The 288,358-nt window shown below is 45.5% G+C and overlaps 1 protein-coding gene across 3 annotated transcripts; it reads right to left on the reverse strand.

Annotated features, from left to right (window-relative positions):
• Positions 1-31,066: 31,066 nt before the first annotated feature.
• On the reverse strand, positions 31,067-146,207 carry COQ8B (coenzyme Q8B). Of its 3 annotated transcripts, none has more exons than XM_069208093.1 (15): positions 145,932-146,207; positions 114,869-115,055; positions 111,202-111,561; positions 109,433-109,499; positions 107,311-107,388; positions 91,691-91,813; positions 81,947-82,032; positions 80,440-80,580; positions 61,507-61,588; positions 50,193-50,286; positions 49,680-49,821; positions 40,353-40,460; positions 39,858-39,923; positions 36,184-36,270; positions 31,067-31,493 (listed from the first exon to the last, which is right to left on the reverse strand). In XM_069208093.1, exons 2-15 carry the CDS (start codon positions 115,043-115,045, stop codon positions 31,173-31,175), a joined length of 1,932 nt encoding a protein of 643 aa, XP_069064194.1. In that variant the 5' UTR covers positions 115,046-115,055; positions 145,932-146,207; the 3' UTR covers positions 31,067-31,172. The 3 variants fall into 3 exon arrangements, with proteins under 3 accessions (XP_069064194.1, XP_069064196.1, XP_069064195.1); XM_069208095.1 differs by lacking the exon at positions 145,932-146,207 and adding an exon at positions 144,146-144,289; XM_069208094.1 differs by lacking the exon at positions 145,932-146,207 and adding an exon at positions 143,807-143,893.
• Positions 146,208-288,358: the final 142,151 nt, after the last annotated feature.

Consider the following 288,358-nt stretch of genomic DNA (forward strand, 5'->3'; position numbering starts at 1 on the left):
AATATCTACGTTTTAGAAGTGACATTTATAAAATACTAATGATAACACTAACTTTAATAGTAAAAAGGCACTCAAATTTAAGAGGTGGAGACCTCATAGTAGTGAAAGAAAAAAAATGAATTTGTGTATGACACAACCAGGACATGTAAACTTAAAAGTACATGCCCCACCTACCTAGCACCTACCTTAGGGGGTGACTTATATGTAGGAAAAAGGGAGATTTAAGGATTGGCAAACAGTTTTAAATGCTAGGTTAAATTAGCAGTAAATTGCGTGCACATGCTGCAGTGGCAGGCCTGAATCAGGTTTGAAAGGCTACGTCTGGGGGTGGCACAACCAGTACTACAGCCCACTAGTAGCATTTAATTTACTGGCCCTGGGCACATGCTATGCTACTTTAAAAAATACCTTTCAAGTACATATGTTGTTAGATGGGAAATATTTACTTATTTCTAAAGGATAAAATAAACATTTCTAGGATTCAGTAAAGGATCATGTTCGCAGCAATAAAGAGATCAACATAAAATGTAAAGTCTGAATAAAGACATATTACAGTGTGAAGCTACAGCTTGAGGACCCTAAAACATTATTCAATAATCACCAAATCTAAATGTTGGTTACTACCACAACATTTTTCTCAACATACGCACATGTAAATTATTCTTAAAATTAATTTTACTAAAATCGTTTTTGCATTTTTATGATGTTTTTAATGTCTAATAACACTACTGTAAATATCAGCTATGCAACCAATTCACACAAATGTTTGCACCCCTTTCTTCTCATGGTGTACTACAATATAAGGCAACAGAAAGGCTAGGTCACATCATTAGATTTGCGTTATTCTGTCAACATTTTAAATCGTCCTTTTCATAAATATTCTGTTATAACATCTTATTAAGAAGCAGTTAATATTTTTCATTTCTTTGGCTTCAAGCACACTTTTAAGGTGCTCCTACTTTTTGTGTGTCATTTTTCTCAACATGTGCAAATTACACACTCAGGTTTCTGTGTCTAAATAGGTAAATATCTTGTGTACAAAATGGGATGATTTTGAGCTCTAACAATGCCAATATTCCTGTATCTTAGTGACAAAATTAAAATGTGAGATTTTGTTTCAATGTGGCTTAGAGGCTGCAGTGTGTCTCAAGTACCCCAGCTTCTCGCCTGCCTTTTTGCATAGGGTTTCTATGCGCATATGGGCATTCTAAATTTTCTTGAGTCAGTTTTTTGGAAGGTTCCTTTCCCTACTGGTGTTCATGGGTGCTAGTGGGTGAACTGCACCAAAATACAAAAACAGCATAGATTAAGGGCCATATTTATACTTTTTGATGCAAAACTGCGCTAACGCAGTTTTGCGCCAAAACAATTAGTGCCATTCTGAAGCGCCATGCGGGCGCCGTATTTATTGAATGGCGTTAGCCGGCGTTAGCCGACCGGCGCTGCCAGGTGTGTGTGAAAAAAAAAGACGTACACCAGGCAGCGCCGGCGTAGGGAAAAATGGCGTTTGGGCGTGCCAAAATGGGGCAAGTCAGGCTGAGGCAAAAAAATCGTCTTAACCCGATTTGTGTCATTTTGTTTGGGCGCCCAGATGCCATTAACATGACTCCTGTCTTAGCAAAGACAGGAGTCATGCCCCCTTGCCCAATGGCCATGCCCAGGTGACTTATGTCCCCTGGGCATGGTCATTGGGCATAGTGGCATGTAGGGGGGCACAAATCAGGCCCCCCTATGCCACAAAAGAAATTAAAAAAAATACTTACCACAACTTACCTTTTCTTCCCTGGGATGGGTCCCTCCATCCTTGGGTGTCCTCCTGGGGTGGGCAAGGGTGGCAGGGGGTGTCCCTGGGGGCAGGGGAGGGCACCTCTGGGCTCATTCTGAGCCCACAGGTCCCTTAACGCCTGCCCTGACCCAGGCGTTAAAAAGAGGCGCAAATGCAGGGTTTTTTGCCCCGCCCACTCCCGGGCGTCATTTTTGCCCGGGAGTATAAATACCACGCACATGCCTGGGAGTCATTTTTTAAGACGGGAACGCCTACCTTGCATCTCATTAACGCAAGGAAGGTGTTCACGCCAAAAAATGACGCTGACTCCATGAACTTTGGCGCTAGACGCGTCTAACGCCAAAGTATAAATATGGAGTTAGTTTTGCGTCAAATTTGCGTCGAAAAAAACGACGCAAATTCGGCGCAAACGGAGTATAAATATGCCCCTAAATGTTCCACAGACGGAAAATGTTGGTGCGAAGCCGTATTCAGTCCTCAGTCATGCTTCTGGCCCTGCAGAGCTCTGATGGGACTCTCTCATAGGTCAAACACTAAACAGCAGTTGTTAACTGTGCTAGAACAGGGGATGTGAATTTACAACAGCAGGTTTAAGTGTCAGATGCTAACCCTGACTTGCACCGGTGTTACAAAAAAATACTCAAGGGTAGCTTTAAACATTTTCTCATACAAAGTTATGCAAAGAAGTAATGATAACTGTGACAGTCCTTATTTTACATCAGATTATTACAGTACACTGACTAAACTGGGTTTATCTAAATGATTTGAAAGGGTCACACGCATGCTGGTGCAAGCTGAATGCAGTATTTGAAAAAAAAGTATATATATATATATATATATATATATAGGTGAGAACTTTTCTGAACCTCTTTAAGGAAAACAAAATGTTGTGTGACTCCAACTTTTATTACAGTCTCCATTTATTGTGCTGGCAACTCCTAAAGGGTCTACATTAGACTGTGAAAGCATGACTGCAGGTCATCACCATATTTTAATATGAGATACATATGTATATATACGTGTAAATTTTTAATTGTGTTAATGCAGTTTGTACATTTAGTATATACCACTTGTAAAAATAAAGAAGATAAAAAGGGTGAGCTAGTTTGGAGGGGACGCTATTTTTTCCAGCAGTTTTGCTTCTATTTCTTATGGCTTGCAACAGATGCTTTGTGTAGGGAGGCTTGCAGCCGTGTCGTCATTTGAGACAACTCTCTCTTCCACACACGTGCAGTGTGGTGTTATGTTAGCCCTCACCAACACTGAATGAGCACAATTTCATAAAAATTAAGAAAACGCACACTGAAGTGCAACTTGTTCTAAATAGGCACTACGGACCAAAGAAAAATATATATAATGTATGCTTGTAATTTTGAAGAGTAGTTTAACAATAACTTAATTCCTTTGTATTACATTTCCTAAATATTCCATGGTAGGAGAACCCATTATGAGTAATATACAAACAAGAACATAGTAGGTAAAGAGTGCAAAATGTCCACAAAAAAAACTTGGCTCTGATAATGTCTTGGGGCTATGTGCATAGTAAAAAGAGGGTCAAATTGATGCTGAATACATGTAAACTGTTTTACGATATCATCATTAGTAATTTACATGGAAGAATTTACAGAGTGGTTGCAATGAATTTCTGGCTTTGATTCAGCCCTCTTGGAACTAGATTGGACACCACAGGTCTATTCTAGGTCCAAGAATGAAACTGATTGACCCCCCTTGTGATACATTTTGCAGTGTCAATAATAACGTAACCAAAAGAAGGAGCTGGTGTCTCACTGAATTGTAACTTGCTTCAGGGGCCGTCACTATGCAGCTAACAAGACTGGATGAAGAAAGAACTGCAGATTCTGTTGTGGACAGGGTGGACCTGGCTGTTTTCTTGAGGAATAGTACCTTTGTAAGAAATATTATTGAATAACATTACCAAGGGGCACAGTGTAGATAAGATGGAGGACAGGGATACCAGCAAGTACACAAGAGTAGGAAGCAGTGTTATACAGCACTACATGAGGAACGCTTTCCAGAGAAAAGAAGTAGGAGCATAGGATGACGCAGAGAGAGATTACCCAAGCAGCAGAAAACCGATGAGCCCAGTGCTTTATGATGCAGGTATCTGACATACCTGAAGAGAATACAATGCTTCAAACCAAGGTAGGAGAAAACATGGTTGATTTCTTAATTTTAATACGGATTTGCTCCACCAATTTGCTGGTGAGATACTTCATCTGCCAACATTTGTGCAACAGTATGTGCTTTAAGAAATGGGATTTACTTACAAGCACCTTAGCGCAGGTTAGAATTGATTAACATAGCACTAACTGCAGCAGTAAGCATTGACCTAGGACCACAGGAAGAGAAATTCTTTTAGGGCCAGCTTCAGAACAACAAATGTCTATAGCTGTAGCACCAGGATTCTATCCTAAAGATTTGGGCCCCATGGGTAAACGTCTCCGGAACCTAACAAGAACTAAGGATTTTATATTTCCTTTGTAAGTTGTGTCTGTGTTGGGAGATGGAGAAGAATGGTGTTGGATGTTGTGTAGCTCAGAAATGACAGGGATGTAGTTTTTGACAAGCTTGAAGGGAATATGACTTTACAGCTGACTAAAAACGAGGTCCTAGAACAACTGAACTCGGAGGTTTGGGCAAACACAAAAATGAGGCAGGATTATTAAAAACATGCCCTCCCCATAAAGTGATGCTTAAGGAAAATGCATAACTACCTTATGTGCGTCAGTATAGACTGTCACCTCAGGCAGAGGGAATAAAACCTGTGATTGAGCCTCTCTTACAACACAGTATCATTAAAAAGACCAATAGCCCCTGTAATAGTCCAATAATTTCAATGCCCAAGGGCAATATAGATTCATACAGGATGTATGCTAGATAAACAACATTGTGGTTCCCTTAGCACCTGTTGTGACTGACACCAATACTATATTTTCTTCTATACCTGCAGAAGCAGAGTACGTTTCAGTTAGGTCTTGCAAGTGCATTTTTCAGAATTAGAGTCCATCCAGAGAGTGAGTACCTCTTTGCCTTCGCAATAAAAGATACCCAGTACACTTTCACAAGACTCGCCCAAGGCTTCACAGGGAGACACATGGTCTATGCACAGGTAGTAAAGAGAGGCCTGGACAGCCTACACCTGGAAAGCAGCAGTGTAATCTTGCAGTATGCTGATGATCTCCTTGTGGCATCTCGATCACATGAGGCTTGTGAAAAAGACACTGTAGCTCTGCTGAACCACCTCCGAGACAGAGGACACAAAGCCTCATTGTCAAAGTTTCAGTGCTGCCAAAAAGAGGTGACTTACCTTGGTTATGTGGTATCCAAAGGTACATGCCGCATATCACCTGGCAGAATAAAAATGATTCAAATCATGCAGCCCCTGTCCACCAAGAAAGGAATTATGCCCTTCATGGGGATGATGAACTACTGCCGCCAGTGGATCCCTGAGTACAGATCCTACAATGCATTCTTGAGGAAATGCACACTACAAGATGCACCCAAAAACATTGCATGGACTAATGAACTTGCAGATTTTTTTCAAGAAACTGAAAGGGACATTGTGTACTGCACCAGCATTGGGGCTGCCTGATTACAAACTGCCCTTCCATCTCTATGTGTCAGAGCAAAATGGCTTTTCAAATGGTGTGCTGACACAGCAGCATGGTTCTGGAAAAAGACCTGTGGCGTATTACTCTGTGAGTTTGCCTTCAGCAGTGGCTGGGCATCCAGCTTGATTGAGAGCAGTGGCCGCAGCCGCTGTGATGGTAGAGAGGGCGGCTCCTATTGTGATGGACTACCCTTGTATTGTTTATGTGCCACATTCAGTACAGTGGTTGTTGTCATCAGCAGCAACACAGCATTTTTCGGCTGTCAGGCACACGAGTTATGAGGTCACGTTATTGTCTAACACTAATATCATTATTTTAAAAAATGCCCACATGTTAAATTGGCAACATTGTTACCTGCAATAGGCAATTTTGATGAGACCCCTGACCATGATTGTGTTGAGTTTGTAGAAACATGCACCACACCTAGACAAGATTTACAACAGACACCGTTGGAAAAGGCAGACTATGAGTGATACACTAATGGTTCCTCCAGCAAACTAACAGACATTGATTTCAGAGCTGGGTGTGCTATAACAACAGTAGACACTATAATTGAAAATGCAGCTCTACCCCCCGGCACATGCAAGAGCATGCCTCCTAGCTGAGGGAAAAATTGTTAACATTTATACTGACTCGCGTTATTTAAAGTTGTTCATGACTTTGGCCAGGTGTGGCAGTATCGTGGTTTCATATGAGCAGCAGGGCGCCCCATTCAAAATGGCCTTTTAGTAAATAACTTGTTAAAATCAGTACTACTACCCAACAGCATAGCAGTCATAAAATTCAAGGCCCGTACAGGAGCTAATACCAAGATAGCCAGAGGAAACGCCATGGTTGACACAGCAGCAAGAGAGAGCATGTTACATCCATTACAGATGGTGCCCTTACTGGCAAAAACGCATTCCAAAAATTCAGCTCATTCAGAGACAATTGTTGCTAGCTGATGTGAAGGAAGCACAATGGTCTGCAACACCAGGTGAGGAGAGAGTGTGGATTGATGCTGTATGTGAGCAAAATGATGAGGGATTTTGGGTCCACCGGGATGGGAGACCTGTGGCTCCGTGCAGTACGTTCCTTCCCCTTATAAGGCTTGCTCATGGACCCAATCACATGGAACAAGGGAGGATGAATGAGCTAATTAGGCAGGAATGGTTAGCACCAGGGATAACAGCCTTCACTGCACAATTCTGCTCCCAATGTCTTGTCTGTGCCCAACATACTAAAGGCCGGTCCCCTGCTACACATGATCACTTAACAGTATCACTGGGTCCCTTTACCAACGTCCAAATAGATTTTGCCTATATGCACCCAGTGAATGGATTCAAATATTTGGTGGTGTGTGTGGATCTATTTTCAAAATGGGTGGAGGTGCTGTACGATGCTTGAGGAATTATATCATACCCCGATTTGGGGTACCCTAGGGAATAAATAGCGGCAGAGGGGGTGAATTTTTAGCTGCAGTTGTGAAAAAGATGTGTGAATGTTTGGGGATAGAGTGGAAACTGCATGCCCCTTACCTTCCCCAAAGTTCAGGACACGTGGAGAGGATGAACTCCACAATAAAAAAAAAAGATTAGCAAAGACAACTGATTCAACAGGCCTGATATGGTCTGATGCACTACCTTTAATGATGCATGCCATCAGGGCAACAGCATCTAGAACAACCTTTTTGTCTCCACATGAAGTACTGATGAGGCGGCCTACGTCTGTGGGGTTGGGGTTGCCTCTCCCAGCAGCTCAAGCAGCACTGCTGTGGATTGATGAAAACATTTCTGACTATGATATAAACCTGCCAGTAGTCTTGAGGCATCACCATCTCCAGGTGAAGGAAGCTTTGTCTCATCTGTCTTCAGAGCCCACACACCCTTTTAAAAGCTGGAGACATGGACATGGACATGGTCATGGTGAGAAAAATTAAAGATGTTTCTCTTAGTTCTAGGTTGACTGGACCACACCTTGTGCTCCTGGTGACATGGAAGGCGGTGAAGGTGTAGGGACGTCCTGAGTGGATTCACGGCACTAGGTGGAGACCTGCATCAACAACAACCGAGACAGAGGTGCCTGCAACCGGTGAGCACCTGCAACCTGTGGAGCAACGCAACATACCAGAAAAGGGGGAGACAGACCAGACCATTCCTAAGAGCCATGTTGAGGGCCTCTCATCAAGTGTCAGGTGACTCTAACTGATGCAGTTGAGTGAAGCACATGATATAGACTCGAAGAAAGGTGATGGTCGCACCTGCAGAAAAATAGACTGAAGCGGACACCGCAGGGCAGGTAAGTGAAGTGGCCCCTGAACAAGATGACTGCAGACCAGTTTGAGAAGCAGAGGACAGCACGCTGTGTGCCACTGCCTTACTGACAATTAGAGAAAGTGGCTTTGAACTGAGTAACAGAAAGACTTCATATCTAGATCAACAACTTTTTCCATGCTCCACCAATAGTGTAGTAAGAGCATCTATTCAATTTCTGCAGTGAAAGTTCTACATCCTACAGAGCAGGAGCTAGCCCACAGATATCTTAGAATACAACAAGATGTAGAGAAAGCTCATAATGAATTTTTTAATTTAATGGCTATAGATCCATAACACATGAATGTATTGGTTACTAGCACATCATTTTGTCTATGAATATCTCATAGGTGTATATCTAGACGACAGTATGTGTATTTCATCTAAAAAATGTGTAATGCCATCCAAAGATATGTATTTTAATGATAGGTTGTCAGTACTATGCTTCTGCCATGTGTATATATAGATATATATATATATATATATATAAAACATATTTTTACATTTGTGTCTGATGTAAAAGGAGGGATTGTTATATATATATATACATATATATATATATATATACATACATATTTATAATTATATATATTATATATATATATCCACATGTATGTACCTACAGATATGATACTTCCGCCATTATCTGAATCCCAGTAAGCTATTTATTATTTTCTCTTACCAAGATGCTTGCTCCTTTCATTCACAGAATGGTTCCACTCATCCACATTACTATTTTAGCACTGCCTCAAGACTTCCCTGCTGACCTCTCTGACACCTATGTCAGCTGTGCAAACAAACCTCTCCAAGCCAAGTTGTTAAGTTTAGCTCTGTCTCACACTTTAAGTTCAGCCAGTCAGCAACCCAGCCCCCTTTCTCTTGCAGTCCACCTGTTGTATGTTCACACTGTATTATGTATAATTTTACTCTGTGGTGTTGAAGTTTTGTATATGCAGCATTACTTTTTGTAAATGCTTGCACATGTTTGGGCTGTGTCCCCTTTTGGGGTTTTGCTTGACAGCACTTTCAAGCATATATATCTGCCTGACTTAAATGTCTCAGGGCACAAGATGCTAGCTTGTAAGACGTTACACTGGGATGTGCATCTGCCTTCTGCCTTGGTCTGCCAATAAACCTTGGTACCTCAAACATTTTATCTGTTCCGGAGCCTTGCCTGGTGTTTGTGTTTTCTTAGCGTCACTCTGAGGAGGGTTGGAAAATTAATTTCCTTAACAGCCAGTGCCCAAAACTCTCCTCTGAAACTAGCAGCTGCTGCAATTAAATGTGAGAGCACGGAATACTGTGGCAGTGTAATCCTGAAGCCATCTCTGGCTCTTTAGTTCAATTACAGCCACTCCCTGCCCATTCAGCTTGCTCTTGCAGCTTTCTGTTTTCTGCCTTCACAACGCTTTTTCATTTTTCTCTTCCTTCGTCTTTCCCATATGTGTCTTTTGCTCACAGGAAATGCTTGAGGCAGTAGATTAAGTGCCGGCCCCCAAAAATAAGTGGCGGTGTCCCGCTCCGGAAATCACCGGCACAAATTAAGCACTGGCTGACAGATGGCCTTACAAAGGACATATTACTTGGCCTGCGTATATAAGCCATGCCACCATTAACACTTCAGAAGCAGCAAAATTGTAGCCGCCACACCAGCATGAGCAGAATCGGCACCTTCATGCGCAGCTTTTACTAAAGTTAGCCCACAGTCTTAGTTAGGAATCAGCCAATCATCAAATCCAGGAGTGTAACATATGGTATATTATGTTCACTTAAATGGTATGTATATTTATCTGAAAAGCCCTTAAGGTAAGCGAGTGCCGCTGCTCGTAGCATTTACGGTAGCCAGTATATCTTTGTCAATGCATGTTTGCGAACGCGTAGTCGCAGTTACAGTAGCTGCAACTGCCGATTTGACTGCTTCATCAGCCAATGAATTTCCTATAGCGTGTGTTCCCACATGTTGATGACTCAATGTATGTACAACATGAGTCTGTGGCAACCTGTCTTTGCGGTTTTCCACCTTTACCCAAAGGTTTTATGCTTTAGAGTGTTACCTTTAGAGTCTTTAAAACCACTCTGATGCCAATAATGTAGATTGTTATTAAAGGACTGAACATAATAATACAAATCACACATGATAAGTGTGGGAAATTCAGGATCTGTATTTTCTAGTGCAAAAATCATAAATTTCAATTCAGCTAACTGCACAGTACCATCCCCTTGTGATTATGTGCAGGTTTTCTGGGGTAAGAACCGTTCCGTTCAACATAACACCATGAACAGAGGCGCAAGCCACCAAATACTAGTGTTTAGTTCCTATAGCAGGTTGAGCTGAACCATTGGTATAAACTATACACTTATACTGTTCAAGAGCCAAAATGTCAGTGGGCATGGGGTAAACATGCTCATATTGCAAACATTCTTGTGTCTGCAAGGAGATGCAAAATTCATTTCCGCATTGGAATATAAATGTGTTTTGTATGCAATAGGCACTGTTTCACCCTTGATGAAGGAAATGTAAGTAAACCCAATGGCACCTGCAATTATGTGGATGACAAGGTTTGTAGGTTTGACACGTGTATGAAAATGTGTTGTAGCAAGTCAGTCAGATTGTAGTGATCTGTGTAGGTCAGTGTGGTCAGATGCCCAATGGGAACTGGAAAAATCTGGATGTATTAATTCATACAAAGGTTTTATGCGTTGAGCATAGTCAGGAATGTATGTTCTGCCAAAATTAAGGAAACCGAGAAGAGCTACTGTGTTATGTCTATAGAAGCCACAGGACGAATACTGAGCAGACAGAAAACAACACCTGGCACTTGTTGTGCCCACTGAGCAGTCGGAGAATATACAGACAGAATTCCAGGAAAGTGGCTGCATAGCAAGTGAAATTACAGTGCGTTTCAAAACAATTGCACGAAAATAAAAATGTGCAATGTACAATGCAAGGCAAAGACATTGTGATTTCTAGAGTGCTAAAAAATGAAGCATAACTATAGTGAGCCCATGCACAGGCCTCAGGACATATGTAGCTGGCCCCCTGGTGGAAGTAAACATTCCCTCTGCTTTTCTGCAGCCCGAGTGAGCTGATTATAATGATCTTGGGCTCATTTTACTCCTGATGGCTGACACTAGCCCCATTGCTTTTAAAGATCTCTTTTTGCTTGTAGGAGCTATTTATCATCTTTGTTCTCCCTCCATTGAGGGGGTGCTTGGGGTCTGCCCTCTCCTGCCCTTTATCTCCTACCAAAGAACCTCTTCTCTAGATCCTGGTGTTCTCCACAGTCTGAAGTCACCTCCAGCGACATCCACAGAACTCAAGGCACAATACCTCCCTGCCCATACCCTTCTGGTTCTAGGCACCCAATTGTTGGCAGAAGTCAGGGATCTACCCTTTGTTGAAGGTTACCATTCTGCAGGTCTGGTCTCCTAGAGCTCCAGGAGAACCCTTTTCCTATGATGTCCCCACCAGGTCCATTCCTTTATTGTCCATCAGAGGGTGTAAAGGGGCTTTGGAGAGGTAGATTCACAGAGTTCCTTTCTGTTCAAGTCGAGGCAGTCTCAGCACTACAGACAGAGGTCCAGATCGATTCAGGGTCCTGCAAAATCCATCTTCTCTCACTCTTCCTCTTTCTTGTGCTGTGGTTTTATAAGTGGAAGTGGAAAGTTTCAGAAGGTATGCCCCTCTGCTCAATCCTAGGATGCCACATCATCACTCTACCCACGCCCTAACCCTCCTGTAGAGCACTTTGGGGCAGTCCAAAACAGTGACTTGACATGGTCTATTTAAAGACATCTCTGAGGGCCTGAAACCACGCCCTTACCTGCGACAATTACCTTGTTCCTTACCTCCAAAACGTCATAGCAGATTATCACCCACCCCTGCTCCCCAACGTCATTGGCTGCAGATGACTGGCTGTCATTCTTTATTTTTCTTGGGATGAGCCTTCCCAGGATTGATGTAGTATGAAAAGGTCAGCGTAACATGCTCATTCCACTCTCCAACCCATTGTCTACCACGGGCAGGTCTAATCACTGGCAAATAGCTTTTTGTGTGGAAATTAAATTGGTCCAGCAGAGTGATCCAAAGCCAGAAATTTAGTTAGGAACAGAGTCATAAAAATATGATAAATCTTAGGCTGTCAGAAGGAGTGCAGATATGACACAATTAGCTTTAAATCTGGACTTGTGATCCTTGTTTACTGTAACATGTGTGTCAACCCAGTTTCCTGGCCTAACTGTGGTAAAACTGTACATTGGTGCAGATTTTGCTCATAATGTGCATTACAATGAAGCAAACACACCTTTCAGTGAAGCACTATAGACTTACACTATGAATCCCCACTCACATTACAAGACCTACCCAGGTCAGCACCAATCCATGAAGGGACTCTTCTGTGACAGAAAACCAGGCTGAGTAGTAGTTCCACTCACTCAGTCAACACTCAAATTCATATGCATATGCTACTGGATTACGGTAAGGTCCCACTATAAGAACGGATCTTTTCAAGCATCCAATTGCAATGAGTGATACAGTTCATAAACAAGGGCTGCGAGAAGGGATGTTTTGTTCCCAATTCAAGATTTATTGTTGAAAAGTAGATAGCTCCAAGTGAAAATTCACAAAGTTGGATCACAGAATAAAGCAGAAGCTCAGCTAACACGTGTTTCGCCCCACATGGCGTATATGCCAGGGCTTTCTCAAGGTACGTTATTTCAAAAGTATGTTTCTTCAGGCAAACTGCCGTAATTTTGACAGGAAATCTTAATATAAAGTGTCGATAAAGTTTAGCGTCGTTAGCGTCCGTCGCCTCATTTGCATATGCACCTGTACCCAGCTAACCCAGAGCCTCTTACCCTAGCAATGCACCAGGAGACCTTGTTTTATAAGTCAGGCACTGGTGGATAACACTCCCACTCTATTTTAACAGAGTTTAGAGTGAGTAAGGTTCGTTCATGCCAGACGTTTAGAAAGCGAAAATCCAGGGGGGTTATATGGGTTGGAACCCACTTCCTACAGACCCAGGTAAAGGTCTGTTAATGAGGAGAATCATGTGCAGCTTTGAGACTATTGGGTACAATACCATTTTGAAGAGATCAATTAGTGAAGCCAAACTAGGAGGAAGAAAGAATTGACCATGGTGTTTGGCAATGGGAGACAGGGTCAGGTCAAGTGTAAGGAGGGTTTCAAATTGCAAGGAAATACCTCTTTTTGTATTGTCATCTCCAAACTTTTGGACTGATGCTGCTGGGCTTTCGACTGAGAGTGCACTGAGGCTTGCTAACCAGACCTCATTGTCCTGACTTAAAATTGTGTATGATTGGTGTATATCCAGTTTGCATAAGCTAACTTACTTTTATGTCCCTAGTATATGGTACCCAGGGCCTGTAGATTTGATGGTCACAGCAGGGGCTGCAGCACTGATTGTTCCGCCCCGAATATGACATAGGAAAAATGTGTCTCCCAATCTGCCGTACCAGACTGGAAAGGCAGTACTCACTACTGACTTGTTTTTGTCATTTAAAACAATGACATGGCCCAAACAGCCTTTTCCAATGTGTGTAAGTCACCCCTATAGCCTATCGATCCCTATGGCAGGGAGCAGCATACCGAAAGGCTGAACATGCGTTTTACATGCTCTTGCGGTAAAAACACAAGATTGAAGTTTTTACTGCAAAAGGGACTGCTAGCCCCATTACCTAGTACAGGGTTACATGCCGATTCTCCAGCTCTGCAAATTCCTGAACAGGGCAATCAAAGTTGGTACACATAAGTATCAAACAATTTGTTATATTACACCTACCTGCCCAAGTAAATATAATTTGTAACTTCTTGCTATGTGCAACGTTTAAAAAGTTGCCACTCTCTTGTCCAAAGTTTGGGTCCTGTCCCTGAGATAGCTTTCTGCCCTTCTGGGGAGACATATGAACAACTCCCACTAAAGGGCACAACAGAATCTTGCGAGGGGGAGATGTGTTACTTCTGCCTGGCAGAACGCCACCTGGGTGTTGGCTCAAAAAGCAAGCTCCAAAGGGGAAGCAGCCTTTGAAGGGCTAATGGAACACACTTAGGAGAGGGACTGTTCTATTGTTTAGGACAGTCAGCCCACAAAGCCTCCTCAGGAGGGGTGGCTGGTGTTCAAGGGCTAAGGGGCTGCGCCCCTAACCTTTTCTGGCCTCTCTAGTGAAGCATATCTTTAAATACATTAACAAAGTAAAATATTTTCTGCACAACATTTTCCGAGTAAAAGTTGTGCACTTTCAAAAGCCCTACTGCGCCTGCATGAGTATGTGGCTGAAAGCTGCACAGTAGGGCTGACAGGGCTTGCCCACGCAAAGCCCTTACGTTTTCTCAGAACGCAGTGACGTCCCTGGCTTATCTCCTCCTCCACCAGGAGCGCTGATATTAAACAGCCTTGAGCATTTTCTTTTTTGTTCAGCCCGGGTTTCTAAAAACGTCATGCCACCCAGATATTATTACTCCACCCTTTCCTATATACTCAAATGGTGGGGTGTGATCAGAAGGCCTTACTGACCACGCCCCACTCTATGACGAAATGGTTAAGGGTCGGTTGAGAAGCATGTTACCAGAGGTCACATTTTATTAAGAGAATGTGGCATTGTGCAAAAGAAATCCCCTTTTCCTGCATTACAAGGAGTCTGCAGCAGAGAAATGTAATAAATACAATAAATAACTTCATCCAGGGCTCTCTGGGAGACAGGAGTGTGACCTGAAGACCTCAAGTCATAAATATGCCAAAGACAACCCTGCACACAAGTAAGTTGGAGCTCTATCTTTTTTACAGACAATAAGAAAAAAAATCTGTTCTCTCAGCTGTCCTCTTCCTTGCCTTCACTGCCTCTGTGGGTGATTTCATCTCTCAAAGGCAGTAATGGTTCCAGTAATTTATCCTGGCAAGTTATGCTCCTTTTATTTCTTCTGCAGACTAATGACATGATATGTCATATTAAACATGTAATCTGCAGTTCAAATAAAAGTGTAGCTTTTATCACTGAAACTGCTGGATACTGGATGGGTGAGGCTATGTGTGTTTGTTTGAATAAGTGTTTGCAGGGCTTGACTGAGTGGCTGAGCAAACGTGGGTGTCTATGTATAAGAGTTGTGTGAATGGCAGTGGATGACAATGTGGATGAGTGAATGGATAGGTGGCCAAAGGCAGTGGGTGAGTAGGTGAATGGAAATAAGTGGGTAGTGAGGCTCACTCACAAGGTGCAATTCCATCTGGTATTTGTGCCCCACCACTGCTTTCAGTCACCAGCCACCTCTGCTCCTCCGGGGGTCCGCAAATACTTGGAAAATTAAATAATATTAACAGATTATTAAAGTGCATATAAAGTGGCTAAATGTACAATTGCAAATTTTAAAACATATTGTAAATGTCAAAGATTTTGAAATTGGCGGCTAAAAGTTAAATTAGTATCCTCAGATTGATTTGTGGGAGCAGTGCAAGTGCATCAAACAGAATATAGTATGGGCGATGTGTGGCTTTAATTGAATTTAGGAAAGCTCCAACCTTCTTATTAAAATCTTTTTTTATTTATATTTGTTTGCAAATTAAATAAGATGTGTTATCATTTGTGTAAGTGTTTGATGAATGCTTCATTCTGTATTTTTGTGTATTGTTTTGCATTTCAAATCATCGACAATGTTTAGGCGGGGCTCCTGTTTTCCAGTACGGAGTCAGTGGGGGATGCAGTAGTCCAATATTGATTCAGTGGGGGTCCACAGAAGTCAAAAGATTGGGAACCACTGGTTTAGGCTGGTAGGCCAGCAATTGGGACACAAGGGAAACAACAGTTATCAAACTATTTTATAGGGGTGTGTAGCCCCCGGTAGCCACACTTCTGGGTTGGGCTAATAAGCTTTGCACGTCGAGAGAGGAGTTCTGCCATGCTGAAATTGGGCAGAATTTTGGCTTCTGGGATAGCAAGATACCACACTTCACAGGAAGTAGTCATCAGGAGGGAGGGGACCTGATAGCGCATTGGCTGGTGACTGCAACCTCCCATCAAGCTATTTTCTGTGCATAACATGGGCACCCAGAAGTCAAATCTTGTTGGACTGGAGAAGAGAACCGAAGATGGACTGACATTCTGCACCAAGAGCCCAGCAAAGAAAGTCTAGACCGAAGTTGAACTACACTTGCTGCACCTCAGAGTTAGCAAAGGAAAGGACTGTCCCTGCAGTGTTCTGCTCATTAAGAAGTTGACTCCTTTGTCCAGCCAGGCACAAGAGACTCCAAGAAACAGTTGGCTGACCTCCTGTTCGCAGCACAGGGCTACAAACCTGAGGTAGCCTGGCTGGTGAGTTGGTAGTTGAGGTCACTGGATCGTCGCTCCTCGCCCAAGACCAAGCCAGGACTTTCTAAATGCACCCCAGTCTGCTGGACCCAGAAGAATCATGTGAGTGCAGCTAGGTCACCCAGAATGCAAATTATCACCAAAAGAAGACAACCCTTGAAACCGCTGAACAGGGTGACTGAACTTCTACCAAACTCAAGAGGACTTCGAGAGATATCGACCCCTGTTCCCAGGATAGTCTCACCAAGTCCTTGAACCAAGGAGTAGCCCTAGAATGGCCCCGGTTGACTGTGGAGCATCTTCAGCACCCTGTATCCCTTGCATCAGGAGCACTGCAAAAGAAGTTAATGGGGAGGGACCACTGACACTGGAACCGGACACTGCTTTTCTTGTTGAGGGAACTGTTCCTTCGGATCCCTGCTGGTCCCCTTGACCGGCTTCCTGCTGGTGTTGGCCTCCCAAAATAATTCTAAGAAACTACATTACCACTTATTCAAGTGTTTGTTGAAAAATTTTCCAAGTGTCAAGTTCACTGAATTTGCCAATGCATGTTTGCAGTTAAGTGAAAAGTTGCGAGTTACTATGCCTTGTGAAATCTATGATCCTGAACCCTATGTGGAGTTTTTCATTCTGGTGTAAAAGCATTCATAAAAATCTAACCTATATTCATAAATTGGTGTTGACTTTCTTGAGTGACTTGTTTCTTACTCCTTTAATTGTTTTGGTGCTGTTTAAATGCGTTATCCTTGCTACTTTGTGTAAGTCTGAATGCTCAGAGCTACAACAACCCAGTGATCAGCTAAGGTTTCACAAACAAAACTTACCTGGCCCTAAAGAGATTGGTAGTTGTTCCTTTCTGCACTCTTTCCCAAACATTTTCACTTCCTCCTCCTATTTTTACTGGATACATTTTTGTTGGCCTTAGTACTATGTGCACTTTACCACGGGTAACGAGGGATAAAGTGCTTCTGCTTTAAATCATGGTATTATTGGCTTATCACCAAATGGCATACTAAAGTAACTTATAAGTCCCTAATATAGTGCCCTACATGTCCCAGGGCCTGTAAATTAAACACAACTAGTGGGCCTGCAGCACGGATTGTGCCACCCACTTAAGTAGCCCTTTAACCATGCCTCAGGCCTGCCACTGCAGAGCCATTGTGTGTGCAGCTGTGAACTGCCATTTCAACCTGATCAATTAACCCTCTTGCCAGGCCTAAACCTTCCCTTTTAATACATATGTCACCCATAGGGTAGGCCGGTCAGCCCAGAGGACAGAGTGTAATGTATTTAAAAAGTAGGCTATGTACTTAATATTTTACCTGTACTGGTAGTGACAAACTCTTAAATTTGTTTTTCACTACTGCAAGGCATATATCTCTCATAGGATTACACTGGAGTTGCCTTATTACAGTGCATAAGTGTAATTTCCAAATGGAAAGAGATGAGTCATTCAAGTTTGGTGTCTCTGGAATTACAATTCAAAATCCTACCTTATACTGAAGTCATGTTTTAAATTGCAATGCTGAAAATGACACTTTTAGAAATTTGGAATTTTCTTACTTCAGCCATTTTGTGCCTGCTGCCTGACTCTGATCACGTCTGGGGTGGGTGACAGCTGGGCTTTGTGCATTCCCCCTAGACAGCCACATACAGCAGGAGCATAGGTGCGATTTGATGGGCCCTCCTGGCAGGATCAGAGGGTGGAGCTGGACCCACCCTCACTTACACCTGAATAACCTGTGTCCTGTCCCCACACAAAGGGCTGCATAACCCCACTTAGTGAGTCTGGATCCAGGGCACAAAGGGCAGGACCTCTGTGCAAATCAAAGGCCTGACTTTGAAATCCCCCCAATTCAAAGGCACCACTGGGTAGAAGAACTGGACCTCAAACACCATCACTTCAGTACACTTCTGGATCTGTGAATACTCTATCAGGAAAATGGACTGCTGTGCTGTTTTGCTGGATTCCTGCCTTGCTGTGCTGCCCTGCTGCCTGCTGCTTCCCTGACTGGGTGAGAAGGACAGGAACTGCATCACTTGAACCTATAGTGACTCCAAGAGCTAGCTGGCTAGCCTCCTCATCTGAAGTCTAAGGGACAAACTACTTCCAACTGCCCTGCTTCTGCACTTGACACTATCTGTGAGTCTACTCTCCCAACTGGTGCCAATCTAGTCCTGGACGCTTTGAAGTGGACCTAAGGTTTTTTTCAGCAGAACTTACCCATCCTCTGCTGAGCGATGCATCCCTGAGCAGAATCAACACATCTTTTTGGCTGAGCAGCGCGTCCTCAAATAGAACCGATGCATTGCTGTTGTGTAGATTGGACCAGTCGCAAAAGACATCACTGCCACATCCCGCATTTGATGCATTGCCTTCGGCACTAACACTGTGCACTGCTTTTCCCAGTGAAAGCTTCTTACATTTTCCGTCGATGGCAGCCTCGACAACGATGTTGAAACTTCATATTGCAGCTTCACTGCTCATCGGTACTGACGCACTGCCTCAACTACACAGTGCATCCTCGACACCGGCCTTCGCATCATAAGCCCAGTCACCAAGATCCTCGACATCAATGCAACAGGACCCCGCACTGCAGCCTTGCCACATCTCGGAACCAATGAATTAACCTGGCTGTGCGACATCTTTGACACGGATACACTCAATGCTCCGCAACCAGGATTTAAGGTACTTTGATTCAGCAGGCCTCACTGAGTCCTTGTAGTCAGCCCATGCTCCATCGTGGTAGGCCTAAACTTTTGACTTTGTCCTGGGCTGGCACGGCCAGAAAGCCTCAATAGCACTTTGTGCTTCTTGGTGCTTTTTGTACTTAAAACTTTGAAATTCAATATCTCCAGTTCTATCTACTGGATCTTTTTCGTTTTTGTCTTGATTTATTTTAAATTCAGAACTATTTTTTTTAACTTGGTGTGGAATTTTTGTGTGTGGTGTTTTCACTCTTTTACTGTTTGAAGTGTTGCACAAATACTTTACACACTGCCTCTAAGTTAAGCCTGACTGATCTGTGCTAATCTACAACAGGGTGGGCAAAGATTAATTTAGGGTTTGCCTGTCCCTTACCCTGACTAGGAAAGTAGTTGCTGCTTGATCATGGCCCCTACTCCAGTCAACCAATAACCCAATTCCTAACATTGGTGTTCAGCAGTGAGATAAGGACTTGTGTTTGCGCAGTGCCATATAGTGACTTGGTGTACACTACAATTCCACATCTAAGACCAATTTGAATTTCAAATTCCACCTTGCTAGACCTTTTTTTTTCCCCCAAATGTACTGTCATCCTACCTGACTGTGACCATACTTGCAATAATGGAATTTGAATTAACTAAACTGGAGAGCTACATGGTGGCTGAGCTTTTGAAGTTCTGTAAGGAATGGGGACTTTCAACCAAGAAAGGCACTAGCATGTTGGGGCTTGCAAAAGCTCTGAGGGCCTTGGGAGGTGGGAGAGTTCATCGGTCACTGGCAGCAACAGAGGACCAGAATGAGGAGGATGATGTGGAGGAGCAAGGAGAGGATCTGAAAGCAGGTCCTGAGATGCAGCACACAGGGGAGAGGGATATCTTAGCTCTAGATTTGGAGAACCCTCCCAGAGCGGAAAGCATTGTGTCCTGCCAAGCTCTGTCCCCAGAGAAACTGGTGTTCAAGGAAGCTGATAGGGCGTTTAGGCTGCAGATAGCCACACTTTACATGGAGGAGAGAAAAATCCTGTTAGCTCATGAACTATGTCATAAAGAGCTGGACTTGAAAGCCAAACAGCTGTTAAAGTCTAGCAAAAATGGTGGCAGCAAAACTAGTGTCCAGTGCTAAAAGAAGGGTCCACATACCCATAGACTTGGTGCCTGACTGCTGGGGGGGGGGGGGGGAGGGGGATGACAGAAAGGGGGGTCAGCTATGCAGTGACCCAGGCAGGTCCCAGTTTGGTGAGGCGTTGAAATGCCTCTCATGTCCCTTCTAAGTATAAGTGGGGAGGTTTTTGTGGGTGGAGGACCAGGGTGCCCTATTTCCAGCCCCAGAGCTTGGATTGCTTCAAAAGGGGGTACAGGCAGGGGTACCTGATCTGTACCAAGAGACTACCCACTGGTGGGAGAGCCACAGTATCAGGGGAGCTGTGGGGGATGACCGCCACAGGTGCCCTACTAGTTCTATTTTCTGGGGTACTACTCCAGACACAGGCGCGATCCTAGCCAAACATCCTGCTTAAGGACTCATCTACATCCCCAACAAATGCTAACTGGCTTTCAAGGAGGAATCGCAATGCGATCATTCCAGTGTCCACTGCTTATTACCCCACATACATCTTCACTCATGACTAACAGAGGACAAGTCTGCCACTAGTTAACCAGAGTGTGGGTACTTCCGAATGGCAGGTAAGAAGTGACTGCGGACAAGCCCTGTTGCCCAAATGTAAGGCAGGAGGTAGGGAACCAGCCAAAACTAATCAGGTGGCATGCAACGAAAAGCTGCTGGCCATCTAGAGACTTATTTTTCCTTCATGTATGTTGGGCTTAATTCTTTATATAATTTAAAACTTTTTGATGTCGTTCTATCTTTGAATTAATCATTTGTGGATGTGCTTGTGAATCCCCTAAACGTGATGAAATGTGTAACTGAATGACCCTGAAAGAAGAACTGTTGTTTTTAATGATGTCTATTGTGATAGGGGAAGGCTGAGGAAAGGTGTTGGGGGAGGCAAGGGTCTTGGCAGAGAAAGCAAAGGCCGGAGTGTGTTAGCTTATGACATATTGCTCAAGTCCGAATCAAGATGAGTCACAAAGACACAATCTTTTATGCGGCTACATTTGAATGAGTGTGCATCCTTATTATTACAAGAGCAATAACCAAAACATTGGTTCATGACGTGCACTGGGACACCTACTATTCATTAGGAATATGTGAAGCTGCAAATTGTTTCATGCACCGAATGACAAGGTTTTTGAAAAACTTCACAGAGCTTCTGCAAGTGAAAACAATGACTTCAGGCTACAAGTGACTGCCCAAAGACTTCCCTGCCTCCTGTTTATATAGTACTAACTCTCAAACATTTAACCCCCTAACCGCTGAGGCTCTTCCACACCCTATTGATGAGCCCTTTTTGTTACCATTTGGGATACTTTATGCTTACACCTTCATAACTGTTTCCAAATAAGGTATCCAAGCCACGTTTGTATCTATTTCTCCCGGCATCATGGGTATTGTAAGGGTACCTAAAGTTTGTGGATTCCCGTGGAGGAGATGGAGAAAGTAACGAGAAAATTAAGCTAAATTTTGTTTTTAGGGGATGGGAAAAAATTGCTGCACAATAAAGTCTGTTTTTCCTAAAAATGACATCAACACAAAGTTTGCTACATAAAATCATAATCTACCGAGCCATCACAGACACGCAGAGTTGAATAAAAAAAATTAAAAAAAACAATTACCACAATGTTGGCATTTTTCAAAGAGGTAGCCAATTTTTCCTAATTTTAGAGCTTTTACCCTACTATGAGGTTGTTGTAGCAAGAGGTGTCAGCCCCATGGGTGATCTCAGCAAAGCTATCACATTTCTGAAAAAAGGACAAGATTCTCAATACAGCAAGTCGTTATTTATGTAGATCCCTCAAGATTTTCCTAAATAATGCAATTGTTTAAATACAAAAATATTGAGAAGGGTGATAAAAACATTAATTTGTGACATTTTCCTCTGTACAGTCAGTCCCGATGGCAGATTTACAAAAGCAATATACTGTTATGTCTGCTAAACCCTTCTGATAGAAAATATATATAGATTTTCTAAGAACTCAGAGCCAACAACAGAGCTTTACCTTACAATGCTTTCTCATTGTTACAAAGTATAGAGCAATTTGTATGGTAAAATATAACAAGTGAAAAAATGGCTATTAAGGAAATCTATGTGTTTCTGAAATGTACACCAGATACTGAATTTAGAAGCAGTGGTTAGTTCAGGGGTCTCCATCATTTTCTTTGTGGAGTTACTTAGACTGAATGAAAATCATCCTGAGCTACTAATGTGTTGTAGTAGTGACCACATCACACATGATTAAATTAGTGACCACCCTAACAAGATCCATAAGCAAGCTATGAGCAGTGATAACCTGAGTTCATCAGGCATAGGGACAAACAGTAATGTCAAAAAGGCTTTGTGAATGTGGAATGCCTCTATATGGGCAATACATAACAACCATAGCTATAATGTCCTTTGCGCCACAATCAAAACAGGACTAATAAATCTTTCCAGTGCCACATAATTGATCAAATATCAGTTTTGAAGATGTTTTGGAAATAAACCATTTTTCACTAAATGGAAGCTTACAAGTATTGAGAATGCATGCATTTTTGTCTTGATTATATGCTTTTCTGTTGTGGATACACATATTAATTGAACCAAACTAAAGCCTCTCATTTAGCAATAGTCGAGAACTACTTATAGGTAGCTGGAGATTACCAGTAGCTTACAAGATACTTGTTCGAGAAGTTTTGGTTATTTGTACATCTCTGAATTTCTTGGTACCCTTACTAGCATGCCATTCAGAGGGCATTTTGCAAAATGTCTTTTTTTGTCACAGGGGCTTATATTTGGAAGCCAGAAAGGCATGTGGCCCGGGGAAAGGGATAGCACTAGGCCATTGCCAAAGGGGCCATCCCTCCTTCAAAGCCTAACCCCTGGTGCCGAGTGGGTGGATCCTTGCTTGGGGGTCGCCCTCCTTCGGCGGCATGCAATTCCCCAAAAACTTGAAATAGGTGCTATTTATCTCAATCAATAAATTCAATACCCTCGAATATTGGATGTTATCAAATGTGATAAATAGTACCAACTCTGAATCCCCCCGGTACAGATCTAATGGAATGTATAGAAATACCTCGACCCTATTTACTAAGCTTTTTCCACTTGCATCAACACATTCAAATAATTACACTTAACTCCTATTAACTTAATACATCACCATTTGAAAATGGAAGAAATTCTTCAGTTTACATAGAGCTCACAACTAACCCAAAACCAACACATCTACAATAATCATTAACAATAACCACTTTATTAAACACCAACTTTGGGCTACGGAGTAGGGTCCTTACCCGCCATAAAGCTCTTGAACGCCTCGTCAAGGGTGATATGTGCTATATAAATGCAATTACAATACAAATGTCAAGAGTTTTGAAGTTTTTTTTTGTTTGTTTGTTTTTTAACATGACAGCTGATGTGTGTATACCATAGCTCGGCCGATGCTTTAAAACTTAGGGCTATGACCATAAATACGTAGAGCTGTGAACAGGGGCGATGCTTTAGAGGCGGGATGAGAGCTGGGGAAAGGCGGCGGTGATGAGGAGTTCCAGTTAACGAAAACCATCGAAAATGCTGCAGCAAAAAATGACCTTTGTGTTAATCTTTAGCACCTAAACACACATTCTAAGGTGACGCAGCTCCCTCTGCTGGCCTGGAGCCGTGCAGCATAATATTCTAATGTAAAGAACAGTGAAAACGACTTTTCTGTTGTTTGAAATATGTTATCAATATTTTTGCGAGTATTCCGTCAGTTTAATTTAAAAGCGGCGAATCATTTTGCCATGCAAGCCAAGCGAACAACCAGTGGCGCCAGTTCAAACAATGACAATGGGCCTTCCGAAGCACCAGTTTAACATGGCAGGACAGACATAATTGAGGATCAATGGACCAGCCACGGACGCTGGTGCCACTGCACCTGCGGCACGGGTGATAGTTATGTTGACGGGGTCAAACAGCACTGAAGTTGTGTGGGCCACAAAGGGTGCGGGATTAAAATGAAACGGGGCATAGGAGTAATACTTTTTTTTTTTTCATAGTGCACGCTGCAAAAACATCCGCCCCAAGTACTGTTCCACAGAAACAGAAAGTGTTTTGCCTAGGATCAAACAATGATGGGCGTAGGAAGTGTGGGGGAAGGGGTGTATACCCCCAGATTTTGCAGTGAGCGGGACGAGGGTTGGTTGGTTGGGGGGGGGGGGGGGGATGAGACGCCAAGGGGCCAAAGGCATTTCCCCTCTCCCTCAGCGCTACTTAAAATGACCCTGTTTGCTGATAGCTGTCCTGCCATCCTCACCCCTACCCTCACCTGCCGCCTTGAAGGATTATGAGGAAAACTCCTCCAGGCTGGAAAGGAGTCTATCCTCCCAGGAAGTTGTGGCGAATTGGACCTGATGTATTTTCAGAAGCGCCTGCACACACTTTCAGAAGCGCTTTCAATCCTTCTGGTCGCCATTCTGATTTAAAATTTCTGCTGGCCCCGGACAAAGGTTAAAATCAAGGGGTCCTCAATCCTCCTTTTGTTTGATTATTCTAGCTGGAAGCTGTCTGGAGCCTCGCACCTGCTGCTATTTAGGAAACAAAAGCACACAGCTTGCTATAACTTCACAAGTACCTAAGAGAGACATGGTTTTCACTTTTTTCATATAAGAGATAGGTATGTACTGTAAGAAAGTCAGATGTGTTGGTCTGACCCAGTATTTACACAAATAATTTAAATACCACTATTTTTTAAAATTTCTTTTATAGTGTCACTCAGCCCAATACAGGGTGTCCAAGTGCTTTACATCATACAAATTATTATAATTCCCCGATATATATTGGGCAGACAAAGATCTCTTCGGCAAACGCCTTAACGCCGACAAGATATTGTAAAATGCAGACTTTGCACCAATTAAGCAGAACTGATTTGCCACATTTCTCCTTTATGCCAATTTCTTTGTGGCACAGCCTTTAAAAATACATTTATAAATTGAGGCCCAGATTTTGTGTCAAGGTTGCCTAACTTTTTTGGCATAACCCCAAAGCAAAATCTAACTTGTTAAATATAGGAATGCGCTCCAATGTACTCATGATACACCTGATAAACATATGTCTTGAGGTGTTATGATCTGATGCCGCTTTCAGTGAGGTCATGTTTTTTGATGCCAAGTGCAATGTCACCCACCATGATGTCATGAGTTGTGATGTCACTTGCAAACTGCCTAACTTAGTTAGTCCCCCCCCCACCCCCCTTTTTTTTTTTAAGGGCTTGTGCCCTGAGTATTTGTAGTTGCTTTGGATCACACCATTTAGTGAAACAGGGAAGGTGATATTTTACCTTTTAACACTATACAATTCAGCTACTTGAAGGGTATCTCTTTCTAACATTTTCACGGAAAGGAGATCTGCCCGATTGCAGATGTAAAGATACTACTTGTAAATGCCCTTTGTGAATTCCCACAAATTGTATAATTAGATGTTTGGTCTAAACTTATATCAAATGTTTAAGTTTACCTTTGTGAATCGGGCCCAATGTTTTTTATCTCAGTAATGAAGGATTGGATTATAGCTTAGCTAACCGGGAGAAGCCATGTTTCATTTTGAGCAGTTTGCCTAGCGTCATTAGTTATGTTGTTGTTACATACTTAAGCATATTGAAGTATATTATCTTTTCTGTATTTAACATTCTCGTTTGACTTGTATTATTATATATTTTTTTAATTAATTTCATTTTTTATGAGTAGAGACAGAAAAAATGGCAAATAAAGAATAGCAGTTACATGAGGACACATTGGTGATAGTCAGGGCCACTAGAATTATGCAGCAGGGAAGGGCCAAATTATGTGGTAGGTTTGACTAAGTTATGCAGCAAGAAGAGGCAAATTTTGCAAAGTAATATGACACATTTTGTGATAGTATTTCATTATTTTGTCATTTTTACACTTGTTAACACTCTCTGGGCTTAGGTTTCACCTCATTAGTACCAGCTTAACACCTAGATATAGCAACAAGCAAAAGAGAGGTTAGAAGTCAGCTTTTGCAAAGGGGCCTTCTACTGTGCACCAAAACGTGTTACTGTGCTTTTAGTAACTTTTGAACCGTTTTTGTTTAAATCTGCAGATTATGCAGCAGATGAGGAATTTTGTGGCAAATGCAGCGAATCCATAAACACTGCAGCGCACAATTGCATAATTCCAGTGGCACTGGTGATAACCAACCCAGGCATCAGCAATACAGTGTTCGTATCAATGCATTTGCATAAATCTGCACACAATTCATAATGTTACAGCACAATACAGTGAGTGCCTTTGTGGCCCTTAGGAGCGTCTGTATAAGGCTCTAAAGAGCAAGATAGAGTTTGACTGTTGCAGTGGTTAGATGATATATTGTATTATAGTCCATCAGATCTCCGAGTAGTGGCAGCATTTATTTCATGGGCATAGAAACCTTAGTTTGATGTGTGGGTTAGGCCAGAGGAGGTAGATGGTGCAACATCTTCATCAATGTGGAATAAAAAGGTACATAGTAGACCTCAGATGTCTCTGGGTCTCAATGAAGGAAGTGGTAATTCTGCAAATATTTTAATCTGTGTTACAGAGGGAAAGATATTTTAGTCAATCTTCTGACCTGTATCATGATTGACTCATCATGAATGTTCCATTTCACGCTGTGAAGTAGAGGTGGCGGATGGTACACAGGGCTGGAAGAAGGGGCTATGGAGGTTCAGTGTGCAGATTGACCAAGCTTTGCATGAGGTTATAACTTTCAGTACACAGTTCTTAATATAAGGCATAAAGTACCCACTGCCATACTGTATAAAGATATTGCAAGTCACAGAGGAGTTCCATAGAATGAGGCTGAAGGCTGGGTTCATTAGGTCGAAGTTGTGTGGTTTGCTAGAGACTTTTAGGGGACATTTAGAAAGCTTCCCTGTGAATGTGCTCAACCCACTGCTTACCTTTGGCTTTGTAACTCACATTGGCTTGGTTTCTATTTACTACCTGTATTTGATTTAGGCTGTCCAGCTCGAGTTTGTCCCTCCCGTAGAGCAACCCTTGTTTACTGTATCCTTTCACCAGTGTTCAATGTCTGTAAACAGGCCTTTAAATATTGTTCTTATCTTGTCTCACTTGCTGTGCATTCAAAGACCAAGGTCAAATGACAGACTCTGTCTTCCTGTGGAGCTTGGTGTTTATCTTTCTTTGGCTTCAAAGTGGGAGGACTTATATGACAATCATGCTGGCTACTGGGGGTGTGGTGGAAGGCTTTAGGATGCTATTTTTTTTCCACCACACAACAAACTTTAAATGTCTGTAAATGAAATATGCAGGTACATAAGAATATAATATACAACACTGCACACTATGCCACTCCATTCTACTCTGCACCACTGTACTCTATGCGACTGCACTCTACACCACTGCCCTTTATGACAGTCTACTCAGCAACACTCCACTCTACTCACCACCGCTCAACTCTGTGCCAGTCTACTGCACTCTGCCACTCCACGTTGCATTACTGCACTCTGCGCAAGTCTATCTTGCACCACTCCACTCTACCATGCACCACATCACCCTACGACACAGCACTCTGCGCCACTGCAATCTATGCTGTGCCACTCCACGCCCCTCTACTCTTCACCACTAAAGTAGTGTACCCTACTCTAAACCAGTGCACTATGAAAAAGCCTTCTCAGATCTTAAGTACCTAAAAAAAATAAAAAATGATATAGCTTGGGAAATGTAGAATTTGACCTGAGGACTCCGCTTTCCTAAATAAGACCAAACATTGAAAAGTTAGTCACCTGAGATGCAGCGCCAACCGGATATTTTTTCAATATAAAATAATTAGATCTTTAGTAATTTGAGTATTTGTTTGCTGAGAACTTGCTCGTGTATTTTTTGCGAATTACTGTTGTCATGTTTGACATTTAAATCGCACAAATTGCTTGGGGGTCCCCGGCTTCCAGTAGTGATTCAGTGGAGGTCCTCAGGAGTCAAAAGGTTAAGAATCACTGCCTTAGTGCAGTGCTTCTGTCATTGTGAGCTATTAAAATAGAGCAGAAGAAAGAAAAGCAACTTTCCATTTGTTGCTTTAAACAGCTGCTTTAATTATGTGTCCTGACCTGGCTTTCACCTTGGTTGCTGGCTCTGGCAAAAGGCATTGAGAGTCAGAACTGGACTGTAATAACCTTATAATAGTTGAGTTCTGATGTCTTTTCTTTATAATCGGTGACTTGATGCATCAGAAGTAGCCGATTATATAGAAATTAATGACTGCTGTTTATACAGGGATCACTGAATCCCATGTATTAAATAGTGTGTAACACCAAAAGCAGCTTCACTGTAAATGCTTCCAGTTTTGACTGATGTGGAGCTGACCTGCCAAAGAACGCACAGAAGAGCAGAAGTGTTCTTAGAACTACGGTTTCAGACCACAGTTTACAATTATTGTACCTGATGGGTTTTGATATCTCTAGTGCTGTTTCAATTTGTATAATGTTCGAGGCATGATCGGTGCGGGGCACAAAGGGTATAATCTTCCTTTTCTCCCACCTACCTTTATTTGCTTGGTGCATGAAGACGCAAGGTTAATCAACATGTTTTTTTTCACATTTGGTCTAAATACTTTGTGAATGTAAATAACAATGAAACATACTATCAAACTGTGACAACATGCCTTCCTTTCTCCCTATTTCACGTCCAAACTATATGATTGTGTACATTTATCGGAGCCTGCATTTTGCAAACAATGGGCGATTTGTATGGGGTCAATTGAAAAGTTCCAAAGGCTGTCGCTCTCCCCCCGTATCCCTAGAAATGTATTGTCTTCTATGTCCCTGCAAACAATATAACAGAATAGGAAAGGCGCATTTGAAAGCTACTTCTACGGGCTCTAAATGTTTAACTTGGATTTCAATCTTTTTTCTTTTTAGTTTCTATTTTACCCCCTCCTTGTCTAGGTCAGCTACTGAATTCCCGATCATTGGCAGCAACTGTCTTGTATAACTTTCGCACCTTTTGTTTGAGTATGCCAGTGCCAACATTGGTATGACGAGACTCCAGAACTGATAAGGGAGCATCACTCCCACAAGGGACAATGGATTTCATCACCAAGAAAACTTTAGCTTGGCCACCGGGTGTGGTCTTGATCACTCTTCTTGCCAGTGGAGGAAAAAGACATGATGCCCCCTGCACCCCCCCCCCACACACACATGAAACACATTCGCAAAGCCAATATGTTTGGCATTGGCCACCACCTTTTTTGCTTTTTAATGCTAGTTTTGTTTCATCATATTTTTTTTTTAAACCTTGATTCCATGTGAAGTTCTTGGGCACCTAATCTTAAAAACAAAACAAGGAAACAGATTAAAACCAAAAATATTTTGGGTCTCAAAAACCACCCATTGCATAGTAGTTGACTCTGGCACTTAAAGGATCTTCTTAGTATATGGATATGTTTCTTCTAAAAGGACAGAGTGCAATCACTCTCAGTAACTGAAGTGGGCTGACCCACTGCCCCCATGCTGTAGTGGTGGAAGAGAAAATGACTGCCACACTAACAGTCAAATGAAGAGAGCTGACTGACAAGAACTATATTATACAAATAATGTTTTAGTAAAATCAACATCTTTGATAACCTACCACTAGACTTTAAAAAGTACTGGTTGTAATGTTAGTTAATGTGAAAGTAACTGGTTCCACAGACATTCCTGTAGTACGAAAAACCTATTTCAGAAAGACCCAGGTGCCAGGACAAGAGACTAGGTGCCAAATAACAGAGGCCAACGTCCCTCCAGCAACACAATCCTATTTTGCTCTGGTGACTCAGTTTTGTCAGCACAAGCCTAGTTCCTTAACTTGGTGCCAAGGTCTGAAGCCACCCTACATCATGGACTGCAACAGTTTATCTTCTAGGTGTGCATGCCCTTGACACCAAGTAAGTGCCCTTTCCTACATGTTTGGTCAGTTAAACAAGGTTCACTTTGCTCTGATGCCAGGGGTGTTGTGCTGAACCCGGCTCCTCCTATGGGCAGTCAGTAATGCTGTTGTAAGACAGGTCCATTTCCAGATTACTCCTCGCACCTGCGGTTGAGGCTGGCTCGTGCTCTGCTGTAGGTGGTTGACAACGTGGCCAGCAAGCAGAAAGCATCACAGCAAGAAGAAGTAAAAGAAACCTTATCAGCCGTCTTGCCTAATCACAGGATGCAAAAAAGAAGTTCCAGCTGAGGCTTCTTCTTCTTGAGCCAGCCAAAAGCAGTAGCTGCAGCCTTGTTGTGAGGTTGCTCGACACTAATGGTGCACCAGAACCAGGAGTTGGTTGGCTGCCCACACTGCCAGCTGATACTGATATTGAAAGTAGCTGGACTTGGCGATGGTCTCCAGCGCAGCTACAAGCTCACAGTTTCCTATAGTCCATGGCAGGCCCAGGGTCTTCCTCCCCTGGCTGTCTCCTCCCAAGTAAAGTGGACTTCAGAGTGGACATGTCAGACTCACTTGAATCATGAGACCAAGAATAACTGTATCAGGACTGATCATTTTCTCCCATCTCTCTTCGGACTGAAGTGCAGGCTTTGCTTCACTGCAGACCTCCATCCTTTCTGCAGAGTCCTACCTGGAAGCTCAAAGTGCAAAGCTGAAGGTCAGTCCCTTTCCCCAGTCTCTGGACCAGCTCCAGCAAACACCTCCAACAGTCATGTGGAGGTGAAGTAGGGATGATGTTTGAATAAATAGTAAACCACCTTTTTTCTACCTAGGGCTCTTACAAAGCTGGTATGTAGAATATTTCATATCCTGGGAGGCCTATTTGTTTTCAACTATTGTTTCTTTGCAACACTGTTGTGACGGTTAAAAAGCTGAACCAAATCCTTGCCACAGTCATAACTCATTCAGTCTAGCTCATCTTCCGCACGATACACCCCCCCACCCATTTCCAGTTTCCAATCCTCAAAAATCAGACCAATTTTTAAGAGGGTTTCCCACAGTTGTGAACGGCTGTACCATAATGCGGCCTGGAAGACAATTTTTCAAGCAGAAATTAGTTCCACAATATGCCACCGACCTCCTTCCAGGAGGGCTCCTTAGACAAAGCCCTCCTGATTAGGTTCCTGAACACAGGGCATCCTTTTCACACATGTAGGAAACAATTGCATTCTTAGTGACTGAAATATCCACAGGTTAGGACTGGATGTGCTTTGGGGCAGGACGTACAGAAACAATGAATCGGGTATAATTATCCACAAAAACAATGAAATCATATTTCTATATATTTTTTTATAAAATGTGTTTCATTTATCTTTACATATTGCTACACATAGCTTTGTGTCCTCTAACACAGTTGATACATACTCCTGTGTCTTTTACTGGTTCTCCATTAGAGCACTAGGGCTGGGCATCACATCCCGCCTCTCCCGCTCCCAGTATTTCCTATAGCGCTCCTCAAACATCTCCCTGCAGGAGAACACGCCCTTGAGCTTGGTGCAGATGAGGAAGGAACCAGCCATTTTGCGATGGAGTGAGTATGATTCTTCAGGAGGTGGAGTGAGACGGTGCTTCAGCATAACTGGCACCAAGTTGTGGATGCGCCGGGCAGTGCTCTGCTTGCCAAAATCGAAAGGCTCGTTGCCAGCGAAGGCCTCTCCTAAGATCATCACAGCATCGACATGCGCCTCTTCAAGCACCTGTTGACAAATAAAGACAAATCATATTTACTTAAGCGATGAGAGGGTGCAGCCTCGTGAGCCCTAATAAGAATTCTGCAACATTCAAACATTTGATTACCAACATTTAATGACATCTTTAAAGAAACATTTGCATTATCAACTAGCGTCCTCTATGGTCTACCTACTAGCAAACAATCTTACAACAGTGAGAATGTACGCTCATTGTATTTTTCTGAACAGATTGGCTCCTTCAATACATATGGACTCAACCAGTATTACAATGACATTTTAGATAAATCCCTAGAAGGCCCCTACTCCTTAGTCTACTGCTTTAAAATGGTCACTTATAAATAAGAAATATATATAGAGACAAATATCACAGGGTCTCACTTTCCTCAAATTTGAATTCAAACTCTATCATCTCATTAAGGTTGTCATGTTATCATAAGCGTTTCCTTTTTCCTTACATTCTTCGCTGGTAGAATACAAAAGCAGACCCATTAAGTCACGGATCCTAGCATGAGTACTGTATTATTTTTCCTTGTCATTTCTTGGACATACCTTGCTGCAGTTGCAGGCTCACTTCCTCAGTCATCCTGATATCCACCCCAAACTGACATCGAGAAAAGATCACAAATCTCCCCAAATTCTATTTAAATCAAAGATCTCAATAAATAAATTAGGCGAGGAAAATGTTACTTACCCTGTAAGCATTTGTCCGAGGCATGTTGTGCTGTGGATTCACATGCTGAGCATACACTACTGACATCTAGTGTTGGGCTCTGAACTGTGAAAATAGTTTTTCTTCTTCTAACAAGTTTGAGTCACATAAAGCAGTCATCTCCAAAGCAGTGGATGCTACAGAAGTTTGGAGATTGTACTAGCCCACACAAGCTTGTTGAAAAGCTAAGACATCGATGCAGGAATGCTTTGTGAAGGTGTGAGAAGTAGACCAGGTAGCTGAATTGCAGATGCCTGCTATAGGAAAGTTACTCCTTTTGGAATAGGTTGAGTGGGTTTGGGGGGAGGGGGGGGGGGTCAAAAAGGGGATGAGGAATAATAGGCAAAGACCTTTTAGTTTTTTTCATAGCTTGTTTGAATACATTTGACGAATCACTGCGCTATTCCTGCTTTAGAGAGAGCACTTCCCTTGCGCGGTTTGGAAAAGGAGACAAAGAGCTGATGTGTCTTACGGACGGTTTTGTCCTGTCAATATAGTGCATGAGTGCTCTTTTGACATCTTATTTAGGAAGCACTCTTTCTACTTCTAGGAATTTAGGGCTTCTCCTGAGGACTACCTTATTGTTGTGTACTTGGAAAAAAGGTTCTTGGAGGGTAAGAGCTTGAAGCTCACAGACACGCCTGAGGGAGGTGATGGCTACTAGAGAGACTACTTTCCAGGAAACAAAACTGTAAAGGACAAGAGTGGAGTGGCTCGAAAGGAGGACTCATATGTCTGGTCAAAACACTGCTGAGGTTCACCACAAGGGCAGGTGGCACTCATAGCGTAATGACCCTTTTGAGCCCTTCCATAAGTGCTTTGATAACAGGAACCCAGAATAGGCGTGTTCCCTATTTTGAAGGTAAGCAGCAACAACAGCTAAGTGGAGTCTGATGGAAGGATAAACAAGGTCTGACTTCTGCAAATGAAGCAGATACCAGACAATGTCCTGGACTGGGGCCATAAGAGGGTCAATATATCTGGGAAGGAAGTTCCACTTAGCTGTGTAGTAGGCTCTGGATGTAGGTCTGTCCGTCTCCCTAAGGATCGTCATACATTCTAAAGGCAGGTTGACGTAGCCAAATTCTGTGTGTGAGAAAAGCATTGCTGTTTCTTTGGACTCTTGACCAACGAGTCGTCTAAGTAAGGGAAGCCATTCCTCCGGAGATGAGTAGCTACCTTGGCAAGACATTTTGTGCTGTGGTTACCCGGAAGGGTAGCACCTCAAACTGATATTGCTGAACACTTACATGAACTGGAGGCAGGCTGCAGGCCGGATTAAGATGTTGAAGCAGGTGTCCATCAGGTCAAGGGCATTCATGAAGTCACTGTTCTGTAGCAGAGGAATGATATCCAGGAGTGTCACTGTGTGGAAGTATTTGGTGAGGGACTGGAAGTCAAGAATGGGCCTGAGAAACCCGTCCTTCTTCGGAATGAGAAAGAACAGGGAGTATGCTCCCTTGCAATGGTGTTGGAGAGGTACTAACTCTATGGCCCCCATTCAAAGAAGTGCCTGCACCCTCTATTTAAGAAGGCGCCGACGTTCAGGGGAGAGGGTGTGTTTGCAGGGTGGGACATTTGGTAGTGTGCATAAAGCCTAGACAATAACCCTTGTCTATGACGTCGAGAACACCCTGGTCCTAGATGATTTCTACCCAACAGGACAGAAACCCCTGTAGTTGTCCTCTGACAGGCGTTATGGGGTCAGGGGGAGGGCAAGCAAGTCACTGTTTTGCAGGGGCAGCCCCTTTGGTGGCTAAGCCACTGCATTTGGCCCTAGAGTTGGTATTCTTACAACACCCTCTGTAGTAGCCCCGAGAAGAGGTCTGCTGCTGTTGCTGTCTGGGGAAAGATATGGATGCTTCGGCGGTATTTGTAGCACCTCTACGATACTGTGACCAGCCACAGGTGGAGGATGTGTGTAATGCCTCCCTGGCCTTTGCATTACCAGTGTCCACCTCCATCTTTTCGAGTATTTTGTCTTTCTGCAGGCCGAAGTGTTGCTCCCCATCAAAGAGCAGTTTGAGCAGATGCTGCTGTGCTTCTGGCTTGAAGCTGGAAACGTGCAGCAAGGCATGTTGGTTAACGAAAACACTGGAATTTATTCTGCAGGTGGTGTCATCAGCATCGAGGCACACTGAATAGTGGTGACATAGATGAGCTTAACCTCTGGCATACGTTCTTGTACCCTCTTCTTGTACTGGTCTCGGAGGTGCTGAAGAAGCTCCTCCATTTCATCCCAGTGTGCCCTTTCATGCCAGAAAACAAAGAAACGGAATTGGCAATACAGTAATGGGTGGCAGACTGAGAAGCAACACATTACCCCGCAGTGTCTATCTTTTTCCATCATGAGGTGGGGCATCACCCAAGCCTTGGGCGCTGGTGTGCTTGCAAGTGCAGTGTGATTGAGAAGGGAAGCCAGGTTGAAGTTCGTCCCTAATGTAAGCAGGGTCAGAGGGGGACGCTTTATCATTTTATTTTTCTTTTTTTTTTCGGGGTGGGGAGGGAAGTTGACATCATAATCATCCCATGGGTCATTTTGACAGTAAGTGATAGTGGTGAAGGAAGACAAAGGAGCAGGAGGAAGAAGAGGAGAAAAGTGAGTTGGAGGGATACGAGGCACAGGAGGAGGTGCTTGGTCGTGGCTCCAAGGGATCTTAGACACTGGCTCCAGTAGTTGGTTAAGGGCCTCCTCAAAGACCAGCTTCCTCTTGTGTAGAGGAGAGTCTTTGGCCTTTGGGAGAGGCTGGACGAGGATCAAACCAGTCTGTAGGTCTATCACGATCTGCCGCTGGCAGGCTTCGAGTTCATCCTGAAGGCATTTTTGGATGGGCTGATCTTTCTTCTCAGAGGCGGAGGAAGATGGTGCCCTTTACTCTAGGTGTTTCAGCTCCGCAGATAGCTGTTGACCTCGCAGCACTAAAGTTTTTTTTTTGGCTCGGAAGGCTTTGAGTCCGAAGAAGGTTTTGAGGGCGTTTCAACACTGATAAGGTGGTTGAAGCCGAATATTGTGGCTTCTGTACAGGTTTCCACATCAACAGTGTACCCTAGTGACCCCACTACAGCTGGGCAAAACAATGTAATATTCACAAAATGTGGTATATAGTAGGGAAAAATTCTGCAAACAATTGCAACAGTGAAAACACAAATTAATCACTGTTATAAAAAGAAGAAATATTTATAAATCAGCATTTATTCTATTTTACTCAAAGTGTCACAATAAGCTGTTATTAGGTGTATTAGAACCTAAAATATATAAATCAACATATTCACCTTCACAAATATATAACAGACATAAAAAATGAATAAAGCATCTAAAAACAGAAATCATGCCAGACTTCTGGGTAAACCATAAAATGATTGTTTTGAATACAGTCTTACTCCAATCTTCCAGTTCACTATACACAAAGCGGCTGTAGTCCTTAATTTTTTAGATCTTTCCACATAGGCAGTAGTAAACAAGGGAAGCACACTGTTTTTTCTCAAAAATTTGAGTCCCTAGCAAATTTGACCAACATTCTAGTTGAATGCAGAAAGGTCCCAGTCTTGTCTTAGAGTCGAGCGAAGGATGCGCAACACTTTGATAAAAAACGAAGATGCTACGATTGCTTACACCGAAGAGTCTAGAGGATCTGAACATGCACCACGATAACATCAAGAGGCATTGTCCTGAGCTCAGCGAGACATATCTGAATCAAAGAGCGGAAAAAAGACAATCTAACAATGGAGCAGATGCTCAAGCACATTACCAGCATTAGGTGGAGTTACCATACATCGCGACTAGAAGACTTCTTCGAAGAAAAATAACTTGCACACGTCCGAGCCCAACACTAGATAGCAGGAGTACGTACAGCAAATGTATCTATTGCTTCACATACCCCAAACATAATGTTACAAGCCATCATGTACTGTTTTCTTTCTTGAATTAATGATCCTCTTGAGTAAGCACGTGCCCAAAATAGCTGCATTTTAAAAAGGCAAACTTACCTTGGTCTCAAACCCAGTAAGGAATTTGAGGTCTCGAGATTTCTGGAGGACTTTTGCCCTGTCCCCATCAGCTGCTGCTCTGACCACCTGCAGGGATTGCAAATTGCAGAGATCTATGTACATGCCTTCTAGAAAACCAAGCAATTCCAACTGTCTGAGCAGATTTTCAACTTTATTGCCCATCCTACAACACAGCTGTGACCAGGGGATGCCCTTCTTTCACATATCACACGCAAACTCACCTCTTAAAATCTCTTAAAAGAACTAGTGAGAGGGGAAGGAAGTTACTCAGAGGATCACAATGTAATATTTGTGAGGAGGCATTAAAGATAAACAGACAGCCCAGTTGTAAAGAAAACACACTCACATTTAGAAATATATCAGAATCAACCCTTATAGCTAAAAGCACACTTTATTTTTAATAGTTCATAATCATAACTGAAACAACCAGAATATTGCTAAAAGGAAAACATTACAAACACTGCATCAACAGTAGATGGACAAAATGCATGACAAGACACAAATGTTCATCACTTAAATCGTGAGTGACGTTGAAAAGAGCTTAGTGTAGCACTAAACTCAATAATCCAGTCATATTACAACACAATCTAAACATTTAAAGTATCTACCCAGAGTAAACATGGGTTTTCCTCTCACAAGGGCACAGTTTAGCAGCACCAGCAAAGAAGGAATCAAGAGAGAGGGATGCCAGTACAAAAATCCTGTAGTTTGAGTAAATCACAATCTGATATGGGCAGGCCTTTACAGCTACATTACGATTTATTTATTTAGTTGTTTATTTCTGGATAAGCCGCTTTTAGCCACTGCTCAGCAGCAAGCAAGCAAACTAAAGGCGGCCAAGATATAAACAAGAAATCGTTTACTTTACATTGCACAAGCATTAAATGCATGTTTTCGATGATAAAGAAGGGCCGACATCTTAAAATGTACTCAGAAGAATAAAATCGTTTTATTTTAAATGTCAGAAAATTGATTTAGAATTGGGTGGTAACTGAAAAATCTTCCAGCTTATATTGCCTCCTTCTTTCGACCCCCCACACCCCAAGCTTGAGATGACTACCAAAAATCTATTTGTAAGTACTTGAACCTAGAAAGTGTGCCCTTCGTTCTTACGAAAGCTTCCTGCCAAGACATTAACTGTGATCCTGTTCTGAACTCTCCCCATTTTCGGAAACCGGCTCCTCCAAGAGGGAAGATGATCATTTCCTTCATATATATGGGTGTTCAGGGGAATCCCAGATTGGTGAAGAATTCGAATAGTAGGGTATTCCAAAGATTATCCTCAAACCACTCCATATTCGGAGAATGGCTTTAAGGGTCTTTAGCCTAATTTTTGGAAAAACTTTGGGTTTCCAAACCTCTGTAGGAATTCATCCTGTCCATGTTCTGCCAACATTGCTAAAAAGAGATGCCCTATAGTAGATTAATTAAGTGCCGAGCCTCGCATCCGAAAATGTTTAAACCGAAGAACACAGGAATATATTTGGAAATTTGGTAGTACTAAATCGCCACTTCTCAGTTGGTTTCTAAGCTTTTTCCATAAAGTCTAGGTGAATTGTGCCCTGAAATAAAGGAGCTCACATCCAATTGAAGTCTCTTAATCTCTTTCTGAGTGAAAATTAGGGGTCTACAGTTAAACAAGAAGGTCAGTATTAGGAGAATCATAATTTTTTATCAGGTTTGTTCTACCATATATATTTCATTTAATGGGCGGTTCCTCCACTTCCGCAGCAACAGGTTATATTCCTTAACTACCATGGTTGTGTTTAATGTGGTTACATCTTCCAGCTTCTCTATTATTATAATACATACATTTCTAATTTGGTGCTTTAAAATATGTGTATAGCAACCTTTAGGCTATGACATAACCTCTGTTTTGTCTTTGCTTATTTGATATCCTGAGAACTGGCCAAACTCCTGAGTGAGGAAGTGCAGCCGGGGGAGGTCGAGGTGAGGTGTGGACTTGCAGTATATACGAGGATATCATCTGTATAAAGAGCAGCTTAATTGTGAAGGATTGCGATGTAAAGGGGAGGATTATTGGATCTGAGAAGATGGGCTATATGAATGGCTCAATAATACAGGAAAACAAGAGAGGTGATTTATGGTGATTGGTCAGGATAGCGTTTCATTGACTAGAACTTTAGTGCTTGGTGCTAGGTATAGCTTTTGGATCACTTTAATCATAATAACAGGGAATTTAGAGATTCTAAGCACCTCCCACAAATAGGACCAATTGACCTTGTCAAAAGCTTTCGCTGCATCTAAAGTGGCAGTGGATTCTTGTATGTAGTGGGCAAGTCTAAGACTCCTATGAAAAGATGTGTTAGAGCATTGAATTGCCTGCCCGGAATAAACTTTTGGTCAAAGTGAATTAATGTATGTATATGGTTTGCTATCCTTCCAGCCACAATTATGTCAAAGATCTTATAATCATTGTTCAACAACGAAATAGAGGTCTGTATGAGTCAGCGCAACAAGGTGGTTTATCTGGTTTTATGATCATTACAACTGTTGTCTCTGCCCTGGATTGTGGCTGCTGAAGATTGTTTAGGAAGCTTTTATTTAATAAAAGTCTCAACGGGGGATGGTGGTTCCTGCCAATAGTTTGTATTACTCTGCAGGTATCCCATCTGGGCTTGCAGCTCTCCCATTCTTTAAGGTCTTCATTTAGGCAAAGAGGTCTTCTTCCATGAAATCATCATTCATTTCTTTAATTTGGGATTTTGTAAAATGGGGGAGTTCTTTTTCAACAATACATCTCTTAATATATTCTGGATCAGGTGTTAGAACTTCCCAATATACTAGACTCAAACTGTACTACTTAATCTCTCCAGTTGTAGAAAGCTTTACTGCTGCTCCTGCGCGCTCAATTGTGTCTATGTGGTTCCTAGCCCTATCTGGTTTTCCACGCTAAGAATTTTCTGCTGTTCTCCCTATAGTCAAAGTGTTGCAGCTTGCTAACTTTCCACTTATTCAGCCATTTTTTATTTATATGTGCCTTAAATTCATTTCGAGCCTGATCTAACTCTCAGTTTAAATGTATCTGAATCACCAGTAGAGGAATTAGCGTTTTCTTGTAATTCTCTTGATTTTGCAGCCACTTTCTGCAACAGCTCCTGTTTCTGTATATGTGCCTTCCAATGTCTTATTGCCACAGCTTTAGTTAGGTTCCATTGTACAGGTCTTCTTAAGCAAGGAGACATTCCCGCACAATGATATATCATCAAAGTCCCCCTTTACAAAAACTAACTAGTTGTGCTGGCTGGTTTGTGTTTCAAAGAATCATAGAATGAAACGAAATGTATACAAAGGCAGAGGAGATAACATAAATCACTTAGGTATAGTAAAGATTAACATTTTTAAATCTAGTGATATATAATTTAATATCACTCCAATGTTAATACTTTAAACGAACAGGAATGAAAACTCAAAGAGCATAGAATTGTAAACTCTTCTAAATGCATAACTTTAGAAGTGCTTTTATGTGACGTACTGCAATTTAAATATCCCTGGATGGCCAGTGATACAATAAATATATAAATAAATCAATTGACTAAACACAAGATGCATGCAGTCTACCTGTCGACAAATATTTCTTTCTGCCGCCACAATTTATATTAGTTTCAATTTTTATATAGTTCCCAGCCTACCTCAATATAGTCATCTGTAAACTCCTTGCCGTATTCCCGACTAGCTCCAAAATCCAGTAGCGTAACCTACATAAGAGGGAAATATGCACATAGAAACACTTTAGCCTTTTATGTGATCTTGAATTGTTTTGCTGGCAGACGTGATTCTCAGATTAGTGCCAGATAAAGCAGGGAAAGCTGAAGTACACTGCATTTCTGCTGCTTGAGCAGAGTGCTGGCACTTCCAGTCTCTACCACATAACTCTTCCTCACTCTCCCACTATACACTCCTCTATAAACACTTACATGGAGTGGTTCTCAGTGAATGACAGCAAAAACAAGACAGGCACAAGATGGAACCACAGGATGAAGAGATGAGCAGGTGCCTATATATACATGAGGCTGGATGCTCATGGCAATACCCGAAAGAATGGGCGAAATCTACACCAAGAGAATTTTACTTAAAGTTAAACTTCTATAAACTCTTTGCATGTATGTAAATACAAACAAACCTACCTTATGCGTTTCTGAGTCGTAAAAGAAATTGGACCAGTTTGGATCTGTCTGCATGAAGCGGAACTCAAAGACTTCTTGTAAGCAGAGCCGCAGGATGTTTTGACAGATCTGCAAGGAAACCAGTGGAGAATCAGGGCAAGGCACGGCGATGTACATGGTAGTTTGAAAGGTGCACTGGGTGCACATCTGTGGCACGGGTAATTAAAGGCATCTAGGGAACAAAAAAATGAGGTGGAACAGTCAGAGAAAATGCAAGCTCTCAACCCATCATTTAGGGAGGGGACTCTTACATTCAGATGCTAGATTGTAAGGGGCACAGACATGTTGGCATTTATTAAGTCGAATAACGAACTGACTGAAAGATTTCCTCACACCAATCTGACTGGCAGAAGGAAACTTCTTCACCATGACCTCTCACTTTCTGACCTCTTGGGTAAAACTGTCAAAGCACATGACTGTGATGGTCGTTACATGATCAACATCTGTGCCACCCAATACACATTAGATGTTCACAACAGAAACAAAAACCCTGAAGGGAAAGGCTGTTTGGAGTCACTGGTGCACCACTGTGGTCTTCAAGGCCATCTTTATGGCCTTCATTGTTATGATTGGAGATCTAAATTTGCCATAAGCTCAGAACTTGTTTGGCATGCAGTTCAAATCTAAGTTTGATAATGTTGCTGGTTTAACTCCAACAATTTGTAAATAACAGTAGTACACAAACATGCATTTAACTAATTCCACTCACTTTTCCATTACTTTTTGACTTAAAATGAAGTCTTATAAGAGGTCCAAATATTTTTGAATGAAAGTTTCATTATTAAAAAGTAATTCTGATACAGGTTTCTCTCTTTACATTCTGTCACTGACTGTGAAGCAAAAGACAGATAACTAAGTATGTATATTTATGCTAAGGTTTGTCCCACTAGCTATTAGTAGATTATTCCACTACAATGGTGTGATTAGTGCTTTTTAGGTCTCGCCTACTGATCAATTCGGCTGTCTGTTGTCAAAAGCCCTACTTGTACAATACCAATACTTGCAGTGGGCTTTGGGATAGCCAATTGCTCATGGTTGGTTTTATTTCTTGTCTATCTCATTTGCCTGCTTGTTATTCAATGACTTTTCTTCCCCTTTTTTGTGTTTGTCTCTCTGCTGGAGCATAGCTGTTTTACAATGTTTTTGATTGCATACATTGTATCCTTCCAGGTTACATTTAGGGAACTACTTTATTTTGTTTTTCTTTCATACTCCTTGGGATTGAATGTGTTTTCCTGCTTTTATCACATCCCATAGCTAGTCATGAACAAAGTGATGGTTCCCACTCAGGCTTTATATTTTCATCTCTTTGTCCTTTTAGACTCTACTTCATTCCTGGCCTTGTTCAGTCTTTTCCATTTCTTTCATAGAAAGTGTAACGTTTTAGATGTGTAGAAATATTAGAAATGTCTGCACTGTATGCACCTGCTCTCCAAGATGGTTTATACATTCTTAATATATCACTAGAATAATTGTGGCAACACATTTGACACCCCAATTATTTGTCCTATTGTTGATTTAGTGTCTACTTCCATCATTGCTTTCAAAATAGAAGATAAGACAATCAGATCAGATACCCACCCAGGTAATGCACTACAGGTCAGAAAGGCACTTCACACCAGGCCTATTGAGGCACGAGCCAAGCCAAATTGCTGAATCAACCTGAAACGGATGAGACAGTGGGAAGAAGTGACTTCAGTAGGCTGTTCCAGCATTGAACAAGTTGCAATAGGCAACAGCTAACTTACTATTCCATAATGAAAACACAAGTATGTGGTGCGAGTCAGCTCTGAAACAGGCTTGCTTTCATTCTCAAATAATACAACAATTCGAAACAAGGGGAAAAAAGAAAATTGTAAGTTATGTTTTGCAGAATGGACTCAGGCAGACGTTTATAAGAAGTAACTGGCCAGGCTCAGTCTTGCAGAAAGAGAGCATAGTTCTCATAGATGAATGAATCAGGCTTACTATTAATATCTAGGCCCTGAACACTAGAAATTGCATTTATATACTATTCATTTCCGCAGACTTGCTATTTGGTTATGCGGCAAATAACCAGACTGTTATTTAAAAAAAACAGTGCTCCATTTATCAACCTCAGAAAGCTGAAAGACTCAGGAAGAGATTGTAGGGTCATTAGCAGACTGGCATGTAGGACACTATCAAGCAGCCACTAAATGATTTGCCTATCGTCCTAAACAAGGCATTACCACAACAGTAAAGATGGGCAAAAAGATGTTTCTTTCAAAGAATTATATACACTTTAACAGCTAACTTTTTGGTATAGAAAACACTTCAGTCTTGAAATTATGGGTGTAAATGAAGGATAAAAGCTAAGTTACCTTTCTGGTGACGGCTGCTCATAATCCATTGCCTTTTCAATGAGCAACCTAATGACAACCAGAATATTGGTCATGAAGCTGCTAATTCAGGTTTACTAAGCACAGGTACTGCACACTTTGGCACTGTTTGGGACATTATGACACCCCGTTTCCTACACGTATGTGTACACTCACTATTTTCCTTCTTGAACAAAGAAGTCTATAAGTGTGTGTGTTTTGAGCAATAGCTAATGAGTAATGAAGAATGAAGGGTTGTTAAAGAGAAAAAAACTACAAACTGAGAATAACAGAGCCTCCATCTAGATGAGTGCAGGAGAAATGTAGGTGCTAGTATCTGAATATCTGCAAATTGTAGGGTAGATTCCAAAACATTCTGGCTAAACCTAGAATCATTTCCAGTAGCCATATATCTCTTGGTGAGGCCACCCAGGAGCTACTAGGATTACGAAACATCCTAGACTACCCTGATCTTATGGCCGACTTTCTTGTCAGAGAAAGTGGAGAAAAGGCATTTATGAATGGCTCAGTACAGGCCAACATCAGGCTGTCACCTAGAGATCAGGGCTGGCTTTAAATCCTGGATTTAAGATGAGGCAGAAACATCTATGGTACGTTGGCCATATACATTGACGATGGCCTAGAGCACTTTGTGGAGAAATATGTCAGGAGTGGAGACACCTCCTCAAAATGTTAGCTGTTGTGATGTCGATCCTCATAATGCGGAAGGTTCCTCATAGTGCAGAAAAACAATAGTAACGTGCCCACTCCGTAGACCTTTTGACAGGGAATAGAGCCACAAATCTTTATGGGCCTTGCTTCATTGACTATAGGAGTACTATGGATCATTACCATTCTGGATATCACCTGGGGGGAAAAAGGCCTGCAATTAAGAGAGACTGATATTTTGCTACAATAATTTATGTGGAAGGATGAATGAGAATTATTACACATGGTACTAACTGAGTTCCCTTCATGGAGTCCCACATCCACATCGGGATATGTAAATTGTGAAAACGAATTGTAGAAGATGCAGCTATGGAAGGACTAGGATAGCTGTGGACAGGTCAACAAGCAGATGTTCCCAGTGAATCAGGGAAAGTTGCATTACATAAAAGATGAAAGGGACAAATATATTTCACTGAGTTTTCTGCTTCTGACCAGGAGATGCTTATATAGACTAAGCCACGATTCCTTTCAGATGTTATCAGTAAGCAAAGACAAAGATGGCCTTAATATTATACAAAATCAATGACACAATAAAAGAGATGGTACTACTGTGAATCGGTATACCGCCAACATAGATAAGGCAGGGTTTTTGGATAAGGTTTCCAACTTAATAGTGCCCTACATGCCACAATCTGGATCATCACCATGAATGAAACCTTATTCGGTTATAAGGATCATAAAAATAAAAGAGCTAGCTAAATAGGATGAAACGCATTGGTTACTTGTTGAAGGAATGTTTTGTGATTAAAATATGAATAAGGAAATTTAGAATTTTTAATAAAAGAATGGGGTTCCTTAAAGAATTTCTTATCCTTACGATTTGGAATCTGTCCCAACATGGAAATGGACATTTGAGAGGGAGGAATTGTCCCATAGGTATACATGCTTTGGACGTTTGAATTTAGTTAGTTGCTTGTACTAATTGGTGCTTGGGTACTTATTCGTTTTTAAGCTTGAAAATTACCTTTATGCCTGAACTGTTATATGTTCTCCAGACTCTTCCACTAACCCTCCCCCGCTTTGTAAGCATATCCGTGCAAAAATGTTGGCTTTTGTATGGGGAGACAAGTCCTCAAGAGTGGCAAGAGCAACACTGCGCAAACCTGCCACGGAGGGTGGTTTAGGCTTTCAACGTCTATTCTAGCAGTGCAACTCTGTCCCTCCCTGGTCTAGATCCATGACCCTAATGGGAAATCCTGGGTTCAAGTGGAGCAGGTTGGCTTCCAATGTCATTTAAGGCACAATCTCTCCGCTTCTGCCTTTGACATTACTACTACTGAACTACTGGAGAGAGGTATGGCAGCGTAGGGCATTCCAGACTCACCCCCTTGACACACAATACTGGCTTCACTCCGAGCATGACCCACCCTAATTCTTTCTTCTGAGTTCAGGGGCATTCGCCCACTTTGGGCAACATTTTTTGATTATGGCGATTTGGGGGATGACTTGATTACCAAATCTGTCCCAACCCAACAAGACAGTTTCAAACTGAGTCAGACTTTGTCTTGCCAGTGCGACACCACACCCATAGAGTCCCTTTATTTAAATAACATGCGACGTAAGGGCATCTCGTGGCTCTACTGATATGTCCTGCAGTTAACTCCCTCTAAAAACATGCCTACGTATTATTGTGGGAAAAGGAATTGGCAGCAGAAATATCTGACGACAATTGGGTGGTCATTTGGCAAAGAGCAGCTCAATCCTCGATTTGCATCCACTATAAAGAGAATGCATATAAAATACTGACTTGTTGGTATCTAACACCTGTTAGGTTGGTGGTTCAGACTGTGCTGGAAGGGACGTGGATAGAGGGGCACCTTTCTACATACCTGGTGGTCATGCCCAGTGATTCAGACATTTTATGGAGAGATCCAGAACACAGTGCAGATTATAGCCATGTTCATCTCCCACATGAACCACAAACTGTCCTTTTGGGCGATCCATGGGCCAATAGAATTTTCTCTCAGGCCCGCCTACTCTCCCATCGACTCCTGGTGGCGCGACTATGTGTGGCATAGCTGTGAAAACAGCCACTCCCTCCCTCTTTAAAAGTGGTAGTGAAGGTCTGGTCCATCTATGTCATGGAAAAATTGACTGCTCTCATCTGAGATAGGATGGCCAATTTTTATACTATTTGGTGCTCCTTCACTACCCACAATAAGCGATTAAAAAGGGCGGGAGGACTCCATATGAAGTTGTCTGAAACACTATGCGCCTCTGACATCCGAATTATGTCTTCTTCTGAACCGGATGATGGATGTGCTGAAATGTGATCATTATATTAATAACTGGGGTGTGAGTTGCCTAGTGTATTGTTTACTCACTATATATAAGTGCATGTGTTCTTCCCGTAATATACGAGTAAACATTATTATTTATGGTGAACCTGTATAATGTGTCATGTTTACCCATTTTCATTTGTAAATACAAAATACAATTGTTAAAAAAAAAAAAAGCTGGGATAGTCTTCTGGAAGGTTGGCAGAGTACCCATCGCAATAATGGTGGTATCACTAAGCATTCTATATGACTTTGCTGAGCTATGAGCGGTGGTACCCAGCAAGACGTTTTGAGAAATAGTCTACTTACAGATGTAATCTGGTGTACGGGAAGACAGTGGCACTACTGAAACATCAACTCCAAAAAAAGAGGAGCGGGATTGGCCCGATTTTGAGACTTATTCCCCTGCCGCACAGCTCTAACGGGCAACTTGATGGGTGGTAGAACAGACTAACACAGCTTGTGCATGACCCAACGACGAAAGGACTGAAATACTAAGGATCTTTAAACATGATTACTCACTGCTGGGTAGTGACCTCACAGTAAACAAGAACATCAGTCCTCTGCTCATCAAATATGGCTTTATGGTATTTCAATGCATTATCACATAAAGGTCACTGAAAAAGATTAAATGGCTGGATGGAATAGGGGAATACAAGGATAGGTAATTTGGCATGATTCATATGCAGCACCTCCTGAAAGGTGTTGATATCATCCACTGGTAAGACCCGTGGTTGTGGAGAATCCAAGAGTTGGTTAGTATCTGCCTGTGCTGGAAGAAGAAGAGGTGGAAGAGTAGGTCAAATGATATCTTGACCTTGTTTGTGATCTGGACGCATGGTGATGATGTGAGCATCTAGATGATGGCCTAAATGAAGAACACCTAGACATGTGGCGATGCCAGGAGTGGCAAATGATGTTGAGATATGGATTGTGATCTTTGCAGAGAAGGCAGAGGTCTCTTCCACAGGCTTTGGTGTTGGAGGAGGCACTGGAGAAGGTGCCGGTGTAGGTGGTGGAGGAGGAGTTGAAGGCGGAGGAGTAGGAGAGTCTGGCAGTAGTATAGAAGATGACAGAGAATTCACCCTGGAGTAACCAGAGTCTGGGGATGATGGTATGCGTCTCTGCTTTGATTTTTTTTTCTTCTTTTCAGCAGACTTAGACGGCCTAGACCGCTACACACTGTTAGACTTTGACCTTTTCCTATGTCTTGATGTCGACTTTCCTCTATTTCTCAATGTTGAGACACTCCTCAATGGTATAGTCACATTCACTGTCGACTTTCACTGTCCCACTTCTAGACGTTGACCTTTGTCTCCTTTTCGACTTCGACCAGGCCATCGACAGTGAACAAGTTGGTATGGTATCTTGTCTCAACGCTGACCTGAACGCCTTTTTGGGCTGTACTTCTTTTTGGATTTCCCATGCCTGGAGTCATCAGAGGAAGGTTGCAGACCCCTGGTAGAGGACTGACCATCTCCTCGCTCTCTTGATGTCCTACCTTCAAAATGCGCCACCTGCATCGCTCCTCTGTGCCATGGAGGCCAATCTTCTCCCTTCCCCCAAGGGTATGCCTGGAAAGCTTCCTGCAGTGTCGACATATGTCAGGAACATGGCTCTCGGGAAGGCAGGTGATGCAGACTTCATAAGGGTCTGACTTGTCCTCCTTTTTTCACAGGCACGGCACCTGTCAAGCAAAGATGGCACTTTATTTGACTAAGGGAAACAAAATGGCAGAAAAAGGCAGAAAATCAAAGGGAAAGATAAAATTCGTTGAGCGAATCAATTGTCAGAAAATATTATGTGAGATTTTTGAAGAAAAAAGCCAAAAAGCCTGAACTCAGTGCTCCAACATCCTGTCACCAGGAGCTGGAAAAAATAAATGAAGCAACTGCTACCTGCTGGACATGATGGGATACTGGTGGGTCTCTGGGCCCTTAAAGGTGCAGATGCTGTTTTTATATTCACTTAATCGCAGCCTATAGGGCTACACTGTCCTCTTTTCCTTCATCTTTCTCATTTTAAAATATGGTTTGTGAAAGATTTAAGCATTCTACCAAAGTATTTGGTTTTAAATATACATATATACATGGATATTATTTTTCTTTTTTAAAAGCAGCCTGAAGTTAAAACCTTCCTTACAGGCTGCACAATGTTCCTGTCTTAAGTGTTTCTATAGGTCTTCCTGAAGAAAGGCGAACATCTAAACTGAAGAAGATATATTGTAAAGAAGTGCTACGGGATCCCCGCACATGGGCGTCACTACTCAGTGCTTATGACCATCAATGGAGATCCCCTGAGAGAGAATGTAAAAATAAAAGGGTGCCACAGCAGCCCGTGACACCAGCCCCGGGACAGAAGTGCAGTAGACAACTCTTGGCTGTGCACATCTGATCAGGCAAAATGCCTTCACTCACAGTGCAGACAGCCAAAGGATGAAGTGGGCACATCCACTAGCCCACGCTGTATGTTTTGGTGGGCAGAAGCAACATTTTAATAACAGGTGAATAAACCAATGAATGACTAGTAAGACCGAAAGCCCCTGTGATTTTCTAGACATATAGGAATTGTTATTCTGAATCTTTTAGAAAATATGTAGTGAGCGAAACTAAAGCAGTCTTTTGACCAGAAGAAATAATACAGTTAATAGAAATAATGATAAGGAATATGGACTGACATTCCACTGTGTAAAAAGTGAAAGCTGGGGAATAATACGCCATACATGGGATTAGTTTTATGTTATTTGGCCCAAAATTCTCAGCAGACTAGCAAAACACTATATGGTGCACTGAAGGATAACAAAACCTTAGCAGTTGTGAAGTACATCTCTTTGAAGGAATGCAATGCCCATTTTTGAATCTAGGATGGGTCTTCTAAAAGTCACCCTTTGTGTATGGGCACAAGTAACTTTTTCTAGTTGGTGAAAGCCCATGTACTATGTGCAAACAAGAATCAAATAAACACTATATAAGCTGCAGCAAAAATCTGCCAACAAATGATGAACTGGAAATAAGCTAATGGATTTTGGTACCAGAAGTACTGGCAGCGCTTCATATTAAGGGGCGATGTGGAGGCATACTCAAGGATCAATAGTTGGTTAATGTGACAACTTAATGAGGCATGAGTGATTTCTTACAGAAACTAATAGAGATACAATAGAGAAACATTAGTGCTTAATAGGAAAGCTTCAACAATGTCATGGATTCATGGATCCTCCAGAAGGGCAACTAGACTTCATGGATTCCAGACTGGAGTTCACAGATAGAACATCCAACTTTACTTGACAGTCTAACAAATAAAGAATGGCTTTTCTGCGTATTCAAAAAGCTTCTTGGAGCCCTTTGGGAATTTTATGGGGTGGGATTTTTAGTAAAGGTCAAGCAAAGTCAAAGAAACCATCCCTGAAATGACACCATCTTTCTAGAGTCTTCTTCACTATTTGCCTTACTCCAAGCCTCATCATCGGTAAGACCCCAGCCTTCTCAGAAAAAGGGTGATCAGGGATGGCTGCACAGGGAGGAAAATAACCCCTGCTAGGCCTCTTTTAGGTTTCACCCAATGTGTACTCCCTCAGGGCAACAACAGTGACCACACGATCCATTCTTTGTATCCCTTTATGTCCCTTGCCAACATTCCCTGACCTAATCAGATTTCCTTAATTACACTACTTGAAAATCTCCTGAACATCCTCACTGCATTAAGAGATGACACCATAACAGCCACACTGGCACTCACACTAACTGCTGCACATTTTGCAAATAAGCTATTGTGGATAATATCTGTTAAGTTTCATGGAATGATTCTGGTCTCACTTTTAAGTTCTTTATAATATCGATAAAACGACTCTTGGAAAGAACACACAGCACCTGACAAAAAAATTGCATAAACTATTAGGCCCCATAACACCTGTCACCATCTACCTGTGTATGAAAGGAACTGACCTCGTTGCGGACTTCCTGATCCAGATCCTCACAATGGTCAAGTGGCACGCCACTCACTAACTCCATGGTAAGGACCCTCTTCCTGGTTAGTTCATCAATCACTTGTGGTACACGGAAGAAGGGGTCATCTTGCAGCAGCTGCCTTCACATGAACATGGGCAGAAGAAGGGGGCAACAAGAGGATTAGAGCACCCATAGAATACGGACTACATGAAGCAGCACAAAGTAAATGAAAGGCATATCAGTCACTAGAAAACACTGACACTATAAATTCCCCCTCCAGCGATAATATGCATTCAGCAAGCATTTACTACTGCACCAAAATGTCTTCAAGTGCAACACAAGAATGCCACAATTTCATTAACATTAGATCAGTGCACATCACATAAAATAATGATGTAATCCACAAGTTTCCATTTTTCCATATTTATGTGTTATCAGAGGTGGCAGACTGCTTTAAATAAAACATACTTGAGAGCACTATTTATATCTTATGCACATTTGAATCCATACCTAAACCTATTGGCACACCGGGCTTCTCTGTTATAATCACATTCCCAATCCAGCTCCTTTCTCAGCACTTCGATACTGTTCTCGGCGAAGAGTCCTACAGGTAAAGAGGCAGAAAGCAAATAAAGATTTAAACACCATTACAAATTAAACAAGCGCTATGGTGTATGATCCATGAAAGACATTTTTCTTGAAAGGTTTATTCTGTATACTATTGTATTTCACAAAACATCATAGTGGTGTTGAAAATGCATTGTTCCTTATAAACCCCTCAAACAACTGCAATTTATACTGCAAACACTAAGTTAAAAAAGGTGTGCTTTCTAAATTTAAGTAAATGATTAGATTGTGTCCTAACCCAAATTTCCTCTTAGGTGACACTAGATGCACAAGTGGTGAATGAGTGAAAATGTGTAATCTAAAAGCTACAAGGAAAATAATTAGAGGAAACTTAGGGAATAATAGAAAACAAAAGCATTTTGCCAAGCAAAACCCAAGTAACTACACTTGCATATTGAAGACATTATAAAATCCACGAAATAATAAACAACTCATTAAACATTTCACTGAAGAATTCTATGACAACTGTGACACAAAAGTCAGCAAACCTTCCATTAGGTTTGTGTTATATTTATGTTTGAAGAGCAAACCACTACCCTGGAGAATCTTTTATGCTAGTTCTCTGCATAAGGAAGAAAAACAGAGGGGTGTAATAAAGTGATCATGGGAGCAAATTAACATGCACAGCAAGAAGCAAAAGCAACCGTTTTCCGGGAGTGCTTCAAATGCGATAATCTAGGGAAAACTGTTATAGAGTTGAAGGAGAAAACATGATGTAACATGTTCAATTGCACTCAACTTAATACCATATGCTCACAGGGTGCCATTTATTCACAGTCATGGTCTTTCTAGCATCAGCATACACAGATCATACCCCCAGCATTTCCTTCGCTCTCCCTCTGCCACCACATCTCCTCTTTCTTCCTCCTAAATCATGCTCTTCCTTGCAAACTCTAGCTGGGGTGTGGCAACATTGTTGTGGCTATGTTTAGCAACATTATTTGCAAGTTTTCAACCCATTTTCTACAAATTGACTTTAGAAGGTAAGCTGTGTTCGACATGCAGCTCGGCTGGCACTAATTGACCATCTATCTTCCGAGAGGACTGCCATTTACACCGCAAGCTGACCTCCTGGTACTGTCTTCATGTATGGGGCTGGGACTAATCCCTTAGATCGGGCTAGGCAGAAGGGTACACCCGCTATGCTATCTGCATTGACTTGGAGTTAGGTAGGAACCTCTAGAACACATTTACCATGGTTGGATTATTTGTCTTTACCATGTTTATCATGTTGGTTACTTTGCTTTGTTTCATCTGCCTTATTATCATAGTTCATTCATTTTATGTCAAATTACATTTGTTTCAATAAATATATTGAAAACTCAGTTTGTATATCTTCTGTGATTTTGCCTGGGCATGCATGAGTAATATGACTAAAGGGTGATATCCGTTTCCCTGACTTTTCTGAGGAGTCAGTTTATCATGTTTAGGTTGCAGTAATCACCTCCCACCCCGGTAGGTTCAGGGGAGGCACTGTGAGTTAGCCAGGAGTTGGGCTGACAGTTTCTGAATGTGTGGATGGACTTAGTCTCCCACACTCTGGAGTTCTGCTATCCTAAATACACAGTACTATTATGTTAGTAGGAACCACATAACATGGCACTGCCAACGTATTAAGGTGAAGTTCTTATGTAACAAGTCTCCATAGTAGTTTCTCTTGTGTGCCCAAGGTGCCCTATTCAATTTAAAACTGAGACATCCGTGGTGTTAGAGATAATATCTTCCTCTGCAGTATAGGAAGCACCTCTACTGATCTATACGTTGTTCAAGCATGAACCTCTAAAAGGATACCCCACTTTAGTATTTTCTTCCCTGAATGCCAGTCACCAAAATGTTGAATCCAGTTAATATTCTTGCCAACTGTAGACATGCTGTCACAACATCTACTCCAAAATGGGCTATCTGATAGGGTTGGAGTTGTTACACTCGTGGCAGAGGCACACACTGATTACAAAACTGAAGTATTTTACTCATGTGTCACCTTTCCTGCAATCGATGCCAGCACAAATTGAGAGGGACATAACGCGCACAATTATAGTAATACTCTAGGAAAGACTAACACTATGGCTGAAAAAGGTTTGTCACTGGAATTTGTTAGAACCCTCCCACAAAGGGAAGATGTGATTTTACCATCTTTCTCAGTCCTCGTTCCTGAGCAAGTAAAACAAGCATATGCTGAAGAATGGGCTTTTGCACAAGCCCCTGTGCTATATCTCAACCATGTGGGCTGAGATAAGGACTTGCCTTATCATGTACTACTCATTTGGTCTACCTCCAGATGCAACCACTATAGCCAATAAAACATGAAGCAAATGCTCCAGTGAGAGAGATTCTCTCACAACTAGAGCTACAGGGAGTAGCTGAACCTCGCATATCTCCTATGAACAACCCCTTGTTCCAAGTAGCCAGGCCGGATCACTCCTTTGGAATAGTCTTTTATTATAGACATTTAAATAGCCACACACGCACACTTGCAATACAAAACACACAGTACAGCATTAATGAATATTGTCCATAAAAATATAAAATAACCCTTGATAATCCCAACAGGTTTTTCTATCAAAACATAGTACCTGAAAGCAGGGATCTAGACACTTTTCTGCAGCTGGCTCCCAGCGCCGTTTATGCCAGCTCCTCCAGGGGTATAAGATAGTCCTGGGGTGTTCCCCGACCATGTAACATCAATATTGAATACTGAATCTTCAAGAGCTTCTTGATGCAAAAGCGACTAACGACTACTTAGAAGTCAAAACCCCAGATAAGCGAGTCATTGAGGAAAGACCACTGGCTCAGGAAAAATGCATTATTGTCACTCCTGTTCCAATCTTGGAGGCTGTCACAAAGGTCAGCATTCCAACTGCAAAAGCCTTCTATCCAGATGGATACAATGGACCACTTCCTTGACTGCCACTGATGTAGATTATGTGTTTGACCCTAAATTACAAACTCAAAAATTTCTCCAGTATTAACTGGAATACCCCATCCCACTAATATTTTGCCTCTTGATCAGTATAAATACATTATATATACAGACAGTACAGCTCACCCTGCCATAGGCACCAAACATCAATACTCCGCAGCTTTCGCAACTGTTTACGGAGTAATAAGGGATGGAGTGTTCCACCTTCAGTAAGCTTTCACCGAGTCCCTTTGGAATTGCACTGCAGAAGGGGCTAAACACTTTGATCCTGGCATTGGAGCATATGGATCTTAAATTCTCCACCCTTATAGCGTGTGATTTGTATTACTGTGACCAGTCTTTCAATGACAACCTGCATTACTGGCGCCTAAATGGGTTCAGAGTCTCTAAAGGAAATACTATTAAGCATAAAGTGCTTTGGGGAAAAGTGGCAGAACTTAAAGATAGTCTGCCACGGGCTCATTTGATACATACATTGAATCACCAATGTGCTGGATACACGTTGGAGGGAATTCACTGTTTGGCAAAGAGAAGCCAAGCCTGCAGTCATTACTACTACTGTAGCTGCGATTACTCGTTCCCATACGAGGGTGGATGAAGAAATACTGGCTGCAGTGAACGCTTTGGCTGACAGCACCCCTTTACCCAAAGCATACCCAGCAAAATATTCCTACCACTTAAGAGCCCAAAACATTCCTTATGTAACCACTCCAGGGGCAGGTGATCCCCAACCAAGACAGCAGGCTAAAATACAATAAAGCAGCACATGAGGGGGTAGCATCTGCTCATGTTAGAGTGTCAGCTAAAGTTTCTTTACTATAAAAATGCTACTGGGGGCATAGTCTGTACAAAAGGCAAGGCAATATGTCCTTATTTGTGACATTTGCCAATAAATTAAAGGTTTCACCATCAAACCCCCATCGCAGACACCTCTCTGAGTTTTTACCACTAGACTACTGTTGCCCCCTGAATATGGATACTGCATTCAAACACAACCTACCTGCTGTAGAATCTTGCTCCAGATTTCTCTTGGTGTGGCCACAGGGATCGGCTGACTTCTTTATTGGGACTTATGAAGTTGCTGCATTCCACTCAGACCAGGTCCCTTTCTTTGCCTCTAAAGCATTTAGAGATGCCATGGGAACCCTGGGTGTGGCTGTGCATTATTCTCCATATCATCTTGAGGGAAATTTGATAGTGGAGAGGAAGAACTAAGACTTAATGCAATTCTTAACAGCTAGAGCATTAGGCTTATGTCGCAGCTGGATCCACCACCTTTATGCAGTCCAGAGACCATTAAATATTTTGCCTATAAGATCTTTGTGTGGCCGTACTTCATATGAAGTCCAGTTTGGCATTCAGATGTGTGTCTCAGATCTTGACGGTCCTGGCACAATGGTGGCATAAACACCTTTTGACAAATGAAAGTCTCACTGTCTTACAGGAACTCCAAGTCTTCAGAGCCGAGCATTCCACATTGCTGTGTAGCCATTTTAGTTATAGCTTCATACATGTTATTTCAGCAAACTAGGCCTGCCGCTGTGCACTTTAACCTAGAAATATTTTATTCAGCTTCGTTTTATTATTTTAACAATAGCCACATTTGCGGTCTTGTTTTATTTTCTCTATCTACCTGTTCTTTGTCTAGGCCAGCACTGTGTTCATAAACAATACATTTCTTTCACTCTGCTTTTCTCAAAGCTGCAGTAAGATAGGTTGCCGGCAAAAGTGGTAAGCTTTGTCTTTAATGTTCACAGAAACATACACACTTTTACGGGGGATCCTTTCTTGGAACATCAGCTGTTTTATTATAAAAACATTACTTTGACCCATGTACGTTAGAGGGTGATTCCAGCAAGATGACCACGACTGTAAGCTGATTGTTTTGCTGCAGCTGCTTATGTAGACTACAGGCCTCTTACTCAGGTAGGAGGGATGATGTCTTCCCAGGGGAACCTGAAGGGCAGAATTAGAGCTTAACATGCTGTGCTCTAGTACAGCCTAGGAAGGAGCTATTTTTAACGATCTCAGTGACAATAGGATAGCGTTATTACTTTGGCACAGTTTTAATCCTGTCATGCTTTATCGTCCTAGTTATTGCATTACATGCTTTATTACATAAGATGCAGTTACTTCAAAAAAACCTTACTGAACTATATTCTGCCTCTGATTGTCCTTGCATATGTGGGGCTAATGTAACTGAGAGAAACGGATGAGATCTGAGTGACCACGATTTCCCTGAGGAGTCAATTGTGTCATGCGCTCGGTTCCCCAATCATCCCTGCTCTTTGGTGGAGATGAGGCACTGCTTATTAGCCGGAACAAAACCCGGATTAGGCCGACAGGTGTCACCTGTAGTGGGTTCAGACTCAGTCCCCCCACAGTGCAGGTGATTCTGTTGCCCCAAATCCAGTAGTCTCATTAGGATAATGTGAGCCTACGCAACAACATCTTATGCTGACACTATAGGAGTGGTAGACCAACCGGCACCTACATGCTGGATTCCAGAAATTGGGGATCTGGTTCAACAAAAGATTGTGGTGAAGAAAGGATTTGGCCCATTCTTGGAATGCTAGTCCTTGGAGCCAGTCCTTTGAATTCAAGGGTATCAGAACTGTGATCTTACCACTGCTTCCTGATTGTAAAGACAAACGCTTTGTCTCCATTGATCAAGTCAAATTGCATCATGTGGTCAATCCTACACAGTAGGCTTCAATGTCTCCTAGGTAGTTCCCTATACCCTCTCACCACCCTACAAGAAATACTTGTTAGAGTGTTGAACATCACCACCATTGATTCCTTTAGGTTGGGGAGGACGGAGAATTAACTTCTGTTGATTCCAGTTACCGCTACAAACACAAGAAGGGCACCAGATGTAAGTCTACATTTCTTTACAACTTCTCAAACCAAAAGAGTTGTTTATGACGAACCACCTTTAGAGGCATCTATCTGTTCTCTTTCCCCTGCTGAGGCTCCTGTTTTGACACAGATGGCTTCTAGATGTTTTGTCGGCAATGATGATTTTTCTTCAGACTCTACTGACACTTCTCTTCACGGTATACATAAGCTTTTTCACTGGCTTAAACGCACTAATCTGAGCCATCCATGTTCCTATTTGTGGATTATACTCACCTTGTTTTCTCCCTTCCTGTGGACTGGATTCAAAACTGTTTCTTCTTGCTTACAAATGGGTATCATCTTCCTGATAGCTCAGCTGTTCCACTGGTAGATGAGGTATTGAAGTGTCACGTGTCTTCTCACAAAGTGCGTAGAGACCTGTCCCTTGTAAACATTTCTGCTATTCCAGTTCCTGATGAGATTGTTTGGGATAAGGTTCCATATTACATTTTTAGTCCTAAAGACACTATTCAAATTCCATGTTTTTAAGGTTGCGACTGACAATCTGATCTCTCCAGGTGTTGTGTCTGATGACTGGGATGTTAAAACAGTTTTTCAATGATTTCTGAGCTTGAATATTATATTGTAGTTTAAAGTGAAGATATGTTATGAATTCAGCCAATTATGGTGAAATATTCTGTTACCATCACTATGCACACCATTACCTACATAGAGCTAGTACTCTACATAAAATGTTTAATTACATACAGTGGGAACATTGCCCGACTCGACCAATAGGAAGTTCCAAAACATATTTAGACAAATGCACGTATTTTTCTGGGCATGATACTTCAGATCTGGTATCCTATTATTTTAAATTACCGTCAACAAAAGGAAGGAAAAATATGCTGACCGCAACTAAATTAATTTACTCAAATTAATTTGTTTCCCAATTAGCCACTTAAGGCTATGGATATTGGAAAGATACAATTGATTTAAAATCAGTTTGGGGAACAAAGGATTGGCAAATGCAGGGCACCGATGCCTTATTTCAAGCATGTCTGATGCCATTAGAGATGATTTTTGTGAATGACAGCAGATAACTTGTCTAGGTCTAGCAAAATTAAAGAAATGAATGTGGCAAGTATCCCTTTAATTGCACGACTTGACATTTGACAAAGCTTGGTAAATTATAAAGAAGATCAGCTCAATGCTATGTTTCAGAGAGGTACATTTAATTTGACACTGCGGGAGAGGTTATTGTGACCAGTGGAAAGATATGGTTGTCATGCACATTTTATAACCTCCTGACAGAGTTTTAATGCAAGCAGACCTGACCTTTGTTGTATTCAGACACAGCACAGAAGGGTTGCCCCTACTTAAAGAGTAGGCAAGTTATGTCAGCAACGGTTACAATATTCAACTTTGCCTGCTGTAAAACAGCACCTCTCTCTACTCTCTGATGATATGGATTTGCAAGACTTCTTGGTAGGTCCTAGATCACCATGCTCCAAAAGATTCCTGTATGCCATTTACAACTACATTTGGAGCTTTTTGAACTGAAAGCTGCTGCTCATTTAAGGCAAATCGATCAGGCTAATTTGGAAAAAGCATTGGCTATTGAGAACTGAATGAATACACTGTCCATTTGCATTTACACACTCAACAATACTGTGTCTTCTGCAATTGACATCATACAAAATGACAAGTCTTTTTTTTTACCGTATGGACAGAGTCAACTTAGATTTATGATGCAGTTACGTTGGACACTGCAAGTTTTTAAATCAAACCTCATGCTTTGGAAGCACTTGACCTCAAGAGTTGTTGCCTTTTAATCTAGCACACAAACAATAGACAATGGCAAAGAAGGATGCAACATACACAATGCTTAATAAAGAAAAGTTGCCTTTCACAGTGGTCGAATCACCGTCAGTAGTAGGGCTAATACGTGGAGTTCGCTCTCTGCCAATTTCCACGTTTCAGTTCACATCATTTTTGAAATATTTTCCAGTAGACAGATTTAAAGCTCTAGGATAGAGTTATAGACAAGAGATGTGGGAATTACTTTTCGATTACAAAAGTATGAGCGGGGAAAAGGTGTTCCTCAGTGGAAACGATTGTGAAACTTCTGTAACACATCTGTGGCAACTATGGTATGCTACTTGAAGGGAGATCCTGTCTCCTTGATTAGCTCAGTGTTTTAGTTACATTTGATCGAGTTACTTGATGCTGAATGATCAAGGTTGTTGTGAGATGAGGGCAGGTGTCTATTATGTGGTTTCTGTTTCTCAAATAGTGACCTGCTGTAGTAGCATACTTTTTCCCTTCACGCATGAGATTACGGTAGCAAGTTTGTGGCTTTTCATTCCTACTTTTAATGTTAACTTTGACAAGCTGAGCAGACTGAAAGCACTAGTTTTTCAGATACATGTTGCGGTTAAGTTTGCTTTTGAAGCCTTCAATTGGGAGTTGCAAGGTCACCCTCTGAAATACATTCACTTTTAAACACAGTTTCAAGGCACTTCAGTGAATTTGTGAGTCGCATCTTTAATGTTTCCAACACTGTGACAGCTATGCACTTTTTTAAAGCAATTGGGTTTTGTCAGCACCTTCCAGGCTGATTTTTTGTGAGTTTCCATCTTTTTTTAAACTTCTTGTTTTCGAGTGTATCTGAGGCCTACCGTTTGCATTGTCCTTAATTGGTGATATTTTGTTACTTCTCTCTCTGCCCTGCAATGAATATCCCATTTCAAATCCAAACTGTGATGAAACTACAGCACGCCCACCTGTTTCGGGAACGCATGGTACAGTACTTTGGCGTGGCCATTGTTGGAGGAACTAAGTCACAGCCGGTCTCTGACTTTCCAGCCAGAATGATTCTACTGCGTGCAGCCTGTGATCCGCTTTCTTTGGTGCCATTTCGAGTGATCACTGGATGTGCATCTTGAAATACAATTGGTACTATTTACGGACATGAATCTGCTAATATTCCCGTTGAGTGCTCATTTACAGTGTTGTCCTTCGAGACCAGATGCCTTTTATGAGCCAACTTACATACATATGGATGTTACGGCTTCAGGATTCTTTTTTTCCTGGTTCATGGACTGCAGGCATTGCACAGGATGCCACTTCCTCCATGGAGGCTGAGGATCTTGATCAAGTCTGTTCCTTTCACTTACTCACAGAGGCTATGGCGGTTCTGTCTGAGATCCATTCTGGATTCCATTACCACGGACATCATGGATGCCTCCAATGGCCCTTAAATGTGGCTTTTGTTTTAAAAGCAAATTGGCATGTTTTACTGGCTCATTTTTAATGGCTTGTTTGCTCTGCTTGTTAGCGAGAACATTTTAATTCTTTTGCTTTTCATATAGTATAGTTTATATAATATAGTTTGTATAATCTGTCTTTTTCCTGGCAATTGGAGGGTGTTTTGAGGACTTTTTGGACCTAAGTTGGTTCCCCCTGTTTTTAGCTTCATTTTAGATTTCATATTCTATGCGCTTTTGTTCAGCTGCTTTTAGCATTGACATTTTACACCCATTTTTCGCATGATATTCTTCTAAAAATATGCTGTAGAAGTTGCTTGTTTAGTTAGCTTTTGGTATCTAGACACAGCATTGCATCACAGATGTGCTTCCTACACAGTAGGGCATTATAATATATACAGTGCACTGACCCTGAAGGGTCGGAGGGCATTCCAGTCACTACTGCCCTGGGACAAATGCTGTGTTTGACATGCAGCTCTCCTGGTGCTCTTCTACCAGCTTTTGAGAGGATTGCCATCTACACCGCAGGCCGATTCCGGACACTGTTGTCAGGTTTGGGGCTGGGGCTAATCCCTTAGATCAGGCCATGCAGAAGGGTTTAGGTAGGAACCTCTGGAACACATTTACCATGGTTGGATTATTTATCATCTTTACCATGCTTATCATGCTGATTACTTTGCTTTGTTTTATCTGCCTAGTTATTGCAATTCATTTGATTTATGCCAGATTACCATTGTTTCAATAAGTATATTGAAAACTCAGTTCATAAATCTATTGTGTTTTCACCTAGGCATGCATGAATAATACAACAAAAGGGTGAGATATGTTTCCATGACTTCCCTGGGGAGTCATAGTGTCATGTTTAGATTGCCGTGATCACGTTCTACACTGGTTTGTTCAGGGGTTCCGGTGAAGCACTGTGAGCTATCCAGGAATAGGGCTGACAGTTTGACAGTGTGGACGGACTTAGTATCCCACACTCTGAAATTCTGCCATCCTAGATACGCAGTCCTATTATCGTAGTAGGAACCTTATAACAAAATCTAGACATATGGCCTCATTACAAGTGCCTCTGTAGTCCAGCTGTTAACTCCAGCCACCTCTGCCCTCCTCGGAGTTACTGACATCAGGAGAACTAGGATCACCGGCGGTGGAGTTAAAGGGACCATCGAGTGAACAGAGAAGAAACAAGTTTGCTTTACTCAGTCTTCGACCCACTAACAAACAAACAATAAGTATTCTAGAATATTAATTTGTTTGATGACAAATGCTTGGGTTTTGAGAAATATTATGACATCATTCATCAAAAGGCTCGGGGGGTTATAATTGCAACCTATGGGATCTTCTAAGAAATAAGTAATTACCAGGGAAATTGGAACTGCTGTGCTAGATTTCCTGGTAATTTTTCATTTTCTCCTTGTTTTCCTCACAAAGATTTTTACCTGCTATCAGCACCATACACCCTGTGATTTTTACGATCCCGTAACAGGAGCTAAAGGCCCTCTCGGAAACGACAACACACTAATAATGAGGCACACATAAGTCGATTCACTGATCACTTGTCTCACATCTGTGAAGCATCATGCTACTCTGCAGATTTGTGAATGAAGACAGACACCAAGCAGGACCTTTTAAAATGGAGCAGCATGTTGTATGGGGACCACACATCATAATTCTCCATGCTCTTTACATAAGTAATTAGTTCGCCCTTGTCTGCTAACCACACAAGCTGTTTTCCCATCATTCACTTTGGTATTGTGAACTCATCGTAAAGAATAGGAATACAAAGGTATTTTCAGTGCTGTGCTCAAATAGTAAGAGCTACATAATAAATAGGCGGTGCACTGATACTTAAGGAATATGGTAATAGCACCTGAAGGCTGCCTGGATAGACAGGAGTCCAAAGCGAACCTTGTCTAATCTGTGTTTCCACCCCCCTGTGTTTTGCCAAGTCTTTGAATGTACAGGGCAAGGGACCTGGCCAAACTGCCCAACAATTGCTGAAATGAGCAAGCCTTTACCCTGGAGTTTGGGCCTTTGTACAATATAGGTTACACAACCCCAAATGCCTTGGTAAATCAGGGCGAGTGCGAGGTTTTAAGCACCAATCAAATTAAAGACAGTAATTTCAGAAGAACATTATAGAGCTGTAAAAGAGCTAGCATCTCACCTTCCGGGAGCACAACACTCATTTTAAGGATGGACAGCAGGTTTTCAATGTCACTCTTGATGCTGTCAGCTATACCAGGGTACTGAGAAAGAGGAAATATGAATCAAAAATCAAAAATCTACAAAGAAATTATAGTCAGCCACTGTAACTAAGAATAACCACAATGATAAAGTAATACATGAATTAATCTTGCCCGCTGGCAGTTGCGCAGGCTGTATAATACACCATACATTTTTCCACACACTATGCCATTCTAGACAAAGGCCAGCCATATGCAAATAAGGCTTTGTCCTCCTGCTCCAAAAGGAAAAGCCCAGCCGAAGTGCCAAGCAGAAGCAACCTCAGACCAGTTTCAACCTACTTAGGCCTCGTCAGTGAGGAGTGGAGTCCTGAGGCCCAGCGAGTAAAGGACCCACATTTTGCCACAACTGTCACATGGCAGGCAGGAATACTTAAATCAATCTAATCTAATCCATGCAACTGCTTGGGGGTGCATTACTGTTCATAAAGAAAACTGCTTTAACATGAAACAATCAGGAGAGAGACTGGAAGCACTGGTAAGTCAGGTTTGCAGAAACCAATCTTTTCCACTGCAAGGCTGCGGGAAAAAGTTACTTATTTGTAACAACAGTTCCCTAGCAAGGCTACTGCTATTAAAAGAATAAACAAGGAGGAGCTTGGCCAATGTGGGATCGTGGACACTTTTAAATACAGAGAGAACAACGGTCTAAATAAAGTTAAAAAAATGTCTAGGCAAAGCTGACATTTGCTTTCCACTTTTTTATCACAAATGTATATAAACAGGAAAACCACATTATAACATTCAGAAAGTGCTTTAAAGCATAGATAACAGCATTGCTGCACTAAAGCTTTCTATAGTTTTCCTTTTCTAGGGAGTGAAAAAATTAAAGAAGGACACTCCCATAAACATAAAGGGTCTTATTCACAAAGGGCCTCTGCACTCGTGACGAAGGTCCTGCAGTCGTGGGGTAGCCTCCGCATTCATGGCAGAGGTCCTGCAGTTGTGGGGTAGTCTCTGCACTTGTGATGGAATCTTTGCAATGAGAATATTCACTGCAGAGATTCCATCATGAAAAGAGTAGGGAGACTCACCCACCGCTGCGGGGCCTCCACCACTAATGCATAGGGCCCTTTGTGAACCTGGCCTGCAGCCTCCCACAAAGGATAAGAAAAGGAATCTTTTGTTAAGCCTGTCCATAAACCACCATAACCCCAGTCAGCAACACCATAAACATTAGTCCTCCAACCCAAATCCACATTCTGACAGTGACAAAAGACATACAAGATTTGCATTTCCATTGCTATGCCTCCAATGAGGAGTGGGAAAATAGTTAATACACTCAATGAAAAAAAGATGTAATAACAAAATGGTGTTACCAGTCAAATAATGTTTTCTTTTCTGACCAGCGATCTTCATTAACATTGATATTCACTAAAACTGAAGTGAAAGGCAAACCTTTTTTAAAGGCAGGTTATGGTTTCTTCTGCTAATAAATTCAGAGTCCATCTCTAATAACGTTTTTCTATGAATGTTCGGGGTTTATGATAATATATACAGTATAACTACCATCAAAGCCATGCACACTAGTGATTGGCTGCAGTGCCAGCTCAAAGTCATTTCCGTCATGGATGTTAATGCTCATTGCACAAGCCCTGCACCCAAACCTGGCAACGACCAGTGCCCAACGAAGATGTTTTGGCCCTGCACCCAACCCTGTGTCAGTAATCATTCCCTTTTTTTAAGCATGGCCTTTGGCTGTGACCTGAGGGGATGGTTGCAGGCCACCAAGCCCTACCCCCAACCCTTCCCTGGATATCAACCCTGTACCCATTGAACAGGCCTTTTGGCCCTGGGACACCGGTTTCAAAGATGACCTCCGTGAATGAGTAAGCATCGGCAGTGGCCATCTTTAAATGGAGTTTCTCACACTTTAAAAACAGCATTTCACAGACTGCCGCAATGAATGTGCGTCCATCCTCAGTGGGCATCTTGGAATCTATTTTAAGAAACCTCACTTAAAGATGGACAGCTTCTATGGATTCACCACATCTGAAAATATGACCACAATTTTGATTGTATTTCTCACAATATTACAAAATAGTTTTGATACGGCCACCGCACATGCATGCACAGGTAGACAAGTTTGTTTGGTTAAAAAAATATATTTTGAGGTGTCCAGTGGTGAAAGTATGAAGGTTTGGGGACAAGCTGCCACAGGGAAGGAGGAATTTATACAGAAAGTGGTGGAGTTGGGCGGGTGTGGTGGGGTGGACCATGGAGGGAGCAGAGTCACTGAAAGGGACTGGAAATATTCCCACATTAACACTACAAAGAAGGGTGACATCGGAAGTGAAAAAATACATTACATGCCATCCAATCCAGGGCTGGCTTTAGCACTAGTGGCGCCCTGTGCAACAGTTTTTTTTTTTGGTGCCCACCCACCCTATGACCACCTCCTCGGATTCACTCACTACCAGCCGGCAAATGTGTCCTTCATCTCTCCATAGCCCACTTTTACATACATTCATTTGTTTTAAAGCGCTTGTAAAGGCTGGCTTTGCTAACCCGCTCAACTGCTCACATAGAACACAGATCTGTACATATTAAGCCCCTATGCTACTCTATGGTGAGTCAAAGTTGCCGCTAGGCAAAACTCCCATCTCTCCCTAGCAGGAGCATTAATCACAAGAGGTATCTTGACATTTTAATTGTTTCCTGAAGGCTGGACGAACAAGGAACTTTTCAGCAGATGGTTTTCAATCGCATGTTTCGTAAGTTGTTGCTAAACACGAAACCCCCCTGAAGTCAGTGACTCCCAATCCAGGTCTGCACCCGGTGCGGCCGCACCGCTCGCACCGCCCTAAAGCCGGCCCTGACCCAATCAAAACACAATAAGATGACAACACTAAAATGGGGCAAACAAGAATAAGGAGAAAAGCTATTGAGTCAGGAGGATGGAAGCAAGAGATAAAAAAATGAATCTAATTATGAATAAGGGGCTGGTGTAAAGCCCAATGTATGTGTAGTATTCCTTACAGCAGGACTCTAACAAACAGCTCAGTCTGTCCGTAGGCAAGAACTTAAAAAGGGGATGTTTTACTTTGAGGTGAAGCATGTGTCACAGGGAAATACCACAAACCCAACTCCGTGCATTTCTGGGTCTCAAGGGGTGCTTTCCCAGCTCCCTTACATCCTCTTTACCACTTTTTTCAGGCCATAGGCTTCAGTGCTTGGCATCTTGTAATGGCATATTTCTGCCCCAAAGTAGCATATTAAATACTTGCGGAGATATGGAGTATTAGAATTGGAAAATCTATACTCCTTTTGTAATGAGCAGTTGAAAACAGGGCAAAATGGTTCTTCGGACTTCACACACCTCATTGTACCACACCCTCCTCTCTTAAGAGCTGATAAACATTTTGACTTGAAAGATGCAATAAAAACCAAAACTGAAGAACATTTTTTGTTAAAGACTATATACATGGCCAAAGTCTCAAAGTGACAAGTGATGCTTTGAAGGTGGTTAAGGCCCTAATTTAGAGGTGGGCGGACCTTAAAAGATTACCCAACTGACCATCCACTCAAGTTAGGGTGGGTGGTCAGATTACTTTTTTTTCTTCTTTATATTGTCCTGAAGGTTGTTAAGCTGGTGAAAGGCAACAATAACTGAAAACAGTTTTCAGGTCGAGCCTCCCAGCGTGCAAGTGCCGCTCTTCTTGACATGTTGTAATCTATTCTGTGAGCTTTAACCACACCCATCACTTTCATTCATTCCTGGGCCTGCCTTTCAAAATTCCCTTGATTTCCTAAGTAAATGCTTTACGTTTGTCCTGCCTTGTGGCTGCTTTGTTACACCTTGCAAACTGACCCTGTTACATGGATTATTGTACGATCGGCCATATAATATAGTGTGTGCACACTACTATTTTTTTTGTCTCTCCCCTTCGTGCTCCACGGGGGCCATGGCACTGTGATGTTTCATAAAGCGCAAGCCAGATTGGAGGCATTGCAGTACTTTGCATGAGTATCAGTTATGTCACTCTGTTACCAAATTGGAGTCATTTACATTTTTCTTTTGTCTCTCCCCTTCGTCCTCCATGGTGGCCAAGGCAGTTTGTAGCACGAACTCGATCAGAGGTATTGGAGTGCTTCGCATAAGCACCATTAACGTCACACTGTTACCAAATCGGGGTAATTTCCATTTGCAACCCCATTCCTAAATTCTTCCTGGTTCAGCAGTTGAAAAATATACATGCGGGCGAGCCGATACTACAATATTCACTGCACTCGGGAAAATCACTTTATAATGCTTTGCGATTCATTTCTTTTCCAAAACATTTTTGCTCATAACTCAGCCTGTGGTGGCCCTTGGACAATGGGACCACCACCAAAGCATTCACCATGACACGCTCTTTCTGTCTGGGTCATCTCTGGATCCCCACGCTAGGTTAGTGGGGGCCCCAAACTAATAAACCCTCCTACCATTCAGTGTCTTTTTAAGCTCTCTCTCATGGATGGAACTGAAAATGTGTAATGCACTACACCCTCTAGGGGCTGTTATGAGCATTACAGTCAAGATACTATAATATCCATCCGCTGCACTCTGAAACTAGCCCCATTATGCTTTGCGGGCATTCGTTTTACAAAACATTTTTTCCCATAACTCAGTGTGGTGGTCCTAGGACAATAGGGGCCATCTAAATGTTCAGCACGCACAATCTTTCTGTCTAGGTGAACTTAGGTCCCCACACTATGTTGGGAGGGTGCCCCAAAATAATAACTCCTCCCACCATTCAGTGTCTTTTTAAGTTCTCTCATGGCTGGAACTTTTGTTTTACCGCTGGGAGTAGTTTGTGTTTTAAGGGCCTTGTTTGTGATAATATTCTGGTAAGCTGCTAGTAGGCCTGAAATTCTGCAAGGCACTACACCCTCTAGGGACTACATATATGGTTACATTGCATTACTTTCTGCTATTCTGTTTTCATGTAGTTATGCCCTCTCAGGGCTGCCTGTATGGTTACCTGACCGTGTTTCTTCCAAATGCTATTTTTGTTGTGGTGCCCTCTAGGGGCTGTTTTCAGCACTACAGTCTAATGTCAAAGTTTATTTCTGCTTAAGGTTTTTATTGGGTTTACATGATTGTATATGTTTTATTAATCTCTCCTTATTGTAATTATGACCATGATTCAGGTCAGCATAACATCCTTATTACACTGACTGTTTGAACACTCTTGATATGTTTGGGTGATCCTTCTAGTTTATTTCTCTCACGTCTCTTGTTACTCCTCTAAGGCCGCCTTGTGTCTTTTTTTGAGAATTGTGTTAGCCAGCCAGCAATTCGAAGAAGGTAAATGTAAGTGCTTTAGTTATATGCAGGCTCATCAAAATATGTGGCAGGAAAAGACCAAATTATGAGGCAGGGTTGGCCAATATATGAGGCAAGAAAAGTCCAATAATGCATTTACAACGCCAGTAGCGCGAACTCTCGCAAATGCGAGACCTACTGCATTTTGCAGTTGCTTGTTGTTAAATATTTCTATTTCTGTAACATATCATAACAAGTCCTTCACCATATTTGTGTTGTTCTTGAATGGTACTGAAAACATATTGAATCAAAAGAGATTAACTGAATAAAAGAAGAGAACTATATACTTGTACGTTGGATTAATTTTAGCACCAGACAAGTATTATGGATATGTGTGCTGAGTGCATATGTGCCTGTGGTGGCACAATACAAGGAGGTAACAGTGCTGGGCACAGTGTGTTTGCTGAGTTTAAGTGCAATTGGGTCTGTATTTCATGGAATACCCTGGGGTCTATTTTGGGAGACCAAGATCTCCATGGCCAAGAAATGAGGAGATAGAGGAATTGCCCAGACAGATGTGTGTATTGCTGCATTCCTGTAAGCTAGGTGAAATACACCTGAGAGGGGAGAGCAAGACTTGGGTGCTCTTTGTTTCACTGAGAGATCACAAGGAAGGAGCCTGGACGCATCTTGGGAAGATGAGGCTGATAAGAGAATCAAAGAGTAGGGTTGGAGCCCGAGATTAACGTTTTGGTGCACAAATTACTGTGGCGGACATCCAGGTGTGAACTACCATGGCCTGTGATGTGGGACTGTTAGCTTTAGAGTCTCTCCTGCATTGACAGGATGCTTTTCAAGTGGAATAGGGAGGGTAGCATGTACTTCAAAAGAAGCAGAAACCAAATATAAAACTTCAGCGACTCTGATCCTTAAATCACATTTGGAATCTGGAAATGTAAGAAGGGAAGTCTGAGACCCCAAAAATTGTCCATGTGGTAAGAGCCGAAGCCTTACCTGGCAGCTGTGCAGCAAGTCAGGGGAGGCTGTTGGGAATACTTTTGGCGTGTTCATCGGAAAGGTGCTCAAAAACTGTCAGCAGTGGTGATCCGCAGGTCACCAGGTGCAATGAGGACTGACTGATCCGACACCGTATAACGAGTGAGGACGCCTTTTGAACATCGCCACCTCACCACAGGAGCCTTGGAATCACCCCCTTTTGGGAGTGTGGAAACTTACCCCGAAGCAAGAGCACAGGAAAACCTCAAGGAGGAATGCGGGGAGGAGAGAAAGAGTGACAGAGAGAGAGAGGGAGAAAGAGAGAGACGGGGAAGAGGGAGGTGGAAGAGAAAGAGGAGGCTGAGAGAAAGAGAGAACGAACGACTGATGAGTGCAGCTGTTAAATCCGTATGCAGCCAACTCACATGAACTGGGGCCTGGGCTGCTGAGCGGGCCCACAGACAGGGGGCACTCCAAAACTCTGCATTCTTCACTCCTACTGCAGCCGGTAGGACTTGTTTCTGGGCTACCGGCTGCAGATGTCACATAATTTCAGGGAGGAGTGAAGTCTTTCTAGGTTGCTGCGGGATAGGTGAACTTCTTCACCGGCCTACCCTTATCGCAGGACACACGCTCTACCCCTCCAGCGACAGAGTCAGGTACATCCACATCTTCATCATCTCAGGACCCACCTACACCAGGAGGTCAGTGGAGCATCAGAAACTAAATAGAAGATAAACAAATAAATAGAAGAATCAGTCTTCCACCGTTCAACTCAGAGCCCAAAATCATCATCTGTGGAGTCCCCCAGGGATCGTCCCTCAGCCAGACACTCTACATGACCCCACTAGCCATCACCGTCAGATCACACGGACTCAACATCATCTCCTACACTGATAACACAGCTCATCCTCTCACTGTTCGAAGACCTCTACACCACAAAAGCTAACTTCCACTGATGCAGGATGAATTCAGAGGACTGAATGAAGGACAACTATCTCAAACTCAACACTGAAAAAAATGGAAGTCCTCACCTTTGAGAACAACACCTCGCCATGGTCAGACACATGGTGGCCCACAGAGCTCAGCACACCTCCTGCCCCAAAAGACAATGCCCACAACCTTGGCAACATCCTGGATAGCAAGCTATCAATGAAGAAACAAGTCGACACTGTCTCATATGCCTGCTTCCACACCAGTTCACATGCTCTGCAAGATTTTCAGGTGGCTCCCAGGAAACACCAGAAAGACCGTCATGCAGGCCCTCAACACCAGCAGACTGGACCACGGAAACACACTCTATGTAGGAATCACTGCACGCCTCCTGAAGAGACTCCAGACAATAAAGAACTCAGAGGCAAGTTTTATACTCTGCTTCCCCAGAAGTAGAAACATCACACTCCATCTCAAGAAACTACACTAGCTCCCGATTCAGAAGTGTACGATCAGCTTCTCTCTCCTCCGCAGACACCCCACAGATTCACTGAGTCAACAACGGAGGACGTTCCTTCTCACACCTGGCAGCCAAGGCTTGAAACAACCTTCTGCTGCACCTGAGGACCGCACCGTCACTCCAGTGATCCAGAAGAGAACTTCAGACCTGGATGTTCAAATGATCATACCTCCATGCAGCAGTATCCAGCTCCAGCGCCTTGAGACCACAACCGGTGATTTACTGTGCTCTATAAATGTTTGATTGACTAAATAGTAGCAGATTCCTCAGCTTCAGGATATTCCCCAGGAGCCAGAGTTGAACCAGTTGCTCCCACATGCTGATCATGTGGTGTAGTGCAGTTTTGTGCCCATTTTCTTCCGCTGGAAGTGATGAGTGGAGCTGAATGTAAGCGCCACTATGTGCCCTGGCATCTATTTTTTTTTCTTGACTTTATCCACGCCATCACAAAATGAGCCCGACAATAATCAGAGATGCCAATCTGCAGATAAGCTGGTGAAGAACAAGGCGGCACAGACGCCACAGAGGATGGATTCGTCTACAGTAATCTAAGTGGAAGCCTCCTCAGATCATTGGGGCTCAAAGGTGCAACAGAGATAGCCGTAAGTGTTCCAAAGATAAGCAACACAGCCTCTTCAAAACTTTTAATCTGTTGAAATATTGCAGATGGCCTGGGATATTCTGGGTGCATGAATATCAGCTGCAGAATCGGATCCTAGGTGGAGCACTAACATTCTCACAAATTCTCAGATAGAGCATGGCAGGACTGGGACAAATCCCGCTTAGCTTCTTGTGCTTCAGATTTGATTTATCGGAAGACTTGGACCAATCACAAAAAAGGCACTAATAGTGGGAGCAAGCCATGCACCCTCGACTTTTAACAGGAGTGGGGCTCGCAAGATTTCTTGTGGAGTTGAACATGCAGCTTCGTTTTACGTTCCTGGGTCGCCTTCGGAATCACAGGAGCTCTTCACTCTGCTTGGAGACTAGTCATCAACCCAAACACCTGAAACATATCTTGTGCGGGTCTGTCACAGAGGTGCGATTGTAACAGTTCTGACATGATTTAAACCTTCTGGCTTTTGGTGACAACATGTTCTTACGTCCAAGTTTATTTAAAAATATTTTAAGAGAACCGTACAATTTTGCTTAAGCTTTTAAGACATCGCAGATTTTTAAATAATGTCAAATGTAGAGTTGACCCACTCAGAAGTGGTTTAACTCACACTGATGTTGCAATCATGGTTGAAACAAAGAATGCCACTGGGTTCATCTCAGGAATGTGTGTAGTGAATTTTCCCAAACTACAGCAAGTTGTCTGTAGAACTAGGCACAGGGTGTCTTATCAATGACAGATGCCTAACAGTCAACCTCTTGACTTAAAACTTTAGGTCATGTCAAGGCTTTTTAAAGGTGATTCTTTTAATGTGAACAGAATACAAACTCTTTTTGGGAAGATGCTAAAAGTTTAAAATTGCGGTGACCTAATTAAAGTCTATGAAGGCAATTTGTCTGTTAGGTGGGTGAAGACCAGTAAAAATAGGTAATTTCCACCAAATGTGGGTCGCTTGATGTTTATTCTAAATTTACACTACAATAAAACAGACACAAAGAAGCTAGAATGTCATTTTGAAATCTCCAGAACTCATTCCCAGAACCTGACTGGCATGACAGGCTATTATAATTATCCTACCTTCATTGAAACATCTCAATCATAAATTCCATTCTGACTTTGAACTTGAGAGGCCGCACTTTACTTAAGACTCTCTCAACTCCCTTTGGAAGAGAGGGGGGGGGGCAGTCATGAAATTATCAGCAAGCTCTCACTAAACAATTTCCTGGAAGCTAGTGCTCTGTATCCTCCCTTAGCTCTTTGGACTACACAAAGGAATGGGTCACTTTCCCACGCTTCAGGACTTTCTTCTAACTACACTTTGACTTTAAAATCTGTTTCAGATATAACATAGTATCCTAAAAATCCCAGCACTCCATGTAAGGAAACAGGCTTTTTGCAGGAATACCCCCCCCAACAAAAAAAATATTCAGCCCCATTTTGACTATTAGCTGCACTGTTTTTCAACTCAGAGGGCACTCTGGCCTGCTAACCAGACCTCAGTGCTAGTGTTTTAACCTCATATAAATTGCATGTCAAATTGGATACCCCCAGTTGGCAAGGCTTGACTTACTTATAAGTCCCCAGTATATGGAACCCGGGGCATGTAAGACAGAGTGTCCACTCAGGGCTGCAGCACAGTTTGAGCCACCCTTCGTATAGCAAGACTCAAAATGGCCCCCAGCCTGCCACTACAGACTAGAAAGTTGACTTTGCAATTTAAACCTTTTGCAAACCCACCCTATCCCTTAAAATTATATATAAGTCTCCCCTAAGGACGGCCTTGAGAGTCCTACGACAGGGAACTGCATTTTGTTGAGCAAGACATATGTTTTATGACATGTCTTAGCAGTAACACTTTCAAATTGTCATTTTGCTGTGGGTAACGTTGGTAGCCCCATTGGCAGTGCTTAATTTGTGCTTGTTGTTTCCGGTGTGGAGCACCGGCAATTATTTTTGAGGGCCGGCACTTATTTTTCTGCCTCCAGCATTTACTGCGAGCAAAAGACACATATGGGAAAGATGGAGGAAGAGAAAAACGTGAAAGCGTCACAACGGGAAAAAGCAGAAAGCTGCAAGAGTGAGCTGAAGGGACAGAGAGTGGCTTTAAATAGATTGAAGAGGCCCCAGAAGGCTTCAGAATTATGTTGCCTCAGTATTCCATGTTCGCACATTTAATTGCAGCAGCCGCATGTTTAAGAGGAGGGCTTTGGGCACCGGCATGTTTTTATTGACAAATTAAGCACTGCTCATTGGCTAATACAGAGTTACCGTGAGGCATCTCAAACTGGCTAACGTTTGACTGGGACTACCAAAGTACGTCATGTAAGGCATCAAATTAATCATGGCATTATATGCGACTTGATGGCCAAGTCAAAATTAATGTCACTTTTAAAGATAAGCAACATTTATGAAGTTGCCACACTGTGCCCCATCTAGTCCAGTGGTCGCAGAAGGCAAAAGCAGACAGACAGCTTACTGCCCGACTGCGGAGACATGTGAACGACTCCCAGGCCAGGAACAAAGGCAGTTGCTGCACTGGAAGGTGTGACCTCCCACATGATGGCTGCCAAGGGTATAAGCCCAAAGGGCAAGCTTCAAAGGTAAAGCCATCTTTGAAGGACCACTATGACAGCACTCTCAGGCAGGATGCCTTTTGTTTTCTGCAGACAGTGTAGAGGCACAGGAGGAGAAACCAGCTAGCGAAACGGTTCTTGAGGGGCGTGTAGCCCCATGGTAGCCACACCTCAAAGGGTGCTCTATCAAGGTCCTTACAGTCAAGGAATTATTCTGCCAGTATGCTGTGGCAAGAATGTTGCACTCTGGAATACCAGATGCCACACATCATCAGAACTGTGTCACCAGAGGGGAGAGGATGAATTAGCCCATTGGCAAGTAACCACATTGTCCCTTAAGGGCACTTTTCTGGGATATATTGGGCAGCCTTGACACCAGTTTTTTCAGTACTCGGTGGACTTGGAAGGAGGTCACGAAGAAAACCACTTTGCATCTGTTGGAAGCGTACAAAGACTGCGATGCTGGAGCGACTGCACCTGCTGCATTTTGGGTTCGCAGAGTTTGGACCCTATTCTGCGTGCCTGTATTGGGGAAAGGTTGATTCCCATCCTCAGTCCCCAAGCAGAGACTCCAAGGATCAGTTGGCTGACCCCCAAAACGGCAATGGGGACATTAAAGCTGAAAGAGCCAAAGTCGCATCTCTGGTAGCCACCAGAGAAGTTTTGTCACTACTGGACACCGGGCCCCCAAAAGGACAATTCAGAGATAGCCAAAAGGTTCACTCGTGTTTGCTGGACCTTTAACTGTTGGTTGTGACCAGATTTGGCACTTAAGCTGGACACCAACCTACACCAAAGATGTGCACCGTAACCGCTGTGTTGCAAAAGGGCAAGGCCAGTATCAGCAGGCCTTGGAACCTCGCACAGATGACTAATTGGGACTCCGAGATCAGGAGGTCAGTCGCGCCCCCCCCCCCCCCCCAACTCACCTATAGACATGACCGGACTTCACCCTTGTGGACCACACAGCACCTGGAGCATCTTTAAGCCTGTATCATACAGCATCAGGACCACTTCATTGAATTCTATATCGGACATCCTGAAAAACGCTCTGGTGGCTAAGAAACTGTCCAAAGTGTACATTTGGCCCTCAAGACTCTGTCCTGCCGGACATGGTCGCCCAACCTGGACCAGAGTTGTTGAACTAACTGTTTAAAACTTTTGAAAAGTTTCCAAAATGTTTACTTGTTTTTGGTCGATTGCTTCTAAAATCTGTATCTCCGAAACTCTCCGGTAAATTATAATTATTAAGGTCTCTGAAAAAAAAAAATCATAAAAATAAGCTCTACTTTTATAAATTGGTGTCTTATTTTTTTGTGCTGCGTAACTTCCTTATTTCATTGTTTGGTGCTGTTAATGCCTTACACATTATTCCTTTAGTAAGCCTTACTGCTCGCAACCACAGCTACCCTGGGTTCATTTTAAGATTAAGTAAACATACCCATAGGTTTTCTTCATCATCATTAACTTCATATACCCCAAGTTTAGATTCTGCCCTCTAATTTATGAGTATATTACATGATGCATATTTCAGTGTGGTGCCTTAGATACATTAATTACTTCTCCGACTCATGCATTTGAAGAAGCAATGCCTTATAGTGCAGTCACTCAATTTTTTGGGTCGAGCCTGCGAGTACATGCACTAGCATGGGCAACTAGCTTGCAAGACTCTTTTGTTTATAGAAACTGGCATAAAGTCCATCCGTTATTTACCATTTGTTGGCAATAGTGCCCTTCTTCCTTGCAATTTACCAAATCACTGAAAACATCACATCCGTTCCTTACCGTGCAAGAGAGACCAAGCAAAGATTGATTCTAATTCATCTGCTCTGTCCGCGGATCCATACAAGATTGAGGTACTATTGCATCCTTTTTATTAACTCTTAGTGCCATGCAAACAAAAGGTGTGTGCAAAGCAACTCTTTCTTATGTGTAATTTCTGAAATGGTGCTTTAACACATAATCGTGCAGTACACCCTAATCCAGCCCACTCCAATGCATGCCAATCCACCCAACTTCACCCCACACCAATTGAACCCACTCCAATCCAAACCACTTGCCCCAATCAACTCCAAATCACCACACTACAATCTTCCTAACTCAGCCCACTCCAATCTGCTCCACTCCAATCCAAATCAATCTTCCCCACTTTAATCCAAAACCACCTGCCCACTCCAATACGCCCTACTCTAATCCAAAACCACCTGCCCACTCCAATAAACCCTACTCTAATCCAAAACCACCTGCCCACTCCAATACGCCCTACTCTAATCCAAAACAACTGTCCCCACTCCAATCTGCCCGATCCAATCCATCTCACCCCCAATTCACCCGACTCCAATCCACCCCACCCCACTACAATCTGCCCCACTCCAATGTACCCCACCCAAATCCAAAACAGCCCGCCCCACCCCACCCCGATCCAATACAGCCCGCCCCACCCCGATCCGATCCAATACAGCCCGCCCCACCCCACCCCGATCCAATACAGCCCGCCCCACCCCAATACAATCCAAAACAGCCCGCCCCACCCCACCCCAATCCAAAACAGCCCGCCCCACCCCAATCCAAAACAGCACGCCCCTCCCAATACAATCCCATACAGCCCGCCCCACCCCAATCCAATACAGACCACCCCACCCCACCCCATTCCAAAACAGCCCGCCCCACCCCACCCCAATCCAATCCAATCCAGCCCACCCCATTCCAAAACAGCCCGCCCACGCTCCAATCCAATCCAAAACTATCCGCCCCGCCCACGCTCCAATCCAATCCAAAACTATCTGCTCCCGCCCACGCTCCAATCCAATCCAAAACTATCTGCCACGCTCCAATCCAATCCAAAACAATCCACCCCGCCCACGCTCCAATCCAATCCAAAACAATCCGCCCCGCCCACGCTCCAATCCAATCCAAAACAATCCGCCCCGCCCACGCTCCAATCCAATCCAAAACAATCCGCCCCGCCCACGCTCCAATCCAATCCAAAACAATCCGCCCCGCCCACGCTCCAATCCAATCCAATCCAATACAATCCGCCCCGCCCACGCTCCAATCCAATCCAATCCAAAACAATCCGCCCCGCCCACGCTCCAATCCAATCCAAAACAATCCACCCCGCCCACGCTCCAATCCAATCCAAAACAATCCACCCCGCCCACGCTCCAATCCAATCCAATACTATCCGCCCCGCCCACGCTCCAATCCAATCCAATCCAATCCAAAACTATCCGCCCCGCCCACGCTCCAATCCAATCCAAAACTATCCGCCCCGCCCACGCTCCAATCCAAAACTATCCGCCCCGCCCACGCTCCAATCCAAAACTATCCGCCCCGCCCACGCTCCAATCCAATCCAAAACTATCCGCCCCGCCCACGCTCCAATCCAATCCAAAACTATCCGCCCCGCCCACGCTCCAATCCAATCCAATCCAATCCAAAACTATCCACCCCGCCCACGCTCCAATCCAATCCAATCCGCCCACGCTCCAATACAATCCAATCCGCCCCGCCCACGCTCCAATCCAATCCAATCCAATCCAAAACAATCCGCCCGGCCTCCAATCCAATCCAAAACAATCCGCCCCACCCACGCTCCAATCCAATCCAAAACAATCCGCCCCGTCCACGTTCCAATCCAATCCAAAACAATCCGCCCCACCCACGCTCCAATCCAAAACAATCCGCCCCACCCACGCTCCAATCCAATCCAAAACAATCCGCCCCGCCCAAATCCAATCCAATCCAAAACAATCCACCCCGCCCACGCTCCAATCCAATACAATCTGCCCCGCACACGCTCCAATCCAATACAATCCAATCCAATCCAAAACAATCCGCCCCGCCCACGCTCCAATCCAATCCAATCCAAAACAATCCGCCCCGCCCACGCTCCAATCCAATCCAATCCGCCCCGCCCACGCTCCAATCCAATCCAATCCAAAACAATCCGCCCCGCCCACGCTCCAATCCAATCCAAAACAATCCGCCACGCTCCAATCCAATCCAAAACAATCCGCCCACGCTCCAATCCAATCCACCCCGCCCACGCTCCAATCCAATCCAATCCAATCCAAAACAACCCGCCCCGCCCACGCTCCAATCCAATCCAAAACAATCCATCCCGCCCACGCTCCGCTCCAATCCAATCCAAAACAATCCGCCCGCCCACGCTCCAATCCAATCCAAAACAATCCGCCCCGCCCATGCTCCAATCCAAAACAATCCGCCCTGCCCACGCTCCAATCCAATCCAAAACAATCCGCCCCGCCCACGCTCCAATCCAATCCAAAACAATCCGCCCCGCCCACGCTCCAATCCAATCCAAAACAATCCGCCCCGCCCACGCTCCAATCCAATCCAAAACAATCCGCCCACGCTCCAATCCAATCCAAAACTATCCGCCCCGCCCACGCTCCAATCCAATCCAAAACTATCCGCCCCGCCCATGCTCCAATCCAATCCTATCCGCCCATGCTCCAATCCAATCCAAAACTATCCGCCCCGCCCACGCTCCAATCCAATCCAATCCAAAACTAGCCGCCCCGCCCACGCTCCAATCCAATCCAATCCAAAACTATCCGCCCCGCCCACGCTCCAATCCAATCCAATCCGCCCACGCTCCAATCCAATCCAATCCGCCCCGCCCACGCTCCAATCCAATCCAATCCGTTCCGCCCACGCTCCAATCCAATCCAATCCAAAACAATCCGCCCCGCCCACGCTCCAATCCAAAACAATCCGCCCATGCTCCAATCCAATCCAAAACAATCCGCCCCGCCCACGCTCCAATCCAATCCAATCCAAAACAATCCGCCCCGCCCACGCTCCAATCCAATCCAATCCAATCCAATCCAAAACAATCCGCCCCGCCCACGCTCCAATCCAATCCAATCCAAAACAATCCGCCCCGCCCACGCTCCAATCCAATCCAAAACAATCCGCCCTGCCCACGCTCCAATCCAATCCAAAACAATCCGCCCCGCCCACGCTCCAATCCAATCCAATCCAATCCAATCCGCCCACGCTCCAATCCAATCCAATCCAATCCAATCCGCCCCGCCCACGCTCCAATCCAATCCAATCAGACCCGCCCACGCTCCAATCCAATCCAATACAATCCGCCCCGCCCATGCTCCAATCCAATCCAAAACAATCCGCCCGCCCACGCTCCAATCCAATCCAAAACAATCCGCCCGCCCACGCTCCAATCCAATCCAATCCAAAACAATCCGCCCGCCCACGCTCCAATCCAATCCAATCCAAAACAATCCGCCCGCCCACGCTCCAATCCAATCCAATACAACCCGCCCGCCCACGCTCCAATCCAATCCAAAACAACCCGCCCCGCCCACGCTCCGCTCCAATCCAAAACAACCCGCCCCGCCCACGCTCCGCTCCAATCCAATCCAAAACAACCCGCCCCGCCCACGCTCCGCTCCAATCCAATCCAAAACAACCCGCCCCGCCCACGCTCCGCTCCAATCCAATCCAAAACAACCCGCCCCGCCCACGCTCCGCTCCAATCCAATCCAAAACAACCCGCCCCGCCCACGCTCCGCTCCAATCCAATCCAATCCAATCCAATACAATACAATCCGCCCCGCCCCACTCCAATCCAAAACTATCTGTCCGCCCCACTCCAATCCAAAACTATCTGTCCGCCCCACTCCAATCCAAAACTATCTGTCCGCCCCACTCCAATCCAAAACTATCTGTCCGCCCCACTCCAATCCAAAACTATCTGTCCGCCCCACTCCAATCCAAAACTATCTGTCCGCCCCACTCCAATCCAAAACTATCTGTCCGCCCCACTCCAATCCAAAACTATCTGTCCGCCCCACTCCAATCCAAAACTATCTGTCCGCCCCACTCCAATCCAAAACTATCTGTCCGCCCCACTCCAATCCAAAACTATCTGTCCGCCCCACTCCAATCCAAAACTATCTGCCTGCCCCACTCCAATCCAAAACTATCTGCCTGCCCCACTCCAATCCAAAACAATCCGCCCCGCCCCACTCCAATCCAAAACAATCCGCCCGCCCCACTCCAACCCAAAACAATCCGCCCGCCCCACTCCAACCCAAAACAATCCGCCCCACTCCAACCCAAAACAATCCGCCCGCCCCACTCCAACCCAAAACAATCCGCCCCGCCCCACTCCAACCCAAAACAATCCGCCCCGCCCCACTCCAACCCAAAACAATCCGCCCCGCCCCACTCCAACCCAAAACAATCCGCCCCGCCCCACTCCAACCCAAAACAATCCGCCCTGCCCCACTCCAACCCAAAACAATCCGCCCCGCCCCACTCCAACCCCAAAACAATCCGCCCCGCCCCACTCCAACCCCAAAACAATACGCCCGCCCCACTCCAACCCAAAACAATCCGCCCCGTCCCACTCAAACCCAAAACAATCCGCCCGTCCCACTCCAACCCAAAACAATCCGCCCGTCCCACTCCAACCCAAAACAATCCGCCCCGTCCCACTCCAACCCAAAACAATCCGCCCGCCCCACTCCAACCCAAAACAATCCGCCCGCCCCACTCCAGCCCAAAACAATCCGCCCGCCCCACTCCAACCCAAAACAATCCGCCCCACTCCAACCCAAAACAATCCGCCCCACTCCAACCCAAAACAATCCGCCCCACTCCAACCCAAAACAATCCGCCCCACTCCAACCCAAAACAATTCGTCTCACTCCAATCCAAAACAATCCGTCCCACTCCAATTCACCTCACCGTAATCCAATCAACCCCAATTCAGCCAAATACAATTTACCTCACTTTAATCCACTAAACCCGAATCCAATCCATCTTAATCCAGTCCACCCCAATCCAGTCTACCTCAATTCAATCCAGCCTAATCAATCCACCCGAACCCACGCCAATCCATTCCACCTCATTGCACTCCACCCTACTCGAATTAGACCCTCTCCAGTTTACTCCAATCTACCCCTACTCCATCCCACCCTACTCCAATCCATTCCACCCCACAATAATCTACCCCACTCAATCCATTTCACCCCACCTCATGCAATCCATCCCTCGCCACACCCACAGCAATCTAATCCATCCTACTCCATCCCTACTCAATTCCACCCCACTCTACTGAAGGGTTCAACAGTACAGCCACTTTGAGATATATATTGTTTCAAGGTGACATCCCTGACAGCAACTTCTGACAATCTTTTGAGACAATGCTTTAGACCTGTGGTTCCGAAACTGGGTTACAAATTGATTTTTGGTGGGTCAGAAAGTCCAAACAATAAATAAAAATGCCTTTAAATTCTATATTTACCTTGTCACATTTGCTGCACTTTCAAGACAGAGGTCAAATGTCAGGCTATGTCTTCTGCTGCTTTTAATAGGAGTACTAAAGTTTGTAAACTCTTCTTAATTTGCAGTCAGAGATAGAAAGGTAAAGTGTGACAGTCTTGCTGGCCTACATGAAGATTGAATAGAAAGGCTGTAGGATGTCATTTTTTTTTCATAACGCAAAACAAAGAGTAAGTATCTGTAAATGAACAATACACATTCAGTTAGAAAAGAAAAAACTAAGCATGCTTTTTGTAAATCTGAATTGTGATAGAAAAAATATTTTAATAGGCTCAGAACACTATTTAGTGACCCACAAATAATACTCACTGAAGCACAATTTCCACACACGTAATTTGTGTCCAATATAGTTTTAGCAATAAAACTGTATGCCTGCGTAAATTTTGTGATCATTTTAATTTAAAATGTGATGTCTGTAAATGATAATGCTCCCATCTGATCTGTTAAAGCTATGTAGGTCGCAAGTTTGTTGTACTAAAAGAGGGGGTAGTGGTTCTAAAAAAAAATTTTTTTTTAAAAAATGGGCTTTAGGCGGTGAACATTATCTTTCTCTCTTGAACTATAAAGTACAATCTCTCATTGCTCACCATATTACGAACCAATGAACACAGTATAAGCTACTGCACTCACCTGGATCTTCATGGCCACCTCTCGCCCACTGTTCAGTCTTCCCAGATGGACTTGCCCAATAGAAGCAGCAGCAAAAGGTTTATCCTCAAAAAGGAGCAGGTTATCCCTCCAGTCTGGGCCAAGCTCCTCCACAAGCACTTTCTGTAAAGCCAATAAGGATACAATAAATAATCTGTTTGTCTTCAGTGCATTCATGGGTTTCTGTCAAAGGCAGAGTCAGTAGTGTTCAGGCAGATTTAGAAAACAATGAGAAGATCCACTTGCCAGCAAAAACACACTGTGACAATTAGGGGCAAATTTAATTAAAGTTCCAGCCAAAGAATCCATAATGTACCAGAAAACCACGAAGAAGGATCAAAGAACCAAGCCATACAATTACAGGTATATTTAATAACAATAAAAAAAAATCTATAAATATATATCGGTTTATAAAACTATTTATCAAGGAAAATAAGCACATAAAGAGAAAATGTATTGTTGGCTGGATACTTAAATGCAATTTAAAATTTCTGGAAAACGCTGGTGGGAACTAACATGCTTTTAGGCCTTTCCACAATCACTTCTAGGAAGGAGTACCCCGCACCCACACAATGTATCAATAAAAAAGTGCTCAGCAGCTGAGTTGCTAAACAGTTTTCAAAAGAGCCATTCTGGATCCAAAATAGTAAACAGCTGAAAACAATCCTAATCACCAATAGCCTCACCCATGTAAATCACAGCTGTACCCCCCAACAAATAGCTTAAGAGATAGCATTTCCCTAATGTCATTTAAAGTCTTACAGCACTATGGGCTTCATATTCAGAGTAGGGGAGAGGAAATTTGCAGCAAAAGAACACACCTACCTTTTAAAGCTACATGGAGGCAGGCCATCGGAGAGGAGTGTCATATTTTGTATTTATTTTGCAAGCTAGATAACATTTTTTCAAAATACAAATTAATGTACATGAGGCATTAACAGTTACAGAAATACCTGGACTTTTCAATCTTTACATATACCCACATGTATTGAACATAAGAAATAAATCTTGCATTTGAAGGCGAATGTCAAAACATGCATATAATTAACAGAAACAACACTAGATCTATCTTTAGAGGAGTTTGCTGAAGATTTTGGACAATCTGAGGAAAAAAAAAAAAGAATAACTTGATTGCGGACTATGTTGTTGCTGAGGTTGGACTTACTTTTAATCTAATTAAGTCCTTGTTGGCTTACTGTGAACCATGTTTGGTTAACTACATACTTAAGAGCCTCAAGTGTGAACTGCAATACATACTTCATAAGATGTTCCCCTCATTACAAATATATGGCTACACATCCCTATACTGGCTGCTACATGGATTCTTCACTTCTGAATGTGTTTGTTTTAGTATTTATACATCGGTTAACCATGGCTGAGGGATGCACTGTGTTGCACAGCATGTGATGAAAGGTAAGTTCAACTTTCACATATTAAACTCTTCGGAGGCAGTAGATGCACACTCTCAATGCTTTTGTGTAACACTCACCGTCATTTGCCAGGCTGGCATGAAGTCAGCGCTTTGTCTTACACGCTCAAAGATCTTCTGGAGCTGCGGGCTGATGAAGCTGTTATCTGCAAGAAGTTAACCATTTTATAATAATGTCCTGAGACTAGACAAGCAAGAATATCAAAGAAATAATGGTCTCCTTTTTCCCATGGAGATCAACTCCATTTACGTCAGAGCGAACAAGTACAGCCATTCCCAATTCATCATTCACCACCTGCCATGGCAAACCATCCTTCTCTATAAACCACCAGGCTCCCAACATAACCCTCCCTCACTTCAATAGGGACAAGGCCCACGGCAAGCCTTGGCAAGACAGCTCAGGCCGCTAACCAGAGGTCGTCAGAAGAGCATGAGAAGTGGGCTTCACCAAGATATCAGACAGTTTATGTTGGCACACAGAAAACAAATAAGATTCTATATCACTCTTTAGTATTAACATCAAGTGAAAAACTGTAATTCAAAATCAACAAGTAGTTTCCAGGGACACGTATAAGAACAATGATAAAAACAACAAACAGAACCTACCTCACACAGGTAGCATGAGGGAGCAGTTGTATTCCATGTTCAAAAAAGGCTGTGTAGATGGCCACGAAAAGGTGGGGAGATCACTAACAGCAGCAATAGACCTGAACACCAGACCGAAAGCCTACGAACAAGACTAGGCAGCCACCAGTTATAAAAGAATACAGAGAAAAGAACAGTATGTAGAAGGTGGCGAAGGTCGGACCAACAAAGTGGGTGGCACGGCAGACAGAAGGTGGAGAAGGTGCTTCAATACTGCTCATAAGAAATTAACCCGTATGGAAAACAAACAGGCAGAAGGGATCAAGGAGAAAGGTATAGCTTTTGAACCACAAGAAGTGGGTACACAGGCGCAGGAAGGGAACAGTTGCACTGAAGGGAGAACTGGGCTGCACAGGTTATTATATATCAAAAATAATAATAATTACAAATAAAAAAAAACACATGAAAAAATAAATAAATAAACCCACTTGATGAAAAGCCAAAAACACTTGTGGTTACTAACTTAAGGACAATGGAAATAATGAGCAACCATCAGGGCATTGTTCTCAGTGTCAAATATTGTAAATGAAGCACCCCGAGGTTAGGATGCTTCCGTTTACAGCATACATCAGCAGCATCTGCCTGTGCAGGTATGGAATTTTAGACTTAACACTGCCAACTGGTCTGGAGGCAGTGAGAGACAGAACCCCACCAAATGGATCATCCTTCAAGCTTTTTAGCATGTGCAAGTGACACTCCACTTATACCTTGGCAAAGCAACTCAGTTCTAACACGCAAGCTAAGACATTCTGGGATAGGAGGCTGATGACAACAACTCACGCGGGGCATAGATCTCAGTCCAACTCTTTTTTTAATTAAAAACATTCTTATTGTTCTTCATCAATTAACATTAGATTAATTGCCCATTCAACAGTATACAAGATGAAATCACCACTATCCAATCTGTAGTACATCACACTGTATATGTGGAATTAATGTGCAACAATGAGGATTTCAGTCTGCTTTTTGGCATGAAATTGATCATCAACCCTTCTGGCTCAGTTCCTAATAAGGTCAAATGCAAAACAATGGGTACGAGGGGTCGGATGGGAGTCATGCAGTCTCTTATACACATTCAATGCAACATATAACTAGCATATACCTGGTCTCTAGGGTAGAAAAGGTGAGGCACTGTTTACGAAAGGGGATAACTGACAGTTCAGCAATTAGGGCTTCATTTTCCTCACTTCAAAACCCTATTCAGGAGGGGCTCTTTGGCCATATTAATTACTTCCTGAATCCAAAACGTGCATTTCCAGATCACAAGGATTTGTCTTTTCGCTAGAACCCAGGCCAGGGCTAGGTGACTCTTTTTCCTTTGGGTCTCGGGTAGGATCCCAAGATACAGCCTTCTGTTTGCAGCTCAATATGTCTATCAGTCACCTCCCTGATTAGATGCATCACCCTTTCCCATTAGTTTGAGAATCTCAGAATGTCAGGCAGCTCCAGACCATATGCTGGGAATGTATTCTTTCTATGCTGCGTCTGGAGACTTAGCCTGGCCATCTTATTTTTCATTCTATGGATTAAGTAGACTGTATGGAAGTGGTAAAAGTAGATTAATCTAAATTTTGTGTTCAAAGAGCCACCTGGGCCACTTCAAAATGTAGTTGCGAACAAATCTTATGAGATATATTTACCCAGATCAATTTCCCAATTTTACTTTAGAGCAGTCAGTGGGGCCTTCAATTGGTGTAGTAGTGCAAGGGCAATGTGTGGGGTTTGCCTGTTGGGATACACAAAACAGCTAATGGTTGCGTGTGTGTCATGGGTTCATTGGGGCTAGCCTTCCATAATTTCCTAATCGTGAGGTAGCTCCATGAAGTGCCAACTAGGTAGGTGAAACATCACTTGTGCTTGTTTCTCTTTGGCCTCCAAAAAGGAGGATTGTTTCTCCAGTCTCTCTAACCTGTCTCTAGTTGTCCACAACGTTTTCATGTTGGTTACCTGCCTAAGTTGGGCAGACCCCTACTATTGCAGCCTCTCACAACAGCCTTAAAGCATCCCACTCTACAAGGAGCAAAGAGGTGCTGTTTCTATTGTTCAGTAAGTAATTTTTTATATCCGGTCTCCACTCTTAAAATACCTGGTCCTCTACTAGCTCTGGATTTATTTTCCAGTCCATGCCTATGAGTAAAGGTTGTGGTCCGATAAGATACGTTTTACGATTCCATATTGCACACATTTGCATGTATTTGGGTTAAGAAAATAAATGTATCTAATTGCAGGTGCAATTCATGTACACTAGGGAAATAAGAATAGTCTCTGGGGTTTGAGTGGTGTGCTCACCCAGAGTCTACTAGGTGCCAACTGTTGAGCTATTCGTAAAAGGCTTTTGCCGCTTTGTGTACCACTGCTCTGGGCAGTGGCAGATGTGACCTGTCCAGTTCTATATTCTTTATGCATTTAAAATCCCCCCACCTCCAATGGCAGATGAGAACCGTGTTAAGTGATGCATGATATTCAGCAGGAATTTTGCTTGATATATGTTTGAAGCGTAGACGTTTACAAGGACGATATTCTCACCAAATAACTTACCATTCATGATTAAGAATCTTCCACCCTTATTCCTGAATTCAGTTTGAATACTGAAATAGGAACACAAGCCTATTATATATAAGTACCGCTTGGGTGTAACTGGAAAACTGTAGGGTAATATAACTGGCCCCTCTGCAATGATACATCGTCATGGAGTAAAATTATTTGGTTAAGTAGGTTTGCAATTTATAATCACTTTTTTGGTTGAGCACTTTTAACCACGTCCACTGCACTCCCTTCACTATCACTCATTCATCAGCTTGCCTTTCAAAAATCCTTTATCATCATTGGTAAATGGTTTATGTTTCTCCCTCCTTGGGGCATTTTTGTTACCGCCTTAACCATCGACCCTGTTACATGGATAATTGCACGATTGCTGATACGTTTGACTGCAAGCAATCTTCTTTTTCCTTTTGTGTCTCTTCTTCACTCTCTGGCTCATGGAGGACATGGCACTTCGAATGGGCTTGCTTATGACAATTGTTTTACTTTTCATTTTCAATTTGTGTGGCAAGAAAATTCCAGTTAGGAATTTACAACGCTAATAGATCTAACTCGAGCAAACACGAGACCCATTGCATTGAAAATGCAGGTCTCCATTTGAGCCTCTTATATTCCCCAAATCTGAATTCAGAGTAGTGCGCTTCTCGCTTGCTAAGCGCCAACCTCTTCAAATCACTGGGATTTGACATGTGGAGGCTGTCAGCTCCCAAATTAATATGAAACAAAATAACAATTCCAATAAATTGGTCTTCCTGGACAGCAGAGCTATAGCTCTCCATCAAAACTGATATCAGCTAATCTTCCCACTAAATCACCAATCCTCATGTTGTTGAGCCAAATATGGAACACTCTCAGATCAGCCCGGTGGTTGGCCACCCACTCACCCATTCATTTCCCTTCCTTCAAGCTCCTCACACCCCTGTGGATGTTTCATTCTAACTGGCCTATCACCCCGGCAAGGGGTTCCTCCTGCAGCAGTAAGATGCAAAGTTACTACTGTTCTTATCCATGGTACCAAGGGTTAATTACCCGTAGGGTTAATTACCCGTAGGGTCTCAAGGCGCTGTTTGTGGGTGTGCTGCTTAGTTGAAGAGCCAGGTCTTGAGGTCCTTCCTGAACTGCTTCAGTGATGCGGTTTGCCTGAGCTTGCGAGGTAGTGTGTTTCATGTCAGGGCTGCTAGGCAGGAGAAGGATCTTCCTCCTGCTGCGCTTTTCCAGATCTTGCGGATGGCTGCAAGGGCAAGCTGAGACGAACGGAGATGTCTGTTGGATAGGTAGAAGGCCGTGTAGGTGTGGATCAGGAGTTTGTATGTGATGTGCTTGTTGACTGGGAGCCAGTGTAGATCTCTGAGGTGGGAGGAGATGTGGCTCTGTCAGGGGATGTCCAGGATGAGCCTGGCTGCCGCATTCTGGATTCTTTGTAGCCTTGATTGAAGTTTCTTGGTGATGCTGGCATAGAGTCCAGTTTACTAGTGACGAGTGAGTGGGTGACAGTCTTCCTTTTGTCAGAGGGTATCTTCTTGAAAATCTTTCGCAGGAGTAGGAGGGTGTGGAAGAATGATGATGAGACGGCGTTGACTTGGCTGGTCATGGATAGAGAAGAGTCCAAGGATGATGCCAAGTTTGCGTGCGTGATCAGTGGGGGCGGGGTGTTTCCCAGTGTGGTGGGTCACCAGGAGTCGTTCCAGACAGAAAGAGTGCAGAAAATTATGAGGATCTCTGTCTTGTCCGAGTTGAGTTTGAGGCAGCTGGCTTCCATTCAGGAGGCAACTGCCAGTTGCGGAAATTTCTCTTGGTCTTTGCAGAGTCCCCGGACAGGGAGAGGATCAGTTGGGTATCATCTGCATACGAGACCATGTTTAGCCTGTGTTGTTTGAAGTTCTCAGAGCCTGATGTGGACACACGTTCAACTTCCATACTTGGGATGCCCATTCTCAAGCTGGCCACCATTGTAATGGCTTGTTATTGTTCAAGCTACAATTGTAATTTTGTGGGTCTTTGTGATCAGTTCTCCTGCTAGACTGCCAGCAGCAATGAGTACATCAGTAGTGATCGGCCTTTTATGTGGTTGGTCATTTGCCAGTCTTTGATCGGCCTACACCCATACCTCTTGTGGATCCATGTAGAATCTCATGCCTTGATCTGTCATGATTTTCAATTTCACTGTGAGCAGCAATGTACATGCAACCCCATTTCTCACAATCTTCTCTCGACTTCTGTAAATAAGGACCCCCTTTTTGGGGCTGCAGCACTGAAGTCGGGGTAAAGTATCACCTTGGAATTTTCTACTATTTGGCCTTTTTGTCAGGCCCATTGAAGAATGTAGTTACGGTCCCGGTAGAGGTCGTGGGGAGCTACTTGTGGTGGCGGACATGCAGGCACTGGGCGCATTTTTAAGGGCAAGGGGTGGAAGGGAAATCCTCTATGGTAGCTTGTTTTTTGATCCAGTCTCCTAGGAATATCACCATATATGTGCCTTCAGTTTTCAGCTGGCTGAGCACTTGAATGTTGTTCCTTTTTGCTCTACCATCTAAGCCCTCCTCTCAACTCTTAGGCCAGATCTTGCTTTTGATTGTGCATGGAGTGTGTGACTGGTCTCAGACTTGTCATAGCCACTTCTGCTTTGACCACTGGGTTGGACTTTTTTTTTCGCCATCACAAAGCAAGGTTAGGTCAAATACCACCTCATCAATTTTAGCTTCAAGAGACAATTTAGTTGTCGCAATGGCGCCAAAGATCAGATCTATTTTATTTATTTGTGCATGTGCTGCACTCAGAAACATCACAGTCGATGCTTGAGATCTGTCATGCTTATTTTCTAGGTCATTTTTCAAAGAGCCAGGCTGCTTGACTTTGTTGTATCAGTCCTCTGCCTCAAGCAATATGCACACCACATCTCTCTACTTCACTTAAGTCTGGGGATCAAGATATTAAATGATTTCCAGTTTAACTTTTGACTCTTTTTCCCTAGGGCGAAGCAAATGAGGAGTTAAGAGTGAGGAGTGGAAGAACATCCAACTTCCAGGTGGCAGACTTCAAAGGTATTGTCCCAGAGTGCTCACTGAATGTTTTCTCTAGCCACTCTCAGCATTCGGTTCCAAGCAATCTGTGGGCTGCGGCGAATGGTATTTATGAGAGCAGCATTCCTCCGTTTTACAGTTTTGATTCATGGGCAGTTCAAGGCCAGGCAGTGGGGGTGCCGCTTCCCCTGGTACAATGTCAGCTGTATAGACTCTTACCCCCTTGTCCGGGTGGTAATCTATTTTTATTTTGACACCACAACTCCTCGCCTAGGTCAGGAGTGCACTGTCTGCTGGGTGGCGCCCATTGATTTCAGGTCCTTGGGCAATCTTAAACATGCCCCAAAGCAGGGCAAGGGCTCCTTCACAGAGGGAGCCCATTGCCTGCCAGTAAGGCTAAAGCCCTCCTTTGTTTTTTCCCTTAAGGACTGGAGATTCAAGAGGGGACCAGGTGTACAGTCCCGGCCTCAGCTATTCTGCTCCCGCCGGGGGATTGGCCAATCTGCACTCGCAATGGAGGGAACTACCAGCACTCAACAGGACCAGTGTCTTCTGCCTCGTGTCCACTTCCTTATAGATATGCAATTGTGCATTTCCACATGCTCATGCCAAACGCTGCAGTAAGCATGATGTAATGCCTTCAAATGTAAATGAACGTCCTTGTAATTTAGCAAGAAATAATGTACCAATTTTTTGTTAAGTGCCAAGTCTGCCTGGACATTAGGTGATTGTATTGCATTTACGATTTCACTGTGAGTTAAGTCTTGGCTGGTACCTTGAAAATTCGTTAGCTGTTGCATAGTCTTCAATGGACAAGCAAATTCTACAGTGGTGCCGAAATGATATGAGCAGCCTGAATTTTTTGCTCGTCTAAACAATCTGAAAATTACCATTATGTTCTGTCTTTGCACAAATAGGCAATGCAAGCTCTGCATTCCCGGTAATGGTCTGTAAACTTTGCTGTTCCGTGGACAACAAAGTCATCAATCAAAATTAGCAGCAGACACTGTACTTATAACAGGCCAACTAACTCAGAAAAGTCTTCTTCATTATTTATATTTGTTTTACATATTATTTGATAGCAACCATGTTCAATCATGTTTTGGAATATCTGCATATATACGCTGTAGTGATATTTATGTTTTGACCACTGACTCCACATTGCACTTAGCCTATCAGCACACCGTCATATTAGTGACCACTGGCTCAATTTTGCCTATTGTCTTCATTTTAGCATTAGACACCATCACGTTAAAAGCTGCAAGTAGTTTTCCACATTGTACTGTGCTCATGTTTTTATTTTTTGTGTTCTTTCCCACCAAGGGCTTAGGCTGATAAGAATGTACTCAGACGGCTGGGAATGGTCTTGTTTTGAATTGGCATCTTGGGATTGTGGCCAAGTCCTGAAGTGTTATTTTCAAAGCTAGCCTAAAGCAATCAGCATTTTTTGAATAAATAAACTTCTGCAGTGACAGGGAGGTTCTAGAATTTTCCTCTCTTGTTTGTTCAAAGTATAAGAGGCCGAGACCAGATGGAGCGGGGACAGAGTGTTTGTAGATCTCAGGCATATCCAGGATGCTGGAGTGTGTCATACTTCCCATGAGGATAATTATCTCTCTCTCCTCGATCCACTTTGGGATCTGGCGATCTGATGCGGAATAGAAGGGAGATGAAGCAGTTGTGCCCTTGCCTCACGGTGATGCATATTTTGTAATTCATTATTTGCTTTGCATTATAATATAGATACATATATTTGCTGTGTATATTGCAGTGGAGAATCATTTGTGCATGTTTTTATTTCATTGCTGTGACCATTTTCGAATGTGTGCTTTCAACATGCTAATATCCTTTTACGAACTTCGCGAAGTGAAATAATAAATGTCTTCTTTGGACTAAGAAGCGCATTCCAGAGATTTTTTGTCAGTGTATAAGTGTTTCAGCTTGGTCATCAGTGAAGCAAAACATAGGCAAAAATGTTTTTAATTCATTAAATGTGAGACAATGGGTACTTCTATACAAAAACTGTTTGCAAGACTTAAACCAATGTATTTTTCATTACCATTTTGCGTTTAAAATATGAATTTGTAAATTCAAGTTATGATTAAATTCGATACACTGAATGGATATTCCAGTGAACTGATAATTTGATCTACAAATTAAAACCCCTGGGGTTGTAGTTTCCATATAGTTTAACACTTGCTACTGCATGGGTTGTGGATGGAGCGGCTACAAGGTTGCCCTCTATTCCACAGACTAATCTTGTCTATCCAGTGTGCACTACCTTACCATGAAACTGTCCGAAAGACACCAATTCACATTCTAGGCAGATCTAAGAAAGAACTACACATTCTACATATTAGAGAGCTTACTCCTCCTGGGCACATAGTTCCTTGAATGTACAGCAATAACTGTTCCTGTGTAATGTGCACTTCAGCACATGGACATACTATTGTGATATATAAAATACCAAATATAGTCACTTTTCCAGTAAAATACTTTTATATTCATAAAGTAATATATTTTTACAAGAAAGGGACATCTTAATATTCAAATATGTTTCACCACCATGGAATGCCTTGCTTCAAAGTAGGTTAAAGTCAAAGAATCAATCAAGGCAGAATTCACCTATGTGGTTTCTCCTCACATTGAGTTACACTAACTGAAGTAGGTCCTTGATCTACCTCTTAAACGTACAGCACTTCTCAAAATTGAGGTATTTTGATTTGATGTAATATGTTCCATAGTGTCTGAAATGAGTACTAAGTGTGCTACTAATGAACGTGTATGGATTGCCAAGCCTCTTTGCAAATTGACTAGGACTGTTGACCTGACTGTGAGGGAGCAATGGGGTGCTATCTTAAGCTTAGTGGTCTGATTTCTTGATTGTTACTATAGTAATTGTTTGAAATCCTGCTCCAATACTCAGTGAAAACTCAGTTGCCTGCCCAACTCTGGGTTGGTGGTTCAGAGTCTTTCATTTCCCTCAGGTATATAAAATAAATAAATATGAGGCAGGGAAATAGTTCCTTTCCCTCTCTTATCTCTTCCTTTTTTCTGCTAACCCTCTGAAGTACCCACACAGCGCAACACCAAGCCCTAATAGATGCAGAAAACACACTACTGTTCTGTTCTCTCTCTTCCCCATATTTTCCTTCCTCCTATGCCTCCTTTTGTCCTCTCCAGTTCATGTAAATTATTTGAATTGTCCAACAGCCACATTCTGCACCTATATAATAAAATAATTACTTCTCTTAACTCTCCCCATACCCACCTCACGTTCACCTCTATAAGACATCCTACATTGCATTTTACCTGTAGCGCCTTTAGGTTGTCATTAAGCTACTTTAAACACCATGCAAGCATCTAGCATGACCTGAATGAAACCACTGGGTAAGGATATTCCAGATCAAGGATTAGGCTCAGTATCTTTGATCAGACTTGTATGTGCACATGCATGCTATCTAACTGGAACACATTAAAGAGGTGCAGAGAGGATCTCAGATGCCCATGTTGCCTTCTCCCACACCTCAAGGGCACAAAGCAAAAAGCAACAAATCATTATGAAATAAGAGTTACGCTACCAGCTGCCACTTCTTACCCTGGATGCTCAGCATCTGTCCAATCTTCAGAGCTGCTCCCCGAACCTTGCAGAGTGTGTCTACAATACGCTCAGCATTAGCTTCGGAAAGGAATGGGTTGGAATCTAAAAGGGAGGCATTTCCTGCAGAAGGAATGAGACACAATGAAAATGTCACTTACCCAGTGTACATCTGTTCGTGGCATTAGTCGCTGCAGATTCACATGTTTGGCACAGTCCGCTGCCTGGTGTTGGGCTCGGAGTATTACAAGTTGTTTTTCTTCGAAGAAGTCTTTTTGGTCACGGGACCGAAGGACTCCTCCCTCCTCGGCTCCATTGCGCATGGGCGTCGACTCCATCTTAGATTGTTTTCCCCGCAGAGGGTGAGGATGGAGTTGTTTGGTATAAATAGTGCCCATGCAATGGAGTGAATATGTATGTACGTTAAGAGTTTATAATAATTATTTACAAATGTTCAGATGTTTAAGATTTATGATCTACTTCTAAACGGCTACAGGCTTCCCGGTGAGGTGGGAGGGTACATGTGAATCTGCAGCGACTAATGCCACGAACAGATGTACACTGGGTAAGTGACATTTTCAGTTCGATGGCATATGTTGCTGCAGATACACATGTTTGGCATAGACTATAAAGCAGTTACCTCCCCTAAAAGCGGTGGTTTAGCCTGTAGGAGTTGAAGTAGTTTGGAATAATGTTCTTAGTACAGCTTGGCCCACTGTAGCTTGTTGTGCATTTAGTACGTCTACACAGTAGTGTTTAGTAAACGTATGAGGCGTAGACCAGGTTGCAGCCTTACATATTTCGCTCATAGGAATGTTTCCTAGAAAGGCCATTGTAGCACCTTTCTTTCTGGTTGAGTGTGCCTTTGGTGTAATAGGCAATTCTCTTTTGGCTTTAAGATAGCATGTTTGAATGCATCTGACTATCCATCTAGCAATGCCTTGTTTAGAGATTGGATTTCCTATGTGTGGTTTTTGAAAAGCTATGAACAGTTGTTTTGTTTTCCTGATTAGCTTTGTTCTGTCAATGTAATACATTAGTGCTCTTTTGATGTCTAATGTATGTAGTGCCCTTTCAGCCATAGAATTTGGTTGTGGGAAGAACACTGGCAATTCTACTGTTTGATTTAAATGGAATGGTGAGATTACTTTTGGCAGAAATTTTGGATTTGTTCTTAGAACTATTTTATTGTTGTGTATTTGAATAAATGGTTCTTGTATGGTAAATGCCTGTATTTCACTTACTCTTCTGAGGGATGTGATTGCAATGAGAAATGCGACCTTCCAGGTTAGATATTGTATTTCACAGGAATGCATGGGTTCGAAAGGTGGACCCATGAGTCTTGTTAAGACGATGTTAAGATTCCATGAAGGAACTGGTGGTGTTCTTGGTGGTATAATTCTTTTTAGCCCTTCCATGAATGCTTTAATAACTGGTATTCTAAATAGAGACGATGAATGAGTAGTTTGTAGGTAAGCAGATATTGCTGCGAGGTGTATTTTTATAGATGAAAAAGCGAGATTTGCTTTTTGCAAATGTAGTAAGTATCCTACTATGTCTTTAGTAGAGGCATGTAATGGTTGTATTTGATTGGCATGGCAGTAGTAAACAAATCTTTTCCACTTAGATGCATAGCAGTGTCTAGTGGAAGGTTTTCTAGCTTGTTTTATGACCTCCATGCATTCTTGTGTGAGGTCTAAGTGTCCGAATTCTAGGATTTCAGGAGCCAAATTGCCAGATTCAATGATGCTGGGTTTGGATGCCTGATCTGTTGTTTGTGTTGTGTTAACAGATCTGGCCTGTTGGGTAGTTTGACATGCGGTACTAGTGAAAGGTCTAGTAGAGTTGTATACCAAGGTTGTCTTGCCCATGTGGGTGCTATCAGTATGAGTTTGAGTTGGTTTTGACTCAACTTGTTTACTAGATATGGAAGGAGAGGGAGAGGGGGAAAAGCGTACGCAAATATCCTTGACCAACTCATCCATAGAGCATTGCCTTGTGATTCGCGGTGTGGGTACCTGGATGCGAAGTTTTGGCATTTTGAGTTTTCTTTTGTTGCGAACAAATCTATCTGGGGTGTTCCCCAAATTTGAAAGTACTTGTTCAGAACTTGGGGGTGAATTTCCCATTCGTGGACTTGTTGGTGGTCTCGCGAAAGGTTGTCTGCTAGTTGGTTTTGTATTCCTGGAATAAATTGTGCTATTAGGCGAATGTTGTTGTGAATCGCCCACTGCCAAATTTTTTGTGTTAGGAGGCACAATTGTGTTGAGTGTGTTCCTCCTGGTTTGTTTAAATAATACATTGTTGTCATGTTGTCTGTTTTGACAAGAATGTATTTGTGTGTTATTATGGGTTGGAAGGCTTTTAACGCTAGAAATACTGCTAACAGTTCTAGGTAATTGATATGAAATTTTGTTTCGTGTATATCCCATTGTCCTTGAATGCTGTGGTGATTGAGGTGTGCTCCCCACCCTGTCATGGAAGCATCTGTTGTTATAACGTATTGAGGCACTGGGTCCTGAAATGTCCGCCCTTTGTTTAAATTTTTGCTGTTCCACCATAGAAGCGAGAGGTATGTTTGGCGGTCTACCAACACCAGATTTTGAAGTTGACCCTGTGCCTGTGACCATTGTGATGCTAGACACTGTTGTAAGGGTCGCATGTGTAGTCTTGCGTTTGGGACAATGGCTATGCATGATGACATCATGCCTAGAAGTTTTAGCACAAATTTTGCTTGTATCTTTTGGTTTGGAAACATAGCACTTATTACCTTGTGGAATGCCTGCACTCTTTGTGGACTTGGAGTGGCAATTCCTTTTGATGTGTTGATGGTTGCTCCTAGATATTGTTGTGTTTGACACGGTTCTAGGTGTGATTTTGTATAGTTGATGGAAAACCCCAGTTTGTGAAGGGTTTGTATGACAAATGTGGTGTCGTTTGCGCATTTTTTTACTGTGTTGGTCTTGATTAGCCAATCGTCTAGGTAAGGGAACACATGTATCTGTTGTCTCCTGATGTGTGCTGCTACTACTGCTAGACATTTTGTGAACACTCTTGGTGCAGTTGTTATTCCGAATGGCAACACCTTGAATTGGTAATGTATTCCTTTGAATACGAACTGTAGGTACTTTCTGTGAGAAGGGTGTATTGGTATATGAAAGTACGCATCCTTTAGGTCTAATGTGGTCATGTAATCTTGCTGTTTGAGCAGTGGAATGATGTCTTGTAGTGTGACCATGTGAAAATGGTCCGATATGATGTAGGTATTTAGTGTCCTGAGATCTAATATTGGTCTTAATGTTTTGTCTTTTTTTGGAATTAGAAAGTACAGGGAGTAAACTCCTGTGTTTTTTTGTTGTACTGGTACTAACTCTATTGCATCCTTTTGCAGTAGTGCTTGAACTTCTAGTCCTAAAAGTTCTAAATGTTGTGGTGACATTTTGCGTGTTTTGGGGGGATGTTTGGTGGGAAGTTGTGGAATTCTATGCAATAGCCATGTTGGATTATTGCTAATACCCAATTGTCTGTTGTAATCTGTTGCCAAGATTGGTAGAATTGGCTTAGTCTTCCCCCCACTGGTGTTGAGTGAAGGGGTTGCGTGACTTGAAAGTCACTGTTTAGGTGGAGGTGTTTTTGGAGTCTGGAATCTTCCCCTACTCCTTGGGAATTGACCCCCCCGATATCCCCTGAAACCTCCCCTTTGGAAGGAACCCTGATATGGTGTGGTTCTTGTTTGTTGGCTGGTGGTGTCTGTGGGTTGGCCACGAAACCCCCCTCTAAATGGAGTTTTTCTGAAAGAGCCTCTGCTCTGCGGGGAGTAGAGTGCGCCCATGGCCTTGGCCGTGTCTGTGTCCTTTTTAAGTTTTTCAATGGCTGTATCCACTTCAGAGCCAAAAAGTTGTTTCTCGCTGAAGGGCATATTAAGGACAGCCTGCTGGATTTCAGGTTTGAAGCCTGAAGTGCGTAGCCAAGCGTGTCTCCTTATGGTGACAGCAGTGTTGACTGTTCTTGCTGCAGTATCGGCTGCGTCTAGTGAAGAGCGGATTTGATTGTTTGAGATCGTTTGTCCCTCTTCAACTATTTGCTGCGCCCTTTTTTGGTATTCCTGGGGAAGATGGTCTACGAGAAGTTGCATCTCGTCCCAGTGTGCGCGGTCATATCTGGCCAGCAGCGCTTGTGAATTTGCGATGCGCCACTGGTTGGCTGCCTGTGATGCTACTCTTTTTCCTGCCGCATCAAATTTTCGGCTTTCTTTGTCCGGAGGTGGGGCGTCGCCAGATTTATGTGAATTTGCTCTCTTGCGAGCTGCCCCTACTACCACGGAGTCAGGTGGTAACTGCGAAGTAATAAACACTGGGTCTGTGGGTGGTGGTTTGTATTTCTTATCCACCCTTGGGGTGATGGCTCTTGATTTTACGGGCTCTTCAAAAATTTGTTTTGCGTGCCGTAACATCCCTGGTAGCATTGGGAGACATTGATATTGGCTGTGTGTAGCCGAGAGGGTGTTAAATAAAAAAATCATCCTCTATAGGATCGGAATGCAGTTGGACATTGTGGAATTCTGCTGCCCTAGCCACCAGTTGCGAGTATGAGGTACTGTCCTCTGGCGGTGACGGCTTTGTGGGGTATGACTCGGGATCATTGTCCGGCACTGGGGTGTCATACAGGTCCCAAGCGTCTTGATCCTGATCGTCATGGCTTATGGTAGTTTGCGCTGGTGAGTGCATTTGTGGCGGTGTTTGTGCCGGCGATGCCTGTGGTGGAGAGGGCGGAGGCGTGACTTTTTTAACCACTTTGGCTTGTGGTTGTGCGTCATCCTTTGGAAGTCCGATCCTTCTTTTCCTCATGATTGGGGGAAGGGTTGATATCTTCCCTGTGTCTTGCTGGATGTACAGTCTCTTTTGTGTGTAGTCCGATTCTACACTTTGGAGCTCTTGTCCAAATCTGTGCATTTGGCCACTTATTCCTTGTTCCTCTGAGTAGGATGAAGGTGTGGTATTTTTCGGCGCCGAGAGAGAATCTTTTTTCGGTTTCGGCACCGACAGAATTTTTGTTCCTTTCAGCATGGATTCTCGGTGCCGATGTTTTTCGGTGCCGGTATCTTGTTTTTGTCTCTCGGAGCCGCTTTCTCGGCTCCGAGGTTGCTCCATGGCGGTCCCTCGACCGGAGTCGGGTGTCTTCGCTATGGGCGTGCCCTTTTTCGGCGCCTTCGACGGGTCGCCTGTTTTATGGGTCGAGCCATGGCCTGTTGGCAGTGGCGTCCCCTGGGCTTTCGGTTTGTCGATGGATTTACTTTTCGACGTCTTACTCACAGTTTGTTGCTGTTGTTCGACGTCGGAGTCTCCGGATTCTGATTCCGGAACCGAGAATGTTTCCTCTTCCTCGTCGAAACGTTGTTTTGTCGACGTGGACGCCATTTGTTGACGCCTGGCTCTTCGGTCCCGGAGTGTTTTTCTGGACCGGAAGGCTCGACAGGCTTCACAGGTATCCTCCTTGTGCTCGGGGGACAAGCACAAGTTACAGACCAAGTGCTGATCTGTATAAGGATACTTACTGTGACATTTTGGGCAGAAACGAAACGGGGTCCGTTCCATCGGCTTCGATGTCGCACGCGGTCGGGCCGACCAGGCCCCGATGGGGGATCGAAACTACCCCAAAGTCTTCCGATGATCGGTGTCGATGTACCTAACTATCCCGATACCGAACGGAACAATACCGACGCTTTCTTCCGAGATTCTGACTAACTTTCCGAACCGAAACACGGAGCGAAAAGGAATACGTCCGAACCCGACAGCGGAAAAAAACAATCTAAGATGGAGTCGACGCCCATGCGCAATGGAGCCGAGGAGGGAGGAGTCCTTCGGTCCCGTGACCAAAAAGACTTCTTCGAAGAAAAACAACTTGTAATACTCCGAGCCCAACACCAGGCAGCGGACTGTGCCAAACATGTGTATCTGCAGCAACATATGCCATCGAACTCACTCTTTCACTGTACATTCATAAAATAGTAGCCCATTTATAACATTTCTTAAGGGTGTGTTTTGCCTGAAGTAATAGTCACAAGGGACCATATAACCCATCATTACCCATATTACAAGTTCACGCTACAGTCTACTATGCGCAAAGCCTCCATTTAATGTTCCACCCTTATCCAGCCATAAGTCATTGACCTAGTTAGGATTTTTAATACAAAGGAAGACAAAAAGTAGAAGAGACCAAATACTGAGCAGGGGGGAAATTATATGACAGATGATGGAGAACAATTGTAATGCTAGCCAGAAGATGCCCCACTGCTTCTGTTTATATTTAAGAGCATATACAATATTTTTACTTAAAATATGCTTCAACATAAACATGTGCTCATTGGTGGGCTTTTGGCATTACAATCATAATTGTAATGTAATATGTGAGAAGTTAGTGCTTCATCAATTCATTCGATGGGGGTGATTTGCTGGCTCAGGGAACCTTGTATTTGGACCTATTGGGATTTTCTGATTTATATTTAACAATATTATTTCATCCTTCTTTCTACAACATAGAGATATCTAGGATAATGAAGGTGTTTTGATGCTCTTCTGCAGGATCTCTAGTTTGCGGTACAAAACAGAACACTACCAATACTTAAGTGGAATTGACAAGCATGACTACAAATTAGGGGGGAAATAAAGGGAATCAGCTAGTACCCCTGACTATGCTTCTTTTAGCCTGGTACTTCAATTGCTACCTAGGATCCCAACAGCCAGTAAGGCAGGGAAGTAAACAGAACTCTCAGAGCCATATGTGTGCTCTATTTCAGTGATTCCCAGCCTGTGGTCTGGGGACCCCTGGGGGTCCGCGAAGCCTCCTCAGGGGGTCAGCTGCTGCTTAGGAAACTAAATAATATTGACAGATTTGGTTCCCAGCTGTCAGTATTGTCTCAGTGGGGGGGTCCTCGGATTCCAATAGTGATTCAGTAGGGGTCCCCAGGTTCCAGTATTGATAAAATGGGGGTCCACGGAAGACAGAATGTTGGGAACCACTGCTCTATATTGTCCACTCTTCGCCTTTTCCATGTCCCCAGGCAGCACATTTTGAGGCTTCTGGGGAGCCAATAGTGGGACAGGAGTGATCAAAATGGGCATAAAAAGACTTCACTTCTGTTTATCTGGGAACTTAGCTGAGGCAATGCCACTGGCAACTCAACTACGAATGGCACAAATACAAAATAATAAATAATGATGTACAATTCCATTGTCACTTTTAGTTTTTCTATATGTTGAAGTTGCAGGTAACCGAGTCACCATATGACATAACATAGTTTTGCCTCATATGTTCTATTCAGGACTGAGTAGGTACAATTTTTCAGACTGCTGTCGTTTTGTTGTCCACTTCACCTCAGATTTAAAAAAAACATTGGCCAAAGACCAGAAAGCTTCCTGGTCTTCTTATATATCAGCAGTAGGAAAAGGCAGACTTGCTTGTTCCCACTCCACCCAACCTGCTCGCCGCAAGACTTTGTGGCTGACAGTCGCCCATACATTCCAATACCTTGGCATCAACATTTACCACACGGCTACAGACTCCCTGGATAGCAATCTCACTAAAGCCATTGCTACACTCCGCCCACAGATTGCATTTTGGTGCGCGCTTTCATTGTCCGTACAGGGTAGGTTGGCTCTTTCCAAGGTGGTCATACTCCCTCAATTACTGTACTATTTTCATCTCTCGATGACAGTTCCTCGTGGCACATACCACATATTGCACACACTACTGGGAATTTCCTGTGGAACAAAGGGAGGAAACGCATAGCATTAACAAAACTACAGCTGCCAGTAGAGAAGGGCACTCTAATCTTAAAACATTATTATTTGGCGGCCCAGCTTCAGTGGACGGCCCACAGGCTGACAGGTCAGCATGTAGAGGAATTGGCAGTGGCCTTGCTGACCGTGCACAGCCAGTAGTCAGCGAGGCCTTTCTACCATAGGGGGGCCTCCCCTGTCAAACTAATAATCTACATGAAGCTCATAAGAGTTACCACACGGGTCTGGGTCATATGGTGTTGTGGGGTTATTTTAGTGTTTTGCTTGGGCACATTTATTATAGCTCTAGGCCTGAGGCCTGTACCCTTTTAACTAGTTGCATTCCATTCATTTCCTTTTATTATTATTTTAGCAAGGCTTCATTTTAGTGGGATGTTATGATTTTTATCAGTTGCCCTTTCATGTGTAATTTGCTATTTGTTCCCTTGCACAACATTTCATCTTGTGCACAGCCAAAGGCTGCATGAGGCTGTACATGATTATTTACCGAGTATTGCCAGTCTAAAGAGTACAACGTCTACCTTACACAGAAAAGGCGCATTATCAAGTCAGGGCAGTTCACAGCACAACACGTTTTATTATAAAACAACACTCAAACTAAGTCAGAGGGGACATTCCAGCCAGTCATCTTATGCTGTACCATGTCGTCGCAGCTCTGCTGAACTCGGCGTCTTCTCTCAGTCCACTCGGGAGGACTGCAAGCAGACCAACAGGCCGCCCCCCACTGCTTATTACTCAGGTATTGGGTTGGCGTTTCCTTGCATAGTCCCGAACAAGCGGATTTGGGCTCGGATTTTAGTAGTGCAGGTAGGGATTTTAGATTCACTATTGAGACACAATGTAGGGACTTTTTATCTGTTTCACTTTTTTGGTCACTGTAATAATATTGTTGTGTTCCATTGTTCTAATAATCGCAATTCATGCCTTTTAAATAGAACGCAGTTGCTTCCACAAAATGTATTGAACTAAATCCTACTTCTGTTTGTCTTGTGTATGTATGACACTTGTGTAACTAAGAGAAATGGGTAAGATCTTTTGCACCACAACTGCCCTGAGAAGTCAGAGTGTGATGCATCAGGTTGCCACAAAACACCTGTACTTTTGGGTTTTGGTGAGGTGCTGCTAGCTAGCCAAAAGGGTTAGGTCAACCGCTGCCACACGGTGTGGGATAACTCAGTCCCCCATATCCGGTGGTGCTGCCACCCAAAATCAGCAGTCTCGCCCCCATGACAAGAGTCCTACAACTGCTGCATTTGCACCTGAAATACACTTAGGCTACATATTGCCCTTTAGGGAACGCTTTGGCGAGGATGGAATGGCACTGTGGGAAAAGGCAGGAGTGGCCAGGTTAGGGGACTTATTCCAAAATTTTACCCTGCTCCCGTTTGCACAGCTGTGTGATGACCGAGACATCCTAGCAGGCCATTTCTTAGCCCAAAGGCGTCAAACTGCGGAGCTCAAAAGACTATGGCAAATCATGGGCACTAAAACCATTAACCACCCTGCACACAGTGGGCGCTGGACACTCTCAAAGGGAATGGGATAGTACCCTTGTATAACCGGAGAAGGTCTCACAGAATGCCATGTTCCAATACATTCAGTATAATATACTACATAGAGCCTACCTCACCCAGGCTAGACTGCACAGACTCTTCCCTGACTTGTCCCTTAATTGCCTGTGCTGCACGGGACTTAGGGCTGATATAACACATATGTTTTGGGACTGTCCGGTAGCACACAACCTGTGGCTAGTGGTAGCGAGCAAACTCAAAGACCTCACAAGTCGAAGTGACCTTCACACTATGGCCAGCTGTCTGCTTGAACTGTACAGGAAGAGGCAAATAAGAGGAGTCACTACCTGTTTCGTTGGCCTAGTGATGCTCATAACTCAGCTATGCAGAGGAAAGCCAGAGCATCACCAGGGATGGAACAATGTAGTGCGGATATGCTCTTATGGGGCAAGGAGGATGCAACAGCACTGAGGCAAGAAGAGGCTTGTGGCCTATGGAAAAAAACTATAGCAACAGACTGGGAGGAACTGCTGGAAAGCCTGCAACCGTCTGTAGGTGACTAAAGACTAACTCTCTGTAGTGCTTCCTAAGGGCGCAGATCTTTTCATCTGGATAGCTGATCATTCAGCATGAGGAGACCATGGGCATGTGCTAATGCTTTCAGTGGCATGTGATATATTGTCAAAGTAAAAAGGTGGGGTTGTGGAGGAGAGTGAGGGTTAGGGACTTCATTAGTTGGTGTCAATCGGTTGAATCCCAATACTGTGGGGAGCCTTGAACATGGTGATTGTGTGCTTGGTTAATTGTTCTTTTTTGCTGTCTTAACTGGTTTTGTTATCTACCACCATGAGAGCACATAACCCCTTTTAGTCTAAACATGATGTGATACCAAGGCAGTACATGGACAGACATATTATACCTATTCTGTAGCACACATCCGGCTATCGATTGCTAGCAATATGCTGTATATTAACTATGAAAATACTAATGAAGATGGTTGAAAAAAAACAAATTAAAGCTACTGTTAGTAGTTTGAGGAATGAATTTAACATTGTAAAGGATGCCATTTTTGACTATGAAGTTGATTAATTTTTAGAATCCAATAATGGTTTAATTGAGAAATCCCTTTCACACCAGATTTGTATTCATCCGTGTGCCAAATATAACAGTCTGCCTGTCCATCTAGCTTTCCTAAACTTGTCACAATATTGCATGACAACTGTGCCACAGGGAATAGTCATGTGACTTTCATCTCCACCCCTTCTTTATCTAGAGATATCACTAACAATAACTGCCTGGGCCATGGAGATGATGGTGTAGTGAAGAACGATGCATCTGTTAATATACAGGTAGTAACTAATGATGAACTTCTCATATGTGACTCTGCACCACATTTTCCGGGGCACACACTGGCCCCACATTCGCTTAGCAAAAGGTTGTTCAGAGTCTTTTTCTAGGGAGTCAACCAGTCCACATTAGCCCAATACTGATTGATTGGATCTTCCACCCAATTATACACCATGTGTATAATAAGCGTCCCAGCTTAAGGCAAATGGCAGTGCAAATTATCAACAGTTAAAAAATAAAGAGAAACACTGGCTGACCACAAGGGCAGCCGCTGCCATGTGCATTTATTTCCAAATCAATATGGTACACAGACCTGGCGGGGGGGGCTAAGGGGGGGTGACTGGGAGGTTGGGGGGTGCAGCCCTAAAACTTTTTTAGGTGTTTGCTGAGTGATTCATTTTAGCAATAGTCGGGCAGAGGGTAGAATTCTTGCCTCTTCTGAGAAGAAGGAAAACCCAACTGTTAACATTGGGTTGTGGCTATAGTATATATATATTTTTTTAAATGCCAGACACTGTGCACAATTTGAGTACCTCCGGGCTTACTCCATCTTTGCTGAGTCAAATACATTATGGGACTACTTCTAGGCCTATTAAGGCAACAGCTAGCCCCCTCTTGAATAGATTTGATGCTGTTGATACACTTGAGGAGGTGGACTGATTATCCCTACTAGTTGCAATGATGTCAATGCACTGCAGGAAGAGGGTGAGTATCCTCCCCTTTCAGGGGCTGATGCACTGATCAGCTTAGTTTTTTGTTATTGAATGTAGCTGGGCTTGAGGAGAAATTATCAGAATTGGCTAGATTTTATTAAGCATTGGCCCTTCATCATTCCTCCCACCCTGGGGGGGGGGGAGGGGGGAGGGGAGGGAGACAGGGATTCTAATATCATTGCCTTTAAATTGTCTAATAGAAACTCCTCTAATCTTGGCGCAGTTTTTCTTATCTTTCCTGATTAAACAAACCTTTTGGTTTTAAACATTTATAATTCAAATGGCAAATCTGCACATTCTTATGTTGTCGCCTCCATGGGCATGGTTATTGAGAAATTCAAGACATGGTCCCCACAGTTCAGCTCAAGTTTTATCTCTTTCATGCCAAAACTCAATATGCGTGATTAATATCAATGCCTGCCAAAAAGTTAGCCAGATTTTTCAGGATTTCGGCTTACGAGATGTGCCTTCAAATGTTCATTTTGAGCACACCACCCAAGGAGAACAGGCAAATTGTTTAGTTCAATCCCTGACTCTTATCATTCCAAGTTCCTCAGGGGATCCCACTCATGTTGGTAGGGGCTGTGAAACAATAGTGGATCACAATTTAATCTCTTCATCCCCATTATATTCTTTAATTAAGTATAGGATTTTAGGGTCTGGTTGGAGTGACCATAATCCTTTGATTTTATTGTTAAAGCACTCACACCAGAAACTGTCTTTGCCGACCCAGGCCACTAAACATTTCGGTCCTGCAGATCAAGGTAAGCGTTTGAAAAAGGACAAAAGTGATCCCAGAGGCGTTTTGTGGAAATCTGTTTTGTCAGAGGAGTAGTGAGATCGAATACTGCCTAAACCCTGACTCTAAGTCCAAAGGTGCTCTGAATTACTTTTCTGAACTTTGTGAAAGTGTGAGGGGGCGCTCTCACTGTTATCAGTAGAGGTCACATTGTTACTAGGATAGAACCCTGGTGTGATCAGGCATGCTTCAAAGCCCATCGTGATTTAAAAAAGGTCCTCAAATGCTCACACAGGGACAAAGAGGAGGTAAAACTCTTACTTGGCCTATATAAAAATGCTGTTAAGGAAAGAAATAAATCCCTTAGGGATGATGCCTGGGACAAGGTTTTGAGTGCCCGTGATCTCTATGACCAGGCTACCTTTTGAAGGGTCATGCATAGTCCAATCCTAGGGTCCGAGGATGGGCCAATCCCGACCTCGGTGATAGAAAAAAAAAGATGGTTTGACCATTTTTCTCATATAAATTCCTTAGAGCCAGGGATAGACCCTCTACTCTAACCTATCACGGTGGTACAGTCAGGAAATTCTAAACTTTCATTCTCTATCCAAGACGCTGCAGGTGCCATTATGAGACTAGCTAGAAATAAGGCTCTGGGTACTGATGGAGTACCAGCAAATCTTTTTTGGAGTGATCTTCTTCTATGGGACCCCTTGATATCCAAGGTATTAAATGCTGCTGTGTTACCTGGTCGTCCTAGCTCTTGAGCTCAATCCATTATCGTTCCCATCTTTAATAAAGGCGACTGAGCCAACCCAGGCTCATCTTCTTGATTGATAAAACTGACAAGGTCTTGGATCAGGTGATCTTGGAAAGGCTATTCCTGTGGACTAACAAGAATAACATCATATGTGACCTACAGTATGGGTTCAGGCCTGGCTTAAGTACCATCGACCAGTGCCTGAACCTATAATTTTAATAATCCATAAGTATACTGTGGATAATTTTTTAAGTTTCATGGACCTTAGCATTCAATCGGATAAACCACACAAAGCTCTGGGCTTTGCTGTTGTCAAAGGGTGTAGATCCAGTATTGGTTTCCTTCTTGTGGGACATACATAGAAATATAATTGCGTTTGTGAGGAACCGGCGGGATGCCTGCTGTACAAGATCTTTTCCAATAACTTGTGGCGTTAGGCAGGGGTGCATTTTACCCCATTATAGTTTAGTAATTATTAATCGCCTAGAGGCAATGTTAATAGATAAGAAATGTGATGTCCCTCATGTGGGAACCCCTCTGATACATATTCTGCTTTACGCAGGCAATGTCGTGCTCATGTTGAGGATGGCTATGGGGGTGTAATTACTACTTAACACTTTTGCAGATTTAATGGATCATCTAAATATTTCCATAAACCATACAAAATTGTATGTAAAGGATATCACTAAACATAAAGCACTTTTTTTGCGATTATTTTTTAAAAGATATTTGGGCATTTTGTTTGACAACAGGAACACTTGTGGTCCCAGTTCACATCTAAAAGATTATTCATTGCCCATTCATGGGGGGCGGTCATGGATTTTGGTTCAAGGTTGGACTGAAAACCAATAAAGCCCCTTCTTAAAGTTTATAATGCTAAATATGTGTCTGCTACAAACTATGATAGTGATATCTGGAGCTTAAGGATTGCAGTGTTATCCAGGATGAGGAGAATAGGTTTGTCAGACGTTTACTAGTTTTCCTGCAAAGCACCTCAACCTTTGTCGTTTATGAGGAATTGGGTCTCAAATGTATTTCAGGTATCACTGCTTTAAGACCATTGGTACTGTGGTTATCGGTGTGGTACAAGAAGAGTCAACCTTAAACAGAGTGATTATCAGAGACTGTCTCACTCTGGATAAAGTATGAGCGATTGCCTGGCTTGGCTACATAATTTACTATTCCGATCACCCATATTTATATTTTATGCCCTGAAAAGACCACCAACGCAGATTACGAGTGGGTTAACATGATTTTACAATCCATACTCGTGCTCTAAGGGAAAACAATAAATTGCAGAAACCTGCTGCCCATGTCTACTGTTTAATAAATTCATACTTTCAACAGAATTTTACCTATACATTGGTGACTAATGATTATCACTGTCAGTTATTGACAAGGATAAGGCTGAATCTTTTTAAACAACTGATCAGTTTTTCCAATGGCTGATCTCCTCAGGATTCGCTGGGTCTCTGTGACTGTGATAAATTATCGGCACAGACTATCGTATATTTTTATTGTTTTGTCAGTACTTCATCTGGCCTAGAAAAAGATTTTTAATACCTCTTCTAAAAGACTTAAAATCCAAACAAGTGGGATCAGCTACGCTACATCTCCTGATGATCCAGGATTTCTTTACCTGTGTGTCTGTAGGCAAATTTTTAAATAGTGTACTTAAGCTTCGGGAGGCATGGATTTAATCTTACTGTGGGCACGACACAGTGGCTCGACAGTTTGAACAAGCTGCTGTGTGTCTTTTTAGCCCTATTTGGTGATAACCCTCAGATCCACATTATTAGCAGTTTTTAAGCAGGTGTTATCTTATTGTTCTTTGGACACAGCATAGTGGACACGGTTGAGGTTTTCTGTTCTGCCTGAATTACTTAAGGTGTCCTCTCTTTTTGAAAATAGTGCTATAATTTTTGTTGTATGTGTTCTTTGATGTCTTTTTGGGCCCTTGTTTTTATACATGTGTCTATGCTTTTAAGGCCTTACTTTATTTTACCTCTTTTTTTTCTTATGTACTTGGTGCTATGTTTTTTAATTGTTAATATGTATCTTTTATGGTTATATTTTAAATGAATGAACATTTGTACTACAACTAATGTCTCATTCTGTCTTCGTATGCAGTTTTCATCTAGGCTACCACCTACCAATGACACTCTGAAGCATTCTGGAGCATTCTCTTTTGTTCTGGGGAAATATGCCACCTACACGTAACGTTCTATAACAATTCTGTGATAGGATCTTTGGAAAAGTTTAGTAGAATAATCTCTAGGAGAGTTCAATACTAAAAACATCACGTTGGGGCGATCACTAACTTTGTCAATCACTTTGGAGCATTAATCTCTCTAGCAGGTGAAAAGCAGTTAGGATTTATCTGATTTGTCCTAGGCTATTATCACAGAACTTAATTTTTATGGGTGATGAGCTCCTAGTAGCTTACAACAGGGGTAGTTGTTGGAAGGTTAAAGAGGAGGCATGGCGGCATGACGAGATGGACGAAGTTTCTTCCCCACAAACCGGGTACTTGGTCACATCTCTATATCATTCATGGTCGAGGGAGGTGTGCTTAGCCTCCGGAGGAACGTATGTTTCCCATCACACAGTATACAACATTATGAGTCACCACAAAACTGGAGGGCTGCATGTAGGGACCAATAATAGACACTCAAAAGTGCATAAGAGTTAGACTTTGGCACTAACAAATTACACATGATTATTTAATCTACCTTTGAGCAATTAGCTTACCATTGTCGTCTACTTTTCCATTCAGAGACTTTTTGACTGCATCAGTTAACGCTCCCATCCCCAGGCTTACTGCCAAACCTGATAAGAAATAAAACCACTGATGTCATGGAAAAAGAAGAATGTTTATGCATATGTAGAGTGGAAGAAAAGGTGGATGGCACATATAGACGTAGGTGCAACTATAACAAAAATGATTAAAGTGATCTAATTTTACGGACTAATACTGCCCTTTCTTCATTCAGGGCATTTAAAGCTTCCTTTTACAACCCACACAACTGGAATGATACTTACAATGAGAATATGAAATACCAAGCCAATAAGCATTGGCCAATCCAGTAAGTTCTGCCTATATATGAATGTGCTTTTTCGCTGAGTGAGATGGGGGAAATGCATGTGTGGTGTGGGTGTGGGATTGAGAGCATGAAAAGACCGAACTCTCTAGAGGGACCGCTGATCTCTAGGTCTGGCAGTGACAATTTACAGCAAAAGCAGAGCAAATGGCAAACATTACTAGACTAAGTGGTCATCTAGGTCATTCTCTGCAGAGACAACAAGATCACCTCCTACTATACAAGACAGTGCATGGTGTGTACCAAGCAACAAAATGGCACTCAGCTGAGGGGGATAGGGGTTCACATGCAATCCATGCACTTGCAAACCATATGGTACACTGCACTTTGTTTGGTATTAAAATAAAACATTATTGCAGTGCTATATAAGGTAGCCCCTGCTGCAAACACATATGTGGAGGCAGCTGCAGGTTGTAATTGCTACTGTGCCTTGGTCACAGATGTAGGTCTTCGGAAAAATTTCCCTCACAAAAAGTACCTTCAGGTTTTTGGCACATCCATAGTACAGCAGCAGTGGAGCTATAAGTGCTATAACAGGAACCAATGTAACATAATTCTTTTTGTGGCTACTAAGTAGAATGTGATTTAAAAGATCATCCATTTGGGCAGCTCAGATTGCAGGAACACCTGGGCAGGCATGAGACGGAGCACCTGAGTACATTACCAATGGCACACTTCATACGATCGTACATTATGTAAAAGGCAGAACTCAAAAGATCATCATTACACACAAAATAGTTAACTTCACTTGTTAGGATTTATGCCAGTAGTGTAAAGCTTTTGTGAGATTTACTAAACGTTTTAAACTGCTTTTATACTGAGAACCTATGAACACCATTGAAGGAGAGAACAAAAAACGATTTATCCTACAAATGTCTGGCAAGCACTAGCTCAGTATGATCAGCGGCAGACCACCATGAGTTTGAAGGGATGCCTTAAGAAGAGCTCCACAAATCGGCAGTAGTTTTGGTATGAATGCAAAACATTATTCCGTGTTTTTATCTCTAAAAATGTGTGAGCATGGCTACTGAAATGCCAAGGAAGCCGCTGTGCTCCTGTGTTAGGTTGGCCAGACTGCTGCATCTTACAGAGGTGAACAATGCAAGGTGCAGAGACAGGAACACAACAGGCAGCTAACAGACTAACTGACAAACAGAGCACACACTACAAGGAAAGGCCTGCAAGCTCTTAGCTAGCAATGAAGAGGCCCTGTGGAAAATACAAGCACCTTATCAGCAGGACAGATGTATAAGCCAAACAACTGAACATCCCCCCATCTCTGCCTTGAAAGAGTTCTTCTGTAAACGTCTTCATTCTTTATTACTTAAAGGGTCCAGACGTTTCCAAAATAGTTTGTGCTGTTCTTACACAGTTTTCAACCTTTACATATTTTAGCTTGAGTTTTAGCCCTTTACAAAGCGCCCTGATTTTTACAAAGCACTAATTACAATGTCCAACAGGTGTACATAATTTGTTCATTCTTTTCAATAAATCTATAGCAATGAATGGCTTTTTTTCTTGTTAAATTTGATTCTAGTGTGCACACGACATTCTTCCCTTTCTTCCTTAACAGTTGTAACTAACATATACAACATATCTAACATTTTTCATCTAAAGGTTTTAGTCCCTACAAATGTTAAAACTGGTTTAAAAAAGGCAGACAGTAAGAATCCACCAAAGGGAAGCACTGAAGACGTCTAAATATGATCATATATGAGATTCTGTGCTATCAAATTGTGAATTGTATTACAGACTTGTTTAAAAAACATTACCTCCAAAGTTGGCGAGGCGGCTCACTCTAGATGCAGGTACTTTCCTTTCTCGAGCTCGTTCACTTAGCTTTAGATTAGAAACAGAAACTCAATAGGGGTTAACACATTTTGGAAATAGCAAATCTCTTTAAAGGAGAACACAAGGCCAGAATCCCATGAGAAGAACCAATAACACCTTCACTTAATGAATAAAAAAACAAGGATCTTTCAGCAATATACAACTTTGGTCCTACCTACGTCACAGACAGAACACAAGTAGAGCTGAGTATTCCCAGGGGCTCAAACATGGGAGGTAAAATGTGTTGGCAGTGTGTAAAAGCAGGCCTGGGAATAATCTATTAAATAGATCACTTTCTAGAAGACTCTGCACCCTCCTTAAAGTAATAATTAAGAAAGATTTAGAGGGGAAAATAACTATTATTCTATATCACTTTTCATCTCATGTCCCTAACTTTTAGGGGACTAAAACCTAATCCATTTACTGTTGTGGGCCCGATTAGCATGCAGACTTTTTTTTTTTTTAGAATAAGAATGCTTTATTCATTAATTAAAAAAATGAATCAAAGAGGTACAATAAAATACCCCAAAATTAAAAGTTAGTCCAAAGAGAGATACACGAAAGTATAATATATAAAAGGTTAACAAACAACGTATAAGTCTATTACCAAATATAGAAAGTACATAATGGATATAAAATGTACCAATATTAAAACTGCAGTTTAGGTTTTGTATTTTCAGAAGAGGAAGAGAGAAAGATAGAGCCAGCAGAAAGAAGTTGAGAGAGGGAAAAAATGAGTTATATAGAGAATAAGAAAAAAGGAAATAAATAAATAAGTGTAACATAAAACATCCCTTACCAGAGACTGATTACGTGGATTACACAAAATTGTCATATAATTTAAAACAATAAAAACAACCAGTTAAGTAATACAATAGAATCTGTCATGGGGTAAGCATAGGCCATTTTAACAGTGTTACATCCTCGTAAATCAAAGGAAATGTTGCTATGGCATTAGTAGATCCTAAACAGAAGTCATGCACTCACCACAGCAATTAGGCTACCAAAAGAGTGATGTTAGGGCAAACTTGAACTGGACCATTAAAGGTAAAAGCCCTTTATGCTCTACAGCTAAAAGTGAAGACCTCTGCCCATAACGAGTCAGAGACAAATCAATCCACTTTAAGAAATAACATGTTACTTTCCCTGTTTAGAACAACTGCCCGAGTTGGACTAGTGATGTCATTTGTGTGTAGCTGTGTAAGGAACTCATACCAAGGTCAACTAAGATGGCAGTATGGGTAAAGAAAACAGAAACCTGACAATTTGAATCAAGTAGTTTGCAGATAGTGAACTGCTGAACTTCTTTTAAGCAGCTGCACTTGCAATGTACAACACACACTTTCTCCTGTATGGGCTCTTTTACTTTATGTATGAATTTTACTCTTGGTACCTGCTGAGATTTTCAGTCCCAAGTGAATGTGGTTTGCGTGACATATAACTGCAGGCAGCGTCTTTCCACAGAAGTCCTCTGCACCACTTTTTCTGAAAGCCATTTACTATATACATTCTCATGGAAAGTGTCAGCAGAACACAGGAATATTCCCAAAAGAAGTGGGTATGCTGTGTTTAAGAGTGAGTAGAAACAGGAAGCAAAAAGGAAGGACCTTGCATGCACAGAAGTAACAAAACAAGGTGTCATACTTCTTTAAGATCTTACCATCTAGAGAGTGTATATGTTGTGTTAAATATAATAACTGTTTGCAACTACCTTCTGCCTGGGAGGCTTCACCAGATCTTGGGGCTCCTTGGTTTGCTTGGCATCCCTGGCTTTTCTGATATCCTCTGCTGTAAGTCCCCTCACTGTAGAATAGTGACGGGAAGTCTTGCTCTGCCCAGTTCTTGTTCCACTCAAATTCTTGCTGCTAAAACCAGTTTGCTGTGTGTGGCCCATGGGTTGTGGACGCTCTGCACTTTGGTCACACTGAATGGGAGTGTCTGTTTCGAGAGAGGAGGAATCACAATTGGTCTTACAATCTTCTCCTGGGGAAGGCTCTTCTGAGATAATGCTCCACACAGACACATCTTCCTCCTGTAACGATGAAGCTTCCTTAACTCTGTGGTGGCCCTTCTGAAAGTGAAGCACACAATTTGTGTCATTATCGTATTGCTTTAAAGTTGGAGTGCATCTCACTGTTTAAAAGAACTGTCAAAAGAACATTACATTATCTTAACTGTAATAGGATCTATAGCACTCAAATACAATATTGGGATATTCAAAAGAGACTAATAGAGAGCAAGATGAGGAGAGACAAAGGAGCAAACAAAGAGGGAGCGAATGAGAATGTTACTGTGAGATTAATGGTAACTCGAAAACAAAGTCTCATAGCAAAGAAGAGGATCATCTAATATACATCACGTTTAAGACCCAAACATTCATTAAAAATCAAAATGTCTAATTTTCTACAACTAAACAATGGAAAGGCCAATTTGGGATGACAAACCTCTGCAAGAACCAATCAAGCTTGCAGAAAATACCACTCCAGCCCTTAGCTGCCAACGGATCTCAAAGCATTTAACAGGTAACACATACAGTGCCGATCTGCTGGGTATGATCACATTGTCTGCAGACACCATTACTCAAGCTTTCTGCAGATAATAAACCACATGCTAAGAAGGCGAGTCAGGAGACGATTCCATCTTACATATACTGGGGCAAACAATATCCTTAAAGGGGTGCACACCTTTTAACTACTCTTGAGTCAGTAAATTAAAACTAAATTAGGCAAGCCCAAATATAAAAACGTCCTTTCATCCTTAAAAAGTATCATCTTTACAGAAGAAATGGTGCACTGAAAAGTTGCCATTTATTGTTCTTTAAGTAAAGGCATCTAACTCATATTTGGCAGTTCCTTTTATTTAAATCACGTTAGTGTCTCCAGGGTGCACTGCACTGAACTATGTTGTACACTTCGAACCAGAATTTTACAGCGGTGCCTCTTGTGTTGTGGTCACAGGTACCAAACACGTATTGTTTGCTCTTTCAACATAAAGGGGTGAGAGACCAACAGATAGCATGCCTCCAAAGCATCTGATATTAAACATTTTTATGTACTGCATGGTTAAACTACTGAACTGTGTTTAAGCGCCCAAAAATTATTAGTGCTTAGTTGGAGTTTACTGAACAAAGGCAGAGTACAAGGACGCCAATTAATTGAATAAGCATTTCTGAGAGTTTTACCGAAAGAAAATAGGCATTGCACGTCAATCATTCCACAATCCGGGTACAGGTACAGAATATCTGATTCCACAAGGTTTGTAATTTGTTTGGACTGCAATCAACAGCAGCAAGTGAGCTGATTCGACGGAGGTTTATGGCTAATTATTTATTTTTGCTCAAAATACCAAGAAGCAGAAATCTCAAAACATTTAATATAGCCCAACTTACACCAGTTACTTTTGAAGGGTTTGTTTGATCTCACCCAATTCACTACAACCACAGACTTTGCAGATATCGCTGAACTCGAGTGAGTCATTGCATATTAGCTCTACAACTCTGACTATACATTTTCAAATTTTAATTTTAAACTGTTTTTGACCTCATCTGATCTGAGATCCACAATAATCACCCTATAAACAAAGTAAAATCCACATCACAATATAAAAATGATCATAATACGTAAAATAACCTATGACTACTCATGATATCATTGTCATCTGTTCTGAAGCCAGACTGTTCAAGGGGAATACTGTTCACTTCATGTGCCCAGTTCTAAGATGCTCATTGCGAAGATCTTCTACGCAGCACTCAAAAGCCAAATCTGCTGATAATGTACTAGTTGTTTTCTACTTCCTTTCCTATAAAAGAGGGGCGGAGGTTGCTCCCCCCTCCAGGCATTTGGCAACTGACCGGAGGCGTAGAAGAATTCAAATAAGGGAATCAGGGGGTTGGTCCCTGTTTGGGATTACGTTTTAACACCAAAATTGGTACTTCGTCAGGGCCCATTGCTGCCAAAGCTCTTACTTTTCTGATATACCCTATTACATGGTTGTTAGGAGGTGATTGAACAGGTTACAATCTTTGGGAGTCATCACAGAAGAACCTTCTTCATTGTTTCGCATGTATAAATTCTTAGCGAAAATTCACCACGTTTCCACTGTTATTACATTTACTATTGGGCCCTTTTTTAGACGGCGTTTTGCTCAATGATATGATAGAGGGCCCGGGCATTTTTTTTGACGTCACTTGCTGTAGAGAAGACCAAAGCATATCTAGTTGTCTATAGTTTACGGAACGTCTCACCTGTTTCCCTTCCTCCTTTAGAGATTTTATCACGTTTTTCATTCAGGAGAAGCAACTAGATATTCCCTTCGAATCAACTTGTTAATTTTAATAGATAGTTAACTTTTAAATAAATCCTCTTTTTCCCCTGTCGTTTTAAGCATTTCACTGTTTCGGCCATTAATTGCTCAAATAAGGAGACCATGTTACTTGTGGGTGTAATATTCAGAGTAATGAAAAGAGAGGCAACCTTTTCGTTGAATTTAACCACGTTCTGAGGACTCCAATCCTCATTTCATGAGTGAATTTCAGCCAACACCGAATACACACTGAGTGTCCAGTCATTTACACTTTCCGGATTAGAGTGTAGCATAGAAGAAAGAACTCAGGCTATAACCCAGATCTTTGCAAAATGCTTACAATTAATCTTCCCTTCCCAATAACGAATGCTACAGTTGTTAACCATGACAAACTCATACTGATACTAATGAATAAAAGACACTGCAATAAAGGACTGCTGCATCCTCTATGAAATATCTTTTGCTAATGTAAGCCACTTGAAAAATTGTTAACTTTCCATGCCACAAAGTGTTCTTAGAGAATTTTAACTGCATCAAACCTTCCTAAGCCAAAGCCGTGTGCAAAGGGAAACACTTCGGGAACTACATGGAAGGCATTGGACTAGAATTACTAGATAATGCAGAGCGTGCAAGTCCTCAATCGGATTACACAATGGCTAATCATTGCGACATTGCGATGCGGGACAGAGGCAATTCGGAGCTCTAATTGGTTAAAACCGAAAATGCCATATCGATTCACGGCTGTCTGAAAACATTCTCATATCTCAATGTACATTTTCAAAGGACATCTGTAGCATATACACTCTATTTTATCTTCAAGACCAAGAGGAATAGCATGCCGAGCAGAACATGTGCCCAATGGTCATCACAGATAGGGCAAAATTCGAAAAAATGGTGGCACATTGGATAGATTTTCAGTCAAGAAATGGCCTGTCAATTTCTTTACAAATTTGTGGCGCTCCCGAGGCTACTTCCTAAAAGAGGGAAGCTGAAATCCCCGAAAATGAGAGGAGGTGAATAAACATAATCAGACAACTTGAGTAAGATAGTGCTTAAAAGGATGTTTTGAACGTTACCTGTCTGCCTGTGACCAGCGAGCTCAAGCAGCCTTCTGTGGCAGCCTGCATACTCCTCAGTCCACCACCCAATGAGGAGTTACATGCTATCAAACGAATGTGCTCGCCTTGGGTCTCCACGAATGCCTGCCCAATGCGGGCCGCTCCCATTACCACGTAACCAACCTCACGCCACATTTTTTATTCGCTGAAAGAAATTTAGAAAAAGATTGGTCGATCAGGAAACAGTGAGAAAATATACAGAAATCCAGCACAGGAAAGAGAAGGCATTTCGTTCTTTAATGAAATCCTGGAACCATACCGAGACACTGTATCTGGGGCACTGCCCGCGAAATTCTGAGGACCTTAGAACAGTTAACTTTGTGAGCAGTAATAGTAACTGCCCATAGTTCAAAGAGCACAAACCACAGATGCAAGTTAGACAGATAACAATGTAAGTGGAATGTCCTTTTTATCTCTGCAAAAGCTGCTGGACAGGTCCACAATTACTGAAAGCAGCTACCACTTTTTAGCACCCATTTACACAAGGGTTAATGGCCCTACTCTAAGTTAAGCCTTCATGACTTATCAAGGGCAGCAAAGTAACAACATGACCGTAGAACCATATTGTAGGAACAACTGTTTGTAGACATACGGGATGCATAGCATTATATCTGTAAACATTACTCCTCAACGCATTACTTTTACTGTTATTTATTACACTTTAAAAACTCCACATCGGTTTTGCTAGCTTAACTGTCAGATCAGTTAACAGTAGAATAAAAATATTGCTACTATCTGTGAATCTTTTTTACGACTGAAACTGAAAAATGTGGTGGGAAAAATATTCAGCGAGACCCAGCCTAAAATACACCAGTTCATACTTCTAAAGGCATGACATATAACTAGCTGGATAACAGTATTAATCTGGCTTCCTTGACAGGTTTCCAGGGAATCTTTTTAACTCACTAGTGGCCTACGAATTTAATCCCACAAACGCAGCACCTTACTAGAATCCTTGCGGCATTAAATGTGTGCTACTCACATTACTGAGCTCCTAAAATGCCTCTTTGTTATAGTTAGGTAATTGTTATTGCTCCCACTTCTGCTCGTGTTTGTACAAGCCCCAATTTTAAGTTACTGTTGTTAAGTTCTATAGAGAATGCATGTCTTGAATGCCATATAACAGCTTAGCTTTGACCACTGTACCGGATGGTCATACCTTTTGCCGCTGGGGTTTTTATGATAATAAATACTGGTACCATCATTACCTGCTTCTGCCAGTCATTACCACATTTTGGTGACGATTTTGACTGCCTCCAGCCGGGCCTGTCACCGTAGTTGAGGAGCTGTCCATATTCTGCTCCGAGAGGAGCATTCTGACAATTGCAGCATTAAGCGACAAGCACCTCCGACCTTCTTTGATGCAGTTTTCCTTCCTACATTATACTGTTGAACCCAACATTGTGATGGAACATTTAAAATGTTATCTGTGTCATCAACTTGCTTCTGAGCCTATTCAAGCATGTGTGTCTGTGCTTCTCATTCTGACAGCCACATAAAATTTTGGTTTTCTTGATGAACAGTATATTTGTGACCAAGTGATTATGCACTGCTATAACAAAAAGATTCAAGAGCAACAGTTGCGCCACAAAAATCCCTTGTTGAAGGAAGTTACTGAAGTGGCTAAAGGTATAGAAAGATCTATGCGTTCGTGTAGGTTATTGAATGATGAAGATAATCATATGGAGGTGGCAGATGTTCACAAATTCAACAAGAATAAATCCAGTAAAGTTGTCAACAAATCGCTGGGCAACAAAAGCAAATGTTTTAGAAGTGGATCCGCCCCACGTTAATAAAGCTAATTATCCTGCTACTTCAAAGGATTATTTTAAGTGTGGCAAAACAGGAGATTTTTCTTTGGTTTGCATATCTCTATATAGATTACACCTGATTGAAGATGATAAAGCTCAAGAACAAGTCACTCAGGAGTGTGAAAATGTAATTCTGATGATGGGTGAGGAATACACAGATCGTTATGATGCTCCTTCTACTACAGTAGATGAGCAATTTTCAGTACTTCCCAGGTGTGAATTTCATAAAGATGGTATGAAGACTTCAATGCTTGTGGATTTTGGTTCACCATTTTGCACTGTATCTGAAGTTTCCTTCAAGAAAGTTTGGCATGGAGGGAAACTGGAAAACTGACATTTTTAAAGTATATAGTTAAACTTGCATTAATATTAGCATTTTGTTTTGCTTCTAACTCATATGAAAGTCACACGATTTTAGTAAAGGTTTAGGTGGTGGATAAAGGCCAAAATATTTTAGGATGGAGGCATCTGGGTAATCTTGGTATTATTTTGGATCCTTCCTCCTAAGTTCCAGTGTACTGCATGTCTATAGACAAAAGGTGTTGAATATTCCATTACACAATACAAAATGTTTTCAGATACGAGTAGGGCATGGTTAAAGGATTTTCTCACATGATCAAGATAAAAAAGAGGCTTTTTCCAGTGAGACACAAGTTAAGAGATGTTGCCCTTACTACCCCTTGCTTAAACACTTGTTGAAAGAAGGCGTGATTGAACCTATGGACTCCTCCGAATGGGTTTCTCCTATTGTTTTGGCTCCCTCAGACTGTGTGCATATATGAGATCGTTAAAACAAATAATTACTGACTGCCATACCTTGCCAAAAATACAAGAATTATTTGTGCGATTGAGTGTAACAAAAAAAAAAATACTTCCTTGGATCTCAAATCTCCATAATATCAGATTATTTTAGATGAAGATTGCAGGCATCTCACCACATTTATTACCCCTGATGGAGCCTTTAGATACACATGCCATCTGGATTGGCCTCGGCCGCATCTGTGTTTCAATAGTTGATGTTTATTCTATTCAAATTCATGGATGGGGTCATGGCATTCCAGCATGATATCATTATCTTAGCTGATTCCATAGAATCTCATGATGAAAGTTTAGCTAAAGTACTAAAAGTGTGACAAGACAAGGGTATGACATTACAGATGGAAACATGTACATTTCTAACTCAGAAAGTTGAATACTTGGGTCACACTAATTTATCCGAAGGCATTTCTTCTAAGTCTTGTCTGTTACAGGCAGTTGAAAGAATGAGTGTTCTCTTTGACAAAGCTCAATTAAGATCCTTTTTGGGATCATGTGAATTTTATCCATGATTTGTGTATACATTTTCCCATTTAGCGCTTCCACTCAGGAATCTTCTCAAGAAAGGAGTGAAGTTCGCATGGTTAAAGCAACATTAAGAAGTTATTGACATGATTAAGAAATCCATTATTAAGGCTTTATTTCCCTTTAATCAAAAGTTGTGTTGCCATGTGTATGTGGATGCCAGTTTTGAAAGTCTGGGGGCTATGCTAACTCAGAAAGGTCACACAATAGAAAAACTGTAGCGTGTGCATCAGAGCCTTATCCTCATCTGTGGTTAAATACTCCACCATGGAAAGAGAGCATTAACATGCGCTGTGGAACATTTCAAAACATATCTTTAGGGTAGAGAATGTACCATTAAAGCTGATCAAAAAGCTTTTTTAGCCTTACTCAACAGCAATGGTACAGAATGGGAGGACATCTTCACTTTTGATTAGGATTTTAGCTCAAATATATTAATACAATTTTACAGCCGTTCATATTCAAAGATATATTAATTGTGTTGCGGATTGTTTGTCAAGATTATCTGATTATTCCATCAAGTCTACTTCTGAAATTGTAGAAGACTGTGTTGTTGCAGTTATTGATGTGTCAAATTTTCATGGTGATAATTTTACCAAAAAGGCACAGAAGGAGAGTTTTATGGAAGATGAGGAATTACAGAAAGTTAAAGAATTTTAAAGAAAAACTGGCCTTGTAAAAAGTCTCTTTCACAATCTATGCAAGTATTTTGGAAGTTGAAGGATTCTATTTCCTTGTATGGAAATTTAATTTTTAAGGAAGAGAGTGCTATTCCTCCTAAGTGTATGTGCTTGAACACTACCAAAGTGGCACATTCAGGTCATTCAGTCAAAACATATGTTTATTTAGACCTGGGTCTTTAAAACAGAGTTCTTTACACACTATCTCAATTATGCACAGTTATGCTAAAACCCCTCAGAAGTAAAAGTTTAATTAAAATATAGGAAAAAATAGGAATTGCCCCACAGCACACGCTGCATCCTGGAATCTCATTTCTACAAGTAATTGGATCGCTTGCCCCGCATCCTTGGTGTCATACTTTATAAAAACTGGTTTTAGTATCACTTTTCGCTGATCAAGAAACCACAGGCAGTCCACGAGTATGTGAATTAGATCACTCTTCCTGCTGAGACCGCATTTCCAGATTCTCTCTAGTAGATTTTTTATGTGCCTCAGACATAAAAACTTGATTCACCCCACATATGGATCTCAAAAGGCTCTGACGCATTGAAACGTTAGGGAGTTTCTCCAGATAGGGAAAGCTCTCATCTCCCATCCACGATATCATAAAATGTGAAACCGATTTCTTGTTAATTAAATATGAAATATCCAATCTCCCTTTTACAGAACAAGGGGATTTTGGAGATCTCCTTGCAGTCTATTCGTATCCAATATTTTATTATATCTGCAAGTGCTAGATAAGTCCAACCTGCCATCTCAACTTAACTGCCTGCACCATTGCGGCACATTCAGGCCACCTTGGTGAATCTTTCACCAAGAAGAGGATAAGAGAATGGTTTTAGTGGCTGTTTATGGATGCCCAAGTTTCTGAACTTGCCAAGTGTTGTTCAGTTTGTTGTAATTCTAACAAAACTTTAGTTACTTGTAAAGTACCTCCTGTGGTATCTGAATTATCCAGTAGGCCCTGGTACAAGTTGGCTCTGGATGTTTTAGGACCACACGACAATTTAGCTAAGTGTAAAGTTTATGCTTTTGTTTTAATTGATTATTTTTTCCAAATGGGCAGACATTAAGTGGGTAAACCAGCCCACTGCTGAGAATACCTTATTGTTTCTCAAAGAATGTTTCTTTAAAGAAGGGGTTGCCATCTTGCATTGTCAATGACAATGGTAAACGATTTACTTCAGTTGCTTTTTAGAAGTTTATTAGAGGTAATGATATCAAGCACTGCAAAACACCTCTGTATGCACCCAACATGAATGGTCTTGTTGTGAGATTGAATAAGGTTATAGTAGAAGCTGTACAAGCTGCATTGGCAAACAAACTCAACGTGAAGGAAGAAAAGATTTGGACTGACCATTCTTTACATAAGTTAAAAACTGGATATTCATCTTTTCCATGCATAAGGGTCGCATTTCACGCACCGTTTTATCTCCCCGTTGGCTTAACAGTTCCCATTTTAGATATCAAAACTATGTAGTAGGAAACGACAGCCTAGAGTAAGATAGTCATAGCTGATAAGATTATAACCAAAGAAAGTGCAATTGGGTGATTTGGTTTGCATAAAACTTCCTTATCATGTACATAAAGTGATTCTACGTTTTCAAGAACTTTCAAGATCGTTGGATACGGACAACATCCTTGTTTTAACATAATGGATCTTGCTGGAGCTTGAACAGGATGGCAAAAGTTAATAAAGATTGTAATGATGATTTGATAAATAATGATTTTGATCATAATGTTGATTTAACTTTTCATGACAAGATTTTACCAGTTTCTTCACAATCTTCTCCTCTTCCAGATCCAGTTGCGAATGCACTTTGAAGAAATCTATTTTAGAAGCAGGTCCTGGTGGTAACAATGAGATAAAAATTTATTCTGAATCGGATTTTGAAATCATTGAAACCACCAAATCACCTACTTTTCATGATGATTTGTCACATGATGCAAATATTGATATTTATAATTGTCGCCCCCAAGAGAGAAAATTTTATTCCAAAACGTTTTGATGACTAAATTGTTGGGTAATTTTATTTCATGTTACATTTGTTTTTTTCTCTACCTTCACACATTTTTGTTTCTGTTATCTTTGTTATTTCTTGTATTATTGAAGGGAGAATATATGTTATAGTTAGGCGATTTCTAGGTAATTGTTATTGCTTGCATTTCTGCTCATGCTTGCACGAGCCCCTATTTTAGGTTACTTTTCTTAAGTTCTAAAGAGAATGCTTGCTTTAAATGCCAAAGCAGTTTAGCTTTGGCCACCGTACCTGATGGTCATCCCTTCTGCCACTGGGGATTTTAGGGTAATAAATACTGGTTCGATCCTTACCAGCTTCTGCCAGTCATTACCACACTCGTGATGCTCTGGGTCTCTCGGGCACTCCACCAACTACCCAACATTCATCAATTCACCAAAGGAAATCAGAGCTTAAACTGGTTTGCTTTCTATGCAGGAGTTTTAAACCCTCTGACCGCACATTGCAGGATGAACACCCTAGTTTGTGCTTTAAGTGGCAAAAAAATACTGTTTTAATCGTGTGGTTTACTTTAAACATGATCGGCACTAAAGAAGATCCACTCCCAGTCACTTGAGGTTATAACAGTTACAGTTACTTAGTATGACTTGTATATGTGGACATCTTGTTAGTCATGAGGAATGAGTTGTGCACTGGAGATACCTTTCACCACTGCAAGACAGGGCCTGAACACCTTAATCGAATTTCTCCTCAAGTTGCAAATTTCATCAGCAGCAAATCCTGAAAGGGGTTTTTAAACAAGTTTGCTTTTGCCTTTCAGAGGTCTGATACCCTTCCGCAACTTTAGTGTGCTTAGCCCAAGTGCCTTGTGAACTTGGGTCAGAGCACAACACACGGTCAGTAAACGGCAAGATGCGCTGTCACACCCTCAGTGATGTGCACATCACACACATACTAGTTACAGCCGCTGCCCCAACAAACAAGCTCCAAACAGTTGTGCTGAAATCAACATTATTTATGCATCACTGCTGGCCCTCACTGTTCCTGTGAATTTCATCCTTCTGCTTGACATTCTCCGCTGGGATTTCCCCACTGGGTCTGTTGTATCCCTACTCTTTCACACCAGAATCAGGCTTCATACCATCCCCACTGGACACTCATCATCTTCACAGCATCTCCCATCTTCCATCACAACAGCTGAGGCGACGCCAACACCCTAGATCAGGATCGGCTTCCACTGCTATCTCTGACCACCTCCCTCTCCTGGTTACCCTTTTCACTTATCGCTCATATAAAGATCTAGGTTTTGAAGGTATTTAAGCATTATTTATTTAGCTCAACAAGAAGAGGTGGTATTGAGGGAAGGGACTGCCAGCAGCTGCCATTGAAAGAACCCCTCGACTCCACAACTCCAAAGGAAATCTCATTTCAGCATTCTAGTTTTATACAATGCACTACTAATAATATAATATGGTGGTATATTTCTTCCAGATGTTGTTTCCAAATCCAGCAACTAGCCTTGAGAAGTGGATACTCTACCTCCAAGCAACTTGTCTTAGGGTTCCTCAAAGGAGTGAATCATGTAGCAGACTGACTGCTCCACAATCCACGGCTAGCCACCAATAAGGAACAAGACAAGGGAGCAAATCACGAAGAGCACATCCACATATTTTTGACTGCAGCCACCCATACATAATACAGCACCTTGAAGAAATCAAGCAAGAGACAGCAGCTAACAAAAGCCTCCCGCTAATCAGTCACTGTCACTGGTAAACCAGGTGGAAGACACTGCTTAAGGGAAAACAGACTTTGGGTCTTCATCCTAAATAGCATGCTAGGAACTATAATGACAATTTGTTAGTGCTACCGTAAGAGTAGATATGCTGATTCTCTCTACTGTGCGGATGAACATGCTACTGTTTCTATCAGAGGACAAATTAAAGAGAGAGACATATTAAAAATTGAAGCTAGAACCAAAGAGCAGTTATGGTTTTAAAGGCATGACCACCTAGTGAAATAGGAGGGCCCAGCCAATCCACTGATTTAGGCTACTCCAAAAGGCATCCCATCATCAGTGAAATGATGAACAACACTCTCTGGAAGTCTGTAAGTGTAGGTTTCTGCAGTTTTCCAAGAGGTTAGCACATCCTGTCATCTTAGATGAACACAAATTATACTTCATGATAAGCGGAGCAACCAGCCCAGACACCCTCTTTCCTTGCCATTGATACAGTGCAACCAAAGCTGAAGAGAGTCCTGGACACACGTGGGATACCAGCAAATATAAAAAATGCACGCTGGTCAATCCTCAACGCCAGGAACAGCTTAGTCACCTGGAACGCCTGGACATTGAGCATCAATGCATCAGGTCACAATAAGCGAACAGGGAGCTAAGTGCATCATGATGACCCTTTAAAATGCCCAAATTGTAACGAACTGACAGACTGAAGTGGACCTTGCTCTTTACTAATTTCGACAATAAGCGACTCCTCTGGCTAAGGGCAGATAAACCAAAATCACCACCCTTATGCATTGAGTGATTAGCAGCTCCAGACTCCCCTTCTGTCCTGTGCCAAAAAGCCTCCAATACATGCTCTTGAAACTGGATCGGCTCAAAAATAGCAGGATGGCTGGAGAGGCAGTTGAATGACAGGCATGTGAGTTGGTGATTCCAAGAAGATGATGGACTGTCACCTAAGAGAGAGACTTTCATCTATGGCTCTTGACAGTTGCAGAAAAATGCATCCCTGTAGAATCAAAAAGAAATGCCTGTCAAAACATTTACTGAGGTCCTAACACCTATAAAGAAGAGACACTTGTGGAATACTCAATGGGTCCCAAAAACTTCCCATGGTCCAGAAGCCCTGACCAGAACCTAAGGAGGCAGAAAAGGAGAACCTAACAACCCTCACCCGTCCCAGGCCAGGGCAGCAATTCCAAGCAACTTAGCCCACATAGCTTACTGTCCATCTTTTACCAGGTTTCCAAAGAGGATTCCCTCATTTCCTATTCCTCTAGAAGATCTCAGAGGATGGGCCAGACGTTTTGGTACCCTGTTGCAGTCCCGTCCTAAGCTACTGGCTCAACTCTGTGCTTTAGAGTTTGTGCTACACAACTGAGCTAATTACAATTTCTCACCTGAGTGAGCATTGATAGTATGGCATACATTTGGGGAAGGAATGCTAATTATGTGTTGGGATGGTTAGTTGGAATGTCAAGCTGACTACAAAGTAGTGCATATTGTTTCCTGCATCCACTAACTTGTGACACCAGGTGTGACTTCTAAGGAGAAAGTAAAAAGGATGTTTCTTCTCCTGTAACAGAGTAAGTACTGTTGGTGTTGCAATGTATGAAGTCAAGCCTGCGGGCTACGGCATGCACCTCCACCGAGAACTCCCCACACATCACAAACAATTCAAAATGTAGTGACAAATTCAGAATGTGTATGCAGTGCCACCACTACTTACTTTATCACTCACCATAAACATCTGTTCGGGGGACATCCACAATATATATGCGAATGAGAATGGGACTAAATTTTAATTACCCGCTGATATGCACCGCACCAAGTCATATTTAGAAAGGGTAATAATGGGAAAACACCATACAAATATTTTTGATTTGAGTTGGATTCCAAAAATGTTTTGAAAAATACTGTAAGCCTACCTCCCAAATAGGGAGAAATGGCATGTAGGCTTGAAAGTCCCTGGTGCTGGTTATTCTGTGTCTGGTTCCATTCAATATCAGTGGAACACAAAGAAACAAACTTCTTTTGTTTACCTCACTGGCTCTGGCAAGTTTAAGCAAGTCAGTCTCTAGCCTGCAAAAAAAGAATAATCTCTATAAAGACTGGCCAAGAGGATGGCTACTGTTAACACCTGAAAAAAGGCTCTCTGAGAGTCCATCCCAATGACCTGTTATCAACTCTGGGAGAATCATAAAGTCAAGCAAAATTCACCTGATACAAAAGACTGCAAAGAGAATTTACAATCACCTGTAAGAGTCTGGGATGTGTGACATCATCATGAAGCCAGAACTTTGAGACTATTATGAGATGTTTATTGATAAGAGATGCAGATGAACTTGAATAAGAAGCAGATCCTCCATACAATTCCATACTGTCCACCTGTTGAGTGAATGATTGGGCCCCCCTGACTGCCAGTGAATTAGCTTAAGCAGGCCCTGTGAGGAAGACAAATGTGTTCACCCTCAACTTTCAGATGAAGCCCTGCGCCAAGTCAGAGGAAGGCTGTAACTAGTCACAGCAAGCCTCTCCTCCCAGATGTCATGCCCAGACTTGAAGAACTGAGAAAGGGTTTCAATTATTGTGATATGAATAAAGGAGGTAAACTGTTGCATGTGTCGAGAATCAACCTCATCCAATCAGGATGCGCAAGCCTAGGTGTCAAAAAGCTGTTTAAAGGATCACTTCTCAAACCATGGCTTGCTGCAGATACCACAGACTTGTACTGCTGCCCAGCCGAATCCAAAGTACAACACTGTGGAGAGTGGAATTCTATAATGCTGCCAAGTGTGAGAGGGAAAAGCTCACATGTCGCTGGGACAAACAAAAGTGATAAGTAACTTATCTGAGGCAGAGTGCCTCTCTTAATCTTATAGTTTTAGGTTTCGCCTGCTTCAGCCCATGAGCTCTCGCTTGCAAGAGATATTGTATAATTCAAGGGGCTTGCAACCCACCAATTGCTTAACATTTGTTGGCTTCATAGTCACTCTTATTTGCTGCCTTCTAATTGGCCAGTGTGTGCTAGCTTCACGTCCTCTTCTTTCAACTGGAGCACAGCCCAAGCACTGATTACTGTCCTTCTATTGATTGCACTGTGATTGTGGCACTACCTTTATTTTATTCCTCTTCCCTGTCATCCTTGTTGAACTTAATGCCCTTTGTCGCTAAGTTTTACTGTGCTGCGTTCACTTCGAATAAGTCCTTTTTTCCTGTGAAATGGATGGTTTTTGTGGCAACAGATGTTATCTGCTTTTATTGTGACAACAGAAGCTATCTGCTTCCAAATGTATTTTCACTAAGACATAGGTACAACAGCTTTCTTTATGTTAAAGCATTTTTTTGCAGATGTCATATTTTTTTCTTTTTTCAAGCATGAGGAGATTAAACTGGTTTACTCAGAGTCACAGGGACGTTGTGCCAAGGCCTAACCAACAAACCAACATTGGCAAAGCCAATAGATCTCGCCTTTGAAGCTACTGGCTCTGCCATGGCCTTTTGTTACTGCTGTACAGCATGGCCACTGCCGAATTTGGCAATGAGTTGTTGCCATGCTGTATAGCGGTGTGGCTGCTGTGCAGCATGGCTAAAAATAATAATTAAAATGGACTCACATGCATCATGTGCAAATGCACTTTAAAGAGAAAAGAAAATCACATTAGCCCTGGCTGCATCATAGCACATTTTTACTTAAATTAGTTTTAGCCAACGTGCAAACCATCTAGGATGCTGTATAGCTGGCTACAAAGTGATGCCAAAGCAAAAAGCTCTCACAGGTGAGAACTATTGGCTTGGTAAATTCTTGTTCCTGCGTGATAAAATGTACATTCAGGACCACCACAAATGTGGTCAGGCCCTCAGGCGATGCCTCTAATGCTGATCCACCAAACCACAAATGTGCTACCGCACAGCTGTGTGCCCCACCAGACAAGAACTGTGATCGTGTAAGTGCCCAAACAGCTACCACCCCCCAAAAAACTAAACACTGGCTTGAGTCCCACAGCTGCCGCCCACATGAACACAGAGACACATGTCCAACCGTACAAACGGTATTTTTGTGAGTACAGGTGATCTGTTACATTGTAATCCCTGAGCTAACAGCTCATGTTTATCGCATCAGCTAAGTACCAGATGTGATAAAGTTCTCACACTTAGTGAAAGTTCGGCAGGTCAAACCTGCGGAATTTAAAGGGGGGCGGTGCAATGTTTACCGGCACATGCAGATCTTGGTGCAGTAACAACCAAAATCTGCATATTATTCACCAAAATGTCAGAATGCTTGATAATCATCTAATCATTTCGGAACACCTCGATGTCCGATTTTATTAGAAGCAATACTTCTTGCATCTGACGAGGCACTCGTAATCAGGCCTTAAGGGTTCTGCACATGCAGCACATTAGAGTCCCACTATCTAGGGCACCTGCCTTGATAGCTGAAGGTAACTTAATACAGTGACATTCACAATTCGCCCTCCTTCACAGATAAACCAATAGGTAAGTAATCCTTGCTCAGACACTTCCAAAGGAAAACGAAAACCTACCAGGCAAATTATTGCCACTATGTTATATTATGTGGTTTTTTTACCTTCAGGGCTACCAGATGGCTCTATGTAACCCGGACAACACTTTCCAATCCTTGACTTTGTTGTAAAGAAATGGCTCCCTGTTGCAGTTACCCCCCACTTTTTGCCTGATACTGATGCTGACTTGACTGAGAAGTGTGCTGGGACCCTGCTAACCAGGCCCCAGCACCAGTGTTCCTTCACCTAAAATGTACCATTGTATCCACAATTGGCACACCCTGGCATTCAGATAAGTCCCTTGTAACTGGTACTTCTAGTACCAAGGGCCCTGATGCCAAGAAAGGTCTCTAAGGGCTGCAGCATGTCTTATGCCACCCTAGAGACCCCTCACTCAGCACAGACACACTGCTTACAAGCCTGTGTGTGCTGGTGAGAACAAAATGAGTAAGTCGACATGGCACTCCCCTCAGGGTGCCATGCCAGCCTCTCACTGCCTATGCAGTATAGGTAAGACACCCCTCTAGCAGGCCTTACAGCCCTAAGGCAGGGTGCACTATACCATAGGTGAGGGTACCAGTGCATGAGCACTGTGCCCCTACAGTGTCTAAGCAAAACCTTAGACATTGTAAGTGCAGGGTAGCCATAAGAGTGTATGGTCTGGGGGTCTGTTTTACACGAACTCCACAGCACCATAATGGCTACACTGAAAGCTGGGAAGTTTGGTATCAAACTTCTCAGCACAATAAATGCACACTGATGCCAGTGTACATTTTAGAGTAAAATACACCACAGAGGGCACCTTAGAGGTGCCCCCTGAAACTTAACCAACTAGCTGTGTAGGCTGACTGGTTCCAGCAGCCTGCCACACTAGAGACATGTTGCTGGCCCCATGGGGAGAGTGCCTTTGTCACTCTGAGGCCAGTAACAAAGCCTGCACTGGGTGGAGATGCTAACACCTCCCCCAGGCAGGAGCTGTGACACCTGGCGGTGAGCCTCAAAGGCTCACCCCTTTGTCACAGCCCAGCAGGGCACTCCAGCTTAGTGGAGTTGCCCGCCCCCTCCGGCCACGGCCCCCACTTTTGGCGGCAAGGCTGGAGGGAACAAAGAAAGCAACAAGGAGGAGTCACTGGCCAGTCAGGACAGCCCCTAAGGTGTCCTGAGCTGAAGTGACTCTAACTTTTAGAAATCCTCCATCTTGCAGATGGAGGATTCCCCCAATAGGGTTAGGATTGTGACCCCCTCCCCTTGGGAGGAGGCACAAAGAGGGTGTACCCACCCTCAGGGCTAGTAGCCATTGGCTACTAACCCCCCAGACCTAAACACGCCCTTAAATTTAGTATTTAAGGGCTACCCTGAACCCTAGAAAATTAGATTCCTGCAACTACAAGAAGAAGGACTGCCTAGCTGAAAAACCCCTGCAGAGGAAGACCAGAAGACGACAACTGCCTTGGCTCCAGAAACTCACCGGCCTGTCTCCTGCCTTCCAAAGATCCTGCTCCAGCGACGCCTTCCGAAGGGACCAGCGACCTCGACATCCTCTGAGGACTGCCCCTGCTTCGAAAAGACAAGAAACTCCCGAGGACAGCGGACCTGCTCCAAGAAAAGCTGCAACTTTGTTTCCAGCAGCTTTAAAGAACCCTGCAAGCTCCCCGCAAGAAGCGTGAGACTTGCAACACTGCACCCGGCGACCCCGACTCGGCTGGTGGAGATCCGACGCCTCAGGAGGGACCCCAGGACTACTCTGATACTGTGAGTACCAAAACCTGTCCCCCCTGAGCCCCCACAGCGCCGCCTGCAGAGGGAATCCCGAGGCTTCCCCTGACCGCGACTCCTTGAATCCAAAGTCCCGACACCTGGGAGAGACCCTGCACCCGCAGCCCCCAGGACCTGAAGGACCGGACTTTCACTGGAGGAGTGACCCCCAGGAGTCCCTCTCCCTTGACCAAGTGGAGGTTTCCCCGAGGAACCCCCCCCTTACCTGCCTGCAGCGCTGAAGAGATCCCTAGATCTCCCATTGACTTCCATTACAAACCTGACGCTTGTTTCTACACTGCACCCGGCCGCCCCCGCGCCGCTGAGGGTGAAATTTCTGTGTGGGCTTGTGTCCCCCCCGGTGCCCTACAAAACCCCCCTGGTCTGCCCTCCGAAGACGCGGGTACTTACCTGCAAGCAGACCGGAACCGGGGCACCCCCTTCTCTCCATTCTAGCCTATGTGTTTTGGGCACCACTTTGAACTCTACACCTGACCGGCCCTGAGCTGCTGGTGTGGTGACTTTGGGGTTGCTCTGAACCCCCAACGGTGGGCTACCTTGGACCAAGAACTGAACCCTGTAAGTGTCTTACTTACCTGGTAAAACTAACAAAAACTTACCTCCCCCAGGAACTGTGAAAATTGCACTAAGTGTCCACTTTTAAAACATCTAATTGTCAATAACTTGAAAAGTATACATGCAATTTTGATGATTTGAAGTTCCTAAAGTACTTACCTGCAATACCTTTCGAATGAGATATTACATGTAGAATTTGAACCTGTGGTTCTTAAAATAAACTAAGAAAAGATATGTTTCTATACAAAACCTATTGGCTGGATTTGTCTCTGAGTGTGTGTACCTCATTTATTGTCTATGTGTATGTACAACAAGTGCTCAACACTACTCCTTGGATAAGCCTACTGCTCGACCACACTACCACAAAATAGAGCATTAGTATTATCTATTTTTACCACTATTTTACCTCTAAGGGGAACCCTTGGACTCTGTGCATGCTATTCCTTACTTTGAAATAGCACATACAGAGCCAACTTCCTACATTGGTGGATCAGCGGTGGGGTACAAGACTTTGCATTTGCTGGACTACTCAGCCAATACCTGATCACACGACAAATTCCAAAATTGTCATTAGAAATTGATTTTTGCAATTTGAAAGTTTTCTAAATTCTTAAAAGACCTGCTAGGGCCTTGTGTTAGATCCTGTTTAGCATTTCTTTTAGAGTTTAAAAGTTTGTAAAAGTTTGAATTAGATTCTAGAACCAGTTGTAGATTCTTAAAAAGTATTCCAACTTTTAGAAGCAAAATGTCTAGCACAGATGTGACTGTGGTGGAACTCGACACCACACCTTACCTCCATCTTAAGATGAGGGAGCTAAGGTCACTCTGTAAAATAAAGAAAATAACAATGGGCCCCAAACCTACCAAAATACAGCTCCAGGAGCTTTTGGCAGAGTTTGAAAAGGCCAACCCCTCTGAGGGTGGCAACTCAGAGGAAGAGGATAGTGACTTGGAGGAAAATTCCCCCCTACCAGTCCTATCTAGGGAGAACAGGGTCCCTCAAACCCTGACTCCAAAAATAATAGTCAGAGATGCTGGTTCCCTCACAGGAGAGACCAACACCTCTGAAATCACTGAGGATAACTCCAGTGAAGATGACCCCCTGTTAGCCAGGATGGTCAAAAGATTGGCTTTGGAAAAGCAGCTCCTAGCCATAGAAAGGGAAAGAAAAGAGATGGGCCTAGGTCCCATCAATGGTGGCAGCAACTTAAATAGGGTCAGAGATTCTCCTGACATCCTAAAAATCCCCAAAGGGATTGTAACAAAATATGAAGATGGTGATGACATCACCAAATGGTTCACAGCTTTTGAGAGGGCTTGTGTAACCAGAAAAGTGAACAAATCTCACTGGGGTGCTCTCCTTTGGGAAATGTTCACTGGAAAGTGTAGGGATAGACTCCTCACACTCTCTGGAAAAGATGCAGAATCTTATGACCTCATGAAGGGTACCCTGATTGAGGGCTTTGGATTCTCCACTGAGGAGTATAGAATTAGATTCAGGGGGGCTCAAAAATCCTCGAGCCAGACCTGGGTTGATTTTGTAGACTACTCAGTAAAAACACTAGATGGTTGGTTAACTGGAAATGAAGTGTGTAACTATGTTGGGCTTTATAATTTGTTTATGAAAGAACACATTTTAAGTAACTGCTTCAATGAAAAGTTGCATCAGTGTCTGGTAGACCTAGGTCCAATTTCTCCCCAAGAATTGGGAAAGAAGGCAGACCACTGGGTCAAGACTAGGGTAACCAAAACTTCCACTGGGGGTGACCAAAAGAAAGGGGTTACCAAAACTCCCCAGGAGAAAGTGGGTGACACTAGAAACAAAGAAAAAGAGTCCTCTGTAGGCCCCCAAAAACCAGAACAGGTGGGTGGGCCCCAAGACACAACCCAAAACAAAGGTGGGTACCAGGGTAAGAACTGGGATGCCACTAAGGCATGGTGCCACAACTGTAAACAGTCTGGGCACCACACCAAGGACACTTCTTGTCCCAAAAACAAACCCCAGAACAAAATTCCAGGGGTAACCAGTGTAGCCATGGGAGATGACTCCTCAGATGAGGAGGTCTTCCTAGCCTTCAACTGGAAACAGGGCCCAACAGGTGAGTTGGAGATTCCAGAGGGAAGTAGACACTTCCACCACCTACTGGTGAATGGAATCCCAACCACAGCCCTGAGAGACACTTGTGCCAGTCACACTATTGTGCATGACAGGCTGGTGCTCTCAAACCAGTACATCCCAGGTGAGACTGCCAGGGTAAGAGTTAGCCTAGACAGGGTCACTAAGAGGCCTGTGGCGTTAGTGCCCATAGAAGTGGGTGGCACTCTTAGCTGGAGAAGGGTAGTAGTCAGTACAGACCTCCCCCTTGATTGTCTCCTTGGAAATGACTACCCAGAGGTTAGTCAGAGCCCAAGAGAGGAACTGGTCCAGTGCCAGTCCTCTCCCAAGGATTCTGGGAGTCCTGCCTCTGCAGTAAATGCAAGCAGGCCCCAGAAGAAGAAGAAAAGAAAACAGAGTAGGAAGGGTGGACAACCTTTAGCCAAGGTTACAGCAAGCCAAGGAGATTCTGCTCCAGTAGGGGAGAACTCCAAAAATGGCCCTGATAAAGTCCAACCTGACCCACAAGAAGTCCTGGCTAGTCAGGCAACTGTTAAGCCTGAGTGGGTGGCTCCTCAGCTAACAGAAGAAAGAGTGGAAGAAGGGTGTTTACTACAAGATGTGGTAACCCCCCACTCTAATACAGCAGACAGGCACCCTGAACCCAAAGAAGCCTGTAACTTAGCCCCTTCCCTTGTAGGTGAAGAGCTAAAGGTGTGGTTCTGGGCACTGACAGCTGTCAGTGGCCTCTGCTGGGTGTTAGCCTTTATGGCTGCACTATCCTTGGCATGGTGGTCTGACCCCATGCCAAATAACAAGTTAGGCCCCCTGACCCTGTTGGTCATGGTGGGGTTACTCCAGCTCTGGGTAACCTCTTTGGGTAAGCTAGGGGTGACCTTGGCTAAGATAAGATTAGCAGAGGTGGATACCTCTGACCTCAAAATAGAGAGAATGGGTGAAGACATAAAAAGCACAGACAAGAGGCAGTTCAGACTAGGTCCTATCACTGTGGAAGTGGGTCAGTTCCCCAGAGGGAATGACCTGAACAGGAGGATGTAAGGCAGAGTAGGCCCTGCAACAAACCAGCCATTTCCTCTACTCTTCCTCGCCTGACAGACTAGGAAGACTCTTCCAGCGTTGGCTGAGTCTCCTGGCCTGTGGGCTGGGGGGGGCTTGTGTAAAGAAATGGCTCCCTGTTGCAGTTACCCCCCACTTTTTGCCTGATACTGATGCTGACTTGACTGAGAAGTGTGCTGGGACCCTGCTAACCAGGCCCCAGCACCAGTGTTCCTTCACCTAAAATGTACCATTGTATCCACAATTGGCACACCCTGGCATTCAGATAAGTCCCTTGTAACTGGTACTTCTAGTACCAAGGGCCCTGATGCCAAGAAAGGTCTCTAAGGGCTGCAGCATGTCTTATGCCACCCTAGAGACCCCTCACTCAGCAGACACACTGCTTACAAGCCTGTGTGTGCTGGTGAGAACAAAATGAGTAAGTCGACATGGCACTCCCCTCAGGGTGCCATGCCAGCCTCTCACTGCCTATGCAGTATAGGTAAGACACCCCTCTAGCAGGCCTTACAGCCCTAAGGCAGGGTGCACTATACCATAGGTGAGGGTACCAGTGCATGAGCACTGTGCCCCTACAGTGTCTAAGCAAAACCTTAGACATTGTAAGTGCAGGGTAGCCATAAGAGTGTATGGTCTGGGGGTCTGTTTTACACGAACTCCACAGCACCATAATGGCTACACTGAAAGCTGGGAAGTTTGGTATCAAACTTCTCAGCACAATAAATGCACACTGATGCCAGTGTACATTTTAGAGTAAAATACACCACAGAGGGCACCTTAGAGGTGCCCCCTGAAACTTAACCAACTAGCTGTGTAGGCTGACTGGTTCCAGCAGCCTGCCACACTAGAGACATGTTGCTGGCCCCATGGGGAGAGTGCCTTTGTCACTCTGAGGCCAGTAACAAAGCCTGCACTGGGTGGAGATGCTAACACCTCCCCCAGGCAGGAGCTGTGACACCTGGCGGTGAGCCTCAAAGGCTCACCCCTTTGTCACAGCCCAGCAGGGCACTCCAGCTTAGTGGAGTTGCCCGCCCCCTCCGGCCACGGCCCCCACTTTTGGCGGCAAGGCTGGAGGGAACAAAGAAAGCAACAAGGAGGAGTCACTGGCCAGTCAGGACAGCCCCTAAGGTGTCCTGAGCTGAAGTGACTCTAACTTTTAGAAATCCTCCATCTTGCAGATGGAGGATTCCCCCAATAGGGTTAGGATTGTGACCCCCTCCCCTTGGGAGGAGGCACAAAGAGGGTGTACCCACCCTCAGGGCTAGTAGCCATTGGCTACTAACCCCCCAGACCTAAACACGCCCTTAAATTTAGTATTTAAGGGCTACCCTGAACCCTAGAAAATTAGATTCCTGCAACTACAAGAAGAAGGACTGCCTAGCTGAAAAACCCCTGCAGAGGAAGACCAGAAGACGACAACTGCCTTGGCTCCAGAAACTCACCGGCCTGTCTCCTGCCTTCCAAAGATCCTGCTCCAGCGACGCCTTCCGAAGGGACCAGCGACCTCGACATCCTCTGAGGACTGCCCCTGCTTCGAAAAGACAAGAAACTCCCGAGGACAGCGGACCTGCTCCAAGAAAAGCTGCAACTTTGTTTCCAGCAGCTTTAAAGAACCCTGCAAGCTCCCCGCAAGAAGCGTGAGACTTGCAACACTGCACCCGGCGACCCCGACTCGGCTGGTGGAGATCCGACGCCTCAGGAGGGACCCCAGGACTACTCTGATACTGTGAGTACCAAAACCTGTCCCCCCTGAGCCCCCACAGCGCCGCCTGCAGAGGGAATCCCGAGGCTTCCCCTGACCGCGACTCCTTGAATCCAAAGTCCCGACACCTGGGAGAGACCCTGCACCCGCAGCCCCCAGGACCTGAAGGACCGGACTTTCACTGGAGGAGTGACCCCCAGGAGTCCCTCTCCCTTGACCAAGTGGAGGTTTCCCCGAGGAACCCCCCCCTTACCTGCCTGCAGCGCTGAAGAGATCCCTAGATCTCCCATTGACTTCCATTACAAACCCGACGCTTGTTTCTACACTGCACCCGGCCGCCCCCGCGCCGCTGAGGGTGAAATTTCTGTGTGGGCTTGTGTCCCCCCCGGTGCCCTACAAAACCCCCCTGGTCTGCCCTCCGAAGACGCGGGTACTTACCTGCAAGCAGACCGGAACCGGGGCACCCCCTTCTCTCCATTCTAGCCTATGTGTTTTGGGCACCACTTTGAACTCTACACCTGACCGGCCGAGCTGCTGGTGTGGTGACTTTGGGGTTGCTCTGAACCCCCAACGGTGGGCTACCTTGGACCAAGAACTGAACCCTGTAAGTGTCTTACTTACCTGGTAAAACTAACAAAAACTTACCTCCCCCAGGAACTGTGAAAATTGCACTAAGTGTCCACTTTTAAAACAGCTAATTGTCAATAACTTGAAAAGTATACATGCAATTTTGATGATTTGAAGTTCCTAAAGTACTTACCTGCAATACCTTTCGAATGAGATATTACATGTAGAATTTGAACCTGTGGTTCTTAAAATAAACTAAGAAAAGATATGTTTCTATACAAAACCTATTGGCTGGATTTGTCTCTGAGTGTGTGTACCTCATTTATTGTCTATGTGTATGTACAACAAGTGCTCAACACTACTCCTTGGATAAGCCTACTGCTCGACCACACTACCACAAAATAGAGCATTAGTATTATCTATTTTTACCACTATTTTACCTCTAAGGGGAACCCTTGGACTCTGTGCATGCTATTCCTTACTTTGAAATAGCACATACAGAGCCAACTTCCTACATTTGTGTTTACACATCAGTGCATTCACGTAAGTAATGGTAGTTTTGGTTCCTTTTAATGGAGCCAATGGACCAACACACCTGATAAAAATATGTTAAACCACAGTTCAGAAATAGTGCTGTCGCGATTACATCGACCCATCTGGTCACCCTATGTGCCAGCCCAAAAAGTTAAGAATGATCACTTTCCCCTTCTTTGCTTGCTTTCCCCAAATGGATGTAAGGGGAGAATCAGATACTTAATACCAGGATGTGAGAGCCAGAAAGAAATTTAGAGATGCCGAGGAAAACCAAGTAAGATGAAACGCAAAAAGAGAATGTGTACAACGAGAGAGAAAGAGAGAGACAAGATGTAAGCGAGAACCACACAGCGAGTGTGTGTAAAATGTAATTTCAGGTAGGGCGTCTGAAACAAGAAATCTAAGTGACGAACTATTATTCAAATGGAAAATGACTTGCTAGTTGTTGCTGCCCTCTAGTATTTTCAGAAAATATTGCTCTACTTGGTTCAGTGTGCCCGTAACGACTATTTAACAGTTATTTATCTTTAGGCAGGGCACAAGTCCTAAACAAGACATAACCAGCGCACCTAACCTGTGGCGGACCGTCACCCATTTGGAAACAAAAAAACAGTAGTCCCAAAACAATGTCAGAAAATGGCCACTATGTATGCTTAGCAGTAGTTGAGCGGTGCACTCGGGTAGGGCTAAAACCAGGCAGAGGAATGACATATGCATGACCTTGTCAATTGGGGAGAACGCAAAATGGAGTGCCAGCAAACTACAAGCCTATGGGCATGCTGAAGCCCATGATGTAGATACAGGATGTCTCGGTTCAAGACCGCGTATGCTGTCCGTCTAGAGCCAAGACGTAACAAGCATTTGAAATGCAATGGGTCTCACGTTCACTCGAGTTAGAGCTGTAAATTCCTAACTGGACTTTTCTTGCCACATAGATTGAAAATGAAAAGCAAAACAGTTGACAGAAGCAAGCAGAGTCAAAGCGTCACCACCGCCATTAGCGCAAGAGGTATTGACTCCCTGTGTGAACATCTAGAAAGGTTCGCGGCTGGATGAAAAGCAAACCGAAACCACTAAAAAATGAATCATTTACAAGCACAACAAACAATGAATAGCAAGAGTGGGCGTAGTTAAAAATCCACAGAGAGATTACAACCAGCCACGGCACTTGCGTGCTCAACCCTAAAAATGGGGTTCTTGGCATTCAGTGGGCTTGTAGTAAGTAGCAAGAGGATAATCAGGTTTTACAGATAACAGAGACTATCTGTTTCAAGGTTTGCCCACTTGTTTGGGATTCTCTGGATCTCTGAGATTAGGCTTGACAATTGATACGTATGTTGCAGAAAATGTTGCTCTGACTTGGAGTTACCCTTTCAGCCCTGTGCTCCCATGACAGATTCAGAGACACCCCATGTATAACTCACTGAGCAAGTCTCAATTACTGGAGAATGATGTCAAGCTTGTTGAGTTTCCACAACGCATAAAACGTCATCCTACAACTTTAAACTCTCACTCCTGGAAGACCTAGCATTACCACTTGACTAGTGGGATGCTGTGTTCCAGTCCTGGTTTCTCTTTAGCCAAATATTGATTGCAGGTGTGTTAAAACAATTAAACCCAGTGACTGGAACTTGGACTGCAGGATGCATTAGGTTGCTAGTTTAAAATATAGTACAGGTTGTGTTGCTGGTAACCTTCCTTCTGCCCCACAGAACTCCAATGAAATCTTCAAGGCCTACGTGTTTTTATGAAACCTGTTCCTTGTACAAACCAACCACCAATTCACAATTGTCTTTAATGGATTCTTGCACGTAATATTTTTCCTATAAAACATTTTTGGGTCGATTTGCCTCAAAACAAATCTGCTGAGTTATCTAATGTCTCAAGATATTTGGACTCAAATTAGTTGTATTTTTAAAAGAGAGAACCAAATACGCAGGACCCATTCCATTTTGAAGCAGGTCCCTGCATGATTCTACCTTCATGCATTTACTTTAATAGCAAACACAATATCGAATTACAACGAATGTAAAAAGCCTTAAGGTCATCCATGCAAGGTATGGAGTCCCGGTTTATATTTCCCTTGTTTTACTTCATATTATATTCTCTGAAAGTAGCATGTTTTATTGCTCGTGCAACATAGGACGTTTGGATAGGGAATACTTTGAATTGTATCGTCTCCAAATGTATTCGTGAGTTCACATTGCAGTCAGTGTTTATGACAGTGCACGATTAAGAACTCTGAAAGACAGAAGGCAGTGAGAGTTTCTTACAGTGTCTATGTGTAAATCCAATCCTAGGCCTCCCTGTAAGAGTACCCGGAGTGATGGTTCCACAAACGTTTAGGTTGGCCCGATCATATGAAATCAGTAGAAACAAAAGTACTATCGACAATGGCAGAGATAAAGAGGTTTAGTAGAGAACATGGGGTCCCTTATGCGAGGCCGTCTAGAGCCGACAGAATAAAAGGCCTCAAAGAGGCTTGACAAGACCTTAAAACGGCCACCATATCATAAAACATGCCCACAATTAACAAAAACTCTGGCCCACACACTGACGTGTGGACCAGCCCTTTTGCCACCTCAGTACAGGACAGTCTGGCCCTATATGTATGTTTATGTCTGGCAATGCTTTTTCGGGTCTCTGTATTTATGCATTTGCTGGGTTTAAAAGTGTCTTTTTGCGAGTTTCTGATTATGTAACTGTGTCCCTTATTCTCCGCAGCATTCCTACGTTTACCTTTTCCTTACAGCTTCTTACGCAGCTGGCCTGCACATCTCACACTGCATGCAGTAAACCCGCAGGTTGAAAACTTAAGTCAGTCACAATAAACAAAGGAAAACTTTATGTGACCTCACTAAGACGTTTATCTTTGTTAGCCTAGCTCAGTCTTGGAAGCTGAGCGCATTAGACTATAAAATGATAGTAAATATATTAATTACCCTGCAAAAAAACGGTTGGTATTAAAAAACACACTGTTTTTGTCTGGCCCTGGTATGGCATATACCAGCGCTGGTTTGGAAAGTCCAGATCCTTTCATGCAGTGCCACCTGCAGGGTGTTTATGTTTGAGTCGACCGTGACACATTTCTCCTGCAACTTGGCCTCTAGAAAGGAAATAAGTATCAAAATACATTTTAGAGTAGTAGCAACTTGAAAGCACTTATTGTTGAATGTGGCACTAAAGTGGACTTGGAATACTGCTACCGGTGGTTTGCGAGAGCACCAGTACTGATGGCGGGCGCGATAGGGGTGGGTGACTGAGGGCACTGGTGCTGATGGTGACAGGAGTTAGGGTTGCTTATTTTGACTCCGGCGCACCAGAACGCAGGTTGGCTGGGGAATTGTATGTTGATGATGACAGGGCACTGGAACTGATGGTGACTGGAAGCAGTGCAACTGGTGATGACTGAGAGGCAGTGTTGTTGATGGTAACTGAGGGTACTGGCACAGATGGGGACCGTTGGAACTGAGGGCACTTATGAGGGTGACGGGGCAGTGTTAAGAAATGTGACTAGTTGCAGTGACCCGATGGTGACTGGAAGAAGAGTACTGATAGTGGCCTTAGGCACTGCTACGGATGGTGATCAGGGGCACTGGCACTGAGATGATTTGAAGCTCTGATGATGGTGATGGGGCACTGATGGTGACTGAGCACTAGAACTGATGGAGACTGGGGTACCTCATATTGATCGTGTGTGGAGGCACACGTTCGGATAATGATACTGGTTGCGATGGTGACTGGGGACAGTAGTACTGATGACTGGTAACAGTGGTGCTAATTGGGACCGAGGCAGAGGTGTTGGGTGGCGAGAAGAGGTACTGGTTCTGACAGTGTCACTGGTCCTGATGGTGATTGCGGACATTGACATTAATGAGAACTGGGGGACTGTGGCTCTGACGAACACTGAACTGTGTTACTGATTAAGACTAGGGAGTTTGGTGTTGATGACTGCAGACGTAAGTAGTGATGATGAGTGTGAATACCCGTATGACAATGGCACTGGTACTGATCATGACTGGAGACCCTGATAATGCCGGCAGATGGAGGCACTGGTAATGATGGTGGTAAGGGCACTTGCACTGAGGGCTCTGGGCTCACTAGTACTGATAGGGCTGGTGGCACAGGCACTCCTAGTGGCAGGTGGCACTGGTGAAAGATGATGAAAGGGGCACTTGTAACAATGATGACTTGTGGCACTGTCACTCATGACGACTGGGGATACTGTCCGGTACTGATGGCCAGTGGTGGAGCTGATACTGATTGTGACTGTTGGCAGTGGTAGTAAAGATAGGTGGGGATACGGATACTGGTTATAATACTGTAAGGGCTATGGCACACATTAGTGATAATGTTTGGGGGACAGTGGAACCGATGGTGACATAAATACGCAAGATGACTGGAGGTACTGGTATGGATAGTGACATTGGTGCTGTTAGCAGTCGGTACTGGCACTTATGGTGTCTGGGACAGTGATGATGACTGGGAACAGGTGGTAGTGATGGTGACTGATAGCAGTGGTACTGAAGTTCAGTGGGGATTTAGGTACCATTAATGACGCTTATAGTGACTTTATTAGGGACCACTGGTAGGGACTATGACAAGTGATTGATTGTGACTGCAGCACTGATGGTTTTTGATGTGTCTCTCAATTGAGTGCTTTATTGACCAGGTAACATGGAAATCTAGTCTGCTTTGGGGTATACCTAGGGGCACTGGAATTATGCGCGGCAAGTGAGCCCCAAATTATGTGGCAGGGTTGTGGAAGTTATGCAGCAAGTAAAGGCAAATTATGCTGCACAATGCAGCACATTTTGTAAAAGTATTACTCCATCATTTTGTCATTTTTAAACTTGGTAACACTGTCTGAAAATTGGGTCAACCTCATTACTACAGGGTTAACACCCATATAGCAATAAGCAACAGAAAGGTGACCAGACCAACTTTGCAAAAGGCCTTCAGGTTGCTGCATTTTTAGTAACTTTTGAACCGTTTGCGCTACAAAAGATTTTTTGGCTGAAATCTGCAGATTGTGCAGCAGCTGATGATTATGTGGCAAATGCAACAAAACTATAATTATGGGAGAATCGCTTGAACTTACACATCACCCAATTCCAGTGACCCTGGTTATACTTCGGTCAGTTTTGGTGGTTGAGTTTGTTTGCGTTCTTCTGACAAGCTACTGCTGTCGAAGTACGTAGACTTACTGGGTATGTCTGAGACCTGCTCTATGACTAACTATATGATGATGTCATCTACCTGGATCTACTATATAAACACTGCTGCAGAGGACACCATGTCTCTCTTCCTTCAAAAAATTACTTCAAAAAATCTAGCCTATTTTCCTTCTGTTAAGCCTCTACCAGAGCATCTTCCTGGTTATCTGGAGTTCTGTGCAAAAGGACAAAAATGTGTGCTAGTTTGATTACTGCACGTTTTCATGACAGCATATTGAAAGTTTAGTGCTAAAGCGGCTTTCTTGGTACAATTTTACCACATCAGTGACATGGTTATAAAGAAATGGTGTTACCTCTAGAAAAATAGTGCAATTATATAGAGAAAAAAACTGCGGCAATTACATAGGGAAAAACATGCCTAAAAGTTATAATAAAGTGCTATGACACAACCAGCGCTGGCCATGTCATAGCACTTTTTTCCCTCTTATGGCTGGTGCGCAACGTATAACAGGAGGGAGGATGGTATAGAATGAGTAACAGACAACAGGAGGGAACACGTAACATGGACAACAAAAGGTGGGTGGTGGGGCAGGAAGCAAAAATAAACCTCTGAAACAGCCAGTGCAGGTCACATCATATCACTCCCTTCCTTGTGGAGGGTTGGGGGAGGGCACACAGACAACGGGAAATAAAGAAGCAACGGCAGGATGAGGGAGGCTTGCAGATTTGTTTTTAACATTGTACTTGAAATCCAAGCATGCAAAATTCTGTAGGCTAAAATGCCAAATTCGGCAGAGGGTGTTGTATAAATGAAATAAAGGGACTTGACAGCTATGTTTTAAAATTTTACAAACTTGTCAAGCCCTTTTGAAAAACTGCTTGTTTCGCACAAACGCGTTTTCTGTTGTGCAAAGATTTATAGTGCGCTTCCCAACTAAGTTACAAAGTAGCAAGAGCAGTGCAACCTCTCCTAACACAAAGAATAAATAAAGGACAGGAGCAACAACACAATACGGAAAAAGGCCAAACTTAGGTAGCTAACACACTAAAGACAGACAGAGAGGATAACAACTATTGTACACTCTTTGTAGACGACCTACAGAAACAGCCAATTCGCTCAGAACTTAGAATATATTTGTCTGCCTACTTAAGAAGCTGAATTCTCGCCTACCTAGCATACTATGGCTCATCAATAGGTTCTGTATCTAGCATTGGGAAGCATTCAAGAGCACTACTGCCCACTGCTTATGCAGTCTCCTTGTTATATAGTGCCTAGTTTGGTTGTAGTGATGTCCCTTCAGTAGGAATGTATGATGTTGTTAAACTATCATAAAAGTATGTGGATGAGCTAACAATGTTTTTTACTGGTGACTCATTACCATAAGATTTTAAAGAGGAGGGTTGAGCAACAGACATGCTTTTCTTTTCTGTAGACATAATTCATCAAATAAATATCGCTCCTACAGTGGGCACCTTACTCAGAACTCTAGGCATCAGATATTGTGAAACAGTCCCTGATTAACAAAGCAAGTCATACACGCACAATCAATATATCCTGTTTCTTTCATAAGCTGTGGCAACAGTGTGGAAGCACCCATTCTTCTTGAAAAAAAGTACAGCTTGGACAGAAACAGTGCAAGCTTCCCTCCTTCAGAGCACCGGCATAGCTAGGGTAGCGCAAGCTTTTCCTATCACAGGGCATGTACAAGTCGGGCAGCAACAATGAAAGCTTTCTTCTTCTCACAAAAGGTACATCATGGCAGTAGCAAGGCAAGCTTCCCTCTCTCACAGAAGGCAGCAAGCCCAATGTTTAATTCTCTGTAGAAGGACGGACAATTACAAACATCACCGACAGAACATGTAAACTTAAGGCATGCATGCCATATAGATTATAGACAGATCTCTGGAGTGGGGGCTTAACTCACTGAGATATGTATGAGTGAAAGCGTGAGTGAATATCCAAGTTCTAGCATAATTCTCACCCAGGTGATAATCCTCATCAGCATCCTCAAAGTACTGCTTCTCTCAAAGGACTGTTTTTTGTGCTGATACTTTGGTTTCCAAGGTACTGAGAAATACCTGTTATTTGTTAGGTCTGTCATTCTTAACCTTTTAACTTCTATGTAGAGCCCAAGGGATCACAACTAGAAGTAGGAGGATTGTCACCTAAGCAATCGTTTAGATGTGAACCCCAAAATAATACAGAAAAATAAAGAAACAGGTATACACCAAAACATCACACAAATGGAAAGGTTGGAGATTTTTAACATTTACCTTCATTTCGAAAAGAAAATATCATATGGTAGAATCCAAAATATCACCCTGTCTCTTTTGTTCTAAATCCGTGCTCTCTTTTGGTCGGTGCATGCCAGTGCTTCATCTGAGGCTACCAATCGTCCAAACTAGATTGTGTTTGCTGTGCTTGCCTGGTTTCCTTGAATCGAGCTACGGATCTCAACTTAATGTTTGGCCTTCGATTTATAATTCTTTCACATTTACAGATTGCTTAGAGTTTTCAATTTCACATTTTGCTTTTTTTATGTGTACATACTTTACTATTCTGCTAAAATGATTTACCTTTCTAAATAGTCACGGACCCTCTGCGTAGGCATGAAGGACCTCCAGGGGTCTGCAGACCACAGGGGAAGAACCGCTCTATTAGGTCATGACTGGTTGTTCCTCCAAGTCTAGCGCTAGCCACGGCCTCACCTTGTACTGGTGGCAAGTGCCACACTTAAGCCTAGAGTGTACCGCAGAGCAAGGATAGCTCTCCTCATGTTGAGTATATAGCGCCAATTTAGGGAGGGGATAGCTGGAAATATTTTGGTATATTCAGTGCTTTCTCAGCAGGAAGTCTGCTGGTTCACACCACATCACTCTGCTGCTCCCCGCCCCATTCCTTCATCCGACTGGAGAGAGAATCCTTACAGATTTGTAGATGACCTCACAGGGTGCTATTTAACATCACTGTCTACTTTCTCATGGTCTGTTAGAACATTTTGTCACACTAAACGAAGCAAAAATCTCACCAGTGATTTTGAACTTTTTAAGTTGTCAGAGCTACGCCGTAAAAGAAAAGCTATTGTTGAAATAAAAAAATAAAAAAAATCACTGCAGTGTTTTGAACTATGTCTCGGGGAACATCAAGAGAAGCGTTTGAGAAAATCCACACCAGCATTCAGGAACTTGTAGTTTTGAATATAGTTTTTTAAGTACTGGTCTGGATAACACAGAGTGGAAAGCACTTTGTTAGATTACTAATACATAGCTGTTTAAAAACGCTTTCATTGTAAGGTCTCGATGTACACATAATATGTAATAATAAACATAACTTATACTATACATTTTTTGTGATTTTCATACATTCACAGATGTCACTATTGATGGGTCAGTTTGCCCTCTTCCTGCCGAACCAAACACCTTGCTCGGCTCTCTCCCGAGATAACTATTCTTTAGACAGGGTCCAACCGTCCCGAAAATGTTTTGAAGGATTCGCACGAGGTGCTGTACAATTCCCCTATAGGTGTTATAACTGTTCAAAACTGTTTAAGAGTCTCCACTGGTTTCAATGAAGTACAACGCTATTCCGCCAGAAAGTCGAGTCGACTTTAACCTTTTTCACGCGTAAAGTACATTTCTAATGCCTCGACGCTGTGTTTTCAAGCAGAATAAAAGGACTCACGTGCAGCCCCTCTGCTATAGGTACACGGGTGGCTGAGGCAGCCTCAGCGCGTGAACACTCCTCCTATCAGCACCGGATGTTATACATTCGACCTTCCCGCAAGCGTCCCACTCTCCATTACAGGAACTGCCTGCCGCGCAGGCTGCACGTCACCAGCGACGCACAGCGAGCATGCGCAGTGTGCCTGGCTCAGGTCCGTCCCTCTATAGTTTCAGGCGATCTGGATCTGCTGGTTGATGGGGGTATCAGGTTGAAAATGAGGCAAAGGATCATTTTACATCACATGTTACCATTTTAAAATCGTTAAGTGGGAGAATTAGCAAAAAGTCTGGGCAGTGTGTTTTCCTCGTTGACATATTGAAGCAGAGGAAATTATAGGGGGGAGGCTGCTAAAATAAAGCCACTTTGGCGTCGAAACACGTGAAGCTCCCGTCTGAATCTGGTTTGTTACAATGTATGGAGCTTGTTCAGAAGACTAACAAATGCCTGCGAATTGTTTATAAATATAACGTTGCGGATACTTTTGTTAAATGTTTATGCTGAGTTGACAAGCACGAAGTATGTGCAATTGGCGTTTGAGGACTGAGGGCTGTAAGAAAGACTCGAGTAATTTTTCGGAGAGGTGTGACGGGTTAAAGCAGGGACTGTGGCCTCAGGAAAGGTGGGCCAGTAAATAATTAAATGTATTATTACAAAATTAATTCAATTCATTGCAATATGTGGACATATGATAAAACATTGGAAATCACAGGTGGAATTCATCAGGGTTACAATGATCTTAAAGTCGATGTTACAGACAAGAAAATGGATTATAAAATCGGATTACTGAATAGTAAAATGATAGATAATTATTATTAAGATCAAAAAAATCATTATTTCAACTAAAAGTGAGAAAGAGACAAAAAGTGGAACCGTGCGGTTAGGTACATTATGGGCATTACAAAGTCATCACATGCGTATATCATAAATTGTTAATAAAAATTAGGGTGACGGCTGCTCGCAGTTATTTATTTCTCGGATGACAAATTTCATCCACTTAAGGAAGCGAGATCTCACCTGGCCAGATTTATCCTCTAGACAGGTCTCCACTGCTAACTGACATGTTCTGATTAACAGGCACCTTGAATATCGGTTTGAGGCACTATTTCTGAGCTATAACAAGGCTAGGGCAAATACAGATGACATGAATCAGTGATTCTGACTCTGCTACGCACAAACGGCAGAAATAATTTGAACCTTGGCCCCAGCCTGCCGTACCAGAATGCTCTGAAGGCAATCAGTCCAAAACGGTATCTCAGTGTTGTTTTCCTTTCGAGTGGCCAAGGTTGCTTAAGATAATATGTCCCCCTCCTTGAGAGATCATATAGCATGGGAATCAACTTAGACTCAGGTCTCCCAAATCCTGACTAATCGATAGCAGTTTAGCCTGTTTACTCAGTAAATTGGGAAAAAGTGTGTCAGGGAGCCCTTTACTCCAGAAATCCCTGGCTTCTAATTGTTTATGGGATCTCTCCAAGTAGATTGGACAGTGGGCTCAGGAGAGGTGGGTGTGAGGAAGCATGAGTTCGGATTATACAGGGATTGGTGGTTCACAAAAGCATAATGCCCTGGGAAGGTGGGCAATCAGACATGGATATTAAAGTTGGGGCTCGATGTGGCATTGGAATGTGGATGAGAGAATGCGGGAGGTAGAACATGGCGGTGGGAGGTAGAACGTGGGGCAGTTAGATGACAACGGAGCGTCATGGTGAGCGGTTAAGATTTGCAGTTGCTGCCACTTATGTACCTTTTGACGGAATTAAAGGATTAAATCCTGCACACCGCTCCTGCTTCTTCTTCACATTGGCGACGAGCGGGAAGAAGATCTTCTTACAAACAGCAGCAATCAGCTTGTTCTTTCACGCGTCGACGATCTTCGATCTGAGGATTTCCTAGCAACGCTTTTCTGTTGCTAGATGGATTAATAACTGCTATTTCCTGTGAAGATCGCGTTCCTGGTGCACAAGTGTGCCGGTGATTTTTAATCTTGCAGCCATTATGCAAGACTGTTTAAACATCTAGTGCGCACTCTTAGATGACGCCAGTGGCCGTTTCTGCGGCCATCTTGAAAGTACTCGAGTGCTGGTGCGTGTTCTGAATTACGTTAGTGGCTATTTCGGCGGCCATTTTGGAAGTATTTTTGTTCCAGTCGAATTCTGGCAAATTTGGCGGCCATTTTGGGGATACCTCATTAGTTTTTGCAAAATTTACATTATTGGCAGTATCATTTTTTTTAAATTCTTCTTTTCAAGACTGTTTCAAGTTCGTACTGTATATTTATAAATCAACCATGATTTAACTTTATTATCTTGAAGTATCTCAGGGCCTCTTTTCATTATTCTTCATTGTTGAACAGCTGCATCATTTATATTGTTCAGGGAGCTTTCATTTCTATTTAACTTTATTTATTGGTTTCTGGAACAAGATGTCAAACATCCAGCCTCCACCATTTTTCTTTGCGGAGCTTGGTGAACCTCCTATTCAATGGGAATTATGGATTGACTTATTTGAAGCTTATGTGGATGTTTTGGAAGATCAAGAATGCACGCCTGGCAGATATTTGGCCTTGCTGAAACATAGACTAGGCGCAGTTGGTTTAAGAGAATTTAAGAACTTAAAACCAATGGACATGTAGGAAATGTGGATGTTTATCAGCTTGCAAAGAAGAAACTCCATGAACGCTATGGCAGAAAGATTAATGTCGTTCTGGAAAGGTACAACTTTTACTCTAGAACACAGCATGATGATGAAACAATAGATCAATTTATTGCTGCTCTCAGAGGTTTGGCTGTTACCTGTAATTTTGAACAAATATCATATGACCAGGTTTTGTGGGATCAAATTTTAATGTAAACTAAATCTCATAAAATTCAGGAGAAATTATGGTCATGTGGCAGTGAATTGACATTGAAAGGAGCCATCGATGTAGCGCGAACGATGGAAGTGTCTGAAAAATGCATCTAAACTGTGAGGAAAAATACTTCTGATTTAGACCCTGGGGCAGTTGCTGTTAGTGCTGTGATGAAAGAATCTAAAGGGATGGAGAAAAAAAATGAATGGAAAAGGAATAATATGAAAAATTGTTACAGATGTCGGGCTGGGGATCATCTTGCTAATTCCAAAAATTGTCCTGCATTTAACAAGATTTTTAATTTGTGTAAAAAGATTGGCCATTTTGGCAAAGTGTGTAAGAGCAGTATGAAAGGTGTGAATTATGTTGGGGCCCGAGAGGATTCTGACTGCACTAGTTTTCAGGATTTAGTTTCAAGTGTGTTACCGGATAACGATAATGTTTCACCACTGCAGTCTTCTGGGTTACCCACTTGCAAATTGAGCATTGATGGTACTGAAGTTACTGCCATGGTTGATTTGTGTGCATGGTTCACCATTACGTGTGTGAGTATGTTTGAGAAATTATGGCCTGGCAGAGACTTAATACCCACGGATGTCTACCCTGGAAGTTATATTGGTCATAGAATTTCTATTGTTGGATATACTAATGTATGCATTGAGTTTGGGGATAAATGGTGCAAGGGCAAGTTGTATGTTGCTGAGAAAGGCCAGACGATTTTAGGATGGCCACATATTAAGGAGCTGGGTATAAAAATTGATTCTACAATTTTTTTTCCTGTGTATGTAGTAATGGATTATGATTTCCAAGGTGCTCTGCAATATGATAAATTGGATGAATGCTATCCAATAGTCTTTTCAAAGTCTTTGGGTAAATTGAAGGATTTTAAACACAAGATTATATTGAGAGAAAATGCTAGCCCAGTGAGGCACAAAATGCAAAATGTTCCAGTACATTATAGATCTAAACTTAAGGAACTGCTGAAGGACTTGTGTCAAAAGAGTATTATTGAACCAATTGAAAGCTCGGACTGGATATCTCCGGTTGTATTATCACTTAAGAGTACTGGGGATCTAAGATTGTGTGTTGATTTAAGATCTCTGAATAATGCTATTTGGGTGGATTCTTTTCCTTTACCAAATTTGCAGGAATTGGTATCATCAGTGTGTCAGGCTACTGTTTTTTCTATCACTGACCTGTCTAGTGCTTATCATCAAATTGAATTGGATGAAGGTTCAAAACACTTTACAGTATTTATAACATCAGAGGGTGCTTTTCAGTGCAAAAGGATGCCCTTTGGCCTTGCGAGCGCGTCTGCTTTTTTCCAAAGAGAAATGAATAGCATTTTTAGTAAGGTGCAAAATGCTGAAGTATTAAAGGACGATATTTTGATATATGGGCGTGACAGATTGGAACATGATAGTGTGTTAATGGGGGTTTTGAACTTACTACGTGAAAATGGATTGACAGTGCGGAAAGATAAGTGTGAATTTGGGCAAACGCTAGTGGAGTATTTAGGCCACATAATTTCTCCTGAGGGTATTCGTCTCAAAGTTAGTCATGTGAAGGCTATTGTTGATGCACCTGAGCCAAAATGTAAAGAACAACTAATGTAGTTTTTGGGTCTTACTGAGTTTTATTTGCGGTTTATAGAAAACTACGCAACTAAGGTGGAGAATTTGAGGAAATTATTGAAGAAGACTGTTCTGTTTACTTGGGGGCAGGAACAAGCGGAATGTTTTGATTCTATAAAACATGAAATTGTTCAGGCTCCGTGTCTAAAACCTTTTGAAACCCATACAGACTGTGTGATTGCAGTGGATGCTAGTAATTATGGTATTGGTGCAGTGTTATCACAAAGTAATGGATACGAGGAATGGATTGTAGCACATGCTTCACGTCCATTAACACAGTCTGAGAGAAATTATTCAGTAATTGAAAAAGAATTGTTAGCAGCTTCATGAGCTGTTGAAAGGTTTCAAATGTATGTATGGGGGAAGAAATTCAAACTATGTACATATCATAAACCCTTGGTCAATATTTTACAACCGGGGGGTGGAAAGAACTTATCACCAAGATTAGTGAGGCTTGCCTCTAAGTTGCAAATTTATTTTTTTGAAATAATGTATGTTCCGGGTAGAAACAACAGTATTGCTGATGGTTTATCCTGTTTGCATATTGATGATGAATGTGTTGATGTTGAGTGCGATGTTGTGTACACATATGAGGATGTTTTGTCAGGTTTGGAATCATATGATGCATCTGATCAAACTGTGTTGTCTGAACAGATATGGGAAAAAGAAATGATGAATGATAAAGATTTGCAAATGGTAAGGAAGTATATTATCGATGGTTGGCCTTGTAAGCGATCATTGAGTGGTGAGAATGCAGCTTTATGGAAACTAAAAGATGAATTGAGCTTAGAAGGTGATGTGATTTTAAGGGGGGACAGAATAATTCCTCCAAAGGGAGTACGTGATATTATTGTAAGTAGGAGTCATGTTGGTCATGGTGGAATGTCAAGGAACAAAAGGCAAGTGAAGGAATTTTTCTGGTGGCTGGGTGTGGATGTGATGGTTGACGGATATGTGAGAAATTGTTCTGTTTGTGCTCGGAGCGACAAAAGTGCGAAACAATGTTTGGCTCCCTTGTTACCAGTCGAATTACCTGATAGACCTTGGCGGAAAGTTGGTATTGATTTTATGGGGCCGTTTTCTACATTACCTATGAAAGAGGCATATGCTATTTTGATTGATTATTTTTTTAAATGGCCGGAGCTTGGATTTGTGAGCAAAACCTCTACTGAAAGTGTAATTGAATTTTTGGAAAATATATGTGCTAGGGAAGGTGTTCCTAAAGCACTTGTGTCGGGCAATGGTGTACAGTTTACATCTAAGAGAATGACTGCATTTCTGGAAAGGAACAGTATTAAACACATTAGAGTAGCTCTGTATAATCCTTCCTTTAATGGTCAAGTTGAAAGATTTAATAGAGTTGTTAAAGAAACTATACAATTAGCTTGTAAATCAGGAATCCATTGGAGACAGGCTATAAGGGTTATGCTCTTGTCTTATAGAGTGTCACCACATTCTGTGACTGGAAAGATACCTTTCGAGTTATTGAGGGGAAGGAAGCCGTCCACTGCGTTGGTCCCATGGTGGTTAATGGAAAGGAATCAGGTGAAATTTTGAGTGGTCTGTGATAATGTGATGAAGGACAAGGTATTAGAGTATCAATTGCGTGCCAAATTGTGCCTTGATACCAGATCTCGTTTGGACAAATTGGATGTGGGGCAAAGTGTCCGTGTCAAAATACCGTGAATTATCGAGAAGGGTAAACCACAGTGGTCCGAGCCTAGGTAAATTGTTAAGATTTTGAGAAATGCAGTGAAATTGGATGATGGCAGAGTGTGGAATGTAAGACGCATATTGATTTGTAGAGGAGAGGATACAGGTGTTAAGCGTGGTAATGGAAGTTTAGATGAGTGCAGTTGGTATTTGTTTGGCAGTGAATGCGCCACTGATGAGGCATTGAGTTGTCGTGAGACGCACATGAATGTGGATGAGGTTGTTCGTCGTGGTGCGAGAGATAGAAGAGTCCCAATGTATTTAAATGACTATGTAACTGATTGAGATATTGGGTTTTTCTCTCAGACAAAATAGGTGCAGACAAAATAGGTGACTATATGTATATTTCGTTTATTATTGTGAGTTATATCAATTGTTAAAATTCTTATGCAGTTCAGTTTATGTTTATGCAAGTTATATGTTCTTGTTTTGCGATATTAGACAATGTTACTTTTGTTATTTCTTTGTTGGGGGAAAGGTGTGTGGCATTGGAATGTGGATGAGAGAATGCAGGAGGTAGAACGTGGTGATGGGAGGTAGAACGTGGGACAGTGAGATGACAACGGATCATCGTGATGAGCGGTTAAGATTTGCGGTTGCTGCAGTTTATGTACCTTTTGACGGAATTAAAGGATTAAATCCTGCACCCCGCTCTTGCTTCTTCTTCACACTTGAGCAGAGCTGTTTTGGCGTGGCAAAGTAGACGGTTGCCAAGGGTACCCAACTTCCTAGCATCCACCCACCACTAGTAAAGTAAGTTTTCTTTCTTTCTTCCTGATCTCTTTCTCTGACAACCTTGCTCCCTCTGTCTGCCCACCTTTACTTCTGAATCTGGCTTTTTGTAATTCACCACTTGTTGCCTTTTTAGCCACCTCTATTTTCTCTATTTCTCCATTGCTCTAAGATATCTCTCCCTACTTGACATCTTCCCTCTATTCCTCTCTCTATACATCTGTCTAACTCTCTCTGACTTACTCTTCACTTGGCATAACTGTCTACCTTGCCTCTCTCTAACTATACACTCTTTCTGCTTTGGCTTTCTCTGCTTCAACTCTTTTTTCCCTTTTTTGATAAACATTTTATCTTTTTACCTAAACAATCACCAAATCCCCTTTCTTCACTGTACCTCACTTATATATTTACCCCTTCTCTCCGACTACCCCTGCCCCTTTCTCACCTACCTTTCTTTCTTGCTTCTTACTTTACCTCATCCCTTTCCCTCCCTACATTTCTGTGTACATGCCGATTTTCTATATATGTCGTGCCTCCATCTTAAGTCTACCACTCCTACAGTCTCATCACTCTGTATTCCGCTCTGTGCCTACAGCCACATCTCAACCAACTCACTCTTTCACTTCCTTCTACTTCAGATATCTCTCTACCTTATTTCTTTACTTGACTATAAGTAAAGACCTCTTTTGTATCAAGTGTATGTGCAATTGGTAATACCTGATTACGTATTTAACTTACCAGTACATTCCTAGTATGTGACTGACAGTGTACCCAGGGCTTGTAGCACTCATGTGCCACCACTGCAGTAACAAAGTGAAAACACGACTCTAGGTCTGCCACTGTAGCCTAGTCACACAGCTTTTAAATTACCAACTCGACATAGCAAAATAACCCATTTGCAAAACCTAAACCTCCTTTTTTAATATATATAAGTCACTACTAAGGTAAGCCTTGGAAGCCCACAAGGCAAGGTGCCTAATATTATAAATAAGGTGTTTATTTTACATGTCCTGACCGTGAAAACTCACCATTGTTGTTTTCACTGTAGCAAGGCTGGAAGTCCCATTGGCTAACATGAAATCACACTAGCCAAACCACTAAGTGGTAACTTCCATTTGGTACAGCCAAATATAGTTCTTGAACTTATCAAATTAATTGTTACATTAAATCCTAACATGGTGCTGTAGTCGTATTTAAAGTAACTCTTAATACAAAGGTGACTTTAGAAAGTAACTACTTTTTGCCCCAAAATTCTCGTGGCCCTTTTCTGATTAACTATAGCAGTTATTACGGGAGACAACCTGCTTCCCTCTTGCCAGAAGGTGTGAATGGCTCCCAGGAAAGGAAAACAAAAATACCATTGGTGGGAGGAGTTGTGACTTCCTCTTGATAGGAAGGTCAGAGGGTTGTGGCCGCAGATGACCAAGCTTCTAAGTGGCAGCCACCTTTCACAGGCAAAGGCAAGTCATGCTTCAACTTGCCCTATCCTTTGTGTAGGTAGACAAGCTGGCATGTCTTCCATAGAGTGAAAACACATTACAGAACCAGTTTTCCAGGGGGAGTTCCTATTATACAGGACACACCTCGGGAGTGTGCCCCAAGCTCTGACCAAGGGAGCAAGGATTCTGGTATCTTGTATTTGCACAGAGAGATGCACTATGGAATTGTTTAGTGCCAGTTACCCAGGAAGTGTCATAGGAGCGGGTAGGATTGTCTGTGGAAATTTTGCCCCGATTGGTTAGGGAGTCCTCCCACCTACAAACTTGAAAGGGTCATACAATTGGCACCCCTGGGTACCAGCTTCAACACACTAGTGGACTCAGAACAGAAGAAAGACTGCACCTGCTGAAAAAATCAGGACTTCAGAATGAGAGGACTGCTCCTGCTGTTGAAGTGTTGGAGAGAGACCCCAAGGGCTGAACATGCTCCTACTTGTGCCAAGGACCAGTGAGTGGACACCAAGGGCTAGATGTCTAGCTTCTTGCTAAGCTCCAGGGACACAAAATCCAAAGAAGTCCTGCATCTGTATGGGCCCAACTGTCTGGTTACCACTGATCTTGCCCTGGACCCGGCTGGTACAGTCCAAGAGTTCGAGTCTTAGTCCCCAAGAAGTGCCTCCTAGGTCCTGGATCCTTGGTTGGTGCTAAAGTGTACTCTTTCTCTCAAAGAGAACTGCAACATGTGAGCCTAAAGCTCAAAGATAATGTTTTTTGTCAAAGAACCATAGGCTCGTATACTACTGCTGCTTAACGCTCTGCCATCGCCAAAGCTTCCCTGTGCTATTGACTTCAAGTTACACCGCTGAAAAGGTTTGCCAGGTTTGTGTATAGCTTCAAACACCCATTGAGATCTGAGACTCACTCCAAACTGCTGAACTGACCCTGTCTACTGACATTGAGCCTAGCGCTGGATTCATGCAGCAGAGGACCCGCCAATGAGCCTCTTGTTGAGAAAAAGATCCAGAAAAGTTTCTAAGTGCAAAGATAAAAGTTTGTTTGAGACCAATCCAGCCCTTGCATGTGATTGGCTTTTCATAGTGGCTGGCCTGAATCTTTGACTTTGGCCCAGACTCCAGCATTCGAGGATCATATACTACCACTAACAGTAAAAAGCAGAGATTTAGGAAACGTTTTGGAGTGAATAGCAGTGATTCATGAATACCTTTGAAAAGTCATGAATCCAGTTTCCTTCATTAGATTTGTGTTGTTTTGGTGTCTGCTTAAAGATTAAAATATATTGGCCCTCATTACAACCCTGGCGGTAGGTGATAAAGCAGCAGTAATACTGCCAATGGACCGGCAGTAACAAAAATGGGATCACGACCACGGCAGAAACCGCCAACACAGACAGCCACTTTAACACTCCGAATGCCACGCGGTAGCAACAAACACCGCAGTGGTCACCACCAACAGACAGGCGGAAGACAATGTACTGCCCACCCTATCACAACCCACCAATCTGCCAGCTTTTCTGGGGCGGTACCAACGCCATCAAAAGCACAGCTGAAACAATACCCAGAAGGGGAACCACTCACCTTTCGACACTCAACGAAGTACCAGGACCCCAAGGAGCCAAAACTACAGGTCCTGCCAATGCTGGTGTATCTGCTAATACACCAGGAACAACAAAGACGGCGGCGGCGGCGACGACCACGGTGAGTACTGCACCTAGCACACAGGGGATGGGGGGAGGAAAAAGAGAGTGACACATACACGCAACACCCCCACCCTCACCCACAACACCATACACACAAACACATGCATCAACATTACATATACACCCCGTAACCCTCTGGAAGAACACAAGGACAAAAGGAATTGATTGCAAATAGTGATATATAGAAATATGCAGATGAAGTTAACGATTGTAAACAACAGTATATACAAATATTTACAATATGTACAGAAGGCCGTACACTGTCCTTTGCAATTGTTTATGGCACAGGGAGCGGGGGCACCTCAGCCGGAAGATGATACTACGCCACTGCTCCTGGAGGGGGTAACATGCCCGCAGCGATGTCCTGGAGAATGCAAAGCCACAGTCTCTCAAGTGGGTGGTTTGCCCACTGCTTGGTCCTGGGGAGTGCAAAGCCACAGTCTCTCAAGTGGGTGGTTTGCCCACTGCTTGGTCCTGGGGAGTGCAAAGGCACAGTCTCTCAAGTGGATGCCTTCTTCCCCTGGTTCTGGATGGGCCCTTGTGCCCAGTCTGCTTCATCCTGCCAAGGAAAGTGATAGTGGATGCATATATCCACTGGTTCTGGAGGGGGCCTTGTGCCCAGTCTGCTTCATCCTGCCAAGGAAAGTGATTGTGGATGCATATCTCCACTGGTTCTGGAGGAGGCCTTGTGCCCAGTGATGTTGCATCTGGGGTGTGGCAGTTCCCATTCCCTCACCTGGGTGTCTGAGGCACAAGATGTACAGGGAACAAGTAGCATGATACACCATGGAGGCAGAGCCAGATGCCATCCTGCGGCGACTTAGGCTGCAAACTGCTGGTATTGCCGGTGCTGATGGTGGTGCTTCAAGTGGTGGGTGAAGGGTTCAGGCTGCCTTCTGCATCCCCGGACGGCTGCCCACTGGGGATGCTGCTGATGACAGATGTATTGGCACCGGCTGGGCATGTGGCAGTGCAGATGGCGGTGCAGGTGGCGGTGCTTGCGGCGGTCTCTGCAGCGGAGATGCTACCGGTGCTGGCCGTGGTGCAGGTGCTGGTAGTAGTGGAGGGAGACACCAGACCATCTCCTGCAGCCTTGGACGGCTGCCCACTGGGGATGATGCTGCTGACTGATGTTGTGGCAGCAGCGATGCAGGTGGCAGTGCCTGCGGCGGTGCTTTCCGCTGTACAGGTTGCTGGGCTGTCAGGACTGATGGTGGGCACCAGTCTCTCACCTGGAGGCTCCGAGGCCTGAAGTGCCTTGCCTTGGGTTTTCTTCCCCTTTCCCACCTTGGCAAACGCTGCTGGGACATTGGCACTGGCAGATGCAGTTTTGGAGGAGGCCTTGCTGGGTGGGTCGTGCTTCTTGGCCGTGCTGCATGCTGGCACCTTCTTTACCTTGGCAGGTGGCGGAATATGTTGGTCCTTTGCAGGGGTTGGTGGCACAATGGCAGCCCTGATGGGGGCCCCTTTGATCCCCTGGGACTTGCAGGTACCACAGCGGATGCCGACTTGGTGGCTGAGGTGCTGGCCTGGGATCGTGACACCCTGGCCCGAGGGGAAGGATGGGGAGGGGGGGAGGCGCAGGGAAGAGGTCAAAGTTTGCAAGGAAAAGTTTTTTAGACACACTGGGACGGGAAGATGGAGAGAGTTTGGCAGTGGAGGAAGTGGGAGTGGTTGTAGGAGGTGTACGTCTGCTGAGTTTGGGTGAAGGTGCCTGGGATGGATGCTGTTGTGAGGTGGATGGCTGTTGGGTGGGTAGGTGCTTGCATTTGTGTACTTTGGGAGGAGGGGTCACAGACACACTGGGAGAGGACACAGGACGTGTGCATGGTTGTGGGGGTGGTGACTGCTCGTGAGGGGTGTGTTGTGATGGGGTTGCTGGTGATAGACATAGTGGATGAGGATGTAGTGCATGCAGGTGTGGGGAGGAGACGCTACTGGGAGGGGGTGGACGAGGAGGAGGAGGGGGACACAGTGGAGGCAGTGGATTTTGGTGTGTCTGCATGGGGATGGTGCTTGTGTGAGTGCCTGTGTGATGAAGTGTGGTGCTTGTGTTTGCCTGAGCCACTTCTGTGTGTTGATTTGGGCGACTGTTGGTCTGAAGGTGTGCTTGGGATAGGCTGGGGTTGAGGGGATTGGGACTGGTTAGAAGAAGTTGGAGGGGGAGGCTAGACACAGGGATAATGGCTGCCATCAGTGCTGAGGACAGAGCCTGAAATGCTCTCTGTTGGGCCGCCACACCAGAATGAATGCCCTCCAGGTATGCATTTGTTTGTTGCAAATGTCTCTCGACACCCTGGATGGCTTTCAGAATGGTTGACTGCCCAACAGTGAGGTCAATAGCCTCCTCACTGAGGGCAGCAGGGCTGACTGGGGCAGGGCCTGAGTTGCCTAGGGCGAAGGAGAAGCCCACCCTCCTGGGTGAGCGGGCACAGGAAACACGCTGAGGGGCTACTGGGAGGGCAGTGCTGGTAGGGGTGGTGGTGGCTGTACCTGTTGTTGGGGTGGGCACAGAGGTGTCCGCCACTGCCAGGGAGCTTCCATCAGAGGAGGAATCGCTGTCACTGGTCTCCCCTCCTGTCCCCGTCGTGGTGCTCCCCTCTCCCTCCGTCCCACTAGTGCCTTCACCCTCGGTGGATTTGGCCTCATTGGCCAGGTGGGGTGCAGCTCCCTCCGTCGCCCGTGCCTCTGCTCCTCCACCAGATGATGCTAATGCACACAAGGACAGGGTGACAAAACAAAAAGGGGGGGAGAGACAGAGGATACACTTGGTCAGTGCCAGCAACAACACTACCGTTGGCGTACACAACACACAGGGAGCTGCCCTGTGCACTAGGCCATGCCCAACCAGTCACTAAGGTAGTCACAAGCCCATGGGGTACAATGCCTAACACCAGCATCTGCACACCTGACACCCACAGGACCCTTCCCAGTAGTAGATACCCACTAACACCATTGGGTTTGGAGTTATTCAGAGCCTGCACATGAGGGACCTACCCTGCCATGATCGCCCTGGCCTAGGGGCACCCACAGCCCACATCCCCCACCCAGCTAGCTCCTAAAGCGTGCAAAGTCAGGATTCAGAATCTGTACTCACCCCCTTGTGGCTGCTGTGATGCCCTCAAGCGCCCATCCAACTCCGGATAGGCCACCGCCAGGATGAGGAACATCAGGGGGGCCATGGTGCGACGGGCACCCCTTCCATGTTGGGAGGCCAGCCCCAGCTGGACCTCCGACATTTTCTTGGTCCAGCTGCGCAGGTCCTCCCATTCCTTGCGGTAGTGGGTGCTCCACCTGTGATAGACCCCGGGGTCTGCATCTCTTTGGCGATGGCACGCCAAATACCCTTTTTCTGGTGGGCGCTGGCCTAGAGGGAAAATACAGCAGAAAAGGAAATTACTCACCCGTCCGGACCAGCATACTCATTGCCCCCAGTTCCCACCCATGCCCTGACGCTCATACCCTGACCACCTCTCATGCAGCACTCAGGCCAGGACGCATCAGTACCCCCCAACATGTGGCTTACATCCACACCACTCCAAGCATGCATTGCCCACACATCATGACAACAGTGTACTCACCTGTTTATCTGGAGGACCGTGGAGTAATGTGTACTGGGGTAAGACCCCATCCACAGGTTTCTCCAACTCCTCTGCAGTGAAGGCAGGGGTCGTTTACCCAGACACTGTAGCCATTGTCTCAGATTCAGGTCACAGCAGCACTTGCAGTGTAGGTCCTCTCCTGTTGACGGTCAGGTAGCAAGTGAGGGAATAGTTAGAAAATGGCGGTGACGTCTGCGGTGGTGCCTACTGTCACCACCGGCGTACATCGCTATTGGCTCCTAGAACCCATAGGGCCCCATGATAACCAATGAGAAGTTTCGCGGTGGTCATCGACTGCCTGCTGCGATGGCGCACAACGCCAGCGCACTTACCTCATTTCCACTTGTCCCTCCTCACAGGGCAGGCAGCCGCCATTTCAGGGAGGCACATGGCATGGCACCTAACTTCATCACAGCAGACATTGGCCCATCAACTGACTCTCGACTTCACATACTGCTTGTGTGACTTAAATTTGGCAACAGTTGTGCATTCCATGTGGAAATATGACCTTCTGCTCACCGTTCTCCTCCATAGGCTACAACCACTGAGGCAGATGATGAGATGGCGGCATCCTCCGGTGTACAGACCCCTGGTGGACATGTCGACAATGGAGGACAGACACATTATCATCATATACAGACTTGATCGTGCCACAATCCAAGAACTGTGTGCCCAATTGGAGCCAGACCTGATGTCAGCTATCCACCAGCCCACAGGAATAACCCCTCTAGTGCAGGTTCTGTCAGTGCTGCATTTCGTGGCAAGTGGTTCCTTTCAAACTATAGTGGCCATGGCATCAGGAATTTCTCAGCCAATGTTCACCAACGTGTTGTCCAGAGTGTTGTCTGCCCTGCTGAAACACATGCACAGCTACATCATGTTCCCTCAGGTGGATGATTTGGCCACAGTAAAAGCTGACTTTTATGCCCTGGGACATATCCCCAACATCATTGGTGCCATTGATGGTACACATGTGCCATATGTTCCCCCCGGAGAAATGAACAGGTTTACAGGAATAGAAAAAGCTATCACTCGATGAATGTGCAGATGGTGTGTTTGGCGGACCAGTACACCTCCCATGTGAATGCCAAATACCCTGGCTCTGTGCATGACGCCTATATCTTGAGGAATAGCAGCATCCCTAATGTGATGGATCAACTCCAGAGGCACAGGGTGTGGCTAATAGGTGAGCCCAAGGTCCCCACTCACTATAAGTAGGTATCTGGGTATGGTGTTGTCCCTAATGGTTAGTGTGTGTCTAACAGTTGTCCCTCGATATTTACAGGTGATTCTGGTTACCCCAACCTCTCATGGCTACTGACCCCAGTGAGGAATCCCAGGACAAGGGCAGAGGAACGTTACAGTGAGGCACATGGGTGTACAAGGAGGATTATTGAGAGACCCTTCGGCCTCCTGAAGGCCAGGTTTCGGTGCCTCCATCTGACAGGTGGATCCCTGTACTACTCACCGAAGAAGGTGTGCCAGATCATCGTGACATGCTGTATGTTGCATAACCTGGCCTTGAGATGTCAGGTGCCTTTTCTGCAGGAGGATGAGCTTGGAGATGGTCTTGTGGCAGCGGTGGAGCCTGTGGACAGTGAGGAAGAGGAGGCAGATGAAGAAGATGTGGACAACAGAACAAACATACAGCAGTACTTCTAGTGACACACAGGTATGAGACTGTAACTCTACTTTACTTTTCAGTAATCTTTTGGACATTGTACATGGCAGCCTCTTACCATCTGCCAATGGACACTGACTGTACCCTTTGGATTCTCTATTCTCAGATCTGTGTGCCCCATTCTGGCTCCTGCTATATGTACTGCTGCCCACCAAAGGTCATCCTGTAGTATATTTCCCTGAACACATACGTTGCAATGCTTTGATATTGTTGTACTAATATATTTTTCGATTCATGACACTGACTCTAGTATGGTATTTGTTTCAAGGGTGTTTATTTTTGTGCCAATAAGTATGAAGATATGTGCAAGGGGCTGTGGTGATGGTGGAGGAATGTCCAGTTAGAGTCCAGTCTGTTGGTATCACAGGTGCATTGTCCAAGGGGACATAGGAAGTGGAGCAATGGCAGTTCAAGGTGGACAGGGTGACATAGTGGGACAGAAGGGTGACTATCAGGAGGGTCTTATTTCCTGGCAGTTGTCTGGGCAATGTTCTCTGTCTTTTGCCTGGATCGCAGGGACCATTTGCGGGGTGGTTCTCCTTCTGCAGGGGGTTGGGTGCTGGTGGCCTGTTGGTCCAGTGGTTGGGCCTCCTGTCCACTAGCGCCGGCGGAGGTGGAAGGCTGTTCCTCGGTTTGGCTAGTGTCAGGCGCCCTTTGTTGTGCCACTGCCTCCATCATTGTCTTGCCCATGTCAGCCAGCACCCCTGCAATGGTGACCAGGATGGTGTATATTTTTGTTAGGTCCTCCTTGATTCCCAGGTACAGTCCCTCCTGCAGCCGCTGGGTCTCCTGTAACTTGGACAGTACATGGCCCATGGTCTCCTGGGAATGGTGGTATGCTCCCATGATGTTTGAGAGTGCCTCGTGGAGGGTCAGTTCCCTGGGCCTGTCTTCCCCCATCGCACAGCACTCCTACCAGCTTCCCTGTTGTCCTGTGCCTCTGTCCCCTGAACTGTGTGCCCACTGCCACTGACCCCAGGTCCCTAATCGTCCTGTGTTTGTGGGGTTGCTTGGGGTCCCTGTAGTGGTGGACACACTGCTGATTGTTGACTGGAGAGAGTGGCATGGGCCCGCTGGGTGGGTGCTGTGCTGTTGTTTCCTGAGGGGGGAGGCTCTGAAGTGGCCCAGGCGTGCAGAGCTGTTGTCATCACTGTGGGCCTCTTCTTTGGGGGTGGCTGGATATGGTTGGCACCTCCTCTCCGGGGACGTTGGGTAGGGGTCCTGTTGGGATGCAAATGCATTGTCAATGTATCTGCGTGTGCCATCTTGTGCATGGCTGTCTTTCCCTCTATGAATGGGATTTCCCTGTCGACTTGGCCTTGTGTGAGTAGTGATTTTGTGGGCTGGGTGAGTCTCTCTATTGGGCATGCTGGGGTGATGGGTGCCCATGCAGGTCTGTGATGGGTGTCCATGCATTGGGGGTGCATGCAGGGTTTGGTATTGGGATGGGTGGGTTGTGTTAGTGGGGTATATGGGAGTTGGTGGAGTGATGGGGGTGGGGGTAGGAGTTTGTGATGGCATGCAGGTGGGGGGGACAATGTAGTTAAGCTTTGATTTACCAGAGTCCAGTTCTCCTGCTACTCCTGCGAGGCCCTCAGGATGCATGATCGCCAAGACTTGTCCTCCCATGTTGTTAGTTGTGGGGGAGGAGGTGGGGGTCCACCGCCAGTCCTCTGTACAGCAATCTGGTGTCTTGATACCACAGAACGCACCTTCCCCCGTAAGTCGTTCCACCTCTTCCTGATGTCATCCCTTGTTCTTGGATGCTGTCTCACGGCATTGACCCTGTCCACGATTCTCCGACATAGCTCCATCTTCCTTGTAATGGATGTCTGCTGCGCCAGTGATCCGAATAGCTGTGGCTCTACCCGGATGATTCCCTCCAGCATGACCCTTAGTTCCTCCTCTGAAAACCTGGGGTGTCTTTGGGGTGCCATGGATGTGGTGTGAGTGATATGTGTGAGGATGTGTGGGGTGCTATGCTGTGGTGTGTGCTGTGAGGTGCGTGGATGGTGTCTGGGTGATAGTGTTCTGTGGTTCAGATTAAGTGGGTGCTCCTGGCTTGTCTCTCTCTCTGTTTGCAATCTTTTTTATCTCGTAAAGGGTTGTGGGTAATGTGGGTGTGGGTTTTATATTGGTGTGGGTGTGGTGTGTGTATGTGTGTCAGGTGTGTGTAGTCTGAATTGGCCAATGTGGTGGTGTCTTGTAGATGTGTGTGTGTTTTTTGAGCGCAGGGGTGTGTACCACCAATGATTTACCGCGGGTGCAAGACCGCTGCGTTGATTTGTGGGTCGTGATACTGTGGGCGTCTTCCTGTTGGCGTAATGGTGTGGGTTTTGCTAACGCCTGTTTATCACTGACCTTTGGTCTGGCGGACTTGTGTGGGTGTGTGTATTGTGGCAGTATTCTATCTGTGGGTCATTATACCCATGGTGGATTAGGGCCGTGGTCACGGTATGTTGGCGGGCGTCAGCACGGCGGTAAGCGGCATTTACCTCCAGGGCTGTAATGAGGGCCGTAGTATTTTTATTAATTGGAGTTTTTTTTTTACTTTGTTGCATTTCTACAGCGGTAGCCCTCTTCAGGCAGGCGGAAGAGAAGGAACCTCCCACCATATAATGACATAGCAGACCGCCAGGATTTCCGGGGCTTTAGCAACGCCACCAAAAGCCTGGTGGAAACACATCATATAAAAGGAGACACTCACCTCCTGGAACACAGAGGAGTCCGCAGCTGCCAAGGAAACAGAACTGGAAGTCTTCCCGATGCTGTACCACGGGACGCCGACGAAGATGATGATTGTGAGTACAGCCGCCGAGCACACAAGGGAGTGAAGGGAGAGTGACACACACAACACACACCATACACACACACCACACACTCAGAACAATCTGCAAAGTAAATCAACAGTAACATAAGCCAGAAGTAAAGAAAGCCAGGACACATACCTCAGGTCCAACCTTTGTATTTCGCTGGACCTGCGCCACAAAAACTGAAGCAACTATATACAAAGGGCCATTGGCCAGTCTAATGTCAGCTATAGGCCACAGGGCAGTGTCCAGGGCCCATCTTGACTCCTGACAGCCCAGTCTCTCCACTGGGCAGGGGCATCATGGAGATGGTGGGCAGGCACCTCAGGGGGTGGGGGGGTGGACAGAGGGTGGGGGGTTTCTTCTTGGGTGTGGGGTCCTTGGGCTTGGATTTGGGAGGGGCAGGTGCTTGCCCTTCTGTTTTGGTGGCAGAGGAGTGGCCTTGGGAGGGGGCTGGAGTGCCACTCTTCCTCACCTTGGTGGTTGGAGTAAACTTAGGGGGAGGAACAGGAGTCGATTTGGAGCTGGAGGTACTGGGCTGGAGGGGTGGGACTTTTCTCATGCGGGAAGGACAGTGGTGGGGGTGGGGGAGGGAAGAGGTCAAGGTGGGAAAGGAAAAGCTTCTTAGGACCAATGGGGCGGGTTATGGGAGGAGGTATGGGACTAGAGGTAGAGGGAGTGGTTGTTGGAGGAGGAGGTGTATTGGACTTGGGTGCAGGTGCATAGACAGTGTACGTTTGTGAGGTGGATGGCTGGTGTCTGAGTGGGAGCGTTTATGTGTCTTTGGAGGAGGGGCAGACAGGGTGGGGAGGACAAACAGGATGTGGTGGTGTCTGCAAGTGAGGTGGGTGTGCTGCATGAGGTGATGGTGGTGGTGACTGCACATGTGGTGTGTGGGGTGCATGTCTGTAGGTCTGCTGTTGTGGTGAAGGTGGGCAAGGCTGTACAGGTGGCAGGATCTGGGACTGTTGATGCAGTGCATGTAGGTGTGAGTGCTGATGTAACTGTGAGGGAGGAGGAGGGAGAGACAGTGGAGGCAGTGGCTGTTGTGTGTGCATCTGTGTGTTGGCTGTGTGTGTGTGCATGTGGACTGATGTGTGGTGCCTGTGTTTGTCTGTGCAAGTCCTGTCTGTTGTTTTGTGTGCATGATTGTCAGAATGTGCGTGTGGGATGGTTTGGAGGAGAGGAGACAGGGACTGGGACGAGGTAGTTGGATGGGGACAGAAGAAACAAGGACATTGGCTGCCATCAAAGAGGAGGCCAGAGCCTGAAAGAAACTCAGTAGGGCTGCCAAGCCACTATAAATGCCCTCCAGGAAGGCATTGCATTGCTGCATCTGGGATGCCAGCCCCTAGATAACATTCACTATGGTTGACTGCCCTAAAGAGATGGATCTCAGGAGGTCAAGAGCCTCCTCACTGAGGGCAGCAGGTCTGACTGGGGCAGGACCTGAGGTGCCTGGGGTGAAGGAGATGCCCACCCTCCTAGGTGAGCAGGCACGGGCAACTGGGTGGAGGGCTACTGGGAGGGCAGTGCTGGTACAGGGGGTGGCGGAAGATGTAGTAGCTGAGGCGCTCCCAGAGGGGTCCGCCACCACCAGGGAGTGTCCATCTGAGGAGGAATCAGAGTCAGTTGTATCAGCTCCAGATCCCCCTGTGGTACTCCCCTGGCCCTCTAACCCACTGGTCCCCTCGGCGTCGGTGGACTCTGCCTCCTGGGTCCCGTGGGCTGCAGTTCCCTCACTCGTCGGTGCCCCTGCTCCTTCACCAGATGATGCTAATGTTCACATGTACAGGATGACAAAAAAGGGGGGTAGAAAGAAAGGGAGCACAGAGTCAATCACACCACCAGCAGCACAGATGGCATACTTCACAACTCCCTGGGACTTGCATTGCGCAGACTGGACCACAGTGACAAACCATTACCTAGGTACTACAGCAGGAAGGAACCCAAACACTACCATCTGCACACCGACTGGGACCAACTAAGCCCTGTCTGACATGGCATGCTAGCCACCTAGCAATACCAAAAATGGATGCCACCCTACATAACTAAGCAGGACTGCGCAGTAATTAACAAACCGGTACGTTGGGGCATCGACTGACTAGAAGCTTGCACCCAGATCCCATTCCAGGCAACAAAAAATGAATACCACACACACACTGTACTCACCCCCTTGTGGCTGCTGTGCTGCCCTCAAGCGCCCATCCAACTCAGGATTGGCCACTGTGTGGGCCATTAGTTGGGAGGTCCTCCCCAGCTGGGTCTCCGTGGTTTTCCAGGCCCAGTGTCTCAGGTCCTCCCACTGTTTCCTGTAGTGGGTGCTCCACCGCTATGGACCCCAGGGTCCGCACGTCCTTGGTGATGGCACACCACAACCCCTTCTTCTGATGGGTGCCGACCTGCATAGGAAAAACAGACAGAAGGACACCATGAACCGTACAATCCAGCCTGTCACACAAAGAGGCCTACATACTGCATTTGCCCCTCATCAAGCACACAGATGACCCGTACCTCTACATTCACATTGCCTGCAGCCATAACGCCCCAAATGACACACTGCTGGCACACACATACATCTACATGCAGCCAAGTTGCAAGCAACATACCCATGATGTACTCACCTGTTGGTCTGGAGGCTCATACAACTGCCCATACAGGGGTAGGACCCCATCCACGAGCCTCTCCAACTCCTTCAACGTGAAGGCTAGGGCCCTATCCCCTGTAGCACGGGCCATGGCAGGTTCCAGACACAGGTCACCGCAGAACACACAGTGGAGATGTCGTTGAATGGAAAGTCAGGAATCAAGTGAAATGGTAGAAAGAAAATGGCAGTCACGGCCGCAGCAGTGAACACCGCCTCCGCCGGCGTTGATCATCATTGGTTCTTGTACTCTATAGAGCCCTATGTTAGCCAATGAGGAATTGCACGGCGGTACAGACCGCCTTCCGCTATGATGCCTAACGCCGGCGGAGTGAGGTCACTTCCACCTGTCCCTGCATACAGGACTGGCAGTTGCCATTTCCTACTGCTAGTACTCATGTATTGAATTAACATGTGTGTCATTGGTGTTGACTGTACACACCTAGACAGTTCTAGTGTCCTACTCACATACGTGCTCTGTGTACTATGATGTTGTGTGTCCATAGGGCCTGTTGTCACACCTATTTTACTTTTGGCTCACTTAGATACCAACCACTACAGAGGAATAGGAGGAGGCAATCACCCGTGTACAGACCCCTTGTGGACTTGGCTACACCGGAGGGCCAGCATATCATACTCACCTATCGTCTGGACAGGGCCACGATCACAGAGCTGTGTGAACAATTGGAGCCTGATCTGCTACCTGCTATCCATTACACCACAGATATTCTCCCTCTTGTGCATGTAATGTACGTGCCCCATTTCCTGGCAACTGGTTCTTTCTAAGTGACTGTGGGCTTGGCTGCAGGAATGTCACAGCCAATGTTCTCGATTGTGCTTGGAAGGGGTTTGGCTGTCTTGCTCAAAGACGTGCAGCTACATCACATTCCCCCAGGTTGATGATTTGCTCACTGTGAAGGCAGGATTCTATGCAATGGGACGCATACCCCATGTGATCAGGGCCATTGACGGGACCCATATTGCCTTAGACCCTCCCAGGGCAAATTAACAGGTGTACAGGAATAGGAAGAGTCTCCACTCTTTCATTGTCCAGATGGTGTGCCTTGCTGACCAGTATATCTCCCACGTCACTGCCAAGTATCCTGGATCTGTGCATGATGCCTTTGTCTTGAGGAATAGGAGCGTCCCATAGGTGATGACTCAACTACAGAGACACAGGGTGTGGCTTATAGGTGAGCTTGAGTCCCCACCCAATGTATGTCAGTGTATGCCTACTGGAGTCATACCCCATGCCACTGTATATGACTAATGTGTGTGCCTCACTTCTTCCAGGTGACTCCGGCTACCCAAACCTGTCCTGGCTGTTGCCCCTGTAAGGAATCCAAGGACAGGGGCTGAAAATCGGTACAATGATGCCCATGGGCGTACCAGGAGGGTTGTGGAACGCACCTTTGGTCTCCTGAAAGCCAGGTTCAGGTGCCTCTATTTGACAGGAGGATCCCTATGCTACTCCCCTGAGAAGGTCAATCAGATTGTGGTAGTTTGATGCGTGCTACACAATTTCACACTCAGATGTCATGTGCCCTATCCGCAGGAGGAGAGGATTGGCAATGCACTTGTGGCAGCAGTGGACACTGAGGACAGTGAGAAGGAGGAAGGGGAGGAGGATGTGGACAACAGGACACATTTCATTCAGCAGTACTTCCAAAGACACTCCAGTAAGACTGTTGATCTATATATGTCTCCATTTTAGTAATGTGCTGTGTGACTGTAGTGTTGTGCCAGTCACTACCTTTGCATCACAATTGACTCTCACCTATGCCTTCCCTTATTGCAGATGTTGGTGTGGTTACAACGGATGTGATGACTACAGACTGCTGATACACATTTGTTGGATTGATTCACACATTACAGGACATTTGTACAGGATCATGCAGTTCAATACAGTTCAATATATTGCACATTTCTTTCTGATAAAGCACTATTACTCAAGTTGTGTCCAAGGGTGTTTATTTGTAAATAAGATATTCAATGCAAAGTGCAATAGAGTGGGGTGATGGTTGGTAAAAGTCCAGTGTAGTGGGCCAGTCTGTTTGTAGCACAGGTCCAGTGTCCAAGGGGCCATAGGAAGAGGAGCAATGGCAGTCCAAAGTGAACAAGGTGACTCAGTGGAACACAAAGGGAACATTATGGAGGGGCTCATTTCCTGGCAGTGGTCTATGTCTTGCCATCTGTCTCTGGTGTCTGTCTGTGTCGTAGGTAAGTTTTGCAGGGTGGTTCACCTTCTGCAGGGCGAGGGATGCTGGTGGCCTGTGAGTCCTGTGGCAGGGCCTCCTGTCCACTAGCTGCAGCAGATGTGGAGGGCTGGTCAGTACACTGGCTAGTGGTAGGGGACTGCTGGTGTGCTGTGTACTACTGCATGATGTTCGCCATGTCACCCATCACCCCTGCAATGGAGGCCATGGTGGTATTCAAGGCCTGTAATTATTACATAACCTCCTGGTGGTGTTCCCCCTGCAGCCGCTGGTTCTCCTGCATGATGTTGATCACCCAACCCATCCTAGCATTGTTGGTATGCCACCAGGACATTTCTGAGTGCCTCCCGGGCAGTCGGTTCCCTAGGCCTGTCCTCCCACTGGTGCACAGCTGTCCTCTGGCTGTATAATGATATTTATGTTTTTACCACTGACGCTGTGTTGCATTTAGCCTAGCTGCACACCGTCACAGTAGTGACCACCAGATTCATTTTGCCTTTTGACTTTATTTTAGCATTAGCCACCTCCACATTAAAAGCTGCAAGTAGTTTTCCACGGTGTGCAATGTGCTCATATTTTTATTTTTCGTGTTCGTTCCCACCAAGGGCTTAGGCTGATAAGAGTGTACTAAGACAGCAGAGAACGGTCTTGTTTTGAAGTGGCACCTTGGGATTGTGGCCAAGTCCCGACATGTTATTTTCAAAGCTGGCCTAAAGCAATCAGCACTTTTTGAATAAATAAACTTCTGCAGTGAGAGGCAGGTTCTAGAATTTGCCTCTCTCCTTTGTTCAAAGTATAAGAGGCCGAGACCAGATGGACCGGGGACTGAGAGTGATTCAGATTCAGACATGCCCAGGATGCTGGGGTGTGTCATCCTTCCTGTGAGGGTAATTGATCACTCTCTCTTCTCTGTCGATTTTGGGATCTGGCGATCTGATGCTGAATAGAAGGGGGATGAAGCAGTTGTGACCTTGCATCATGGTGATGCACATTTTTAAATTCATTATTTTCTTTGCATTATAATATAGATACATATATTTGCTGTGTATATTGCAGTGAAGAATCATTTTTACATCTTTTCCTTTCATTGCTGTGACCATTTTTAAATGTGTGCTTTCAGCATGCTGATCTTCTTTTACGAACCTTGAGAAATGAAATAATAAATGTCTTCTTTTGACTAAGAAGCGCATTCCAGAGATATTTGTCAGTGCATGAGTGTTTCAGCTTGGTCATTAGCGAAGCAAAACATTTTGCCGTAGTCGGACAGTCTAAAGGGAGGTTGGAAGAGTACGATTTAAAAGTGAAAATATGCAGTCATCACTGAGGCCATATTCTTGTGGGGGACTGAGTTGCCGTGGCACCTCCTCGCCGCTGACATTGGCTGGGGCACCTGTGGGGATGTAATTGATGTGTTAGGGTGATTGTCTGTCACATATTCCGCATTTCTAGCTTTCCCAATGATAATGGTGGTAACCTTTGGTAGTGTGCCGTGATGGATTGTGGGATTGGTAGTTCTACATATTGTCCATGCATTGGTGGTGGGTTTGCATGCAGAGCTGGGAGGGGTGTGCTTGCAGTGTGAATGGCATGCAGGGGTAGACATTTAGGTGTGGTAATTGGAGTGGTGCACTGTGTGTGTGGGACGGAGTGGGGTGAAGGGAGTCAAGGTGAGGGGGTGAGATGGCATGCAGGTATGGGGTGGTGGTAGGTTGTTAATGGTGACTCACCAGTGTCCAGTCCTCCGGCTACTCCAATGAGTCCCTCAGAATGCAGTTTTGCCAAGACTTGCTCCGCCTTGCTGTGAGCTGTGGGGGAGGAGGTGGGGGTCCACTGCCAGTCCTCCTGATGGCAAGCTGGTGCCTTGCAGCAATGGAACACACCTTTCCCCATAGGTCGTTCCACCTCTTCCGAATGTCATCCCTTGTGCATGGATGTTGTCCCACGGCATTCAACCTGTCCACAATTCTCCACCATAGCTCCATCTTCCTGGCAATGGATATCTGCTGTACCTGTGCTCCAAACAGCTGTGGCTCTACGCTGATTAGTTCCTCCACTATTCCCCGCAACTGCTCATCAGTGAAACTGGGGTGCTTTTTGGGGACATGGGTGTTGTGTGATGTGTGTGTTGTGCAGAGGGTGTTGAGTGATGTGGTGGGGTATGTGGTGTGTGGTGCGTGACGGATGTATGGGTAGTTGTGGTATGTGTGTGCAGTTATGTCTAGGATTGGCATGGCAAGGTGTAGCTGTCTTCTTGTGTTTGCAAAGGTTTGTGGGTGATGTGGGGAGTGTTTTATAGTGCTGTTGGTGGGTGTGTGTGTGTATTTGTGTCAGGTGAGGGCTTTTCATTCTGGCCAATGTTGTCTTGTTTTGTTATTGGGTGGCCATTTCTGCCACGGCAGTGTGCACCGGCAATAGTTTACAGCCGTTGAATGTCCAGTGTGGTGATTCGTGGGTCATTATTTGGAGGGCGTTGTTTTGGTGGCGTAACAGTATGGGTGCTAGTTCCAACGGTTTATTGTGTTCATTGGCTCTGGCGGATTTGTGGTTGTGGCTGGTTTCTGTCGGTTTTGTGTGTGTATGTCATAATCTGGCGGCCGGATGTTCACCTCCGCGATGGTATGTTGGCGGCAGTCACAAAGGCGGTATTCAGAATTTACCACCAATGTCATAATGAGGGTCTAAGTCTTTAAATCTTTCAAAACTTCACCTCTACCTTTTTCTCACCACTCTCTCTGCGACACCTCTTTTCCTCATTTCTCCATTTCCATTTTTACCGTTCCCTGTGTCTCATCTCTCTTACTACCTTATTATTCCTTTATCTTTACCTCTACTACTTTTTTTGGGCCATCATTACTCCCTCGTTTTTCCAACTCTCTGTAAGATCTCTTTCAACTCAACTTATACCATACTTTTATTCTTTGTTATACACTTTTCTAGCTTTTATGTCTCTACTATGCCCCACTTTCTACCTCACTGTCTTTCGACTCCTACATCCACATCACACTTTTCTCAACTTCACCTCTTTTCTTTCTTCAACTCATCATTCTGCCATCCACCCCTTTCTCTTCTCTTCTTACTAATCTGTTTAGATGACCTTCTGTACCCCTCTTCTCTTTTTTCTCTCCTCTTTACCCCACCACTGTCTAGCTTTCACGTTTCTATACTTCTCTGACTATGCCAGTTTCTTCTTTTCTAACCCATTTCTTTCTGCCTTTACCTCACCATGATTTCTGTATTGCCTTTTTGTATGCCTCACCTGTGTATAGCAACAATCCTCCCCTCGCTCCTTTTATACAACTCCAGCTGTCTGTACCTTGATCTCTGTACCTCTGCTTCTGTAGCTACCTTCTTCTAGCTTTTGTTACCTTTTTTGCTATTTTCCCTTTATTTCTTTACTTTGTGTGTCTTCCTACATCACCTATCTCGCTGTCTCATCTTTGTCTCTTCTGACCTTTTCTCTCTACTTCACCTCTCTCATCATACTGTTCTCATGATCACACTGCCCTTTTTCTGACTCCCGTCCCCTCTTTTTTCCGTTACTCAACTGAGCGGGACTTCATTGCTGACCAGAGAAGTATAATGTAGAAAGAGTAGTGGAAGAGTAAGCCTGGGGAAGAGAATTAAGGAGACAATTATCAGCTTTTACCCAATGGGACTGTGAAAATCCAGGGCAGTTATATTCACTGTTATGCAAAGAACAGCAGTTGTGAAGGGAACTTCTTTTCTGAATACTAACAGCCGGCAATAAAAACTACAATTTCAGTTGCTGTGTGCATGTATATTTTTAATACTATACACTAGTTCCCTGAACAGTCTCCAATCCCCTCTCCCCATGTTTTTCCTACAATAAGAGGAACAAGCTTGTGACACAACAGATTCAACTTAAAATATTTTTTTAAGTGGAATCTGTTGTAAATAGAATATTTGTTTTAAATATTCCACAAATAAAAGAGCTGAGAACAAAAAGGAATTGTGTTATCAGTGGTTGTTCAAGCTTTCCATTGATACGTTTTGGATATAGGGTACCAGGCACCTTGAGCAATCAGCTGTTTTTTAAAGCCCCTGTGTCTAAAAGGTAAGCATACAGTTTTTTTAAACACATTTTATTGCTATTTTATAGTGGTGCACAGTAGTCGCAACATATGAATCAACCACACATCTAGAATATATCTACCCAAAGCAATGAGCGTTCAACCGAGTAAATGCTAAAGCAGAACTTATGTAGACCTTACATACTTTAGAATAGTAACTCTCCTCCCCTACACAGCACCCAGTCCAGTCAGTGTCCAAGTAAAGGTGCATGAGTTGTACTACGATATTGCCTACTTCTTTGAGGGTACTAGGAGTTTAGTAGATGAGGGGGTGGGCCCAGCTGGGCCAGCACTGTAAGGAGTCTATCCAAGGGATGTTTGGGTCAGGTGGCATGTCAATCCGGGATGGGGGGGTGCGCACATGTTTTCAGGTCCCATACCTATGTCTTTCTATGGGGAGGGGGGGTCCTCATGGTCAACATCCTCGTACCACCTAAGATCTTCCATTAGTCCCTTCCAGGCACAGGCAGTCTCCATCGGGACCTTCACACGTTTGGTATCCCTCATTAGGGTCATACTTTAATATTCAGCCCACCGCGTAAAGGTTGCCACGCCATTTTTCTAGTTGCGGGCCCCTGGTGTCTTCCAGTTAATGGTAGTTTGCCTATTGTAAACATCAGTGCGAGGTCTACGAATTTAGTTGTTACCTTGTGCCTAGCCGATCTAGGAAAATGACCTGGAAGACACACTAGGGGGGAAGGCTCTATATTGCAGGCAGACACATAATTAGTAACCACCAGTACGTCCGTCCAGAAATCAACAAGCTACAAGGATTCCCACACCAGATGAAATAGTTCAGCTCCTTCCGAGTTGCACCTAGGGCATCTCGGGCATGCCATGAGTTTCAAGGGGCGGTGGTAAGAAACTGTCTGCTTCGGAGATCAGTGTACCGATGTCAACCGCACATTTGTCTTGCAGGTCTAGTGATGGTTTGTGAGGATCACATCTTCCTGCAGGGCGGTTTAGAGGACTGTGAAAGCTCTGTTTTTCCCAATGGTGGTGCTGATAACCTGACACCCCTTATGTGTTATGGATTCCTCATGATTAGCTCCCCATCGCCAACGCAGCACCACCAAAAGCATCCCATAAAGTAAGTACTGCTCCACTGGTAAGTTGAATGCAAGAAGTAAGTCTTCAAAGGGCTGCAGTTGCCCGGCAGTATAGAGGTCACCCCCTGTCCCTATGCCTAACATCATCCAGTCCAACACCTGCAGTCAGGCCCTGGTTTGTAAACGCTCTGCAACCCAGCTGATGGGCAGCTCCAGAGAATAGGGCGTAACAGATTTTGGCCCTCATTATGACATTGGCAGTAAATACCGCTTACTGCCATGCTGACGGCCGCCAACATACCGCTGCGGTGGCGGATATCCGTTCACCAAATTATGACACACACCAATCCGACAGAATACTGCCACATACACAGATCCGCCAGAGCAAAGGTCAGTGCTAAAGTGGCGGACTCAACACCCATACTGTTACGCCAACAAAACAACGCCAACCACATTATGACCCACGAATCACCATGGTGACATTCAACGGCGGTAAACCATTGGCGGTACATACCGCCACGCTCAGAATGGACACCCACATACAAAACAACACTACATTGGCCAATACAAAAAACACATACCTGACACCCATACACACACCATACCCACACACCCACACCACTATAAAACACACACCCACAATACCCACAACCCCTTACGAACACCAATTGCAGGAGGATGAGAAGAAGAGCACAGAGACTACTAGACACACACACCACTCACACCCATACATCCCTCACGCACTCCACATCACACCCACCCCACCACATTACTCAACACCCCCCCAACAACACACACCACACAACACCCATGGCGCCACAAAGGCACCCCCGTTCCACTGATGAGGAGTTAAGGGTTATGGTGAAGGAAATTGTCAGGTAGAGCCACAGCTCTTTGGAGCACAGGTACAGCAGATTTCCATTGCACGGAAGATGGAGGTATGGCGGAGAATCGTGGACAGGGTGAACGCCGTGGGACAGCACCCAAGAACAAGGGACAACATCAGATAGAGGTGGAACGACCTACGGGGGAAGGTAGGTTCCATTGCAGCAAGGCATCAGCTCACCATACAGAGGACTGGCGGTCACAGCATGGGAGGAGCAAGTACTGGCAATACTTCATCCTGGGGGACTCGCTGGAGTAGCTGGAGAACTGGTAAGCAATTTGTACTACCTATCACCCCCCATACCTGCATGCCATCTCACACCCTCACCCTCACTCCTATCACTCCACTCCATCCCTCACACTGCACCTACACATATGACTAACCCCAATGCCAAGCCCTGCATGCCATACCAATGCCTGGACATCCCTCCCAGCCCTGCATGGACATCCATCACTAAAGCATGCACAGCACAGGGAAACTAACATACCCACAATACATCACCATACACAAGCAAAAGCTGGCAGGGCAACACCAACGACAGAGGGGAAGCCAGGGTTGTACAAATGTCATACACATGCAGCATAATACATCCCCACAGATACCCCAGCCAATGTCAGTGGAGAGGAGGTGCCACCACTATCCAGTCCCCCAACAGAAGATGGCCCCAGTGATGACAGTAACTCTGGACTTCTGGATCTGGCCGACCAACCTGGCCCATCAGGGACCACAGGACAGCCGATCACCCAAGCACAATCACAGTCCACCACAGATCACCCCATCAGGATCCAACAACACAGCACCCACCCAGCTTAACCACACAGCTGTGTCCCCAAAACACATCAATCAGCAGTGTGCCCACCTGTAGAGGGACCCCAGGCCTCACCTCGCCCCCAAGACGATCAGGAACCTGGGGTCAGTGGCAGTGGGCACACCATTCAGAGGACCGGGGCACAGGCCAACAGGGAAACTGGGAAGACTGCTGTGCGCCAGGGGAGGACAGGACTAGGGAACAGACTCTCCAAGATGCACTCTCGAAGATCCTGGGAGCCTACCAACATTCCCAGGATACGATGGGCCAGATCCTTGAAAACGTGCAGGAGAACAGGCTGCTGCAGGAAGGACAGTATCAGGGGATCAGGGAGGACTTGCAGGCCATCAACACCACCCTGATCTCCATAGCAGGGGTGCTGGCAGACATGACCAACATCATGAGGGAGGCAACAGCACAGCAATGGGCCCCTACCACTAGCCATTCAACTGAACAGCCCTCCACTTCTGCTGCCACTAGTGGTCAGGAGACGCTGCCACAGGACCCACAGGCCATCAGCATCAGTCCCCCTGCAGAAGGTGAACCACCCCGCAAATGTTCCTTGTGACCCAGACAGAAGCCAGAGACAATTGCCAAGACCACCACCAGGAAATGAGACTCTCCTGATTGTCCCCCTTGTGTCCCACACTGTCACCTTGTCCACCTTGAACTGCCTTTGCTCCCCTTCCTATGGACACTTGGACACTGCACCTGTGCTACAAACAGACTAGAACATCATCACCGCATTCCATTGCACTTTACCTTCAATTTATTAGCACAACAATAAACACCATTGAACACAACTCAAATACTTGTATGTCATGTGTTGACACAGTGTATTAATGGAAACGGTTATATCTGTTGCAAATGAACTGTACAGTATGAGAGCATAGAAATAATGACCTGTAGCTGGCTGTAGTCAGCACATCAGTACACAGATGTCATTGCACTAACATCTGTAAAATGAAAATCCATAGGCGATATTAAGTAGAGGTAAAAAGTGGGTAATGCCATCATGCCACAGCCACACAGAATACACCAATAGCCATTGAAATGTGAAGTTGCACTGACTCACCTGTGTGTCATTGGAAGTACTGACGGATAACTGTGGTTCTGTTGTCCTCATCCTCATCTTCAGCCTCTCCATACTCACTGTCATCAAGGTCTACTGCAGCCACAGGGGCATCTCCAGTCTCCTCCTCCTGCAGAAAAAGTACATGGCGTCTGAGGGCCAAGTTGTGTAACATGCAGCATGCCATGACTATCTGGCAGACTTTTTCAGGTTAGTAGCACAGGGATCCACCTGTCAGATGGAGGCACCTGAACCTAGCCTTCAGGAGGCCGAAGGTTCTCTCGATGATCCTCCTGGTTCGCCCATGTGCCTCATTATAACGTTCTTCAGCCCTTGGCCTGGCATTCCTCACAGGGGTCAGCAGCCACAATAGGTTTAGGTAGCTAGAGTCACCTGCAGGTAATGAGGGACAATATTTAGCTACACACTATCCTATGAGGTTAACGTCAGAGGCATACACTAACATACACTGGGTGGGGACCAAGGCTCACCTATAAGCCACACCCCATGCCTCTGTAGTTGGGCCATCACATTTGGGATGCTGCTATTCCTCAAGACAAAGGCATCATGCACCGACCCAGGATACTTAGCATTGACGTGGGAGATGTACTGGTCCACCAGGCACACCATCTGCACATTCATGGAGTGGAAACTCATACGATTCTTGTACACCTATTCATTCTTGCGGGGGGACAAACGCAATGTGTCCCGTCAATTGCCCCAATAATATTGGGGATATGTCCCATTCCATAGAATCCGGATATCACAGTGGCCAAATCTTCCACCTGGAGAAAGTTATGTAGCTGCACATGTGTTTTACCAGGGCAGACATCCCTCTTGACAGCATGATTGAGACCATTGACTGTGACATTCCTGCTGCCAAGCACAATGTCACTTGAAAAGAGCCTGTTGCCAGGAAATGGAGCACTGATAGCACTTGCACAGGAGGGGGGGATCCCAGTCGGATGACAGATAGATGAGATCAGGCCAGGCTGCAACTGGGCACACAGCTCTGTGATTGTGGCGCTGTCCAGGTAAGGATAATGTGCCTGTCCTCCAGTGTAGCTAAGTACACCAGGGGTCTGTATACAGGGTTTTGTCTCCACCTCCTATTCATCCATAGCGGTAGGTATCTAAGGGACACAAGAGTGAGTAGGCTGTCACAATTTGAACAACTAAACCACAACAGCAGTCCACATGGTGCATTTATGTATTGGGACAGTGTAAATTTCGAAGTATGTGCCTATTTAACCTGTGACGCAGCAAATGTCGATAGGCCTGTCCCCCCCACCCCTGAAATGGCGAACGCCTACCTGTATGTAGGGACAGGTGGAAGTGAGGTAATTCCGCCGACGTTGGGCATCGTGGCGGTAGGCAGTCATGCACTGCCGTGCAATTGCTCATTGGAAAATATTGGGCCCTTTGGAGTACAATGGCCAATGGGCATGTATGCTGGTGGTGACGGTGTACACTGCCGCGGGCGTGACCGCCATTTTCTATCTGATTCCTCACTTGTTTCCTGATCTTCAACAGGAGAAGACCTACATTGTGCGTGCTGTTGTGACCTGTGTCTGGAACCTACCATGTCCTGTGTAACCAGGGAAAGGGCACCAGCCTTCACTTCAGAGGAGTTGGAGCGACTGGTGGATGGGGTCCTACCCTACTATGGACAGCTGTATGGGCCTCCAGACCAGGTGAGTAAACTTTGGGCACGATGCATGTGGCATGGATGCATGGAGATGTGTGTGAAGGCATCGTGTAGGGGTGGGGGAGTTCTCTGTTGGAGGTGTACATGTTGTGGGCTGGCCTATGTGTGGGTGCCAATGGTGATGGAATCGGGTATGGTGGGCCATGTGTGTGACAGGCTGGACTGTTAATTTAATGTAGTTCTCTTGTATGTATTACCTCTGCTGGACAGGGCCCATTAAAAGAAGGGATTATGATGTGCCATCGCCAAGGACGTGCGTACCCTGGGGATCTATAGCAGGAGGAGCACCCACTGTCGGAAACGGTGGGAGGACCTGAGACGCTGGGCATGGAAGACCGCGGAGGCCCAGCTGGGGATGGCCCCCCAACGAGGAAGGGGTGCCCGTCGGACCCTGACTCCCCTGATGGTCCGCATACTGGCGGTGGCCTGCCCGAGCTAAATGGGCACTTGAGGGAATCATAGCAGCCACAAGGGGGTGAGTACTGTGGGTATCATTACATATTTTGGCTGGTGGAGTGGTATCCAGGTGGTGGTTGTGTGTTAATGGGTGCCCCTAGGGCCGGGCCAGACATTGCAGCGTGGGTCATCTCTAGGGTAATGGCTGCATGGCAAATACAGGTAACCTAGCTTGTTAGTAGTCAATTTCAGGCAGGGCATCGAGGGTCCCAGGTGTGCTGCAGTTGACAGTGTGTGCTCCTCATCTTGCCTTGGTGACTAGCCATATCACTGGTGGTGCAATGTATATTGCTTAGGCCTGTTCCCTGTGTGTGACAGTGATGTGCATGCCAATAGTGGTGTTGGTGCAGTTTTTGTCATCCTGCCCTTGTGTGCATTAGCATCATCTGGCAGAGGAGAAGGGGTACCGGCGACAGAGGGAGCTGCATCCCACAGGACCCTGGAGGCAGAGTCCACTGACGCAGAGGGAACCAGTGGGACGGAGGGTGAGGGGAGCACCATGGCAGAGACAGGAGGAGACGACACAGACTCAGATACCCCCTCCGATGGGAGCTCCCTGGTGGTGGCAGACACCTCTGTGACCACCCCAGCTGCAAGTACAGCCACCACCCCCGTACCAGCACCACCCTCCCAGTAGCCCCTCAGCGAGTTGCCCGTGCCCACTCAACCTGGAAGGTCGGCATCTCCTTCACCCCAGGCACCTCAGGCCCTGTCCCAGTGAGTCCTGCTGCCCTGAGTGAGGAGGCTATTGACCTCCTGAGATACATCTCTGTAGGGCAATCAACCATTGTGAATGCCATCCAGGGGCTGGCAACCCAGATGCAGCACTGCAATGCATTCCTGGAGGGCATTCACAGTGGATTGGCGGCCCAACAGAGATCGATTCAGGCTCTGGCCCCTCTCTGATGGCAGCCATTGTCCCAGTTTCTACTGTCTCCCCTCCAACTCCCACTTCCCAGTCCCCTCAAACCCACCCCATCCCAGGCACACATACAGACAAGCATGCACACAAGACAACACACAAGAGTGGCACGGGCAGACACAAGCACCACACTTCATCCCACAGGCACTCACGCAAACACCATACAGTTGCAGACACGACAACATCCACTGCCTCCACTGTCTCCCCCTCCTCCTCCTCCTCCTACTCCTCTTCCACCTCCCTCCCAGTCACGTCCACACACCTGCATGCACTACACCTACATCCACTACCAGCATCACCACACCAAGCAGAACACACATCTCACTGGCAGACACCTCCACAACAGCCATGCACGCGACCCCTCTGTCCTCTCCAACCCTTTCTGTCCCCCCCAAGGGACACAAACGCACGCATTCACACACCCAACAGCCATCCACCTCACATCAGCATACTGCCCATGCACCTGCACCTAAGTCCAGCAGACATACACCTCCAACAACCACTCCCTCATCCTCCACTCTCATTACTTCTCCCGCCCCACCGTCCCTAAAAAGCTTTTCCTTTCCCAATTTGACCTCTTCCCTAACACCCCCATCCTATCCGTATGGGCAGGGTACCAAGGACAGAGCCCAGCACCTCAGCCAAACAGTCCACGGGGACAGTGGTAGGACCACCTACTCGTGGTGCTAAGGATACCACACCTTCATCGAGGAAGGGGAAGGAGCCAGCACTACCAGAGAAGAAGGGGAAGGGGCCTGAACCACCTGTAAAGAAGTGGAAGGAGCCTGCACCACCTGTGAAGAAGAAGAAGGAGCCTGCACCACCAGGCAGAGAGGGGAAGAGCCCATCCACCCCTTTCAGGAAGGGTAAGGGATCCACAACCCATGTACAGGAGGAGACGAAGCACTCTACGCCAGCGGAGGCTGTCAGGCTGACACCACCACCACCAACTGTCACGGGCCCCCACCGCCAGCTGTGGAAGTGCAGCCATCAGAGAGTGCAGAGGCTGCCCAGGAGGGTCCTCCATCCACCACCACAGTGCAGCCATCAGACAGTGCAGAGGCTGCCCAGGAGGCTCCTCCAGCCACCACCACAGTGCAGCCCTCAGACAGTGCAGAGGATGCCCAGGAGGGACCTCCAACCACCACCACAGTGCAGCTGTCACTGCCAGTGGAAGCCATGTAGGCCACACTTCAGGGGCTGCTGTGCAAGTTGCCCCCATCCAGAACCAGTGGGCAAGTCACCCAGCTGAGAGACTGTGGCCTTGCACTCCCCAGGACAGAGCATTGGGCATGGAGCCCCCTCCAGAACCAGTGGGCATGTCACGCACTCCACAGACTGTGGCCTTGCACTCCCCAGGACAGAGCAATGGACATGGAGCCCCCTCCAGAACCAGGGGCCAAGTCACCCACTTGCACTCCCCAGAACAGAGCAATGGGCATGGAGCTCCCTCCAGAACCAGTGGGGAAATTCCCATATTCAGCTGAGGTGCCCCCCAATCCCCCTGAGATACCTTCCCACTTGCAAAATAATGCCCCTGCAGTGTTCTCTGCGGATGTGTCAGGATACAGGTTGAGCCTTGGTCTGTGCCCTGTGGCCTGTTTGCCCTTATGACTTTGGACTGGGCATTGGCCCTTTATGTACATCTGTAAATATATTTGGTTTGTGTGGTGGGTTTTGGTATGCTAATACATTGTCAGTACTCCAGCAATCTGGTCCTTGTTTTATTATGCTGTGTGTCCTGTGCCATTGGTTTTTCGTGTGCAGCTGGTTGTGTGTATGGTGTGTGTGTGTCGGGTGTGTGTCATGCGTGTGTGTCACTCGTGTTTTCCATCCACCCTCCCTTGTGTGCTAGGCGGCTGTACTCACCGTCGTCGTCTTTGTCGGCGTTGGTGTTCCAGGTGGAGCATGACGTAGAAGATCATCGCACTTGCTGTTCCGGTTCCATGGTGGCGTGGTTCTTACCTGTGTCTCCAATGGTGAGTCCTTTCACTTCTGAGCTCTGTTTCCACTAGGCTTTTATTGGCTTTGGTACCACCCCGGAAAAGGTGGCCGTTTCCTGTGTCTTAATATGGTGGGCAGTACTTTGACTTCTGCCTGGCTGTTGTTGGCTACCGCCGTGGTGAATGTTGTTTATGCCCTGGCAGTTGGTGTGGTACATTGGCTGTCTATTGGAGTAATCCCCGCCATGGTCATAATTTGGTGGAAGTTACCGCTAGCCTGTTGGCAGTATTACTGCCACTTTATCACTCACCGCCAGGGTCATAATGATGGCCTTAGATTTCTTCAGGTAGCAGGTCCAGCAGTGCTTAGCTACAGCCTGTAGGCTTCTCGACTCAGCCCTGGCCTTCCTGGGTTCTAGGATCAATTGGGCTAACCATTAAGATGTTGGTGTATCTGTTCCTCCCCCATTCCCCTCCTGCAGTCTAGCTGCCACCTAGTGCATCACCCATTGTATCTGGGCTGCAAAGTAATATGCCACAAATTCAGGGGCTGCAAGACTTCCGTCAAGGGTAGGTTGTTTCAGTTTCATGAGTGCCACCTTGCGTGGCCCTTGTTCCAAATTAAGTCCACCAGCATTGAGTTAATGTCCTTGAATTTACTTCGGGGTATGATTATGGGCAGTGTAGTAGCCTGTGCAGTACCACCATTGTGGCTACCACAATCCTACCCATCACCAATAGAGGAAGCATTTTCCAATATCCTACTTCAACTTTGAATACCACAGTTGCTTTCCCGATGTTACCCTCTAAGATATCAAGTTCATTTTGAAGGAGTTGGATCCCTAAATATCGTAACAAGGTCCATTCCCATCTGGGTCCCTCAGGATCTCCTGTCTGCTCTTCTATTGGGCATAAGGGAAAGACGCAGGTCTACTGCCAGTTTACACAGGGACCAGAGAGTGCCCCGAACTCATGTGGGAGCATCGTCCATGTTTCTATCATTAAGAAAAAGGAGCATGTTTTTGACAAATAGTGCTATATGATGTGTCTTCCTGAACGCCTCACGCCCGTTATAATGCATCACCTGCTGAGCCCTACATGCCAGGGGCTCAACCGCAATGGTAAAGAGCAGGGAGGAACGGGGGTACCCCTGTCTAGTGCCTTGCTCCACACAGTAAGCATGAGATAGTATCACCCACCGACCCGCACCCTCAATGTAGGGAAGCATATAACAACCTAATCCAGGTAATGAAGCTCTGGCCCAAGCCCATTTTCTCCATTATGGCAAATAGGTATTCCCAGTACAAACTGTCGAAAGATTTCTCTACGTCGACCGATGTTATCACCACATCTCGACCTAGCTGTGAGGCTACCAGCAGGATCAATGTGACCCTTCAAATGTGTAGGACTGCGTTACATTCCATGAAACCAGCTTCATCAGTGTGGATAATCTGCTGCATATAGGGTAAGAGTCTTGAAGTCAGCACTCTGACCAAGATTTTGTAGTTGACGTTTAGCATCAACAAAGGTTGATACATCATGACACCTTGCTCCTATCGCCTGGCATTAGGTAACAGAACTATTAGTGTGTCCTTCGACGTCAGCGGCAGGGAGTGAGTGTTCCCCGCTGTTTGGTATACCTCAAGAAAGAAATTTGGGCACTAGCTGATTGCTGTATGTGACATAAAACTCCACCAGGCCATGGCGGCAACAGAGACCACTATTTCATCACTGTTTATGTCTGCTCCCAACTTCTTCATCGTATCTTAAGGGAGGCAGGGCTTCTGGAGCTGTTCTAGGTACGTGGACAGTGCCTCAGGAGAAGCACAGCCGCACTGGGCATACAAGACTGCACAGTGGACATGGCAATGTGGACACCTCTGCGCATCAAGTAGGCCTGAATCTTATATCTTTTCTCCATGGTGTTCAGCCCCAGGACATCCCACATGATTAGTTTATACTTATACTATGTCCAGCCATTGAGAGCAGAAGAACAGCATGGGAGCAGGTTGGCTGTGTAGGCTAGGTCCCCGATCATTACCCCCCACAGAATAGTGCACTACAGAAGGACAATATACCACTGGACTTTGATAGCAGCTCCCCACCCCAGAACAGAAAAGCAAAATTCCCCCATACAAACTAAGAGAAAGCAATAAACAGTGGGTGAATAGAGCACACACAATTAACACTGAATGGGTGTAGACTTGCAAACCAGAAAGAAGCTTGGGGTCCCTGCTTGGCAACAGGATACTAGGACAACAACAATGTATCTCATATGTAGGTGTGCTCCTCCAATGGTCTTCTCAGCATACACCAATATTCAACAGTGATGTTGCCCCCTTCCCAGTGCAGGGGCCAATCATTGGCGCTGAATAATTGCCTGGGAGCTCCCGATCATCCCAGATTGTCTGCCCATCTCGGCGTGAACTCTGGCAGTTGAGTGCCTGAGGATGTGTGGAGTGTGGAGTCCGATTCCAGGTCCGAATCTATTTCCTCCACTGACTCCTGGCTCCCACCTGGGTAGAAGGTGGTCCAGATGAGCCAATGATGGCTGCTGCCTCAACCACCTGACGGCGATCCTGTTGGGTCTGGTCCTTTGTTGGCAGAGTATTCCCTGTGGCCTTGTGCCTGGTAGTGGGGCCTGATTGCTGTGGCCCCCTCTGAGAGAGTCGCGAACCCCCCACCTCCGCGTACTGTGGCCATCCAGTCCAACAGGTCCTGTGGGTTAGTGAAGAACCTGGTGTCAGTATCAGTTATAACCTACAGTCTTGCAGGTAAGAGTTATGCATATTTGATCCCCAGGAGGCGAAGGCACTTCTTGGCCCTCTGCTTTTGAACCACCATGGTAAAGTCCGAGGAGATCATCACTTTATGGTTTTCAACCATAAGTTCCCCATTGATACAGGCTGCCTAAAAATGTGATCTCTGTTGTGGAAGTGTTAAAGTGTCAGTTGCCACCACTGGGTGAGGCAGGGAACCAGGCAACGAGATCTGGCTGGTGCTATGTGGGCCCACTCCAGCGCAAAGAATGGGGACAGGCACTTGTGCGTCACAGTGTCTCTCAGCCAAGTCTCCAGGAAAACAACCATGTGTTGTTCCTCCCTCATAAGTCTCCGGTAGGCCCAATAAACATATATTATTCTTGCTGGCCCTGCCCTTCATATCTTCTGCCCCGTGTTTAAGGATCCGCAGATTCTCCATCAGATTATACATGTTAATTTTAAGGGATCAAACCTCTGTCTTCGTCTCGCCAACATTGAGCTCTGCAGTGGTGATCCTTTCTGATTTTGTGTTGATCATCGCGTAGGATGCCCAATTCTGCTACAATGGTATCCAATTTATGTTCCAGTACTTCCCCGAATGAATTAAGGGCCAACAGAATAGAATCCAAGGTGATATCAGGAGGCACAGGGAGATGTTGTGCTACCCCCTCATTGTGAGGAGAGGAGGTTGATTGTGGTGCGCCTCCTTCACCTCCCTGCAGTTTTGAGTTTTTTTCCATTGTCTGCAGGGGAGCAGTCATGCTAGTCCTCCAGGGATCCGCGGGGCACCTCAGTGTGTTGAGTATAGTTCCAAACGACCACTCCCTAGGGCCTCTCCACAATGGCAATCAATGGGGGGCAGCCCTGTTCACCCCCAAGCCCTCAGCCCAGCAGGGCCCAGCACACAGGTCAGGGGAAAGGAAGTACGGAGGGTCACTTCTCCACTCTCTTTGGGTCTACACTGGCACAAGGAGGCACTTTGACCAGGTTATAGGACCAGGAAGGCCCACAGCACAGTAAATCGGGGGGGGGGTATGCAATTAATGTAATGTATGCTGAAAGATACTATGATACTGGCAAAAGCATCTGTACAAATAGAACAAAGGCCTTTCATTAAATGTATACATAATACTGGCAACATTTTCCACTTATTAGTACATTTATTCTTTAAATGAAAAATGCTGAATTTTGAGTTGCAGAAAGTGTTTGTGGTTCACACAATGAGGAGATGGGGCAACAAGTGTGAATATGTCCCATATATCTTGGTCTTGTACAATATGATTGCATTTTGTTTATGAACACATCAAGGGAGAACCCTGCTATATATGGCAAACTGTTGAAGGCGTTTCAATTCATATAAATAGGAGGGTCATCATCCAGGGGACAATTGTCCCACAAACAGATGGGTACTAATTCTGAGCAGAAATTGTCCAGTTGTGATGGACTTAAAATGTGTTGCTAAGCCTAAAAAATAATGATAAGAGCAGTATTGTTCACTCGGGGGCAAAGCAGGCACTGAGGCATGGTGTCAACAAGGGAGTTCTCTGTTGGAATTGAATGAGAGTAGTCAACTCAAGTCTGCCACCAGAGATATTCAAGGTGAGCTCAAAAGATAGCCAGCATTGCTGGGGAATCAACCCATCTGACGACAGCATAGGCAGTGTTAGAAATAGGGTCTCTAGTTGACAGTGGTTTGCACCCTGTACAAATAGGGACCTTCACTCTAGTCAGGGTGTGGGAGTCAGATAGCTAAGATAACCCCTGTTCACCTCCTTGGTAGCATGGCTCAAGAAGTTAGGCTTATCTCTGAGGCACACACACACACACACACACACACAGACAGTAACACAGTGAAAACACCACAAAAGTTCTCTACACCAGTTTAGAAAAATAGCCAATATTTATCTGAGTTAAACAAGACCAAAAGGACAAAAATCCAACATACACAAGTAAAGATACAAATTTTCAAAGATTAAATGTAGTATAGCACTTAGAAACACAAGAGAGCGCAGCTGGCCACGAAGTCGTGCAGACTCCGGTTATAGTACCTGGGAAAACAATGAGGAAACAAAGACGTTGCACGGAGTCAGGGAGGTGAGGCTTTGCAAGAGCCGGTGCAATGTCGGTTCCTTACTGCCACCGGGGAGGCGAGGTATAGCTTCCTTACTGCTAGGCAGGGGAGGTGAAGCATCGGTTCCTTATGGTTGCTGAGGAGGTAATACAGCATTGGCAGCGAGCGGGGTCGATGAATCCAGCAGGCCAAGACGCGAGGTGTCAAGTTTGCAATGTTGCGATCACACCACATGGCTCTGGTGCAGGCAGCGGAGCATGGTCAGAAAGAAGTGCTGGTTCCGAAGTTGTTCTTGAAGTTGATGCACTGGTTTCTTTCTTGTTGCATCAGAACCCATTCCCAAGGCCCCAGTAATTGGATGTGACACCACTTGGCAAGCCAGGACTCTCAGCAAGAGAGCCCAGGCACAGGCAGATGAAGTATTTGATGTCCCTGAGACGACTTAACCCAGTCCAAGCCCTTGGAGAACCTTTTGGAAGCAGGACATAGAAAGCCAAGCCCAGTCCTTTCACTCCCAGGACAGAAGCAGCAAGCAGCAGGCAGCAGGCCAGCACAACAAATCCGCAGGCAGAGTGGCAGTCACGTCTACAGCATACAGCTCTTGTTCTTGGCAGAATTTCCTCAGTCCAGAAGGATTTAACTTTGTGGTGTCAGAAGTCCAGTACTTATACCCATTTCTGTCTTTGAAGTAAGCAAACTTCAAAAAGACGTTTTTGTAATGCACAAGGCCCTGCCTTTCCCTGCCGTGGCCCCTAACACACTCCAGAGGGTTGGGGACTGCATTGTGTGAGGACAGACACAGCCCTATTCAAGTACAATTGTCAGCTCCTCCCACCATTCTAGCGCAGGAAGTCCTATCAGGAAATGCAGGGCACACCTCAGCTCCCTTTGTATGAATGTCTATAGTGAATGCACAAACAGCCCAACTGTCATCCTGACCCAGACGTGTATTCCGCAGATAGGCAGTGGCATTTTCAAACTCACAGTTCAAAAACCAACTTCACCAAAAGATGGATTTTTAAATTGTGAGTTCAGAGACCTCAAACTCCAAATCTCTATCTACTCCCAGTGGGAAATTACACTTGAAATATATCTCAAGGCAATCCCCATGTTATCCTATGACAGAGATAGGCCTTGCAGTAGTGAAAACTGAGTTTAGCAGTATTTCACTTCCGGGACATATAAATCACCTCAGTACATGTCCTACCTTTTTAAACACACTGCATCCTGCCCATAGGGCTGCCTTTGGCCTACCTTAGGGGTGACGCACACGTGGTAATAGGCAAGGTGTGGGCCTGGCAAGTGGGTGCACTTACCAGGTCAAAATTGGAGTTTAAAACTATATACACGGATACTGCAGTGGCAGGTCTGGGGCATGTTTACAGGGCTACTCATGTAGGTAGCACAAATCAGTGCTGCAGGCCCACAAGTAACATTTAATTTACAGGCCCTGGGCACACATAGTGCAGTCTACGAGGGACTTGCCAGTAAATCAAATATGCCAATCATGGATAAACCAATCACCAACACAATTTAGACAGGGAGCCGAGCACTTGCACTTTAGCACTGCTCAGCAGTAGTAAAGCACCCAGAGTCCTAAAGTCAGGAAAAATTAAATATAGCGCAGGATCAAAAACACGAGGTCAGAAGCAAAAGGTCAGGGGAACCTTGCCAACAGGTGACAGGTATAACAGGCAGAAAGACAGAGAAGCATCTGTCCCAAGTTCATCCGGAAGGACGCAGCACAAGTAAAACAAGGGACTGATCATGGTATAATGCATCAATGGATAGATGCCAAATAAGCAATAGAAAGGATATAAACCAAGAGAAGTGTTACATGAATTATGGACAAGGTCAGCAAGAAAGTTCCACTTGCCCCACTCTGCATGATGGCCTTAGGAGGTTCCAGAGATTTTGTTCTATTGCATGATTCCATCCCTCAGTTTGCCCATCTGGGACTGGTAGCCTGCTGTTGGAAAATGTGTGGTGCCATTTCATTTTGTTAATTTGTTCCAAAAATATGCTCTGATCTGGGTTCCACTTTCTAACATAAAGATGTCAAGTAGTCCGTGAAGTCTAAAACATCTTGTTATGAAAGCTATGGGCCCATTCATCCCCTTTAAGGGAGTGACGTGACCTAACTTTATAAAATAGTCTACAACCACAAGACGCGTGCAAATCTCTATGACAGAGGCGGTTCTACTACAACATCCCTATAAGTCATAGACCTGTGTTGTTATGGCGCTGGAAGAGATTGCAAACCATCTGACTTTTTGCAGGCATTGCAGACAATGACAGCTAGAGGACAAATAGAATACCGACATCGCCATGTTGGGCCATCAAAAATGTTTTTTCAATAGGCCTTGCAACTTACTTTGTTATAGGAGTCCTGCTACAGGAAGATGATGACACCATTTCCTGGCTTGAAGCTGTAATTTCTTCTTTGAAGGTAGAACGTGTCCTTTTGAAACAACAGTGTTATTCGTTTTTTCCTGTCTTCAGGTTAATGCTGAATCCATTTACCTAATTAATCATTCGTTGCATTATCTCCACTTTGGTGAGGAATCTATCTATATGTTCTGAATTGTTGGTGATTACAGAGAGAATAGCAGGAGATGAGGATTTTACTTAGATTTGTTCCTTCTGTTGATATCATCTTTCCCATGTCTGTTTTGATCTTTATGCAACTAGATACAGGAAATGAGATATAAAAGAACAATGCTAGGCAGTAAGATATTTCATGAATTGGAAATACAAAAGATTCTAGTGGTCTTTCTAATCACATGAAGTGAACCTGCTAAATATTGTTGCCTTTGCTTGAACGTCTCCTTGATAGCCAAAATCTCTCCATCTTAGATGATGTAGTTGTGTTCTGATGCCACTGGTTGGACATCCTCTGGTTCTAGATCCTGCTCTCAAAGGACAGCTTCTTGGATGAAGGATGAAGCATTCACTTCCAATATTAAAGACAGTTGCAAGTCTGATGATTTCAAATCATTGCTAAACTGATGGATGTCTGAAAAGAGCCTGAAAGGCCCTATCCTGGCCATCTTTCAAATAGAATGTTGGACCTGTCTGCGTAACTGATTGACAAGATTACAAGTCATGGAAAGTTTTGAATAAGGTGCTTATAAACGTTTGCAAATCCTAGTAATCGTTGTATGTCCTTGACCATGGAAGGACTTGGCCTGCCTGTATCCACACTGATGCTTTTTACAGATATCCAAAAACTAAGAAAGGTACCATGAGACACTTCAAAGGTTCACTTTTTACATACAAAGAGTGTGTTATGATTTGAATATTCACTTATTACATATATATAATAATGTAGCTCCAAGTTGTCTGAATAAACTAAAATGTCACCAAGGTATACAATCATGAAGGTCTCCAAGGGATCTTATAAGTGTTAGAAGACTGCAAGAGTATCACACAGAGAAGATAACATCACAAAATAGTTGTAGCAACCAAAGAGTGTTGTGAATGCTGTCTTCCACTCACACCCCCATGTACAGACACAGCTCTCTCGAATTATTGCATAACTATCTTGGAAAACACATGAGCGCTCTTGATATGATCTAATACTGCTGAAATAAGGATGAGAGGGTAACAACTTTTCTACAACTCTCTCTAACCAATGACGGGTCTTTGTTCAACACTTGGCTTTGGGATTTAAACGATCAGTGCTCTTGCAGGTGAAACTTTTTGCTAGGTTTTCCTTAAGGTTCTGCTTCAAGAATGTGTCGTTCCTTAAGGTTAAAGGATGTACCCTCCAGAGAAGAATGCAGGTTGACATCGATGTGAGGCAAGTGTACCTGCACCGTTCCCCTCTGGAAATATCCTTAAAGTCTTGGTAGGTGCGAAGAATCTTCCCAGGTTCAATGTCCTCTGGAGGATGGTATTTGGGTTGACTTCATTTAAATGCAAATTATTAAAAGTTGTGTAGGCATCATGGGTGACAGTTGTTCTGACAATATAGAGGAAAATGCCAGTGTGCCACTTGATATATCGGTTGTGCAGTCACAACCAGGTAATTCCCAATAGAATTCCAAAGACATGGGCATCAGTGTTATCAAATGTCATGGATTCCACAGGTCTTGCAGATTTGCCGTTGGTAAGATGTTGGTGTCATTACATATTGCTCATGATGTGAGTTCCGTTCCAGCAATACCCTTGATCTCTTATTGTGTTATTTTTCCTTTATTGGGATTTGAGTTTTTTTCTAAAAAGTGTTCATAAAACACTTTGCTTCCTCTGAATCAGTGGAGGCATCCATCGTTAAAGGTCGGTTGGGTGTTGATAATACAGCTTGCTTATAGAAATTATTTTTGCTATCAACAAATTAATTTTTACGCTCAACCCCATCTCTCTTTTCATCATATACTCATGCTTGTTCATGGTGGGGCTTTTTTTGGGAAAGTCTTTAGCTTTGCAGTAACTGACCGAGAACCTTTGCTTTCCCTGTATCTTCTGATTATGCAGACCCATCGGCCTCAATATGACTACTAGGGATCCAGTGGGTGCCCAGGGTCTTTAAAAAATGAGGCATTAAAGTATACAACGCAGACAAGGACATGACTTTAGGCAACCTGGGTGGAGCAATATGAGGCTTGTGAAGCAATGTGGCATTTTGGCTCACGCTCCAGCGCCCGATTATGGTCAGGATTGCTCTGAACAAAATGGTTATGCTGCCCACATTTTTGTATTATTTTGCAAACTTACCAGCCTGGATTCCGAAGATTTGGTTTTGGACCCTGAATGCTCTGCTTAGAGATCTAATTTGAGATGGGCAGCGTAATCGGGTGTAGCTTCTTACTCTTCAGAGACCAACTGACATTAGCAGACTGGGTGTCCTCGACTTTGAAACCTACTATAACGCTGTGCAGCTTCAGTGGTTGACCTGGTGGCTAACGGGAATAGGCTTGGCTTAGGTGAGGGACTACAGTGGTACAGTGCTTAATTTGTGCTTGTTGTTTCCGGTGCTGAGCACCGGCACTTATTTGTGAGGGCCGGGGCTTATTCTTATGCCTCAAGCATTTGCTGCGAGCAAAAGACACATATGTGAAAGACGGAAGAAGGAAAAACTAAAAAGCCTCATAAGGGGAGAAAGTAGAAAGTTGCAGGATGAGCTGAAGGAGCAGGGGTGACCGTAAATGGATTGAAGAGGCCCGAGATGGCTTCAGGATTACGCTGCCTCAGTATTCAGTGCTGGCAGATTTAATTACAGCAGCATCGTGTTTAAGAGAAGGGCTTTGAGCACCGTCACCTCCTAATTTACAAATTAAGCAGTGCAGTGGTATGAGTGCTGAGGGTGCTCTGGCAGCAATGATCTTCGCAGTGAAGGCGACGCCAGCCTTGAAGCCCAGACTTATTCACACAGCGCTCTACTGCTGGAAAGAAGCACTGGCCAGGGTGAGTCTGACCCCTGGTATGTCCACAGGCTGCAATTGCTGGGCTGCCGATGGCTAGAGGGGATTATTTGACAGCACAACGCATGGCGGTCTGGTCGGAAGCTAACTTGGTTACACTGGGTAACTGTTACAGCCAGAGAGCCCTTTGCAAGTTAGAGGAAATGATGGCAGAAGAGAGTCAGGAAGATGGGCAGTTTCTGACATACAGGGCAGTGGTGCAGGCGTTGAAGGGTCTGTACGGGACCCCGGACCCAGAGCGGCCCATGCACGACCTTCTGCAGATGTGGGTAACGTTTGGACAGGCCAGCAACCTAATCTCTTGGTAATAAAGGATGACACAGGCAATGAGGGTTATATTGGAAGACAATTCACGGGAAAGACTGGGATAAAACTCTAGCACGTACCTACAAATCCAGCCGCAACACAAGATTTAAATACATGAAGTATAACTACAGGCACTGCGCATGGCTCTCGCCCATAGACTGCATGTGATGTTACACACTATGGACGACAGTTGCCCCCGCTGAGCCGTTGTTGATGCAGACTTCATAATATGATGTGGGAGTGCCCAGTAATCACACACTTCTAGACACAAGTGACAAATAACATATCCCACAACCTTGGCAAGCACCACACACCTAGTACAGAGGCGTACCTTCTAGGCCTTCCTCACAGACACCCGAAGACCTTGCACAAGGGGTTGCCTGCAAAGACAGTGCACACTACGGGTAGTCCCCGACCAGCCAGCTGTATAGCAGGTGGAGAACAGTGGTTGAAGCTGTGTGAGAGCAGAGGGGCAGCTTTTGGGGATGGGGAGCAGAGAGGGTTCTGTAAGCCCCCACCGGGCAGAACGATGGGCAGAAGTGCTGTCCACCTTTGTAGAAATAGTAGACGGACACCACCCTGAAATTTCCTTAGGCACTGATAATTGATACAACGATATCAGGTGAGACGCCCCAGAGCTCGGCGGATCCTGTTACATCTCTTGCTGCATTAGTAGGGTAATGTCTCCCTCTACTGACTCACAGGGAATCAGTCATACTGAATAAACACCACAGCAGCTACGCGTCTGGCCTAGACTGAGGAGTTTTTATTGTGCATCTCAGGTATAAAATGCAATATACCATGGCCTGATGTGTTGACCTGATTAGGGCTCAATCATTCCTCCAGAGATGGCGAGACAAACCTACTAGGCATAGGATGCCTGTGCACAATAATGGGACTATCTGTGGAGCAGAAACATCAGAAGACTGCTAAATAGCTCCATCTATGTGTCACATATTGGGTTGTATAAAGGTGGATTATTAGTATACAGTATGAGGGAAAGTATTATTCTAAATTGAAAATCATTAAAGAAACGTAAAAAACACAAATATGGCAAAAATCTTGCCAAAAACCTATATCTCTAGCAGTCAAACTTTTTCCTTTTCCGACCGGGTGAGAGGCTTCATATAAAGTGGCCAGCTTTGCAACAGCAGAGACAAAGTCCAGATTTTTGCTACCTTTCTTTCTTCTGATTGGTAAGTGCTTTGTTTATCCCTATCACCTGCACGAGTTCTTTAGGTAAGATGATTTGTGTCCTCCATTGAGATTACACACCATATTCTATGCAAGACCCACCTTTTTCACTCCTTTAATGCAGACACGGTAACAGGTTGATTAAAAGCCACTGATAAGTCACCCTTTAATTCTACCTTTAACTCTTCATTACAAAATTCAGCGGTATGCAATACATGATACTTATCAGAATAATTGCTGTAATTGACTGGTATATGCAACTAGATCCAGATCTAGTCAGCAGGTAGCAGGAAAGGTCTTTTTTCCCTCTCACCTGAATGGGATAGTGGCTTAATGGCACTGTCCCGCGTTTTAAAGTTTGGTTTGCCAGTCCCCTTCAGCCTGTTCCTTCGCCCATCCATGTGGGACACGTTTATTGTGTGCAGATACATGACTGGGTGTGTGTAGAAAATGCTTGCGGAACATGTATGAAGTGGCTTTGGGCACACTGGGTTCCTTTTTGTATTGGCTACACTTTACGGGTACCTAAAATGTCAGGTTAGAGGAAGATCCCACACAGCAGGTTTGAATTGCAGGGTTCCCTACCATACATTCTAAGGATCCTATGTAGTGTGTCAAACTAAGGAGATTCGAGGAAGTTAGCAGAGATGCCCAACACCCTTTAAAGCTTGCTGCATAATCCTAGTATCCCTGACGACAATGATCTACAGATTGGTTTGGATGTTGTGATTGTGATGGAGAGATTTATGTTACGCAGTGAATGAAAAAATGTGTTTTGTTTTGCTATAAACTTTGGCACAGTTTGACAAATATCCACTAGACTTTCCAAAAAGAAAAGTCCACCGAGCTCAGCTCCTTCCAGGAAAGCTTTGGGGTGATCCATAGAGTGGGGGCCGAGAAGAAGTGAGGGTCCCAAAGCACACTTTCCCCATGCAATTTCCCAAAGGCAATTTAGACCATGCCACAGTCAAACGGCTGAAATGAATTACACCAAATTTGGCACAAAACTAGATTTTTACCTAGAAAGTGGTCTTTTTTGTGATGTTTAGAAAATCTATTTAGTACTTGTGGAGAAACAAAGGGTAAAAAATATAGATATTTAGCCTTGCGGGAGTCCCACGGGTCTTGAAGATCAAAAGATAAAATCTGATTGGCTGGTATCAACAACATAGGTAGTGATTTGAGGACCCAGGGACTTGCTGCCGTGTTCTGAAAATTAAAAGAAAATAGACATATAAGGGGGCAAGGTAGAGACACCGGGATCCCATTCCCCTGAGCCAAAATATCCCAAAAATGTTTTTAATGTTTTGCAGGTCCTACAGTACCATGAGACCAGTTACAAAAAAGTGTGGTGTGGCATTATTTTTAGAAATATCCCCCTGGATGGGCCAGAACCCGGGAGTCGCCATGTTATTTATTTAGAAAAATTTGGCCCTGTGGCCCTAAATAGAACGGGGTCGGATTTTGCCTGCTACCCTGCTTTTGTGCATGGGGATGTGGGTCATCCTCATCCCACATCCTTGCCCGTGCTCCATGCGGGTAGGGGACATTGTTGACCTGCACAGAAAAAGAGTTTCTCCAGCCCTGTGGGAGCTCAAGCTCAAATGTAGACTCCCATTATAGGCCCTGGAGGGGTTAGCATTAATGGGCAGCTGGCTAGAGTCACAGCGATCTTGGGGCTCACCCTGGAGCCCTAGCGAAGCCTCCCACATGTAGGTGCTCTGGATGGGACCGTGGCACCCACAAAAACAAAACAAAAAACAGCCAGCTGGCGTTCAGGTAACCTTGGCACTCCCCCTGAGCCCCCAATGAGCCCTCACTACATGTGGGCACCTTGGCAGGCGAACCCCTAAAAGCAAAAAAAAATAAAAATACTCCTGATGCTCCCGGGGCTCAGTAAATAGTTGCTCCAGCTGCATGGGAGCAGAAGCACAAATGATGGGCCCACCCTCGCCATAGGTGGGGCACACAAGTAGGGGGAGCAGGCTGGGGTCCTAGGGGTAGGTCTCCCTTGCTGCTCATATATGAGGGCTCCCCCCCTGCAACCAGTGAGTCCTCCCAATTGTGGGTGTCCCAGGTGGGACCAGGGCACCCCTAAAAAAACAGAAATAAGGAAAACATGCAGTGCACGGCCACCAAAGGAAATTCAAGATCATAACAAGCTGCTTCTTTCCTATTCACCACTCCTGGTAGAAGAGCTCTCTTTAATGCTCTGCAAGGGCTTTATTTTCATCTGTGGCTTTACTCTGTAGTGCCCCAATCTTGGGGGGGGGGTACCAACAACGTATTTACTAAGTGCTGTGGGGGGCTGAAGGGAGTACAGCAGCACCCAGGAGTAATTTTGCAAAAAATAACTCTACGTCTCCTGGGGCCTAAAGCGCAAGACCCAGGGAGAGGTTCTCAGGTAAGCGTTTCTAGAGCTGGAGCTCTTGCTCTCTAGCTTGGGAATGTACGGATCTCTTGTGCTTGCCATAATGCTTTGTTATGTGGCTGAATAATGTTAATGAAACTCTCTTAACACATGCTCCTGGTTTAATTAAAATGCTTTTTTTTAATTTTCTCTTTGACTATTTATGTTGATGTATTTTGCAGTGTTATAATTGATTATTAATTACATTAAATATGATTGATTCCATTGGGTATAATGGTGTATTTTAACATGTGAGTATTGCTTTTATTAATATGATGATCCTTTGACAAAGCTACTAGATGTACCTCATATACTAGGGCAATGATACCTTAACAAATACAGGGGTCCTACCATATTTAAAATAACAACCCCATTATAGTAAGATGTTACACCTAGAATCAATGGGGTATATTGTGGCTATGGCGTTCAGGACTCAGTAGTGTTGTAGTGTGACATAAGAGTGTCAGTAAAGGTATTTTCATCTACCTGATGTATATTTATAATTTAGTGTGCGGTGTGAGTTTGTGTGTGTGTGGGGGGAGGGGGTGTTTGTGTGAAAGAAATGTACTTTTCCTTTTTCAAAGAAAATGCACTTACTGGATAATCATTTATTGAATTTGGTTGTTGCATGCTGGGGAATGGAGACCACACCACCTGCCCAGAGAAGGCCTGGGACTGCTCCTCTTCTCAACACTCTACATGCTTAAGTGGGATTCTTGGTTCCTGGTAAAGAACTTGTAATCATTTCTTACTGTACATTAAAAAAAGCAAAGGTTAAAGTGATGTTATAGTTAGATGACAGTGTCAGTCAGTGTTACATTTTAAACCAGAAAAAGCTTTGAAATTCGCCAGTTATAATTTAGTGAGCTAACTATAACTTGCACTTATTCAGTTGTCATTAGTGACGTCATAGCATGATGCCATTGAAGATGTCATGAGTGATGTAATATGAAGAAAGATTGCATGAAGGGGGAGAAGATAGAGGACTCGAAGGGGGAGAGTGAGAAGCAGAGGAGAAACAGAGACCTGCAGTTCGGCTACCCTCAATATCACTGCCTCAAGGGACCTGAGGCAGAGGCTTTGGAGTTGGAAGAAAGAAGAGAGAGGCGAGACACGGCGCATAACCCTGTGCACACCTGGGGATCTAAGGAAAGAGGACAGTGTGGTCCATACCGGTACATTTCAGGAAACGGGCTGTAGGTCCAGGCAAGCATTGATATGTGTTGTCAAAGAGTTGCACTAGCAGCACAACATTTTTGGTGCAGGATGTTGAGACAAAAGGGACCTTGGCAAACGTCCATATACCCATGGCTGCATTAGTTAAGGTGGTGAACGTACTTACCTCACTGGAAGCTTCTTTTGGCTGCGCTAAGGCATGTTGTACTGATGCTTGGTGGAAAATAGCAAAATAAACTAACCAGATACTCAGGACCTGTATTTTTTTCTTTTGTTGTCCCAAGGGTCTACTGTTTCCATCACAGGAATTTGTGGAAAGGAGGACCACTTAGAAGAATCCCAGGGCAACGCCCATAATTTAAGAGTGACAACTCCAGGACTGATCCTTTGGAACAATTATATTATTTTTGTTTTATTTTATTTTCCTCTGCTTTCTGGGTGACCTTATGCATTTGATCATTCTGAGGGCTTAATAAGAATAAACAAATAACCACCATCAACATCTGTGTTGTGTTCTGTCCTGTAAGCCTGTTACAAGTGGTGTCAGAAGTGGGATTCCTGCTTGAGACTACAGGCTACAGACATTACACAACAAATCACAATGGAACAAATGGTCCAACAATTGGCAGAGGGACAGAGACACTTGCAACTGGTAGTCGAACAGCAAGCCCAAGTGGCCCAATGAAATAGGAAAAACCTAAATGCCACCTTGAAGTCCCAGGCCACATTACTATCTGAGTAACAACAGACACAAGATGCCACATTTCCAAAACAAACAGATGTCATTGTGAGTTCAAAGGTACATCCTAGATCTGTCCTGCCAAAGTACCAAACCAAAGAGGATCTAGATTTTTTTACAAACTTCTAAAAGGTTGCTGCTTGCACCTACTGGCCCCCGGGACTTTGGGGACAATATAGTGCCCCCTTCTTATCTGGGGAACTACAAACAGCCTATCAGACCACCAATCCCTCAGGAACCACTGCGTACAAAGACATTAAAAATAATAAGATTAGAAAGATTGTGGTACAACAGTGAGCACTACAGAACCAATTTCAGAAAAGGAAAGTGGGGACTTAATGATAGTCCATGGGCATTGTACTATCATATCCAGGATCTGGGGAATAGGTGGCTAAAACCAATTACATCTACAATGGAGGAAGTCATCATAAAGATTTATTTAGAACAATTCCTAGGCACATTACTGGGGTCTACTAGAGTGTCGATCAAACAACATCCTAATATCATGGTTATGGGAGTAATAGAACTAGCCTGTGCTTAAAACAGACCCCCTAACTTTCAACCAGCTCAAGCAGGGGTCAACCTGTCTTACATTCCCCAGGGAATCCACAGATAAGATCCAGCCAGTGTCCTGCTTTTGAAAACAAAGTACCAGTGATATGGTTTGGGATTGAGATAGGATTGGGACCTCAGTGTTTCCAGTGTTCTGAGTAGGGACACGCAACAAGGAACTTTTCTCAAAAAGCACCTGCACCAGAACCTACAGAAGTAGGATTTATGAGGGGGCAGGTATTATACATATGGGGGCAGGACAAGTCCTTTAGACAAAAAGGTTTGGTGAACAGACATAACATAAACTCTTTGATCGATTGAGGGTGCCATCACTTCCTAGTCCACAGCAAATGGGTTCCCCCTAACACTATACTAAACAGCAGAGAAGTATCTATTACCTGTGTCCATGGGGATAGGAAGGTTTACCGTACAGAACTAAAAGAAGTTAGATGGGGAAATGAGTCAGAAATAAAAGAAGCTGGGGTTATTCCTAATCTGTCTGAAGACACCATCATTGGTACTGACCATCCCCAGTTTTCTCAGTTGTTGCATGAAGCGGAGGGAACCTGCCCTGAAGCAAACTGGTTAAAGAAGGCTCGATACCAGAACAAAGACTTAGACGTTGGCAAGCCAAAGAGAAAGAAAACCAAAGCAGAGAAACTCCTGGATAAACAATTATTTTCAGAAACTGTCCATAGTAACCCTCATTTTTTTACTCCACATTACATTTCGGAAACTCCCAACATAGTTTCAGAGCCACCCAACTAAATGATATCAATATAACTTAGGCCTGGAAAGAAGCCACTACAGAGGACCAGGAAAAGTTAGGCCCCTATTTTTTGTTAAGAAATTACTATCGTACAGAATTGTTAATATAGAAGATGTGAAAAAAGTGCAATTAGTAGTTTCTGTCCAACTTCGAGAAAAGGTTCTTTCACTAGCCCATTGTAAAAAATTGGGCAGATGTTGTGGAGGAGCAAAGACAGAGGAATATCTACTGAGATAGTTTTGGTGTATACTCGGATAGTTGGAGGTATTGTGCCAAATGCACACACTGCCAGATGATCAACCCACCTAAAGAACCACCTAAAGTGCCACTACAGGTGCTTCCTATCATAGACCTACTGTTCAAACGGGTTGAGATAGATTTAGTAGGACCGCTGATGCCATCCTCTAAAGGGTATCAGTATATATTGGTCCTAGATGACTATACTGCCAGGTATCCAGAGGCTATACCCTTAACTATTATGATGACCCCTGTGGTGGCCCGTGCTATGGTCCAATTTTTTTCTAGGATGGGGTTCCCTATAGAAATACTGATGGAATAGGGTACACCATTTATGTTCCAACTCATGTACCAGGTCTGTAAGATATTAGGCATTTACCAACTTCTGACCTCTGTGTGCCATCCACAAATTGACAGTATGGTTGAGCGTAACAACCACACTATTAACACCATCCTGAAGAAATTGATATGTGACTCAGGAATAGACTGGGATAAAAAAAAAAACTCCCTTTGGTTATTTTTGCTATCAGATGTCACCACAGTTTTCCACAGGTTTCTCCCTATTTAAACTGGCACTGATAGCACAACATGCTTGACATGTGGTGGTGGGAGAAAAGGGACCTTAGTAAGGGTCCATATACACTTGGTGGCTGCATTAGTTAAGGTGGAGACTACACTGACCTTACCAGAAACGTCTTTGTCTACACAATAGCAAGCTACATTGATGCTTGGTGGAGAGAAAACTGCATAACAAATAAACTGGATACTCAGGACCGGTATTTGTTTTCTCCATTTCTTCCAAGGGTCTGCCGTTTCCATCAAGGAAATCTGTGGAAAGGGAAACCACTTTGAAGAATCCCATGTCCACAATTTAGCAGTGTCTTAACTCCAGGAGTGATCTTTTTGAACAATTATACTATTTTTGTTTATTTTATTTTCCCCTGCTTTCTGGGCGACCTTATGCCTTCTATCACTCAAAGGGCTTAATAAGAACAAACAAATAACCACCATCAACATCTGTGTTGTGTTCTGTCCTGTAAGCCTGTTACAGAAACACTCAGATAAGTGGACTGCTTTCAATTAACATTGACGTCTTACAATATATACAGTTTAAAAATGTGTTTGAAGTATCTTTAAATTAAATTTGTTAGTATTCTATCATGTGACTTTATTTGATACTTTTCCTCTTAAGATAATTTGTAATGTATGATCAGCATTCTGAAAAACACTTTGGCCCTCATTACAGCCCTGGCGGTCGGTGTTAAAGCAGCAGTAATACCGGCAACAGGACGGCGGAAAAAAAAATGGAATCACGACCATGGCGGAAACCGCCAACATAGACAGCCACTTTATCATTCTGACCGCCACGGCGGTAGAAACAAACACTGCGGCGGTAACCGCCAACAGACATGCAGAACACAAGGTTCCGCCCACTGTATTACAACACGCCTATCCACCACCTTTTCCGGGGCGGTACCAACGCTATCAAAAGCACCGCGGAAACAGGACTTGGAAGGGAAACCACTCACCTCTCAACACCCAACGAGGAGCCAGGATGCCATGGAGCCCGAACTACAGGTCCTGCCCATGCTGCTCTTCCTCCTCTTGTATCAGGAGCAGGAAAGACACCGTCGACGACCACAGTGAGTACTGCACCTACAACACAGGGTAGGGGGGAGGGAAAAGAGAGTGACACACACACGCAACACGCAACACCCCCACCCCCGCCCCCACTCTCACCCACAACACCATACACACAAATACATGCAGCAACATTACATATACACCTCCTCACTACCTGGGAGAACGCAAGGACAAAAGTAAATTATTGTAACAAGTGTAATCAATAAAAATCAGATAGGGAAATTTAAAAAATCAGTATATACAAATATGTACACCAAATACACAATTCTGGATATTAATCAAATCATTGTCCGTGTATTAGTGTCCCAAAATGCATGGGCGAAGCTCACACAAGATACCTGACTCAAAAAGGAGAGAACACCGCAGGGGCATCAGATGGAAAATAAACAGGCACCTCAGGGGGAGGGGAAGCACCTCAGCTGGATGAACGGACAGCGCCACTGCTCCACGAGGGGGCTCCTTGCCCACTGATTAGTCCTGGGGAGTGCAAAGCCACAGTCTCTCAAGTCTCTCCAGTGGGTGAGTTTCCCACTGCTGTATCCTGGGGAATGCAAAGCCACAGTCTCTCAAGTCTCTCCAGTGGGTGGGTTGCCCACTGCTGTATCCTGGGGGGTGCAAAGCCACAGTCTCTCAAGTGGATAACAGCCTCCACTGGTTCTGGAGGGGCCTTTGTGCCCAGAGTGCTTCATCCTGCCAAGAACTGAGATAGTGGATGTGAATCTCCACTGGTTCTGGAGGGGGCTTGGTGCCCAGAGTGCTTCATCCTGCCAAGGACTGGGGTAGTGGATGTGAATCTCGACTGGCTCTGGAGTGGGCTTTGTGCCCAGAGTGCTTCATCCTGCCGAGGACTGGGGTAGTGGATGTGAATCTCCACTGGCTCTGGAGTGGGCTTTGTGCCCAGAGTGCTTCATCCTGCCAAGGACTGGGGTAGTGGATACCTTTCTCCACTGGTTCTGGAGGGGGCTTTGTGCCCAGAGTGCTTCATCTCGCCAAGGACTGGGGTAGTGGATATGAATCTCCACTGGTTCTGGAGGGGGTTTGGTGCCCAGAGTGCTTCATCCTGCCAAGGACTGGGGTAGTGGATGTGAATATCCACTGGTTTTGGAGGGGACTTTATGCCCAGAGTGCTTCATCCTGTCAAGGACTGGGGTAGTGGATGCCTTTCTCCACTGGTTCTGGCGGGGGCTTTGTGCCCAGAGTGCTTCATCCTGCCAAGGACTGAGGTAGTGGATGTGAATCTCCACTGGTTCTGGAGGGGGCATGGTGCCCAGAGTGCTTCAAATGCAGTGTGGCAGGTCCCATTCCCCCACCTGGGTGTGTGTGCCACGAGATTGCCTGGGAACAGGTAGCATGATACGCCATGAAGGCAGAGACACACTCAACCCTGCTGCGACTTCGCCTGCCACCTGCAGGTACAAACAGTGGTGGGAGTCATGTCTCAAGGATGCTGGGCAGGGTCCAGGACGTCTCCTGCAGCCTCAGACAGCTGCTCACTGGGGATGATTGCCATGTCAGCTGTGGTGGCTCTGTCTGAGCACGTCGCGGGGCTGGTGGCGGTGCTTGCTGCGGTGTCTGTGGCAGAGGTGCTGGCGGTGGTGCATGTGTCTGCACCTGTTGAGGGACACAGCAGGACGTCTCCTGCAGCCTCGGACGGCTGTCCACTGGGGATGACGCTGGGGACTGTTGTTGAGGCAGCAGACATGCAGGTGGCGGTGCTGGTGGCGATGCTGGTGGCAGTGTCCACCGCCGTACAGGTTGGTGTTGTGGTTGACAGAAGGGGTGACTCTGGTCCCTCAGCCGGAGCCTCCGTGCCCTGTCCTGACCTGCTCATCGGCTTGTGTCCCTTCCCCACCTTTGATGTCGCTGCTGGTGTCTTACCACTGTCTTCTTTTGGTTTGGAGAAGCCCTTGCTTTCTGGTAGGAGCGGCTTCTCACTCCGGCATGTGGGTACCTTCTTCACCTTGGCAGGTGGCAGAATGGCCTGCTCCTTGGCCTCGCTAGGTGGTACACTGGCAGCCCTGATGGGTGGCGCCCGCTATGAGACCGGAGTTGCTGGGACCACTGTGCTTGCGGATTTGGTGGCTGAGGTGCTGGGCTGGGACCTGGACAGCCCGGCCCTAGGGGAAGGACGGGGGGAGGTGTAGGGAAGAGGTCAAAGTTAGCCAGGGAAAGACACACTGGGATGGGAAGATGGAGGGGGTTTGGGAGTGGAGAAAGAGGTAGTGGTTGTAGGAGGTGTACTTTGCTGAATTGGGGTGAAGGTGCACGGGCTGGAGGCTGTTGTGAGGTAGATGGCTGTTGGGTGGGTGTGTGCCTGCGTTTGTGTACTTTGGGAGGAGGGCTCACAGACACACTGTGAGAGGACTCAGGGGATGTGTGAATGGTAGTGGGGTGGTGAGTGCACGTGAGCGGTGTGTGGTGATGGGCGTGCTGGTGATGGAGGTAGTGGCTGAGGATGTAGTGCATGCAGGTGTGAGTGGAGACGAGACAGGGAGGGAGGAGGAGGACGTGGAGGAGGGGGACACAGTGGAGGCAGTGGATGTTGCTGTGTCTGCATGGGGATGGTGCTTGTGTGAGTGAGTGCCTGTGGGATGTGTGGTGCTTATGTTTGCCATGTCCACTCTTGTGTGTTGATGAGTGTGCATGCTGGTCTGATGGTGTGCTTAGGATAGGCTGAGGTACAGGGGATTGAGTCTGGGTGGAGGAAGTTGGAGGGCGGAGGCTGGACACAGGAACAATGGCTGCCACCAGTGCTGAGGCCAGAGCCTGAAATGCTCTCTGTTAGGCCGCCTGGCTAGAATGAATGCCCTCCAGGTATGCATTTCTTTGCTGCTAATGCCTCTCAACCTCTCAACACCCTGGATGGCATTCGAAATGGTAGATTGCCCAACAGTGAGGGATCTCAGGAGGTCAATAGCCTCCTCACTGAGGGCAGCATGGCTGACTGGGGCAGGGGCTGAGGTGCCTGGGGCGAAGGAGATGCCCACCCTCCTGGGTGAGCGGGCACGGGAAACACGCTGAGGGGCTGCTGGGAGGGCGGTGCTGGTAGGGGGGGTGGCAGCTGTACCTGTTGATGCGGTGGGCACAGAGGTGCCCCCCACCGCAAGGGAGCTCCTATCAGAGGAGGAGTCGCTGTCACTGGTGTCTCCTCCTGTCCCCGTTGTGGAGCTCCCCTCACCCTCCGTCCCACTGGTGCCTTCAGAATCCATTACTTCACCCACCAGGGCCATGTGGGATGCAGCTCCCTCCTGCTCCATTGCCACTGCTCCTCCACCAGATGATGCTAATGCACGCAAGGGCAGGGAGACAAAACAAAAAGGGGGGGGAGACAGAAGAGACGCATGGTCAGTGCATGCAACACCACTACTGTTGGCGGACACAACACGTAGGGAGCAGCCCTATGCACTAAGCCATGCACTAACAGTGCAGGGGAAAAGCACATGCCCAAGGGGGACTCTGTCTAGACCCATTTCATGCACAGCTGGAACCCACGGGAGCCTGACTAGGTGTAGAGGGCAAATACCACCTTTGGGGTTGGAGTGGGAATGAGGCTGCAAATCAATGGATCTACCTTTGCGCGTCTTCCCTGGCCTAGGGGAACCCACAGCCCACCACCCCCACCCAGACACATCATCAAGCGCGCAGAGTCAGCTAAATGAGAGTGTAGCTGCTGTGATGCCCTCAAGTGTCCATCCAACTCAGGATATGCCACTGCCAGGATCCGGTACATCAGGGGGGGTCATAGTGCGATGGGCACCCCTTCCACGTTGGGAGGCCATCCCCAGCTGGGCCTCCACCGTCTTCTTGCTCCAGCGGCACAGGTCCTTTCATCTTTTCTGGCAGTGGGTGCTCCATCTATGGTAGACCCAGAGGGTTCGCACACCCTTGGCGATGGCACTCCAAATACCCTTCTTCTGGTGGGCGCTGACCTAGAGGAAAAGTGAAGTTATAATGGATGTTACTCTCCCGTACAGTTCTTTTCACATATTGCCTAAAAACCTCCCACCCTGACCCAGACATACATACACACACACTATCCTCACATGCTGGCCTGTCCCCCCCTCCCTCTTCCATCTACGACACTCCATACAATCATGTGCCATCCACCATGCTCACAGTGTACTCACCTGTTTGTCTGGAGGACCGTACAGTTGCGTGTACTGGGGGAGGACCCCATCCACTGGTTTCTCCAACTCCTCCGAAGTGAAGGCAGGGGCCCTTTCCCAAGACATATGAGCCATTGTCGCTTCCAGACACAGGTCACAGCAGTGCTTGCAGTGTAGTTCCTCTCCTGTTGAAGGTCAGGTATCAAGTGAGGGAACAGATAGAAAATGGCGGTCACGTTCGTGGCGGTGCGTACCGTGACCGCCGGCGTACATCGTCATTGGCTCCTGGAACCCATAGGGCCCAATGTTAACCAATGCTGAATTGCGCCGTGGTCTTCGACCGCCTACCGCGATGGTGTACAATGCCAGCGCAGTTACCTCATTTCCCCTTGTCCCACCTTACAGGTCAGGCAGCCGCCATTTCTGGGGGGCACAAGGCAGGCCAAATAACTGCTTCACACCTATTCAGGCCAGGAATACGGACAAAGGCACATAGAGAAAATGTAAAGTTTTTGCAAAACAGCCTTGTGATACCTAAGTGTTGTATGACCCTCTGCTCACCGTTCTCCTCCGTAGGGCACGTCCACTGTGGCAGGTGATGAGATGGCGGCATCCTCCGGTGTACAGACCCCTGGTGGACCTGTCGACAATGGAAGACAGACACATCATTATCACTTACAGACTTGATCGTGCAACAATCCAGGAACTGTGTGCCCAGTTGGAGCCTGACCTGATGGCAGCTATCCGCCATCCCACAGGAATACCCCCTCTAGTGCAGGTCCTGTCTGTACTCCATTTCCTGGCCAGTGGGTCTTTTCAAACAACAGCAGCCATGGCATCAGGGATGTCTCAGCCAATGTTTTCTAATGTGTTGTCCAGAATGTTGTCCGCCCTGCTGAAACACATGCGCAGCTACATCGTTTTCCCTCAAGTAGAGGATTTGCCCACAGTGAAAGGTGACTTCAATGCCCTGGGATATATCCCCAACATCATTGGTGCCATTGATGGTACACATGTGGCATTTGTCACCCCGCAGGAATGAACAGGTGTACAGACACCCGAAGAGCTACCATTCTATGAATGTGCAGATGGTGTGTTTGGCAGACCAGTACAGCTCCCATGTGAATGCCAAGTATCCTGGCTCAGTGCATGACGCTTTCATTTTGAGGAAAAGCAGAATCCCTTATGTGATGGGGAAACTACAGAGGCACCGTGTGTGGCTAATAGGTGAGCCTAAAGTCCCCACACAGGTTAATTTGCTGTCTGAGTATGGGAGATTCCCTAATGTTTGGAGGATGTCTAACAGTTGTCCCTCGATATTTGCAGGTGACTCTGGTTACCCCAACCTGTCATGGCTACTGACCCCAGTGAGGAATCCCAGGAAAAAGGGCAGAGGAATGCTACAATGAGGCACATGGGCGAACTAGGAGGATAATCGAGCACACCTTTGGCCTCCTGAAGGGCAGATTCTGGTGCCTCCATCTGACAGTTGGTTCCCTATACTACTCACCGAAGAAAGTGTGCCAGAACATCGGTGCCTGCTGTAAAACCTGGCTTTGCGACGGCAGGTGCCTTTTCTGCAGGAGGATGGGCCTGATGATGGTCTTGTGGCAGCTGTGAGCCTGTGGACAGTGAAGATAAGGAGGCAGAAGAAGAAGATGTAGACAACCGAAACAACATCATCATGCAATACTTCCAGTGAGACACAGGTAAGAAGATGGAACTGCTTCCCACATCACATACTATTGTAGGACCTAGCATAAGTCTGCCTTTTTCACTCTGTGTATGGACCCTGACTTGTCACTTTGGCTTTCCATTTCACAGATCTGGGTCCCAATTTGTGCCCTCTGCTATGTTTACTCCTGGTCTACAGCTGTGTAAAATTGGTACGTGAACAAGTGCATTGACATTGCTATATTCCAGAGATTTTGCAATTACACATTTGTGAAAGCACAGACGGACTCCACATTTTTTGGTGATTCAAGGGTGTTTATTTCTGTGCAAATAAGTGGAGGGGTGTGTGAAATGGGCTAGGGTGATGGTGGAGGAATGTCCATTGCAGAGTCCAGTCTCTTAGTCTCACAGGTGCATTGTCCGGTGGGCCATAGGAAGGGGAGCAATGGCAGTTTAAGGTGGACAGGGTGACAAAGTGGGACAGAAGGGTGACATTCAGGAGGGTCTTATTTCCTGGCGGGGGTCTTGGCAATGTTCTCTGTCTTGTTCCTGGATCTCAGGGACCGTTTGCGGGGTGGTTCTCCTTCTGTAGGGGGTGGGGTGCTGGTGGCCTGTTGGTCCTGTGGTGGTGCCTCCTGTCCACTAGCGCCGGCGGTGTTGGAGGGTTGTTCATCGTCCAGGCTAATGTCAGGGGCCCGTTGGTGTGCCACTGTGTCCCTCCTGGTGTTGACAGGGTCTGCCAGCACCCTGCAATGGTGACCAGGGTGTTGTTAATGGACTTCAAGTCCTCCCTGATCCCCAGATAGTGTTCCTCCTGCAGCGCCTGGGTCTCCTGAAACTTGGCCAGTACCGTGCCCATGGTCTCCTGGTAATGGTGGTAAGCTCCTATGATGTTGGAGAGTGCCTCATGGAGTGTCGGTTCCCTGGGCCTGCCCTCCCCCTGTCGCACAGCAATCCTCCCAGCTTCCCTGTTATCCTGTGCCTCTGTACCCTGAACCGTGTGCCCACTGCCACTGACCCCAGGTCCCTGATTTTCTTGGGTTGGTGGGTTTGCCTGGGTTCCCTGTAGTGGTGGACACACTGCTGATTGATGTATCCTGGGGACATAGGGATGGGCCCGCTGGGTGGGTGCTGTGGTGGTGTTTCCTGAGGGTAGAGGTTCAGTGGTGGTTTGGGACTGTGTCATGGGAACCGACTGTCCCGAGGTCCCTGATGGGCCGGGCTGGTCATCTTGATCCAGGCGTGCAGAGCTGCTGTCATCACTGTGGGCCTCTTCTGTGGGGGACTGGATATGTCTGGCACCTCCTGTCTGGTGACGTTGGTTATGGGTCCTGTTGGGTTGTAAATGCATAGTTTTAGTTTCTGTGTGTGCCATCTTGTGCATTGGGTGAGGTACACTCTACTCCTGTGCTTGCATCATCGTGGTAGCCCTTTTGTGATAGTTGGTTTGGGGTCTGTGTTGTTATCTGTACTGGACATGCTTTGGTGACGGTGGTCCATGCATAGGTGTTGCATGCAGGGCCTAGGTATTGAGATGTCTGGGTTGTGACAGTGGGACATATGTGAGATGATGGAGTGATGGGAGTGAGGGTAAGGGTGGGGGTATGTGATGGCATGCAGGTGGGTGTGGGGGATATGGTAATAAAGATATGACTTACCAGAGTCCAGTCCTCCTGCTACTCCTGTGAGGCCCTCAGGATGCAGTATTGGCAAGACTTGCTCCTCCCATGTTGTTAGTTGTGGGGGAGGAGGTGGGGGCCCACCGCCATTCCTCTGTACAGCAATCTGGTGTCTGGATACCACTGAACGCACCTTCCCCCGTAGGTCGTTCCACCTCTTCCTGATGTCATCCCGTGTTCTTGGATGCTGTCTCACTGCGTTGACTCTGTCGACGATTCTCCGCCATAGCTCCATCTTCCTCGCAATGGAGGTGTGCTACACTGTGCTGCACCTGTGATCGGAATAGCTGTGGGCATACCCAGATGATTTCCTCCACCATGACCCTTGGCTCCTCCTCTGAGAACCTGGGGTGTCTTTGAGGTGCCATGATGTGGTGTGGGTGATGTGTGAGGTGCTGTCTGTTCTGATGTGTGGCAGGTTGTGTTGTTTGAGATGCGTGGATGTTGTATAAGTGATGGTGTTGTGTGTCTGTGGATGCTGGTGTTGTGTTTGCTAATCTCTCTCTCTGGTCTTCTTCAAAATTTCACTTTGTAGGTCCCTGATTTTCTTGGGTTGGTGGGTTTGCCTGGGTTCCCTGTAGTGGTGGACACACTGCTGATTGATGTATCCTGGGGACATAGGGATGGGCCCGCTGGGTGGGTGCTGTGGTGGTGTTTCCTGAGGGTAGAGGTTCAGTGGTGGTTTGGGACTGTGTCATGGGAACCGACTGTCCCGAGGTCCCTGATGGGCCGGGCTGGTCATCTTGATCCAGGCGTGCAGAGCTGCTGTCATCACTGTGGGCCTCTTCTGTGGGGGACTGGATATGTCTGGCACCTCCTGTCTGGTGACGTTGGTTATGGGTCCTGTTGGGTTGTAAATGCATAGTTTTAGTTTCTGTGTGTGCCATCTTGTGCATTGGGTGAGGTACACTCTACTCCTGTGCTTGCATCATCGTGGTAGCCCTTTTGTGATAGTTGGTTTGGGGTCTGTGTTGTTATCTGTACTGGACATGCTTTGGTGACGGTGGTCCATACATAGGTGTTGCATGCAGGGCCTAGGTATTGAGATGTCTGGGTTGTGACAGTGGGACATATGTGAGATGATGGAGTGATGGGAGTGAGGGTAAGGGTGGGGGTATGTGATGGCATGCAGGTGGGGTGTGGGGGATATGGTAATAAAGATATGACTTACCAGAGTCCAGTCCTCCTGCTACTCCTGCGAGGCCCTCAGGATGCAGTATTGGCAAGACTTGCTCCTCCCATGTTGTTAGTTGTGGGGGAGGAGGTGGGGGCCCACCGCCATTCCTCTGTACAGCAATCTGGTGTCTGGATACCACTGAACGCACCTTCCCCCGTAGGTCGTTCCACCTCTTCCTGATGTCATCCCGTGTTCTTGGATGCTGTCTCACTGCGTTGACTCTGTCGACGATTCTCCGCCATAGCTCCATCTTCCTCGCAATGGAGGTGTGCTGCACTGTGCTGCACCTGTGATCGGAATAGCTGTGAGCATACCCAGATGATTTCCTCCACCATGACCCTTGGCTCCTCCTCTGAAAACCTGGGGTGTCTTTGAGGTGCCATGATGTGGTGTGGGTGATGTGTGAGGTGCTGTCTGTTCTGATGTGTGGCAGGTTGTGTTGTTTGAGATGCGTGGATGTTGTATAAGTGATGGTGTTGTGTGTCTGTGGATGCTGGTGTTGTGTTTGCTAATCTCTCTCTCTGGTCTTCTTCAAAATTTCACTTTGTAGGGGTTTGTGGATAATGTGGGTGTGTGTTTTATAGTGTTGTGGGTGTGGTGTGTGTATGTGTATCAGGTGTGTGTATTTTGAATTGTCCAATATGGTTGTGTTTTGTAAGTGTGTGTGTATTTTGAGTGCGGTGGTGTGTACCGCCAATGGATTACCGCGGTTGAAAGACCGCCTCGTTGATTCGTGGCTCTTGATAGTGTGGGCGTATTCTTCTTGGCGTGACGGTGTGGGTTTGGTATCGCCAGTTTATCACTGACCTTTGGTGTGGCTGACTTGTGTGGGTGTCTGTATTGTGGCAGATTCCGAGCTGTGGGTCGTAATACCTGTAGCGGAATTCTGCCACCGCAACGGTATGTTGGCGGGCTTCAGCATGGCAGAAAGTGGGATTTACCGCCAGGGTTGTAATGAGGGCCTTAATGTCATGCCATGACATGTTGTGTTATTTTCTAAAGTGCACTGTCACCAGAGAGGGTTTCCTAAAACTGTTGCAGGTCCTACTCTAGCCAGGCCTAGGTCTGGCATGTGGTCTGTCTGAAAAGCCAGGTCTTCAGCGTTTTGCAGAGCTCAAAAATTGAAGAGGGTGCTCTGATGTGTAACTGCAGGTAGTTATAGGCTTCGGGAGAAAGCCTGCCACAGGTCCTGGTTCTGTGCGGGATGTGTGCAAATAGGAGTCCAGCCAAGGGGCAGATGTCTGGTAGGTTTGTGAAATGAGATTTGGCTATTGAGATAGGCCGGGCCTGTGTTTTTAGTGCCTTGAAGGTGTGTGTGAGGAGTTTGAATTGTGCTCATTTGTGCATTGGAAGCCAGTGTAGGTTCCTGAGGTGTAGTGTAATGTGTGTGTAGTTTGGTGATTTGAGTGTGGTTGTGGCTGTCATGTTCTGAACGGTGTGAATTCATTTGATAAGTGCTTTGCTTATCCCTGGCGTCCTGTGTTTTCCCATAGTCAGCTTGCTTGTGACAAGGTCGTTAGTGATGGTTTTATGGGTACTCTTTGGGAGAGTTTTGAGGATTTTTCTCAGCATCTTCAAGGTGTGGAAGCAGGAGGCTGTGACAGCAATGACTTGGACAATCATGTTGGGTTGGCTGCCAATGATGATCTAGAGGTTCTTGGTGGGTGTGGTGGGAGTGGGTGAGGGTCCAAGTTCCTCTGGCCACCAGGTGGAGTCCCACCATTACAGGTTTTTCTTTAAGATTACAACTTCCATTTTCTCGATGTTACGTTTGAGACACTTTGGGGGTCATTCTGACCCCCGCCGGCGGCGGAAGCCGCCCGCCTGGCGGGAACTGCCAGAAGACCGTACCGCGGTCAAAAGACCACGGCGGTCATTCTGACTTTCCCGCTGGGCTGGCGGGCGACCGCCAAAAGGCCGCCCGCCCGCCCAGCGGGAAAGCACCAGCAGCGAGGATGCCGGCTCCGAATGGAGCCGGCGGAGTTGCTGGTGTGCGACGGGTGCAGTTGCACCCGTCGCGATTTTCAGTGTCTGCTAGGCAGACACTGAAAATCAATGTGGGGCCCTGTTAGGGGGTCCCTGCAGTGCCCATGCCATTGGCATGGGCACTGCAGGGGCCCCCAGGGGCCCCACGACACCCGTTCCCGCCAGCCTGGTTCTGGCGGTGAAAACCGCCAGAACCAGGCTGGCGGGAAGGGGGTCGGAATCCCCATGGCGGCGCTGCTTGTAGCGCCGCCGTGGAGGATTCACAGGGGCAGGGGAAAACCGGCGGGAAACCGCCGGTTTCCCTTTTCTGACCGCGGCTTTACCGCCGCGGTCAGAATTTACCTTGATGCACCGCCAGCCTGTTGGCGATGCATCCTCCAACCCCGGCCCTGGCGGTCCATGACCGCCAGGGTCGGAATGACCCCCTTTGTCTTCATCCAGTCTGCTAATTTGGTTATGGAGTTGGCAAACCTTTTCCGTTTGTTGGGGGTCTTATCTAACAGCAAGAGTATGAGTTTGGTGTCATCAGAGTGGAAAAAGATGTCAATGTTGTAGGTGTTGATGACTCTTTGTAGGGGGCTCACGTAAGTATTGAAGAAGGTTATACTGACTGAGGATCCCTGTGGAACTCCACAGATGAGGTTGCGGGCATCCAAGAAGAAGGGGGTCAGGCTGACTTACTGCCAGGAAGAAGGAGACCAGGCGGGTCCTTGGAATCCAATCTCATGCAGAGGAAAAGGGGGGTAAAAGAAAGAACCAAGGGAATAAAAACATTTCCTGAATCGCAGGGATTAATTTGATTCCTCCCTGTAGACGAGCCACATCACTCCCCTTTCCCTCAAGCCTGACAAAAGCTCAAAAATGTAGTGTCTGAAATTCTTCTTTTCCTTCACTTGGGGTAATTTGTGGGAGCCCCTTCAGTGTAGGAAAAAAGTTTTTTTCACCCACACTTTGTGTACCCACCCTCAATTCTTTAAAGAATTACGGGGATTAGCTTCTCTTCCCCTTTCAGAAAAGTACCTCATCCCGTATGGTTAGAATTAGGTTTCTTGGGGTTTGGGTTACCTGGCCAGGGGAAAGAGGCAGTCCTCACGAAGGAGTCACCCACCTGGCAGCCCACAACCTCTCTTAAGGCCATTATGGGTCCAGAATGAGGAGAAACAAGTTTCTAGGCTTTTCTCCCTCTCTCAGTCGCATTGATCTCCCTTCTTTGTTGGGGTTTGTGGTGGGTTTTTGCCCTTCTCCTCAGGTGTAGTCCCAATGTGCAGTCTCCACAGGTCTCCCCTCTCTTGTTCTCTTCAGACACCATTCGTGTTTCTCTTCTGGTGTTCTCTCCCTCCGGTCCCCCCAACGATTCTGTTTTTTTAAAAGCAGACTTATGCGTGACGAATATGAGTTGGAACCACAAATGCTGGAACCACGCATGCCTAAACAACGTGGTCGGAACAACGACTGCGTTGTTACCATGAATGCCTTTACCACGAATGCCTTAACAACGGTTTTTCCCTGACTTCCCCACCCCTACCCCTAAACCTACCCCAACCCCCCACCCCGCCCCTAAAAACAAAAAATACACCAACCCCCCACCCCGTCCCTAAAATTACAGTGACCCCCCACCCGCCTAAAACCTAAAAAATACCCGAACCCCCCACACCCGCCCCTAAAACTACTGCAAACCCCCACCCCCTAGAATCTAAACTACCCTGACCGTCCACCCCTAAAAACTAAAAATACCCCGACCACCCAACCCAGCCCCTAAAACTACAGCGACCCCATCCCCCTAAAACCTAAACTACCTGACCCCCACTACGCCCCTAAAAACTAAAAATTACCTCACCCTCCCAACCTGCCCCTAACACTACAGCAACCCCCACCCCGCCCCTAAAACTACTGAGACCCCCACCCCTAAAACCTAAACTACCCTGACCCCCCCACCCCGCCCCTAAAAACAAAAAATACCCTAATCCCACCCCTAAAAATACAGCGACCCCACCTCTAAAACTACCAGGACCCCTCAACCCCTAAAACCTAAACTACCCGACCCCCCACCCCTGCCCCTAAAAACTAAAAATACCCTAATCCTGCACCCCACCCCTAAAACTACTGTGACCCCTCACCCCTCTAAAACCTAAACTACTCTGCGACCCCCCTAAAACCTAAACTACCCCAACCCCCCACCCCTGCCCCTAAAAACCAAAAATACCCTGACCCACCACCCCTACCCCTAAAACTACAGCGACCCCCAACCCCCTAATACCTAAATTACGCGATCCCCCACCTTCCCCATAAAACTAAAAATTACCTCACCCTCCCACCCCTGCCCCTAAAACTACAGCGACCCTCCACCCTGCCCCTAAAACTACTGAGATCCCCGCCCCCCTAAAACTTAAACTACCCCGCCCCTAAAAACAAAAAAAACACCGACCTCATGATCCCGCCCCTAAAACTACAGAGACCCCTGCCACTAAAACTACTGCGACCCCTCACCCCCTAAAACCTAAACTACCCCAACACCCACCCTTAAAAACTAAAAATACCCCGACCCCCCACACCGCCCCTAAAACTACAATCCCCACCCTTGCCCTTAAAAACTAAAAATACCCCAACCCCGCACCCCACCCCTAAAGCTACTGTGACCCTTCACCCACCTAAAACCTAAACTACCCTGACCCTCCACCCCATCCCTAAAACTACACTGACCCCCACCCACCTCTAAAACTACAGCGACCCCCCTTAAAACCTAAACTACCCCGACCCCTCACCCCGCTCCTAAAAACTGAAAATGCCCTGACACCGCGACCCCACCCCGAAAACTACCACAGCCCCCCGCCCCCTTCAAAACCTAAACTACCCCTACCCCCCCCCACCCCACCCCACCCCTGCAAACTAAAAATACCCGCTTGCCCACCCCCTTAAAACGACCCCAGCCCCACTTAACTGACCGCGTCATCCTCAGAAGCCAACTCCCTTCTGTGCCTTAACCACTCATGTGCATTGTTCAGCACATGTGTGGTTAAGGCACAGAAGAACGAAGTTGTGGTTAACGAAAGCATTGATATGCTTTCGTTGTTCATGACTTCGTTGTTCCAGAGTCGTGGTTGGGGATGTTTCCCATGTGTGAAAGTACTGCACTCCTATCCTGTCTGCACATTTCCTGCTGTCCTATTTCTGTCTCTATGACTTTTCCTCATGCTTCTTTTCTTCCTCTCATTATGGATGTCACCCCTGAGCAGTCGGGACCCATAACAGAAGTCTTTTCAGGTAAGTCTGTTTCACACTCCTGTCACCAAGCATTTTCTAATCTGGAAGACGATAGGAAAATCTGGAGAAAAAGTCTATATTAACCTGTTCTATCCCCTTCCTGTGGAATTGTATAGTTGTAGTGTTAAGAACCATCAAAAGATTCTGGGATTATTTCCCTTAGTTTTAGCTAAGAAAGTGAGTGATGCATGATCTGCAAAAAGTGTAAACTATCTCCCTTCCAGATAAAAGTTGAGTTTCTCAATGGACTGCTTGATAGTTAAACATGTACTTATTTAGTTAGTTATTTATATTTGAATTTTATATATCGCTAGCTACACCCGAAGGATCAGAAACCTTTATAGGTATTGAACAATACAGATTCAAGTGGTTCAAAGCAGTCAAAAAAGCATAGAGCAGTACAGCATTAAGATAGTGGCATTAGTGACAGTTCAGAAATTGAACGAGTCAGGTGACAGCATTGAGGGATCCTGTAGATGAGGGTTGGATCTTTGGGAGACATGGATCATCTTGTAAGCGTGTTGTAGCAGTTGTTAAGCAGTAAAGATTTGAGGTTTTGTATGTAGCAAGAGAGGTTGCAGCAGAGTTCCTTAGAGAGAGAGAGTTCCAAATCCAAGACGCCCTTCCTGGGAAAGAATCCGCCTGGGTTAATTTCTTCTTCAGATTTGGTGGTATGAGAAGGAGTGATGCATGCGCCCTTCTCAATACACACTCACTATGCAAGCATTCCACCAAATTATGGGACCTCATCGCCACCCTTGCACCCAACATCGTCTTCCTCATAAAGACATGGCTCAACCCCACATCTTCCCAGGACATTGCCACAGCAATCCCCGACGGATATAAAATCACTCACCAGGACCTCATCAACAAGCCGGGAGGAACGGCCATCATCCACAAAGAGACCATAGGCAGCACCACCACCATGACAACATCACCACCCCCATGAAACATCTAAACTTCAACCGAAATTGCCACATTGACAACAACAACACTGCACACCTCCTCAACAATAGGAGCAGCCTTGGTTTGACCGAGATTGCCCATGACCCTACACACACCACAAGACACACACTGGACCCCATTTCTACCTGCACAACTCACATGGACTGATCACTCCATCGTTCACTTCAGCATCTCCAGCCCTCGCACCTCCACCCCCAAGATGACCAGCACCCCCACTGGAGGTGGAACAAAATCTCAGAGACCAGCTGGGCGGACGTCCTTAGCACCTCCAACCCTGCTTCTGCCACCAACCTCAAACTGGAAGTGAAAAACTTCAATGCCTGGATCACCTATTTCACTGACACCATTGTCTCCATCGAGAGCAAGATACAGATAAAATTCTCCAAAAAGGCCCACTGGTACCCCTTCACAAACAGAGGTACCCCTGAAAACCCCAGACTCCATTTTCTGCGCTTTCCCATTGCAGGGAAACCATTCTAAGGTATGTAGTGGACACTGGTCCTTACGAGGTATCCAACTACATAATGGTTTCTCCGAACCTAGTCATGTTTGGTATGAAACATTTTGGAATCATGCAACTACACCGGTTTCAGTGTTATTTGCATGATACCATCTACTTTGGGGGTTCCTTAGAGGATCCCCCATGTCTGCCTGTTCAGACTTGCAGGGTCTGTATGCAAGCCGGTGCTGCCGCCAACCCCAGACACTGTTCTGCTCTCCTGAGCTTAACTTGGGCAGGGGAAGGCAGAACAAAGGATTTCCTAAGAGGAGAGGTGTTACCCCCTCTCCTTTAGAAATAGATGACTCTGGGCTAAGATGGGAGTGCTACTGAGTGCCACCAGACTTATTTGAAGGGCACATTTAGTGCCCTTCTCCCAAAACTGGTTCCTTACAGGTCAAGAGCCCCCAGGCTCCCAATCTGGTGTGTAACACACAAAGGACAGAGGAATGACTGCCCCCCTGTCCAGCTAATCCCCTGGGGGGGTTGCCCAGAGCTCTGCCCGGTGGGCATTTTATTTTGCCATCTTGGAAACAGGATGAACAGAGGCACCTGGGAACAGCTGACTGGTCAGTTGAGTCAAGTAACGTTCCCTGACTCTCCAGATAGGTGGGTCACCAAAATAATCATCCAACCCCCTTCCTGGGTTATTTAAGGGCTCTGGTGATGGTGGGACCCCAGATTCAGCCTCACAACTTCTTCTGTGACCTGGACACCGGATTCTGTTGCTCGACTTCGCCGGAAACCAAGGCAAGACTTCAACTGGTATGAGGGCTCCAACCGCGACTTTGTCCCTGAGTATTGCAAGAACTCTGCATTCTCCATGGCTGTGCATACCCCAGAGTTACAAGAACTCTGTCTGCACTAAGGACATCCAGAAGGAATCTCCCTTGGAGTGAAGGAGTTACTTCCCTGCAACCACAGGCATCTCGACATTGACAACCGGTTTGTGGATCCTGCTGTCCCAGGGATTCCTCAAGGCTCTGCAATACAGGTGATAGTTCTGTGGCTCTCTGGAGGTCTGACCTTTCCTCTTTGCAACTGGGAAGACTGTGGTCCCTCGTTGGAGCTGTTGGGACGGAACCTCTATGCCCAATGTCTGTTGTCATCATCAAGGCTTGTAGGTCTCCTAGCTCCAAGAAGGCCCAGCCTCAAGCATCACACAGCTCCAAGACCAACGTCCTCCCTGCAACCTCAGCGACATGGGCCACTGTCTTTGTGCTGCTGTGGCTTCTTCGTGTCTCACTCTGCTTGCTGCCAGAGGGTCCGCCTGGGGCCTCCTTCAATTGCTCCTGACTTCCCTGACTGCTGAGGGCCAGTCCTGACTAACCTTTAAAGGTTGAGTCCCTCGGACCTTGCTGGTCCCAACTACTGCAACTCTTTGTGTAACACTCCTTCTGCTTTTGCCAAAGCATGTTGGTGGTCCTGCTGACCACTGATCCCTCTGCATTCAACAACTGGCATGGGACAGCTCATGGGATCCATCAGCATCACCTGGATGCCGCAGTTGCATCATCACAACAACCGTCAAACAGAGAAGCATCCACGAGAAGAGTAGACATTGCCCTCCTGCACACCCTGGATGTCTCTGGGTGGTTTGTACTCTGTCCCCTCTCTTCACAGGTGCTCCTTGCCTAGAATCCACGTCTGGATTCCAACGACCTGGTCCACAGGTCACCATAGCAGCTGGACAGCTGAGGTCCCTATTAACTTCAAAGGGAGGTTCCAACACAACTTTGCCCCTATGCACCTAGGCTCCCTGGTGTAGGGACTCTAATTCTCTGGGTATCCATGGGTGGGGGCGCTCTTGAACATTGCTTGTCCCACCAGGTTTCCTCGGGGTCCTCTGGGAAAGGTCTGTTTCCAACCTTTTCCTAACCACAACCTCCTCCATTGTTTACAATGGGGGTTCCGACACACTTTCAGCCCTATGCACACAGCTTCCTGGATTCCAGTCCACGGGTTCTGAGGGTGGTCACGCGTAGATCATCATCTGAGGTCTGGTCACACCACCGGACATTTTAGTCACTAACCAGGACGGTCCCGGAAACACACAAACACTAAGTAAGCGACTTACCCAATGTTATCCTATAGGACACCCGACACTTGGTAACAACTCTGCACACTGGCTCCTGGGGAATACCTGCTACTTACCTGTGGTGCTCTAGTACTTCCCCAGTCCTTAGGATTCTTGAGTGTTAGTCTTGGTTAGTTTTATCTTTATTAACCCATTTTGTTAATATCTGGTTTGGTCCTCCCATAGGGCTCCATGTTATTATTTGCTTGTACCTACCTGTTTTAAGTATATTTTTGCATGTTCATATCGCCAGTTAGGTGATAACCCAAAGTTAGCTTAGTGCCTGTGTGTTAATAAATAATACTTTAATTTTCTACAACTTGGTGTGGTTCTTTCTTGTGTGTAAATCATTGACTGACGTTGTGTTTCTTGCAATTGCTTAACACCCTCTCTGATAAGCCTCAGTTGCTCTCCACAGCTACCCTTTGAGAGCTTTGGTTATTAGAAACCCCTAACACTACTACTAAGGTTTGCCTGGACTCAGTGCAGGGTGCATCATCTATAGGTGTACACCGTATACTGAGCTAGCCTCCTACAATTCAGTCTTGTTAGGGTTCAGATTTAGATTGTTGGCGCTTTATCAGGTTTGGATCTTGGTTAGTGTGGCGTTCAGATGCCAGATGTCTCTGGGTAAAGTTATTCTGTAGTAGCGATGTGTGTCATCAGCATATAGGTGATAATTAACCCTGCTTGCTTCAGTATCACAGTGAGGATTTCATGAAAAGATTGAATAGGGCTTTTGACAGGTTTGAGCCCTGTGGTATGCTTGTGGAACTAGTAAAGGTTTAGAGAGCCAACTGTTCATTCTTATTTTTTGAGAGCAATGATGCAGATAGGATGTAGACCTTTTCAAGGCTGTGCCATTTATAGCAGTGCAATTCTTGAGGATCTCAAGTAAAGCAGGATGACTTACTCTGTCAAATGCCACCGATAAGTCGAATAGGATTAGTAGGCAGGAGTCACCATCATGTAAGGTTCTGAGAATCTCATCAGATATATTAAGCATAGTAGTTTCAGTACCACAACCTTTCTTGAATCCAGATTGGAAGGGGTCAGGAAGGTTGAATTCCTCTATGTGTTGGATGAGTAGAAGTAGGAAGCCATTTGTGATCGCTTTAGTTAGGAAAGGAAGGTTGGTAATGGGTTTGAAGTTATTGAGGCCGGTGGGTTCTGGCCCTGTTTTTTGAGAATGGGAGTGACTTGGCCTTGAAAAGATTCCTTTTCAACTGATGGGCTTTTCCTGACCGGTTTAATCTTTTTAGGACCGTACTTCTGCAGTTCCTGTATTTGAAGTATATTTTTAAAGTACAAACAGTTGTTAAAAGTTAGGGATTTCTAATACTGATTCTGAAGAGTTCATAATCTTAAATTGCTGTATGTTGTATGACTATCACACGTTTCACTAACGATGAGAACTCTTTGAGGTTGCCCTTTTTATTTACCAAATTTAAAAGGGGTGCTAAAATTTGGGAAAATCCCGGATCAAACTGGTAATAGCCTACATATATTGTTTTATTTTAGGATGAGTTTTTTGTGTAGCTGCTATTATTTCTTCCTGAGGCTGAATTTTTCCATGGGCACCAAAGTATACCAGATAGCGCACGTCCAGCATAGCAATTTAGCTTTTGCTACGGTTAATATTCAAACCAGCAGATTTTTATTCAGTTAGGACAGCTGTCAACTGTATAAAATGTTACCCCGTAGAGGAGCTATAAATACTGATGTAATTTAAGTAAGCAGCCACATACATATGATGCTTCGACAACTGGACGCTTATATGGTGTTGCAAAGCTGCAGGGGCCTCAGGCAGACCAAAAGGAAGTCCTGTAAATTGGTACAAATCATTAGGTGTTAAAACGGCTGTATTAACCTATCTTCTTCTGGAAGAGGTATCTGCCAATTTCACTTGGTCAGGACAAGCATGCTGATTAAAAGTGCTTCCCCCAGCTGTACGATCAGTAAATGATTTCAGGGTAAGGGGAAAGTGTCTAATTGAGAAATCTGCTTGACCCTCTGGAAGTCTCTATAGAAGCTTATTGTTCCATTGCTTCTTTGAAATAACACTATGGAAGAATTCCAGCTGCTGGTAGAAGGCTCTATCACATTAATGGGCAATGCCTTCCCTATCTCCTCATCTATAGCAATTCATCAGGCTGCTTGAATTTTGTAGGGCTTTTGTTTAACTATTTCCCCAACTTTTGTTCTAATTTTATGCTGGATGAAAGAAGAGTGGCCAGGTAGCGAAGAAATGTTCTAGCGAAAGCGTTTTGAAACACTTCGAACAGGCTCTTTGCTCCGGAGACAAGTCTTGAGTTTATTTCCAATTTTAACAGCCTATCTGGCTTGTTCAGTGGCGGAACCATTATGACCGTCTGGCCCAGATGTGACCCCCATTCCCATTTTGTAAGCAAGTTAACACAATAGAGTTGATTGTTTTTCTTTTAGTCAGTTAAATTAACCTGATAGGTCACTGGGGGATCCTGTGAGAGACATTATAAGATCCTTCCCACCAAGCCAAAAAATTATTTTCAGAGAAAGGTAACAATAAAAGGATCTGGTCTCCATAAATAAATTCTGGTATCTTTGCCTTCTAATTATAGATATGGCCCTGCCTTAATTGTGCTTTACCAAGATCAGTGTTTACTAAATCTAACCAAGCTTTTAGTTGAGTTATATACTCTAATACAGTACTTTCTTCGACATTGGCACTCTTCCATACCTCTTTAACCATGTCCAGTGATGTACATGTTTTTCTCGCATAACTCAATAGGGGAAAAACCTAGACTGGCCTGCGTTTGACACCTAATAGCAAAAAGAGCAAGAGGCACTATACGGTCCCAGTCTCGACACTCCCGATCTTAGAATTTTTTTATGGGTAAGTTGAGGGTTGCGTTATACCTTTCTAATGAGCCAGCTGTCTGGGGACAGAAAGCAAATGTTCTAATCTGTGAAATACCCAGTTCGTACACACATCCCACATACTTTTTTACATGAATGGTGTCCCTTAGACCATGATCAGCTCTTATATCACTATATCAAAATATCACTAATGCGTTAGCAAACTGGCTGCTAGTAGAGTAGCTTATTGTGATGGCCTCAGGGTGCTGAGTGGCATAATCTACTAACATCAATATGTACCTGTATTCCTTTGGGTTCTGGCCATCCTCTTTGGCTTCTCCAAACCCCAACATGCAGTTGTCACAGGTCACCCTTCTCTTGTTGTCCTCAGACTCCCTCCATGTCTCTCTGCTGGTGTTCTGTCCTCTCTCAGCGTCTACCTGGGTTCTTGCACCCACTGCTCGCCCAAAAACCTGTTTTAAAAAAAAAAGGAGACATAAGTGTGAGAGTGCTGCCCCCTCCTCCCGGCTGTGTGCTACCCCCTGTCCTTTTTCTATCTCTATGACATCTCTAGCGCATCTTTTCTTCCTTTCCTTTCATGTGCCGCCCCGGAGAAGTCAGGGTCCAAAGCAAAAGTCTTTTCAGGAAAGTCTGTTGCACACACTCCATAGCCTTCTGAGATCTTATGTCTTCATATCTCACACCTCTCCCCACACACCATTCACATGTAAGCATTGCATTTTCTTTTACTTGCTCCCTCTCAATATTTTGACAACTGTGTACATCCTTCACACAATTTGCAGGTCAATCACAGTTACAATTGGCGCATGTGACCATTGCTTTATGCTCTCTGCTGAAAGGCCAAGGCATGAATGAAGCGTGTATTCTGAACACTTTTAGGATCCATTGGCAGGCGCTCTGAGAAACTTACACATACTTTAACCTCTCGGGTACCCAGGACGAGCTGATCTTGCCCTCGGGAATGGGTGCCATGTGCCATGTGCCGAGGACGAGACCAGCTCGTTCTGCACCCGGCCCACGAAGGGAGCGCTAGCACTTCCCCATGGACATCCCACCCACACACCCCAGTCAGGGATGGAAGGGGAATCGCTTCCCTTTACACCCCCAACCCCTCCCCCCCTCGGCGATCTGATGAAATCAGAACGCTCACAGTGCGCCGACATCATCAAATGCTGCCGGGGACACCCTGTAAGCCATTTACTTCCAACGCGTTAGGAGAGAGGACGACTGGAAGGTGAGTCCTTCTACTAGGAGGTTATTTGGGGGGGGGGGGGAACAGACACAGGGGGAAACAAAATAGTTTTTCCTTTCCCCCATGCCTGTTTTCAATGGATTCCTGCTCCACGATCGTAGGCAAGGCCCGTGATCGTGGAGCAGGAATCCATCTACTAGACACCAAGGAAGTTTTTTCTTTTTTTTGGGAGCTAACCCTTAGGCAAGGTTCACTCCCTGAGGGGCAATACTCGATTGGTGTTTCGGCCCCCGCGGGGGCTAGATTGGCCGTTTTTTCGGCCGATCTACCTCCCAGGGGAGTTAAAACCCACTGGGCACCAGGGATTTTTTTATTTTTATGGCAGCCACCCCTTACGGGAAGGGTCGCTGCCCTAGCGGCAAAATATTTTTCTATGTTTCGGCCTCCCCCTGGGGCTAGATGGGCCATTTTTTTGTCCGATCTGGCTCCCAGGGGGTCGAAACCCACTAGATACCATGGATTGTTCTTTTTGAGGATGTGTTTGTGTGGTTTTTGTTTGTTGGGGGGACCTCTTGAGCAAGGGTAACTCCCCTTAGGGGGCCATATTGTTGTACATGGTTTCTGCCCCCCATGGGGGCAGATCGGCCTATTATTTTTAGGCCCATCTGCCGCCAAGGGGGACAGAATCCACTTAGGCACCAGGGATCTTGTGTGTGTGTTTTGTGTGGGGGAGGCCCCTTTGGCAAGAGTCGCCCCCAAAGGGGGCACATTACTGATGGTAATTTCTGTCCCCCTTGGGGGCAGATCAGCCTAATTTATTTAGGCCCATCTGCCCCCAAGACACCAGGGATTTTTTAAAGTTTTTAAGTTTTGTTTTTCTGTGTGTGTGGGGGCGGCCCCTTGGGCAAGGGTCACTCCCCCCCAAGGGAGGCATACAACTGTTGGCCATTTCTGCCCCCTTGGGGGCAGATCGGCCTATTTTTTGTAGACCCATCTGCCCCCAAGGGGGACAGAATCCACTTAGGCACAGGGAATGTATGTGTGTGTGTGCTTGTGTGTTTTGTGTGGGGGGCGGGCCCCCTTGGCAAGGGTTGCCCCCCCCCTAAGGAAGCACATTACTGATGGCCATTTCTGCCCCCTTGGGGGAAGATCAGTCTATTTTTTTAGGCCCATCTAAGCCACCAAGACAACAGGGATTTTTTAACGTTTTGTTCTTGCCCCTTGGGCAAGCGTCGCCCCCCCCACCCCCAAGGTGGGGAACACAACTGTTGGCCCTTTCTGCCCCCCTTGGGGGCAGATGGGCTTATTTTATGTAGGCCAGGCAGAAACCACTAGACACCAGGGAAACTTTCTAAATGTTTGTCAACTTGCGAAGTATTTGCATTTGTGATGATAACAGTTTATTTTTCCTTTTTGTTCTAGTTCAAAAGTTTTGCTTCCTTTGTTGTGGCTCCTTGTGGTTTAGGCAGTTGTTGACCTGCAGTTTGCATAGTTGCATATTTTAGGTAAGAAAAAACTATTTACTTCAAAAGAGTATTGTTGCTATGCATGAATGACATGTTTGTAAGAGTTGTACTAAATGCAGGATTGTGTGTGAAATTGTTCTTAGATTTGTGCACAATGATATTTGTGTTGTCTTATGTCTACTTTTCTTTTCTTTTTTTATTTAGTGGGATATCATTGGTGATTGCTGTGTCTGTGCAGAGTAGTTGCTGGTGAATCTAGCTTTTTCAGACAACTGAGTGGTATCGTTTTTGAGTACATAACTGTAATAAAGCCACACTTTGTTTATTACTTATTTTAGACAGTGCTGGTTGTTGTTGGCACATTTGTCAAGTTACACTTCTTAGAAAGGATCATGGCTAGCCACAGAGTGACCGCTCAGCAGGTTGTTGGTATGCTTTTTGAGTCGTCTTCTGATCATGATTATGAGACTGACTCTACATCTGAGGCAGAGGAGCAAATGAGAGATTCTGGCAGTGAATTTTCTGTCCAAGAGAAATCTTCTGATGAGGAAGCCACTCTCTGTGCAAATGAAGGGCCTGTTTTAGAGAAGGAGACTGAAATGCCAATAGTGCAGCAGCCTGGGGCTGAAAGGTTTCCCATAGGAAGACCTGAACTCTGGGTTGCCCCAAACATGGAGCAGCCAGATTTGCCTGCGTTTACTGGTCCCCCAAGATGTAGAGTGAATGCAGAAGACTTTTTGCCTGTCAATTTCTTTCAGTTGTTTATGGACGATGTATTTTTGGAAGAGATTGTTGAGCAGACTATTTTGTATGGGGAGCAGTATTTGAGGGACAACTCTGCCAGACTTAGGCCTCAGTCTAGAGCTACCCATTGGATTCCCACAATGTGGAAGAGTTCAAAAAGTTCCTGGGTTTGACTTTTTGATGGGGTTGATAAGGAAGCTGTCACTGGCTTCTTATTGGTCTACTAGTCCCTTGATGCCAACGGCTATATTTCCTGCAACCATGGCTCGTAACCTGTAATTGTTTCTTCTTTGGATGCTGCATTTTGTTGACAATGCTTTAGCCTTGCCACAAGATCGCCCTGATTATGACCATCTTTTTAAGATTAGGCCTGTCTTGATCATTTTGTACATAGGTTTTCAGAGGTCTATGTTCCAGGCAAAGAAATATCTGTAGTTGAGTCTTTGGTCCTGTTCAAGGGGCGTTTGGTTTTTAAGCAGTACATTCCTAATAAGTGGGTACGGTATGGAACTAAGATGTAAATGCTGTCTGAATGTAGTACAGGATAGAAGAAAACTTTTATTTGGTATGAAAAAGTTCATCCATTACAGCAAATAATCACCAATACATTATTAATATACCAATAAAACCATATATGATAAAAACACCCATCATAGATATGAACATATAAAAACCACATTCATAAAAAAACAATAAAATAGAAGAACTCATTCTAAAAACTCTACATTATTACGCCAGGTGATAGCTCCCTTCAAGAATGATCCCAGGCCCTTCCATACCAATATATCTGAGGCCATTTGTAACCACAGAAAAGCAGGACGATATTGCACGAAACCCTTGGGCCTTAGGAGAGGTAATAAAAAACGAGTTCTAAATGGTGCATAAAAAACACAAAACAATGTAAAATGGAGCAAGGTCTGATGGGACACCCCGTCACAGGGGCAAAGTCTAATACATTTGTCCCCATACTGACCTAGCGGGAAACACAAATTACTCCTAATGCTTCCCAGGCGGAATCGAGTTATGAGAGACCTTTCCCTCACGTCCTTTATTTCTAAAAGATAGCGCTCAGGGCCCACCCACATCTTTAACATGATGTAGTCCCTGATTGATTTTTTCCCTAAAGCCTCCCCCTCCCTTTTGGAGGCCTGTATTCTCAGAAAATTGTCCTTAACCCATTTCTTGTCATGACTAGTCAGACCCTCGGGATAATCAAACAATTCAGGCCGCCCCAGGTCATGAGCCATCTTCCTTATGTGCATCAGCCAGGGAATATTCTTTGCATTGTCGCAAGCCAAACAATCCCTTAGGATTTCCCTATTAAGAGTAGCTTGTTCGTTACTCCAGATTGAGATCCATAGCAGAAGGGGAGCCAACTGGATAGTATCCTGCACAAACTCAAGCTCCAGTTCCAGGTGAAGGCAAAAACCAGGGATGTTTTGTCCAACTCCCAGGAGCCTTCTACAAAAGCGATTTTCTTCCACCGTAAGAGCTCGAGTATCCCTATACCCCCAAAGTGCTGTGCCATACAGCAGGACAGGAAGGCATTTCCGCCTATAGATTTCAAGCAGGGGCTTGATAGGTCTACTACCTACCCTTACAGCAAAGTCAAAAGCCGCACCAACTGTTGCATGGAAAAGCACAACCCTTCAGGCAATACAGGGTTTCCAGGATCCTTTCTCATCAAAAATGAGCCCTAAGTATGGGAACTCATGGACCCTGCTAATAACTTGATCCTCCACCCTAAGCTCCCCCACCCAGTACAGGATAATTTCAGGGTCTACACTAGTAGGGATTCCCCTATTGACCCCCCTGGGTTGTCTGCCCACTTTTGTGTGGGAACTTGGTAGACGACTGTTTAACAAAGGACATTGTTGCTTATGGCGCAATCCGTTCTAACCAGAAAGGCTATCCAAGGGAGCTTGTCTGTAAAAAACTTGAGAGGGGACAGTGCAGTGCCTTACGTAATAATGAGCTACTAGCTCTGAAATTTGCAGACAGGAGGGATGTGTACATGCTGACTACCATCCATAATGAGCGTACTTCCCCTGTGACTGTTTGGTGTCAGGTTGCAGAAGTGAGCAAACCTGCATGTATTTTGAACTACAATAAGCACATGGGTGGTGTTGATAGAGTAGATCAGAGGTTGAAACCTTACACTGCTGTTTGTAAGTCTTAAGTGTGGTATAAAAAGTTGGCCATCCATTTGTTTCATTTAGAAACTTTAATGCTTTTATCGTGTTCAAGGATTGTTCCCCTGAGTCAAGGATGACATTTGTTAAACTTCAGGAATCAGTGATAGAGAGCCTTATGTTGGTGGAACAGGCAAGAGTTCCCAGAGAAGCAGTGGTGGAGGATGTGGCTGGATTGTAAGATCGCCACTTTCCTGATCACATTCCTCCCACTACCAAAAAAGACTTGCTCACTATGAAATGTAGAGTCTTTGCCTGAAGTGGTTTCCGGATGGAGAGTCGGATATACTGCCCTGATTGTCCTTCAAAGCCTGGGCTGTGTGTGGCTGGCTGTTTCAGGAGTTACCACACCCAAAAGAATTACCGTGAACTACTGTGAGCTTAAACTGCATATTTTATATTTTCATATGTTTAGTTTCACGGTTGGCATTACTGTCATGTATTTAGTTAGAGCTTTTGTATTTGTAGTTTTGTACTTATTTATAATTAGTTAGTGGTTTCTTTGTTGTTTAAAAAAAAGTGATGGTGGTGTGCGTGGAGTGGGGCTTGGCTGGCATTTTAAATAGGGACTTGCTGTTGGCCACTGCAACATACTGCTAGCCAAACTCCAGTCCACACACTCCCATCAGCTGGTTTGATTGCTGTGTCAGGCATGTGGGCGTATGAAGTGATGGGCCCTTAAATGGCGCTGTCTGTTGATGCGAGTGTTGTAATTTGCTGGGCCTGCAGCTGGCGGCATGAATGGTCATGTCACATATGAAAGGTGTGTGAATGGACTGTAAAGCGGTTGGTGCCTTGACACAGCTTTACAGCTCATGTGCCGTGAGACACTGGTTCAGTTTTTTTGGCCTTTCAGATATGAAGAGTGCATTTCATTTTTGTGAAATCTCTTGTTAATAAAATTTGATCTACTGAACCATCACTCACCCTCGTGCCAAATCCAACCAGTATGTGTGCTAAAAATGAAAAAACCTGCTCCACTGTAATCAGGCGTCGATGCACACCTGTGACATGCAAGGTGTATCCAGGGGCTGCCATCCCAGATGCAGCAATGCAATACATTCCTAGAGGGCATTCACAGTGGATTGGCGACCCAACAGAGATCGATTCAGGCTCTGGCCTCATCTCTGATGGCAGCCAGTGTCCCTGATTCTACCGTCCCCCCTCCAACTTCCACTTCCCAGTCCCATTCTCCTCAACCCCAACCCATCCCAGGCACATATACAGACGAGCATGCACGCAAGACAACACCCAAGAGTGTCACAGGCAAACACAAGCACCACACTTCATCCCACAAGCACTCACGCAAACACCATAAGTTGCAGACACGACAAAATCCACTGTCTCCACTGTCTCCCCCCTCCTCCTCTTCCACCACCTCCCTCCCAGTCACGTCCACACTCACACCTGCACGCACTACATCAACATCCACTACCAGCATCACCACACCAAGCAGAACACACACCTCACTTGCAGACACCTCCACAACAGCCATGCACGCGTCCCCTCTGTCCTCTCCCACCCTGTCTGTCCCCCTCCCAAAGAACGCAAACGCAAGCACTCACACACCCAAAAGCCATCCACCTCACATCAGCATACAGCACCTGCACCCAAATCCATCAGACATACACCTCCAACAACCACTCCATCAACCTCCACTCTCATTACTCCTCCCTCTTCCCATCACAATGTCCCTAAAAAGCTTTTCCTTTCTCAGCTTGACCTCTTCCTTCCACCTCCCCCATGCCCTGCCCGTATGAGCAGGGTACCAAGGACACAGCCCAGCACCTCAGCCAAACAGTCCATGGGGACAGTGGTAGCACCACCTACTTATGGTGGTAAGGATACCACACCTCCATCGAAGAAGGGGAAGGAGCCTACACCACCAGGCAAGAACGGGAAGGAGCCTGCACCACCGAGCAAGAAGGGGAAGGAGCCTGAACCACCAGGCTAGAAGGGGAAGAAGGAGTCTGCACCACCAGGCAGGAAGGGAAAGAGCCCATCCACCCCTGTCAGGAAGGGTAAGGGATCCACACCCCATGTACTGGAGGAGACAAAGCCCTCTATTCCAGCAGAGGCCGTCATGGTGACACCTCGACCACCACCAGCTGTCATGGGACCCCACCGCCAGCTGATGAATTGCAGCCATCAGAAAGTGCAGAGGCTGCCCGGGAGGCTCCTCCATCCACCACCCCACTGCAGCCATCAGAAAGTGCAGAGGCTGCCCAGGACGCTCCTCCATCCACCACCCTACTGCAGCCAGCAGAAAGTGCAGAGGCTGCCCAGGACGCTCCTCCATCCACTACCACACTGCAGGCTTTTGAAGGCGTTGGTACTGCCCCGTAAAAGGTGGCCGTTTGATGTGACTTAATATGGTGGGCTGTATTTTGTCTTCCGCCAGCTGTTGGCGGCTACCGCCCTGGTGTGTGTTGTTTCCACCCTGGCGGATGGTGTGGTACATTGGCTGTCTATGGGATTTATCACGTCATGGTCATAATTTGGTGGTACTTACGGCCAGCCTGTTGGCGGTATTATCGCTACTTTATCACTCACCGCCAGGGTCATAATGAGGGCCTAAGAGTGTTAGTGGTGGTAGAGACTCAAATAAAAATAGTTTTAAAAAAAGTGAATTCCCACAAAAATCCATACCTAAAATTGAAAAGATGTTTCATCCAAGCCAATGATCAAGATTTAAAGGTGCCAAGAGATAAATGACCTAAAATATACATTCCCAGTTAATGGGAGGGTTGTTTGAATCTGGTAGTTGGTATCCAGGCCTAGAGACTCATTAGAGGGTGGGCCAGTTAGGGTCCAAACTGGGTACAAAGAGAATGAAGTGGGGATGCTGGTACTGGTATGGAACTAGCACTTAAAGTATTTCCCTCATGCTACCATAATTTTCAAAACATGTTGTCAGAAATATCTTGTCCTTATCAAACTGTGTCCACACTGTTTTGAAAAACATTCAAACTTTGCTAGTTGTAATGGTTCAAAGTTTTGAAGGCTTATGAGACCTTCAGTTTTTGGAAGAGTGCTCTGCCGAATTAAGCATTTGTGGAAGAATGTTCAAACAAACAAAAAACTTTTTGAGAAGATAAATAACAGTCAGGAAGTCATAGGTTTATCTCGAGTGACAGCACATGAAGCCAAGTAAACTATATTAAAAAACGAGTTTATAAATTGACACACACTTTCATTCTCCTAATACAATGACGAATCAGTATAGCAATGCAATACCATCCAAGCAGGATTAAACAGCATAAAACAAATTTCTAGAGGTACCTCTGTTCTTTATTTTCAGTGCCTGCTTCTAATTGTATATACTCAGGTCTCTTGTCAAATGGCACAGACTTTTGAGCCTCATTAATAACATACTTTGTGCACAGTAACAGAAAATGTTTCTCATTCACAAAGCCAATACAACTAACCAACTAAAAAAAGACTGTATTTAGATTTTTTTCACAATTTAAAATTTCACAGAAAGCTTCTTAATACTCAAAGTCAAACATTTTGGCTGGCTTGGGCAATTGTGATGCTGGGGATCCCTTCCAATCCTTCAGATACCTCTTTGGAAATAGGGAACTGGTGAACTCATATGTAGAGACAGGTCCTTACAGTAATTTCAGGTAATAGTATTGCAAGAATCAGGGTTTTAAGTGGGGCAGGACCTCCGGGTCTCAGACCCAGTAATAATTAGAAGTTGACATTAAAATGGGTCCCTGTCAAGTTCTGTGTTCATGTCCTTAATGTTTCAGGCAAAAAACAGTGATTACTAAATAATGACTGTAGAAAACATTATGGTAATCCAGGTCAGTGCTCTAGCTCCTGTTAACATTCCACTTAATCTTCAATTCCCTAAGAGAGTTGATTTTTTCCAGGATGTATTTCTGTAGTTTTTTTTCGGCACCATACTACTCTTGTACAATGTGTATTGTGAACTGTGTCGCCTCTAGGTGTCAGGGAGAGTTCAGGATTTGTTGGTGACTGTGATGGGGCATGATTGAAATTTCTGGATCTGAGATTAACCCCTTTGCGCCTGGCCTTTTCCCCCTCAGGTGCCAGGCCTTTTTTTCTGGCTATTTGGGGTAGCTCGCTCTTAGGTCCTCATAACATTTTGTCTATATAAGCTACCCATGCCAGATTTGTGTCCTTTTTTCCAACATCCTAGGCATTCTAGAGGTACCAAGAGTTTGTGGGCTCCCCTGGAGGAGACCAAGAAATTAGCCAAAATACAGCTAAATTGCCCTACAGAGATGGCCTACAGAGATGGATCTCAATAGCCTCCTCACTCAGGGCAGCAGGGCTCACTGGAACGGGGCTTGAGGTGCCAGGGGTGAAGGAGATGCCCACCCTCCTGGGTGAGCGGGTACGGGAAACTCGCTGAGGGGCTGCTGGGAGGGCAGTGCTGCCACAGGGCCTGGCAGCTGTACCTGCAGCTGGGGTGGTCACAGAGGTGTCCACCACCACCAGGGCTCTCTCATCGGCCAGTCTCCAATGTGGTGCTCCCCTCGCCCTACGTCCCACTGGTTCCCTTGGCATCGGAGGACTCTGCCTCCTGGGTCATGTGGGATACAGCTCCCTCTGTCGCCGGTACCCCTGCTCCTCCGCCAGATGATGCTAATGCACACAAGGACAGGATGACAAAACAAGAAAGGGGGGGAGAGAGAGACAAAGGATCCACTGGGTCAATAACTGCACCAACACCACTATTGGCATACATAGCACCGACACACACAGGGAACAGGCTTAAGCACTATGCATTGCCCTACCAGTGATATGGCTAGTCACTAAGACAAGATGAGGGCCACACCCCCCCAACTGCAGCACTCCTGGGACCCACAATGCCCTGACTAAAACAAACTGCTAACAAGCTAGGTTACCTGTATTTGCCATACACTCATTACCCTTCAGATGACCCACGCTGCAATGTCTGGCCTGGTCTTTGGGGCACCCACTAACACACATCCACCACCCGGATACCACCCCACCAGCCAAAATATGTATTGATACCCACTGTACTCACCCCCCTTGTGGCTGCTGTGATGCCCTCAAGTGCGCATCCAGCTCAGGGTAGGCCACTGCCAGTATGCAGGCCATGAGGAGGGTCAGGGTCCAACGGGCACCCCTTCCTCATTGGGAGGCCATCTCCAGCTGGGCCTCCGCAGTCTTCCGTGCCCAGCGTCTTGGGTTCTCCCACCGTTTCCGACAGTAGGTGTTCCACCTGCCATAGACCCCAAGGGTCCGCACGTCCTTGGCGATGGCATGCCATATTCCCTTCTTTTGATGTGCACTTACCTGCAGAGGCAATACAGACAGGAGAACAGCATTGAACAAACACTCCAGCCTGTCACACAAATGGCCCACCATACCTGTTTCCATCACCATTGGCACACACATAGGCCAGCGCACAACATGTACACCACCAACAGACAATCCATCCACCCACCCTTACACAATGCTTTCACTCACATCTGCATGCATCCTTGCCACATGCATTGTGGCCAAAGTGTACTCACCTGTTGGTCTGGAGGCCCATACAGCTGTCCGTACTGGGGTAGGTCACCATCTACCAGTCCCTCGAACTCCTCCAAAGTGAAGGCAGGGGCCCTTTTCCCAGTCACACGGGCCATGGTAGGTTCCAGACACAGGTCACAGCAGCACAAGCAATGTAGGTGTTCTCCTGTTGAAGGTCAGGAAACAAGTGAGGATTGAGTTAGAAAATGGCGGTCACGTCCACTGCGTAGTACACCGTCACCTCTGGCGTACATCCCCATTGCCCACTGTACTCCATTCAGCCCCATATTATCCAATGAGGAATTGCATGGTGGTGCAAGACCGCCTTCCGCCACGATGCCCAATGTCGGTGGACTTACCTCACTCCCACCTGTCCCTACATACAGGACAGGCGGTCGCCATTTCCGGAGGGGGGGAACAGGCACATTGACAATTACTGCGTCACAGATTAGATTGGCACATACTTCGCCATTAACACTGTCCCAATACATAAATGCACCATGTGGACTGCTGTTGAGGTTTTGTTGTTAAAATTGTGAAAGCCTACTCACTCTTGCATCCCTTAGATACCTACCGCTGCGGATGAATAGGAGGTGGAGACATACCACTGTGTACAGACCCGTGGTGGACTTAACTATACTGGAGGGCAGGCACATTATACTCACCTATAGACTGGACAGGGGCACAATCACAGAGCTGTGTGTCCAGTTGGAGCCAGACCTGAACTCATCTATCCGTCATCTGACTGGGATCCCCCCTCTTGTGCAAGTGCTATCAGTGCTCCATTTCCTGGTGACAGGTTCTTTCCAAGTGACAGTGGGCTTGGTAGCAGGAATGTCACAGCCAATGTTCTCATTTGTGCTGACAAGAGTGTTGTGTGCCCTGATAAAACACATGTGCAGCTACATTGCTTTCCCCCAGGTGGAAGATTTGGCCACTGAGAAGGCCAGATTCTATGCAATGGGAGATATCCCCAATATTATTGGGGCGATTTACGGGGCACATATTGCGTTTGTCCCCTGCCCACCAGAATGAACAGGTGTACAGGAATCGTAAGAGTTTTTACTCACTGAATGTGCAGATGGTATGCCTGGCGGACCAGTACATCTCCCACGTCAATGCTAAGTATCCTGGGTCGGTGCATGATGCCTTTGTTCTGAGGAATAGCAGCATCCCAAATGTGATGGCCCAACTACAGAGGCACAAGGTGTGGCTAATAGGTGAGCCTTGGTCCCCACCCAGTGTATGTTAGCGTATGCCTCTGGTGTTGATCCCATAGGATTGTGTGTGGCAAAAGATTGTCCCTCAATACCTGCAGGTGACTCTGGCTACCCAAACCTATCGTGGCTGCTGACCCCTGTGAGGAATGCCAGGACAAGCGCTGATGAACGTAATAATGAGGCACATGGGCGAACCAGACGGATCATCAAAAGGACCTTCGGCCTCCTCAAGGCCAGGTTCAGATGCCTCCATCTGACAGGTGGATCCCTGTGCTACTCACCCGAGAAGGTCTGCCAGATAGTAGTGGCATGCTGCATGCTGCATGTTCCATAACCTGGCCCTCAGACGCCATGTACCTGTGGCTGCAGTAGACTCTGATGACAGTGAGGATGAAGAGGCTGAGGATGAGGACAACAGAACATTAGTTAGCCGTCAGTACTCAATACACACAGATGAGACAGTGCAACACACTTTTCTATGACTATTAGTGTATTCTGTGTGGCTGTAGCATGATGACATTAACTTGCTTTAACCTCTACGTACTGTCACCTATGGTTTATCATTTTACAGATGTTGGTGCTATGACAGCTGTGTATGATGTGCTAACTACAGCCAGCTACAGGTCATTATTTCTATGCTCTCACAATGTACAGTTCATTTGCAATTAATGTAGCTGTTTCCATAAATACACATTTTCAACACATGTAGTCAAGTTGTATTCAAGGGTGTTTATTTTAGTGCTAACAAATTGACGGAAAAGTGCAATTGAATGGGGTGATGATGGGTGAAAGACCCGGGTATTGTTCCAGTCTGTTTGTAGCACAGGTGTAGTTTCCAAGTGGCCATAGGAAGGGGAGCAATGGCAGTTCAAGGTGGACAAGATGACTGAGTGGGATACAAGGGGGACAATCAAGAGAGTCTCATTTCCTGGCGGTGGTCTTGGCAAGTGTCTCTGGCTTCTGTCTGGGCTGCAGGGAACGTTTGTGGGGTGGTTCACCTTCTGCAGGGGGAGGGATGCTGTGGGTCCTGTGGTGGGGCCTCCTGCATCCCTCCCCCAGCGGAAGCGGAGGGCTGGTCAATGGACTGGCTAATGGTAGGGCCCCGCTGGTGTGCTGTTGTCTCCCTCATGATGTTGGCCATGTCTGCCAGCACCCTTGCTGTGGAGATCAGGGTGGTGTTAATGGCCCGCAAGTCCTCCCTGATCCCCTGATACTGTCCCTCCCGCAGCAGCATGTTCTCCTGCATGTTGTCAAGGATCTGGCCCATCGTGTCAAGGTGGACAAGGTGACAGTGTGGGACACAAGGGGGACAATCAGGAGAGTCTCATTTCCTGGTGGTGGTCTTGGCAATTGTCTCTGGCTTCTGTCTGGGTCACAAGGAACATTTGCGGGGTGGTTCACCTTCTGCAGGGGGACTGATGCTGATGGCCTGTGGGTCCCGTGGCAGCGTCTCCTGGCCACTAGTGGCAGCAGAAGTGGAGGGCTGTTCAGTTGAATGGCTAGTGGTAGGGGCCCATTGCTGTGCTGTTGCCTCCCTCATGATGTTGGTCATGTCTGCCAGCACCCCTGCTATGGAGATCAGGGTGGTGTTGATGGCCTGCAAGTCCTCCCTGATCCCCTGATACTGTCCTTCCTGCAGCAGCCTGTTCTCCTGCACGTTTTCAAGGATCTGGCCCATCGTATCCTGGGAATGTTGGTAGGCTCCCAGGATCTTCGAGAGTGCATCTTGGAGAGTCTGTTCCCTAGTCCTGTCCTCCCCTGGGGCACAGCAGTCCTCCCAGTGTCCCTGTTGGCCTGTGCCTCTGTCCCCTGAACAGTGTGCCCACTGCCACTGACCCCAGGTCCCTGATTGTCTTGGGTAAGAGGTGTGGCCTGGGGTCCCTGTACAGGTGGGCATACTGATGATTGACATGTCCTGGGGACAGAGGTGTGGGTACGCTGGGTGGGTGCTGTGGTGTTGGATCCTAATGGGGGAGGCTCTGTGGTAGTCTGTGAGTGGGCTTGGGTGACCGGCAGTCCAGTGGTCCCTGATGGGCGAGGTAGTTCATCCAGATCCAGAAGTCCAGAGTTACTGTCATCACTGGGGGCATCTTCTGTTGGGGGACTGGATAGTCATTGCACCTCCTCTCCACTGACATTGGCTGGGGTATCTGTGGGGATGTAAGTGATGTATTATGCTTCATGTGTGACATATTGTACATCCCTATCTTCCCCTTTATCGTTTGTGTTGCCCTACCACCTTTTGCTTGTGTATGGTGATGTATTTTGGGATTGTTAGTTTCCCATTGCTTTGCATGCTTTGGTCATGGGTGTCCATGCAGGGCTGGGAGGGCTGTCCATGCATTGGTATGGCATGCAGGGCCTGGCATTGGGGTTAGTCATATGTGTAGGTGCAGTGTGTAGGATGTAATAGAGTGATGGGAGTGAAGGTGAGGGTGTGAGATGGCATGCAGGAATAGGGGGTGTTAAGTAGTAAATATTGACTTACCAGTGTCCAGTCCTCCGGCTACTCCAGCGAGTCCCTCAGGATGCAGTGTTGCCAGTTCTTGCTCCTCCCATGCTGTGAGCTGAAGGGGAGGAGGTGGGGGGCCACCGCCAGTCCTCTGTATGGCAAGGTGGTGCCTTGCTGCAATGGAACATACCTTCCCCCGTAGGTCGTTCCACCGCTTCCTGATGTCGTCCCTTGTTTTTGGATGCTGTCCCCCGGCGTTCACCCTGTCCATGATTCTCTGCCATAGCTACATCTTCCTTGTAATGGATATCTGCTGTACCTGTGTTCCAAACAGCTGTGGCTCTACCCTTACAATTTCCTCCACCATGACCCTTAACTCCTCCTCAGTGAAACGGGGGTGCCCTTGTGGTGCCATGGGTGTTGTGTGGCGTGTGTTAGTGAGAGTGTGTTGAGTTATGTGGTGGGGTGTGTAATGTGGGGTATGTGAGGAATGTATGGGTGTAAGTGGTGTGTGTGTAGTTGTCGCAGTGGTCTTGGTGTCAGTCTGGTGGCTATGATGTGTAATCGTAAAGGGTTGTCGGCAATGTGGGTGTGTGTTTTATAGTGGTGTGGGTGTGGTGTGTGTATAGATGTCAGGTGTGTGTTTTTGGTATTGGCCAATGTAGTGTTGATTTGTATGTGGGTGTCCATTCTGAGCCCAGCAGTATGTACGCCAATGGTTTACTTCCGTTGAATGTCCGTCATCGTGATTCGTGGGTCATAATGTGGTGGGCATTGTTTTGTTGGTGTAACGGTATGGATTTTGGGACCACCAGTTTATCACTGACCTTTGGGCTGGCGGATTTGTGTATGTGGCAGTTTTCTGTCAGATGGGTGTGTGTGTGTCATATTATGGCGAACGGATATTCGCCACCGCTGCAGTATGTTGGCGGCCGCCAGTGTGGTGGGAGGTGGCATTTACTGCCAATGTCATGATGAGGGCTTTAGTTATCTAGTCCAGAGGGCAGACTTGTTTTTCAATGTGAAGAGGGTAGAATTATCATAGCATGCTGGACACATGGTACTATACTGAGAAGCACCGCAGGCCTTTTGACAGAATATAGCAAACACAACTTCTCGTAAATAAGTTAACAAAAACTTCAGAAACACCCAAAACGTTCCCCATCGAATAACAGAGAAGTATAAAGGCTTACTTGGTGAGAACTACAGTTGTGTTTCGGGAAATGGGATATTGAAATAATGGAGGGGAAGTGGTGGATGCTACAAGGGAAGTACAGTGCCACTCTCCGTGCCCTAGATACCGGCCGGTCCCCCGCCTGCCTTCAAGCCTCCCCGCAGACCTTCTCCTGCCGAAACTCCACCTTCACTGCCTCCACGCTAACGACCCACCCACTAAGGCAGGACGCAACCATCTCAGACGTATCCTCCTCAACACCCGCTCCGTCCACAAGCACGCAGTAGAGCTATGGAGTCTACTCAACTCAGCCTCCCCAGATGTCGCCTTCCTGACCGAGACCTGAATGAAGCCCTCCTCAGTGCCTGACATCGCCACAGCCATACCGGACAACTACAAGATCACCCGCAGGGACCGCTCCACAATCCCAGGAGGAGGCATCGCCATCATCCACAAGACACCCTCAGGATCACGACTAACACCAAAGACACCCTCAGCACCACCGAACACCTGCACTTCCCCAAATCCACACTGACCCAAACACCACCTTCCGAGGGACTCTCATCTACAGGCCCCCCGGGCCATGACAGCAGTTCAGCGACTCCATTACCGACATCATCAGAACGCACGCTCTCACATTCACTGACTACATACTCCTAGGAGACTTAAACTTACACCTCGAGAACACCAACGACAACAACACCGCCACTCTGCTCGACAGCCTCTCTAACCTCGGCTTCAAACAGCTTGTCAAGACACCAACCCATTCCGCAGGACTCACACTCGACCCTATTTTCTCCACCAGCAATCACGTCTCTTTCAGCCACACCACCGAATTCCACTGGACAGACCACCGCTGCATCCACTTCTCCATCAAGAAAACCACAACACACCACCACCCACAACGGCTCCCGCACCGCAGTTGGAACAAGGTCACCGAAGACCAACTTATCGCAACCCTCTCCAGAACCCACCCATCGACACCACCGACACTGATGCAGCTGCCCGCAACTTCAGGCAATGGGTCAACACCTGTGCCAATACTCTTGCCCCAATCAAGAGTCCCTCCAACTGACGCACCGACAGAAAGGCCTTCTGGTTTACCGCCGACCTCCAGGAATCTAAGTAAAGCTGCCGAAGACTCAAAAGAAAGTGGCGCCAAGATCAGACTCTGGACAACCTCACAGCCTTCAAAAACGCCATCCGCAGACACCACCATCTCATCCGAGCCACCAAGAGAACTGCCTTCAAAGACCGAATCAACAACAACGCACACAGCCACAAGGAGCTCTTCAACGTCTTCAACGTCGTGAAGGAACTCTCCAACCCCAGCTCCGACACCAAGGACATCCCGCCATCCCAAGACCTCTGTGACTCCCTAGCCTCCTACTTCCACCGCAAGATTGTAGACATCCACGATAGCTTCAGCACCCAGACCCCCCGGCAATCAACAACAACACAGATTCACCTCCCACTAACCTGCTGCTCTCCTGGACCCCCATCAACGACACCATCAAAATCATGAACACCATCCACTCAGGCTCTCCATCTGACCCCTGCCCTCACCACATCCTCAACAAAGCAAGCTCCGTTATCGCACTGCAACTACAGAAGATCATCAACAGCTCCTTCGAGTCCAGCACCTTTCCGGAGAGCTGGAAAAAACTGAAATCAACACCCTCCTCAAAAAACCCAATGCAGGCCCAAAGGACCTCAAGAACTTCTGGCCTATCTCCCTCGGATTCTGCAGCAACCACAGCACTGAAACTGCCCTCATCGCTGCCACCGATGACATCAGAACCATACTGGACAGTGACGAAACTGTGGCCCTCATCCTCCTGGACCTCTGGGCTGCGTTCAACACCGTCTGCCACCACACCCTATGCTCACGCCTCAGCAAAGCTGGAATCCGCAACAGAGCCCTGGACTGGGTCACCTCCTTTCTCACCGGCAGAACCCAGAGAGTCCGCCTCCCCCCATTCCTCTTGGAGGCCAGCATCTGCGGCGTACCCAGGGTTCATCCCTCAGCTCGACCCACTTCAACGTCTACATGGCCCCGCTCGCTAACATCGCCGAATCCCACAACCTCAACATCATCTCATACGCCGACGACACCCAGCTGATCCTCTCCCTCACCAAGGACTCCACCAAGACTTACCTTCACAAAGGAATGAAAGCCATCGCCGAATGGATGAAGAGCAGCTGCCTGAAACTCAATTCCGACAAGACATAAGTCCTCATCTTCAGCTCCATCCCCTCTGCATGAGATGACTCCTGGTGGCCTGCCACTCTCAGAACCACTACGACTCCCACCGACCACAAACGCAACCTTGGATTCGTCTTGGACCCCTCACTATCCATGACCCAGCAAGTCAATGCCATCTCCTCCTCCTGCTTCAACACCCTCTGCATGCTCCGTAAGATCTACAAATGGATACCCACCGAAACCAGAAGAACAGTCACCCAAGCTCTCGTATGCAGCAAGCTGGACTACGGCAATGCCCTCTACCTAGGAACCACGGCCAAAATCCAGAAGAGGCTGCAACACATCCAGAACGCCTCTGCACACCTCATGCTGGACATCCCCTGCCACTACCACATCACAGACCACCTGAAAAACCTGCATTGGCTCTCAGTCAACAAGAGAATCACCTTCAAACTCCTCACTAACACTAACAAAGCACTGCACAACACCGGACTAGAATATCTCAACAGACGACTCTCCTTCTGCAGCCCGATCCAGCATCTCCGCTCCGCCGACCTCACCCTCGCAACCGTCCCACACGTTTGCAGAACTACAACCGGCGGTAGATCATTCTCTCACCTTGCCGCCAAAACGTGGGCCACTCTTCCCACCCACCTGTGCCAGACCAAAGACCTCCTTACCTCCAGGAAACGTCTCCAGACCTGGCTGTTCGAGCAGTAGCAGCACCTCCCCACTTCTCTCTCCTCCCTTCCTCAGCACCTTGAGACCCCCACGGGTGAGTAGTGCACTTTACAAATTCCTGATTGATTGATTGATGCAATTGGAGAGGTGGGCTATCCATGGAGTTGTAAGGGAAGTGGAGTACCAGTGATGATGCGTGGGAATTGAAGTATTCAAAGTAGTGTAAGGGAAATGGAGTACCTGGTTTGTTTGGTCCTTTTGCTGCACAGGCACCTCACTAGTAAAAGACAATTTCTAGTAAAACACAATCAGCCCACAGACTATTAGAGGAGTCATGGAGAAAGCGACCATTTAATTATCCAAATTCCTATGTTGGATTGCTGAAAAGGGCTAATTAATTGTAAGCAGTCTGTGTTCGTACAACACCCAAAGATAAACATAGAATATTGACTATCCGTGCTCCTCCATGGATGGTACCACCTGCAGAGGACTGTACTGCATGGGGAATTATATTTGCCAGTATGTATACTATGCATCCTTTTTAGCGGCCTTACCAGAACTGTTAAAAACAAATACAGAATGAGCATTGAGCTGTGCCAGAGGTTGATTTGAGTAGGAAGTTGTTTGGAAACTTTGAAAAGTCTCTTCAATAGGTCTTAGTAATGTTTGAGGGCAGTCAGCATTGTTGTCTGTAGCCCAGCATCTGGCTGTCGGTAGCATACAATATCATAAATGGAAATTACGTAAAATTAAAATTATTAAATAATTAACCATAGACTGGGAAACCTTAGGGACTTGTTCTTCAAAGTCACACCTCAAACCTAAAAAGAAGTTTCAGTGTTTGTTGAAAAAAGCTAATGAAACCAAGAAAAAATACAAAAGCTACGCAGAACCCTGTGACTGGATCTCCACCGGAGCAGGAGTCCGGGTGGGGTGGTTGCCAATTGGAGGAAAAATGTACAAGTCTGATTGGTACTGGTATTCTTATATCAGCTCCTTCTGTTCTTGAGAGGACTATTGGGAGAGAAAACGTACAGAAAGAAGCAGACAAACTGAGGATCATAGAAAATACAAGTATATACAGCGAATAGTGAGAAGGAATAGTCATGTGATGATATTAGCATAGAGAAAGAAGAAAATGATTCTGAATCAGAAGCTCACTATAAGAAGTAAGTTGCTGATTCAAACAAGAAAAATCATCCCTCGAAACTGCAAATACTTTTGCAGAACAGGACATGGGCAGTAGCAATTCGGGAAAGCATAGCAGAGGTAGCTATAGTTCGCCAGACCCTCAAAAAGCAACTGTTGGTGATACCGAACGAGGATTACATATAGATAGAGACACTGGATGGGCACGTAAACTCTCCTGTAGAATTTATAATCTAGAAATACAGATTGAGGAAGAAATATTACGCTGTCTAAAAGCTGTATTTTGGCCATATTCATACGATGTCTATGACATCATCCTAGCTGAAAGTAATTGGCCTCTATATTTTGCAAAGGCTGCGACTCATGGAGAAAAGGTAATAATTGAAGCATTTTCCTCTTTCATGCCTGAGGATCTGAAGGACAACTATGCACGTGAGCGGCCTTAGAAGTAAGCGCCAGCATTTTATAGAAACTGGGTGGGATGGGATAGAGAGTCTGTGCTAGACTTGACTCACAGGATACGTTTGGTGGATCGGAGGCAAATAACTAGGACGGTTTGAGTGATAGGAGCTCAGAGCACATGATCTGGATGGGTGGATAATATGAGTAAGGGTTGATGAAACACCCGAGGCATCTCTGGTGGTTCGCTAGCAGCTTCACATGTATTGGTAATTCTTCAGACTTGCATCTGTTTGCACATGTTCTCCTGGTAGCTAGAGACTCTCAGAAAGAAATGCAGGCAGCGACCCAAGAGTACTGGTAAACATCCAGCAAACTGAAAAGCCTGAGGATTGGGAAGCAGATGAAAGGAAGCGCACCAGGAATGAAGCCAATGAGACGTTATGGGAGGCGGCACCTGAGAAACATGCCTGCTATGTAGGGTCAGAGCATAGCTGGTTTGGTCACACAGCTGATGGGGTAAAGAATAAGACAAGTAAAGTAGACAGCTGCAGAGTGGAGGAAACAATGTAGGGAAGGAGAAAATGGCTAGCGAGTCTGTGAGTTGGAGAGCCCCGCAACTACATTTGCAAGGCACTTGGGGCCAGATGTATGAAAGGGTTTTACCCATTCCGTGTCAGTGGGGAAATGATTTGGTACATATGGCCCTTGATCACAGTTAACTAACAGTTAATCAATTCTCCAGGTAGCTCCCACCTTTCCTCGGGGCTTGACTCCGATTGGTCTCCTGGTGATCAACGGTACTAACTTTAACCAAAACCTCCCTTGTAGATGAGGTAGTATCAGGTTCTCAGTTATCTAATAATTTAACTTGTTCAAGGCATGTTTGCAAAACGTCTTCTGCAAATTAGCAATAACGGTAAATGGACAATAAATACAGTGGGATGTATAGGAGCCTTTTTTTGTGGATGGGTATTATTTCAGCTCCTAGCCACGTGGCTGGAATTGTAGCAACAAAAAAGGATGATGGACGGAGTGCTGACAATGCAAACACTCACCCCCAGTCACAGATCTGGGTTTAATCCATCGTTCTTTTGCTCACCGTGCCACCCCATTTTGGACCCAGCCTTATGCAAATCAGTCTTGACCCTGTTCCTCATGGGAACAGTCCAGCCCGAACTGCCAGGCCGGGTCCTCCCTGGACCGTAAACAAGCATCCTGGGACCGGTTTCAGGGTATCACCCTTCTTCAGCCAGGCTAGCTTGATTCCAGTGGCACAGTGAGCAAGGGACCCACGTCTGGGCATACCCTCCCACTTTAGCAACAAAAAAGGATGATGGACGGAGTGCTGACAATGCAAACACTCACCCCCAGTCACAGATCTGGGTTTAATTCATCATTCTTTTGCTCACCGTGCCACCCCAGTTTGGACCCAGCCATATGCAAATCAGTCTTGACCCTGTACCTCATGGGAACAGTCCAGCCCGAACTGCCAGGCCAGGTCCTCCCTGGACCGTAAACAAGCATCCTGGGACCGGTTTCAGGGTATCACCCTTCTTCAGCCAGTCTAGCTTGATTCCAGTGGCACAGTGAGCTAGGGACCCACGTCTGGGCATACCCTCCCACTTAGGGCAACTTTAGCAACAAAAAAGGATGATGGATGGAGTTCTGACAATGCAAACACTCACCCTCAGTCACAGATCTGGGTTTAATCCATTGTTCTTTTGCTCACCGTGCCCCCCCAGTTTGGACCCAGCCATATGCAAATCAGTCTTGACTCTGTTCCTCATGGGAACAGTCCATCCCGAACTGCCAGGCTAGGTCCTCCCTGGACCGTAAACAAGCATCCTGGGACCAGGAACTGTAGCACCTGCGATTATTGCATTTATCAATGTATTTATGTATACGTCCCAAACAAGGGACTCTGATTGGAACAAGTCGCTTGGGATTTTATCCAAGCCTGCTGCTTTTCCAGGCTTATGAGCTTCTATAGCAGTCAGTGTGCCATTCAGCGTAAATTGTTCTCACATAGTGTTGTTCAATTTAGGTGTAGCACAGGAGGCTGCTGACGAAGAGCTGGAAACAGAATCACCATGCTCTGTATGACTTATGTTGTGCAAGTTTGAAACGAGGTTCCCTAGTATTCCTTGAGTTTCCTGCAGGCCGTCCCAATACTTAACCTCCCCCTTTTTTGTTTGGGTTTGGATTTTTTGTAATTAGCCCTAGCTTCTAGTAGCCCTATTTTATCTGCTTTCTTTACTGCGGCTGGAAGGGTTTCCTTCGCAGCCTTACAGCTCGTTATACCACCCTGATTTCTTGGTGTATAGGCGAGACGGGCCTCTATCCTTTGTAAGCAGTTGCTTTATGTTTCAAGTAATTCATTATTGATATTGTTGTGGTCATTTCATGAAAATACTGGAACTAGTGTTTTGTAGATCTGTTGTATGACGTCCGGAGATGATGATATATGAACCCACTTTACATTTTTCCTGTTATTTGAAACAATAATGTAATAGTCATCAGACGATCACCTATTGCACCCTCTGGGTTTTCTATCAGGACATTTTTTAATTTTAACACAGGGGTTCGTGATCTCCTTCAGTCCCTGGGTCCATGGCCATGTTTCCCATTTTATGCCAAATCTGTAGTTCTTTGACTCTGCTCTTAAATGTGTGCTGTGCAGGGTTATCAGATTTAGACCGTCCGTGACAAGCACGGAGGGCATATGACAACGTTAAAGATAGTAGTTGGAGCGCAGCTCTAGAGCGGCTAAACCCTGTGGATAATGACAAAACAGGAACACACCAAGGCTAATTTTTTCTTTGATGCGAGCGGATAATGTACCCCTTAGGGTTCTTAAGAGGTATTCACGTCTCTAGCTATTACAATATAGCAATCTTTCTCCAGAGTTCCTAAAATAGTAATCCATTGCATTAAAATTCTAGATTCTTTGTTACATCCAGTGCATCTGTTAAAGATGTTTAACTGGGCAACAGAATTGCCTTGGTCAAAGCTAATAATCAGCCCTAGAATGTCCTCTAAACAGTACTTATGGGTTCCATTTTTCAACTGATGGATACTTTGATCCAGGTTATCAGACCTCCAGACGGTCTACCTATTTTGGGAACATGTGCCTCAATGCTACAAGTTCGTAATCCCAAACCATTTTATGTACTGGAGTAGTTTCCCAGGTTTGTTGAAAAAGGCAAACACTCTGAATAAAAGTGCCTCACCATAATCCACTAATTATGACATTGTCTCTGCTGTAGTCCAACTAATTAAGGTTGTATTGGGCAGATCATTAAGGGACCATCCCAAATTTGCAGGGCTGGTCTCGAGACTTTGGGCAGGTTAGTGCATGACATATGTGGCATCATCACAACCTATCTATTTGGCCACAACACTAGAGGTACTCTAGGAACTTCAGGGTATCCTAGGGTAGTTGATTTAGATATAGACTTATCAGTGGAATTTTAATTTTTGTACTATTTCTCAAGGGCATTACGAGATCCACCAAACTCGCTACGGTTCCAACGCCACACGGTGTAAGGTCCTGTAGAGCAGATAGTTCCCTAGTTGCCAAGGTACCTTTACGTAGTCAACTAACAAGCTCTAGTAGAGCGGCCAGTGTTATTTGGGGCACTATTGTGGTAAACACAGCAGTATGCAGGCCCCTTGGCCTGTTCACAGACTGCATAGTAAAAGGTGGTCTTAATTTGAGTTTAGTATCTGTGTCTCCGGCTAAAGGATACCTAGGTTTTAGGGCTTTCAGGTCCGACACAAGCCTAGCAGTGCTTTAAATGGGCAAGTACTGTCCGGTACTGAGTACCTGCACTTCTTTAATTTGTAAGGGAGAGTACCTGCATTTCTCAGAACTGCTGCAATACATTTAATTAGGAAGAGTACCAGCACTTCCCAGGAGCAAATAGGTACTGTAAATAGTGAGTACCTGCACTACTATATTTCCATTTAAGGCACTGAAGCCTGGGGCCTGAAAATGTTATTGCAATAGGATGCGCCCCTCCCCCCCATTCTGTTAATATGCAGACACGATTCACGCGGATGATGTCCGGCTGAACAACAGAAAAGCACAGAATAATACCTCGAATCCAGTTGATATCCTTGTGTATTTTTAACGATTCCTGGGTTTGGTGAGTGTTGGGGGCAATTTGGGGATATATGATATGTAAACGATGTTCTGGTTGTAGCAGACTTTTGGAAAAGGCATAGCAGCCTGCATACTGACATCAGTAGAACTCCGTAAGCCCCCCACTTGAATTGATTACCAGTAATTTGCCCAGTCCCGTGCCCAGTGTGATTGAAACCTTTGACATTCGCATCCCATTGTATCACACATTCTTCCCCACCAAGGTATTACTTGCACCCGTTAAAGCCCTAGCCTCTCTGATTTTTCTAGGAAGGCTGTTGGCTGCCCACATATCCCACTACCATGGCGGCTTCAGCTGCATCCTGCCTCGATAAGTGGGCACCACTGTGCCCTTTGACCGTAGCAGTTTTATGTAACACAACAGATTGTGAATCTATTGACTATTTATATAAGACACAAACAAGCTATCTCGTGCCTCAGTTTTTTCAGATTATTGTGTAAGGTTTCAGGACCCAAATAAAACACTGGATCACGAAGGTGGCTGCTGTAGTTCTTTATTAGTTCATAACTATTCCCTGTCTACTTTTCCCACCTCGGGTTGCCCACATTTATGTCTTTGCCCTACGTCATGAGGGCCGCATCCACAAGAGCTGGACCCGGAGGGGAAGATGACGTTACACCCCTGCGGGACAGAGAGAAGTGTGTTGGCCTGCCCCTGCATCAACACTACATTCCTACTTAACCGGGAAACAAACAAAACATGAAACAACATGAAACCCCCACAGGTCATATGAGATGCAGTGTCAATCAACAGGTGTCAGTGATGGCAATATCACCAGAGTGCTGCTCAGGATGTCAACATTCAGCCCAGTGCAAAATCTGCATACCGCAGAGAGGGGTCAGGGTTGGACCTCAGGTGATACCGCCCACTCCCGGACCTTCCTGATGTCTGCATCAGGCATGGCTCTCCGCTGGACGGGGCGGACACTGTGGCGGAATCCACGACCTGCGTCTGCGGAAGAGAGGGAGTAGTCTCTGGCCGATGCGTGGTGGCTCCATTGGGTGTTGGGCTCACTGGTCCGTCCATGATCCCAGGGGTGGCCGGAGGCTCCTCCTGATCGCTCGGGCCCTAGTTGCGTCAGATTCGTCATCCTGGCCGTTCCAGGATGTGCCGCGGGGTAGACGCTTGGACTGGGAAATGTTCCTGGTCACTGTTTCGAGCCCCTGGCTAGCTGTCCCCATGTTGCCCTTCACTGCAGTTACTGTCCATGGCTTGGCTTAGAAAAGGCAAGCAAAATTTGCCCCTGGGGTGGCGGTCCTTCACCAGCAGAGCATCGCCTACTAGCACTGGGAGTACTCGGGCCCTTCGTCTTCAGGACGCATAGGCATTGGTGTGTGACCTCCGCCTTGTGGACTGACTCTGAGGTGGCCGCTGGTTCGCCCATGATGGGTGATGGGGAATGCTGTCAGTCACTACCCTTCCAAAACAGAACTGGCTCGGGGTCACGCCAGTAGTGGCATGAGGCGTGACTCTGTACTCCCGGAGGAAGGCGTAAATGGCACTTTCAATGTTTCTAGACTCTGCTGTGGCAATGTGGATTACCTTGTTCAGTGTTCTGACAAAACGCTCTACCTCCCCGTTTGCCTGTGGCCACCGGGGCATGATCCGGGGATGTTTCGTGTTTGTGGAGCTCAAGAAATCCACCCATTCGCGACAGTTGAACGGTGGCCCATTATCTGTGCCAAAAAGGCCATGGGTAGCCATAATATTTTCCAGCTTTGGGATGACGGTGGCTGCTGAAGTAGATTGCACCAGTTCAGCTTCTGGGTAGTGTGAGTAGTTGTCTATGGCCACTAACATATAGGAACCATCTGGCAAGCTTCCGAAGTTGGCAATGACCCGCTGCCACAGGGCTGAGGGATCATCCTCCGTGATGACCAGTGCTGGGGGATCTGGTGTTCCACTGGCCTGGCAGACTAGGCACCCTTTTACAGTGTCTTCCACTAGCTGGTCTAAACCAGGGAACAAAACCTTGTTTCGGAGGTGGTTTTTGGACTTGACTATGCGCTGGTGAGCACCATGGGCTAGGGCTAGGGTTCTGCCAGTCTGGCTGGAGGGGATCACCAGACGGAGCCCTCTCAGCAGACATCCATCGTCACTACCTGAGAGCTCATTTCTCACATTAAAAAGAGCTCGAAGTCTGGCCTTAGCTTTGATCGTCTGAAATGTCTCTGGGCATTGAAGCTGGTGCCAGTCACCCGACCGGGTGGCTGCCACCGCTATCTGCAAGAACTGATCTTGTCTTGTGGTTTCCACCACTTCATCAAGTGGTATGGGTATGGGCCGGTCCCGGTCGATGACCAGCCGCACGTACTCCTCAGTCTCTAGAGCTTTTTACATTCCTCCCGGGGTGTGGCCTGGCGGGCATGGTGTGACAAGAAATCGCTAGGGCTCCGAGTGCCCGGCTGGTACTCTACTGTGAAGTCGAATTCCTGCAGCTGCAGTATCCATTTTTCAATCCACGGAGGCGATGAGGACCCCTTGAAGAGGGGCAGCAGTGGTTTGTGATCCGTCAACACGGAGAACGCTTTTCCATAAAGATAGAGGTGGAAGTCCCTGCACCCACAATGGATGGCTATGGCCTCCTGCTCTATTTGAGAGTATCGTTGCTCAGTAGGCGTGAGTGTGCGGCTGGCAAAAGCTATGGGAGCCCACTCTCCACAGTCTTGTTTTTGCTCCAGAACGGCGCCTAGGCCTGTGGGGCTGGCATCAACAGCTAGCTGTGACTCCCGGCGGGGATCAAAAAAGGCTAGTGTGGTGCCTGCAGAGAGGGCGTTCTTAGTGTCTTGGAAGGCACGCTCTTATTCCTCACCCCACACCCATGGCTGGTCATTCCGGGTGAGCATCCTTAGGGGTCCAGTGATGTTAGATAGGTTTTTCATGAACTGGCCACAGCTTGTAACCATGCCGAGGAAGCTTCTGACTCCTGATACGGAGGCGGGGGCTGGTGCTTCTTTGATGTCCTTTACCTTGTGTGGGTCTGGGCTGATTCCGTGCTCCGAGAAGCGGTACCCAAAGAAACAGATGTCCCACTTGAGGAAATCACACTTCTCCTGGTGGAGCGTCAGTCCATGTTCTTGCAATCTCACAAAGACTGCCCGCAGCCTCGCCATGTGGTCTTCCAGGGTGGGAGCGTACACCAGCATGTCGTCACTCATGTTAAGGACTCCTGGGAGCCCTTGCAGGACCCCCTTGATGGTGTGCTAGAACACCTCTGCTGCGCTAGAGATGGCAAAACTTAGCCTGGTGTACCTCCAGAGTCCGGTGTGCGTGGAGAAAGTGGTTATCAGCCGGTACACTGGATGTAGCATGATTTGGTGGTACCCTGACCTGAGGTCCATCTTGGAAAACCACCTGGACCCTGAGAGATCTCCTTTGATGTAATCTATGGTAGGGGATAGATGTCTTTCTCTCTCTTAATCACCTGATTGGGCAGGCACATGTCTACGCAGATCCGGATGGAATCTGGCTGTTTGGGCTTCCGCACGATGACTATCGGGGACACCCACGGGTTAGGGCCTGACACCCATTCTATGATGCCTGCTAGCTCCAAACTTCGTAGTTCTCGCTCCACCTACGGGCGTAGATGAAAAGCCACCCGCCGGTGTCTGAGGGCGACTGGGGCTACTGAGTCGTCGATGTGGAGCTTGAGAGGTGGCCCTTTCAGACAGCCGATGCCCTTAAAGAGTGAATCGAACTCTTTCACCAGATCTTCCATTCTGCTGGTATGGATGCCAAACGCAAAGTGCACCAGATTGAGGTTTTGGGCGGTCTGGCAGCCAAGCAGGAACTCTGGGCCTTCTTTTGACACATAGACTTTGGTTGCTACTTTGGCACTCTCATGGGCAATTTCCACCTTGAAGACTCTGGCTATCTCAAGCGGTTGGGTTTTTCAGAATGCGTAGACCTGCACTCAGGTGGGCTTGAGTGGTGGCGGTTTTGAAAGTCTTTGATACCCCTCTTCGGCCATGAGGTTTATCGAGGCTCCTGTGTCAATCAGTGCAGTGATGGGTAGGCCTTGCAGAAGCACTTGACAGGTGGGTAGCCGCCTGTTGCCAATCATTTTCAAGATATGGACCATTTGTTGGTCCTCGTCCATATTACTGCTGAGGATAGGAGCTGGGCGGCCTCTAGTGCTCTGACTGTTTTCTTGGGTGTGACCGCTGTTGCTTTCGATGAGGATCTGCAGACCTTCACGAAGTGGTTGTTTCCCACACGCACTGCAGGTTTTTCCTTGAGCTGGGCAGTTCCCGGGATGTGGTACCAATCCTCCACACCATCTGCAGGGTCTATCCTTTTGCCTTTCTTTGTGTCCATCCATTTTCGCCCACTGTGTTCTCGCTGTCACTGCATTAACTGGCTCTGTTTTGACCTGAATCGTCGGTGCCTGTTCCATATGTGCAGCTCCTGCCTTTGGGAGCTCCTGGGATCATCCGAGGGTGAGAATGCCCTTCAGCTGCATGTTGGGTTCTTGCAGGATGCGCTCTTTGAGTTTAGATGAGGAGCATCCTTGGAGAAACTGCGCCCTGATTTCATCTTCCTCATCAGGCAGTGTGCACGTGCTGGCTAGTTCCCTCAGCCGCGCATAAAAGACGTTGACTGATTTGTATGACCTTTGGCAGGCTTGATGCAGCAAAAAACGCTTGTAATCCAGGTTTGCGTATGGCTCGAAGTGTGCAGTGATTCCCCTTTTAGTGTGTCATACGTGTGAGGTTTTGCTTCTATTATCGATTTATATACTTTATGAATGTCCGACCCCCCCAAGGTGAAGGAGAATGGTCTCTTACGCTCATCTTTAATGTCCAGAGCCTCGAAGTATGTTTCGAGGTGCTCCTCCAACACCTTCCATCTGGCAGCTTGGGGGGGGGGGGCTCCAGTAATGGTGAAAGGTTCCAGGGCAGGGATACTAGCCATGTCGTTGGGCACTCTGGATTGCCGTTCGGGCGTACGGTGTTGATCAGTGTCCGGGGAAGGCAGTCTCCTCACCTCTATAAATGCTGACGGATCCTTTGCAGTCACCGCGCTCTTCCGGGGGTTCTCTGTGTGAGCCACAGTGCACAGTCCGGCTGGTGGCAGTAGAGGTGAAATCCAGGCCTGCCAGGCTGTCCGGATCGGCACGTGGCAGGAGCGTGGGGTTGGGAGTGCTGGCGTGGTGCTTCACTTGTGGTGAGCCAGATGGAGCTCCCGGACACAGCACAGGGTGTGGCACATGGGTGCGCTGCTTCGCAGACGACCGTGTCCTCCCGGCACGTCCTGTTTGCCAGATGTCACACAGCCACTCGTCCATCTGCGGGCTACCACGGCTTTGCAGAAGGGCCATGGAACGTTCTAGAAGGGCATGGCTGTGCGTCGTGGTTGCCAGTAGCCGCGTGGCCTCCCGTCATTCTGGGTGCTGCCGGAGGGGCAGCTGGGCGGGCCAGGTTGAGCTGGTGAGCCTGGGCGGATCAATGGCCGGTTGGAGGTGTGTCGCCGCTCACACTGGAGACGAGACACCGGTGAGGGTGCATCGCTGTTCAGGGGTTGCACCGCTGGAGATCCTCAGCACACAGGGAACAGAGAGGCCCGCCTCGTCACAAATTGTAAAGTCGCAGGCCCCAAATAAAACACTGGATCACGAAGGTGGCTGCTGTAGTTCTTTATTAGTTCATAACTATTCCCTGTCTACTTTTCCCGCCTCGGGTTGCCCATTGCCCTACGTCATGAGGGCCGCATCCACCAGGGCTGGACCTGGAGGGGGAGATGACGTTACACCCCCGCGGGACAGAGAGAAGTGAGTTGGCCCACCCCTGCGTCAACACTACATATTGCAGGGTCTCATAACCGTTAGACCAAACAACCAACGGTTTCGGAGGAACACTGTTGCAAGAGAGCTGGGACGCATTGGTGGCGAGTAGGTGGGAAGTCACACAAGACTGTCCAAGTTTTAGTCTGTTTAGAGGATGAGGTGCTTTTTTAAAAATATGGCTATTTTATAACATTATTTTTGACTTCTTGGCCCTGCCCACGGTGCCATTCAGTGGAGCCTTTTCCTTCAAAATTCGTTATATCCATGAATCTTTGTCATCAGTTGTACAGGTATCAGCCGACTGTTTACTCGGGCAGTGTTTTTTAGGGGTGTTGGACAGCAGGACTGCCTATGGCTTTCCTTTTGCCCATTGCTAGACCACAATTGTGTCCCGTGATTTGAAAAAACGCAAGTTGGGTCAACCTAACCTAAAACCATGTAAAATGCATATGGCACTACAAAGGTAAAACATACCTAAACTTAAATGCAAAAGAGAAAAGAAAAAAACATAAACCAACTCAAAATTCATAACAAGTTAACCACTTCTTCATATTTCAATTACTCAGTGGATTGCAGCCCCTTCCCTACTGAGCACTACCTCACCCCAGCGAATACTAAGGAGGTTGCACAGAGGAAGGAGGAAAATTGAAAGGTCCATGGCCCAGTGGCGTAACATAGGCCCCGCAGCCCCTGTGGTATGGGGGGTGGGTGGTGCCCCTGAGCTCTAAGGGGCCCCTTCAGCACAGTACACCCACCTGAGAGCTCCTGACGGGTGTGGGGGGGGCCTAAAGGGGGCTCCATGTACTTTGTGGGAGGTATCAAATTTCATTACATCCAGGACGGTACCTTCGGTCAGCAACAGGTTTTGCCAGAGAATAAAGTTGAACTGTCTGGAGGAAAAACCAAGGCTATGGGGGATGGCCCTGCGTGCCTTTGCCTAGGTTTCGCGCAGTGAGGCAGACAGCAGCGCTATATAGCACAGTTGAAATAAGGCCCCCCTCGTTTTCCCCTAGCAGAGATGTTTATTAGGCTTGGATTTTCCAGCAAGTCCAAAAGCGTCCCACACAGTGAGGAATAAAGCAGCACAATGGAAATGGGGGCTCGCCTCTTCGCCTCCTCCTCCTCTGCTGGTGGTTGTGGGACATGGAGTCCCTGGCAAGTCCAAAAGTGCCCCCACACAGTGGGGCAGACAGCAGAATTATATGGTACAACTGAAATGAGGGCCCGCCTCCTTCTCCACTGTCCTCAGCCGGCAGTGGTGGTTATGGAACTTTGAATCTTTGGCAAGTCCAAAAGTGTCCAAACTTTCACAGGCAATTCAAAACCTTCCAGTTAATGGCAGCACCAAAAAAACAGCTTCTTTTAAAGCTAGTAATCACAATCATAAATGGTGTAATTCTTCCCTGCTGTGAATAGTGATTGTGAATAATTGCCCACTGGATAGATGTGAGATAGAGTGCCCCATTGATTAAAGCAGATAGATCCCTTTCCACAAATAATTGTCTTGCATTGTCTGGTTGATGCAGAATTGGAGCGTAGATAAAAATATCCTATAGTTTCCTAAAGGCTTGGTCTTGTTACTGGCTTGAAAATAGGACTGTCCCTTCTTAGCTTCTTAGCTATTTGGGAAAAACGTATAAATAATTATCTGTAAAACTGACAGTGGTGGATACTGGCCAGTCCTATAAAGCCTTTACTTTGCTGAAGTTGATGTAAATGCCTTTGCCAGAAATGATGAATCCAAGAAAAGATATTGAATTGGCTTTAAGAATACGTGTTTCTAATATACCTGGAAATACATCATTGACAAAGTCTGAAAACCTGCAGGAGTGTTACATAATTCAAATTTCCAAGTACACATAGTGACCATACTAGGTGTTAAATGCAGTTATTCATTCACCGCCTTCCTTAATTGTGACAAGATTAAAGGCTTTTCCACTAAGCAGTTATGAGACAATTCTGATAATTCTTAAATTCTTCTGGAAGCTTCCACTTTCCCTCGGGCTTTAGTGCCATTGGTCTCTTCATGATCATGACCTAGATGGCTAACCTGATACCTTTGTGCACCAGAACCACTGAACAGCCCTCCAAATCTTCCAATCCCAGTTCATCCTGCTTTTCTTTGCTGTGTCCGTCTCTTGCTTTTGTTGGTCGTGTATCTCCTATTATCCCTGTCCCTGACACTCTGTTTCACATGATTCCTCTTAGGAATGAGCCACAGGTGCAGGCTGAATAGCCATTAAAGCCAGAAAAAATTCACAATTTAAGGGCCATCCTGGATCAAGTATAGTCTCAAGGTGTGATAGTGCTTTGTCACTCAACCATGAGTGCTCCTTTTTTTTTCTGGTGTTGAAGCAATACAACTCCTGTAGAACAGGTTTAGGCTGTGGTAATTTGAACTTGCATGTCCGCAGACACGCAGTGCAAAATGCACAAAGTAATGGCCAGATGACAAATTATTTTAGGTAAAAACTACAAGAGGACTCTGGAAATTTCTGTGGAATTCTTTGGCCAAAATATAGCATCTGAACTGCAGTATCTAACTGCTTTCACATTAAACAGTGCTTAATATGCTCAGACCAGACTTCCAAGGGGATATAAAAACAACCCTGGTCTCTTTGCATCAAGAATAATGGAGATTTTACAAGAAGATCCAGAAGTGCTGATATTTATCAGTGACATTTATATCACTGACGAATGCCTACAAAGGGTAGACAGGACAAAAATGATCCTAACTCAGTATGGAAATAAACTTTTGCAAATCCAAAATTGTGTCCCTTAATGCAATATTTTCGGCATATGAATTATCAAGTGAAGGTAGTGGGCTGGCACAGGATTACAAGAGCCTAATAATTAGGATTGTTGCTAGTACATCAGGCTACACATCCACAGTTTAAAATGAGGGACATGTGTCCCTGGTACTCTACAAATTACATTTGCATACCACTGCAGAGAAACAATTCACTCCAACTGAGAAAATTCTCACAGCAGTTCAGATGGCAATTTTGAAGAAGTTTCCTCTACAAAGAGAAAGCAGATTATCATAGCTGCTCTTATACCTACATTTGTGGAAGTTCTAAATGTAAGTATCACTAATGCATGTGCTTTTGACTTCCAATGGGGGCAATGCACCTTGGCACAAAATTCTAACGATATAAAGTTTGAGTACGATCCTTCACTTAGAACCCAGTCATTCTTACAGTACCAACAACTGATACAGCAGATGCCTCATATATTACCCATACATGACTATGAGAGTGTGTTCTACATGGACTGCTTTGCACAGCATGTGTGTGGTACTAAACAGTAATATTTCACAGCTTGTGCTTCATAGCATACTTACACTAAAACTGCACACACAGATGAAATGCATCTATTTCTCCTTGACCTTTAGAAAGCTGATCCTTTGCTTCCCACCTTTATAGTGTCAGATTTAGCATTCTGTGTATGAGGATACAGTATTAGTGACACAGCAACAATACTGGTGGCCATACTTCCCAAAAATGCAGAAAAATATGTGAAGCAATGTAACGCTTGTCAACAAATTAAACATTCTACTGCTGTAAGACCATTACTTACTCCCCTTGCAATAAACCCTTCAGTTTTGTTTACCTCAACAAAGTTGGCTCATTAATAGCAGTCAATCAATATAAGTATATAGCAGTTGTGGTTGATTCCTGCTCTCAATTTCTGTGGGTGTGGCCCAAAAAAGATTACATTTACTTTAGCAGTCATAAAAGACTTGCAGTGCTTGATTGTGATAGAAGCAGTTCATATTGTTTATTCAGACAATGGTCATGCTTTCGCTGCTAAGGAACTTTTTGATGCTGTGTTTGCTCTGGGAGTACAACTACTGTTCTTGCACCTTTTCCATCTAGAATCAAACTGAATCATCGAGACAGCCAACAACACCTTTAACAAGCCTTGCCTACTAAAGTATTGATTACAGGATTGTTGTGGTGCCGTGACCTGTACAAAGCTCAGTGAGCACTCAGTAACCTGCCTAAGGGTGTACTATGTGGCAATATGATAATCAGAATTCTCTTTGGGGTACTTATGTACTTCTCTGACCTCCACCTCTCTTAAAAGGCTGAATCAAAGATTAGTTCATCTGATTAACTCTCACTAATTATTTGTTACTGAACAGCCAAGAGGTAAGGAAGAAACTAGCAGACAAGCAAAGTTTGCCTGAATCCAACCGCTGATGAGAAGGCTGCCACTGACAGGTGGAAAAGTGGGTGAATTAGACCAGGGATGAATTCCCATTAATATGCCCTTTGGACCACCCTACATCCACCTGTGTTAATTAGGACTAGTTAGAATGTGCATACACAGTACTTCTGTCACCATTGTGGAAAATAAGTGATGGTTTTCCACTGATTTTCTTTTGGGACCAAATCCTTTAAGAAATAAAAAGGTTTATGGCTACAATAATTTATGCAGCACTCGAGGAGAAACTGGCTTATTCAACGAGAGAAGCTGCAGAAAGATTAAGGGATACTAAGAGAGAACAAATACAAATTATCTTTAAAGGCATAGACAACAGCTTTCATACTTTACTTAGTCTATATTTTCTATCACAGCTTTTGATGTTTTTTCCAAGCGGACATAAATCCTTTATATTAAGGATGTGCTCAAATGGGTACCCTAGCACAACTCAGTTGGCCCTTACACAAACTTAAATCTCAAAAGGTGCCCTGGTCTCTGGTCAATGAGATTGCTCTTTTTTCTGATTTATAATCTCAATGCCAGACAAAAAACGATCTCCAAAAAGGCACTTCTAGCCCAAAAGGAGCCTCCATGGCAAAGGTCAAGTTAGACTTAGCTTATTGGCTTACTCCACTCCTGTATCTTTACTCAGGCAGATTATCCAATAACATCATACCTGGCAACTAGATTGGTTCAATTCTTCAACCCATTAGTAAGAAGGGTCCAAGAATTAAAGCACAAAATTATAGAACCACGGCCCTATTGTACTTCGAGGCAAAATTTGCTAGGATACTAGAAGTCCAACTAGAAGACGGGGCCTCCAATTAGAACATTGTCCTGAAATTCCAGATTGGGTTTAGGGAAGGCTGTGAAATCCTTCACAACAGTTTTATAATAAGCCTACTTGAAAAAATGCCTTGAAACAAAACTTGTCTCTTTACGCCTGCTTCCTCAACTATAGCATAGCATTTGACAAAGTGAACCATGGTATTCTAAGGGTGAAATTTCAAGCATGAGGTACCCCCGGCCAACTACTCAGGTATATTAGATTGCTACACACCAACACATAGGTCTGTATCAAGTTGGACACTAGCTCCGCAAATCTCAAAGAAAGTTCCACCCAATCACAGCTTAAAGCAAGGCTGTGCATTGGCCCAAGCACTTTTCACCTCTACACTGCTGACCAATTACCATCTCCTACTGGCCTTAGGAATTCATCCACCGAGACTAAGTAGTCAGCATGTGGCCTTATTCCAGTATACTGCTGATACCGTATTGCTTAACCAAACACAGATAGACCTCCAAAGGGCCCTAATTGGCCTCACCAACTGTAATAACAAGAATGAGCTAAAACTAAGTCTATCAAAAACAAAAATTGTGAAATTCAGCTCCCAAAGACCAGATATTCTTGGGGTATCAACAATCAAATAATATCAAACAGGGGCATACCATTAATTTAATTAGGTGTTTCGATACATGATAAATTAAAATTCAACCACCAATGCAAAGTCTTACATTCCCACTGCTCCTTCTTGCAAAATCAATGGCAGCGCATCCCTAAGCATCTAAAATGTCTAAAAGGCACCTATATTTTGGACATATTTAAAGCTAAATAGGTGTCAGCAATCTTATATGGCTCTCCCTTCTGGGCCCTGCAACTTCACAAGAGTCTTGAGAGGCTGTACTCAGGAGCAATTAGGCATTATTTGATCTGTCAACAACCGCACCCATCAGCCAGCTGAGGCTGAATTTCGCCTATTTAATATAACCTCATTAGCTGATTGCAGCTTCATGAACTGCTGACAGAGGCTGAGAAGACCTCCAGACAAGACCCTAAACAGCTTGATTTGGAAAGAACTACTATCCTTTCCTAAAATTCATCACAATAACAGTATGTGCCACCCCAAAGAGCTCTTGAATAATCTCCACCTTGAGGGCCTGTGGGAGTCCTGTCTGGACTAAACCTTTTCAAAACAATGGCCAAAGTAGTCATCATGAACGTTTGTTTTAGAACTAATTTAGAGGCCCATGCAAATCTATTGAAACAACATCTACTATTGCCATTCTTTACATCATCTTCCAAACAACCATATCTATCAATTTCAGACACTGGAAAAGCCTCAAATTCATTAGATGAAGATTTTTACTATTACCACTTAAGTCTGCCCAACCAAGGGATTTAAAAAAAAGCCTGTCCATGCTGTACGAGTTGTGGCAGTAGATTTGCATCATTAATACACATAACTTGCCTCTACCCCTTCTCTTAGATCTCCGAAGGAAATTCTTGTGTCCCTGTTTCATTCACCTAGAAATCTCCAAGAAGGATGAATTCTACAATTTGCTCTCAATTCAATCAATAGAGAATATGCCTTTCTCTCCTACTGATGATCCACATCTCATGTGGTTAACGCAAATGGTTATATCCTTATCTAATCCAGCTTTTAATTTTTATGTTTATCAAAAGCAAACATCTATAGGATGGTATCAATGTACACACAACACATCCTTACTTGGTGTGACTAACCTCTTGGGATAGGACACAGCTCCACAGCCACTCCGCAGCCTTCCATCTTCAGCAACCAGTTCCAGAGAGCTTTTCCCGTCCCTGCCGCCCTGCCTCCCACCTCCCACGCAGGCCTGCCACCCTGCCAGGACATTTAATGTCAGTCGCAGCGAGACTGCACATTAGGCGCATGCAGCGGGCACACCGCTGGTGCGCCAAAGTCAAGCCCATCTGCACCTGTCCGTGCCTGGACTGCGCCCAGCCCCAGGACCCCTGGCCCTTGTTCCTTCCACTGCTACTCCTCAAAGAAACTCCAGGACCTGAACACCAGACCGTGCAATACCTGCCGATTCACAGCCTCCCCACGTGCCACCAAGGAACCTTTCAGCTGCCTACATTGCAGTTTCTCCTGCAACACACACCCACCTTCGCTCACCAGGGTCCCCAGAGTGACCGCGCAAAAGGCTACAACACATCCCAAACCTCTACAGTGCTTCCTGCTCAAAGTTTGCTCCTTATGCAAACACGCTGCGGAAATCTGGGGTACCATCACCACCCTTGACACAGACTTTGCATTCATCACAGAAACATGGATTAACTCTTCCTAATTTCCTGATATCGCCACTGCTACCCCAGCCTGTTCCAAGATGCTTCATAGGGTGCATCAACAATCTCGGCGGGGGCATCACCATCATTTTTAGGGAATCAATCCACTGCACCACCAAGCACGATGACCAAACCACCCTAATGGAACACTTCAACTTCCAAGTCCAGACTGATGCCAACACCACCGTTAGAGGCACCCTAGTTTAAAGATCCCCGGCCCATGACCAGCCTTCTGCAACATAATTTCCAACCTCATTGCACCCCTTGTCATCGACTCTCCACAGTACCTCCTATTCGGCGACCTCAGCATCCACCTCAAGGACCCCAATGACGCCAACTTCATCGTCCTCCTGGAGAACCTCAGCAATATCGGTCTCACTCAACTGATCACCAAGCCCACTAACCAGGCAGGACATACGCTTGATGCAATCTTTACGTCAAGTGATCGAATCAAATTCACCCATGTCACAGATCCCATGTGGGCCAACTACCACATCATCCATTTCTCCTTTTCCGAAGCTCCCCGCCGCAGTTGGAGCAAGGTCACCGAAGAGCTATGGAGACAAAACCTTCAAACTTAACAACCCACACCAATGGCTGACCTCAGCCAGGACATCAAGAACTTCACCTCCTGGATCACCAGGTGCACCAACAAAGTTGCACCGCTGAAACATACCAAATCCAACAACTCCTCCAAACTGCCAGCTGGTAAACCCTAGAGCTCAGAAACATCAAACACAGCTGCTACCAACTAAAAAAAAATGGCGCACAACCTAGGACACTTCCAACAGAGCAGCCTTCAAGAAAGCCATCAGCAACTATTACAACCGCATCAAAGCAACAAAGAGAGAAGCCATCACCACCCCCTTTAACACCGCAGCCAACCGCTCCAAGGAACTCTTCAAAATCATCAACGAATTTGCCAATCCTACAGCCACAGAAAACATCATCCACCCATCCAAGGAACTCTGTGACTCCCTGTCAAACTACTTCCACAACAAAAATCGTCAACATCTACAACAACTTCGACTCCCAACCCCACGCCTCCAACTCAGAGAACCTTCCCCAAGCATCACCAACCGGCCACACACTCACGCCTGGACTCCACTCACCATGCAGACCACAGCCAGCGTACACTCAGGGACACCCACCGACCCCTGCCCCACCTCGGATCCAGCACAGCACTGACCAGCATCCTCAATACCTCCATCTCCACGTCCTCCTTCCCTGTTGGATGGAAGCATGCAGAGGTCACCCCTCCTCAAAAAGCCCTCTGCCGACCCTAATGACCTCAAAAATTAAAGACCCATCTCCCTGCTACCGTACCCTGCCAAGGTCATTGAAAAATTCATCAATCAACAACTCACCGAACACCTAGAACAAAACCACCTGCTAGATTTCTCACAATCAGGATTTCGAGCTAACCACAGCAGGGTGACCGCATTGATTGCAGTCATAGACAAAATCAGAACCCTCCTCAACCTCGGCTCATATCTTACTGGAGCTCTCTGTGGCTTACAACATGGTCTCTCACCACATGCTCCTCAAGAGACTCCACAACATTGGTATTCAACAAGATGGCCTGAAGTGGATTGCCTCCTTTCTCTCAAGCTGCTCAAAAAAGCATCCGCCTTCCACTCTTCACCTCCGTAACCAAAACCATCATCTGCAGCATACCCCAAGGATCTTCCCTCAGCCTCACCTTATTCAATGTCTACATGACCCTCTTGCAGACATTATCGGCTCCCACAGCATCACTACAATCTCCTACACGGACGACTCCCAAATGATCTTATCTCTCACCAAAGACCCACACAATGCCAAAAGCAGCTTCCACAATGCCATGAATGATGTAGCCGCATGGATGAAAGACAGCTGCCTCAAACTTAACACCGACAAGACTAAGAACCTGATCTTCAGGAGAAACACCAACATCTGGAGACAAAGCTGGTGGCCGGGGCAACTCGGGCCGTCTCCCACCCCATCGGACCATGCTCAAAACCTCTGCTTCATCCTAGACAACCAACTAATGCTGAAACGTCAAGTGAACTCAGTAGCCTCCTCCTGCTTCCCCCTACTCTGAATGCTCAGCAGAACCTTTAAGTGGATCCCCACCGACGCAAGAAAAACAGTCACACACGCACTCATCACCAGCTGCCTCGACTATGGCAATGCTCTTTATGCCGGGATCCCCTCCCAGGTATCAAATTTCTACAGACCCTACACAGCACTGTGGCCAGACTCATCCTGGATCTTCCTTGACGTTGTAGCATCACCCCCACCTCAGAGACCTTCTTTGGCTCCCAGTCCAGAAGAGGTGCCAATTCAAAATCGTCACTCTGGCCTACAAAGCTCTACACAATCAAGGACCATCTACAACAGCCACAGACTTAACCTCAACATCCCCTCAAGATAGCTACACTCTGCAACACTGAAACTCACACACCTCCCCCACATCCATCACACCCGCAGCGGTGGCTGATTTTTTTCCTACATCGCAGCCAAGTCCTGGAACGACATACCCCTGCACCTCAGAACACCTCCTTCCTTAGCAGTGTTCAATAAATAGCTCAAGACATGGCTCTTCGACTGAGACACAGCACCCTCAGTGCCCAGAGACCCTTAGAAGTGATAGTTTCCACGCTTTACAAATCTCTGCTTGATTAATTGTATTTCCTTTTTCAGTTTCCTTATCTCACGGATGGAAGTTCTGCATTTATTCGTATTTCTTCAGGTACTAACCCATTGGGAAAACTCCCTTCTCTGTGGTGAAATCACTATTCATGGCTCTTGTTAATCTCCTAAACCTGACCTAACTTGCAAATTGCTTTGTACACCTGCTTCAATCATCCCTTTTTGTCTTGCTCTATTAAACACTGGAAGTTATGTTATTTGAACATACACTTTTTTTGTAGTCATACCCAAAGGCACATATACCTAGAACAGTTCAGAATGAAGAAGATAGGGTATCAGAAAGAACAATTTGTTAATACCTTTTCATGTTTATAATGCTTGTCTCAAAGAGAATTAGAAATGTAATGCAAATAGGAGAGAGGAACGTGTAGAAAAATAGAGTATGTTTGGCAAGTGGAAACAAGTTGTTTGTATTTTTAGTATTGGTGCGCAAATGTTATTTTCAGCTGGTGAAGTTTTACAAAGTTCCCAATTTTCGATCTTCTCAATGTTAACCTAGTTACATTGGCCCGCAAAAAGTGTTTATCCTCATAGAAAGAGAATTTTCACTGAATAGCAAAATAATTTTCACTTCAGACGAATTCACCTACGCACTGTATTTCCCTTGTACTTCATCTTTTTGATGAGTTTTAATGTGCAAAATGGTTCTACAGAGGAGAAGAATAATAGGGTCCCATTCTGAGAGGTAATTCCAAGGTGCAGGAATAACACAGAATCCTAGATCATACTCAAAGAGGCCCTTGAGAAGTGAGATTTTACCATAGGAATCGGTGTTTCCTCACCTGATTTCAGAAGTAATTCTTCATTTGTCTGCTGTTCTCACCCAAGTTTTTTGGCAGGTTTTTGCTTTTTTGCCCTAGAACTGTATGGGAGGTAAAAGCAGAAAAGTGATTTTGCCGCATCAGTTGTCATTTCCAATTCTGTCAGCAATGGGAGTTGACAATAAAGGCTGGAATTACAGCCCATGTGAAATGAAGGACTAATTGTTTTTTGCAAATATATCTTGTGCAAAAACATTTAATTAGTGTTGAATATAGTTGTATGTGGGATACACTGTCACAAAAGTCATGATTTTCCACGGATGCTGCATAGTGAAACAGTTTTCAAAGTTTGCAAAGACTTCCATGATAGATTCACAGTAAATCCCAAACTTTGTAATTTGGCACCCTCACCCTCGTCAGTTCCAGGAGGATTTTCGGAGGTTGGGCTGCCTAGAACAGTGATAAAACAAACCAAGGAAGTTCTTCTGATTAATTTCAAGTGCAAACTTGGGCATTATTATGGATACTGTAGGAGCACAAAAGGCATTTGCGTCTCTTTTTCTAACCACCAGAGCACTTTGACATTACATTAGGGGACTTTGGTGCTTGTGGGACTCTGTTCTAATGTGGGTTGCGTTGCATACATTATATACCCATGTAATACATCCGCCTGCGAGATGAATTCTCCCCCTTTTTAGTTCAAGCCTACTAGGCAGCACAAACTGTTTGGTCGAAAAGAACTGTTGTCAGCTTACCGAGATCTTACATTAGGCTTGAAGCCTGCCCGCTGCTTACCATTGGTCAGCTTTACTGTCATTCCCATTTGTTTGCTTACTTATTCAATGGCTTTCCTTGTCCATCTTGTACGTGTCCCTCCCCTGGAGCATAGCCTTTCTTACTTGTACCTCTCCGCTGCTCACTTTTAGGTAACTACTTTTTTTCTTTTTGCTTAAATACTCCATTAGAGTGCATGTGTGTTTTGCGCTCTCCACCCAGTGTGCTGTTTCTTCCTCTGCAGCTTCCCTTACTAGCTCTGCGAGTCAATGTACTTACCTTCCTGAACACACTTTGTTATCCAATCATTATTTATTTCTCGCCGTGTCCCCACTCTTCATTTTTTTTCACTGCCTGTCTCTGTCACATACTAGTTCCACACTCTCTCCCGAAACATCCAGCCTGGAGAGACACGCTCGTCTGCTTTTATGCCACACAGCAACTATTAGCAAAGGGTTGTTTTGCGTGCACCACGGCACAGAAACATGCTGTATTTTAAAAATACTTACACCTTTCCCTCCCGTCAGTAGGCAAAGGGCTTCAGTCAGGTTTCTGAATGCGTATTACAGCTTTACCATATCAGTTTAGAATTCTTGCTTGTATGCCATTTTATATTTGCCTATAGCTCTAGATCAGGGATTATCATCCTTTTCTTCAATTAGAGCTACCTATGTTCACTGAAGATCATCCTGAGCTACTATTTTTATTAGTGGTGTCATAGTGGCCATATCAAGGCTACATTAAAGATCACCCCATGCAGGATTAGCATTAGGGATCACGGCAGTTCATCAGGCAGGATTGCCAGCAGTAATATAAAAAAAAGGCTATATCACTGCTTAATGCCTCTGCATGGGTAATATACCACTACCATAACTGCAATGCCACTAGCGCCAAGGTAACAACCTAAAGCTATTCTGACAAATAGGTCTCCCTAAAGCCAATCTGAGTAATGGGGCCCGTATTTATACTCCGTTTGCGCCGAATTAGCGTCGTTTTTTTCGACGCAAATTTGGCGCAAAACTAACGCCATATTTATACTTTGGCGTTAGACGCGTCTAGCGCCAAAGTATGGGCAAATAGCGTCATTTTTTTGCGTGAACGCCTTCCTTGCGTTAATGAGATGCAAGGAAGGCGTTCCCGTCTAAAAAAATGACGGCGACGCAAATGCGTCGTATTTATACTCCCGGGCAAAAATCACGCCCGGGAGTGGTCGGGTCAAAAAACCCCGCTTTTGCGCCACTTTTAAACGCCTGGGTCAGGGTAGGCGTTAAGGGGCCTGTGGGCTCAAAATGAGCCCACAGGTGCCCTCCCCTGCCCCCAGGGACCCCCCCTCCCACCCTTGCCCACCCCAGGAGGACACCCAAGGATTGAGGGACCCATCCCAGGGACATTCAGGTAAGTTCAGGTAAGTATAATTTTTTATATTTTTTAATTTTTTTTGGTGGCATAGGGGGGCCTTATTTGTGCCCCCCTACATGCCACTATGCCCAATGACCATGCCCAGGGGGCATAAGTCCCCTGGGCATGGCCATTGGGCTAGGGGGCATGACTCCTGTCTTTACTAAGACAGGAGTCATTTAAATGGCGTCTGGGCGTCAAAACAAATGGCGCAAATCGGGTTGAGGCGATTTTTTTGCCTCAACCTGACTTGCCCCATTTTAAGACGCCCTAACGCCATTTTCCCCCTACGCCGGCGCTGCCTGGTCTACGTGTTTTTTTTCCACGCACACCAGGCAGCGCCGGTCTGCTAGCGCCGGCTAACGCCATTCCATATATACGGTGCCCGCATGGCGCTTCAGAATGGCGTTAGGCGGCGCTAAATTTTTTGACGCTAAACTGCGTTAGCGCAGTTTAGCGTCAAAAAGTATAAATATGGGCCTAGGTATCTCTAAAGCCACACGATTTATAACTCAAATATGAGCTTTAAATATCTAGTTGGTAATTCAGCCTTTGTTGTCCAAACATCAGCTTATGAGTTCTGAAAGTACACACATTTTCATCTTGAGTATACACTTTTCGATTTTGTTGTACATATATTAATTCAACCAAGCATAAGCTGCTCATTTAGTAGGCTGGGCTGCACACAGGAGAGCTACTTTTAGGTAGTTGGAGTGCTACTAGAAGCTCATCAGCCATTAGTTGGAGAAGCCTGCTCTGGATGTTGGGACTTACTACGACGAGATGCTCAACTTGCTTACATAGAGATATGTGAATACCTGGCATAAGGGTTACTGGATTTTTAGCATTAACTTTCGGCAGGTGATGTGAGTGGTCTTTAGACATTGAAAGTATTTTTTTAATAATGTTTTTTCCCTTTCCTTGGCCTTATGTTTCCGGTGAAGCTATTTACATTTTCTGCGTATGTAACAAGGGATTTATTAAAAATGTCTCCATGCGCATATTTAAGTGCATTATGTGAAATGGTGCCAGTACAGATAGCCGCAATCTTTATTTCATTTCAGAGCGCCATGCAGACTGCAGCAGTACTTCTCGTGTCTTTGCACTTGAAATGTCAGCGCCCAGCCAATAGAGTGCCCAGCATCTGTTTTACTGCGACATCAAAGTGCAGTTAGGCACTGAACACATGCTTTCTTTACAAGGCATTTGATTATTAGCAAAACAATGTGGTTGTTAGAGGTAAAAGCTTTGTCAGATAAAAAATGTGCTCCTGAAGTTCCTAAGAAATCACGCTTTTACCCAGTACAGACAGAAAGCCAAGTGTGGATTGAAAATGACTATTTTTTTTCTTTTTTTGCAAGGAGGAATTCATTTTCCACAGAAAAACATAGGAACCAGATAATGCAAGTTCAACGACTTTCAACACTCTAGCATAATTTACAAAATGATTGTAAAATATGTCAGAAATAATATTTGCAGATTTTTCTCACATATTTTCTCAGAGGTCTGGTAAGTGAGTTTATGGAAGGAGTCCGAGGTGTTCCTTTCGCTGGTCACAGCACAGTCTCCCACCGGCTTCTGGGTCAGCGTGTGCAGCCAATTCCTGAATTGCTTTCAAGCACACAATTATGGAAAAGCAAACGTTGGAAAATACAGTTCTTCAACTGACTATAAAATCGTTTTTCTATTTTAAAGTCGATCTGATATGATTTCTTAAAGGCTTTTGTTGGCAGTTATGTGACTTCCGGGTCACTTAGTTTTTCCATTTATCAGTGAGTTCATCGTGCGTTTTCATTCAGTCATCCTTCAGAATTCTTTTTGCTCATTTAAAAACTTTCGGTAAAGCCAGAGGCAATGCTGTAGTGGGGTGAAACCTTCACTGCAAATAGGAATTGAAGTACTAGCACAAAGCACTTAGGGGGTGGGAGTGGGGGTTCTAAATCCCAAATGAAGGATTATTTTTGGTCATAACGTTCTAGAAGACTGCGGGGAATTTTCTTTTTTCTTTGGTGGTAATCTGTTATAGTATTGTGGTTTAAATATATATATATATATATATATATATATATATATATATATACTTCTATATCACACAGGCAAAATTGGTATTGTGCTGGCAGGCTCTATACCACCACGGCGCACAGTGAAATATGCATGCACCGCAGGCCTATTTAAAATAGGAAGAACACTTTCCTCACAATCATGAAGAGACTGACACTTTACGAGCACTGTGCTCAACATATTTCAGCTCTCGCTTAAGCCTTGATCATGAGATACATCGCCATTTTGAAAAATGGACAATATAGAACAACACTTATAAAAGTAAAAAGACTAGTAGGAAAATCCCCACACTATAGGGAATGCTTCTCACCGTCAACCAGATTAATATTTTACATGCTGAAATGAGACTTGTAATGCCAGGATTTGCCAAATATAACAATTCTTAAATGTTAAAATTTTTAATCTTATCTTTCACATCAAACCCCAGTAGGCACAGATTTAATCAACTATAGAGCCCATCCTAAAAATAGGAAATCTTTAAACCTTAAAGAAGTATGCAAGGGATATTCTTAGTACCATGTTACTGATTAAGAACCGATTAAACAATCACAATCAAAATAATGCAGGCTAAACAGATCTGGCTGTTGCACAGAATCATAAATGTGTATATATTTCTTCTTCATGGTTCAACCCTCTTGGATCCTTGCAATCCTACATTAAAATGGCACAAGATTCTGGTCTACACAGTTATTTTTCAGGATCATCCCCTCTTCTGCTATTGGGGACACTGTCTATCAGACTGTATTGGAGTAACTCAGCTACCCAACCATGAATCTCAAAAAGATGTCTTAAGATTGGATAACTGCTGCCTTATTTATAATTAATATGAAATGTTGGAGTATTCTCTTTGGGCTGGTAAAATAATACTCCCTATGTAGATCTCAGTACAGGGACATTTCAGCATGAACACCCCAAATCCACTTTTGCATGTGAGATGGTTCTTAATTTTAGCCCATTTGTTGTATGGAGTAATAGGTTTCATTATAATAACCCTGAACCTACATGCCTTGCATTTGCTGAATTTGTAAAAACCTTCCCTATGTTTCAGTCACCTTTAGTCTTTCTTTCCTGTCACAATATCACTTCTCACTAAAGTATCTCTCATAGATCGTTCTCTCCTGAATGTAATCAGTTGTCTTCTAGATATAGATGAGACTATGACTGGATTGCCTCTCAGCAGGTGCCACTGTTTCCCAAATATCATTCCAAAGTGTGCATGATGTCCTCCCACCAGCCCCTATGCAAATTCGCATAACTGGAGGCAAAGCAGGTGCCCATCACTGTACCACATTGTTGCTCTAACAAATCATTGGGAAAGAAACAGAAGTTTTTTGTTAGACATGACTGAATCATTTTTAAAGGTATACCTGTATACTGATAGAATTTGAAGGGTCTCACTCTTAAGAAATGTCTGATAACTTGCAAGCTGTCCTTATTATGTATGCTGCTATATAAAGCAGAACCATCCAGTGTCATCAATAGAATATCCTGTTCCTGTTCAATATCAAATACTCTTTTGAGGAAATCTGTGGATTCTTTAATTTAATGTGTGATGGTAAGTCTGATACCAAAAATCTTTAAAATTAATCTAAATATTGAGAAGTGTTTTCAAAATGACTTTCTTGGGCTGCTTTAATAGGTTTACCTGGGGGTACTTTAGAGTCCTTATTTTGAGAATCAGATAAAATATCAGGAGTTTGGGATGATCAACCCTTAGGAATCTATATTTATCTGCATTATCAAACCATGATCTTTCTAAAACAGTAGATATTTATGAAAATCTTCCTTGACTTTTAATATTTCCTATCTACTTTTTTGTAGCATGAGGTATCACTTAGGTGTTTATAAGCCTCTGTCATGTACATATCCGTAGTACAATATTACCTCCTTTATTAGAGCTGCATACCTTACTATTCTCATTGTCTCAGATTTTCTCAGTAGTTGATTGATGTATTTTGATAAATTCACTCTGGTAAACAGTTTCCTTACTCAGTGCAATCTGCATATCCCCTAGTTCTTTGGCTAATGAAAGCTGATCTAACAAATTATGTGGGATGATAGGAACACACATGGATTCTGGTTTGAAATGTTTTCCCCCTTCTTCAGATGTATGGACATTCAAAACCTTCAGTATTTCATCATCAGTCACCACCTTTCCATCACCATTATTCTCTTGTTCTGACTCCAGTAATTGCCTCCCTGTATCAACATCCCCAATCAACAAATTAGTATTTTTTTCATCTGCATTCATGGGCAGAGGGGTGACCCTTCTATTGTTATTTATAGCAAACACCTGTGGCAATATAAGTTTCCGTATAAGTCTAAATAAGTAAATTCTGGTCTGATTATTTTATTATCTCACTCTTTTAGAAGGAAAGGCTTTTTTGTAATGTCGCCCAACTATTTATTACTTATGTATGGTGTCTGAAGAATTAGTATTTTGCAGGGTGGGATCTTTTTTTAAAATGTTCAATATGTTGACGTAATTCTATGAATTGTTAATTTTTATATTTTTAATCACGTATATAGGACTTTTCATTATTTTATATTTTTTAAGAATTATATATTTGTGTACTATGCAAAAGGGGGGACATCAGGAAGAGGTGGAACAACCTACAGGGGAAGGCGCGTTCCATGCCATCCAGGCACCAGATAGCCATGCAGAAGACTGGAGGTGGGCCTCCATCTCCTCCCCCACAGTTTACATATTGGGAGGAGGAGGTCTTGGACATACTGCATCCTGAGAGCCTGGCTGAAATACCTGGTGGACTGGAGTCTCGTAAGTACCCACAACATTCATATCCACTTAGCCCAACTGCCCTCTCAGCCCTACACAGGCTGGTCAGGCTGGTCAGATCACTATGAGTCCCAGAATGCACCAACCCATCATTGTTAGAACCTGGATTGTGCACATATCATCAGATGTTATGCATGTATAACCAAAGTACTGGCTACACCATCTAGATTGTTCTAGTGAGGAACAGCACATGGCAGTGACAGCAGCTCAGTGGCCATTCACAATGGCCACAGATCACAGATACTAATCAAGAAATAGCCAGATCTAGGTTGGAAAGGAAGATGGCAGAGTCAATGCACATTTATAACACATACTTATAGGACAATTTCCCCTGCATACTCACATACTGTGTTCCCATTAGGACGACATTGTGCGTTGTGCAGCTTTTATGTGTGACATCTGGCAAGCCTGTCTCTACACTAGGTAACATAGCCAAACAGTCATGTCACATTTGAGACATTATCAGATTGCATCTGCACTAAAATTTGTATCCAATAAGTATGACGGTTCCCAACACAGAGTAAGAGAAACAAGTCACAGACTTGTATGTACATTTAAGGTATGCTGTGCAGCAGCTGTTAATGTCATTGCAGGTATTCATGTCAAGTCACTGTCTGCATCTCACAGAAAAGCAACCAAACACATATTCTAACCTGAACTCTGTGTCTCACTCCCGCCACAGGTTACCTTGCCATTGCCATCATGGAGCGGATACCTGGGGCTGTCAGTCCCCCTCAGGATGAAGGCCCCAGTGAGGACAACACCCTTGGATGTCTGGACACTGAAGAACAACCTGGCCCATCTGGGACATCTGGTCGGCCAATGACTCTCAGCCGCAACCTGCCCACATCAGCACTTCCCAACACTGTTACATCAACTTCACAGGCATCCATTCACCCCCAAACCTGAGTCCCAAGCACTATTCAATCTATTGTATGCCCCACTGTACAGGTACCTGAATCTAACCTTGCCGCCCTTGACAATGATGGACTTGCAACCACTGGAAGTGGACATACTGTGCCAGGGGTACAGGCTCGTGGGTCTAGGGTGTGTGGGGTGGATGCTGTGGGCCAGAGGATGGGGCCTCAAAGGGACACAACTTACCAGGAAACTATCTGTCAAATCTTGGGAGCTTACCAAGACAATATGGGCCAAATCATCACCATGTTGGGAAAAAAAGAAAAGCTGCAGAGGGAACACCACCAGAAAGTCATGCAGCAGTGGCAGGCACAAAATGCACACATGGCTACCATTTCAAGGGTGCTTAGGGACATCAACACCACCCTGTTTACCTTCTCCACACAACAGTAGGCCCCTTCCACTAGCAAAGTTAGATCTGCCCCTTATACATCTGCGGCAGCTAGTGGAAGGGAGGCCCTGCTAGGGGAAGGCCATGCCTCAGACATCCCTCTCTCTGTAGTTGAAGAAACCCCCACAAACGTGGAGGTCCATCCAGACATCCAGCAGTAGCAGATACCAAGACCAAACCCACTGCCAGGAAGTGAACCTCTCATGATTTGTCTCCCTTGTGTGCCACTGATACACCCTGTTGACTATTCTGAAACCAAACTCCATTTTCCCATGGTACAAGGACACTGAACTTGTGTACCCAACTGGTGTAGCAGCTACCCTGAAGAAATCATCCACCATGACTTGACCCATCACTTTAATGTTCATTTATCTAGTATTTTTTATCACCGATAGTCTTTTGAAAGCACAATAAATCACACTTTAATACAGCAAATAAGAATGTGTCCTTTACAGTCCATGTACAATAGCCATGCGTGCCAGCTGTGGACTGGTCATGCCCCCTGTATCGAACAGTCAGTGTAATGCTCATCATATGTAGGCTCCGTCAGCATGAGACACATTACAATAGAAATGTCAAAGGACAGATGTCTAAGAGGTTGAAATCCAGGTTCACACTATTATGTAGTCAGTATTGCATTCAGAAAATAGAGCATGACAGAGAGTACCATCTGGATGTAAGCTGTGGTGTAACAAAAAAGCACATTCACAGGTTACAGATGTCAGACACATGGTAAACAATCTACAAAGTTGGGGAACACAGATATGTCTTCTGTATTACCATGTATAGGCTCTTCAAATACCCATACAATAGCTATTAAATCACATATCCCATGGAACACACACAGATCATTACAGAGGAACCCAGTACTGAAGACATACACTAACATTGGCTCCATACATGCAGGATTGTCACTTACCTATGTCAGTATACAGTTACATGCACCTTGGACTTCAAAGTTAAAACATAAACACAACTAGGTACCATGGCCATTACAAAGTAGTCCACCCATTGTGAAGCGAGAGGCCGTGATCCAACCTTCACACATGTGCTAGAAACTTCACCTGACACGTTATACACCATTTTACATCCTCCTCAACCCCACAGGTGAAAGAAAAGGACTAGGCATTTACCACCCCACTTTTATGAAGAAAAAACTATCAAGGTACCACCCCACTGAAACTAATCTCATATTACCAGGTATCTGTCAGTTACATCTCTCATGCCTGACAGCAATTCCCATTGGCTTCTGACACAGTATACCTCAAGCCTAGGTTGCAGAGCCAAACAGGATCTACCTAAATCAGCGAGTGAAAGGAAAAGAGGATAGGAAATTGCACAAAACATACCTCACATAAGAGAAGTCTTTACCAGAAGTGTATGTTAGCATCTGCTGTAACAATACACGAGAAAGCAGAACAATCAGACCTCTACACATTACAATCTATCAGTCTGCATCCACAACTCACACATAGGCATTGGAGCTCATTACACCCCCACAGATGAAGCAAGAAAGGAGGTGTAATGGCAGCCATCTACTTCTGGTTGTACACATTCTTCACAACAAAAGGTCCACTTCACATACCTGTAGGTCAGTTGAAGTACTGATTGATGAGATCTGACCTAGAGTAACCTGATCCCTCTTCCTCTGGCTCTTCATCACTTGCCATGTCAGCATTTCCAGCCACAGGTCCATCTGCCTCCCCCTCATCTGCTATCAATGGTATCTTACATCTCAGGGCTAGAATGTGGAGCATGCAGCAAGCATCGATAATGTGGCATACTTTGTGGGGCGAGTAGAGAAAGGCTCCTTCAGATAGGTCCAGGCACCTAAATCTTGCCTTCAGGAGCCTAAATGTTCACTCTATTACACACCATGTCCTCCCGTGGGCATCATTGTAATGGCGTTCCCCTGGTGAGGTTGCTACCTTACTGATGTCAACAGCCAAGGATAGCCTGAGTCACCTGTGAACACAATGGTTAAATGCCACAAACCTGTATGTGGGACTTGCTATATTGTGATGACAGAAGACATAAATCACAAATACACATTACAATGGAAACTTACCAACCAGCCAGGACCTATCTGTGTGGAATTGTTTCATTAGCTGTGGGATATTGCTGTTCCTCATGATGAAGGAATCATGCACAGAACCTGGATACTTGGTTGTGACTTGTGAGATGTACTGGTCTGCCAGACACATCACCTGAACGTTGATTGAGTGGTAGTTTTTCCTGTTCCTATTCACCTGTTCATTGGCACTGGGAGGGACCAAGACTATATGGGTGCCATCAATGGCTCCTACCACATGAGGAATGTGTCCCATCTCAGAAAAGTCTGCCTTCACATAGGCCAAATCTGCTAGAGGGGAAACCTAAAGTATCTGCCCAGGTGTCTCAACAATTCACACAGTACATCCTTCAAAACCAGACTGAACATGCCTTGAGACATCCCTGCTGTTAGAGCCACTGTATTCTGAAAGGAGTGTTTGGCCAGGAAGTATAGCTCTGACAAGACTTAAACGATGGGAGGTATGCCATAGGGATTGCGAATGGCAGGCATCAGATCTGGCTCTAACTGAGAACAAAGATCCATGATGGTATGACGATTAAGACGATATGTCTGGATGACATGCCTTTCCTCCATGGTGTCTAGGTCTACTAGTGGACGGTACTCTGGTGGTTGTCTCTCTCGCCTTATGGCAGGATCACTATGTGAAGACAAGTGAACATAGTATGAGTAATGCAGTACGCACTCATCATGTAAACTTTGTTTAGTTCCTCACACCTAACATCTGTAGAGGACGCCTAGCACATCTGACATATACAGTACAGCCCATAGATATGCATGCAATTACACCCCTCTTGGTGCACATTGACAACTATGACAATGGGATTGTACATATGATACTACTGTAAGAGTATATATGTGTGTAAGACTTAGCTGTACTGCACTAATCACACATATTTTTCAATTTGTTCTATATTTTTCCGAGGACTAAGAAACTTTGAGTAGTGGACATAGCTATCACCATATTTTCTCACTCAACACAGCTTTTACTTTACATGTGCACAATATGTGACCCAATCATGATGGCACTGCATACAGATATATAGCACTTTAGGAGAGTAAGTAAATGACGCAGATTAGTAAACACTTCCATCCATTAAATGTGCCCAAAATGGCAGGCACCTGGCCTTCTGTACTTGACAGATAGAAGTGACCTAAGTCTGCCAGCGGAAGTCATCATGGCAGTAGGCAGTCGCAACCGCCATGTAAATTGCCATTGGAAAACATTGCTGCCTTTGCCGGACTTGGGCCAATGGCGATGTACGCCTTCGGTGATGGTCATGTATGTGGTGCCCGTGACTGCCATCTTCTGCACTGTTGCTCAATTGACTCCTTGACACTGTTGCCAGCTAGACCTCCACGACTTGAGCTGCTGAGTTCTGCCACTGTGAGCCATCATGCCACATCCTGCAGGTGATAGGTCCCCTGCCTTCACCTCGGAAGAGCTTGAAAGGCTAGTGGAGGAGGTCCTACACCTGTATGAACAGCTATATGGGGCACCAGAGGAGCAGGTGAGTCCAATGTCCTATCCTTGTGTGATAGGTGTTCTGTGTGATGTTGCACCAGACATGTGAACTTGTAGAGGTGTAGATGCATGCAGATGGCATAATGTGTAGGCGTGTGTGCAGAGACGATGGGTATGTGTGCCTACTTGTTGTGACTGATGTGTACTGACCACTCTTACAGGTATGGCATATGTGTACATGACTTTCTCCGTTTGTCTATGTCATCCATGCAGGTCAACACCCATCAGAAGGAGGGGATTTGGCATGCCATCGCCAAGCAAGTGCAGACCCGGGGAGGGGGGGGTCCACAGCCACCAGATAACTCCTTGTGGAAAGCAGTGGGAGGACCTGAGATGCTGGGCCCGGAAGGGGTTGTCCTCCTGATGAGGGAGGGGTGCCCATCAGATCCTGACCCCCTCCTAATGGCCGCTTCTTGGCGGTGGCCTACACTGAGGTGGATGAGCATTTGAGGGCAGCACAGCAGCCGCAAGGGGGTAAGTACTAACTGACTCCATGCACTTTCCTCTAGTAGTTTGGTGTTTGCTGTCACCCTTTTGCAGCTGTGACACTGTAGTAGGTACAACATGTATGTTGACTACTGGGAATACATAGTACTCAAGGTGCCTGAATAAAAGATGGAGATCTGGTCTTAGGGATGTGCATGTGGATGTTTAGGTCACCTGTGTCAAGGAATATCTATGTGGAGATGCACATTTGACAGTGCCACATATGATTCTACCAAGCCATATATATTTTTGTAAGATGCTGTATCATCCTACCCATGCAGTAGTCCCAGGTCCATTAATCAGATTATATATTAATGTAGCTCTAAAGTGTCAGACCACTCCCATTTGTACAGATCAGCTGTATGTGCTACATAGGCCCTGACATATTAGGTACAGGACCTAGTTAACTTGTGTCCTGGTACAGGTATTGACTCCATACGAGGCTGGCTTCTCGTTGAGTCAATAGGTATGGCCAGTATTGGACTGTTCAAATGGGTTTGTAGAGGTGCCCCCATTGTCTCTTCATATTCATACTATGGAGTATGTGAATGTTGTAACGGAAGGACATCCAACTATAGGAGTCTGATGTTGTCTATTTGCCTTTACCATGCATTTCCATGCCATTGACATGTGGACAAATCACTTTTATTCCAATGCCTTTGTTGTAGAGGAGGTAAGTGGCTAGGCTGTCCTACCCTTTGCCAATGTGCAATGTCCATGCTAGATGTTCCAATGCTCTACCAAAAAGACATACGGTATTATCTGCATACATCATGTCTCAATGGCTACTTGGGGACAGATCTTTTGGAGTGGGACAATCATTGCTACCCTTCGCCTAGCTGATGTGGTCAGTTTGGACAGGAATTGATATTGGTTCACCTCATGTTTCAAGATTTTATGGTTTATTGTACTACTATTTCTCATACAGTTGTTGTTGTGGGATATGTTGTCAGTGCAATGGCAGTCGTGCAGGTGCTTGTGTACATCATGTGTACATGTCTTCTTAGAGGGATATGTGTGTTGTCTGGACTTAGCTAGTGGACATCACATCAGGATTGCTGTGAGTGATGTAGGTGTACTCATGTTGTAATGTTGTGGCTCTGAATCTGCATGCCGGGTGGAATGTAATGTGCTCTTCTAGGAATTATTAGGCTGTCCATTGTCTAGTAGTTTTAACTATGCTCTCTGTGATTGTCATTGGATGTCTCATGTGTGCTAGGTAGGCCACAGCAGCAGTACAAGCATTTATGGTGTAATAGGGAATGCCTGTGAATAGCAACTGCAGCTAATCCTCTAAGATTTGGTAAATGTATTGACATAGCTTTTCTCCAGACATGGAATATAAACATGTAATGGCCACTGTATGGGACTGTCACATGTTCTGTCTTCATCAGAGATTGTTGTCAGTGTGTCATTTATGTACAGAGGGATTAGCTAAGCATGTGATTGGATTTGCAGGTGCTGTGTCGTTTGTGAAGAGAGTTACAGCGGCGGCTCCTTTGCTATGGCGGAGGAGCGTCACACCCGTTAGCAGCAGAAGCTGCAAACTTTTCACTATGTTTATTATCCTTTTGTTGTGAAATGAGCCGGGCCATGTGGGATGACGGGGATGAGGGAAGTGCACTGTGCACTCCCCTAGAGTGCACTTCCCTCAGTGCGCATGTGTGTTTGGCTGGCTGTCTCGGGCTGACCAAACACACATGCGCACTGTTCTCTCTCCACCGGGCACTGTGTTGCCAGGCTGGAGAAAGCAGGCACAGGCTCCAGTCTGCCTGGAAGCACCCTGGCTGGGCACTTCCAGCCAGTCCTAAAGCTGCTCTGAGCAGCGTCAGGATTGGCTGCAGGACAGGCTGCCTGCAGTGACAAGGGAAAGAGGAGCGGTACGGCAGCAGAGCAGGTGAGTTTTTATGTTAATTTTTTTTTTTTTAATTAAATGTCCCCCCTTCAGAGTGCAGCGAGCCGCAACTGGAAAGTTGTCTTTACTTGTATGGAGCACGAATTATGTTCATGGACTGGGCAGGTTTAGAATCATATTAGGCATGATATGGTGTTATCAGCCAACTCTATTTCTTTAAAGTGATAAGACTATGGAAAGTGATGAGCTGGATGAGGATGATAAATCAGCTTTATCCAGGGCATGTTGAGCATGCTGACTGTGAGTTACAGGTGATTTGATGGGATGCTCCAGTAGTGGTCCATTACATGGATTATGATGTCGGTGGGAGATGACAATGGGGTAGATAGGCACCTCTGTCCCTGGCCCAGTCAGCCCCGCTGCCCTCAGTGAGGAGGCTATTTACCTCCTGAGGTCGATCTCTGTGGGTCAGTCGACCATTGTGAATGCCATCCAGGGACTGGCAACTCAGGTCCAACAGAGTAATGTGTTCCTGGAGGGCATTCACGGTGCACTGACTGGCCTACAGAGATCCTTTCAGGCTCTGGCCTCCACACTGACAGTGGCCAGTCAACCTTTGTCTTCCATCCCCTCCACCTTCCTCTGCCTAATCCCAAATCCATGTTCCTTACCCCGCCACAGCACAAAAACAGACAAGCCTGCATCCACCTCAACATCAAAGGGTAGCGCAAACAAACACAAACACCACAAGACCTACCAGAGGCACGTACAGAAGCAGCGTCCGCCTGCAGACACATCAACAGTCACTACCTGCCCTGACACCCCACCACCCCCAGCATCACAGACACAACACCTGACACACCTGTAGTCACCACACCAACATTCACCGATCTAGCCACAACACCAATCCTACCCACCATCAGCACACCCTCAGACATCCTCCCCAGTCACCACATCTGCAGACACCACAACCACAGACATGCCTACATGCAGCGCATCCACCATGCCTGCAATCATCACCTCAACAGTCACCCATCCACCACAGCATCTCCTAGCACCTCCACCCCCTTACTCCTGAGACACATAAATGCCCACACTCACCCACCCAACAGACACCCAGCACCCACAAGCATACCTTGCACACACATGGACCCAAGACATCCGCCAAAAGCCCTTAGACAACACTCCCTCTCCCTCCACACCCAAACCCTTTTGCCATGACCATCCCCTTGCGTCAAAAGAAAGCTTTCCTCTTGGAGTTAAACCTTTTGCCTACTCCTCTCCCACCCCATGAGTCCCCACAACGATCTGTGTCCCTCCCCAAGTCCAGCCCTTCCACCTCCAAGTCCTCCTCTGCCCCCCTGCATGTATCCATGCCCCTTCCCCACCAAGAAGTATACCCTTCCCAAGAGTTCCAAATCCTTCCCAAGCCTCGACCAAAGCCCCCCAAACCCAAAACCAAAGATCCCCCTCCCAACCCTAATCCCTAACCCCCCTCCACCCCCCCTAGTCCCTGAGGTGCCTGCTTGCCTCCTTGATGCCCTTACTTGTGGAGGTTACATGGCAGTCAGGAGTCAGGTAAGGGGCACATACAAGGCATTATGTGCACTTATGGCCTTGACCTATATATATATATATATATATATATAACATTTAATATATACCTGTTGTTGATTCAAAGGTTACATCTTTGTCCTGCATTTATTTTCTTAGGGCAGTTTTGGTCTTGGCTGATTTTGTTTGCAGGTGAGTCGTGGTTGTGCTACCAGTTGTGTCTAGTCAGCATGTGTGGTTGTATACATAGCATTTGTCCCCCAATGATGGGTGTGTATTGTGTGATGCGCATGTGTATGTTGAGACATTTTGTTGTGTTGGTATTGTGTGGTGCTTGTGTTGACATGTGTTATTTGCAGTGTTGTGTGCCTTTGTGTGGTTGTACTGTGGGTGCGAGTGTGTGTGGAGATTGGTATGTCAGATCCGTTGTGATGTGTGTTTGCTGGGTATGACATATGCTGCGGTGTTCGGATGTGTGATTGTGTGTGTTCGTCCTCTGGTGTTGGTATGTTGTGCTGTATGTCTGATTTTTCAAGTGGTGGTGTCTATTTTGGGTGCTTGCCGATGCTTTGGTGGTTTTGCGGTTGCGGTGTAGGTGTGTCTTTTGGTGGTGTTGTGTGTTGTGTGTGACTGTGCCGGTGATGTGTATCTGGGGGTTGGTGTGTGTTTCAGCTGTGTGTGTGTGATGGCCATAGTGTGAGTACTATGTATTCGCGTGTGGGTATGTGCATGTGTGTGAGTGTGCGTGTTGGTGTGGGGTTACGTGTGTATGTCGCCCTCGCCACCCGTTCCCGATTGGTATGTTGTGTGTGCGTAGGTACTTTGGCCCTCATTACAACCCTGGCAGTCGGTGATAAAGTGGCGGTAATACCGCCAACAGGCTGGCGGTAACTACCGCCAAATTATGACCATGGTGGAAAGATCTCAGATAGACAGCCACTTTACCACACCGACCGACAGGGCGGAAACAACAGGCACCACGGCGGTAGCCGCCTACAGCCAGGCGGAAGTCAATGTTCCGCCCACCATATTATGAGCCCTGAAACCGCCACCTTTTCAGGGCAGTAACAACGACAGTAAAAGCCTGGTGGAAACACTGCACAGAAGGGAAAGGACTCACCTTTGGAGACACAGGGAACAACCATGACGCCATGGAGCCCGAGCTGCAAATCATTCCCATGATATTTTACATCCTGCTCCACCACGAACACCAATGACGGTGAAGACGACCACAGTGAGTACAGCCGCCTAGTACACAGGGGAGGGGGAGAGCAAAAAGAGAGTGACACACATACGCACCATACAACCCCCCCAAACATCATTCACACAATCAAATGCAGTAAGAAAACATATGGACCCCATACTCTTCAGGAATAATGCAAGGACAACACAAATAGATGAAAGGGAGTGTAATAATATAAATACAGTAAAAATACAAACATTCAGTCAAAAAGTATATACAAATGTACAGTTCAAGGGACACTGCCCAGTCCTCAATGTGCGTGGGCCACAGGGCCACATGACAGAGTCCAAGGTGCCACCTGTCTCGTGCACCAACACGAACAGAACACTGCAGGGGCATCAGTTGGAAAATAGGCAGGCACCTCAGGGGGACTGGGAACCGGGGGGGCACCTCAGCCAGCAGAAGGAACAAATCCACTGGTACTGGAGGGGGGAACATGCCCATTGCTCTGTCCTGGGGAGTGCAAGGCCACAGTCTCTCAAGTGGGTGACTTGCCCACTGGCTCTGGAGGGGGAAACATGCCTGTGCTTGGTCCTGGGGAGTGCAAGGCCACAATCTCTCAAGTGGGTGACTTACCCACTGGCTCTGGAGGGGGCATCGTGCCCTGTGCTTCTGATCCTGCTGAGGATGGGGTGAGTGAGTGTCATATCCACTGGTTCTGCTGGAGCCATCGTGCCCTGTGCTTTTGACCCTGGGGAGGATGGGGTGAGTGAGTGTCATACCCACTGGTGCTGGAGGGGGCATCGTGCTCTGTGCTTCTGATCCTGGGGAGTGCAAGGTCACAGTCTGTCAGGTGGGTGTCATACCCACAGGATTTGCAGGGAGCAGGCCCCATAATAGCCCATGGAGGCAGGTCTACAGACCGTCCTTCTGCAGTGACGGCTGCTCAGTGGTGATAGCGGTGCTTCTGATGGTGGCAGGAGTGGGGGGAAGCTCCAGCCCATCCCATGCAGCCTCGGACGGCTGCCCAATGGAGGTGGTGGTGCTGCTGCTGCAGATGGTGGCGGTTGTGGGGGGAAGCTCCAGCCCATCCCCTGCAGCCTCGGACAGCTGCCCAATGGATGTGGTGGTGGTGCTGCTGCTGGTGGGGGGAGGCTCCTACCCATCCCCTGCAGCCTCGGACAGCTGCCCACTGCTGGTGATGGTGGTGGTGTTGCTGCTGGTGGCGGTTGTGGGGGGAAGCTCCTGCCCATCCCCTGCAGCCTCGGACGGCTGCCCACTGCTGCTGGTGGTGGTGCTGCTGCTGGTGGTGGTTGTGGGGGGAAGCTCCTGCCCATCCCCTGCAGCCTTGGATGGCTGCACAACCATGGTTGGTGGTGGGGGCTCCGACTGAGTCCCAGTACCAGGCCCCTTGTCCTTCCTGCCTGCTGGTGAAGCAGCTGGGGATTGCTCCTTGCTCTTCTTTGCAGCACTTGGGGCAGGCTCCTTGCCCTGCCGGGCAGCACTTGGGGATGGCACCCCTTCCTTGAGGCTGCCTGGTGCCCTGGAACCTTTACCACCAAGAGTGGATGTGAACACTACTGAGCCCGTGGACTGGGTGGCTGAGGTGCTATCCTGGGTTTTTGTCACCCTGGCCAGACGTGAAGGATGGGGGGAGGGAGAGGGAAGAGATCAATGGTGGAGAGGAAAAGCTGCTTAGGAACATTGGGATGGGAAGAGGGAGAATGTTTAGGAGTGGATGAAGAGGGAGTGGTTGTTGGAGGGGTCTGTCTATCTGCTGTGTTTGGGTGCAGGTGCAAGGGCTGGATGCTGTTGTGAGGTGGATGGCTGTTGGGTGTCTGAGTGCTTGTGTTTGTGTACCTTGGGAGGGGGGGTGACAGACACAGTGGGAGAGGACACAGGGGACGTGTGCATGGCTGTTGTAGTGGTGTCTGCAAGTGAGGTGTGTGTTCTGCTAGGTGTGGTGGTGATGCTAGTAGTGGATGATGGTGTAGTGCATGCAAGTGTGAGTGTAGATGCAACTGGGAAGGAGGTGGAGGAGGAGGATGAGGGGGACACAGTGGAGGCAGTGGATGTTGGTATGTCTGCAACTGGATGGTGTTGGTGTGAGTGCCTGTGGGATGAAGTGTGGTGCTTTTGTTTGCCTGTGCCACTCTTGTGTATTATCCTGTGTGCTTGGGATAGGTTGGGGGTGAAGGGAATGGGATTGGGAAGAGGAAGTTGGAGGGGGGAGGGGGGAAACAGGGGCAATGCCTGCCATCAGAGAGGAGGCCAGAGCCTGGATTGATCTTTGTTGGGCTCCCAAGCCAGTGTGAATGCCCTCCAGAAATGCATTAGTCTGTTGCATCTGGGCTGCCAGCCCCTGGATGGCATTCACAATGGTTGACTGCGCAACAGAGATGGATCTCAGGAGGTCAATAGCCTCCTCATTCAGGACAGCAGGGCTGACTTGGGAAGGGCCTGAAGTGCCTGGGGCGAAGGAGATGCCCACCCTCCTTGGTGAGCGGGCACGGGCAACTCGATGAGGGGCTACTGGGAGGGCGGTGCTGGTACGGGGGTGGTGGCTGTACCTATAGCTGGGGTGGTCACAGAAGTGTCCGCCACCACCAGGGAGCTCCCATTAGAGGAGGTATCTGTGTCTGATCCGTCCCCTCCAGTCTTCGCCGTGGTGCTCCCCTCGCCCTCCGTCCCACTGATGCCCTCACCATTGGTGGACTCTGCCTCCTGGGTCCTGTGGGATGCAGCTCCCTCCGTGCCTCTGCTCCTCCGCCAGATGATGCTATTGCACATAAGGACAGGATGACAAAACAAAAAGGGGGGAAGAGACAAAGGATTCACCTGGTCATTGCCTGCACCAACACCACCGTTGGCGTACATACCACCCTCACACACAGGGAACATGCCTAAGCACTATACAATTCATTACCAGTACCAATGCGAGCCACCAGGGTATGGTGAGGGACACATGCCGCCAATTGCAGCATACCTGGGAGCCACACAGCCCTGCCCAGTAGAGGATGCCTGCAAGCTAGGTAGGAGGAATATCACATCTGAACCCTGCCCAACGTCGGACCTACTCTGTAATGTCAAGCCTAGCCTAGAGGCACCCACAGACACACAGCCACCACGCGGAGACCGCCCCACCAGGCACTGTGCTCACCCCCTTGTGGCTGCTGTGATGCCCTCAAGCGCCCATCCAGCTCTGGATAGGCTACCGCCAGTATGCGGGCCATCAGGGGGGTCAACGTTTGACGGGCACCCCTTCCTCGTTGGGAGGCCATCCCCAGCTGGGCCTCGGCTTCCATGCCCATTATCTCAGGTACTCCCACCATTTGCGAGAGTGGGTGCTCCACCTGCCATAGACCCCACGGTCCGCACGTCCTTGGTGATGGCATGCCATATATCCTTCTTTTGATGGGCGCTGACCTGCAGAGAAATACACACAGGGAAAGCTATTAGTAAGACCGTCCTTCCTGTTACACTTATGGCCCACCATACCCCTTCACATCGCCATTTGCACACACAGGGCCCAGCACACAAGCTGCACGCTGCCCAGGGGACAGCCACCAACCCCCCTACACGAGGCCTTCACACACACCACTCCAGTGCATTCATGTCCCATGCATCATGCTCACAGTGTACTCACCTGTTGGTCTGGAGGCCCATACAGCAGTCCGTACTGGGGTAGTACCCCATCCACCAGTCTCTCCAACTCCTCCGCGGTGAAGGCAGGGGCCCTTTCCCCAGTCACATGCACCATGGTAGGTCCCAGACACAAGTGACAGCAGCACATGCAATGCAGATCCTCTCCTGTTGAAGGTCAGGTAGCAAGTGAGAGAACAGATAGAAAATGGCAGTGACGTCTGCAGCGGTGCAAACCGTCACCGCTGGTGTACATCACCATTGGCCACTGTGCCCCATAGGGGCCAATATTATCCAATGAGGAGTTGCACGGCGGTTCCCGACCGCCTCCCGCAACTGCACACAACATCAGCAGAATTACCTCACTTCCACCTGTCCCTCCACACAGGACAGGCGGATGCCATTTCAGTGGGGGGGGGGCAGGCCCTGGATTATAACTGCGTCACAGTTCACAATTGGATATATAGGACAAATGCCACTTAACCATTTCAAATTAATATCATGCATTGTACCTTTGTGGCTACTATGTTCAGTTTGTCACCGGCTCCTCACACTTGTGTCCCTTAGACTGCAACCGCAGCGGATGAATAGGAGATGGTTACATACCCCCATGTACAGACCCTTGGTGGACTTGGCAACAATGGAGGACAGGCACATTATCCTCACCTATAGACTTGACAGGGCCACAATCACAGACCTGTGTGCCCAACTGGAGCCTGTCCTGATATCTGCTATCCGTCACCCCACTGGGATCCCTCCTCTTGTGCAAGTTCTATCAGTGATCCATTTCCTGGCAACTGGTTCTTAACAAGTGACAGTGGGCTTGGCAGCAGGAATGTCACAGCCAATGTTCTCAATAGCGCTGACCAGAGTGTTGTCTGCCCTGATAAAAAACACATGTACAGCTACATTGTTTTCCCCCAGGTGGAGGATTTGGCCACAGTGAAGGCTGACTTCTATTCAATGGGACATATCCCCAACATAATTGGGGCAATTGATGGAACACATATTGCATTTGTACCCCCCCCCCGGCAAAATGAGTAGGTATTCAGAAATCAAAAGAGTTTTCATTCCATGCTGAATGGCGGACCAGTATATCTCCCATGTTAGTGCTAAGTATCCTGTGTCTGTGCATGATGCCTTTATCCTGAAGAATAGCAGCATCCCAAATGTGATGGCCCAAATACAGAGGCACAGGGTGTGGCTAATAGGTGAGCCCTGGTTCCAACCCAGTGGATGTTGGTGTATGGGTATGGTGTAGGCCATATGGGATGGTGTGTGGCTAAATGTTGTCCCTCCATATTTGCAAGTGACTCAGGTTACCCCAACCTATCATGGCTACTGACCCCTGTGAGGAATGCCAGGACAAGGGCAGAAGAACGTTACGATGAGGCACATGGGCGTACAAGAAGGATAATAGAACGTACCTTTGGCCTCCTGAAGTCCAGGTTTAGGTGCCTCCATCTAACAGGTGGATCCCTGTGCTACTCACCCAAGAAGGTCTGCCAGATCATCGAGGCATGCTGTATGTTGCACAACCTTGCCTTGAGACGCCATATGCCTTTTCTGCAGGAGGAGGATGGAGATGGCCGTGTGGCAGCAGTGGACCATGTGGACAGTGAGGATGAGGAGGCAGAGGATGAAGATGAGGGCAACAGAACTGCAGTGATCAGACAATACTTCCAATGACACACAGGTAGGACAGTGTTACTTCAACTTTCATTGACATTTTCTTGTTTATCTTTGTCACTGCCATGCTGTTTTTCCCACTTCTATGCCCACTCACTGTACCCTTTGGTAACTCATTTTGCAGATGCTGGTGCCCCACTATCGCTCCTGGTGCTGCAGCCAACTACAGGTCTTCCAATGTGAACATTACTGTACATTTGAAATGCAATGTTTGAACCTGGTTAAACGCATACATACTTAAATCTTTTGGCATACTCCATACTTGTATTTTTTCAAAGGGTGTTTATTTAAGTGCTAAGGAGTAGAGGGGCAAGTGCATTGGGCTGGTGTGATGATGGAGGAAAGTCCAGTGTATAGTTCCAGTCTATTTAGTGCACAGGTGCATTGTCCAGGGGTACATAGGAAGGGGAGCAATGGCAGTTCAAGGTGGACAGGGTGACAGAGTGGGACACAAGGGTGACAATCAGGAGAGTCTGATTTCCTGGCGGGGGTCTTGTTAATAGTCTCTAGCTTCAGCCTGGATCGCAGGGAACATTTGTGGGGTGGTTCACCTTTTGCAGGGGTTGGGGTGCTGGTGGCCTGTTGGTCCTGTGGCGGGGCCTCCTGTCCACTAGCGGAAGCGGAGATGGAAGGCAGTTCAGATGTCTGGCTAGTGGCAGGGGCCCGCTGTTGTGAGGCTGCCTCCCTTATAATGTTGGCTATGTCTGCCAGCACCCCTGCAAAGGAGACCAGGGTGGTTTTAATGGCCTGCAAGTCCTCCCTGATCCCCTGGCACTGTCCCTCCTCAGCCGCCTGTTCTCCTGCACGTTGTCCAGGATCTGGCCCAGCGTATCCTGGGAATGTTAGTATGCTCCCAGGATCTCAGTGAGTGCCTCCTGGAGAGTCAGTTCCCTGGGCCTGTCCTCCCCTGGCGCACAGCAGTCCTCCCAGTTTCCCTGTTGTCCAGTGCCTCTGTCCCCTGAACCGTGTGCCCACTGCCACTGACCCAATGTCCCTGATTGTCTTGTGGGCGAGGTGTGCCCTGGGGTCCCTGTAGTGGTGGACACACTGCTGATTGACGTGTCCAGGGGACAGAGGTATGGGTACGCTGGGTGGGTGCTGTGGTGGTGTTTCCTGAGGGGGGAGGCTCTGTGGTGGTGTGTGACTGTGGCTGGGTAACCAGCTGTCCAGAGGTCCCTGATGGGCCAGGTTGTTCATCCAGATCCAGGCGACCAGAGTCACTGTCATCACTGTGGGCCTCTTCTGTGGGAGGACTGGATATTGCTGGCACCTCTTCTCCGCTGACATTGGCTGGGGTGCCTGTGGGGATGTGAATGCATTGTTATTGTTTCTGTGTGTGACATAGGCCCTCATTTCAACCTTGGCGGGCGGCAGAGGCCGTCCGCCAAGGTTGATCCGCTGGGGGCCCACCAATGCGGCTGCACTCCCGCGGGGTCTATCCCCAGCGGGGATCTCGGCCGCAACACAGGAGCTGGGTCCAAATGGAGCCGGCGGTGTTGTGGCATTGCGACGTGGTTGTAATGACCCCCATAGTGTGCATCGGTGGGTTGCCCTCTTTGGTTGTATTCGCCCTGGCAGCTTTGACTTGTGTGAGTTGGTATATGGTGGGCTAGCTGATTCTCTCTAGTGTGCATGCTTTAGTAATAGGTGTCCATTCAGGGCTGTGAGTGGTATCCATGCATTGGTGGTGCATGCAGGGCTTGGCACTGGAATGAGTGATATGTGATGCTAGGGTGTGTGGGAGGTGGTGGAGTGATGGGAGTGAGGGTGAGGGTGAGGGTATGTGATGGCATGCAGGTAAGGGGGTGATAGTAATAGAGAGTTAACTTACCAGAGTCCAGTCCTCCTGCTACTCCTTCCAGGCCCTCAGGATGCATGATTGCCAAAACTTGCTCCTCCCATGTTGTTAGTTATGGAGGAGGAGGTGGGGGGTCCACTGCCAGTCCTCTGTACAGTGAGTTGGTGTCTTGCTGCAGAGGAACGTACCTTCCCCCGTAGGTCGTTCCACCTCTTCCTGATGTCATCCCTTGTCCTGGGGTGCTGTCCCACGGCATTGGCCGTGTCCACGGTCCTCCGCCATGGCTCCATCTTCCTAGCCATGGATATCTGCTGCACCTGTGCGCCAAATAGCTGGGGCTCTACCCTGATGATTTCCTCCACCATGACCCTTAGCTCCTCCTCTGAGAATCTGGGTTGTCTCTGTGGTGCCATGGGTGTTGTGTGAGTAGTGTGGGTGAGGGTGTGTAGGGTGATGTATTATGGGTGTGTGAAGAAAGGAGCGTGTATGGTGTATAGGTGTAGGTGGTGTGTCGCTCTGGTCTTGTCTGTTGTCGTGGTGTCTGTCTCGTGCCAACGGTTTGTATTCGGAAAGGGTTGTGGATAATGTGTGTGTGTGTTTTATAGTGGTGTGGGTGTGGTGTGTGTATGGGTGTCAGGTGTGTGTAGTTTGAATTGTCCAATGTGGTACTGTTTTGTTTGTGTGTGTGTATTTTGAGCACGGCGGTGTGTACCTCCAATGGTTTACTGCCTTTGAATGTCGGCCATGGTGATTTGTGGGTGATAATGTGGTGGGCGTAGTTCTGTTGGCGTAACGGTGTGGGTTTTGATACCGCCAGTTTATTACTGACCTTTGGTGTGGCAGACTTGTGTCCGTGGCTGAATAGTAATGGATTGGTGTGTGTGTGTCATAATATGGTGAGCGGATGTCCACCAAGGTATGTTGGCGGCAGTCAGCGTATCGGTAAGTGGGATTTACCACCAATATCATAATGAGGGCCTTTGACATTATACAACAGTGACAGGTAAGTGTGTGTAGTCACGGTTGCTATAGTCGTCGCTGGTTCCGAAGTCGTTGGGGGAGCAGCAGGAAGACGTGTAGTTCTGGTTCCATGGCGAATCCAGATGAGTATGGATTCCTGAAGGTGAGTGTCTCCTTTAATACTGTTGGTTTCTGCCAGGGTTTCTGTGGTGGTGTGACTGTGGCGGAAACCTTGGCAGTGTTCAGCCTCGTAATATGTCCGACAGGAACATAGTCTCCGCCGGCCTGCAGGTGGCGACTGTCGTCGGTGGCAGCCTGACTGCACTAGCGGTGCCAGCGTGGTTTGGCAGTATTCTTTTGGGAATACTGCCATGGTCATAATTTGGTGGGCTTCTCCGCCAGCCTGTTGGCGATACGACCACCAACATGGAGGTCCTGAGACTCCAAACTCGTAATAACCCCCTTACTGTAGATTGCTGGAGGTGTCCTGATATGCTCTGCTTGAAATGATAGTAACAGCCTTGTATGGTTGTTTACTGGTAAAATTTTTATATTGTTTGAATGATGGCTTGCTCAAAAGAGTATGGTTATTTTTCAGGGTAGTAATTATTTGGTTTATATTTAATGTGGCTTAAAAGGTTGTAGTAAATGCTGCTTTGTTTATTTGGTTTTAGGGCACATATAGTGCACATATAAAAGGGATATTTGTGTTTTGATATTCACCATGGTGTATATCTAGCAGGATGGTTTGTGACACATTTTGAAGGTCCCATCCATCACCAAGGTTTTACATTGACTTAGTTTTAGTAAGTTATTTGCTGTAGAGAATATTAGGATTCATGTCTCATTGTTTAGATTATCATGTACAAGGACACATTTCTCATTATTATGTGTTATTGTTAAATATTCAGAAATGTCTATGTCTTGGTACCTTCTGGGGCAGGAGGAGTATCACAGGTGGCTTTTGTAGCTCATGCAAATTACACATTTTGGTGTAATGGATATAGGTGGTGGTTGGTGCGTGATGTGTTCAGGGACTTAAGGCTGTATATCTTTAAGTATTTTTATTGTGGGTTCCTGGGAACTAGTGCTTGTCACTCTTATAACCTGCAATACTTCCCTTACTTCAATTTCTGTCACATTTGGAGGGTGGTCGTGCTCTCCTACACAAATTACATTACCATCTTTTGTATTTGCATTCCCATAGATTGTATTACAAAAATATTTAGTACATTTCCAATTTATACTCTCTATCAGAACACTTTCTTAGCTTTAGAAATAGCCAATGTGATTTAGATTTCCTTTCTGCAAGGTAATGTATTTTGCTACCTCTGTCACTGTATCTGAAAGTACAGTAATAGTATAAATATATGCAATATTTTAAAGTTTGTATGCTTGATATTTACATGTAAAAATATGCAACTACTTCTATTTTGTATACTTACGCCATGTTCTGTTTCACACTGTTTTGTAGGTTTTCCATTGGGGGTGTTTTAATGTGGAGCAGGTGCTGAAGCTTTATTTTATTTTGGGTGGAAAAAACGTTAGATTCATTTTAAATGTCAATTTGTTGGTAGTTTTTTGAGGTTTTTAAGTTTATGTTTATGTGAAGGGATTTATTGAGGACAAGGTACTCAAAAGACTGTCCTGGCGCTTTGCTGTGAAGCACACAAAAGAGAGAATGGAAGCTGGCTACTGAACAAAGAGTCATGTGTTGAGCTTTTTCCTAAATAATCCTTCATCGTCTTTCTGGCACATATCTACAGGAAGAGTGTTCCAGCCCACTGGCCCCAAAAAGGTAAAGGAACGCCCACCAGCTTTAGCAAGATGAACCCTAAGAAACGTGGCCAGATGATTATTAGTGGAACGCAAGTCTGTCACAGGGCTATAGTAGGAGAGCCTGGAGGATAAGTAAATTCGGCCCGATTTATGAAGTGTTCTATGCGTTAGCAAAGAGGTCTTGAATAAAATCTGCTTGTTCACATGAAGCCAGTGCAAATTACTCAGATGTGGGTTAATATGCTCTCTTCTAGAAAGCCTAAGAGCAAGTATGGTGGCAGCATTCTACAAAATCTGTAATTTCCTCACCAGATAATGCAGCAACCAGTGTATAAAGCATTGGCATAGTACAGCCTGGACATGACCAGAGCCAGAGCCAGAACCACTGTAGTCGGAACAGAAAGGAAATGCATGATATTTGTCATCATGTGCAAAAAGCCAAAGCACACCCCTACCACTGAGGTAATACATTTGTGAAAAGACATATTTTTGTGAAATTTGATTCCCAAGTTTTTTACCATTCCATCATGAGTATTTGATCGGAAAGCCCCTTCTGGCCAATGGACTTTCATATTAAGGTCAAAGTTGTGTCCCACACTGAGAACCTCAGCCTTTTCAGTGTTACCCTTCAGT

Source organism: Pleurodeles waltl, chromosome 9, assembly GCF_031143425.1.
Source record: "Pleurodeles waltl isolate 20211129_DDA chromosome 9, aPleWal1.hap1.20221129, whole genome shotgun sequence".
Taxonomy (NCBI): domain Eukaryota; kingdom Metazoa; phylum Chordata; class Amphibia; order Caudata; family Salamandridae; genus Pleurodeles; species Pleurodeles waltl.

Coding starts and splice junctions, on each gene's coding strand:
- COQ8B (XM_069208093.1), bottom strand. CDS start 115,045: ATGTGGCGTGAGGTTGGTTACGTGGTAATGGGAGCGGCCCGCATTGGG. Junction 49,822..50,192: donor CGGTGTGCCAATAGGTTTAG/GTATGGATTCAA, acceptor GTTCATGTGAAG/GCAGCTGCTGCAAGATGACC. Junction 36,271..39,857: donor TTACAGATGACTATATTGAG/GTAGGCTGGGAA, acceptor CAATCCCTGCAG/GTGGTCAGAGCAGCAGCTGA.